A 266,089-nucleotide genomic window follows, 5' to 3' on the forward strand; every position below is an offset into this window, starting at 1 on the left:
CACCAGTCATATGGCATAGGATGACTGAGGATAGGGAGGATGTCAAGGTGTTCTGCTCTCTCTTACTATTTGAGAATCGAGTGGGACTTTGCATCATACTCGTCTCTGCATTGCGGTGTTCTAAATAAAACTTCACCATTTCCCCTTCCAGTTAGACCTCTGATGGGATATCTACCAGCTACCCTCACAAATGTCTTCAGGAATTTCCATTTGGCAACTGTTCCCACAGGGTCTGCAAATAGTGGCATTCTTCCGCCTTCCCCTTTGCCCCTTTCCTCACATTCTTTTGTCTCGCCACCTAGGAGGCGGCAGAGCCGTCCTGTGTTCTGTGTGCCTCACAGCTGTCTTAACGCTGGCTGTCCGGTTTGGTGAGTCAACAATCCAAAGGCTGTTTTGCAGGGTGCAGCTCCTTGCTGGGAACTGCAAGCAATTTTCACATCACACCGTGCGTGGCCCGGCCAAGGTCATCTCTCAGTTGATGCCTGCCTGAGGAAGGAGTCAGTGGAGAAGCAAGGAATAACCAGATGATTTCAGTGCATCTGTGGGCTGGATTAATCAGCTGTGTATTACTTGGCATTAAATACTAAACCAACTCCATTCCGTTTATCTTGGCCAGCTTACTACTGTTAGCATATTGAAATACACGATTACATAGAGCAGGGCTGTGATTCCCGGCGGGAGTTGTGAGTGAACACCCCTCCTGGGGCACAGCTCTCTGGATGTTGGGTGCTGGATCTAAGGCAACTATGAATAATAGGAAAGGCGGAGGTGTTGGTCACAGTCTGGTAGGATGTCTGACAGCCCTTCTCAAGAGACATTATTGCTCTTGGTCATGAGCAAGTGTTGATCCTCCCCAGCAAAGCCTGGTCCCCGTGGAAGCGGCTGGCGGTCTCTGCACTTGTGATCAACGGTGGAAAGTCTTAGAGGATGGTTGGCTGGGGGAGATGGCAGTGCCTTTCCAGCCCTGGGGGGAGAGAGAGGCTGCTTGTGTCCAGCCTCGCTTCTGCGCTTGGTCCCCTGAGAGGCTCTGTCTCCTTCCTTTTATTCAAGTGGGGACCCCAACAGAAAGGCTCCGAGCAGAGACGACACAGCTGTTGGGATAGAAGGTGAAATGGGACTTCAGAGCAAGGACCTCTCTGTGGGCCTGCACTTTTTCACCCTCTGAGCCCAAGGGCCTTGCTCTGTTCTTTCCTGCTGTTGAACGGAGAACCCGCGCATGCCGGGTCCAGAGGGCACGAGGGGCCCAGCAGCTGGGCATATGTTAGCTTTACTACAGGACTAACGCGAGAGTTGGGTCCTCTTAAATCCTACCCCCTCGCTCCAACCCCCCACCATTTGTAGGGAATCATCATGTGTATTAAAGACACTCATAACATTATAACCCACAGACTGTGAAATATCTCAGGCTATGCTTCAAGGAATACCAACTTTCTGTTTTTGGAAGAATCCGAAAAGAACTTGCCCCAGAATTTTGTATCCTTTTATTTTATTTTTTTTACCCGTAGCCTTCTGTCTGCTGACCCCGTTCCCTGGCTAATGTTTTCGGTTCTAGGTCCTGCATTTTCTCATGTTCTTGGCTCTGCTGTGCTGCCTGCTGTCTAAGGAGGGGTGGGCCAGCCAGGCTCTAACCTTCTCCCACCCCTCCCTCCCACCCCCACTGTGCTGCCTGGTGCCCCTCAGAGGCAAGCTGTCAGAGCCATCATCTTGAGATGCTGCCCTCTTCCCTTAATTTTCCTTATTGCTTTGTGTCTCAGCTGGGGCGCCGTAACAAAATATCACAGACCAGGTGGTTTAAACACCAGAAATTTCTTTTCTTGTGATTCTGGAGGGTGGAATGTCCAAGATCACGGTCCAGCAGTGTTCAGTTTCTGGAAAGGACTCTCTTCTGCCCTCGCACTATGTCCCCACGTGGCAGGGAGAGAGAGAGAGCTAGCTCGTGCTAATCCCATAATCCCACCATGAGGGCCCCACCCTCATGACCTAATTACCTTCCCAAATCCTCACTTCCAAATACCATCACATTGAGGTTGGGGCGTCAACATATGAATTTGAGGGGGCGGGGCAGGGAAGAAACATTATGTCCCACCTGCCAAATAACACTTTGCAGCCCATTATTTTAAAACTATCCATAACATTCCATAAACTATCATTTAAAAATTTGGGTGGGGTTGAAGCACCATTATCGTTTTATAATGTGGTTTTCCACCTCACCATCAAACAGGCAACTTTCAGGCAACTTCTAATGAAATACAGGAAACACACCTGAAATGGGGTGATTCTGGGTTAAGAGAAGTAACAGTGTGTCCTGAAAAGCTATGGAGACCCACTGCCCATGTTGAACTTCCCACCCTCCTTCCCCAGTTCATCAGCTTCAACTTCTACTCTGATTAGAGACAACCAGAAGCTCTAATATATTAAGAAAGACGAGCACTGAAAAGATGGCTGTCCCTCTCTTGTATTCCAGAAAAAATGAAAGAATTTTCTAAATGAGAATCTCCTGAAGTCCTTAGTCTTTAGAGAGAAATGAGGGCTAACTATCTCACACTCTTCTTTGGGAATTCATCTGTGCCTGTGATTTTCTTCTCTTCAGTAGAATGGTTGTGGGTTTCTGTATTCCCATTTCTAGAATACATTTTCATGAGTGGGGATAATGTCTTATTTTGAGCTTGATATTTTTCTTGTGTTAGGAAGAATGATGCGGTTTTACTCCAGTCCCTTAGTTTGTGATTTGTGGCTTGGAATCCCAGTTGGAAGGAAATGATTGACCAGGAAGCCCGTTTTTTTGTGAGGTTTAGAGACATGGTCAAGTATAACAGCCTCAGGCATGATTTAGAAGGCAGAGTCTGAACAGGCTGCTTTGTGAGGTAGGGAGCTCCCCATCCGTGGGACTCTTCAGTCCATCAGAAGCATCCATTCTGGTCACTTGCAATGGATATTGTGTACTTGTGGTTCTTGCATTAACTGGGAGTTTGGAATACAATGATCTCGGAGACTGTCCATTCCAAGATACCATGTGTCCATGACTCCGCACAGCAGAGCTACACAAACAGAAGAACATGAGCCCTAGAAGCTTTGCACAGAGGAAGATTGTCTTCCACAAAGGAAAAGAAAACGGAGTGATTAAGTTCTAATTACACCCTGTCTCAACTTTCAGATTCATTGGTTTCTTCCCCATGTGACCATCTCTTTACACCTATCTTCATCAACTCATGCAGAAAGTGGATTATTTTTCACTTAATATTTATATTCTAAAGGCAATAAAACAGCAAATAAAAGTAGCAAGGGGAACATTATAAAATATCCCATTACTTCATCATAACAATTATTATCTCGATGCCATCCTTTCCCTCTTGGTATGACTATTGGTAGTTAGTCCTAGTGCATATACGTGATGCCTCTTTATTTGAAACATTCAAGTGTTTTTTTCATGGTGCTGAGTAGTCTTTGGAATTACTAAAAATAATAATTGGCTGGACTCTCCTATCAGGTGAATATAACACAGTGCATTCAGCTGTTCACAGTTCAGCTTTGCTGAACACTTATGTGCTGTCCAGTTTTTCAAAATTACAGGATTATAAGTAATGGAGCAGATCTCCTTGCCCATTATTTTGAGTTATTTCTTGGGATGAGAGACATTTAAGTTTGAGTGTTAGGTAAAAAAAGAGCATTTTTATGGTTTTTGATAGATTGTGCCAAATTGCTTCCAGAGGGCCATAACCACACCCGTTTATACCGCCCCTCTGATTTCACCCCGCCTTACCAGCAAGGGGTATTTTCATTTTCAAATTGCTTGGTAACTTTTTCTGGCTTACAGAAACGAGATACAAACAAGATTGGAATTTTTTTTAATATGGTTCGTTGTTTGAAAAACATCTGTGGTGTCCTTTGCCCATTTAACTTATGAGATCTTAATGTTGTCCTTATCGAGTTACGTGAAATACATGTGTGAGCTGATTTTTCCAAATAAAATAAAGATATTAACCATTTTTCCTAAAACGTGTCTTCCCAGTTTGCCTTTTTAATTTATATCATGGCTTACATACAAAATTATCTAATTTTTATAGTAAAATATATCAATAGTTTTGTGAGTTTTGACTTTCTGGTTCTAGAATGTTAGCACTGCTCTAGAAAATATCCAGTTTCGTTCTCAGTTATTATTGTAATTTTATCTTTAGAAAAGATATTTGAGGGGCGCCTGGGTGGCCCAGTCAGTTAAGCATCTGACTTCAGCTCAGGTCATGATCTCATGGATCATGGGTTTGAGCCCCACCTCGGGCTCTGTGCTGACAGCTCAGAGCCTGGAGTCCCCTTTGGATTCTGTGTCTCCCTCTCTCTCTGCCCCTCCCCTGCTTGTACTCTCTCTCAAAATAAAACATTTAAAAGTAAAGATATTTGACTTTAATCCATCTGAAATTTATTCTGGTGGGAAGTATATCAAATTGATCACATTTTATTTATTTATTTTTTTAAGTTTGTTTATTTTGAGAGAAAGAGCTCTGGAGAGCATGAGTGGGGGAGGGGGCAGAGAGAAAGGGAGAGAGAATCCCAAGCAGGTTCCATGCTGTCAGCACAGAGCCCAATGCGGGGCTCTATTCCACAAACTCTGAGATCATGACCCGAGCCAAAATCAAGAGTTGGACGCTCAACCAGTTGAGCCACCGAGGCACCCCTCTTTTTAAAAAATGTTAAGGGGCACCTGGATGGCTCAGTCAGTTAGGTGTCCCACTTCGGCTCGGGTCATGATCTCACGTTCGTGGGTTTGAGGTCCGTGTCAGGCTCTGTGCTGACAGCTCAGAGCCTGGAGCCTGCTTTGGATTCTGTGTCTCCCTCGTTCTCTCTGCTCCTCCCCTGCCCACCCTCTGTCCCTCAAAAATAAATAAACTTTAAAAAAAAAATCTTTTTTTAAATGTTAATAATTCTGGGATGGCTGGGTGACTCAGTTGGTTAAGCGTTCGACTTTGGCTCAGGTCACGATCTCACCACTTGTGAGTTCGAACCCTGCATCGGGCCCTGTGCTGACAGGTCAGAGCCTGCTTCTGATTCTGTGTCTCCTCTCTCTGCCTCTCCCCTGTTTGCACTCTATCTCTCAAAAATAAATAAACATTTAAAAAAATGTTAATGATTTCAACTCCATTTATTGAGAGATCCTTTCCTTTTTCCATTTTCTTTGTATTTCTCCTTTATCATATTACATTTGTACACATCCGTGCACATATGATAGGATTCTATCTACTTGATTCCAGTTTATTGTGCCAGTACCACAGTTTTAAGTATTGTTACATAATTGTTTTAATCTAAGGGCTTGGTCCTCCTCTTGGCTATTGCAGTTCCCTCTCATTTTTTATCTTTTTTATGTTTATTCATTTTTGAGAGAGAGACAGAGCATGAGCAGGGGAGGGGCAGAGAGAGAGGGAGACACAGAATCTGATGCCGGCTCCAGGCTCTGAGCTGTCGGCACAGAGCCCAATGCGGGGCTAGAATTCACAAATGGTGAGATCGTGCCCGGAGCCGAAGTCGGATGTCTAACCGACTGAGCCAGCCAGGTGCCCCAATTCCCTCTCATTTTTAAAAAATATCATTACTAGTTTTACTCTTTGAAATTAATTTTAGATCCATTTTGTCAACTCCCAAAAAACTCTGGATTTTTATTTGACTGCATCCATTTGGCAGTTATAATTATTCGGTCCATACATTAATTTGTGCAATATTTAATTTCATGGTGGTCTTTTCTGTCCCCATGTCCGGAGACATGCTAGCAGCAAAGACGGAGGGAACGGGCCTGGCGTGGGCCAGGAGGCTGGTATTACTGGGGGTAGGGGTGTTGGAGAGACTCAGCTGGCTGTACCCGGGCTGGGCCACGCGTGCCCACGTGTCTGCCCGAGAGGGAGTCCAGATGACGGAGACTGGTGTATGCTGCAGAGGTCAGGAGACCCAGGTTCTAGCCCCACCTGGAGTGGTGTTAGTCCCTTCTGTGCCAGGGTGAAGCCACTTCATCTGCCATGGCCTTGTCCCCCAAGGATCTTTCCAGCTCTAAAACCTCTTCACCTCTGCTCCACGTGGCGGAGGACCCTGCAGTGCTGTCCCTGCTTCACCTCTGCTAGACCGCGAAGCGGGGCGGGGCGGGGGAGGCAGAGACCCTTCTGCTGGGTCCTCCAGGTCCCAGCACCCGGCCCGGTGCCGAGCCCTCACAGGTGTTCCATGCCCGCAGGAAGAGGGGCGGAGGGAGAAAGTGTGCAGCTCCGGTGTAGACAAGAGCTTTGTCCCGGCTCACGTGTTTCAGCGCGCCGGGTCTCAGGCTGCGACCTAAACAGAAATCAGCCTGGGCGAGTGCGATTGTGCAGCTCACTGAGGGGACGCCTGGGTGGTGCCCGTGCTGTTCGTGTGCAGACCACACCTTGAGTAGCAAAGTTGTAGAACACAGATGTATGTGGAATTCTTGGCTGAAAAAAAAAGGGTGGGGGTAGGGGTGGGGGTGGGGGCTCCTGGTTGGCTCAGTCGGTTTTGCGTCCGACTTCGGCTCAGGTCATGATCTTATGGTTTGTGAGTTCCGCCCGGCGTCAGGCTCTGCGCTGACCGCTGGGAGTCTGGAGCCTGCTTCAGATTTCGTGTCTCATTCTCTCTCTGCCCCTCCCCCACTTGTGCTTTGTCTTTCTCTGTCTCTCAAAAATAAACAAATGTAAAAAAATTTTTTTTTTTAAAAAGTGAGGAGGCAGGGGTGGCTAGGTGGTTAGACTTCTGTGACCATTATGACCATTATCCTTTTAAAAGTATATGTATAGAATAGACGAGAAACACGAAGTCATCTGATACCTTGTCGGGATAGTAAGTTCACAGCTCAGGTTACGATAGTAAGGTTATAGACTTTCTTCTACCTGTTTGTTGCTTTCACGTGTTGGCAAAGAATAAAAACTGTTAAGGAATCTCTTCGTGAACCGGAAAAACAAAAGCGGTTCATCCCGCAGCCACAAAGGGCCACATCACTCACTGTCCCTTCTCTGAGTGGCTCTGTACTCCCGAGGTAAGCCTTCTCTCCAGTTGGGACAGTTTTCAAGATGTTTCCTAACAGCCTGCTTGGGTTTGCTCTGTCTAGAAGCGCCCGAGGCTGTACCCACTGCCCAAAGGGTGAAGTGTGACCGGCTGACCCACCTCTGGTACAGATGCAGCCCTTAGAGATGTAAGAAAGTTCCTTGCTCCTCATCTAGGGTTAACCTGCAGCTGGACCAAACCACCAGGGACGCCCTCTGCTCTGCACCCACCCAGAGTATGAAGGAAAATCTCTGAGTTAAAAGTTTGCCTTTCTTACTGGAAGAATTTTTATTAGGCCAAAGCGTTGACAAGTTTGTCCTTCCCAGAATCTGCTAACACCCTCCCTCCGTTCCCTTCAATTTTTAGCACTTTTCCCCTCCTCGATTTTGGAGGGGAGGAAAAACTATCTTGAACAAGCAGAAAAGTTTTATCCAAGGTGTTTGGCAATGACTCCGTGTGCTGGGAAAGATTTATGTCTCCGTTCTCTGGCACCGCCTAGTGTGAGCTCACTTAAAACAACTGAATAAATGAGTTCACTTTATCCTGTCAAAATGGAACCGAGGGCGGCATGGTACCCAGCTGGGGTCCACGGGGACCCTGAGGCAACGTTCATGTCTCAGTCACTTGTGCTGAGCTCAGCCGTTTTTATGTCTGTCTGAGATCATTAAAACGAGGAGGGCAAGGAGCAGAAAGCCCCGTGGAATGAATGGTGTGATGGAAACACCACTTGAAGCCTACAGGGCTCAGCCCTAAGCCTGCATTTAGAGGTTCACTTAAAAGGCTGCCCCTCTACCAGTTAGCAGCCCTTCGGATAGTTGGTTTGACCTGAGCTCCTGGAAGGGGCTCCTGCAGAGAAGTTTCTTCATGCTGATGGTCACAAGACTATTTGTCTCCCTTTCTCGTTAAGCCCTATTTTGTCATTCCTATGGCCCTCCTACCATTAAGACTGGGCCCATTGAGACAAGGCCTTATTGCTCTAGGAAAGGATCATGGATTCTGTCCTGGATGGATTGTCTGGGCCTCCTCAGTTCCATCCCTATACATGGGTTGGGGCTCAGGATGCTTTTTAACTCAAGGTAGCTGCGCCGGAAGGGAAAGATAGCACTGCTTAGTCCCGAGCAGAAGGTAGCTGGCGAGCTGGAGGGCCCAGGCTCACCCATCTGGAAAGCGGCTGCACGACCCTTCCCTCTGCTAGGATTTGTTCCTCCTTCCGGAGTCCTCGGGCTTCAGCCAGAGGGAAGGGTGGCTTTTATCTTAGGGTGGGGGACTTGGGACTGTTTCTGACAATTTCTTAGCATTTAAAGGTGACAGAGTGTGTCCCCTAGACTGTAAGCAGCCTAAGGGTGGGGATTATGCCGTCTCCCAAAGGAAGAGAGGTAGAGAGATGGAGGGAGGGAGGGAGGGAGGGAGGAAGTAGACCCTCACAAGGCCTGGGAAACTCTCGTAAGAACTTAATGTCCTATTATAAATGTGGAAGCTGAGAGATTGTGTTTACATATGTAAATACATCCTTATATCAATTTATTTTTGTTTAAAATGTAACTAGTTTGGGGGCGCCTGGGCAGCACAGTTGGTTAAGCATCCGACTTCAGCTCAGGCCATGATCTTGTGGCTCATGAGTTCGAGCCCCGCATCAGGCTCTGTGCTGACAGCTCGGAGCCTGGAGCCTGCTTCGGATTTTCCCTCTCTTTCTGCACCACCCCCACTCACACTCTGTCTCTCTTGCTCTCAAGAATAAATAGACATACAATTTTTTTTTAAATGTAACTAGTTTGATGTGCACTGGTTATATTTTTTCAACATGCCTTAAAGCACAAATATAGATAAGATAAAAATTGTCATCTGTGTATCACCTTGGATGTTGCCCCAAGTGCTCCCATCCCACAAGGGCAGTGGCTGTCACAGTGTGGTCCCCAGGCTGGCAGCATCAGCATCACCTGAGAAGGCCTCAGAAATGCAAATTCTCAGGCTCTGCCATAGACCTCCTGAATCAGAAGCTCTGGGAATGGGGCTCAACAGGCTCTTTTCTCAAACCTTCCAGGTGATTCCCACACTTGCTGAAGTTTGGTAACCACTGCCCTGGAGAGTCGGACCACTGAGGAGTACCTCCTGGTTGTGTCTCCTCTGCCCCTCCTGGACTCAGTGTCCTCATGAACACAGCACATGAAAGCCCTGGTGAAGTACCATGTAAATGTTAATTCACACCCAGCCTTTCACAGCTTAGTTAAGAAAGACAAGAAATGTGATGTGAAAGAGCATTTGCACCGAGGAAGACACCTTGAAACTTACATGTAAGAGTGCAGAGAACCAATGCTGGCTCATTTCTCTCTGAATCCTTTAGTCAGAATTCAGGACTGATGAGGAGAACCTAGGAAAGCAGCTAGCTCCCCATTGTTTAGAGCAGCCCTGTCCAACAGAACTTTCTGCAATGATGGACATGTTCAATATCTACATTGTGCTGGGAGACAATCCTCCAGGGGTCTTTTGCATTTCTGCACATCTTTCAAGGAGAGACACGGACTACCTTTTTCTGGCCAATTTTCAAGGACATTTGTGTAGCCAATAGTCTTGGAAGGCAGAGATAATGTCTTCCTCCAGAGCCAAAAAACACAGCCTGCTTCCTGCCCATTATAAAAGATTCAGGTTCCCTAAATTGGGGTTTCCTCTCTTGTGTTGGAACCCACTGCATGTATAGGAATCATCTGGCCCTCCTCATGTTACTCTTTGAGAATTGGAGCTCAGGAAACTGGAGCAATAAAATGCTGATACTCTGGCTACTGATATTGCTATAAATAATAAAGTCCATTGTCTCAGACCCGGGAGTCTCATGTCTTCTGCTAGCATTCGTGAAACTAGCAGATTAATTTGTTAGCTTGCAACTAGAGGAAAATATGAGATTCTTCACGTTCCTCAAAGTATTGTCCAAAACACATGGCTATTGAGCACTCGAAATGTGGCTAGTATGACTAAGAAACTGCATTTTTAGTTTAAACGAATTTTCCCTAGTTTTAGTGAAGTATAATTGACAAATAAAATTGTATATATTTACAGTGCACAATGTAATGATCTGATACAAGTATACATTGTGAGATGATTACCACAATCCAATTTATTTACATATCCATCATCTCACATAGTTGGCTTTTTTCTTTTTTTGGTTAGAACTCTTAAGAATTACTCTCAGCAAATTTCAAGCACATAGTACAGTATTATTAACCATAGTCAGCATGTTGTACATGAGATCCTCAGAACATATTCATCTTGTAACTAAAAGTTTGAACACTTTGATCAACATCTCCCCATTTCCCTCACCTTCCAGCCCCTGGAAACTACCATTCTACTATGTTTCTGTGAGTTTGACTTTTTCCCCCCTTTTTTAGATTCCACATATAAGATTCCATATATCCCATATGGAATACGTCGTCCTCTGGCTTATTTCATTTAGCATAATGTCCTCTAGTTTCATCCATGTTGTCATAAATGGCTGGATTTACGTTTTTAGGGTTGAGACATATTCCATTGGATATATTTTGTAAACGTTTATTTATTTATTTTTGAGGGAGAGAGTGTGGGGGGGGGCACAGAGAGAGGGAGAGAGAGAATCCAAAGCAGGATCCGTGCTGTCAGTGCAGAGCCCAACGCGAGGCTCCATCTCATGAACTGAATAAATGAGTTCATGAACTGTGAGATCATGACCTGAGCCGAAATCAAGTCAGACACTTAATGGACCGAGCCACCCAAGAGCCCCTCCATTGTATATGGTAGACACTTAGGATGTTCCCATATCTCAGTGATTGTGAATAATGCTGCAATATACATGAGGTTGCAGATATATCGCCAAGATACTGATTTCACTTTCTTTGGATATGTATCCAGATGTGAGGTTTATTTTTAAATAGCCACATGTGGCTAGGGACTATCATATTGGACCACAGAACTCAGAATGTTCAAGCATCAACGAGCAGGACCAGGTAGAGGGATTTTTCTACACTGAGAGGGAGTTGACACTTAGATGATCTCTAAGGTATTTTCAATATTTGAGTGTTAATGATTCTGCAGCTCTGGGAGGAGTGGAATTGTGAAGAGGTGCCTTTTCTTTTTTATTATGTCTGGAGGGGTTTCCTGGCACAGCTCAGAGATCAAAGGCAAGAGGAATTGGGACTGAGTTTGGAGCTTGGGGATGGGGAGATATTCTTGCTATAGGAAATGTCTTTTGGAAGAGGCTTGGATGCAAGAGAGAGAGAGAGAGAGAGAGAGAGAGAGAGAAGATATGGCCAGAGAAGACAAGCAGACCGGTGACCCTTAAAGAATTTACCCAGCTCTGCCCTCCCCTTCTGCCGTCAGCCCGAGAATATCCCCCGTCCACCCCTGGTTGGTCGGAGACTCCTCTGGGCCCTTTTCAGCTCCCCAGGCACCTGCCCCCTTACCTCCTGGCTCAGAACAATCTCCTCTTTGATTGTTGGCTCAGGCCCTGCTGACAGGTCAGGTCATATGTACCTAATCAGGAGGAGCTGGGGCCTGAGGGATGATAAACAGGGCTTCTCATTTCAATAAAGTTTGTGCAGAATATTGGAAACAGCTGTGGGCCTTGGCTGGTGGTGCCAGAGCCCGTGGGGGCCTGGTGTTTGTGGGAGGAGGGTTGAAATCGGGAAACAGGGGCGCCTGGGTGGCGCAGTCGGTTAAGCGTCCGACTTCAGCCAGGTCACGATCTCGCGGTCCGTGAGTTCGAGCCCCGCATCAGGCTCTGGGCTGATGGCTCAGAGCCTGGAGCCTGTTTCCGATTCTGTGTCTCCCTCTCTCTCTGCCCCTCCCCCTTTCATGCTCTGTCTCTCTCTGTCCCAAAAATAAATAAATGTTGAAAAAAAAAATTAAAAAAAAAAAATCGGGAAACATAGGGGCGGGTGTTGAAAGGGTGCTTTGCCACCCAAAGGCGGAGAAAGCCAGTGAGCCTAGTTCAATTGCCAGCTCCTGCTGGAATCCCAGGCTTTGTGGAGCGTGGAGAGCACTCTGGAATCAGAGGACTGAGGTCCTAGCCAGGCAGGTCTGGATTACCCTGGAGGTCTTCACTTACATTTATGTAAATATGTCGTTTATTTTACAAATTCTACATAGATTTCTCCGCAAGCTGCTTTTCTCACCTAACATCGCAAAAATCCCTCTAAATGTATTCTTTTTCTTAAATTGTGGTAAAAATATAAAATGTACCACCTTAATCATTTTTAAGGGTACAGTTCACTGATGCTAAGGATATTCACACTGTCGTGCAGCCAGCCCCCACAAATTTTTCACCTTGCAAAATTGAAACTCTGTGCCCATGAAACACCAACTCCCCATTCCCCCCTCACCCGAGCTCCTGGTGACCACTTTTCTTTCCGTTTCTCCGAGTCTGACTACGTTAGAGGTATGGAAAGTAGAATCATACAGCATTTGTCTTTTTGTAATTTACTTTTTAATAGTTGCAGAACATTACGGTATATGGACCTATGTGTATCATTCAACGATTACCCGTACTGTACTTTTGTCGCTGCAAAAAAAAAAAAGCTTTGAAATTTTTTAACGCATATCCTTGAATGCTGGAGTTTGCTGCCTTTCTCTTTCTTGTTTCTTCCCTTCCTTCCTTCTTTCCTTCTTTCCTTCTTTCTTTCCTTCTTTCCTCCCTTCATTTCTTTCTTTCTTTCTTCCCTCGCTCCCTCCTTTCTTCCTTCCTTCCTTCCTTTTCTTTATTCATTTTCTGTAGGATAAATGACCAGAAATGACATGTCATGACATATGAACTAACCCATAACTGGGTCAAAGAGATGCCTATTTAAAATTTTTTTTTTAATGTTTGTTTATTTTTGAGAGAGAGAGATATGAGTGCGAACAGGGAGGGGCAGAGAGAGAGAGGGAGACACAGAATCCGAAGCAGGCTCCAGGCTCCGAGCTGTCAGCACAGAGCCCGACGTGGGGCTCAAACCCATAAACCGAGAGATCATGACCTGAGCTGAAGTTGGACGCTTAAACGACCGAACCACCCAGGCGCCCCAAGAGATGCATATTTTTAGCTTTCATACATGTTACTAGATCCCTTTCTCAGAAGTCCGGGTAACTCCCATCTCCACACCTGGGACTGCGAGTTGCTTCCCCCACATCTCCTCCAGCGCTGGCTCTCCTCACTCTAAGGTTTGCCATTCTGACAAAGGAAAAGTGAAGTCGTGCTTTTAAAATGTGTATTTCTTGGGGCACCTGGGTGGCTGGCTCAGTCGGTTGAGCGTCCGACTTTGGCTCAGGTCATGACCTCGCAGTTCCTGAGTTCTAGCCCCGCGTCGGGCTCTGTGCTGACCGCTTGGAGCCTGGAGCCTGCTTCCGATTCTGCGTCTCCCTCTCTCTCTGCCATTCGCCTGCTCACACTCTCTCTCTCTCTCAAGAATCATAAACATTAAAAACAATTTTTTTATGTAATAAAAATAAAATGTGCGTTTCTCTATTAGTGAGGTTAAGCATCTTTCCCTGAACGCACTGACCATCTCTGATACAAATACAAATGTATTCGTATGTTTTGTCCATTGTCCTGCTGGCCTATTTCTCTTCCTCATTTTGCCTCAGAGCTCTTTGCCACAGATGTCAAACCTCTATAGGTAGTAGATGTTGAAATTTTGTCTCCAGTCTGTAATGTCTTTTGTCTCTGTATATGTGATATTTTATCCTTTGAAAATTAAAAAAAAAAAATGTATGTCTACCTTTTCCCCTCTAGCTTCTGGATTTTCCATTTTGTTTGGAAAAAATCTCCTTATGGGCACTTGGGTGGCTCAGTCGATTGAGCGTCCGACTTCGGCCCAGGTCATGATGTCGCGGTCTGTGAGTTCGAGCCCCGCGGTCAGGCTCTGTGCTGACAGCTCGAGCCTGGAGCCTGCTTCAGATTCTGTGCCTCCCTCTCTCTCTGCCCCTACCCACTCGCATTCTGTCTCTGTCTCTCTCAAAAATTAATAAACATTAAAAATAAATAAAAAATCTCCTCAAACCATAGATTGTATGAACATTCTTCTAATGTTTTCCTTGTTAAATTGTTTTAAGCAGTGTTTAAAACTGTTTTAAATAGTTCCTCATGAAATTGTTTAAATGTGAAAAACAGCATGTAAGTGGTTTGAAATGTTTAAATTTAAATACATTTAAATCTTTCACCTATTTGAAATTTAGTTTTAATAACACGTGAGGTAGAGAGACAAACCTTATTCTGTTTTTCTCAAAGAGCCAGTGGGGCCTACGCAATCGATCAAATAAACTATCCTTCTCTCCACTGGTTTAAAATACCACTTTTATTGTGTATTATCCATACGTACTGGGGTATATTTCTGGACTTGGTTCTATTTCTGTCCCATGAATCTGTTTATCTTGTCCTTTCGCCTTACCATATGATTTGGTCAAAGTGATTTGTAGTCCATTTTCATAGGCCCCTCTTACCTAAATATTTCTTCATTACTGTTGTTTTCATCATTACGGTTATACAAATTCCTTGCAGCTGTAGAGCCTGGGAACGTCGGGAACTTTTCAAGACAAGCCAGAGTAAGTCCGGGAAGGCCTGCCCATGTGCACTCTCAGGAATCAACCACAGCAGAGGCCAGACGATATTAGATCTCCCGTGTGCTCGGCACTGCTCTTTTCAGTAAAGCCGGGGCTGGAAGACCAGAACTTCCCCACCTTGCGGTGACGAATACTTGAAATTTCTGGCTTCTCAGCCCCAGCCCCGTCCTCTGTACACTGCTTTGTGAAGGTGGCCTCGGGCCCTGTGAGTCCCGTCTCTGCTTGGCCAGCTGTTCCCTGTTGGATCCTTGTGACCAGAGCCACTAGAGGGGAGGCTGCAGGCTGGAGGAGGAAGGGTGACCGCCTGCCTTCCCGTTTGTGTCCGTGTGTTCCCTGCAAGAGGTACCCCAACCTTCCCCCCTCACCCCGCAGCAGGCCCATCCCGGAGCAGCAGCTCAATCCAGCTTGCCATGTCTCCAGTACTTCAAGCTTCACCATACGCTACGCACCCCACACGCCAGCTCCAGAGACCCGGCCCTCACAGGCAGGTGCCTCTTCCTCAGAGGTCTGGGCGCAAGCCCAGGGGTCCATCCTTCTTTCCTTCCTTCCGGCTGAGAGCCTCCTCCCCAGGGCTCTGGGTCCCTCCTCAAAATGTCTAAGGGTTAGCGATTGCAGCCTCTTCCTCTGGTTTCCCCAGCCCAGGCGGTGGCAGGCCCTCCGGCCACTGCCGAGACCTCCGTGACACCTGAGCAGTTCTCTTGTCGCCCTTTCGTTACCTCGTGAGCAGCGTTATGTCTAGTTATCAATTCTTTATCCTTTTTTCAACTCACTTGTGTGGTTTTGGTCTCCTGATGGGCCCCCGCCTGACGCAGGTAATGGGGGAGCGGAGTTTTCTGGGGGCTGAGGGCTGCTTCTCTTGGCCACCCTGCAGAGAGCTCTCCTCCCCCCTCCATTCCCAGAATTATTTGGCTGCTGGTTGTCAAGGAGACGACTGACAATTTCCAGTTGCCAAGACTCCCCCAGGAGTTCTACGGAGACATTCTGGAAACTCCCTACCCCTTCCTGCTCCCCAGCCAGGGAACTTGGAGAATCTAGCCAGGTTGGGGGGGTGGGTGGGGGTGGAGGGCAGGGCATGGGACGGGGTGTGGGGAGCAGACCAGGCCTGCAGATAGAAAGAGAGACAAGTGGTTTCCTTGGGCCCTGGCTTCGTCCACAGACCTCAGGTGCCTGGCCCGCTCCCCCAGCCTGGTCCCGACAGATACCCACTGGTCCACACAAGGCTGAGTTCTCTGGTCGGGCCCTCAGCCACAGACACCTGTTCTCACGCCGTCACTCCAGGCATGGTGGGAGCCCCATTGCCAGCTGCAGCAGGGAAGTGCCCAGAACCTTTCCCGGGGAAGAGCCTCAGCCATTCCTAAGTTCCTGTCACTGAAGTGGGGAGCAGCACACATTGGCACCCAGTGTCACTCCCTGGCTCCAGCCTGTTTCATAATAATAACAGAGGCAACATAATAATAATAATAGCAGTGAGGTGGGTGTGGACCTCACTGCATTAAAATCAAATAAAGTTGCCTCCATTACCGGGGCCCCTTCCCCCTTCCCCCCAGAGCCCCACCAAGATCTGCGAGGCTTACAAGGTACCGAAAATAGGGAGACGCTTATAACCCTGGGTCCATCATGGTTGCTACTGACCTTCCCATTGGCCAAGCCTTCACGGGACTTTCCATTTCTCTGCCCTTTATGGGTCAGGGGCCTGGCCTTTGGAGGTTCATCCTCTCTTGGGGACCCAGTGACCTCTGATCCATCCCCAAACTCAAGGAAGTCTCCTTAACTGCCACCAGAGGCACTCTCCTTTCTCCTCCTTACCACTTCCACAGAGAACACCTAACACAACTTTTCAGTGACTCCATGCTTCCAAAAGAAAATAAAAAATGCTGACTCTGATGTCAAGCAGGTTTTGCGTCTGCCCTATAAAAATCCTCATGGCAAAGTAGAACTAAAGACCTGCTTTATTTTTGCAGAAAAATAAACTGAAGACATCATTCCATCTCATCCCTGAATGTCTTAGCATTCATCTAAGAAAAGTAGGAACATTGCCTTCCATAATCACAAAACTAGTATCTCACAAAACCGAATTAACATTTTTCTTGTGGCGTATGCTGAAGAATCAGCCTCGTGTACGGAAAAGGACTGAGCTCTGGAGCGGGGAAGTAACATGCTTGGTGTCACTCTGCCAGAGGGCCACAGAGCCGGGATCTGAACACCCGCCTGGTTCCAAGCTCCGCTCTGTCCACACCCCCATGCGTTTGCACAGCGGTTCCTGCTTCTCGCCGTCCTCTCCAACGCACCCGCTCCTCCAGCTCTTACGACAACCCTGAGAAGCCGCTGGGCCGGCATGACAACCCCATTTTTAACTGATGAGGAAACAGAGGCCCAGAGAGACAGAGTATCCCACCCACAGTGGCGTGGGAGGGCTGGCTGTGAAAGTCTCCGGGAACGGTACAGCCGATGGAAGGAGGGCTGGCTACCAGGCAGAGCTGGCACGGGGAACAGGCCTGCCTCCCGTCCCCCAAAGGGGGCACTAGCCGCCATAGTCACACCTCAGCTTAGTCCTCCCCTGCCTTCCTCTCCTGATCCGTTGGTCTCCCTTTCCTCAGCCCTCTATCTAGGGCCTCGTTCATTTCCTCTCCGGTCTCCAAAGGGCAATTAACAAAGTGACTAAGCGGTGACCCCTGCAGGGCCCTCTGTCCCTCTTGCCCTCCCCCTCCTCCTCTCAGCCAGGAACGCAGCAGGAGCCACCACTACTGCGGAGCCTCTGGCCCATTTCCTCTCCAGCCCTCAGCTCATCTCCTGCTGGGGTCCCCGAGGGCCTATGGCTGGCCTCTGACAAGGCGCACATGGACACATGTGGAAAAGCCATTTTTTTTTCCAGGAGCATCTGCTTCCTCTGCTCCAGTCCAGCTGTCCCTATCCTTCCACATTCTGTTCAGGTTTCAGAATCAGGGTTCAAAATGGTCGCAACAGCCTGGAGAAGTCTGACGTGCCGCTGCCCACAGTGAGGCAGAAGTTTCCCAGAAAGTGAGGCAGCGGCCAGGAACTGCGAGCGCTCGTTGTAGCCGGACCACTGCTTTGGCCAAAGACCCCGGGGAGCCCCGTGGAGCCACCATTTCCTCTCAGAATACTGAGTTCCGTCCAGGCTTCCTCCTGGACCTAGGTGAGGACCCAAGAACACAGAAATAAATGTTAGCTGGATGGATCAGCAAAACTGAAACACAGTTTGTAACCGAGAGGGATTTTGAGTCTTCTTGTCAGAGAGAAAAGGAACCCAGCAGTTCCACGGGCTTCTGGCCAGCCCTGAGGGGACCGTCTCAGGTGAGGACAAACTGGAAAGTGCTCAAAGGTCATGGAGCTACAAGGAGAATGGGGGATCGATTCATCGGGGGGAAAAAGTAGAGGGAATCTGAGCCCATTGGTAAAATGTGGATAGCAGTACTATCTCATGGAGTGTTGAAAACACCCAGCCCATGCAGCACATTCCTGGCGATAAATGGTATTATTATTTAGGTAGAGAATAGAAGGACTGGACATGCTGTTTCCAAATTCTGAATGACTTCATTTGGAAGAGGGATAGGAGTAATTTTGCAAAGTTTCGGGGGAAGAGCTCAACCCTGACAATAGCAGCGTCAGGAAGGCAGATTCTAGTTCACCCGAAATAGAAAGAGGGCAAGAATGAACGTTTATTGAGTGTATACTATGTGCTAGGGGCTTACAAGGTGCTTGGTATGTGTGGTCGCATCTTATCTGTCCAATAACTTGAAAAAGTAGTCATTATCATGCTCATTTTAAAGATGAGGACAAGGAAGTTCAGGGTATGTTGCTTGCCCGGGGTCATGTAGCTACTGCAATGCCCACCCAAAGTTGGCCAATAGAAGGGGCTGAAGGGCCATCTCTCCAGAAGGCTACTGGAGGCCTCCTCTGCCATAAGGTGGGTCTCACTGACCCATTCAGAGCCCTCAGCGCTGGTTCTCCAAAATTTCAGCTCAAACAAGTCAAGAGCTGGATCCCCAAGTCCATCCTTGTTGTTACCTTCTGAGTTGAGCCAAGAGAACACTCCCGAGTTGGCCCCTCATCGCTCCTGTCTCTAGACCACCCCCTCCTCCTCCCTCCAGGATCTCGCAAAGCAATGACGCAGGTGCTGATGTGAGCCCTTGGGACCCAGGAAGGTTGTCGATGGAAGCCCCACAGTGAGGGGCCCTGCAAAGGACCTGGGCAGGAGGGGAGGATGCGAAGCAGGCACCGAAACACGGGGAGCCTACAGCCTCACCTGCCCCAGAGCCTGGGTACTGAGCATGCCCAGAGCAAAGCACAGTACCAGGTTACCCTGGCTTGGCTGATGCTCTTTGGGAAAGAGGGGAAGAGAGACAGGAAGGTGCCCTGCCATCGGTAGCACGATGCCTAGCACTTAGTAGGTGTTCAAGAAATGTTTGTTGAATTAATTGTTCACTTTCTTCAGTTCAAGGGGCATAAATAATTTTAATAGACAGGCGCTATATATGCATAAGACCATTTATTTTTCTCAAGGAAACAATTATATAAATGAAACAGGCTCAGAGGGGTTAGTTACATGCCAAGATCACACGATAATGAAGAGGCAAAGCTGTATTCTGACCACTGCACTTTGTTGGGCACAGGAGCCTCTCCTGGCCCCTGTGCTCCCATAGCATCCGAGACAGGAGCCCTAGACCTGCTCGCCCATTCTGGTCATGCCTCCTCTTCCCTTCCAGACAGGACTGTAGCTCTGCCCTGGGTGGGTGGGTGGGGGCTGGGGGTGGTCAATTTTTAGGTGTCAACTTCACAGAGCCACGGTGTGACAGATATTTGATCAAACATTATTCAGTGTGTGTCTGTGAGGGTGTTTTCTGGATGCGATTCACATTTGAATGAGTGGACTGAGTCAAGCAGATTGCCCCCCAACCCCACCATGTGGGTGGGCCTCATCCAATCAGTTGAAAGCCTGGGTGGAACACAAAGGTGGACCTTCCCCCCAAATAAGAGAGAACTCTTCCTGTCTGACTGCTTTGAGGTAGGACATCAATCTTCTTCTGCCCTTGGACTTGGCCTGAAGCATCAGCCTTTCTTGGGTCTCGAGCTTTCCAGTCTTCAAACTGGAACTCACACCATAGGCTCTCCTGGGCCTCCAGCTTGCTGACTACAGATCTGGGGAGTTGTCCACTCCCGTAATCATGTGAGCTAACTTCTTAAAAGAAATCTCTTTCTTGGGGCACCTGGGTGGCTCAGTTGGTTAAGCACCGGACTTCAGCTCAGTCATGATCTCACGGTTTGTGGGTTCGAACCCCACATTGGGCTCTGTGCTGACAGCTCAGAGCCTGGAGCCTGTTTCAGATTCTGTGTCTCCCTCTCTCTCTGCCCCTCTCCCCCACTTGCACTCTGTTTCTCTCTCAAAAATAAATAAACATTAAAAAAAAAAAAAAAGAAATCTCTTTCTCTGTAGACACACACATCCTATTGGTTCTGTTTCTCTGGAGAATCCTAATACACCTTCTTCCCTGACTCTCCCTTCCAGAATCTCCCTCACTAAGGAGGCAGAGTGGGTTGGGGAGCACTGCCCACCTCTTCTGTGATCTTTTTTTTTTAATTTTATTTTTTATTTTTTAAAATTTATATCCAAATTAGCATATAGTGCAACAATGATTTCAGGAGTAGATTCCTTAGTGCCCCTTACCCATTTAGCCCATCCCCCCCCCCACAACCCCTCCCGTAACCCTCAGTTTGTTCTCCATATTTATGAGTCTCTTCTGTTTTGTCCCCTTTCCTGTTTTTATATTATTTTTGTTTCCCTTCCCTTACGTTCAACTGTTTTGTCTCTTAAAGTCCTCATATGAGTGAAGTCATATGATTTTTGTCTTTCTCTGACTAATTTCACTTAGCATAATACCAGTTCCATCCAGTTCCATCCACATAGTTGCAAATGGCAAGATTTCATTCTTTTTGATTGTCGAGTAATACTCCATTGTATATATATACCACATCTTCATTATCCATTTATTCATTGATGGACATGTGGGCTCTTTTCATACTTTGGCCATTGTTGATAGTGCTGCTATAAACATGGGGGTGCATGTGTCCCTTCGAAACAGCACACCTGTATCCCTTGGATAAACGCCTAGTAGTGCAATTGCTGGGTCGTAGGGTAGTTCTATGTTTAGTTTTTTGAGGAACCTCCATACTGTTTTCCAGAGTGGCTGCACCAGCTTGCATTCCCAACATCTTCTGTGATCTTGATGGCTCTGGGTGAGAAAAGGCTGGCCGCAGGGGCCAATTCCACACGCAGAAGAGGAACTTCTGGCTAACTTCAAGGCCAGCACAAATTCTTGCTGCAAGATCAAATATCCTTTAAGGTTTCCTGACTCATTCTGCCTGGATGCTCATGTTTTCTCTAAAGACAGGGCCTGTGGCCATCTTGAGGCGGACAGCAATGCCAGATCCCAAAGAATTTCTTTTGCTCCCAAAGGAACATTAAGATATTCCCAGTTTGGGGTGGGGGGGTGGTCAAGAGGAGTGAGCCATACGGACTGGTCAGTAGTGTCAGGAAAACATGCTGTCCCTGCCTTGTGGGAGCCCGACTCCCAGGGACCCTCCGTCATTCTGTTCAAAGCCCAGTTAGGAGGGAATAGAGGCTCATGACCCAAAGGAGGGCATGGAAGGACCTTGGCCATGACTGAATGAAAGTGGGACAGGGGTCTGTCCACTAGCCTGGGGCAAGTGAGAAGCCAAGAGTGCCCCGGTGAGCACCTCGGAGCCCAGGAAGAGCCTGTGGGGCACTCAGCTCTGACGGCTTCTGTCCCAGCTGAGCCCTGATGAACCTGACACCAGATACGCCATCCCACTGGGGTCCAGGAATCTCACCCTATCCCTCACCCTGCACCAGAAGACCGAAAACTGACCTCATGTCAGGCTGTCTGGCAGAGACAGCTATGCAACAGGAAAGCCGGTCCACGCTTCATAGATCAGATCCAGCTGGGAGCGTGAAGGACAGCACCAACTACACGCTGGGCGCCTGACCCAAGTATTTGCGTGCCTGTGTACGTGGATAGTTTGATGAACTGTAACCCCCACCCAAGTCAAGAAATAGGAATTTACTAGCACCCGAGAAGCCCCCCCGTATGCGAATATAAGGTTTTTATCTGATATCCACAATAGCCTTAGAAAAAAGGTGTTATTATCCCACTTTATCTGCAAAGAAACTAAAGCTCAGAGAGGTTCAGAAATTTCCAGAAGTGTCATAGCTCAACAGTCAAACCCGAACTCTGGCGTTGTGTTGGACTCCTGAGCTCCTTCCAGCCCTCTACCAGCTTCTCCCAACAAAACAGGAGGAAAACACAAGGGGGGACGAAAGGCATTCGTGACGTGTTTTGATGTCCTTGTCCCTGAGGTCTGGAGGGCTGCATATGGGGGGCTTGTGCCGGGCAGGTGCTTGCACTTGATGTGGTTGGGCTGTTTTCAACTTTATGCTCAGCGACTCTCTAACGTTATGCTCTCATTGAAATGGAAATGCCAGGGGAGCTCAGGGCTGTCCCCGAGGTGTGTGCCCCAGCTAGGTCTTGCCCTCCCATCTCTGCATTATGGATGGAGTGAATCATCTGGTAAATAATTCACTTGTCATTGGGACAGTGAGGGTAACAGGAGAGCGGAATGGTGGTGTCGGAAGGCTGAGGTTGGCCACCCGAGCCAGACCCCCAATCCTTCCAGGGCTGGGCTTTGCTCTGGAGAGAGAGCTCCCGAGAGTCAGGCAGGAGCCCCACATGGACAGCCACCCAGGGAGATGAGACCATGGTGCGTCAGAGGGCTCTGCACAAACCGCTCAGTCTCCTGCTGCTGACACCCCTCTGCCTTCTGCATCGAGGGGTCTCGGGTGAGTGATACTCAGACCACCCCTCACGGGGGCCCATTCCCCCCTCACATCCTGTTACTTCTTCCTTTTCTTCTTTGGGATCCCCCTTGTACACTTTTGTGGCCATTCTGCCAAGTCCATCCACTTTGTTCATCTGCTAGGCCTTAACCAGCTCTCCCTGAGCGACCGCTATGTGCCAGGAGTCGGGGAGGCAGGGCCGGAACACCTTCAGAAGCCTGGGGTTATCCTGAGGGCCACTGTCGGGTTCTAAGCATGGAGCGACATGGTCAGATCTGGGCTTCCAAACGTTCCCCTCGCCCCCCGCTCTATTTTTTAATTTTTTTAATGTTTGTTTATTTTTGAGAGAGACAGATCATGAGCTGGGAGGAGCAGAGAGAGGGGAGTCACAGGATCCAAAGCAGGCTCCAGGCTCTGAGCTGTCAGCAGAGAGCCGGATGCGAGTCTCGGACTCACAGACCACGAGACCGTGACCTGAGCCAGTCAGACTCTTAACTAACTGAGCCACCCAGGCACCCCCCCCACCCCAAACATTCCCTTCAAGACAGATGGTTTCCTGGGAGCTGAGAGCATCTGGAGATAGGCTAGGTGAGAGATGCTGGTAGCTGGGGCCACAGCAGTGTCCACAGGGTTGGGAAGAACCAGTTTCTGGGTTGTTTTGCTTCTTGCTCAAGTGGAGAGCAGAATTTGGCCCTTGGTCCCTTTCCTCCAGCTCCGTGCCTGTCTTCTCTTCTGGCTGGAGAAGTTGGCAGCTGTGGAAAGAGTCTGAGATTGGGAGCCAGGCTCCAATCCCAGCTCTACCACCTGCCATGTGGTTTTAGACCGTGATTTCGTGCTTCAGAGTCTCAGGGGATGCTATTATCGTTACAGTCAAGGTCAGCAGATATTCTGTGCCTTGCTTGTCTTCTGAGGTGCTATCATCATCCACACGTGCCAAAGCCCAGGACAGTATCATTATTTGGCCACAGGAGACAGGAGAACGTGGTCTTCAGGCAGATGCTGGGGCTCCGTACTAGGTCCTGAGCATAAAAAAAACACCCGTTGACAGCCTTACTCTGTGATGGCTGTTTAATGTCAGACTCCCCAATAGACTGAAAGATCCATGAGAACCGGGTTGGGGCGGCTCATCTGTCCTTGTAACCCTGGTGCCTGGTACAGAGCAGGTACTCTGTAATTAGCAGTTGATGCATACGTGCTGGATGGGCTGATGGCAGGCTGGGGTCATCTTCCCTTTGCCGTAGTGGGTCTGGAATCCCCCTGGAATCTTTACACAGAGACCCCCACAGCCTCGATTACCAGTGGCCGTGTAGATCTCCCATCTCGGGCTGATCATCAGGCTGACTTCTAGATGTTTGTTAAAAATACAGATTCCTGGGCCCTGATGCCTGGGGATTCTGAGTCGGTGGTCTGAGATGAGGCCCAGGAATATGTATTTTTATCAGTCTTCCACAGTGGTCTGCCGGCACCTGGGGATGGGAACCTCAGCTCCAGTCTGTTCCCTGATCTCAGGCAAGGACTCCCCCAGGCTGCCTGCTCTGGCACGGCCAGACAGGAAACTCCAAAGCTCCCTCAGACACTGTCGCTTCCCCACTAACTCCAAGGAGGAGAAGGAGGAAGGGCCCAAGGAGGGGAGGGAGGAGAGCCCAGCACAGGCCAGATGTCCTGAATTGCCACTCTGTCCGTAGGGCAGCCCCACTTGACACGCAGAGCCCCTGACGAGGAGGCCACAGCCATTCAAGGAGTGCGGGGCGGCTCTGTGGAGCTGGCCTGTGGCTCTGGGCCCGCCCCCCTGGTGGTCTTCTGGAGCTTCACTCCCCTGGGCTCGCTGATTCCCCGACCTGTGGCTGTCACCAATGGAGCAGAGTCCAAGGTGGAGGCCGGGGCCTCCGCGCTGGGGGCCGTGAGTCTTTGGAACAGCAGCCTGGTGCTTCAGGAGCTGCGGGAGGGCGCCCGTGGCCACTTCCTGTGCCAGGCCCTGCACGCAGCCGGTGGCCAGCTCCACACCACCTACTCCTACCTCACTCTGGCTGTGCTGGGTGAGGAGCCTAGCTGGGACGGGTGACCTGGGTTGCTCTGCATGCCGTTTAGCCTCTATTTGCATGTGCTTCTCATTGCATTGGGCCGGGCCCAGGTTCCACCGGTGAGGGGGCCGGTGAGGGGGAAGAGGTGACCCTGAGCTGCCGGGCTGCATCCAACCCCCCTTGTCACTACGTGTGGCTCCGCGACCACACTCAGGTCCAAGCGGGGCCCGCCTACACCATCGCCAGCGCCAGCCGCGCCCACACAGGCCTGTACACCTCGGGGAGGGGGGGCGAGAAAACCTGGGGTCCTAGGAAAGGGATGGTCAGGGCCCCATGGACAGGCCAACCCCAAGCCAGCAAGGGCTGAGCCGTGTGACACAGCCGGGCATGGCCTGGGTCTGCGATAATAAACACAAGGCCTCTCCTTCCCCTGGCCAGTGCCCGTATCAAAGCCTCAGGTGAGACTGAGTGACCCATCCCCAGTGGAGGGGACCTCCGTGGTGGCCACATGTGCGGTACGGGAGGGCACAGAGCCTGTGACTTTTGCCTGGAGACATCAGGCACCTCGAGGCCCTGAGGAGGACCTGGTGGAGGTCACAGGGCAACTGCTTCAGCTGGACCCAGTCAACAGGACGCACCTGGGCTGGTACGCGTGCAGTGCCCGCAACGCCGTCAACCGGCTGAGCAGTGATGGAAACTTCCTTGATGTCGTCTGTGAGTCAGATCGGTGGGGGTGGGGGGGCACGTGGTCTGCACTCTGCACTCTGCCTCCTGCCACACCTCAGGGCCACCAGGAGGGCCACGGCCCTCTGAGAGGCTCCGGAAGGCAAGAACATCAGGGCACTGGGCCCGCTGGTACAAAATACAGGTCTAGGACAGGGGTTTTAACCTTTTCAAGCTCATGGGCCCCTCTTCCCAGGAAAATGGGCATACGTTCAGAGTCACAATTTTATGCATATTTACGGTAAAGGGGATGGCCCACAGAGCCTGCCTCTGGGCTGAACCTGAAGGTCTCTCGGGACCAACTGAACCCTGAGGAAACAGGGAGGAGGGACACAATAGGGAGAGAGGGCAGCAAGTTGGTCCAAGTTGGTCCAAGTTGGACCAAGTCAAAGGCCAACGGTCCCAGTCCCAAGAAGCCCCTCCATCCTGGGCAAACTGGGAAGGTTGGCACCCCCCTCCTGCCTAGCCAACTCTTGTCGTACCCCAAACTCGGTCCCTCAGGGAAGCCTCCCACAGCCTAGGGTGATTGCCTCCACGGACCCTGAACACCTACACTGGACGGTGCCTATGGCCCGCAGACTCTGAGCTCCTCGGGGGCCTAGTGCAGTGGTTGACATAGTAGGTCCATAGTACGAGCTTGTTGGATGGTGAGTTCGGTGACGATTACATGAGTGAGTCAGGGAATGAAGACTGGAGAGATGTGACGCGTCTTCCTTGCCCCCCAGATGGTCCAGACAATCCTGTGATCACGGTGGAGCCACTGGGCTTGACCGAGGAGGGTTTCTGGGCCGGCGAGGGGGAAGAGGTGACCCTGAGCTGCCGGGCTGCATCCAACCCCCCTTGTCACTACGTGTGGCTCCGCGACCACACTCAGGTCCAAGTGGGGCCCGCCTACACCATCGCCAGCGCCAGCCGCGCCCACACAGGCCTGTACACCTGCCTGGCCCACAACAGCCGCCTGGACACCCACAGCCAGACCACCGTCAGGCTCACCATCTACTGTGAGTGTGGGGGAAGGGGCCACTCAAAGCCAGGACCACCACAGCCCTGTGTTCTGGCAGACTCCAGGCGCCCTGTGGAAAGCGGTGTAGACGTTGTAGGGGAGGGAGGTGTGGGAGTCAGGAGGTGGAGAGCAGGGGGACAGGCTGAGAAAGCTGTGGGAAGGGACAGGGAGAGAGGAAGCCCCTGACCCTATGTCGACCTCATCCCCAAGTGATTCTTCCCACGGCCTTGGGGACTGAACTGAGGCACAGAGAAGGGTAGAGAAATGACCGTGAGGCAAAGCACCCAGTGGCAAAGAAGAGGCAATGGGGAAACTTCCCCTCTGGGGGCTTCCACGGGCCTCTGGGATTCCTCAGGGGCTCTGAACTCCCGCTCACCCCGTCAGCTCCTGCCCCTGACCTGAGAGCTCAGCTCTTTGCTCTCCAGCCCCTCAGAGAAATCGAGTCGTTTTCCTCCCACCCACTTCTCGCTCCTTCTCCTACCCTTGACCCTGTGGCCTCCGGGCCTCTAAACTGGGCCCGGGGGCCACGGTGCTCTGGCAGCGGAGTCTGTCCAGCCCCATCCTCACCCACTTCTCTGCCCAGATCCCCCTGAGGGGCAGCCCTCCTGTTCTGCGCTCCCCACCCTTGGGGCTGTGACCTTGGTCTGCGCCTGGCAGGGGGGGCTTCCAGCTGCCCGGCTGCGGTGGGAAGGGCCCCGGGGAACTGGCCCTGCTGCTCTCAGCAATGTCACCTGGAGTCGTGGCACCACCCAGCTCCCTAACGGCGGCGTTTTCACCTGTGTCGGCGAGCACCCAGCCCTGGCGCTGCCCGCCCTCTGCAGGATCACACTGTGTGAGTGGACATAGGACACAGCAGGGCTCGGATGTTCCAGGCAGAGGCGTGGGTGGGAGCCCGGGGAGAGCCTTAGAGGAGCCCTGGGACCTGGGATGCGGCTCCAGATCGCAAACTCCAAGACTTGCCATGTAGCAAGGAGGTGGGCAGCACTCAGCTCTGACTCTCCACTCCAGCTGGACGTCCAGCCACACTGCCCTGTCCTCCGCAGTTTGGGCTTGGAGCCCTGTGACGCCTTCCTGTCTCCCAGCCTCCAGGGTCAGCAGGCTGTCATTAACCTTACTTACACTATACTTCTACTGCCCTATTGCATGTTGGCCTTGAAATGTGCCTTTAGCTTTCTCTCCGCTTTGGAGATTTTTACCCACCCCCCAAGACCAAGTTCAGATGCCATCCTATCTTCAAAGTGCTTCTCCCTAAAGCCCCACAAAATTTGTCTTTCTACCTGTACTCTAGCATTCATCAAATTATATTGTCATTGTTTGCTTGGTGTCTGTTCTCACTATTTCTCTGGTACATGGCCAGCTCTCAATAATGATGAATGAATGAACGAGTTACTGAGTCAATGGAGGAATGGAGGAATGAGTGAGCAATAAATGAAGGAAGGAGGGGTGGGGTGGGGTAGGCCTACCAAGCCCTTCCTCCTCCTGTAGGGCCAGGCTGAGCCATTATTCCCTATCCAGGGGAACCCCTCCAGAGCCCCACCTGCTGGACCACAGCCACAGTTGGAGACCAGTTCATCATGCTGAGCTGTGAGTGGCCTGGAGGCGAGCCCCGTGCCATGCTGAGCTGGCTGGATGGACAGCAGCAACCCCTGGGCACCACTAGCCCCTCACTGGCCATCCACCTCCTGCATACCCAGGACGATCTGGCTGGCCGAGAGTTCACCTGCAGGGGCAGTCACCCACTCAGGGTCCCTGACCCCCACTGCCGGCTCCTGCTGGGTGAGTAGGGGCTGGTGGCTTGGTTCTGGGGCTGAGGTGGGAGAGCAGCCCTTTGGAATTGTGATGAGGGCCTCTGGGGGTGGGGGGGGGTGTCTGCGCTGGATGCAAAGTGAGTCAGGAGACTGAGTCACCTCACCTCCCAGAACTCAAGTTGTTTCGATCCATAAAGTCAGGGGGTTTGGTCTGGGTCTGTGTTGCCCAATAAAAATAGGTGAGCGAGCCGTATATATAATTTAAAATTTTACATTTAAAAAAAGTACAAAGAAATAAGAGAAAAATTTTATGGAACTCAATATATCCAACGTATTATTACTTCGATGTTTAATAATAAACAATTATGAATGAAGTATCTTATTCTACTATCCTCAAAATCCAGTGTATTTACTTACAACCCATCTCAGTGTGGTCTGGCCCCCTTTCAAGTGTGCAACAGTCCCGTGTGACCAGGGGCTACCGCTATTGGGCAGCACCCTGTCTAGCCGGTGAGGGAATTCTGTCTCCCTCATTTGCATCAATTTGCATGAGGGAGTCTGTCTCCTTCATTTGCCTGAGGGATTCTGCCTCCCTCATTTGCATCAATTTGCATGAGAGGTGCCTGATTATATTCCTGCCTTGAATTATTAGTGTTTCAGGTGTCAGAGGTCTCTCTCTTCCTCTCTCACTGCTTCTATTTGTTTTGGTCTGGTTTCCTTCTCTGTCCTCATCTGGCCCTGCCATTCCTTTTTATTGCCAACTCCGCGAAAAAGAGTTAAATACTGAAGTGAAAAATGTGAGAAAACACACAGTCACATATAACAGTTCGCACAAAATGATTTACATCTTGGTCTCCAGGGGCTTGGTGACAGCCTCCCTGGGCTCTCAGAAGGCCCTCATCTGGGAATATTTCCCTCCCTTATTACTCAGTCTTGGGGTTGGAAATTCTATCCTAGGAGATTCACTGACACCTGAAACTCTGCGTCTTTAGGACTCAGTCCATAAAAAGCATCTGCTCTGGGGCCAGCCCAATGCCCTGGGGGTGGGAGTTGGTGGGCTATTTAGGGAGGTATTAGGAGGCCCCATGCCAGGTACTAGGAGGGAGCTGGTTAACACAGGGGTGAATAAGGCAGGGGCCCCACCTATAGGAGCTGAGACTAGAGTTGGGGCCTGAAGGCACACTGCTATTGTCAAGAAATCTGGAAGCAGGTTGTGGTAGGACTGGCATAGAACGGGATCCTGGAAGAGGCAGCAGACTGGCCCAAGACAAGCTCCACTGCCAACTCCACTGGCCCCGTCTCTCCTCTGTTTCCCCTCCCTACCCCCTCCACTGCTGGGCTACCCCCAAGCCTTCCCACTAGCCCAGGCACGGGGGACACCTTCCAGCCTTACCCTCTCTGTCCCTGCAGAAGCCCCACAGGTGGCAGTGGCTAAGCCCCAGGTGTCCGTGCTGGAAGGGGGAGAGGCCTGGCTGGGGTGTGCCCTCCTGGGGGGCACGCCACCTGTCCAGCTCCTCTGGCTGGGACCCCAGCGACAGCAAGTGGAAGCTGGCCCTTCTGGATTCATGCTGCACCCTGAGGGGGCCCAGCTCCACCTTAGCATCCGGGACGCTGACCCAGCACGCCACAGGGGCGCCTACCAGTGCATGGCTCGCAACGCCTTAGGGAACAGCAGTCGGAGCGTCCTGTTGGAGGTCCTGAGTGAGTGAGCGGTAGTGGGTGTTTGCGTGGCGAGGGGCATGGGGAAACCTCTAGCCGTAACCCTGCAGGTGGAAAGATGCAGGAATCCTCTGCTCCAAAATTAAAAAAAAAAAAAATTTAATGTTCATTTTTGAGAGAGAGAGAGAGAGCAGGGGAGGGGCAGAAAGAGAGGGAGACAGAATCTGAAGGAGGCTCTAGGCTGTCAGCACAGAGCCTGACGTGGGGCTTGAACTCACGAATTGCGAGATCCTGAGCTGAGCCGATGTCGGACGCCCAACCGACTGAGCCACCCAGGTGCCCCCTCGGCTCCAAAATTTAGACCCGTTAACTCCTCAGGCACAGACAGGCCCTCAAAAGCGCAAACCCAGACGGGCTTATGTGAACGTGAACCTGATGAACCTGATGCACTCTTGAATAAAGGCCAGCAGCACTCCATGCTGTCAGAATAACGTCCTCAGTTTGTAGGTGACGACACTAGGGCACCATAGACTGAAACTACACAGGACTGATCAGGTCTACAGACCTCAGTGTGGTGCCGCACTCCTGGCTCTCTCTCAACAACATTGGAATCAATCTGGGGGCGCAAGCACACCGACATATGTGGTTATAGGTGTGCAGGTGCCGTATGTGTCCCCGCCCTCACCCCCAGGATACCCAGCTCCTCCCAACGTCACCATCAGCCGCCTGACATACGGGAGACACCGGAGGGAGGTGCAGCTGCAGTGGGCCGTCCGAGGCCCTGGGAACCTGACGGGCTTCCTGGTGCAGCGGAGGGCCAGTGTCCCGAGCCCAGGAGCTGGGGCTTGGGAGACAGCAGCCAGTGACATTGAGCCAGAGAGCAGGGGCCGTAGGCTGGGGGGCCTGGACCCAGGTGTCCGTTACGCCTTCCGCGTCCTGGCTCTGAATCACCACACGGCTGGACATCCCTCTGAGGTGAAGATACCAGGTGCCGGGGCTAGGGCCATGGAGGGACTCACCTTTTCTCCACCAAACCGAGCCCCGCTTCATTTTCCTCCTCGCGGGGCCTCCCCTGCTCCTTTCCTCCGCCTCCCTCCCACTTGAAGTCCTGTCTCCTGGTCTCTTTCCTCTTCTCCACCTTCCCCTGCGGTAGTCACAGCTGTCTTTCCCGTCCCTCCCTGGGAGGCTCCGGAGGCCCCGGGCCTAGGGGTAGGAGCCACAGTTCAGCTTGAATCCGGAGAAATAGGGAAGGGGGAGGCACAGGATGCCAGTGATTCGAGAAGGGTAGGGGCCCAACTCTGTGCCTCAGTCTCACCTCCCGGGACACAGGTGGGCTCTCAGCTTCCTGCTGCTCTGTCTCCCTCCCGGAAACTCCCTTTTTTCCTGGTGTCCTTCCCTTCGGCCCCAAGCTCCAAGATAACTGGCCTGTGGCCTTCAGTGCCACAAATGGGGGACTTGGCTGGGGACTTGAAAGCAGGCAGAGCACCTCTTTCCTTGGGAAAGGCCTGACTCACAGGTTCTCTGGGTCAAGTCTTGCTCTTGATTGCTCACTGCAGGGCATTGCCTGCATGCCGCCCCCTAAGCCACTGTCATGTTTCAGTAGTGGCACCAAAGCCACCTAACCAGCGCTCTCCCCTCCCAGCGGATCCACCCTTCAGCGCCTATCCTGCAGTGCTGGGTGCAGCGGGCACAGGAGTGGTGGTGGCAACGGTGGCCTCTCTACTGGTGTTCCAGTATGCTGCCCGGCACCCGGGGACCGTCCCCTGTGAGTGGAAGGCTGAAGGGCGGGGTTGCTTGAGTCCATAGGTGGCCAGGTCTAGACCTATCCAAGGAGAGACGCAGACTTCCCCTGGGCAAAGAGTCTAGGCTCTTCCTTAACTGTAACTTCTGCTCAATGCTAGCGGTTCATCCGGGCTCCAACCCCCAACCCCAGCCATCTGAGGCCATCCCCATCTATGCTCCCGAGTCTCTAATACAGGGCCTACGAAGGAAGGGAGGGCTACTCTCCAGGGACCTGTGGTGGATTGCTCAAGTTAACACCCTTTCTTCTTTTCTTTTCTTCCTACAGGCCTTGGTCGGTTGCTTGTTCCCATGTGAGTGTAGAACCCTCGTCCTTCTGGGGGGGGCGGGGGGGGGCGTTGTGTGTCGGGATTTTCCTCTAATTGGAAAGGAAGGCTGGGGAACCGAGGCGGTCACTGACTTCACTCTCGCACTTCACCCTCAGGGAGCAAAGTCATCAATATAGGGAGTCGAGGGAAGGCCTTGAGGAACAGGCAGGTAAGCATGCTTCCGTCCCAAGGACCACTCATGTGTAAGGACAGCAGTCCTGAGTTTCATGCATGAGGCTCAGTCTCTTGTCCTGCGAACAGGCGGGGATGCCCCCGAGGCATCGGTCTCCTCTGCTTGTGTCTGTCCTTGGTAGGCATTGAACCCCCACCCGCCACCCCAGGTGTGGAGCCTGTGCAAGAAGCCACGGATGCTCCAGTTAACGTCACCATCACTGTGACTGCAACCCCATGAGGCCCCAAGAGTTAGGTGCAAATACGCACAGGGACAGGTGGGAGTGGAAAGATCCCTCCGTGTAGTCGGCCCTAGAGCCAAGAAAGCGAAGACCCCAGCTGCCCCACCCCCTTGAACACCCAGCCTTCACAACCAGGACAAGGCTGCCGTGCCTCTGGAGGACCTGCTTCCAAGAGGAGTCCTGGCCCAGCTTGTGGAACCCGGAGGTGGAAGGATGAGGAAGACCCACAACTGGAGAAGAGACCAGGCGGGTGTCCGAGGGCTGGGGAGGAGGATGGTTCTGGGGATGGTGCCTGGCGCTCTGCCGAGCAAGCCAGCTGCTGGCGCACGAAGCCTGTGAACCGAGAAACTGCTAAATAAATCGTACGTGATGCTCTCACCGGTGGAGGCTTATTTCAGTTGCAACTCCCACAGGGAGAGGCCGGCCCCAGCTTCAGCCGGGTTCTCCTACTGGCGGGAAGCTAGGAGATGGGAAGCAAGACCTGTAGGCAGGCGTGTGCCGCCTTCATTCAACTGTAGCAAGGAAGGTGCCCTTCTGGGAGTTCCTTACTTTCCAGATCTCGAATTCCTCCCCCAGGAACGCAAATTTCGGTTATGGGACCAGCTTAATCAGAGGGGTAGTGGAGCCACATGCCAATGCCAGGGTCTTTGTCCGTCTCCGACCTTTGGTGCAGGAGTGTGGCGGAGTCTGCAGTGGTCACAGGGACACACAGTCGCTAGACTCCGGGAGTCTGTGCCGACACGACAGAGCAGAGGTATTCCAGATGCGGCTTCTTGCCACCAGGCCCGGGGGATGCTGGCTGACAGGGGACCTTCCAGAATCGTACCCTGTCAGCTGCCAGCATGACTCACTGGCTCCAGCGTGCGTGTGCGTGTGTCTGAAATCTGGGGGAAACACAAATGAATGCTTGTTCAACTGGGCTACAAGAGTCAGGAGTCAGAGCTGCCTCCGCAGGGGACTCGGATGAGAAGAAACAGCAAGAGAGCCAAGGGATGATCTTGCCAGGAATAAGGAAAGTGGCGCCTGGAAGGAGACAGGAGACGGACAGAAACTTAAGTTGCTTCTCAGGTTCTCACAGACTTAGACTTTATTAGAAAAGGGATTTCAAGTTCTCTCAAGGCTCTCAGGACTGGAGCTAAGGTTTAAAGAAGGCTTATTTCAACATGGGGAATAAACCAGAACAAGGCCCCACCCCATGCCAAAGACCCTCTGGCTCTCTGGTCACCACAGCCCAGACACTTTGACTTGTTAGGGCTGCGCCTTGAGGAGGCGAGCTGTCTACCCAGGAGTTCACACCGATGTAGCTCCAAGTTAATGGTAAACACAGACCACTCTCCTCCCCGCGTTCCTCTCCCTCCCTCCTGTCTTCCTTCCAAAGAGATACTGAGTTTCCCCCCCCAACCCCCGCAGGCGGTCTGCCTCCTTCCACACAGCTCTTTGGCTCAGGCATTTTCCCAGCCTCCCCATAAAACTCTTGTTGTCCTAGATCCTGTTCCTTCAGGGCCTGGATCTCTTCGGTCAGAACAGGAGGGATTAACTCGCTTGGCTCTGGGGCGCGCACAGGGATTTTCAGGGGAGGACAGGGATGGAGGTTCCAGAGAATTTCAGAGTAAGACATACACCCACCCACCCCCATCACAAGCTATAAGCAGCTTTATACAAACAGGGAGTATCTCAGGATCCCCATTTTCACGTGCTACTCTACAGGAAAGCAGCATTCCCTTTTTAATATGAAGTCGTATCAACCAGATAAAACCTGTCAAAGCTACATCACTTAAAATATGTACAGTTCCAAACAGAATATTACAACTTGAAGGAAAATAAAAACACACTTTTCAATATGATACAAAGACATGCATCTCAAAGTCATTGCTGTAAAAGGGCAACACAGGTGGAATTCAATTCTGAAATTAAGCTCTTTGCAGTACTGTATCTGGAATGATCGCTGCGACATGGTCGGCCTGATACAGACGTATTGGTGTTCACAGACTCACTCAACATAAACACAACCCAGAAATGCTTTCCTAAAAGACCACTTCAAAAGGCTGAAAACATTGCAATTTCGCTTACATCCTGTACGGCACCCATCACCAGACTATCGGTACGTGATGGAAAAAAAGGAGATAGTGAACCGATACGACAGGAGCGGGGGAAGTTTGATGCTAAAGCAAAGAACCACAGAGAATTCTAAGACGAGAAGGCACATGAAGAGGCCTGACCAGTGAGATGCTCACTAAGCCGAGGGAAGATCACATTCCCTGGCGGGTTGGGGGGGGGGGGGGTTGTAGGAAGAGGTGAGGGGTGTCCTGGGGAGAAACAGGGACTCTGGAAAGACCCAGAGCACGCAGCTCTGCCCCTGCAGGACCGAGCACAGCTTCTCAGGCTGTGGGGTCAGGGCATCGGAGGCACCATGCGGCAAGGGAGGAGAGCATACGGAACTGGACCGGTTCCATCGAAAGAGGGAACCACATGCTTTTGGAAAGCGGTATGGAAAAAAATGGAAGGAGCCCAGATTACGGCTCCAGATAAATTGGGCTAAAGTTCAGGCTCTGTGGTGGGTGACTGGCTATGTTGCAGATTTGCTGTGAGGGTTAACGAGATAGCAGAGGCCAGCACTGAGCACGGTGCCTGGTCCACCGCAGCTACTCCACAAATGCTAGGGCCATCTCCCACCCTGTGCTATGTCCTCGGACTTCCCCGGGGAAGCCGACAGCAGGCAGGACGGTTGCTGGTTGACTGTGCAGGTCATACAAGTTCAGAATAACTCAAGGTCAGGGAGAATGCAGAACTCCTGAACCATACGGCAACTGTATGTATATATATATATATATATATTTATATATTTATATTTATATTTATGTCTCAATATATAAAGGCATTTTTTTATAAATAAAATACAATAAAAGGGATAACACTTAAAACAGCGTTACTAATAATATAAATAAAGCAGTCCACAATGAGTTTGCCCTAAAGGTAGAAGTTGTCTCCTCTACCGGGTGGACAAATCCCATATTCAAACTCAATCTTTAAAAGCAGTTTATGACCTAAGGCTCATGCTAATATACCTCTGTTTCCTGAATCAAAATGACTGCCTACGAACATTTACTCCCAGTTTTCTCAAACTCCCTTTGTGACCGCATGGCTGTGAGTTGGCTGGCAAACGCAGGGCATGTTTTCATATTCTGTGCACTAGGACTCCGTCCTTTGCTAATCACAGAAGGGATGCAGATATCCCCCTCCAGAGCCAATTGTATCTACGCCACATGAAGCATAAATCCAGCATACTATAGGTATGGACATCTGGAATGCAGAATTTGATTCTACAGCACCCCTAATACCGGACCCTGAAATTATATTCATTACATTCCACTTGAAGACATTCTCGCATAGTGACCCAGCTCAAACAGCGTATTTCGCTAACAGCTCTATTTATAAAATATATAGACATATGTAAGGGAATATTGATGCATTTACATAAACAGTTGATTAACATAGTATTCTAGTCTATTTCACTGCAATTTTTGGGAAAGAAGCTTTTTTCATTTATGCTGAAACTGTTTGACTCTACATAAAGAGAATCATTTTGTTTTTTTTTCCCCCCAAGGGATGCACAATCCAAAAATAAGCAGTGATCCATTAAAGCTTGACTCAAAAGCTATTAAAATCGCTATTAAATAGTAGTAGTGTTTTTTTGTGAGCTTTTGTTTCTTTTTTTTTTTTAGATGTGGAGAAGAAAAGCCTTCCAAAGGCAGCTGCAAATGTCCTCGTCACTCAGAGGGAGCAGTAACTGTGATTTATGAGCTCTGCTAACCGAAGCTTCAGGTGCCTGTTTACAATGACGACATTCTGAAAAAAGTCAGGAAATTTCAGACCATACCCCTTTCCCTCCAAATTAAATCTTTTCTGACATTCACGTCTTCCAAGCATTGCCCATGTTGGAAGCTGGAAAATAATAATTTTCGGGTGTCATGACACCGGGAGCACAATGTGGGTCTTTCTTTTCAAGTCGCCACTTTAAACTTATGTTGTTCCTACTCTCAGAACAGTCAAAAAGAGCCCCACAGTGATGATTTTATAAACCGATCCAATTTTAAGGTAGTGGGACCTGAGGACATTCATTTTTCTCTCTGGCCCTGGTTCCCTCTCTGCAAAATGCAGTAACCCCACAGACCTTAACCTCAAACCATGTTCATGACACTTTGTGACTAGTGTCTAGAAAACGGAACATAATTTGTGCCCATGTGCAGACAGTCAACAGGTCCCCTATCACTTCTGTGGAAGGCACTCCTAAAATACAAAAGAGACCTGCTATTGTAAACACTAGGTGACAGCTGAGGGTGATTTCAAATGTTCTCAATAATAATAAACATAGTATCAAAAGCCAGCTTTCCATCTGAAAACTTCGAACAGCCAGATCAGTTCCCTCTCAAGCGGTATCGGCCAAGAGGCTGGATCCTTGCAGGAGGAGCTCTTCTGGTCACTGAGGTTCTCGGAAACATGGAATGATACCACTGCTCTCAGATGATTGAAAACTACGCAAAACTAGGTTTCCTACTGAGGGGGAGGGAGGAATAGGAATTGTTAAGGCATAAATAATAAAAAAGGGCACACAATTTAAGATACATTCATATGACATTACTACTACAAAAAATAAATAACGATTTTCTCTGATTTGAATGAATGTCCTTCACACAGTCCATCCCCAGGCCTGTTTTGTGCAGGTACTGGCTTGAAGTGGGAGCGTGACCAGTCGTACGCACATCCTCAGGTTTCTTGGGGTTGCTGAAGGACCCCTGAAGGGCTGTCTAGAGGAATGCCGGGAGGAGACCACGCTGTCTTTTCGGTACAGTCCTTTGACCCATGTGGCAAAATAAGAGGATTCCGACTTAAAATTTTGTTCTCTGTTTCTGAATGGACACAGCTGTCTCCTGAAAAACACAAAGGTTTGGGAGCATTCGGAAATCATAAAGCTGCCTTTCACAACACAGTCTAAAAATATTACTTTGATCAATAAAGAAAGAATCATGAGCAAGAGTAGAGCCAGTTGTGTTGAGTTTGACTTTGAGAGAGGAAGTAGGTTTCAAAGATCTAAAATAAAGCTGAGCTCTCATGGACAGCTGTACAATTCATCTGAGGGCTAAAAGCAAAACCCCCTTAAAACCCTGCAAATAACCACTTTAAAGAAAGGCTACAGGGGCGCCTGGGTGGCTCAGTAGGTTAAGCATCCGACTTTGGCTCAGGTGTGACCTGAGATCTCATGGTTCCTGAGTTCGAGCTCCACGTTGGGCTCTGTGCTGACAGCTCAGAGCCTAGAGCCTGCTTCAGATTCTGTGTCTCCCTCTCTCTCTGCCCCTCCCCTGCTTACATGGGGTCTCTCTCAAAAAATAAACAAACATTCAAAAAAAATGTTTTTAAACAAAGGCTACAAAAAAAAAATAATAAAGAAAGGCTACAGGGGTGCCTGGTGGCTCCATCAGTTAAGCGTCTGACTCTTGATTTCAGCTCAGATCATGATCTACAGTTTGTGGGTTTGAGCCCCACATAGGGCCCCACACTGATAGCGAGGAGCCTGCTTGAGATATTTTCTCTCTCTCTCTCTCTCTTAATCCCCTCCACCTCAAAACTAAATAAAATATATAAACATTTAGAAAGAAAGAAAGAAAGAAAGAAAGAAAGAAAGAAAGAGAAGGAAAGAAAGAAAGAAAGAAAGAAAGAGAGAAAGAAAGAAAGAAAAGAAAGGCTACAACTCCAGAATTAATGCAAATGTAAAAGAGGCCCATGATCACAAAATGCATTGCCCCACAAGTCTACTGTTCAGGTACAAACTGAATCAAAGCCTATTTGGATTTATTCTCCAAAATGTAATGGGATTAACAGCCTGAGCTGAAGGATGTGGATAACAGAATTTCACAGAATTCCCTGTATTGTCAACTTTTTTGAAGTACCCACTAACCCCACCTACTATTTAAGAAATATGTGAGTTGATCACAGAAAAAAGCAACTTCCTTCATATAGGTCTTAAGTAACTGAAGACTAGCTTGAAACTTAAGATTTCTTTTTTCTTTCTTTTTTCTTAAAGCACGTAGTTTAATGGAACTTGGGAAACATTTTTCACATGTTTATCATTTTTATGTTTGTATCACAGATGGTTTGAAATTATTAAAAGCATCTTTACACACAGTGATTCTGTCCCTAAACTATCAAATATGACTGGATCGATGGCATTACTAAGAACCTTTTATTTTTCTAGTAGGGATAGAATGGTTTCTGACTATACCCTGGGAAATGTATGGGGAAATGCATTAAATTAACATACACAATTCTGCTACCAGATAATATGTTGTCTAACTAGACAGAGAAATTGCTGTAACTATATTTTACACGTGTGAGAAAAGGAGTGAGCCCGTTATGTACTCTGAAATTATGATGGGATTTTCCCCCCAACACACACCAGTGGGATGGAGCACTCCAATTTTCACAAACATGGAAAGACGCAGAAACGATCCCTTTCCCCCCATTTCCATTCTTCTTGCAAATGACTTATGTGAACTCGTGTATTTTTGTAAACTATAGAAGACAGATCTGGGAACAGCTTATTCTGTGCATTCTAAAAACAACCGTATGAGGGGAAAATTGTTTTAGATTATGTGAGTAGTATTTGCACATGAAACTTGAGATTGCTAATGGCTCCCGGTACCTCTGCTGAACTCTGCTGTATCTTCTGTGCACTCAATGTCGATGTCATTTCTATTGTCCTGACAGCAAGTATGCTGAGGTCTTGGTGCCATGTCATCTTTGAAGCTCTCCTCCGGTGACTGGCTACAGTCGGGGGCTGTGGAAGCCAGACATACGGGCACCTTCATGTGACTGAGGGGCTTCATTTCCAAGCCATCGTGAGGATAAGGTGCTACCACTGGGACCACAGGAAGGGGGCTGCTGCTGAAAGTGCTGCTGGTTTTGGTGAAACACCTACAAAATACAACCAAAAGAAACAGAATTGTGCCTTCAGGGATCAATCGTTAAAATACACTTACTTTGAAATACCATTTGGTGTTTTGTAATCACAGACTCTCATTAAGAAAGATCAGTGCTTAAAAATAATGCAATGATTCACTCTGATTTGCAAGATCAAGAACTCAGAAATTGCAGTTAAAGTGGAATACAGCAGGAGACTGCACCACTTAAGAATAAAGCCATATAGGATGACCAATCTCACAGGCTTCCTTTGCCTTGGTCCTCTGTCAGAAGTTGTCTTCCATTTCATAATTAACTGGTTCCTGAATACAGCACACAGAAGAAAAAGGTCATTAGCCACTGGAAGGAATGGAAGAGAACAGAGAGGAAGAAGAGAACAGAAAGCTAAGAAACCTATGGCCACGTGAGAGGACGAATCTTATGAAAGCCAACAAAAACACACGGCTTTGAAGTCAGGTAATATGTTCCCTCTTCCCCCTTGCAGGGCGGGGGCACTACAAGGATCAGATGTTCGAAATCCAGGTTTTGTATATTTTTAAATTTTTTTCTTTGAAGAACTGATTGCTAGAATTTATTGGCACAGAGCATTCACTTCAATCCTGACTTACTTTTATTCCTGCCCTCACCTAAGATACGCGTTGTCTTTTTTTCTTTCAGTTCTTCAGATTAGATCATTTCTATTGATCTTCTAGTTCACGGATTCTGTCTTCTGTCGTTTCCAGTCCGCTGTTAACGCCATTCAGTAAATTTTCCATTTCTGTTAATTGTACTTTTCAGCTTTGGAATTTCCTTGTGGTCTTTTCCATAGTTTCTATTTCTCTGCTGCAATTCCTCAAGTGTGAATTCAATGTTTTTATCCTCCTTTAGGTGCTTGAACCTATTTATAACAGCTGCCTCAAAAGTCACTGTCTGCTCATTGTGACATCTGTGTCACCTCAGGGTCTGTTTCTGTTGACTTTTTTCCTTTAAGTATCACATTTTCCTTTTTTTTTTTTTTTTTTTTTTTGCAGGTTTTCTATTGGTCTTGAACTCTATCCTCTGACACCTCTGTTTGGGTCCCTGACCCAAGACTGGAGAATGCCCTCTGGCAAAAATTCACAAATAAATGTCAGCCACTGTCTTTCAAGTTTAGATTTATTCAGTTCCTGCCTGCTTCAGGCTATTCTCCAATAATTTCAAACTGTCCAGATTTCATCACTATTATTACCTATAGATGATCAAGCTATTCCATCATAAACAGAAACTGGAATAACAGAAATATATTTTTTATTTCAATAATCGTAAGAAAAGTCTTAGGAAGACATTTCATTTGGCTTTGATTTGGGCATGTTAGGTAGGAAACACACAGAACTGACCAGCAGTGTGATGGAGCTAGGCGATGTTGGGGAATAAAAATAAGAATCTTTTGGATTTCCACTTTTTTACCATGGGATGGGGCATATGCAAATGAGTAAAAGAAGTCCATGCAACTGTTACGAGCATCTCTGTAACATCTCTTTTGGTTCAGGTTATTGGAAATACTAAATGCTAAGCAGCATCTCTGTTGGTTCAGGTTATTGGAAATACTAAATGCTAAGCAGGAAGAAAGATCTGAACCTGCAAGACAGGAAGATATCTGTCAGTTAACCAGATCCTTCATTTAAGTAAGTCCAACATTAATTTCAAATAGAGAAGTATACTTACTATAAATTTAGTGGAGTCTGGATACTAGTCACCTGGAATGGAAAGCCAAGTATGTGAGGTATTCATTTGTACAGAACAGTCTGAGTACAGGATTATCTACTAGGACTCTATTTTACGTTTTAATAATATCTAGCAAGAAATACATACCTGATTCAAATAAAACCTAAGTGTTCCCATGCATGTCTTAAGCCAATAAGAAATGAAGGAAGCACTAGTAAGAAGGAAGTTTGCTGGAGGCAGAATCAGAGCACTGGACTAGACAGATCATGACTCCAGGAGAGTATGGCATTCCTTATTTGTCCCGTTCTACATTTTATTCAACTCTGAATTTTAAAAACTTTTCTGGGATGCTGGCAAAAGTGAGCACTAATCTCCTGACAGCCATTTAATAAGGTCCATGTCATCGCCCTCTTTCCTTCTTGGATTTTGTCAGGTCTCTTCCTCTGTCCCAATACCCAGGGAACCTGAGAATCCCTCTGAACATATTCAATTCGTCGAATCAAATACAGACTGTTAAGTAGGGTATTCACCCAAAATGTGGGGCATGGTCAGAGGCAAAACCAAAACACAGACAAAAATAGCCTTTCTGAATTCAAACGCTACTAATGAAAATTTAACGGGTATTCTCCATTTATATAAATAACCTTACCTAGAAGAACCCTTTATTCTAAAAGCATTTGCTGAACCCCTTCTAAATGTCAGACACTGTGGTAAGAGACTGAAAATATAAAGGTAAATAAGGCACATTTCCAGCTTCCAGTCAAGCAGAGATGGACAAGTAAACAAATGGTTCCAGCATGATGCAGTAAGTTACACAAGAAGATATAAAAGACACTGTCTGTGAGACGGTAATAGCTGTGTGCTTGATGAGAACAGGGCACTTCCCATGTGACCAGCCAGAGACTAGTGTCTATTCTTTCCTACTGGTTCAGACCCAATTGTTTTATAATCGAAGAAATTACATTAGGTCACAATTACAGAATTAGAGAGTAAGAAGGAGGGGCGCCTGGGTGCCTCAGTCGGTTGGGTGTCCGACTTCAGCTCAGGTCACGATCTCGCGGTTCGCAAGTTCAAGCCCCGCATCGGGCTCTGGGCTGATGGCTCAGAGCCTGGAGCCTGCTTCCGATTCTGTGTCTCCCTCTCTCTCTGCCCCTCCCCCGTTCATGCTGTGTTTCTCTCTGTCTCAAAAATAAATAAACGTTAAAAAAAAAAAATTAAAAAAAAAAAAAAAGTAAGAAGGATTCTGGTTTCCCCAAATTGGAAATAACTCTAGTTGGGGGAATCTACATGGTTTCCATGATTTGTTGGAAATAACTTTTAAAAAATTAAACTGCTGGTTTCTGGCTATGACTGATTAGTTTGTATCAGAACAATTCTCCTGCCAAGGACAACTACAAAGGATGCAGAAATTTTTATTTTAAAACTTTTTTAATGTTTATTTATTTTTGAGAGAAAGAGAGAGAGAGAGACAGAGAGAGAGGGAGAAATAAATAAGGTAGATCTGAATCTGAAGCAGGCTCCAGGCTCTGAGCTGTCAGCACAGAGCCCAATGTGGGGCTCAAACTCATGGACAGCGAGATCATGACCTGAGTGGAAGTCGGATGCTTAACTGACTGAGCCACCCAGGCGCCCCAAGAAATTTGTATTTTAAATCTGTTGAAGTCAGCAGAGGGCTACTACCCAAGCAAGCACCTGAGTGGCTGAGATTTCAGAGAGAAGGTAAATGTGAACCCGAGTTTCAGCATCCCCTTTTCCTCTTGAGGCATTTCCCCAATTCAGTGCAAAAAGAAAAGGCTGAGGCATGAAGCAGAAAGTGCTGGCTACAAAGCTAAGAAGCTAAGCAGGACTCCTGGCACTTTCATGGGGCTGAGAAAACAGAAATTGGAGTTCAGAGCCTCCCAAAGAGAAAAGACTTTTTAATTAGGACCCTTGAAGGCTTATGCTGTAAAAATAATGGTGAAGCAGAAACAGACAACACTTTTACAGACGTTGAAACTCAGCAGTAAATAATCAGCTCAGTCCCTGATCGGGTTAAAGCGATCTGCCCCTTGCCAAACTGCCTGCCAAAAGCAGTCCCTTCTGGAAGAAGAAAACTTCTTCCAGAGCCTCTGTGAGTTTTCATACGCAGTGCCCAGAATTCAATTAAAAATTATCAGGCATATCAAGAGAAAAATAAGTGATGCAGATACTGAATTAGGAGACAAAGACTTTAAAAGACTTGGATGCACGTATTTAAGAAAAAAGATGACAAGATGAAGAGTTTTAATAGACACGTAGAGTCTAGTAATAATTAGAAGCAGGCACTGCATACTATTCAGACTGAAGGGCAGAGACAAAAGGATGGGAAATAAAGAGAGAAGTTTTAAAGACATACGAAGCATCGTGAAAAGAGAACAAGACAGAGCCATATCTGGAGACAGAGGGCTAAGAATTTGCTAAAACTGACGAAAGCCCAGGCCGCAGATTCAAGAAGTCCTATGAACCCCAAGCAGAATACAGATTCACACTTTCGAATGTGAATAATTAACCACAGAGTTTAATGTGAATAATTAAACTGCCAAAGGCAAAATACAATGTGAAAATCATAAAAGCAGTCAAAAGAAACAGACATTATTACTTTGGAAGGGAACAATGACAGTTGCACGGACGATTCTTCACCGGAAGCGATAGAAGCCATAATGCAACATCGTGCAAGTACAAAAAGAAAGTAATTGCCAGCCTAGAGTTCAATAAACAGTAGAAAGGATCCGTCAGAAAGGAAGATGAACTGAAGACATTTTCAGACCAAAACGCTGGGACAATTTGTCACCCTCAGACCTGTATTGTAAGAAATCCCAAAGGGAGTTTTTCCAAGTTGAAGGAAATGACTACCAGCACAGAGAAGAAAGGAAAAACTGGAAAGAACGAACAGTAACAAAAAAATGTAGTGTCAGGAATTCTGAATAAATACTGACTTCAAAAAACAGTAGAGGTAATGTCTTAGAGAATTTTATGTATCTGTAGAATGAAAACGTGACAAAAATAACACAAAACCCTGAAGAAGGAAATGAGTGAAAATGGTCTAAAGTGTTTTATTGCCTAAGAAGTGGTCAAAGTACTGATGTATACGGGACTCCGATTAAAGTCATAATGTCTAGCACCAGGCACATAGTTTGTGGCACATTAGTAGGACCTCAAAAATGTTGAACTAATAAATAATAAACATTAAAACATCAGCCATTTTTTATATCCTTTTTCTTAAGTAAGTAAATTTATCGTCAGAGGGGGCGGGCAACGATTAAACTAACTGGAAAACATCTTATAACAGACCATGCTCAGCACTAAGATAAGACATGTCCACTTTAGTGAGAATGAATGGATATACTTACGCCTTAGGATTTTTGTAGGACAATAGTAGTTACGTCTGTCCTTGTTCCATACTGGCTCTGTTGTCTGGGTTTTCTCTCATCTGCTGGTTCCAAAGATATCTGACTTAAACTTCAATCTCCTTGAGGACAGGAGATAACTGTCCCAGTGTTAGAGTAACCTCTTAAAACAGTGAGACGCACAGCATAAGCAGACCCTTAAAAACAACCCCCGATGGTGATGTTGTAAAACAAACTAACTGATAAGCTTCTGGCTTGAGGCCCCATGTGTCTGCAAGAATCTGGAAGCAACACGGAGGTCCTAGAAACCTAAAAGACCACAAAGTATCATCAGGGCAGAAAGAAAAGTTTTCACTTAAAAAAAGCAAAGTTAAACTGTAGTAAAAAAAAAAAAAAAATACTTGCCAGAATTAGAAAAACCAGGGCACCTCCCTAAAAACAAAATAGTATAAATTAATAATTTGTTGAGGTAGCTCTAAGAGGAATTAATGTTAACATAAAATAATGTTAACACAAAATAATGAAGACTCACCAGATAGTCAGAGGCCTTAAATTCTTCTGTTGCTTTCCTTTTAGTTTCTTTTTTTCTACTCACTTCTTCAATTTAAAGCAAAGGATGACATATTTGTTTGTTTGTTGGTTGGTTTGTTTGGCTCCATGCCCAGTGAGGACCCCCACACAAGGCTTGATCTCATGACCCTGAGATCAAGACCTGAGCTGAGATCAAGAGTCAGCTGCTCAACCGACTGAGTGACCCAGGTGCCCCAAAGGATGAGCTTTTTCGATGAAGTGCAAGGGCGATTTGCTGGGAGGCAGTGGAGGTGAACTACATGGGTGGGGCAGGACTAAGGGGATGGCCAAGAGAGAGGGGCCATGGCCAACTGTGACGGATGATAACCTGCTTTTCTGTGCCGGAGAAAACACATAGATGAAATATTCAGCTGTTTTACAAGAAGTGACGCATATTTAGCAAGAAAAAAAAGAAGTACAATTTAACCGTTCCCTATTCTTTGGTATCTATTTTTCAGATAAGTGAAACAGAAGAGGACAGCAGTTTACTTTGTTCTGAATTGTGACTCTCAACAGAACAGTGTTGACGTTGATCATACTTTGGTTAGATTACCCACTTTTCAACATGCTGAACCACACTGATAAAATTTTCTAGTACACCAAATCCTAACCCCTAATCATCAGGAATTAACCTTTTTTTTAATGTTTATTTTTGACAGAGAGAGTGTGGGAGGGGCAGAGAGAGAAGGGGACAGAAGATCTAAAGCAGGCTCCAGGCTCCGTGCTGACAGAGGAGAGCCTGATGCGGGGCTCAAACTCACAAACCGTGAGATCATGACCCGAGCCTAAGTCGGACGCTTAACCGACTGAGCCACCCAAGTGCCCCAGGAATTTACTACATGGAAATCTACATTTGGATAACTACATGGAAATCATTTTTCTGTTCCAGGTATCTACATGTATCAACATAAAAATGGCTTTAACTTGGGGGTTATGTGCTAAGACACAAGCATAGATGACAAAGTATATGAAAAAAAGAATATCATAGGGGCAAATGGGTGGCTCAGTCATTAATCCATCTAACTTTGGCTCAGGTCATCATCTCACGGTTTGTGAGTTCAAGTCCCACGTCAGGTGAGCACCAGCCCCACTTCAGGTGAACCCTGCTTCTCTCATTCTATGTCTTCCTCCCTCTCTTCCTTTTTCCCTCTGTCCCTCCTGGGATTCCCTCTCTGCTCCTCGCTTACTTGCACCCTCTCTCTCTCTCAGAAAATAAAAATAAATTAAATAAATAAAAAATAAATGAATAAATGAAAAAGGACTATAATACCTGTTCTGAATAGAATTAAGAAGATAGCGGGGCGCCTGGGTGGCGCAGTCGGTTAAGCGTCCGACTTCAGCCAGGTCACGATCTCGCGGTCCGTGAGTTCGAGCCCCGCGTCAGGCTCTGGGCTGATGGCTCGGAGCCTGGAGCCCGTTTCCGATTCTGTGTCTCCCTCTCTCTCTGCCCCTCCCCCGTTCATGCTCTGTCTCTCTCTGTCCCAAAAATAAATAAACGTTGAAAAAAAAAATTAAAAAAAAAAAAGAAGATAGCATGTGGAAACACTTTTGCTGATTAACACTTGAATTAAAATCGCTAAAGCAAGCGGGTAATCACAAAAATAGTGATGTGTATACATGTAAACTTCAAAGACCCAAATCTATAGGCAGTGAATGAGAGAACATGTCAAATGAGTATGTCTACAACTATAGGACATTTATCAAGCTGCTCTTACAATGCACACTTTACAGTTTATACAGGCACAAAGAGTTTGTAGTTTCACTACCTTAGGCTTCTCAAATAATCCTTCAATTGCAGTTATTATTGGCTTAAGGTAGAGTGAAAGTTTTCACTGAGCTGTCTCTGACTCAATGAAACTACTTTGCTTCATTTCAAATGTAAAAACACTGGGTAAATAGAGCCCTGGGCACCTTGCCACGTACAAAAATGTGTGCTAAAATTAATTCAGGTGGTCTGGGGCCTGTTAGTTTACTGAGATCTCTTTCGGTTAACAGGAAAGACCTGACAAATTGGTAAGATAGAAAAAGGACAGTTACGGTGTCATAAAAGTAATGAAATAGTCTTTAACCAACAATCTGGATAGCACACACTAGGAAACAGAAGATTGGAACAGGGGCACAGGACTGTGCTTCGACGAGTGTGTTGTTTAGTATTTGACTAAATATATTTTGGACATTCCAGAAAAACTATATAGGACCTCTGAAATATTTTCTAGAGAAGTGGCCCATTTCTGTTTACACAGTTAAATATTTGTTAAGTGTGACTGATTATGTACAGAATGGCTCTGATCAGGTAAGTGTATAAATTTTGCATTGTTTCCTTTTTTTCTTTTAATTTTTTTTTTAATGTTTATTATTTTTTTTTTTTTTTTGAGAGAGAGAGACAGAGACAGAGACCAAACAGGGAAGGGGCAGAGAGACAGGCAGGCACAGAATTGGAAGCAGGCTCCAGGCTCCGAGCTGTTAGCACAGAGCCTGACGCGGGGCTCGAACCCACAGACTGCGAGATCATGACCTGAGCCGCAGTCGGCCACCCAACCGACTGAGCCACCCAGGCGCCCCTTAAGTTTCCTCTTTTGATGATCCCTGAAGGGCAAAGACTGACTATCCATGGATCTCTTGGATGTGTGATACTCATTTTCACGAGTATGTTCTTGAAACTTCTGAAACACTCACATGTTGGTGGTGGTTTGTTTTAATACTCAGCTTACTGGGTGCCTGGGTGGCTCCGTTGGTTAAGCATCTGACTCTTGACTCCGGCTTTAGGTCATGATCTCCAGTTCATGAGTCTGCACCTTGAGTCAGACTCCATGGTAGTGGCACAGAGGCCGCTTGGGATTCTCGCTTTCCCCCTCCGTCTGCCCCTCCCCTGCACACAGGCTCTCTCCCTCTCAAAATAAATACATAAACTTAAAGTAAATACTCAGCTTACTTCTGTTTCCTCTTGCCTCAGTGTCTCTGTCACATTGCTGACCCAGCCCTTATTTTTGGAGGCTCATCAGTTACTATGCAACAGAAGCCTGATGACATTCCTCCAGGGCCACGGCTGTCCTCCACTCTCATTGTACATTCTTTGTTGGATGCAACGACCCCAGTCTCAGAGTGGGAGTTGCCCTTTGGGAATTACTTTACTGTGACTGTCACAAAATAGATGACAATAAACGACTGAGTAAATTACTGAACATGGCAAGCTCACACCCACATTGTCTTACAAATAAAAGACCAAAAACACTATCCTAACCACCTGACTCCCGGACGACAGGCCACTGTTCTCTATATTATAAGTAGGAACTATAGAACTTCCTCAGAAGGATGGTACTAATCAATTTTAAAAATTGGACACAATGTGGGAATGCAAGCTGGTGCAGCCACTCTGGAAAACAGTATGGAGGTTCCTCAAAAAACTAAACATAGAACTACCCTACGACCCAGCAGTTGCACTACTAGGTATTTATCCACGGGATACGGGTGTGCTGCTTTGAAGAGACATATGCACCCCCATGTTTATAGCAGCACTATCAACAATAGCCAAAGTATGGAAAGAGCCCAAATGTCCATCGATGGACGGATGGATAAAGAAGATGTGGAATATATATACAATGGAGTATTACTCGGGAATCAGAAAGAATGAAATCTTGCCATTTGCAACTATGTGGATGGAACTGGAGGGTATGGTGCTAAGTGAAATGAGTCAGTCAGAGAAAGACAAAAATCATATGACTTCTCTCATATGAGGACTTTAAGAGACAAAACAGACGAGACTCATAAGGGAAGGGAAACAAAAATAATATAAAAAAACAGGGAGGGGGACAAAACAGATGAGACTCATAAATATGGAGAACAAACTGAGGGTTATGGGAGGGGTTGTGGGAGGGGGGATGGGCTAAATGGATAAGGGGCACTAAAGCATCCACTCCTGAAATCATTGTTGCACTATATGCTAACTACTTTGGATGTAAATTTTAAAAAATAAAATTAAGATAAATAAATAAGTAAATAAATAAATAAATAAATAAATAAATAAAATAGGTCAAGGGGATGAAAAGTACAACCTATAATAATACAATAATAATATATTAACATAATATATAATAACAGCCAGTGACAGTCAATAATATAATAATAATAATAATAATATAATAACATCCAGTGACAGATGGTGACACTGTTGTGAGCATTACATAATGTATTAATTATTGAATCACTATCTGGTACATGTAAAACTAATGTATCGTTGTATGTCAACTATACTTCAATAACAAAAAATTTTAAGTAATGAAAAAAAAAACTAGACACAATGTTTTGAATTTTTTTTCTTAGGGAATTGGGCAGATTACCACAGATGGAAGAGAAACCAAACCTTAGGTTTTATGTGTTTGCTGCCTTTGGTTTTTATGGCTATTTCTGAAGGAGCTACATGATCAGCAATAGATAGATGAAGTCATAACAAATTCACTTGCTGGAGCAAAGAATTTAGACGCACTCAACAAGCAGTCACTTTCATACTTCACAAACCAGCTGGGTAGCTCTAATCGTAGGCCAGAAAGAGCTAGTGCTATAATGCAATGTTTGCATATTCATCTTGACACATGGTTTTTATCTGCGTCTATCTGATTATCAGTGAAAGGTTCCAAATTGGTTAAAAAGTGTCCCCAAGCTCAGCAACACACAGACTTTCAAGGTTGTCCTCATGCAAGAGCTTGGGGATCATTCGTACGATCTGTGCTTCCTAAGGCACCAGTCCCAGTCAAGTGATTTCTCCTTTGACCATCAGCCACGTATAGCTTGCACTTTTTCTTCCCAGGTGGATTATATCCATTTCTCCAAGCTGGTTTTTACTTGGCTACTTCCTGCCCACTTCTAATCTCTCTAGGACGCTTAATTTCTTGTTTTTTCCTGATGGGACCTCTCAATTCATTCATCTGTGAATTCCATCAGTGTCCTCTCTACTCTTTTTCTACACATTATCAAGACTGATGATAAACAGGCAGGATTTAACCTCAATCCTTTCCCATTAAACTAGCCAAGCAACTGACAAACCCCATTTGATTACATATCCAGAACTGCTCCACTGCCTTTTAAATTGAGAAGAGAAGGGGAAAGACAGAAAGCTTTTGATTTATTTGATTAAAATCTGTTACATTCTTGAAATGCACAAGGATTTCTCAATTAAGTCTTCAGTGCAGGGGATTGGCTCCCCACAAAGGTGCATTAAATACGCTTCTTTCTAGCTGTCCATCGTGAGCTATTACATATCACTCTTAAAACCCGAAAAGGGTTCAAATTAGCTGAACATGATGAAGCAGGCAGTGATTTACAACATGCCACAAAAGCACTAGCACATCAAATAAAACTCGACAGACTGCTGGAGTGCACATTCCCCTCTTACCTGTTCTCAAATTTTCACATCAGTACTCCAATTTAGACAATAAAGGCGATGTTTTCGGGGCGCCTGGGTGGCGCAGTCGGTTAAGCGTCCGACTTCAGCCAGGTCACGATCTCACGGTCCGTGAGTTCGAGCCCTGCGTCGGGCTCTGGGCTGATGGCTCAGAGCCTGGAGCCTGCTTCCGATTCTGTGTCTCCCTCTCTCTCTGCCCCTCCCCCGTTCATGCTCTGTCTCTCTCTGTCCCAAAAAATAAAAAAAATAAATAAATAAATAAAAAAAAATAAAGGCAATGTTTTCTCTCCAGATAGTTATGACCAAAACAGACGGATGGTAAAAGGGGTCTAAGGCTGGCACTGATTTGTTTCTTAAGTGCCCACTCTACAAAACATGTTTAAGTTTAAACCCAAGAAAGCACGGCAGGACACCGCACAGGTAAGATTCCACCGGGGACAGGTCCCACACAAGACTTCATCCATTAGGCATCTGTGGAATACGAGAGCCACCCTGGGTAAAGGAGAGTTGGAAAAGGAGTCTAAAAGGATGACTCCCAAGGGTGTGCTAAGGGGTAAACCGTTTCTCCTCATCTCCTGCAGTGATTCCTACTTAGTAGGTTGCATCACTTACTTAGATACCCCCCTGCCTGCCTCTTCCCTCAACTGATCACTGGTGTCTTAAAAAAATTTTTTTTAGTGTTTATTTTTGAGAGAGAGAGAGAGAGAGAGAGAGAGAGCGAGCACACAAGCAGGGGAGGGGCAGAGAGAGAGGGAGACACAGAATCCGAAGCAGGCTCCAGGCTCTGAGCTGTCAGCACAAAGGCCGACGCGGGGCTGCAACACACGAACTGCGAGATCATGACCTGAGCCAAAGTTGGACGCTTAACCAACTGAGCCACCCAGGGGCCCCAGGTGTCTATTTTTTTTAATTGGCACCTCCTAAATCTCTCAAACTCATCTACTTCTCTCCATATCTACTGCAACCATCCAAGGGCACTGCTTCTCATCTGGGCTACTGCAATAGCCATCTAACTGGTCCCTTGTATCCTCTTTTGCCCCCTCCAATTTATTCTCCAAACTCCATCCAGAATGTTCTAGCATAAGGCTGTCCTACTTAAAATCTCTCACTGACTCGCCATGGCTCTGTATGACCTGCTTTCACTTACCTTTGACCTCTAACCCTTTTGCTTGCCAGGTTCCTGCCACGTTAATCTTCCTGAAGCTTGGTAAGGATCCTAGCATTCTGCTTTGTGGCCCTGCATAAATGGTACCTCTTGTTCGCCTGGAAAGTTTTAAACCTATCCCCTTCTCTTTTCCTTAGTTTTACAAATTCTTCAGAGCTTTAGAGCAAAATGTCACTTGCTTAGGGAGATCAGTCCTTTCAAAGCCATTCTTCACTTTACCTTTAAAGCATGCAGTTTTGAGTGCATGGCCATTTTTATGTTTCATTTATATCATTTTGGGAAAGGTATGTCTCCCCATCAAACTGTAAGCTCAGTGAAGGCAAGGACAATGCCTGGTGTGCTCACGACATATCCCCCAGGACCTAGCTTGGTGTTTGGCCCACTACAGACCTTCAACAAATGTTTGCTGAATGAATGAATAACTGCTTTTTCCTTTCACTCTCCTTATTTTATCACGTCCCTTTCATCAGCTCCTTGAAGACATTTCAAGGCTATAAGCAAAAATAATGAAAGAGAGAAGAAAGTCTTATAAAAAGGATGTCTAATCACTTTAAATGCCTAGGAAATAAGGCAACAACAGTACTTTAAATAATTAAAAATATAAAAATAATCAATTAGCCAAAGCTACCGTCTCCCTTGGTGATCCCATCCATACTTAAGTTTTATCACTTTTTAAAAAATTCTTTAATGTTTATTATGAGAGAGAGAGAGAGAGAGAGAGAGAGAGAGAGAGAGAGAGAATGAATGGGGAGGGGGGTGGGCAGAGAGAGAGAGGGAGACACAGAATCCGAAGCAGGCTCCAGGCTCTGAGCTGTCAGCACAGAACCCAATGCAGGGCTCAAACTCACGAACCATGAGATCATGACCTGAGCCAAAGTTGGAAGCTTAACCGAGCCATCCAGGCGCCCTAAGTTCTATCACTTTGATGCAAATGACTCTTAGATACGTAGCACAGCCCTGATCTACCCCCAAACCCAACGTCAGCATTTTCATTTGTCATCTTGGCTTAGATATCCAACTGGAACTTGGAACTCTAAATGCCCAAAACCAAATCCATCACCTTTTCTCAATGTCACTTTATTTAAGTTCCTTATTTCTATGACTATTACTGTGGCAATTACCATGCCATCCATGCTGGGAACTTTCTCTTCATTATGCATCTTCCTTTTTTTCTAGATCCGTATCAGTCAGTGGCCAAGTCCTAAAGATTCCCACTCTAGAACCTTCCTCATCTCTTCCTTTCTACCTTCACTCCTTACATGAAAGCCAAGTCTTCGTTATGGAAACAAACTGGTCTCCTCCCTGCAATCCCACCTGTGTACTGCAACCACTAATCATAGCCTAAACGCATCTCTTGAATACACTGCTCCCCTTCTCAAAAACCTTCCAGAGAATTATGATGCAACTGGCCCATTGATTTTCAACATTTAACCAATATCCCCCACTTCTTTGTGTTTTAATTAATTAATTTATTTCTTTTTGAGAGAGAGAGAGAGAGAGAGCGCGCGCTCAAGTGAGTGAGGGGCAGAGAGAAAGAGAGAGAGAGGGAGAAAGTGTGGAGCCCGAAGTGGGGCCCGAGCTTATCTGCTGTGGGGCTTGAACTCACAAACCATGAGATCATGACTTCAGCCAAAGTCGGATGCTTAACTGACTGAGCCACCCAGGCAGCCAATGTCCCCCACTTCTGATTAACATAAAAATCTCCTATCCCTCCTGCACTGTTATTACTGAAACAACAGGGACTTTTTCCATTCCTTAAATGTAGAACTACGAGATTCAACATGCTTCTTCAAACTCTGCTCACTATATTTCGAGCTCTGTTGTAAATCACTGTGATCAGACCGTGGGCTCTCCAGAGGTAGGACGTGGGCCAGTACCCAGTACATGGTAGGCACTCAATAAATGTTTCTTAAGTAAACTACTACACCGTGACATTCAGGGTCATTCAAGATATAAATTCAATCCACTTTTCCATTTTATATCCTGCTACCCTCTACTTGCATTTCACCAGCCAGATTCTCCAGTGGTTCTTAAAGCATGGTCCCAGGACCAGTAGCATCTGTCCCAGTAGGGATTCATGAGGAACGCAAATTCTCAGGCCCCACTCTATACCTACTGAATCACCAACTCTAAGGGTAGAGCCTCCTCATTTGTGTTTTCACAGTGCTCCAAGTGATTCTAACGTATGCTAAAGTGTGATAATCACTGAACTGCACTATTGGCATACCTTTGAGATAATGAGGTTTGGTTCCAGACGACGGCAATAAAGCAAATGTCACAATGGAGCAAGTCAAATGAATCTGTTGGTTTCCCAGTGCATATAAAAGTTCTGTTAACACTCTACTATAAAGTGTGCAATAGCATTACGCCTAAAGAAACATATACACAGCTTAATTAAAAAAATACTTTATTGCTAAAAACTTTAACCATCATCTGAGCTTTCAGTGAGTCATAATCACTGATCAGATCACTATAACAATGAAACTATAATAATGAAAGAGAACTATAATGATATTATAAGACTTATAATAAGAATTATAATAATGAAAAAGCATGAAATATTGTGAGAATTAACCAAAATGTGACCGAGTCGCGAAGTAAGCAAATGCCGTCGGAAAATGGGCACTGATGGACATGCCTGAGGTAGGGTTACCACAAACCTTTAACTTGGACAAAACACAGCATCTGAAGAGTGCAATGAAGTAAAGCACAACAAAATGAGGTATGCCTGTATCCACCCTCAGATAAATGTTCACATAACTGAACTGAAATTTTGCCTCGTTTTGCATACACACTAGTTCAACGGGTGTTAGGAAATGCAAATGTATTCTTAGCAATGTCAATATCCTAAAGGTGTAATTTAACTAAAATTGTGCGTATTTGGGGGAGTAAATCATATATCATCTACGTCTCAGCATCAGAAGCTTATTACAAACTTTGCCATCTTGGGGGATCTTGAGAAAAGATGTCTCTTTTCAGTTTCAAAGTGAAAGGAGAAGCTTTACATTTAATGATTCCAATTTTCCAGAGTTGAAGGTAGGTACTTACTGATATTTATCTGGCCAATCACTAAGTTTCAAAATCACATAATGGCTCCTGGGAGCCAGGTGAGACATTTGGCTAACCTTGAAGGCAATGCAGACAAGCCAAGATTTGCCCTGAACAGGCAGACTCTTATGTAGGAAGAAGTAAATTTAAGCTGGGGTGAGACAGAAGCTGGTTTTCTCAGGCTAAAAAGAATGTACCCATATTCCCAGGTAAAAGGAAAACCCCAAACATGAAATTCAAGAAGTTATCAACTTGAAAAGTTAATAGAACTATTAACTGTCCACTGTCTTAAAGGGGAAAAAAAACCAAACATGTATAACAAAACCCCCAATACTATACACATACTCTCACTCACACACACATAAAAATGGCTATGAGTGAGTGCATGACAGTAGATACTGGTCACATTCATATAAATGGGATGCATTTTGGTACCAGGATGATAACATCACCATAAAGACATGATTAGCAGCAAATTACCAAAATCTATAATCAGAGTATGTTGGGCTGATTTTACATTTCCTAGGACAATTTTTCATTTTTCAGATAAGGACATAGCTATAGAGAGATTATATAACTTTCCCAAGATCATAGATTTGGGCAGTGGGAAAGCCTCTGTCTACTTATTCTTAGACCAGAGGTTCTCTTACAACATTACTCTGATGCCTACAGTTGAACTGAGACCTGCTGAAGAGAAACACAAAGGACAATACATTACATATGCAGGCAATACCATTCGTTTTCATTAAATCTATTAGATTACTTACCAGGTGTATGAAGCATCTTTAGCATGTTCCTAACAAATTGTGATAAAGCCTACAGCCAGTTCAGGACAAAAAATAGGGCTTCAGTGTTATAAAACATCTTAAAATTTAGCTGGGTCATATAGATTTTATTTAAAAATGTAACAAGCAGGGGCTCCTGGGTGGCTCAGTCGATTAAGTGTCTGACTCTGGATTTCGGCTCAGGTCATGATCTCACAGTTCACGAGTTTGAGCCCTCTGCTGGGCTCTGCACTGTCTATGGATTCTCTTTCTCCCTCTCTCTGCCCCTCCCCCACTTGCACATGCGCTGTGTGAGCACACACGTGTGCTTGCTTACACTCTCTCTCCCTCTCTCTCAAAAATAAACATGAAAAAAATGTAACAAGAAATCTTAATACACAAAATAGGCAGCTGACTTGCTCACATACACACCCTAAGATGGGCTAAGTAAACGATAAAGAAAAGTCTCGAGGAAGTTTTCATTGCTTTTGGTCTGCAACTCAAAACACATGCCGAGAAATGGACTGTTAGTTGTATAGCTGACCGTTTCCTTCCAAGCTCTGGTTTTGGTAACTCCCAGACACAACTCTTAACCTTGTCGTTGATTTGAAAAATATAGGTCCCATCCCATTTCAATAATGAAATATCCAAAGTCCAGTCCATACTCCAGTTATCTTATGTAGTAACTATAACACAACTTTTACACTGTAGAATTTTAGACCCGGGATGGGCTTCTGAGACCACGTAATCCAACACCATCGTTACAGAAAAAAAAAAAGAACTGAGATTTTTGACAGACAGAACTTTAATACAACGAAACGTCTGACAATCCTTTGGAGTTACTATATACAGAGGTAGCCCGAAAGCTTCCTGAATCTTGTCAAAATTTAAATGAACATGTTACCCTACATATTTCTATCTTGTTTGAAATATTGTGAGTGTATATACCTCTTAAGAGGTTTCTGAAACGCAGAAAATTAAAAGAAAGTGAGATTTTGCTACTTACTTATCTTGAGGTTTTAAGAATAATTTTAAGAAGCGCTGAATAATCTGGTAAGAAAATTTCAGTAAAATTACTATGAAAACACATTACTGTATACACAGGGTTTTTCGTCTAACATTCAAACATGCTCTCATTCATGACACAGACGGAAAAAAACAGATGAGAAAAGACAAAGTCTATATGCAGAGAATGCCTCTACTTTAAAGATTTCAAAAACACCAAACCTTTTAATAACATCTCAGTGAGAAACAACGTCTTGAACATTGTCCATATAGCTAAATAACCAAAGGCCAGAAAAGTAAAAACTGTAAAGCAGGGCCAAAAAATTAGTAATGGCCTTAAAGTTAAGTCTCCATATTCTGAGATTTATATCTTACATAAAATTTCAAGAACTTCCTTTGCCAAAGGGGAGAAAAAGAAGAGTCCTTCGTATACCATAGTCACAACAACCTGTGCAAATACAGAGCCACTTACCTATTGTTGTTCCGGCAATTTCGACAGCTAACGCGCTCCAGCGGGTCCGACTGAGGTACTGCTGTGTACCTCCCACCACCCTGGTCAGGAAGGAAGTGCAGGGAAAAAGAAAAAGAGAAAAGCGAGAAGGTGTCACAGACCAATAATCAAACGGCCTTAAATGTAAAAGCCGGGCCAATAAGAAACAGTTATACGCTATATTTTAACCAACCTCTGAGCAAAACGTTATGCTGATGGTTAGTTACCAATACTCACCAATGAATTCTGTACAATATTAAGACTATACCCTACAAGCTAATCGCCATGTTTTTCCCAAGTCTTTTTGTACTGGAAGGAGCCAAAGAAATGGAGACATTTAGTCACTTCCCCTTCAGGGTTTCAAATCTACTGGGCCCAAAACACACTGTACATTACAACCTCCTATTCATTTTTACTTTTCTAGCAGTCATGGAAGAATTTTACGTGATGCCAGTTGGAGAAACAGGGTGGAAATCTGTTTGAATGATGTCACAAGATAAACCCATCTTCATTTTCCTGTAATTATTTCGATTAGGTCTGTTCACTTGACTACACTAAGTTTTCAAACTTGTTATATTTTTCCAGATGGAGTAGATTCTCAGCCAGCAATGACTTGGAGGGGAGGATTAACATTTTGATGTTGCTTTTGGCGGAAACTGCCTGGCAATTAAGAAAAATGCCCAGATTAACACATACCTCATTGTAAAACACTCGCTTGACATATACAATGGCAAGAGTTCTTCCAAACTGGGTGTTGGGAACTGAAGCAGGCTTACGGTCAGAGTAAAAATTCTGCTTTCAGACGAAAAACAGCAGAACCGAATTTGATAAGGGTGGGAGAGGCTGTCACACTGCACCCAAACCCAGGGCAGTTCTGCAAGGTTAAGGAAAGTTCAGGCCATTGTTTTTCCCAGAATACTTTCCATTTCCATTCATCTCATAACAACGGCCAGAATCTAAGCAAACCAAAAGTACTGAAAATGTCTCTCCACATTCCTGATCCAACTAGCAACAGGAATTTTTGGGAAAACATTGAGAGAAAGAATATCCTCTGCCACATTCAGATCATGAGCATAAGCTCCAAAGCTTCACAAGATCAAGTTCACCTACGGGGTAATGTGCTTATTTGAGTCACTAAACACATCAAAGTTAATTCAATGATTTTTATGATCACCAGCGTTTTTAAAAATTTCCCTATTTCCTCCCACCCAGAAAAGAGGTGTAAGAAAAGTAATACGTGAAAACCACAGATGTTAGCCTCTAAACGATTAGTACACCTAAAGGAGCAACTATTATTTAAACAGAATTTCGCCGTTCAGAAAAACCCAAACTCTTGCGTCCGAATCCTAAACCAAACATCAGACTTCTTCTTTTCTGCTTATGGAAACAGCATATGCTATTCAAACTTTAATGCTCTCTCCTTTAGTTTCCTGGACAATGTTACTAGCTTGGACTAGGAGTGGAGACCAAAAAAAGTTTAGAAAGTCTGAATATGAGCCATGTCTTTCCCCACAAAATAATGAAATCACCATTCTCTTTTGATAATGAGATGCACTCAGACAAACGAGGTATTTTTCTACAACACGTTAAAACTAGATCACACGAAAACCCAGCAGATGTCCAGCTTTAAGATACGAACATATATTACAGTTTTATTCTCCAAATGTAAAATTTTAATAAGTCTTTGTTGAGTTGAGGGTGAAAAAATACCTCTAAACTCCCTTCAAATTTTAGCACATTGTGGGTTATGGCAAGTTTATCTGTAATCAGAACAATGACAAAAATGTCAGTGAGTGCTTAATTTGATCAACTAAACATATTATCTATTTGAAAAATAATGCGGATCCACATACATCCTAACGACATCATAAATCAAACTTCCTAATGCAGAGAACCTCTTTAACCAGCATAAATGCAAAATAAGCTAGTTACTCTAGTCCCGTTTCAAAAATTGAACTAGATCGCTAAGTTATCCCTGAAATAAAGTATTTTTAAAGGCCCATCACTCCTTGTGGCTAAAGGATGGTAATACTATAAAAGGCAAAAATCTTACAGGTAACAGCCCTACCACACATCAGGCACAAGAGACAAAAGAAACTCATTATAGGTCAGAAGTCACAATCTGGTGGCCTGCAGACATGTTCCACGTGGCCTACGCACGGCTTTCAAAAATTGGAATTAGTTGCCAACGTGTAAAAAATCTCGCCATTTCACCTGGATTTACAAGATGTTTTGGAAAAATCAGAAAACCGGTAACCCCAGGCCCTCTGTCCGTGCCAACAACAGGAGTGAACTGCAGCTGGTGTTCTCCAGATTGCTCCCGCCTCCAACTGCTCTCTTTCCCAGCTTGCTTCACGCAGTTTCACGATCTGCCTGACTCCCCTGGGCCTGCGAGTTTTCAGATTTTGCTCTAAATGAAGCAAATTTAAAGTCTCAGGTCCAATCTATGCCCTGTGGTATTTCCAGCTCTCAAGAATAACTTCCGGCAAGTTCGTTACTGGTATTCCACTTTCACCATGGAAGAATTTTAAAATATAAACCAAACTGATGAACATAACTATCACCTGACAACAGAAAGTTTACACAGATTACTCTGGATTAAGGGGTTGCCACTGATACATACTATTTCCAGTCCAGTGAGCCTGTAAGGTTTCTATGGTCACAAAGGCCAAGTAGGCCAACCATGTTATTGCACCCTGGTACCGTGGGGCCCAGGGAGGATTTATTTATTTGTCTGTTTGTTTGTTTATTTATTTCAAAAATTTTAAATGTTTATTTTTGAGAGAGAGAGAGAGAGAGAGAGAGAGAGAGAGAGAGACTGAGCGAGCAGGGGAGGGGCAGAGAGAGAAAGGGAGAAACAGAATCTGAAGCAGGCTCTAGGCTCTGAGCTGTCAGCACAGAGTCTGACGTGGGGCTTGAAACACAAACTGTGAGATCATGACCTGAGCCAAACTCACATGCTTAACCGACTGAGCCATCCAGATGCCCAGGGAGGCTTTATTTATAATTAGGTCTCTTACATTTACTAGGTGACGAGGATGTTCAAAATCCACATGCGTCCTGGTTAGTGAGCTTGTGTGTCCTGCGTAAAGCCCTCCATTTAAGTTCCCATTCATGACTCCATTGACTCCATTAGAGATCTTATGGTGAACATGGGAGCAGCCATTGCTGAGACCTCCATTACTTATGAAGCTTCCATGAACATTCCCATTTATCCGATTTGTGCCAGGCAGAGTAGTGTATTCCACCATCTGCCCATTAATATCTGACCCTTGGTAGAGATATCCTGGAGGGTCATACTCTGTTAAAAGAGAAGAAGCAAAACAAAACAAAATGAAACAAACAAAAAAACCAAAAACACACAACAGTAAGACACTAAAAAAGACAATCTTCTTGGGTAGGCAGTTTGATTAATGAAACAAACCCCTAAGAAACTATAAATACAAGAAAATAAAATGCCCTAAATATGTTCACTGTGTTCACTTAACGCCTAATTATGAGATATGCTTTGAGAAAGTTATTGCTATTTCCTTGTAAGGAGATAGCTAGGAACTTTGAGTTAATTAAGACTCTGTTAATGGGAAAAGAAATTAACCAGAGAGAAATTACTCAAAAGAATTAATAAATTATGTAAGTTAAAACTATCAAAGTCCTGGCAACACTAAGAAAAAGTGTTTAAACTCCCTCGTGCTTCAAAGTGCCGAGAGAAACCGTATAAAAAAACAACAAAAGACAGGGCGCCTGGGTGGCTCAGTCGGTTAAGCGTCCAACTTCGGCTCAGGTCATGATCTCACGGTTCGTGAGTTCGAGCCCCACGTCAGGCTCTGTGCTGAGAGCCTAGAGTCTGCTTTGGATTCTGTGTCCCCCCCTCTCTCTGCCCCTCCCCTGCTTATTCTCTCTCTCTCTTTCTCTCTCAGGAATAAATAAAACACTAAAAAAGGGGTTTTTTTAAACAACAAAAGGCAACCTTTAGGTAGGATGTTTTATTATTGTTTTGAATTTGTTAAATGTTTATTTACTTTTGAGAGAGAGAGAGAAAGAAAGAGCATGAATGGGGGAGGGACACAGAGAGAGGGAGACACAGAATCTGAAGCAGGCTCCAGGCTCTGAGCTGTTAGCACAGAGCCCGACGCGGGACTCGAACTCACAAACCATGAGATCACAACCTGAGCTGAAGTTGGATGCCCAACGAACTGAGCCACCCAGGCGCCCCTAGGTAGGATATTTTAAATAGTAATAACACTTTTAAATGAAAGGATGGAGTTATGTATACATTCACTGACTATCCATACAGTTCCTTGGTTAATACAGTCCACATGGAAGTTGTGGTTTACTAAAGGCTAATTATTCCATTTCCTTATACTAAAAGCATTAAATAGTTGCCTCAATTCTGATTTCCAGGGGTACACTTACTAGACATATCTAGAAAAAGTGAAATAGTCCTCAGAGAATATGGTACCTAAACTCTACAGTACTTACTGGCAGAGTTCGGATAAATTCTTTGAAGGTATTAGAACATGCCAAGATTGGATTAGGTGTTCTTCCTATTACTGAACTTTTTGCACAGGTGAGTTATTATCAGTATATCTGATTATCTTTTCCACTACAACTGTAAGTTGACAGGGCAGGGGCCATGTTTACTTTTTTACCAGCGTTCATTGCTTAAAACAGTGCCAGGCGCCTCAAAGATAGTTAATGAGTATCTTCTGAATAAATGACTGAATGAACATCACTATCATAAGCTTCTATCTTTGAACATATTACCAAGTCATAAAGGGAAATGACCTTAACCAGATTAATCTCGCCCAGACAACCAAAGCAGTATTTTTCCTTTAATGATTCAGCTCACACAATTAAAGTCAATGATACTGAAACCATTTAGAAAAAGAGCCAATCAAATGATCTCCAACCCTTTCAGCCTGGTACCACCACCACTACCAATTCTCTCCCTACTGTCTCCTGGGGGGCACCAATTCGATAAAAACAAATCATCTTTTCTCCCCCTGAGCTATTAGCTTTAATTCTCTTATTCTGGGGCCAGTGAGAAAACCAAAAAACCTCCTCCCACCAAAGACTAAAGTCTCTGCTGGATCTGATTCCCCTGATTATAACGGATGGGAGAACAAGAAAGGGGCAAAGGAGAGGGGAAGGGAGAGAGGTCGGGAAAGAGAAAGGAAGAGGGGTCCTGGGCTAGCTGTTTTCATATAGCATCATCACTGACCGTGTAAACACTCTCATTACAAGATACACTTAGGGGGAAGAGATAGCGGTCTCGAGCTGTTTGGGTACACCAGGTACTGAAACAGGACCATGTTACCTTAATTTGTGTCATTCAGTAAAAGCAACTTAGAAAAGTATTCCTTTCCAGACTTTCCAGCCTCTTCTATTCCTGCTGACAGGTCTTGTACCAGTAAGAAGGCGTTCCTGCAGCAATCCCAGAGCTCACGCTTCAAAAACTCTTTGCTCTTTGGTGGTCCGACAAAGCCAGGGTTTCCCAGCACTAAGTCAGCTATTTACTTAGAGACCTGCCTGGTTTTGGCTTTGCTGTTTATTTCTACTGGGCAATTTAATGTGATGCTCCACTTATTCTGGCTGACAGCTAGAACAGTTTTAAAGTCCCCTCCCTGAATGAAGAGTATCTAACATGTTTTATGCCATGACACTCACGCACAAAAGTATTAGGGATCAGTATGTATTCTGACAATATTTTCCCACCCATCTTTATAAAAGGACAAGGAAATATTTCTGAATGGCTTACTCTGTATGGTGCTTTGCTGGCGGTTCTTCCACAGGCACATTGCGATGAAAGCCATGAGAATGAGGACCATGACACCCAGCACGCAGCCAACTATCAGATACAACATATCGCTGCTTCTGGTGGGGCTGGTGGCAGGCCCAACGTTTCGTCCACCTCCTGGGGAATTTGGAGGGGTACTCAAGTCTTTGACGGGATACTCAGAAGCTCCAGGAACACGTTTTACTAGTTGAAATATAAAGGAAAACATGATGTCAGAGCGAACAGACTCCATGAAATGGTTTACTCTCTGAAGGAGGTCTGGTTAGGAATGCAAACCAATGTGTTTATACTTGTTACTGAGATGATGTGACCACCAATGAGTCACAAAGAGGGCTCAAAAGTTGAAAACTCGGATGTGCCAAAGTCTTAGTCCACAAATTCTAGAGAAATCATAAAATCAGGGAAACAAATGTACCTACTTGAACCCAAGCTCCTATATGATTATCCGCCCAATTATCCTTGTAGAAGACTATCAAAGAGTTGAAATAAAAATATTCCAACTTACGGATGGAACAAATATTTCTCTGTGATATACTCTGAGCTGAAGAAGACTCTTCATATTTTATGTCTCTTTCATGTGATTACTATTACAAGATACTATTCGAACAATCATCTGCAATTCTGAAGACAAGCATTTCAAAACCAATACCCTATGGAGTCCACGTACATGCAGTCTTTTTACCTAATGCATTGATATTCTGAGTAAGAGTGACAACAGAAGCTAGTAACAGGTGGCCTCAAACCCCATTGTCTCTGTCCTCAAAAAACATGTTCTGAATGTTTTAAATGTCATAGAGTAGCAACAGAGCATAGTGGCTGACAGCCCGGCCTCTGGAACCACACAGCCCAGCTTTATATTCTCAGCTCTACCATTTATCCTTAGCTGTAGGACTTTAACCTCCACGGACCAGTGTCTGTAGGTGGAAACTGGAGATAACAACTGCTCTATCAGAAGGCTGTAATGAAGGGTAAATGAGTTAATCATGTAAAGCACTTAGAACAGAGACTGGCACATAGCAGTGTTCGATCACTTTTGTTATTATTAGTTATTATACTTCCTGTTACGGCTTGTACTGGGGCAGAGTGGTCTTTAAAAACAATCTCAGTCAATAAGTAGTACAGTGGGGTTGAACTTTCTAGCAACTTTACGCAGCACAGAGCTGGGAATCCATAAAAAAGAGGCCACCTTTCAAAGGAAAGAGGTCTCCAACAGTGAAAACTAGATGAATACTCGGCAGAGACTCTAAAAGAAACTCCTACTTCAGGTAGTATGTTGGCTTAGACAATTTGAAGGTCCCTGCCAATTCTAAAGGAAACAAATGAGTTTCTGAGGCAAAACAGACGTTACAGATCATACATTAAAGATCATGATTACCCATGGGGAAGTCCGTCAGATTTATCTACTCTTCATTTACTTTTTATTTATTCACCATTCTACCAAGCTTGATGATTTTGCCAACTGCTGCTAAAGTTAATAAATTCTGTGGTGGAGGTGACACAGACTCATCAACATCAGTAAGAAGAAATAGGAGGACGGGGAGGAGGAAGGGAGGAGGAAGGGAGGAGAAGAAGGAAGGGAAGAGAAGAAGGAAGGAAGAAAAAGAAGGGATGAGGAGGAGGAAGGGGGAGGAAGAGGAGGAAGGGGGGAGGAGGAGGCAGGGGAGGAGGCAGGGGGAAGCAGAAAAAGAAAAAAAGAGGAGTGCCTGGGTGGCTCAATTGGTTAAGCCTCGGCTCTGGCTCTTGATTTCGGCTCAGGTCATTATCTCATTGTTCATGGGTTCCAGCCCTGCCTCAGGCTCTGTGCTGGCAGTGTGGAGCCTGCTTGGGATTCTCTTTCTCTTTCTCTCTCTCTCTGCTGGCTCCTCCTCCCCCCCCAAATAAACAAATAAACTTTAAAACAAAAGAAAAGAAGAGGAAGAAGAAGGAGAATGAGGATGAGGAAGAAGAAGAGGCTAAGAGCATGGAACAAGAAAAGTGAGATGGAGGGGCGCCTGGGTGGCGCAGTCGGTTAAGCGTCCGACTTCAGCCAGGTCACGATCTCACGGTCTGTGAGTTCGAGCCCCGCGTCGGGCTCTGGGCTGACCGCTCAGAGCCTGGAGCCTGTTTCCGATTCTGTGTCTCCCTCTTTCTCTGCCCCTCCCCCGTTCATGCTCTGTCTCTCTCTGTCCCAAAAATAAATAAACGTTGGAAAATTTGTTAAAAAAAGAAAAGTGAGATGGAAAACATAAAGAGAAAACAAAGAACTAAGAAAAATTATGACAGTCTCTGATATTTAAGAGTAGGGGGAAATGGGCTGGTTTCAACACCATTCCTGAAAAACCTTACTAAATCACTAAAGACAAGACAATCACCGTTAACAACAAGAACCCTGAGGGGCGCCTGGTTAAGCATCCGACTTCGGCTCAGGTCATGATCTCACAGTTTGTGAGTTCAAGGCCCGCGTCGGGCTCTGTGCTGACAGCTCAGGGCCTGGAACCTGCTTCGGATTCTGTGTCTCCCTCTCCTCAGCTCCTCCCCTGCTCACACTCTGTCTCTCTCTCAAAATAAATAAAGATTGTTTTAAAAAAAAATTAAAAAAAAAAAAACAAGAACCTTGAGTCATTTATTTTTTTTATTTTAATGTTTTTATAATTTTTGACAGAGGGAGGAGTACGAGTGGGGGAGGGGTGGGAGGCGGGACAGAGGATCTGTAGAAGGATCCACCAAAGCAGGCTCTGTGCCGACAGCACAGAGCCCAGTGTGGGGCTTGGACTCACAAATCCTGAAATCATGACCTGAGTCAAAGTTGGACGTTTAACTGACTGAGCCATCCAGGCACCCCTTGAGTCATTTCTTTAAAAACTGAGATTGTGTATTATACATTCTATTTAAACAGGCTGGGAATTGTGTCATACATTTCAGAAAGTTATTCAATATGAACAGTTACTGTTTTAAAGAGCTGTTTTCATTTTTTAGTGACCTGGAAGTCTGTAGGTAGAACCTTTTATTCTCCAACAAAGTCAATTAATGAGGCATATACTATTATAGACACATCTATGCTTAAATAATACAGTTATTACACTGTTGTCTATCTTTTATGTTTTGCCTGGCTAGATTCTTAAATGTCCTGGGGACAGAGATGATAAATTCCATTTTTGTTTAATTTTGCCCTACGTATTACAACACTCTAGAGGCAAGTAAGAAATGTCCGTTAACGTATCACAGTGACTAATACAAAAAGCCCCTCAAATATATACTACCCAAATTAAATCCAAGGTAAATTTAAATGTCTGTATATTTATATACACATGTTTAATGTGGATTTAATATGCGGGTTTTGCAGCAGAAAGTCATATGACTAACTTAGCATTAAAAGATGGAACAATGTCTTGTCTTTATAATTCAGTTTATGTGGGGCATCTGGGTGGCTCAGTCGGCCAAGCATCCGACTTTGGCTCAGGTCATGATCTCACGGTTTGTGAGTTTGAGCCCCGTGTCGGGCTCTGTGCTGACAGCTCAGAGCCTGGAGCCTGCTTTGGATTCTGTGTCTCCCCCTCTCTCTGCCCCTCCCCTGCTCACACTCTGTCTCTCTCTGTCTCAAAAATAAATAAAACATTTTAAAAAATTTATAATTCAATTTATCTGAGCCTCAGTTTCTTCATTAAAAAAAATGTTTTTTATTTTATTTGAGACAGCAAGCAGGGGAGAGGGACAGGGGGAGAGAGAGACAATCTTAAGCAGGCTCCACACTCAGCGTGGACCCCAACATGGGTTCGATCCCAAGAGCCTGGGATCATGACCTGAGCCGAAATCAAGAGTTGGACGCTCAACTGACTGAGCCACCCAGGTGCCCCAGTTCCATTTTTGAATTGGTATCATAAAATCACCTGTAGCAGACACACTCAAGGCTGCCCAGCCCAGTCAGCAGCCTTTTCCTCCCATACTTGCAGAGCCCCAATTTTGTTGAGCTGTCCACTCAAACCCCAACAACTAAAGTAGGTCCTGATCAATCATTTCACTCCCGGGAATAGTTTGGGGAGCATGTGACTGAGTCCTGATCACTGAGACCAGTGGGGGTGGGGATGGGGGAGGAATATGGGAAATTTTCTCTTGTTCTTAAAAACAGACACAAGTTAAAAACAGTCTCTTTTTCTATCAGCTTAACTGAGACTGGACACGAGTTTGTAAATAGCCACATTAGCTGTTTCTATTATGTGTAGTATTATCACCTTTAAAAACAGATAATAGGAGGGGCGCCTGGGTGGCGCAGTCGGTTAAGCGTCCGACTTCAGCCAGGTCACGATCTCGCGGTCTGGGAGTTCGAGCCCCGCTTCGGGCTCTGGGCTGATGATGGCTCAGAGCCTGGAGCCTGTTTCCGATTCTGTGTCTCCCTCTCTCTCTGCCCCTCCCCCGTTCATGCTCTGTCTCTCTCTGTCCCAAAAATAAATAAACGTTGAAAAAACAAATTAAAATAAATAAATAAATAAATAAATAAAAACAGATAATAGGAGTACCTGGGTGGCTCAGTGGGTTAAGCGTTCAACTCTTGATTTTGGCTCAGGTCATGATCTCACAGTTCCTGAGTTCGAGCCCTGCATCAGGCTCTGCACTGACAGTGAGGTGCCTGTGTGGGATTCTCTCTCTCCCTCCCTCTGCCCCTCTCCAGCTCTCTCTCTGTCTCTGTCTCTCTCTCTCTCAAAATAAATAAATAAACATTAAAAAAAACAACTAGAAGATATTTTATAGTCAATCTACATACGGAGGCAGAGTTGGGAATTTCAACTTAGCATAGCGCACTGCTAATTCTGAATTTAACCACCACACTTAAGTAAATAGAGTTACACATAACTGTCATTCAAGAAACCACTTGAAGGGTATAAAGCACTTTTCCCTAAGATTATGCTTTTTTAAAAAAAGTATTCTAATTTTCACAGCAATCTCAGCAATTACTCGGCAAATATTTCTACTCTCTTTGTGGAGAAAAAGAAAAACAGAAGAGGAGTGAGTTGCTTGGAGCCACACAGAAATTAATGAATATGATCAATGTTTCCGTAAACTAGGTTTTAGACAAGTGCTCTAGTCAACGTATTATGTTTTCCGCTGGGACAGTCTTCACGCCAGGAAAAAAAAGCATGAGTTCTCATTCCTCTCTTACCTTTAGTTTCACAGATCATCACGTTACTAAACTCGCTTTCTCCCCCTTCGTTGAAGCACTGCATTTTAATATCGTAGGAGGTTTCTGGCTGCAGATGGCCAATCATGTGCCACTGCTTTGAACCTAGAAAGGAAAAGGAAAAGGCAAGCTTTACGCATCGCACGACCCAAAGGTAATTTCGAAACGCGGTTGGAACAGCATCCTATCGCCATAGCGTCTGTTTGCGTGATGAAAATGTCCTTCAGCGAAGCGCTTCAGTAATGCAGCAAGATAAACAGCATTTCTGTGACATGCCATGAAACAAATGACAAGAGGTACACGGAATTAAAGCTATACCCGTGCACTGGCAGTAATATTTTGTTTCGTTACCAAGAATTAGCAGTAGGCCTTTCGTAAAATCCATGTTAATTTTATGCATAAGTTAAGGGAGAAAAACCCCTCAAGTCCTCTGATGGTCTATTTTAACCTAGCAAGTCAATCCAGTCCGTCCACCCTCCAGAAAGCAGTACTATAAATGAGATCAGCAAATGGCGCCCGACCCAGAATAAGTGACCATTTATTTACAAGACAGGCCTCAGAGAAACTCTCAGTTCTGCTGGACTGGATGTGACGTGAACAGACGTCTAAGTGAATGTCTGAACAAATGGTTGAGAATAATCAAAAAGCAAAATCTACTAGCGGAAACTCTTGGTTCCTGCTCCACTGTTTCTTTTCTTTTGAGTCAGGGTCTCCAAACCACACAAGTATCTCTAATAGAATGACTTCTGTTATCCATGGCACCCAGCCAACGTTTCATTTAGAAACACTCCCCAAACTGAACCAACTCTCATGCGAACCACTCTCCATTTTTACTTCCACGGACATGTGATGAACTTTAATAAACAGGGACACTTCTGGCAGATTTAATGAACTCTTCCTGCACCTTGAATCCCTCTTAGAGCATACCTCCTCAAACTGTTTCCACAGTTCCTTAGAAGCTCAACTATACCACCTACTGATTTAAGAATTAATTGAAGGGGGAGGAAAAACAAAACCAAACCACACAAGCAAGTCAAATCTACTCGGCTGACAGGTCCAACAGCACTGGGTTCCTTTCTAATTCAACACAGACAAAAATATTTCAGACCGGAAACACAGCCCCTTTTCCAGGTCACCACTACAAAACCCCTCATTCATAAAGACCCATAGTTTACACAGAAGAGAATCTGCTTGTTTTAGGATCAAGGGACTCTGAAAGGCTCAAGAAGTAAGGAATTCTATGCCCCCTTTGTAAGTATAAAGAGGACCCTAAAATAAACTTGACTCACAATCTTGATTCAAAGACTGGAATAGATCTATTTCTAAGTTCCAAACACTTTCTCAAAGACTTCTATTTTTTCTCTGTCCTTGGGCCTTTCCTAGCTCAGCCCTACACTCACCTAACTATAAACGTTCTCCTGAATAATGACCACACTAGATTGGAAGTTTTCCTTTCAGAGTCCTAGTCAAAACGTAATTAAACTGCGCTTGCAATATGTTAACTAATAAGAGAAAAACAGGTAGAAGAACACATATCTTGTTAGAATAATACTCCACTGTTATGGTAATTATTCAAATGGCTAAAATGACAGGAAGCACTAGCAGAGTTTTCCTGATCACTGATGAGTAAGACAACAAAGTACATTATTAGGTTGAAAGTCAACCAACCAGCATACCCTTTTCTTAAACGGGTCATTTTTTTTTTCTTTTTTTCTCAAAGAATATTTTAGAAAAGGTGAAAAGCCAAAGCACAGGCTTAACGATTAGGATGCCTGATACTTTAATTTTTTTGGAAACTCAACTTTATAAGACAAAAATATTCACCACAAAAGCACTGGTATGCTGGAAACATTTACGGTTTACTCCAATGTGGAACTTAATTCAGAAGATAGGATAACTTGATGTAATTGCTCTTGGTGTATTCTTTAACACTGTAATTGAGTTTCAGGTTTTTTCCAAAAGCTTAAACAATTCTGAGTCCATATACATAAGTAATCTAAAACTTTGCCTTAAAGAAAACTTTACGGGCAAAGGGTAGATACTTTTGTTCCTTGGTTTGGGAGAACAGGCCAATAGTTTCCAACTGCCACAAAAAGAATTTCAAATGCATAAACTTGAAAATAAGGAATAAGCAAATTACACAGCACAGTGAAGCCCACTTAAACATCTAACTGCTCCGTCTACGAAGTTTATAAACAAGTTCTCTGTGAACCGTAAGGCAAAACTCACATCTGCAGACACGACTACTGGATACGAAAGTTAATTTCCCAGTTCCACACGCCATATTCACATCACAAAAGCTTGCAAAAATTTCAAAGATTGAACTAGAGAATATATTTTAAAAACTGTTCACTGGTGGATATTTCTAGAGAGTAGAACCAGGGGAGGTTGGAAAAAGAATGGCACAGAGCGAGACAAAGAGAGATGTTCACTTTGTTTACATTTACCTTGTTTAGAACTATTTCATAGCAAATGTTAATCTCTGTCAAAAGATTTTAGAAATAAAAGTGACAGCGCCACTCTCCTAACCCAGCTAAACTAAAATGACGACCTAGCTAGAACTCAAATATAGAACAGTTACTAATAACTCTTATCATTTCTTCTTTTTGCATAGCTTTTTCAGAAAGTGAAATGCGCACACGGAAAAGTACCCATAACGGAACAGCTCGCTGAATGTTCATGAATTGAACATACCCATGGCACCGATACCTAGGTCAAGAAAGAAAACATTACCGGCACCCCAAAAGTACCCCCCATGCTTCTTCCGGTCATATCTCCCTCAAGACAGCTACCGTCTTAACTTCACAGAATAGTCTGGCCGCTAACAAGTATCTTACCTCATTCCCCCAGTGCTTCATGTTTAAAGTGGATTTTAGAAACTAATTTGTTTCCTACTTTTCCACATTAAGAGAAATAATCACTCTTTCATTCAAAAAATATTTACTGAGCACCTGCTACGCACCAGGTATTAAAACTCAGATGATAATTTTTTACTATATTACAAAAGTAATCTGCTGGAAAAACATTATTTAAATTACACTATTTAAAGAAAACTTAATGTAGCGTATTTAAATGAATTTATTATAAGACTACTTACAACGAAATTTATATGCAGCCTTTGACATCAAGAAGTCGTATGAAAACAACCTTGGCCCAGGGCCATTTTTTGACATGATCCATCGTGATGTTAATAGCTCAAAGGATCAGAATCTTGGGAGGGGAAAATAGCCCTTGGAGGAAGCCTTCCTCCCAAAGCAAGAATCCCTTCTAAGAGATCACTGAGAAAGAAGCATCCAGCTTCTACTGAACACCTCCAAAATTAAGGAGTTTCTGAGTTTGTTAAAAAAGCCGTGTTGGAGGTTTCTTCTTCATGCTACTTCCTTTTAGCTGCCCCTCCCCACCGGCTGAGTTCTTCCTCCACATAATAGTCTTTCAGTATTTGAAGGCAGCTGTCACATTGCTTGTTAGTCGTCCTTTTTCCAGCCTGATCATCCTCAGATATTCCACTGTTCTTTTCGACTCCATTCATTCATTAAATACTGAACACCTCACCACTGGAGGGGCTGGGGATACGACACTAGAGAAAAGACTCCTTGCCCACAAAGAGGCTAACGTTTAGCGGTGGGGACAAACTAAGTAAATACTTTCATACACACACGCACACATGCACACATACTTCTTACATACCAACTGTGGTGAATTCTATGACATAACCATAAAGGGCACACTTAGAAATTACACCAAGGGTAACTCACATCAACCGGCAGAGGTTACCTGAGGAAGCACCGTTTCGGCCCACAACAGAAAAAACTAAATAAAACACCAGAAGAGGAACACAGTAGGGAGTAGGAACTGCCACGTGTCATAGTACTGAGGCAAGAGAGATCCTGGTGCACACAAGGAAACTCAAAGAGGGCCGGCGTGTCACGGAAGACACAGTGAGAGGGGAGACGTGTGTGAGACTGGAGGAAGGTGCAGGCAGGGGCCAGCCAGGTCATGTGGGGCCTTCAGACCACATGCAAAGTTCTAGATTGTATTTTAAATGCAAGGGAAAGGTAGTTTCAACACACTTCCCTATCTTGGCTGGTTTTTTGTCTCTATATATTCCAATTCCTGAGCATCTCTCAAAGCGGAGAACATGCTTAAGACTCAATCATTCCAGTAGAGACGTTAATGGAACTGAGACGGAGACATTTTTTTACATATAGCTAGAAGTTGCAAGTGATTTTTATACTCACGTTACTATTCACTTAAATAAAACAGAAAACAAGAATTTTTTTCAGATGAACTACTGACAAGTCAGATCTCCCCCAGGGTTTTTTAACTGTTTCTATAACCAAAATGGAAGATACTATATATATTACCTTGGAAAGATGGTCTCTCTTTGGGAAAAAAAAATCAAAGTAATAGTGTCTATGACATTTCATATTTTATCTATCTTAACCTGGGATGATGTTTTTCATAATATTTATAAACTTTCTCCGCCCAAAGCTCTTTACGCCAGCTTGCCAGTGGGACTTACCTTCTACAACATCCCTCTTGTAATCACTGTCATTGTCACTATCTGTTGGCCGGTAGTAGATATAAAATCCTTGAATGGGAGTATTATTGTTACTTGATGGAATGTACTAAAAAATAGAAGCAAAGACTTGTCAAAGACAAAAATGAGTGTAACTTTCAGCATCCATGATGTGAAATATCTGTGTGGCAATATTTTTCCAGCTTCATTTTGTAAACATCCTTGATGGCTATTTTAAATTTAATTCAAAGGTATTGCGAGCATTTAATTTACTGGAGGGCTGGGCAAAAATAATGTAATATATTTCACCAGGTTCTAAGGCATAAAAGTACGTTTGGTTCAAAATAAATAAATCTTGGGGGTGCCTGGGTGGCTCAGTTGGTCGAACGTCCAACTCTTGATTTCGGCTCAGGTCATGATCTCGTGGTTTGTGAGATCAAGCCCTATGTCGGGCTCTGCACTGACAGCATGGAGCCTGCTTGGGATTCTCCCTCTCTCTCCCTCTCCCCCTCCCTCCCCCTCAAAATAAATAAATAAACACGATAAAAAATCTATCACTCAATCTTGAAATGGCAATTAACACTTGGCTGAGAGCTGAGAAGACTGTCCCACTCATCACAGGTGCTTTTAGATAAATATTCTATGCCCTTCAACTTTCCCTCACTTAGAAGTTAAAAACATTTGCTATTCGTAATATCGTGTCATGAGGATATCAAATCAATCATTACTATGGCCAAACTAGACAACCGTCTCATTAGAAAAGCTGTCCCACTTACCGTCCACTTCAGCATGATCTGCGTATCACTGACAGCTTCAGTGTAAGCAATGTGGGGTCCAGTTATTGGACGGTTAGAGAAACGATTGGGGAACCCAGCCACCTGATAAGGACGAGATGCCGAACTCCGAAAACTCTCACCATAATGGTTGATGGCAATAACCCTAAATTTGTATGTTGAACCTTTTGAGGGAGGGAAAAAAAAAAAAAAAGGAAAAAACAGTTTTTAAAAATCTGCAAATAGACAACCAAAGGTCATATCATTATACGAGATATGACAACTGTGCCTAAGTATCTATCTACAGTCACGAAAACACACTCTGAAGTCTCCACGGTAAACAGATTTCAATCCACTTGCCAGCTTCTGTCAACTGGCAGCGGATGTTCAAGATGTCGTGTTCCCGGGTCCAAGAGCTTATTAGGAGCCACTGGGAGACAAGGCCATGAAAGATTAATGATGTCTGTCATGGCAGGGGCAGGTAGAGAACAGGAAAGAGCGCATTTACTTTTTTTTACCATCACGTTCTAAAATCATAACCATCAAATGCAGTATTGGTTGAAGTATCTGTGTTCAAAACGAGGTTCTTTCCCCTTTGAAAGAAACAACTGAAGCGAAGTTTAACACAGTGAATACACTTAGGAAGGGGCGCTGTGTGGGTGACAGCAGATGTCACTTGATTTCACCAATAATGGGATAAGAGCGGACAGATTTAAGCCACAACAGAAGGTATTTATTTGTATTACATATTAAGAACTTAAAAAAAAAAAAAAACTAAAACCTCTAAGGATTGTGAGTTTCTGACGATCTAGATCTAAAGAATAAATTAGACTCCCCCAGCACGTTTCCTGATGGCTCATAAATAACCACGGGGCTTCTGAAGACGGTGTTTTCTGTCTGTGAAATGCTACCCAGCTTCGCCCACATTTAAAACTGTCACCTTCTCCCAACTCTACCTGCAGGTTCTGAGGCTCATGTTACCTGTCTAGACAAACACCGACATCTGTCACTAAAGTACATTCAAAAAGGCCATAAACAAAAATGGTCATGGAACATAGATAAAAGCAACCAAAGTGTATTTGTGATTACTGCTTTCTCCTTGTGTGGTTTAACGTCTCAATACAGCCTCAATACAGACAGGGAAGTCGGGTGTTCTGCTGAGCAAAGCATGAGTGTTCTCCCATTTCCGTTGAGAGATTCATCATCAGAGCCAACAATTTTTGTCAAACAACCAGCAATTTTCCTCTTAAAATATGTAATTATAGCAAAACACCTTACACACACACACACAAAGATGTCACACAGCACTGTTTCTACTGATTAGCAGTTAGAAAGAATCCAAGACCCAGAAGAAAAGAACGTGTTAAGTAAATACAGCAGATATACAGTTCTTAAAAACTTGAGTTTTTGAAGAATTTCTAATGATATTGGAAAAGGCATGTGATAGAGGGAAAATGGGATCACAAAACAGTATTTATGGCACGATCCTGGTTTGTATGAAAAAAAAAAAAAAAGGCTACAAAAATACACCAAACTGTAAACAATGCTTATCTCTGGCTGGATGGGTTTCAGGTGACTTATTCTTTTCTTCATAGTTTCTCTTCCGTTTTCACACAACAGGCTTGTATTACTTTAACAATCAGAAGAGTACGAGACCACTATAAATATGCATCTCAAGTCAGCAGTGGATGGCAAAAAAGGAAATGTTTGAATATTACTACCTGGCTCTAAGCTACGAACTTCCACAGAAAGTTTGGAAGGAGGGATATCTTCAGCTGCCACCAGCCAATCACTAGTCCTCATCCGTTTGTACTCGACCTTGAAGGCAGTGATTGGAGAACCCCCATTGGCCCGAGGAATCCAAGTGACATAGACGGACGTCTCTGATGCCGTAGAGATGGTAGGCCGATCTGGTGCCTCTGGAACTAAACACGGAAACATTTATTCCAATAACCCCTGGTGTCGGAGACAAGAATAACACAAACTAAAAGGGTCATTTTATTAAAGATTCGTCACCAAACTAACTGCCAGAGTTAATAATATTAAGACAATCTTCCTATTATCTTTTAAAAGCTAAGGGGCAATGAAATGACCAGATACAGGAAATAAAGGAAAAACAAAGTCATCTATAAACTTGATAATTAGCTCTAGAAAATGGAAAGTTAATGGGCATCATAATAGTGACCATGCTACTTTAGATTCATGGCTAAATAGTGTATAAGTAATTATTACCTGGTGCCTATAATTTATAGTACATTTTCAAAATTAGGTGTTATTTAAATGTTTTTCTTTACCCATCCAAGCTACATAACACACATACAGATTATTAGCTATGACTACCATATCCTATCTTAACACACCTCAAGGCTATAGGAACGCTACTCCAAAAACACAGACTGCAGGCAGTAAAGAGATAAAATTTGATTAATAAATCAACAGTGATATTAATGGGCAAAGAGAATGCTACGTGGGATGGAAGCAGGAAGACAGGATATGTAGTTAAATAAAGAAAAGGGGGTGGGGCGCCTGGGTGGCTCAGTCGGTTGAGCATCCGACTTCGGCTCAGGTCATGATCTCGTGGTCCGTGAGTTCCAGCCCCGCGTCGGGCTCTGTGCTGACAGCTCAGAGCCTGGAGCTGGCTTCACTTTCTGTGTCTCCCTCGCTCTCTGCCCCTCCCCCACTCATGCTCTGTCTCTGCTCTCTCTCTCAAAAATGAATAAACATTAAAAATATTTTTAAAAAAATCAAGAAAACGGCCCTCAGTAACAAGATGAGCCACCTAGTCATCCACACAAACTTTAGAAAAAGGAGTCAGAGAACGAATGTCTAGCAGTTACAGGTGACACGGCCAAGGGGAGGGGAGGTCCTGGCCCACAACCTGGACAGTCTAGACTCCCGTGGCAGGTAGAAACGTCAGGATTAAGTCCACCAGCCATTTAAAGCACGTACCTAACTCTTCTTGCTGACCAAGAAGACCACACACTTGTGGTTGTAACTGTCTTCCCACTTGGTTCCTACCAGGGAAGAATGCCGACAGAGACAATCTGGTCTGTGGGACGGTTTCAGTGCAAATTAGTAAGTCTCCATTCTGGTTTACGCTGATCGCCTATGAATTCTGCAAAGGCGAGCTGGGTCTCAAGAGACTGACTGTCGTTTGGCATGCTAACAATCAGGTGTCCAGAGCTGAAGGAGGAGGTCCAGCTCCGGGCCATGGTGATGTTACCTGGGTGAAGTCACTAAGCGAACCCTGTCTGTGTGGCCCGTGCCACATTCCTTAAGCAACACCCCTCTGTCTCAACTCGACACCCCTTTAGCCCGAACAAACATATAAGAAAGAACATAATAATGTTGCAGATGGTACTTGTATGGAGAAATTGGTAGCATTTTAAAAGCAAAGCGCTTGATGGATTATAAAGAGGAAAATACTCAAAGCAGGCAACTTTTGAGTGATACTTACTGTATTCCTTTCAAGTTAGAAAGCAATGGAAACAGAATGAACAGTACTGTTAGTGAATCTCTCTTTTGGTACTAGATAACCAACCACTTCCTTACACTGATGCATAGGAGGTTAAAACTCATCAAAGAACACCAAAGATCAAACAGAAAGAGAAGGTTATTAGGGAAAAGAATCATTGCAGGAAAGAATCTTCAATATGTAAAAGAGAGAGCATGTGGTAGTTATGGGATAAAAGAAAGACTGTAGTTGGGAGTTCAAAAATCTGAATTTTGAATAGCAGTTCTGGAGAGCTCAGGCAAAGCTGCATGGCCTTCTTGAGTCTCAGTTAACGGATTTGTAAAATATGCTAATCCTTCCCCCAGGGTTATTGCGAAGATTCAAGAGATCACTTCCTACGGCTATCTCTGCCTGGGTGATTCCAAACTCATGACTTCCAGAACTGAACCCTTAAGCTACACGAAACTATCCTTATTACCTGTCTCGGTAAATGGGCCCTGGTTGCCCAAGCCCGAGGCCCCACACCTCTGCCTCTCTTTCAACGTGGACTCAATCTCCTTTGTCTGACAGCTGTGTCCCTCTCCATCCACACTCTCACTATTTTCGTTATTTCTCTAGCCTCATCTTTGGCCATTTCTCCTTTCCCCCTCTTTAAAGTCTTCTATAGTTCTTCACAGCTTTCCAGGAAAAATTATTATTTTTTTTTTTTAGGAAAGATTAAAATTTTAAGTACATCATACAAGGTGCCCACCTGCCTCCCCCCCTACTCTGGTGTCACTCCCAACAGTAACCAATCACACCAAATTAAAACCCTAACCTCTAAACCTCGACACGAAATCCAACATGTCAATTTTGCATCTCTTTGCACAGGAGCTGTCTTGCATTTCTTGTTCCTTACTCCATTCTTGTCTTTATAGCATTCTTGTCTTTGAAGCTCAGCAGAGGGAGCCTCTCTTACCACCACCTGCCTCTTCTGCATATTTCTCTCGCGATCCCAGAACGCCAAGGGTAGACTCTCAGCACAATGAATCCAAATCATTGTTATGGGTTAATGTGTATATATTACCCACTATATTGTTGCGGACTTATTGTCTAGATCATTCAAGATGCTGTAAACTCCTTGAAGGCAAGATTTATTTTGCCTCTGCTGCAACAGCATTTGGTCCAGTATCTACCACAGGATGTTAAATAAGTCATAAGGTTTTTGTTTTTCAGATGTCAACTTTATTCATATATAGTTGATACTCGGGGCCCCTGGGGGGCTCAGTCATCTGAGCGGCTGACTTCAGCTCAGGTCATGATCTCGCGGTTTGTGAATTCAAGCCCCCCGTTGGGCTCTGTGCTGATAGCTCAGAGCCTGGAGCCTGCTTCGGATTCTGTGTCTCCCTCTCTCTCTTCCCCTCCCCCACTCATGCTCTATCTGTCTCTCTCTCAAATATAAATAAACATTAAAAAAATTATATAAAGTTGATACTCGTGTAAGTACTCTATTAAGGGAGCTGAACTGCTCCTCAGAGGCTAAAGTACTCAAGCAGAAGAGGCTCATGATATTGAAGAAGCAGAGGGGTTCCAGAAGGGTGTTTAAATGTTATGACCTGCTTTTGTCTGAGGCCAATTCGTGAAAGACTATACAAATAGGGAAGAGAGGCTTGAACACTGTTAGAGCTCAGCAATGAAATTTTAAGCCCTCCCTAGACATCCTGCTAACACACATTAACACAGCCACAAAGAGCATGTTATGTTGTAATTGTAGAATTAGTACGTGTGAAATTTAAATACTAAAAAGAATCTTTTGAAAACTGTATGGCTATGACATCTAAAAACCATACAAGTGGCAAGATATAGCAATAAAATGGAATATGACATGTAATCATTCAAAACACTAAACCATACCGTAGGCACCACCACACGTTTTGATAAATCACCGAAAAAAAAAAAAGAAAAAGTCAGACTTTCAGAGTTTAAAACATAAATTTAGTTTCTTTGCCAGAGAGGAAAGAGAAAAATCCTTGTTATGAGCTATAAAATCTTAGTACCAGAACATTTTGGGTCTGAGTTTATTACCTCAAAAAGCAATCATGACACTGAGTTACCAAGATCGGAGCACAGGGCATTAAAAAAATGGTAATAGGGGGTGCCTGGGTGGCTCAGTCGGTTAAGCATCTGACTTCGGCTCAGGTCGTGATCTCATGGTTCGTGGGTTCGAGCCCCGCGTTGGGTTCTGTGCTGACAGCTCGAAGCCTGGAGCCTGCTTCGGATTCTGTGTCTCCCTCTCTCTCTCTGACTCTCCCCCACTCGTGCTCTCTCTCACTCTCAAAAATAAACATTAAAAAAAAATTTTTTTTTTAAACATGGTTGAAATAGGACCTGAAAGAGCTTTATGGTAGGCTATAATCTGAACAATAAACAAACACTCTCTCCCACTCCACCCCCTAAATAATTTGAAACATGCCAGTTACATGTGCAAACAAACAAAATCAATAAAAATGAAGGTTCTCTACTTTACCTCCACTATGCCTAGAGGAATCTGTAAGTACCACCCCAAAGTTGTCCGCAGCCTCTGAAACAACAGGACGCCTAGGGATGCCCATGGGTGGAGAGGACGCCTGGGTGTTTTTTGATGAGGTTGTTTTCTCTAGAAAAGTTAGAAAACACATAATCACGGACAGTAATATAAGCTTCTGTGTAGATGTAGAGTTAAGGAAAGATACTAAACTCAACTGGTGTATCAATATAAATACATGAACTTGTCTGTTACAGGGTCTGAGTTTAAGACCTACATTGTCAATACTTAGATAATCTGAGGAATTGACTTAAAAAAATTACTTTGTCAGGGCACCTGGGTGGCTCAGTCAGTTAAGCAGCTGACTCCTGATTTTGGCTCAGGTCATGATCTCAATTTGTGAGATCAAGCCCTGCGTCAGGCGTGGAGCCTGCTTGGGATTCTTCCTCCCTTTCCCTCTCTGCCCCTCCCTCCACTTCTCTCCCTCTCTTTCTCTATCAAAATAAATAAATATTGTTTTTAAAAATTACTTCGTCTTTTTCTAGTAGCTTTAAGGGAAAACTAAAATGTGTCTTTCTTCATCAGGCTAATTTAAATTTACACACAGACTAAACACCACAAGTAAAAAAGCCAAATGCCGAAAAGCTTTCAAACTATTCATCCCTTTTTCTTCTTACTGTACCTATTTCTTCATTCTAAAACATAAAACTCATTCTCAAAGAGCTTCTGTTTCTTCGTGGGAAAATTATCATGTTAAGCTTAAAACTCCAAGAGGCGGGGCGCCTGGGTGGCACAGTCGGTTAAGCGTCCGACTTCAGCTCAGGTCACGATCTCGCGGTCCGTGAGTTCGAGCCCCGCGTCGGGCTCTGGGCTGATGGCTCAGAGCCTGGAGCCTGTTTCCGATTCTGTGTCTCCCTCTCTCTCTCTCTGCCCCTCCCCCGTTCATGCTCTGTCTCTCTCTGTCCCAAAAATAAATAAACGTTGAAAAAAAAAATTAAAAAAAAAACAAAACAAAAAACTCCAAGAGGCAAAAAGTGAAAATGGGTGATTATCTTAAAACTGAAATATGTTCTTCTTATTCAGTATTTATAGGTCAGATTCTATAAACAACTGTGGACTGATGATGAACATTAACTCAAAGTGCAGTTCAAACAAGAAATACTCATTTTTCTAGCTACACTCTGTAGTTAGTATGAGCGGGTCTTTTCCAAAAGCCAATAAATAATTTCTTCTCAATCATACCTCCTTTTTATTTTTGTACTGTACTAAAATACTCTGCTACCCAGTTCCCCTCTCTCCTCACTGAAATCTTTTTTGTTCATTGATGGCCAAGCTATAATGGCATCTTCTCAATCAAGCCTACCCTCAACGAGCTACCCCACTTGAAAGAACATCCTTTCTTTGTACTGTCTCTCAGTCCTTCCCAGTACTTGTCGTACTTCGCTCACACCCTTGCCCTGCTGCGGTCTATCCTTACCCTACCCCCGTTGAAACACACAACAGATTATGTCACACAACTCAGCTCAAACCCTCCAACGTTTCCACTTTCTCAGAGTCAGTCAATGTCCTTGCAGGATGGACAAGGCACTGTGTGGGGTGGCCGCTCTGTCATCTTCCCGAGCGCCCTCCCCCACGGTCACAGTCCCTTGGCTACCGTCACAGTGGTGCCCTCAGTGTTCCTGGGGTACACCCCGCACACCCCACCCCAGAGTCTCTGCACTTGCTATCCTCTCAGCCGGGGTGTTCTTTTCCCGGACATCCACATGGCTTTCCACTTTAAACCTCGACGTGCTGCTCTGCTGTCGACTCCTCACTAAGGACTTCCCTGGCCACCTGCTTACATTGTGACAAGTGCTACCCCACGCACTTCCTACAGCCACCCCCTAATTTAGTTCTCTTATTAGCATTCACCACTTTCTAATGTACTTATAACTCAGGTGGAAACATCTCCCAACTAGACTGTAAGCTCCATGAGGGCAAGGAGTTTGTCCCTTTTGTTTATTGCCTGACACACAGAAGGCATTCAGTAAATATTAACTGAACTGAAATCCTGCCTTGCAGTTGGTATTTATGTGTCTTAGCCTACTTAGCAAAGTAGAGGTACCATTAGGATGAATCTTATCTTGATCATCTTTGTTTTCCCTGTATCACCTACCCCAACGCCTTACATATCACAAACTCTCAGAAATACTCGTAGAACATTGGATGGGATGGAATAATACAACCATCCAGGCATGGCCAACAAAGGTACTATACTAAAATTATTTAATGGATTTATATATAAGAATCTCTAGGGGCACCTAGAGTCAGTTAAGCGTCCAACTTTGGCTCAGGTCATGATCTCATGGTTTGTGGGTTCAAGCCCCTTGTCAAGCACTCTTACTGACAGCTCAGAGCCTGGAGCCTGCAGCCTGCTTTGGATTTGCTTGCATTCTGTCTCTCTCTCTCTCTCTCTCTCTCAAAAATAAAAAAAAAATAAAAAAGAATGTCTATGACCCCAAAGGACACTCAGTAATAAAGAGACATCAACACGGCCAGCTCGCTCCTCCTGAGGAAGATTATACTCACCTTTGCTGGTTCGGAAGGTAAGCATGGCGGGCTGCCCTTCACCTGCCGCGCTCCTTGCCACCATCAAAACTTCGTAGAGACTAGATGGCTCCAGTTCTGTCAGATGGAGCTCATTCTCACTTCCCGGGACTCGAACTGTGTGCCAGCTTCCCACCAGGCCAACGCCATCATCTAGCTGCTCAAGAGAAAATAAGTCATTAAAGAAAAGGACATAAAGGGCAGAAAAACCTTCCATTCCAATTTGAGAAAATATTCCATTCCAGATGTATGTTGGTAAGGAATATACTGTTGGAAGAAAGAGACATGATATTTCTTCACATTAAGAAATATAAGGAGACCCGTAACATGAACTTAGGAATTCTCCGGAATAAAAAGACTCCTTCCTGGCTCTCCTACTTACCGCTCATTTGTGGCCTCAAGCAAGTTACTTATCTCCCAGAGTTTGCTTCCTTTACTTGTAAAGGAAATAATACTCCTTTCTTACTGGGCTAATGGGAGCATAAAATAAGTACATAATAATCTGGACTAATGATAATATATAATATAAATAAATACATGTTAAGTTAGAATACATATGCATATATGAGTTACATAATTATGCATTTTATATTTCCAGCATTCTTCATGTCTCACCACTTCCACATGTACTGGAGGAAATATATGTTAAAAAGATCTGGGGCGCCTGGGTGGCTCAGTCAGTTAAGCGTCCAACTCTTGATCTCAGCTCAGGTCATGTTCTCACGGTTTGTGGGTTGGAGTCCCGTGTCAGGCTTCATACTCAGCTCAGAGTGTGCTTGGGATTCTCTCTCCCTCTCTCTCTGCCCCTCCCTTACTTGTGCGTATTCTCTCTTGCTCTCTCAAAAATAAATAAATAAACTAAAAAAAAAAAAAAAAAAAGATCCAATCTGTTGTGTCTTAGTTAATAGAACTAGGAAACGACATCACACAGAAGTTTTTGTGTGGGTAAGAATCCCAGTGAAAGTTTCATCTTGAATCATTCAAAGTTTCTACATCTTGAATCATCAGGTTAGAAACAGTGAATAAACGTTCAAATATCACCATGTTAATTGTTCCAGATATTAAAAATATATACTATTGGGGCGCCTGGGTGGCGCAGTCGTTTGAGCGTCCGTCTTCAGCCAGGTCACGATCTCGCGGTCCGTGAGTTCGAGCCCCGCGTCAGGCTCTGGGCTGATGGCTCGGAGCCTGGAGCCTGGTTCCGATTCTGTGTCTCCCTCTCTCTCTGTACCTCCCCCGTTCATACTCTGTCTCTCTCTGTCCCAAAAATAAATAAAAACGTTGAAAAAAAAAATTAAAAAAAAAAATATATATATATATACTATTAAACGATGGGCACCAAAATGTCTTGGACAAAGAAAGGTATTTTAAATATGAGGGTGTCTTTTGTTCATTTTTTAGTCTCATAAACAAAGAAACACTTTTTTTTCATTTTGCTTTAATACAAGCCTCTGGAAGAAACACTGGAAAATCAACTGAGAGGATCAAGGTTCACTCAAAGAAATCACCAAACAACATAAGATTCCGATACAATTAAGAAGACAACTTGAGGGGCGCCTGGGTGGCACAGTCGGTTAAGCGTCCGACTTCAGCCAGGTCACAATCTCACGGTCCGTGAGTTCGAGCCCCGCGTCAGGCTCTGGGCTGATGGCTCAGAGCCTGGAGCCTGTTTCCGATTCTGTGTCTCCCTCTCTCTCTGCCCCTCCCCCGTTCATGCTCTGTCTCTCTCTGTCCCAAAAAATAAAATAAACGTTGAAAAAAAAATTAAAAAAAAAAAAAAAAAAGAAGACAACTTGAAATAAAAATAATTGTCAGAGATTATACCAGAGGACTTTGATGTTTCTAATAAGAAACTGCTTTATTTGTTAAATAAACTGTGTTTTACTATCTCACAAAGGGTGACTTAAAAAAGTGGTTTCTAGAGGTTTACACTCAAGGGGTTAAAGTGTTTGATAAAAAATGTCAAAAAAAAATGTCAAGAAGTCACTGGGTTCTTGGAATTCCTATTCTGGGGGATACTGTGTATCTTTCATTCTTACTGCTTACTGGTAAAACCAGCATGGCTGTTGGGATAGCTCTCCCAAACTCATAATCCTAGAACACTCCTGTTTCCTGCTGCTCTATAAATGTCGAAGATAATAAGCATGTGTTATATACACACAACGTTAAGGTGAGAGAAGAGAAAGCTGATAAATGAGAAGACATTACCTTTCGATACTTCACAAAATAGGCATTGATGGGCAGCCCGCCATCCTTCCCCGCCCTCCAGACCAGGTTGTACGTATCAGATGTGTAGGTCTGCGGAGGGCTCAGAATGATGGGGGCATCAGGGACAGAGGCACCACTAGTGTTTTTCTCTGGCAATGATTCCACTGCGCTGGAGCGTTTCTTCCCTGGAAATGAGCTCAATAATCCAGCTTCTGAACCATCTCTTTTATCATTCTGAGTGGGATTGGAAGGTGTAACTGTTTCTGCTTTTGTATTTGTTTCAAAAGGAACTGCAGGGAATGGAAGAAAGAGAGAGAGAGAGAGAGAGAGAAGAGACAGCTTGAGGAAATTCATTATTTCAGTGCCTTCTTCACAGTGATCCAACTGTCCACAAGGATACAGACAATCTGAGCCCCAGAAGTGAAAGCAGGTTAACAGCTCAGTTTGTAATTCATGGAAACCTCCAACCTCCAACTGCAATCTCTTATTGAAAAAGCTGCAGCAGTGAAGTGATTTTGAGGATGTTATTTTTCCTTGCTCTATGCTAGTATTCCCTCTTTTACAACAACAATTTGCTGGTTTAACCTTGAAAGATTTTAAGTTGGAGAACACCGAGTGGTAATTCCAGTTGGTAAATGAAACACATGAAGCGATGCATTCCCTCAGCGGCAAAGTGAACTCAATAGTAAGGAAACAACCAAGAGCTAGGCTGTTACCTGCTGGGGAGCCAGTCTCCAATGATACCCCTCAGTATCCACACCCTTGGACGGTCCCCTCCCTGCTGAATCAGGCTGGCCCTATGACTGGCTTCAACCAAAGTGAGACTGTGCTCTTCCAGGCTTGAGTCTTCACAAGGCCTGGCACGTCTACTTTTGTGTCGCCCCATACAGACATCCAAGCTAGCCGTGTGGAGTGGCGGGGGGAGAGGGGGAGAGAAAGGGAAGGAAGGGGAGGTGGCCGGTTATTCCAGCCTTCACAAAAGTGTCACACATGTGGGGAAAGCCACTTTGGCTGTTCCAGCCCCAGGTACATCTGACTGCAATGGCGGAAGAGACCCCAAGCAAGGCCGGCAGAATTGCCCAGCTGCGTCCAGTTAACCCTAGGAACTGTAAGAGATAATAAAGGGGCTACCGTTTCAGTAATCTTTGGGGGTAGTTATGCAGCAACAGATAATGAAAATACCCTACACAAGCAAAACAATTTACACTCGACAAGAGGAAACAAGGTAAAAGAAGGGTTTACCTATTTCCAAGCAAGCCCTCTTTCTGGATAGAACTGAAGACTGGCTTAAGAAATCGCCAATCTAGGGGCACCTGGGTGTCTCAGCCGGCTGAGCGCCCGACTTCACCTCAGGTCATGATCCCACAGTTCATGAGTTCAAGCCCCACATCGGGCTTGCTGCTCTCAATGCAGAGCCCGCTTTGGATCCTTTGTCCCCCTCTCTGTGCCCCTCCCTTGCTCGCGCTCTCTCAAAAATAAAGAAACGTCAAAAAAATTGCCAATCTAAAGAAAAATGAAACAAGCAAATAGTCCTAATGCTACTAAAAGCATACAGAACACAAGAGAAGGGAAAAATATTTGCGCTGAAAAAAGAAATAGGTTGCACATCCCATCCCCCAAATTTACTGAGCACATATTATGGGCCACGCATTGTGTTAGACATTTAATAAATATAATCTCCTCAAGCTCTCAAAACAACATTCTTAGGTGGACAGTAATATTCCTACTTCACAGCTGAGGAAATTAGGGTTCTGGGAGATTAAGGGACAACAGGCAGCAGAAGAACTCTGGTGATGCTGCTGGAAAAAAATGAGAAAGCAGCTGACGAAAACAAATACACTCCGAGCACCATGAAACCCAAGTGCTGACAGTTTGGTTTCTCTCAAGTGCTATTCATGCTGGCAACAAAAAGGTCTCCTCTTTTTGTCCACTTTTGTGGAGGAAGGGAGCAGAGGAAACAATGTGAAAGAGTTTCTTTTGCACAGTGAAGTCGGATTCCTGGTAAAAGGTGGGTGTGTTCTGAGAAGCCCTGCAGTTCAGGAGGGAACCGACACAAACCACGGCTAACGGCGTAAGGTCGGTTTTCTGTTTAGAGGAGAAAAGGTGTCTCCGACGCGTCCTCCATTAAAGAAGCTAGTGAGAAAATAATCCAGGAGAAAACTAATTAACTTCACTGAGACAACTTCACAATATTGCTTCTGGAGCAGCCGTGTTTATCTAGTGAGTCAGGACGTGGGCTGGCTGGTAAGGGCGTGCGGCTGGTGCCCACTGGGGCGAGAGATGGGCTCTAGCAAGTGGAGGTAATTAGCTGTGGCTTAGGGTAGCGGAGAGTGACCTTTTCATCATTAGGAGTTCCACGGAGTCTTTGGGCTGCTTACCACTGGGAAGTGGTATCTGGCCGTACAAGAGTTTAAAGACCACAGGCCTCAATTTATGCAGAGGCAGGAGACAAACTTATGCCGCAGCCTGTGTCTAACGGTATCAGTGTCACAATTCTGCTCCTGCTATTCTGGACGCGATGAGACTTTTCTGCCACGTTTATTAAAAAGGGGATTCGAGAAGAGGGGAGGAGGAGGAAGATTCAATTCTTTTCTCTCTGCTATTTCCAGTAATATTTGAGTACTCACACGATATAATTTATAAGGCCTGAACACCACTTTCAAAAGTTTTTTCACATATATTATCTCAACTTGTCTTCAAAACAACTCTGTGAAATGGTCAGACGAGATCACTTCTTGGCCTTTTGGCTAAGATCAAGTGTGAAATGATCAGTTTAGACATCAAGTATTGGGGCGCCTGGGTGGCTCAGTCGGTTGAGCGTCCAACTTCGGCTCAGGTCATGATCTCACAGTCTGTGAGTTCGAGCCCCGCGTCGGGCTCTGTGCCGACAGCTCAGAGCCCGGAGCCTGTTTTGGATTCTGTGTCTTCCTCTCTCTCTGACCCTCCCCTGTTCATGCTCTGTCTCTCTCTGTCTCAAAAAAATAAATAAAAATTAAAAAAAAAATAGAAAAAAAAATAGACCAAGTATTTTTAAATGTAGAACGCTTTTTGAATTAGAAGAGGCTGATAAAATTCTGCTTTTCTAAGTACTATAACTATGGCAGTGAATTTAATGACTCAGAGCTGAAACTAAATAAGGAATATAACCAAACTTGTCAAAGCCGTTCCCACTGTGACCACTCACACCAGCATCCCCTACCCCAACTATCCCAAACCAACTCCCATTAGAGTTTTCAAGAGTTACAACCCACTCTACAAATATTTGTACATCTAAGACCTCAAAACCCAAGGTCTCTGGAAAGAAAAAGGAGGAGGGGGCAGTCATCTCTCTCTTTGCCCTTGCTTACCCCCCAAAAAAACAAGTAAATGGCTCTCAGTATGCTAGAATTTAATATGGCTCAGATTCCTGTAGAAAGAGGTGGGTTGTTATGTATTGTGAGCTTTAGTAAACCTGGCTGGATCTTAATAGTTATAGGGCGCGCGAAAGAGAAAATATAAGAACATTTCGGAAGGAGGTCGGTGATGGGGTTACTGTACATGAAAATGGTATTTATCAAGACATAAAATCCTGGAAGGGGTGGGGAAGACCTTAAAGACCTAAAAAATTCTAACCTAAACAAGTTAGCCTGTGTATGTTCTAAAGGCTTCAGATCTTTGATATTTAAAGTGAGGCAGTGAGACAAAAGATCCAGTTCCATCAACTGTGACTATCACATCTGTGCCTCTTGCTATCCTATATTTATATAAAACAATCACTTCAGCCAAAAGCTAACCAAGCATCACCTGTGTTACACCTGTCCTCCAGCTAACAATTTGAGCAGAGCCACTCTGATTTTCGCTTGGCAGAGCAGATATATAAACACACACATGTATACATATTCATATTTACACATGTATAAATTTATACAACACCCAACTACCCTCTTCATTGGAGGATTCTTAACATGTCTGAAGTGAGTAGCTATTTCTTCCTTCCCTAACTGCTACATGGAATAATCCTAATTTACCAATAATCAGACAGTAATAATTATAATCTAATACAAACGGATGTCCTTGGCCTTCCCCACTTCTCTTTCTACCTCCAGCTTCCTCTGGAGCTCCAGGGGCCTTGTGTGCCTGTGAATGGAAATACCTGTGTGCACACCCAATTTCTGTCTATTTTACCTTCCTTGCTCTGCAAAAGACCACCCCTTGGCCGCTCCTCTGGCTTAAGGGTGCCTGCACACTGGTGGTGTGGTCTACACTCTGGAGGATGGGTCAGGGAACGGGACCTGTGTGGAACAGACTGTGAACTAATTAAAGCAAGGACTCCCAGAGCCCCAGACCTGCTATACACAAGGAGGAACACGGGCTCCAGGCTCCAGGGACTATAACTTAACCCCTTAACCACATGGACTATTTGACCAGTGGGAGCTGAGGACCCAGGCAGAAGAAAGCTGCAAGGAGCCCTCTAACGCACTGGCCCAAGGCAGGGAACTCAGTTGCCAAGACTAAGGGCAGTACTGTGTTTGACACTCTGCTTCTTGCACGACAAATAAGGTGACAGTCCCACTCAACTGACTACCTGCTGGCGCACTGCTGCTCTAAATACTGATGTAAGGCTTGAATTTGAATTAAGTGAAATTTGAATTAACTTTAACAATATTGATACTCTATACCTATTTAATTTTAACAATATTGATACTGTATAAAGCTTTTAAGTCATCCTCACCAAAAATCAATAAAATATCAAGAATTAATGTTATACATCCCATTAGAAAAATAACTTTGAATAGTAGATACTGTTTGGTAGTACCATGATTCTACTTTCTCAATGAAAGCCAACCCTTTAGGGGCGCCTGGGTGGCTCAGTCGGTTAAGCGTCCGACTTCGGCTCAGGTCACGATCTCACGGTCCGTGAGTTCGAGCCCTGCGTCCGGCTCTGGGCTGATGGCTCAGAGGCTGGAGCCTGCTTCCGATTCTGTGTCTCCCTCTCTCTCTGCCCCTCCCCCGTTCATGCTCTGTCTCTCTCTGTCTCAAAAATAAATAAAAATGTTAAAAAAAAAAAAAAGAAAGCCAACCCTTTAGACTCTGGATACTGTACTTATCAAAGGCTCACCTAAAAAATGTCAGCAATGATCACTTTCAGTAGCTTAGACAACCAAAAGCATTAATCATGAAAACAGGTCACAACTCGGGCTTGCTCCCATATGAGAGCTTTCTATAGGACAACTACAACCTTAACCAAAACATCAGAAATGGAAACCAAGGTTCATCCGGTTCATGGTAAGGCCAAATACCCAAAACCACAGTTCTGTGTTTCACTACTGCCGGGGAAAAAAAAAAAAAAAAAAAAAAAAAAAAAAAAAAAAAAAAAATATATATATATATATATATATATATATATATATATATATATATTCAGAGATTGCTGGACTCATGAAAAAAACATACTTCAAAGCACTTTATCCCCTACAATCAGAGGAAGCTAATCACCCGAGAAAAAGTACTAATGGCAACTCACCAACTGTGAGGACTGCCTCCGACTGTGTGGCACCATGTTCATTTGCGGCTTCGCAGATGTATTTCCCAGCATGCTCCTGAGTGATGGCCTGAATATACAGAGAGCTTGAGCCAGCTCGGGACATGATGAAGTAGACAGGCTCCAGGTCATAGCCCCCAGGTCGTAAGTGTGATTTCCGGGATTTTGATCTGAGCACTTGAGACGGATGGCTGGTTATCAACCCGTGCCTGTCATACCAACGCATGACTGGGACTGGCACGCCAGTGGCATTGCAGGACAGAGTAACAAAGTCTCCATCTACCACCTTTGTACTTGCTGGTGCTGTAATTATAACTGGCTTGAGTCCACTGCCTATTAAAACAGTAATTCACACACAAATACACACACATAATTAAGAGTATAGTACCTACAATGCAAAATAAATTCATCTTCTTGCATAAATGTTATCCATGTCGTGCCCAAGTAACAGCCTTAAAAGCATCTTTCGTACATGTATTTCTTAACAGTGTTTTTTTTTTAATTGAAGTATAATCGACATACAACATTAGTTTCAGGTGCACAACATCATGATTTAACATATGGATACACACTGGCAAATGATCACCACAATAAATCTGGTTACCATCCCCTAAACAATGTTTTACATGCACAACAGTATGGAGAACACATTCATTCACTGAAATAAGTGTTTGCAAAGACATGGGCAAACAGGGATATATGACAGTAATAACTAAAACAAAGATAACCCCCCTCCTTGTTAATTCTCTTCTCAACTTTCACCACGTAAAACTGTCCCTAAAAAGTAGAATTCTTAATTGTGGGCTCCTGGACATTTCCTACACAGACTTCCTGTCCTTTAGGGAAAAAAAAAGGGTTTCCTATACACATTTGACTGCTGTTAAGTATAAAACAGGTGAAGCCATGAACAAGGTGTCAAGGAGCATAAAACAAAATAATATTCCTTCACAAAAATAGTTCATTCCAGGGGGAACCTCTGATTACGAAAAGCCTGGGAGAGAAATCTGTTCTGAGTGAAAGTTGACGAGTGTATTTCTTATCATGTTACACAAACAACATTTTTTGTCTCTAAACTAACTCTCTTTCCTTTTGGTCCCAGGTATTCTCTGGAGCCATTTTTAAGTGTGCCTACTATGGAATATCGATTACAAATGGAATTTTCTCCAGTGCATCCTTCTCTTTCTCCAGCCCTACTTCCTACCTTTGACAAAACCAATACTCGGTATGGTTAGATTCCCGAATCTCTGCCAATCTAGAAAGTGTAAGATGCTGTCTCACTGGTCATAAACTGGACTCTCCTGAGTACTAATGAGCTTGAACATCTTTTCACGTGTTTATGTGTCACTGGTATTTTTCCTCCTCTTTGAAATGCTTTTTGTCCATTTTTCTGTTGGGTCATCTATCTTTTTTGTAATGGTTTCAGAGTTCTTTGTATATTCCAGCTAGTGTTCTGTTATTCGTTATATATGCTGCTAATATCTTCTCACAGTTTATTGCTTTTTAAAAAAATTTTTTTTAACATTATTCATTTTTGAGAGTGAGAGAGACAGAGCATGAGTGGGGGAGGGGCAGAAAGAGTGGGAGACACAGAATCAGAAGCAGGCTCCAGGCTCTGAACTGTCAACACAGGGCTCGACGCGGGCCTCGAACTCACAGACCGCGAGAGCATGACCTGAGCTTAAGTCGGACGCTTAACCAACTGAGCCACCCAGGGGCCCCTGCTTTTCTTTTCATTTTTTTAAAAAATTTTTTTTTTTTAACGTTTATTTATTTTTGAGACAGAGAGAGAGCATGAACAGGGGAGGGGCAGAGAGAGAGGGAGACACAGAATCTGAAACAGGCTCCAGGCTCTGAGCAGTCAGCACCGAGCCCGACGTGGGGCTCGAACTCACAGACTGCGAGATCATGACCTGAGCCAAAGTCAGACACTTAACCGACCGAGCCACCCAGGCGCCTCTTTTCTTTTCATTTTTAATGGTATCCTTTATTAATAAGGATGTTCTAATTTCAATGTAGTCATATCAATCTTTAAAAAAAAAAAAATTAGCCTAAAATGTTAAGTTATATCCAATCAGATAGATGTCTCCTGCATTTTCTTCAAAAACTCTGCCATCTTGCCTTGCACAGATAGGTCTTTAATCCACTGGTAATTTGTCTTTATACACATTACAAGTTAGAGATTTCATTTCTTTTTCTCCATTTTGATGAGCAATTATCCCACATCCACACTTGAAATGGATGTCCTCCTCTTGGTAATCTGCAATGCCACCTAAGTCAAATCCTTAGGTGCAAATGTCTTCTTGGTGGGTCTTTGTCTTGTTTCAATAGCCTATCTGTTCCTGCACCAATACAATATATCTTAGTTACCACAGATTTTTATATATGTTCTAATACCTGTAAAAATAAGTCCCTGTGTTTTTCTTCTTATTTCAGCATGCCTTAACTATTCTTGGGCCTTTGGTCATGCATATAAATCCCAGAATCAGTTTGTCAACATCCTCAAAATATCCAAATAAGATTTTAATTGGAATTGCATGAAGTTACAGAAAGTTTCTGGAAAGACCTGACAACTGTGTAATACTGAATTTCGGTATGTACCAACTGGTATATCTTTCTAGGATATACCTTGGTCTTTTTAAGTGTTGCTAATATTAAAAGGTGACTTTTAAATTATATTTTCTGCCTGTTGTTGGCTATAGTGGTTAATTTTATGTATCAACTTGATTGGACGAAAGGATGTCCACATAACTGGGTGGGTCTGCAAGAGTGCTTCCAGAAGAGATTAGCATTTGAATTGGTGAACAGAGTATAGCAGATGGCGCTGCCCAACGCGGGTGAGCAACATCCAATCTGCTGAGCACTCTGTAGAGCAAAAATGCAGAGTAAAGGTGAATTCTTTCTCTCTGCTTAAGCTGATCCACCTTCTCCTGCCCTCGAACACTGGACATCAACGCTTCTGGTTCTCCAGCTTTTGGACTTTACTCAAGACTTAAACCAACAGGCTCTCCACCACCCCACAAATGAATTACACTATTGGTTTTCCTCCTTCTCCAGTGTATAGAGGTTAGACTATGGGACTTCCCAACCCCCATAATCATGTGAGCCGATTCCTATTATAAACCACCTCTTATTTATATCTTATATATCCTACTGGGTTTGTTTCTCTGGAGAAGCATGACTAATGCACTGGCATATAGAAAGACAGTGATTCTTCTTTGTTGGTCTTCATCCAGATACCTTGCTAAGTGCCTTTATTATTTCTAATAATTTGCCAGCAAATTGAGAATTCTCTGTATTGGCAATCACGGCAGTTATGGGTTTGATTTTTTTCTTTCCTATCTTTATATATTTTATTTTGTTTACATATTTTTTTGTCATTCTGTGCTGATCAGAGTCTCCAGTATGATGGCAAATAAAAGATTTTAATTTTTTTTTTTTTTTTACTGTTTATTTATTCTTGAGAGAGAGAGACAGAGTGTGAGCAGGAAGGGGCAGAGAGAGAGGGTGACACAGAATCCAAAGCAGGCTCCGGGCTCTAAGCTGTCAGCACAGAGCCTGAGGTGGGGCCTGAATCCACGAATGGTGAGATCATGACCTGAGCCAAAGTTGGACACTTAACCAACTGAGCCACCCAGGTGCCCCAATAAAAGAGATTTTAAAGAGATTTTAAATGCTTCCAACATTTCACCATAAAAGTGACGTTTCCTGTAAGTTTTTGTTAGATACTCTTTATCAGATTAAGAAAATTCCCTTTTATTTCTATTTTTCTAAGTGTGTCTAACATGGATACTGAATTGTGTCAAATGTTTTCCTGCCTCTATTCAATCATGATGAATGACACTTTAAATTTTCTGACTGATTCCTGGGCTGACTCCTTAGTTAAGATGTATTTCCTTTTTAAAATATTGATGGCTTGCTAATATTTTCATAAGATTTTTGTATCTATGTTCATAAATGAGATTGGCCTTTGGTTTTCCTTTCTTATGCCATTCCTTTGTGATTTTAGAATCAAAATCATAAGGACTGGAGAGTTCCCAGTTTTTACTTTTCTCTGGAAGAGTTTGTGTAATATTTGGAATGGTCTGTTACTTGCAAGTTTCGTAGACCTCTCCATAAAACCTATATGGCCTGGTGTTTTCTCTGTGGGAAGATTTTAAACCCCTAATCAGTTTCCTTCATGAGTACAGGACTACATAGGCTTTTTAATTTCTTTTAAGTCATCCTTACTAAGTCGTATTTTTCCTAAGAATTTGTCTATTCCCTAGGACATTGTAAACTGTTGACATAAAGTTTATCACAATGTATCTTTATCTTTTATTTTATCTTTACCTTTATTATTTTTAATCTCTACAAGACTTGTACTTTTTATTCCTAAAACTGTTTATTTGTATTTTGCCACAAAGGTAGGTCCATTTTATTAGATTTGCAAAGAACCAACTTTTTTCTTTACTGAACCTCTCCATTTTATCTTCATTTTCTATTCAATTGATTTCTGCCCTTTAGTATCTCTTTTCCTCTGCTTCCTTATTTTCAGTCTTACTAGTTTTCTTTTATAAGCATTTAAGGCTATACATTCCCATGTAAATTCCATTTTTACTACATCCCACACAATTCAATCTGTGGCATTTTCACATTGCACTGTAGTTTTTTCTCTGTTATTGAGAAGCATAATTTTACATTTCCAAATACATGCCAGTAAAAAATGACTTTTACTATTAACTTCTAAAATAATTGCACCAAGGTCAGAGAATTGGTCTGTATCACACTGTTTCTTTGACACTTGAAATATTTATAACTCATAGGCAAAAGATTAATATCCCTAATGTAGAATTCCTACCAATCCACAAGAAAAATGACCAACAATCTAATTTTTAAAATGGACAAAAGACAATGAACAGTCAATACATAGGAAAACAAATTCAAATGACTCATAAACATATGATAGGAAGCCCAACTTCACTCATAGTAATATAAATACAGACCAAAAGGTATTTTTTTTTTAAACTATCAGATGGGCAAAGATTTAACACCTTGCCCTGGTGAGGATATGAGGAGACAGGCAGATACACATTGCTGTGAATAAAAACCAGTAACAATTTTGCAGAGCAACTCAGTGATATCTACCAAAATTACCAAACAAAGATGCTTTCATTTAGCAAATTCATTTCCAGAAATCTATTCTATAGATATTTACACCTGTGCAAAATAATCTATGCAGAGGGACATTCATTATAGAACTCCTTAATAAGCAGTCATTTGAACAAGAATGAAAACACTGTTTAATGAACCATCTGGGAAGATATCAAAGATATGGTAAATAAAAAACTCAAACTGAGGAATACTACCTCCATTTACGGGGGGAAAAAAGACGTTATTAAGTGCACACAGACACATTGTGTGTGATTGTATATATACACACAAGGATATTAAAGACACTGATAAAACTGGTTAGTTCTAAAGGCAATATGGCTGGCCAGGGAATAGAAATGAGAGACTTTCACCATATGCCTTTTAAACTATAGTATCTTTTGAAAAAAATAATTAAAAAAAAAATTTTTTTAATGAAGTTAATCAAATAATATTGCCTCTTCATGGAAATGCCCATCTGCAACTAGAAAGGAACATGGAAAATAGGCATAGTTCCTTTATGGTAACGGAATTATGTTCTCTAGTGAAAATGATTTAATTTTTAACCAAAACAAAAGCCTATCTGTAAAGTAAAACTTCCTATGATTTCTGGACCCAAAAGCCTACCTTTTTCAATTTCAAGTCTCCCAGTAGACTGTATGAATCCAATCCCATTATCTGCTACACACTGATACAGCCCAGAATCTTCCATGGTAACACCACTGATTTTCAGTCTGTTTCCTACAGTTAGATGTCGTGGGGAAGGATGAACAGGTTGTGCGTTATGAAACCAGGTACGGTTTGGAGTTGGGTTCCCATGAATCTCACAAGTAAATTGTACTGTGGCACCCAGAGAGACTGTCTGGTCCTGCAGTCCTTTAGAAATTGAAGCATTTTCTAAAAATAAAACATATAAATTAAACTCTAGCCCTTAAGAGGTACTTTTTAAATTATCACACAAGACACATAAAATCTCTCTACCAATAACTAGTTGAAATCAAATTGCATTGTTTACTCACATTCTCCTACCTGCTATGGTCATCAAGACAAAATTAGAAATGTATTTGAACTTCCTTCTAATCAAATAAACCATATGTTACTAACATTTCATAGTCTCTTTTTCTAGATCTTCCCACCCACTTATCTCTCTCTCTCTCTCTCTCTCTCTCTCTCTGTCTCTCTCTCTCTCTCTCTCTCACACACACACACACACACACACACACACACACACACACATCTTGGGCTCCCTGAGCATTTGTTGCAGGTGATTTGTTTGAAATAAGTAGTTTCCCATGACTTCACACTAAACAAGAGCCAAAAGAAGAATGTTTATTCACAGGTTAAATTCTTTTTATGGTCAATTCTGCCATTAGGCTAGATGTTATACTGGGCAGAAAACTTCCTTTACTATCCATGAAGCCACTTTTCCCTAGACCGAGTAAATCATTTAGCAACATTGGTAACATATGCCCAAATTATATGATTATGCATATTAACTTAGACCTGATTATCACGTCACTTTAAATCTAATTTGCCGTACACTTATTTAATTCCAGGGTTACCTATGTTGCAAATAAACACATGCAGAAGGTTTACAGCAACAATATATACTATGAAACCACTTACAACCTATTTTTTTCTGGCTTTCATGAAAATCTGTTTTGATAAAGGAAAACATTTTCCGGTGCTAGACATGACAGTGAGACAGGGAACTGGAAAAAAAAGGAAGGAAAAGCTTTGAGATAAAGAGTGTATACACAGCAATGTGGGTGGAAATAATGCAAATAATACAGTGAAAGCATTCCTTAAGGGAAAATAAAATGAAATAGATTTCTTTTTGAGGTGACCTTTTCTAGTCAGTACTGTTAGGTACTCCTACTAGGTCCAACACACTGACACGGCCCAGAATCTTCCACATCATCAGGAAGGAAGAACAAGCTTTGTGTTGTATAACCAGGTTGGGGGGGAGGTTCCCATAAACATCCCAAGTGAACTGTTCTGTGCCACCAAGATATACTGCTGAAATCAGCAGTCCTTTAAAAAAAAAACAAAAAAACGAAGCTTCTTGTGACATCATATGTGAAGACGTTATTTACATGTCATTTATAGTTCCCAAATAGATCTTCCATTCAAACGTCAGTTAGACCAGAAAAATAGCCTGACCCGAAAAGCAATTTAAGAAGTAACGTCTTACCAAGCACATTAACCATGTAAGTCACATGTTTTACGTCTCCAGACTTGTTTCCCACTATACAAGAATAGTTTCCAGAGTCCACCGGGTCAATGCTGTCTGTGGCAAGATGGGAATGCAACCTTCGCCAGTTGCTTCCCGGCACAGCGTCCTGACCGTCCTTCAGCCAGTGCACTTGAGAAACTGGGACCCCACTCACCACACACTCCAGGGTGACGGGGCTATGAGAAAGCACAGCTAGTGCCTGTGAAAAGGTGGGGTGAAGAATGTGAAAATCGTCTGAAGAAGGGCCTGGAAAAAGAAGGGAACAAAAAAATGTCATTATTAAACATCCACTTCCAATCTCTTCCTTACCAAATCTGCAAGCTTTCTCATATTCCCATTTATTCTTCTTTATGCCACAAGGTCCTACATGGTAGCTTAATCCATTTGTAGTGGAGAATTAAAATGAAAACACTTTGTGGCCCCTTAGGGCTATCTCTGCATTAGCAGTTTAGATATGTAGAATTTTTGACCAGTCCAGAAACCACCACTTCGTTGTGCTTTGACCACTGGTTCTGAGTTCAGCTACCGTAATCTCAAAATCAGCTATGACTACTGTCAGCTGAAAGAGGACAGCTATTAATTTTTCATAATTCAGTTAGCCACCAATTTGATTACCACTGTCATAAAGTTATATTGTCTCTATTATTTCTTTTTAATTTGAGCAAAGGGTCAAGTTCTCCGTCTGGTTTCCACTCTGTCATCCTGACCAAAATTCTCTTCTAAAAATTCATTATCACGGCGGGGGTGGGGGGCAGGGGCCAGGGAGGCGCCTGGGTGGCTCAGTCGGTTCAGCATCCAACTTTGGCTCAGGTCATGATCTCACAGTTCATGAGTTCAAGCCCCACATTGGGCTCTCTGCTATTAGCACAGAGCTCACTTTGGATCCTCTGCCCCCTGCCCCGCGACTCTCCCCTGGTCACACTCTCTCCCTCTCTCTCAAAATAAATAAATACATAAATATTTTTAAAAATTAATCAATGAATTAAAAATTCATTATCTTTTAAACACATGTACAGTACTATACTATAATGCATTCGTGTATTTAATTTTTTTATAAGACTTTCTTATGATAAGCAAATAGGATCTGAAAGAAAAATTCACTCTGATTTTCCAGTGCTTTCTAAAGAATGCTTCTGAGGAAGCTTCTCCGGAGGAATGCTTCTGGTTACCGTTATTCTCCCAAATACTTACGACTGACAAGAAGCTTTCGGCCAATGGGTTCAACTTTTAATTCATGAGTGACAGGATTAAAAGCTGCACACTTATATGATCCCTTGTCCTCTGAAGATACATTCAGAATCTGCAGATTCCCTGATGGAAGGATTAAGTACTTCTCTGAGGAAAGAAGGGAATGCAGTTAGGCCTCTATATGAAAGACCCCAATGAAAACAAAGGCTAGCAGTCGTGCTTTCAATTTAGACATCAGAACAGCAGCAACAATCAGAGAAAATTTATTAAATGAAAGAAAGGGGAAGTCAAGGCGGTGGGGGGAAGAGTCAACAGTTCTAGAGTAACAAAATCGAACCCATCAGAAACATCTGACCTCAGACCATTTGTTGAGCACACTGAAAGCACAAGCATATGTAGAAAGAGATACAATGCCCACAGCCCCCACCTTGAGCAAACCTCTCCGGACAGCACTCACTGATCTGCCAGTGTCCACTCATGTCTACCCATTCATTTTTTTCTCAACAAATACACACTGGGTGCCTGTATTGATCCAGGCACAAGTGATACGATGAAGAAAGCAGACTGCAAGCCCTGCACTCAGGCAGCCAACATTCCAGTGCAGGAAATGGGGGCCGCAAAGAAAGGGATAAATAACAAACAAACAACCAGAAATCTGTCTATTACAGTGCTGTGGAAACTTTAAAAAGCAGCTAAGTAAAGGGGACACGGACCAATGGGGCATGGCATAGTATTTTACATAGAGCCATGATGAGGGAGGTCTTCTCAGAGGAAGAAATATCCGAGTGGAACCCTGAATGAATGGAGGGAATCTGGGATTGTAATCATTTCTACAGTGTAACCACTCATGCCGGTCTTCTTCTGACTTCTGAGAGTAGAGGCAATATATCTTATGCATTTTTGTAGCCACAGTCCTTAGGACACGGAGTTCAACAGTAGGTTGCTTCATGACATTTGTGCTGTGGGTACCACTGGCTTTTTGTTGAAGGTCTCACCTGTGGAATGTTTCAGCCACTTTCCCCGGATTTTATAGCGCACCTCAGCCTTGGGGTTACTATCTGGTACTTTGCAGCCAATGAAACCGGTACTTTTTTCTTCCGCTGTAATAACCTGCTTTGTTGGTGAACCAAAATCACCAAGAACTAAAATACATAAGTAAATAAGTAGAAAATTAATTGATTAATCAATGCAAATGTGAACGATCCCCAAGGAAATTTAAAAACTAGAAGCCACATCTTGCAATGCGGCCGTTTGCGGCAGCTAACCCCAGTTCACAGAGGAGCGTGATTTTTTTTATCTCAGGAAGGGGCTGGAGTAGAGGTGCCCGGTTGAGGCCTAGAGCTAAGTCATGGCACCCTTTTCCAGAAGCCAACGCTTCCAGGAGACCACAAGACAAACAAGCAAGCGGCCCTTAAAACATGGAGGAGAGCCATAAAGCATAGTCATTCCCATTCTGTCAAGAGACATCCTTTTCCAATCCAGTCCCTCATGAACACCCACTTTCCCTACGCATCTTTATGCTGTTTGTCGCTACTCACACTGCAATAAAATGGCTTTCAGGAACAAACCCAATTCCTCTCACTACTAAGAGTTCGCTACAGATGGAGCCTGCATGGAAGGGTTCTTTATGACCTGCAGTGCTGAAAGCATCCAGCCGCCTGCCACTAGGAGTTCAGCCTTCCCGTGTGAGTCCTGGAGCTGTCCATGGGTCAAAGCTCTACGAAAACATTTACTCTTCTCAGTTACGACAAACTCACTACTCCTGGGGGATCCAGATTTCTTCTGTAAATAGGGGTGCCCTGACAAAGACATCTTCCATTACTGGAAGCCATCACCATTTGAAAGGCAGATGGCTCAAACCTACTAAGAAAACCACCACATTCCAGATTTGCCATAAGTTCAATACCCGACATTCCTTTCTCTACAGTCAGTGATTTCATTCCTCCTTCTTTAGCCTGGTTTCAATTAAATAAACTAAAATCACTCAGTGATCAAGACAAATAAAACAATTAGATGTGAGCGAGATATGGGACTGCATGAAACAACTGAGTGTCAAAGTTGACAACAGCTTTTTAGTTGCTGCTGCTATTAAAGGACTTCTAAATATTCGCAAAGAAATTCAGAATTTGCATTAGAAAACCCTCTTAACCATGTAAGAGTTACTTCCATGCCCCTGTTACACAGGAAGACAGGAGGCCAAGCTCACGGAGGTTCAAGTGCACTTCCCCCAGCTCAACAGTGAGAGTCAAGGCTGAGATGAGAACGCTATGTGTTTACTCCAAAGCCCACGCTCTTCCCTCTATTCACACATGCAAGTACCAGCATTCTAGTTTCTAGGAAAAAGCATAAATCTGAGGGATAAAATTAAACTCACCAGCAGTAGATACTGTTGCAGGGCCGCTCACAATTGCCCCGATGCTATTGTTGGCAACGCACTGGTAGGAACCCGAAAGGGAGGGATTAAGGGACAGAATAGTCAAAGTCCCCTGATGCATCTTAATCTGTTCCATGTTTCTATCCAGTCTTTTTCCATTATGCAACCATGAGATATGAGCGGTCACAGGCTTAGCAGAACAATGGAGTACTACGGGTCCACCAAGTCTCTGGACAGCGGACAGTGGCTCAGAAATAAAAGACGGTGCCAAGTCTACCAGGAAACGTTCCCCACGTGCAAAGGGGTGGGGAGAATAGGAGAGAAAGGAGGTAAGGGGAGAGAGAAGAGTACATTGAATACATTTCATCTGAATCTATGGAACCAGAGGCAATTCCGTATTTTATCCATACCTGTTACAGTTCTTAATGCTTGTACAAGTTCTAGGAACATTCTGATATGACTATTTTTGGAAGTAAAAAAGGGCAATGCGTGAAGCTAGGACTTAAGGACCAGGGTAGAACAGATGAAAAACCTTATGATGTAAATCCGACAAAATACCAATTCTTTAAGTGAGAAAAAGCAAACTGCTCTGTGTATGAAGTAGCTTCTGAGAAATGGAAGTCAAGAATCTGAGGGGCTCCTGGGCGGCTCAGTCAGTTAAGTGTCCAACTCTGGCTCAGGTCATGATCTCGCGATTCACGAGTTCAAGCCCCGCATCGGGCTCTGTGCCGACAGCTCAGAGCCTGGAGCCCGCTTCGGATTCTGTGTCTCCCTCTTTCTCTGCCCCTCCCCTGCTCACACTCTCTCTCTCTCTCTCAAAAATAATTAAAAAATATATATATATGAAAAACTGAAGATAACTTGCAAAGTAAAAAGAATTCTCTCCTACATTACTAAGGACTTGATTTTAAAGAGTAAATTATTGTATAAATAGTGGCTACGGTCTTCTTTCCTAGAAAGAAAGAATAGAAAATAGAAAATAACATTCAACTTTAATAGAAAATAACATTCAACTTCTAGGAAAGCAGAAGTAGAACATTAGGAAGCCAGGGTGAAATACAGTCCACCCTTTTTTGGAGCATTGATCTTAATATTTTTATTTGGTGTTTAGAATAGTTTCATTTGTTAGACCTTTTCCTCAGCAACTTGGGGGAGAGGGTGAGTTCTTACACTAACATATCAGAACAAATCCCCCTCCACCCCCCAAAAGAATGAGGGGGACAAGAATACTGTTAATCTGGGGGAATAAAGTACTTCCAAAAAAAAAAAAAAGACCAATAAATTCCTGACTCTACTTTCGCAGGATATTTAATTAGATACGAAGATTAAGGGAAGTGCCTCTCTTGACTAAAATCTGAGGTGGTTGTTTAGCAAAACAAAAACAGAAATAAAACCAGCGAGCCAAGATTTTTGCTTACAAATCCAATATAGTTATACAGTATTCTTAACAGAGACAACAAATATTACTTAATGAATAAACATCACTCGCATTTCTATATACTTACAAAGAAATCTCTCCACAGACCTAAAATTACTAGAGATGCATGTGGGCTTGGGCTTATAAACACATTTAACATTAAACACTTTTAAGCTTTTCAGTGACCCAGAAGCAGAGAGAATCTCAGACAAGCTCAGGCGAGAAAGTGGCAGATCTGGGATTTGAACCAAGTTCTCTTGCTCCAAGATGAGCACTGATATGTGCTGATTCTAAAATTTCTTCGGTCGTATGTAGTCAGCATTTTATTCCTGTTATAATCTCCAAAATCAGACATTTGTAACATATCCTCTTACGGAAAAGAGCAGGCTAGGACAATATTTGTTTTTAAGGCAACAAGAGGAATGAATTTATAAGGACAATGATGGGAAGGCCTGCCAGTGCCCAGAAGCACTACTAAGAGATCCTTAAATTGCTGAATTAATCAGTTTTAAGTCATTTGGCTGGGTCAAACAAATCTTAGAAACGTCTTTGGAAATCATTATTATCAGCAAAGATTTGAAGCTGAAGTCTGTTTTGTATAGGATTAGGATTAAGATGAGGAAAAGCTTCAGTTAAGACATGACCGTTCTTGGGGTGCCTGGGTGGCTCAGTCATTGGATGTCTGACTTTTTTTTTTTACTGTTTATTTATTTTGGGGAGAGACAGACACAGAGCGCAAGCAGGGAAGGGGCAGAGAGAGAGGGAGACACAGAATCCAAAGCAGGCTTTAGGCTCTGAGCTGTCAGCACAGAGCCCGATGTGGGGCTCGAACTCACGGACTGTGAGATCGTGACCTGAGCCAAAGTCGGACATTCAACTGACTGAGCCACCCAGGCACCCTGGGTGTCCGACTCTTGATCTCAGCTCGGGGCATGATTTTGCAGTGCAGTGAGTTCAGGCCCCACACTGACAACACGAAGCCTGATTGGGGCTCTGTCTCTCCTCTCTGCCCTTCCCCCACTTGTTCGTTCTCTCTCTGTCCCTCTCAAATAAGTAAAAACTTAAACAACAACAACAACAACAAAAAGACATGACCATTCCTGGGGACTGATGACAAGCATTGAGCCATATAGAGAACTGCTGAATCGCTATATTATATACTGAAAACTAATAGAACACTGCATGGTAACTATACTGGGATTAAAATTTAAAACCTGAAAAAAACAAAAACACAACCATTCTTCAGCTCTTACCTGAATTCACGGAAGGACACAGAATCGCAAGAGTAACAACATACAGCAGTGTCTGTAAGGGCCGAGGATCTGGATGCATAGCGCCAGATTACAGAAGCAGGCAGGACAGACTTCCAGGCTTTGGCTCACTAAAAGACATCCAGGAAAAAAAAAAGAAGAAGAAGAAGAAAGAGAGAAAGAAAAGATCATCTAAACACCCCAAAACAGCTGAAATCTTGTATCTGAGTAGTCAGGGTTGTGAGCATGATGGCTGCCGTCAATTTTGAAAGCTCTGTATAGAGTGCGGCAAATACAAGGCACTTAATGGTCCGTATCTCCCCGATTCACAAACCAATCTCCAGACACTAAATAAACATGGAAGCTCTGCTCATCCTTCCAAGGTACTAGGATGCCTCTTATTGTACAGAATCAATCATCTCAAATGAACACGTTCAACTGCCTTTAGTGCATTTGTTTGCACATTTCACAAGGATCGAAAACCCAACCCCACCAAAATGCCCCACCACCCCCTTGACAGTCCTAAAATAGACACAGTAATAACAAAATAACAGCAAACGTTTACATGGTGCTTAGTATGTGCCAGAGAGCATTTCAATGTTTTGTGTATACTAATGAAATCTTCAGACAACAACCCCAGGAGATAGGTACTACTGGGTTTCTTCCCTTTTTTTCAAATGGGGGACTCAGACTCATGGATTGTTCAAACAGATTTAAGGGCAGACTTGTGTGGGGATCATGTCTGCAGATCATCCAAAGACCACTGTGGTGAGACTAGATGGGACTAAGCCAGGAAGGGAAGAGGGAAACCAAGTAGGAGGTAATGTAATCACTCAGGAGGGAGGTGAGCACACGGTGGGGCAGACCAGTGAGTCAACTGTGGAGGTGGTGAAGAGTAACGAGATTCAGAATATATTCTAAAGGTAAAACCACCAGAATTTGCTGAAGATCTGGATATAGAGTATGATCAAAAGATGTGTCAAGGCTAACTTACTATTTGGTGTAACAGAATCAGGAACAGTTCTGTTTACTGAAGAGGGGAAGGCAGGAAAGGGGGAGACAGACTGAAGAGGAGGTTAGTCAGCCGTTCCGTTTTGGGAAGGTAAGTCTGAGATATCCATGAGGCATCCAAGTACTACTGTCAAGTTCACAGCTGCAGACAGGAGTCTGGAGCTGTGTAGAGAAGTCAGAGCTGGAAATACAGATGCCAGAACTATTAGAGCCTTAGTGCTAGATGAGCTCTAAGGAAAGTATGACAGAGGAGAGGAGAGCCCAGGCAGAAGCCTTGGAATACTTCAACCTTTAGAAACCAAACAGACAAGGAAGCAGCAAGGGAGACTAAGAAAAGTAGCCAATGAAATAGGAAGAAATCCAGGAGAATGTTGTGTCCATGGAGAAAAATGGAAAGTATTTCTAGAAGAAGGGCATGTTGCAAACGCTGCTGAAAAGTGAGACACCATCTTGAAGACACGTTGGGGCACAGGTGATACAGACAAGAGTGGTTTCAATGGTGGGGAGACTACCATCTGATGGTGGGTTCAGGACAGAACGGGAAGGGAGGAAACGAAAAAAGCACAGAAAACTCCTTCAAGGACCTTGCTATAAAAGGCCAGCAGAGGGGTTCTGGGTGGCTCAGTTAAACATCTGACTTGATTTCCACTCAGGTCATGATCTCACAGTTCCTGAGATTGAGCCCCAAGTGTCGGGCTCTGTGCTGACAGTGCAGAGCCTGCTTGGGATTCTCTCTCTCTCCCTCTCTGCCCCTTCCCTGCTCATGCATGCATGCACTCTCTCTCTTAACATACATACATACATACATACATACATACATACCAAAAAAAAAAAAAAAACGGGCAGCAGAAAAATAAGGAGAATTGCTGTAAACACATGACAGTCAAGGGAAGGTTTGGTTTTGTGTTTTTGTAACATAAAGTATAGCATATTTAGCTAAAGCTAAAAAAAGCAAAAAACAAAAACAAAACAGCACAGGCAAGGATGAGGGTAAAAATCACTCCCATGCATTGTTGGTGGAAATATAATCAGTAAATTCTTTCTGGAGGGAATTTAGCGATATCTATCAAAAATCATTCATCTGTGCAACAAATACTTAAGGAATGCTTATTAATTACATGCCAGGCAGTATTCTAGAAGCTAGAGAGAGAACAATGTAAAAATACATGAGTAGGAACAAGTAACACAGACAAGAATGTACACCTCATCTTCTAGTGGGAATGATGGACAACAAACACGATAAATGAAATTACTAAAATTAACAATGTCTATGCCACCCTCCAGATGTGATCCATTCTCCCTCCTCCGTGCTGCCTCTACACCTTGGACATATGTCTACCATCGCACTCATCATTGTGTTCTATAATTTATCTGGTTACATAACTTTGTCGTCCTTGAAGGCAAGAATGGCCTCACGTTTAACTCTGTAAATTCTAAAACCTAGCAGAAAATAGGCACAGAACATTTTTTTTAATGTAAGTAATACCTTAATATAATGCAATTCCCAGAAATACCTTAAAGAGTATTTAGTGAGAACTTTCATGTCATGTGAATTCCGCATATTCTAGCTATATTTTTTTCCTTTATTTATTCACGCATATATATGATTTCTTAAATCAAAAATAAAGTGTCTACTATAGATAGGCCAGGTACTTTGTTAGATGAGGGATCCAAAGAGCGGTTACTCTTGTCTGCAAATTCTCCCCGACATTCCTACTCGGCCAGGGTTGGACACAGCTTCTGTGACTATGGAACACAACAATGTAGCCAAAGAGCTACAGTAATGACATTTTAGAACTGTGAATTTTGTGTGCATATTCACTCCTGCAAAGGTTAATTCTAACCATTGGTAACACTGGGTAGAAATACAAAGGCACCTTGAGTATGACTTTAAACAAATCAAAGTGTCACAAAAAATTGAAAATTAAAAAAAATAAAAAAGAAAGCAAATAATGTCTCCCGGGATCTGCTCACTTCTCTATGGCATGCAATCCCAAATCTACAGGTTGCAAACTTAAGTGTATCTACATCACAGACTATCAGTTCATGGATTGCCTTGTACGTTTTTTCTTGCTGACCTCTTTTAAAAAGTGGGAGAGGATATTTTGGTACCACTCATTGGCGGAAGGGGCCAGCTGTGTGAAAGCTTTTTTCGGTTTATTTGAATTCTCACTTGGTTCAAGGGCAAGGACTGACACACCACTGGTGAGCAGTCAAGGCAAAGTAAACATTCAAACAACTTGTTAACAGGAGACGCTGTCCTGAAAGAATGAGGACAAGGAGGGGTGTTCTTCCTTTTGCCAAATCTTTCCTCAACTATTTATTTATTAAAAAGCGGTGAAACAAATTCCAGAGTCAACTTTAACCCTAGCACACGATCTGCTGAGTTATTTTACAGCTGTCCTTTAAATCTTCACAGTTCATTACTACCTAAATAGTTATCCCACAGGACCATCCTTTTTTAATTCTATCTTTCTATTAGGTTACTCACAACACGCTGCCAGTTGACTTTGGAGGTTGGAAAGAACTTAGGACCATAACGTAAATATTTGTTGACTTGGTTTACATTTATCCAAGGAGAAAGCTTGCTCCGTCTGTTAGAGAACCATGGTAATGAGGACCCGGACCTGGATTCCATTGCTATAGGAGTCAGGTACCTTAAAATTACATTTAACAGCCACCAAGAGTAATGTAGGTCCAATCTCACCCACAAAGAGGGTGAGATGATGTATAAAACAGAATATATCCATTAGCACTACTGGAAAACTGCTCAATGCTATGTCACTTTCAAAAGTTCTATCTTTGTTTAAAAAAAAAGAAAACGTTTAATATTGGTCTTATACTTTTTGAACTAAGAAGGTACTGGAAAACAACTATGGCCTTTAACACATATGTCACTTTTCCTACCTACAGAAATTTACCTGGGCAAGAGACAACAGCTTTAATTTCCTCTGCACAGAAATACTTATCCTATCCTCCTCTTACCCTCTCTTCTGATCTGGAAACAGTGGGCAACAGAGAAAAGGTCCATGGTAGGATCACAACAGCCCAGTCCTCCACACATCATTTTTGCCACATCACTTGCCAAAGCCTGTCTGACCTCTTGTTCTAGCATGTATAACATTCAAATATTCTCATGCAAACATTAAAAACAGGGGCGCCTGGATGGCTCAGTCGGTTAAGCGCCCAACTCTTGGTTTCGGCTCAGGTCATGATCTCAAGGTTCATGAGTTTGAGCTCCATGTCAGGCTCTGTGATGACAGCACGGAGCCTGCTTGGGATTCTCTCTCTCCGACTCTCTCTGCCCTTCCCCCGCTCATGCTCTCTAAATAATAAATAAATAAATAAATAAATAAATAAATAAATAAATAAAACAAACTTTAAAAAATTAAAAACAGAATTCTGATTTAAATCATACTGTCATGTTTTCAGCTTCAGTGTTTTTCTCATTTAAAAATTTTTTAAAGTACCCAATGTGGTTAACATAATGCCAGACGATATTTTTAAACAAAATATTCAAGTTTTCTTCACATATTCTCCATTGAATATGCTACTTTCACAAAGTAGAAAATTGTTAACAGAAAGTTTCTACAAATGCTCATTGACCAAAACAAAAAACAAAAAAACCCCAAAAACCCTACACATTCATAACAGAAAATCTGGGAAATGCATAAATGATAAACCGAAACAAGTCAACACAATTCTACCACCTTAAGAGAACACATCAATATTTTGATGCATTTCCTTCTAATCCTTTTCGTATATGTGTTTATGTACATAATTGCGGTCATAACGTGTGCAATACAGTTTTAAACCTGCTTTATCCATTTTTTATCTACTGATCATTTTTACTTGTTAAATAATTCATAAACACAACTTATAACAGTGATTGATAACTTTACTGAATAGACATACTTTAGTCACTCTCTTCTGGATAATTAGGTACATTTTCTACTTTTTATTTATTTTTTTTAATGTTTGTTTATTTTTGAGAGAGAGAGACAGAGCATGAGTAGGGGAGAGGCAGAGAGAGAGGGATACACAGAATCCAAAGCAGGCTCCAGGCTCCAAGCTGTCAGCACAGACCCCAGCGCCAGGCTCGAACCCATGTAAGATCATGACCTGAGCCAAAGTCACATGCTTAACCGACTGAGCCACCCAGGTACCCCAGGTACATTTTTGATATGTGTGCGTACACATGTGTGTTTCCTTGCTATTACAGATAATGCTGTCATGAATCTTTGTCCGTAAATCATTAATCACTCTTCTACTTATGTCCTTAGGATAGATTTTTTAAAGTGGAATTACTGAGTCAAGGAGTATAAACATTTTTAATACTCCTAACTTATATACTGGCAAGTAGTTTTCCCCCAAAATGGCAATAATGCATAACTCTATCCCCCGTAAGCACCATCAACACAGTAGGGGGGTAGACTCCCAGTCACCAGAGTATGATTTACATCCCAACTCTGCGGTGAACAAAGCTTGGATGTAACATATGAATTTGAGCAATTCATTAAAATATCTGTGAAGGCATAGAGCAACATTTACTGCCTAATCTTATGAGAGACTTTTAAAAATAATATTCTAAATATACATAAAGCTACAAAAAAATAAAATAAAAGGAATGGATGCTGCAGGCCACATTCATCAACCTTGTTAATCTCTGAACTTTTAATTACAAAAAACACCACGGACACAAAAATCTCTGCTTTTTACCCAAAATTTATTGTAAAATAGGATACGGGTCACTGTTGTTATACTGGGTGATTTTAATTTGTAACATGCATTTCTCTAAAAATAAATTTGTGTGTGAAAACTGCTGACAGACTTTTTTGGCAATATTTGCTGACATTAAAAATAGTAGGGGCGCCTGGGTGGCGCAGTCGGTTAAGCGTCCGACTTCAGCCAGGTCACGATCTCGCGGTCCGTGAGTTCGAGCCCCGCGTCGGGCTCTGGGCTGATGGCTCAGAGCCTGGAGCCTGTTTCTGATTCTGTGTCTCCCTCTCTCTCTGCCCTTCCCCCGTTCATGCTTTGTCTCTCTCTGTCCCAAAAATAAATAAACGTTGAAAAAAAAAAATAGTAAATTACCATTCATTTCAAAGCTTTGTTCTCCCTTCCCTACTGCTTTTCTTGTCCAAAAAGCATTTAAACACCTCTACTTCCCTAAACTACTAGAGGCAGTAAAATAATTCAAGGCATTGGATTTTTTTTTTTAAGAGAGAGAGAGAGAATGCAAGCAGGGAAAAGGGACAGAAGGGGAGAGAGACAGAGAATCCCAAGCAAGGTCCATGCTAAGCACCGAGCCCAACACGGGGCTCAATCCCACGATCCTGGGATCATGACCTGAGCCCAGATCAGATGCTCAAAACACTTGAGGCACCCAGGTGCCCCAAGGCACTGGCTTTTAAACTGGATTTGTTCTTGCCTTACTATAGGGCTTTAACAAAGACATGATCAATTCCCTATGTGAAAATCTGAACTCTTGAGACTTATCCAACTCACTGGTCCCAGAAGAAATTAACATGACCATGAGGAAGTTCTTCTACCCTGATCATAACTTCAGTTACGGCCAACGTAATTCTATTATTTTCACGGCAGTTCTGAGTGGCTGATTAAGTGTCTGAGAAGATCCTCCCAAGAAAGCACCTGGTAGGACAATCTCTCCAAGGAAAAGACTATAAGCTACAAAAAAAAAAAAAAAAAAAAAAAGAACAGCTAGGCGGAGTGCCACCATCAAACCTACAAATCGGGACAACCCTTTCGTTCATGCTATAAAAATCGTTGGAGGACCCTCCACTTTTGCATGGGATGAGTGCTGTTCCTGGAGTCTTTGCTTGATGTTCCCAAAGAATGACTGGTATCTCCTAACTTATAAAGCTTTCTTTAAGCCTCTCCTTCACATCTACACAGAAGGCAATCTGTCTTGTATAGCAAACTACTTTAAGGCCAGGCCCAGGATTACCAGCATTTCTGTTGGCAAAAGCAAGCTAAAGGTATGCCTGGTCTTAGAATAAGAAAGGAAATACTTCCCTAACATTTACTTAACTTATTGTTCAGGTTGTGAACTTAATGCTTTTATAACCTCTTTTTAACATGCTGCCAGAATAATCCTTTGGGAAAAGTCTTTCCTGAATTTCTCGATTTGATTCTTTTGTTTTTGAAGCAATGCCTTTGCTTTCCTAAGGATGATCAAAGCTGTCTCCCTGAATCATCCCCCTCCCCAGAGTCCTATATCAAATTTTCTTATAGTTCTCTTTCAGGTTCAGGGAATAACTGTGATTAATCTGTGAACAAAACCTCCACTTGGGACCTGGATAGGTTTTCAAAACAGAAAAAGTCTTTAAGTTGGTTTCCTTTTTTAAAAACAATTTCCTTCTTGAAAAATAAAAGATTGGTCTTTATTTGCAAATAATCTCTTCCATAACATGCTATTTCTCAACTGTTGATTTTAAAAAGTGGATCTTCTGCAGTAACTAAGCAAAAAAAAAACAAAACAAAACAGGTTTACCGAAAAATTTTTGAATGCTATCAAGATTAATTCAGCACAATTTCAATTACAGAAGTCAAACATACACTTCTTCTTTTTCCCAGCCCACTGAGCTACCCTGACCTTAATCACATCAAATTGTAAATCTCCCATAAAAGTTTTCTTCACTCTGAATATTTGAATAATTTACCTAAGCAGCTAATAACCATTTTCTACACAGACTTCTCAAAGAACCCTACCTTTTCTAGGAGACATTCATCCAATCAAAGAATTTCATACACAGGGAATCTACTTTGGGCAAGAACCTACAAGGGGTACAAAGATAAGGAAGATGAGGCAGGCATCAGGCATCATTCTGAACTAAAGGATTCTGCAGCCTAATTGAGAAAAGAGGGCACAATCATAATTGGCTTTGGAACAAAGTATCATTAAGTGCAATGAGCGTGTAAAATATATTCAGAGTTCAAAGCAGAGGAACCCATCTTTTATTCAACAAATATTACATCAGGCTGTGCTGGGAACTCAGCCACAGACAGATAGGACTTCTGTCTCCCTGAGGTTCATGGTCGCGTGAGGGAAGGGACAACTAAGAAGCCACCCAAACACAGACTCACCTAACAGAACGACTAACATTTTTGCCACAAGCGCTCCTGTGGTTATTTCACTTTTTGGATGGCTTTTTATTCAGCGTCAGAACTTTTTCAATTAGAAGCAAAAAAGGAGTACTTCGATATTACAGCTTCGGGCAAAGACACACCCACCAGTTTACATGACCCCACAGTGTTTAGTCGGAAAGTATCGTACAGGAGAATTGGAATGGCCCGCTGTGTTTGGATGAACCCAAAACACTGTGCTCTGTGTACAGATGCCATGTGAGTGGGAGATCGGTGAGCATTTTCTGCTAATCTCTCTGCGCTGTGAGCACCATTTCTGCGAGTTGGGGAGCACTCCCATGTTTAGCCTTTATTTTGCCATGAAGTGTTTTTCTGTACTGTCAGCTTTTAAGTGCAATGTAAGTGAAGACCACTGTGAGCCTTAAAAAGACTCATTGTCTGAAAGTCAACTTCCTGTCTCTCCACTGTCTCGAGAGGAGGACTTCCTCATGGTCCTCCTCCTCCAGCCACCAGCCTCAAGTCTTCTCTTCCTTGGTTGAGCACAGTAAACTCACTGCACTGTATTTAAGAACATCCTGTACTTATTTACTTTCAAAATACTGTTTATCACCTGTACAATTTTTTTTAAAACAAATTTGTTTTTATCGCTCAGTTGACTTTTTTTTCCACCCATGAAAACCGTGGCTATCTTGGATTGGGATGGAATACGTCATGATTATTTTTTCCCACCAAAATCAAGGAAATGGTTTTTGCTAAGAGGTAAAGCTTTTGGGGAATACAAGTTTTCAAGAATTAAAGTAGTTAAGTGAGGGGGGGAGGTGGCTGAGCCACAGACCAAAGCAGAGATGCTGCAGGAAACACAGAAGGGTCACTTCACCTGGACTTAGAGAAGGTTTAAGAAGACACCTCAGGGGCACCTGGGTGGCACAGTCGGTTAAGCGTCTGACTTCAGCCAGGTCACGATCTCGCGGTCCGTGAGTTCGAGCCCCGCGTCAGGCTCTGGGAGTGACGAGCCTGGAGCTCCGAGCGATCCACCCAGAGCCTGGAGCCTGTTTCCGATTCTGTGTCTCCCTCTCTCTCTGCCCCTCCCCCGTTCACGCTCTGTCTCTCTCTGTCCCAAAACAAATAAATAAAAACGAAAAAAAAAAATTTAAGAAGACACCTCAGAAGAAACAATGATTAGGAGAATTGATAGAGAGGGCTCTGGGGGGCGGGAGAGAGGAAAAGCAAGGGGAGGTGGTACTCCGAAACATAAAGAGCGATGTGTGTGCAGAACTAGAAAGAGCAAGGAGATGGGGCGCCTGGGTGGCTCCATCGGTTAAGCATCCAACTCTTGATTTCAGCTCAGGTCATGATCTTGCGGTTCATGAGATAGAGCCCGGTGTCGGGCTCTGCACTCACAGTGTGGAGCCTGCTTGGGATTCTCTCTCTCTCTCTCTCTCTCTCTCTCTCTCTCTCTCTCTGTCACTCCCCCGTTCTCACACTCTCTCTCCCTCTCTCTCAAAATAAATTAATAAACATTTAACAAAAGAGTAAGGAGGGGCACCTGGGTGGCTCAATCGGTTGGGCGTTGGACTTCGGCTCGGGTCATGATCTCACAGCTTGTGAGTTTGAGCCCCACATCGGGATCTGTGCTGACAGCTCAGAGCCTGGAGCCTGCTCCGGATTCTGTGTCTCCCTCTCTCTCTGCCCCTCCCCCACTCACGCTCTGTCTCTTTCTCTCTCAAAAATAAATAATAATAAAAAAAGAGTAAGGAAGTATGGCTGCAGATAAGAGGAGGAAATATGGGGTAGCAGGTAAGGCAGCGTAGTTAAGCAGAAGCTGCAGCATACAGAAGAAAAGAAATCAGGTCAAGGTATCAGCTTTTATCATGAGAGGGGAGTACTAATGGCTCCTAAGCAGGCAAGGGACAAGATCTGACTTGTGCCTTTGAAAAATCATTTACACTGCAATGTGGAGCATGGCCGAGGGACGGAAGAGAAGTTAGAAGGCCCTGGCGAATGAGGGTGGAGATGTGTACTAGAGAAATACCAGGGGATAGATTTAAAAGATTTTTAAAAATTTTTTCAACATGGACATATTTACCAGATGTTATTAAGAGGTGGAATTGATAGAACTTAACAGTGAAGGATTTGGACTGGGAAAGAACCGGTTTCTTAGACATCTTTGGAATTCACTACCGTCCAGTCATCTGCTTCCCCTGCCCAGTGCTTTGACCTTAAGTAAAAGAACAAGGCTGCTGTCCAGATTTCTACTTGGACAAGTGAGTGAGTGCTTGACATGCGTTCACTTAAGCACAGGAAATACACGAGAAGCAGCAGGGTTTTCCACGGCTTGTTGTCGCTGTTTTGATGGCAGCGTGAATACAGAGTGCATCCCGTAAGGCGTAGAGAAAATGAGTTGGGTTGGGCATAAGTGGAACTCTAAGAAAGAGGCCAAGTAGGCACAGAAAGAAGCCTGAAGTGCTTCAGAGATTGGAGGGGGGCAATAACAGAGAGACGAGATTGTGCTCCCTTTTGAGGAGGTGCTCCCTTTTAATCCTTATTTTAAAAAAATCCACTACATTGGAAGGAGTAGCAATTCCTCATTCAAAATAATCCACCTTATCAATACCATGAATACAAACTTTTAAAACGAAAAAGAAAATGGGGATGAAATAGAGATGCACACTCGGGTTTCTTAAAAATGAGTTTCAAAATGTCACCGAATTTCACACACATATACCCTTCAAAGGTACTACGGTTTAGGGTGATCAGACACATTCCTCAACTGCTGACTCCTTCACGATCGCTCCAGCCTTTGATCCGCGACAGTCCTCACGCTGTACACGCGGGGCCTCAAAAAATGAGAGTAACAGCTGTCACCCATCTTTCAGTGATTTCACTGGAGGAGCCGGTGGGGGCAGGAGGAAGGTGAGGAAAAGCAGCAAAGTGCTCTCCTCAGTCCAGCTGCAGCAAATACGCCATCTAATAGCATGTTAATCTACGGGGGTTACTCTCCTTCTCTTAGAAATGAAAGCATCCCTTAGAGCAGTCATGTGCAATTGACGATGATGCATGCTCTGACCTGCCAAGTAGCTCGGAGGCAGTAGGAAGAACATATAAATCTTACAAACGTAGAGCTGCAGGACATCAAAACACCCAGGTCCACATCAGTAACTTGCGGCCATCTCTTCTTACCAGAACTCAGACCCCTCCGTACGAAAGGCAGCTCTTCACGGTGCCCATTTTATGCGCACGGTGATGATCGCGCCATCATTCAGATCAAACTTCTAGAAAACTGTTGACACCTACAGGCTTCACAACCCTTCCCCCCACGTCCCCGGGGCCTCCATCGAGTCAGCCAAGCGTACAAACTGATCCTGCTGTCTGCAAAAGCATTTCCTTTCACTGTGGACCATCAAGAGTAGAGGGATAAAATGGAAGTGACTTGGAGTTATGGCACCAAAAAGGCCAAATGAGCAAAGAAATAATCAACTCCACATGAGCCACTTCAGCTCCAACACAATGAAAAGGGCCTAGGACTAACCCCAGGAAAGGTCACGGAGATCAAAGGTCACCAGCAGAAAAAGGCAACAGTGAGCAGCTGCCAGCAATGGGAGTCAGCGTGGTCCTAATTACGCTCCAAAAGAGAAGGGGTCTGAGTGTGGATTTCAGGTCTCTTCACAGTATTTGTGTGTTTAAAAAAGTCAAGTGTTCCTGTTCCACTGTCTTTCAAAGAGCCTATTTCTTCCTGCCTCTAGAACACAGGAAACCAAAAATCACGGAAACAAGCTAATTCTGACACCCACCGTGAACTGGACAGGAGCATTATGAATATTCTAAAACACAGCTGCAAACAGCAAAATTCTCCAAGGAGACTTGGGAGAGATTATTAAAAAGACAAAATACAGCAAGTTTCAAAAGGATTGCTTTGCAGGCACCAAAGAGTCAACACTTGCCACAAATCAGTAGATTTTCAAGCTTGTCACTGGCATTGGCTTCACAGGGAAAAAAAAATAACCACAAAACAAAAGCTAGCTAAGAGCAAAAATGTTTAAGTTTGCGAAGAACTAGTTAAACTTGAACAGACTGATCTTACAAAGGTCCAGACAGACATTCGGCTAACTTGTTTCGATGAAGGATGAGGAGGAGGAATATGAATGCATTTGAAAGGGGGCTTTAGAGGAGTGTTGGGTAATAAATTTAATATAGTTGTTATTATGTCCAGGGCATTGCTCAGAGCTTACCAAATGAAACAAATTTTTCCCTGGCTGTTACAAAAGACTCCCCCTCAGGGGTTTGGTTTAGATTTCATTTTAATAACAAGGAAATAAAACCTCAAGGAGAAATTCATTTCCATGAAATATATTCTACTGTATACAATTAAACCTTTAGGACATAGCAAAATAAGGAAAAAATTAGAAATCTAAGAAAAATATCTGTGCTGTAAATAAACTTGAATCAACGCTGGCTGGGCACGGGATCTCCATCACAATGACTCTTATATTATGTTACCTGCTGAGCTGGAAGCTTCCTAGCGGGAACATAGTGACACTGGTTTCCAAGGACTTCATTCCATCTTTAAACATGGCTGCATAAAACAACCGAAGGGGTTTGGATTTCTTAGGCGCCCCTGCTTTGTTCAACTAGTGACAGGAATTAGATCAGACACAGCTTCATCAAAGCTGTCATAGCACCACGGAAGACTGACCGTGCATTGATAATAGGACTCTTCAAGCACATTCATAAATGGACATACAAGCCAATCATAGATTACTATGTAGTCAGTACCTAATTACCTCAAGTGGACTGTTAAGTCTATAGAAACGTGAAAATACGCATTGGCCTGTATGAAGAAAACTTGCAGCCCCAGAAAACTTTGATAGGCAGTTAAAGTCAAAGAAATGCTCAAGATACAATGCCCCGATGAACTAGAAAATAGAAAAATCAATTAACATCATGGTATCTTTGTAAACACAGCACAGTAATGGCATATCCTTTTAGTCCAAAGAAGCAGCCAAAGAAGTAGCTGTATGTAGCCTTAGGCACAGCCTGTCTACCAGAAATGAAGCAAAGCTGGCCACCAGCGTTATGTAGAAAATAACAGTGCCTACATTTCGACATGAAGTTAAGCAACAGTAAATAGGATGGTCAAAGGAAATGATCCAATGACACATTGAAACAGAAATATCTCTCTCTCTCTCTCTCTCTCTCTCTCTCTCTCTCTCACACACACACACACACACACACACACACACACACACACACACACAATAAAATACTGGGAAAACCATAGTAGCAGACTGACCCAACTTGGAAGACACATCAACTTATTCCAGTGACACTCCTCTGTGTAAAACTGTTCTGAAAATCCTTTGTTAAATATTTTCAGTGACAATGTGTAAACCAGGTGTAAAAACCATTCTCGGGGCGCCTGGGTGGCGCAGTCGGTTAAGCGTCCGACTTCAGCCAGGTCACGATCTCGCGGTCCGTGAGTTTGAGCCCCGCGTCAGGCTCTGGGCTGATGGCTCGGAGCCTGGAGCCTGTTTCCAATTCTGTGTCTCCCTCTCTCTCTGCCCCTCCCCCGTTTATGCTCTGTCTCTCTCTGTCCCAAAAAAATAAATAAAAAAATTTAAAAAAAAAATTAAAAAAAAACCATTCTCATTGTTATGATAACATCTGATGTTTAAAACTATAGTGTCCTAACTCCAACATTATCGACAAATTTATTCATTAGTGGCTATTTCCCAATAAATCAAGAACACCAAATTTTTTTTTACAGTGCTATAACCAGTAAAGATAATTCCAAAGGAACTCCAAATTTCGTGGCATAACAGCAATGTGAGACTGAACACACAGCTTACAGATTCTGACTTAGACATACAAGTTCTGGTATTATTTCTTAAAATTTTTTATATTACACTGTATTCAACGTTTCCTATATACACAACATAGCAACACCTTACATGTGTAGAATACAATTTATATGTTGATACATCTATAGACCCTATACTTTTAAGGACTTGTCATCATTGGCTTCTATGAACAACATGAGGGGGGTTTTGTCTCATTTTGTTTTGTTTTGTTTTGTTTTGTTTTGGTGAGATTTACAGGAGAGTTACAGCTTCACTGTTTATACAATGACATGATTAATGTGGGTCTTGGAATTATAAGAGTGTTGTGGGTTGGATCCTTAGCTTAATAGTCTAAAATCTCTTCACTTGACCCATTTTCTAAGCCAGACTGTGAGTACAGTTGGAATCTGCCGCCTAAAAACACAAAAAAAAAGCAGTTTCCCATTCATTTACACAACAAAAATGTACTGCATGCTTATATTCAAGGTAGCTGGGGAAAAAAAAGATGGGCGGGGGGCAAAAAGTAGAGTAACACAATAGGGACTACCATGATCTCATTTCCTAAGTTTCTGGCATCTTTAACTCTTGGATTACATATAAACAATAGCATTTAAAACTATTTTTGAGGTATAAAAAAGTTTCAAGAAGTGACAGGAGCCCTCATTTTTAAAATATTATGTTTAAAAACTGCTATAAGGCATTTAAATATATTTTAATAAATATATTTTAAATATATTTTTTAAAAATTAAGTTAGTGCTCCAAATGGATATATTTCTTTTTCCTAGAGAATGTCAGCCAGGTAGAACATTTGCTAATTTAGTGTGGCTTAGGTTCTGTCTGTAAAGGGGAAAAGAACCGCGTAAGTTTTTCCAGCTTTAGGATTCTATGACAAACCTTTTACAAGTGCCGTGTTTAAGTGAGGGGGAAAAAAAAAACACTTAAAAGCTCAGGTGCAACTCTTATACAAGTTTTGCCTCATCTCTGGCAAACTCCAAAAAAGACTGCACTTAATGAAAGAGGGAAAGGGGTGGGGGGTGGGGGGGAATCCAGCCAAGGTATCCAAAATCAACACATTTTCAGCTCTAAAAATTAAGTCAAAAGCATATATAGCTCACTTCAGTTTGCAAACAGAAAAAGAGTATTTGTGTTAACTCAAAAAAAAAAAAAGCTAAGTTGAAAAGAAAAATTTTTTACATGTTATTTTAGTCGGAGACTATTTTACGATTTCATTGTAAAAACCTATAGAGGTGGCCCCTTTATTTCATATCCAACTAAAAAAACTGGAGAAATTTCCCTGGCAAATGCTCTTGCATTATGAAAGTGTCCTTTACCGTTTTACAGTCAAATTATCTCTAAGGTACTCGCAGAACTCTGGAAACACTGTTAGAGAGACACGTAAAAGTTGTTAGGAACATGTAAAACAATGGAAAAGATCGGTCTTCTTGTGAACACTCAGTATTTATCTTCAACCACTGCTTATGAAGAAAATGGCCTTCCCAATTTTAACACTTGGGTTATCAAGCTTTCCAAGAATTTACATTTAAAACATTTCATAACTCTACATAATCATTCTCCTTTTTCTCTTCCTAGCTTCCCTGCCAACCTAAGTAAGTCTACCTTAAGAGGAAAGGCCCAGATGGCAGGTGTGGGTGTTCCAAAACATCAGATATTATTTTGTTTATTTGAATTACATTCTTTGCTTGAACAGCCTCGGGGCGCACATAAAACATACTACTAATTAAAATAACCAACAGCAGTACCAATAAAACATCTAAAAAGCAGCCTTTATATAGAGAGACTTTTAGGTGCTTGCCTCCTGACCTCAGTACAGGGAACAATGAAGGTGCACTGAAAACCAAGTGAGGCATTTCTATTTCTTTTAGAGAAAGATAAAAAGCCAACTTAAGGTTGTGGCAAGAAGGGAACCCTCCTTGATGCTGATGCATCGTCAACCCTTGGGCACATGTATCTCACAGACAAACATCTGGCACGAGAAATGGCAAAGAAGCCACATCCCAGGACAGACGACTGCATACTGACAACTTACTAGGTTTAATCTACAGCACTGGTTCCCAGAAATTCGGATTTCAATAACCAGTGATACTGAAAACTAAGGCAATACACCTGGATGATCCCATGCAAGCCGGCCAACCATTCGCCAAGAATACTTTTTTAGACAAATTAAAAACTGCCATCCACTATCATCTCAGTGGAACAGAACAAAAAGGCAGGCAAAACATAGTTTCAGAATAAATTTAGCTGTAGAAAGCAATCACTACATGTCTTTTGGTCCACCGCTCCTCATTTGACTCCAAATATAAAATCTTCATTATAAACGATGCTGCTTTGAAGACTGATGTTGAGAAACAACTAATCAATAGACCTAAGTTTTCATTGTCTTAACTCAGTATATTTAATATTATAACATATATTATCATCTGTCGTGTATTACAAGCATAGTATACACAATTGTTACATAGTGTATTATAATATACATATAGTATAATAGTCAATACCAACCTTTGGTTACAATATAGGCTAAATCACGCGCCCCCCAATGGAGCATTGAACACAGACATCCCCATAGCTTTTCATCCTGAATCTCAACCAACAAATGTCCCTAAAACACCATTTTTAATCTTCTTGGTATTGACAGGTTTCTACCACTCAAAGATACCCCTCTGATACCAGAGTGTCATCCCTTCTCTTCATTAGTAACATTCCCCTCCAAAATAGGTCAAACTTTTAGACCCTGCTAGGAAAACGGTGTTTCAGACGCAGGAAATTTACATGTATACATCCCCACATTCAACTAAAAAAAAAATCCATTACTCTCTCTCCACACACCGCTCTAAAACTTCATGCTTTAAAATTTCTTTCCTTCTTCAGTAATGGCTTTGATTTTCATTTTAACCTGATTTCCCCCGGGTCAAAATTATGGCCAAGGAGGATTCCTTGAAGAGAACGTGCACAATTTGACTTCATCTGACTCTTTATACTGTGAAAAAAAAGAACTAGGCTAGATACTTACAGGTCACATAAATGTGAAAAATTCCTACCTGACCTGGATTAACCACTAGTTTGTCAGTTCCATGAGGGGAAGGAGCCAGGTCTATTTTGCTCACCACTATGTACCATACCTGGGAAGTTTCTTGCACAAAATGAGTGCTTAACAAATGTCGATGAATGAATGAATGTACATTGAGAGAAACCCAGCAATGTTTCCTGTGAATTATGAAGTTATTTCACAGACTACTAATTTAATATGCTTAAAAACATTCTAGTAAGCCAAAAGAGAAGATACAAGAATAGTGTCCCACTCCTAAATAGCAGTTTAAGACAATCAACACTAATGCTTTATGACCTGTTCACTGAGTTTATTTGGTCTTTGATGGAAGTGAACACCCATATTTTCCTATTTTTTATTATGTCAATTTTTTTTAAATCAATAGCTAATAGTTATGTGCTGTATAATGTGATAGGTACTTAAGCCAAATGACTAACACAGTGCAGGACACAGCATTACAGAAAAGCCACGGGCAAAAGTGAGAAGACAGTAAATAAAAGATGTTATCAAAAGTTCTTTTCAACCTGAAGAGAAAAGGATACTATTGACAATATCAGAAGCACTATTATCACTGTGCTCACCCACAGAAATAACCCAGTAGAGTCTGCAGAAACATTCACCATGAACTTGAAAGTCATACAGGCATAGGGCCAACAATAGGTAAATGCAATTCTCTGCTTTTACTACAGTTGAAGGGTTTGTAGCTAAAACAAAAGACTTCATATACTTATGACAGAGATTGGCATTACAGACGAAAACATCAGGGCTTCTTGCTGTATATACTCATGTTTCCTGCAATGTGGCATGAATTTCTGTAAGGTCAAAACCACGTAAATAAAATCCTGCCATATAAAGTTGTTATTAAATTTAGGAAGATAACTCTCAAGGAGGTGTTTCAAACATACTTAGACAGTACTGGCCAAATTCATTGGGTGAAACCACAGAGAGTTATATAAATTCCCTTAAAACTATCGAGTCAATCTGTCCCACCTCTTGCCAACACTTTTTAAAGTACTGAATTTGGCAAAAAAAATACCTAAGGAAAACAAGCACATTTTTAAAATATTTTTTTTCAACGTTTATTTATTTTTGGGACAGAAAGAGACAGAGCATGAACGGGGGAGGAGCAGAGAGAGAGGGAGACACAGAATCGGAAACGGGCTCCAGGCTCTGAGCCATCAGCCCAGAGCCTGACGCAGGGCTCGAACTCCCGGACCGCGAGAACGTGACCTGGCTGAAGTCGGACGCTTAACCGACTGCGCCACCCAGGCGCCCCAACAAGCACATTTTTAAAGCAAAATGCCACAATGCTAATTTATACACACACATGAGGTGGATTAGTCACTCCCTGTCGACACCGGACAAAATCAACTCGCTGATTTACCTGCATAAACAAATGTTTGTCTTTATACATATTTATAAAATTAAGATTTTAAAAGGTCGTACAAGCACTTACTACGTCTGAGTTACCGGAGAAAGACTCAAATGCTTCAGTCAGTAGATCTGTCATCTTTCTGCCCCAGCACCAAAGAGCGATGATCCAGTCCCAGTGGTGATGGTAGGTCACTTGGAAATGAGTTAAGGAGGCGGGGCTCTACGCGCAGCATGAAAAACCTTGCCAAATAATTCTGATACTCTACCCCACCCTTGCCTCTTGCTTCCACTAGGCAGGGAGTTAACTGGCTTTACTGTGTGTGAAAGTAAATCTACTTGTACATCTTACCAAACAGCTGTCTTATGAAATTAGTTATTCCAAAGGATAACAACTACCAATTATTAAGTTTATTGGTGAAAGATTTTACATGCATTATTGTTCCTCAACGTTCCATCCACAACGTTCCTAAAGATGGGTATTGTTTCCATTTTACAAGAGGGGTAACAGTAAAGAAGAAAACTCTAGTAACCTCCCCAAGATTCTAGAGCTTGTAAAGGGCAGGGGTAACATCTGAACCCAGGGCAATCCCAGGCCTACGCTTACCTCTTACCCCTTTCTACCTACAGCTTCCTAATTAAAAGAAAGGCCTTGAGTAGAAATCCGGTTTTATGTTCATTGATGTCCGTGAGAATCCACGGTCACTTCCCATTCTGGAGTGATTCTCAAAACTATCAGGTTTTAGTTTTCTTTCTCCTTTTTTTTTTTTTTTTTAATTTTTTCAAGCTCCAGCAACTTTTATTCTTTCTCGATTTTAATCTGCGAAATGATTGTCAGAGGGATGAAAATTATTTTTTATAAATTTCACTGTGTTTCTGCGCTTCTGGAACTCAATTACTGTAAACTTACTGTGAATCATTAGCCAGACAATGAAGGCAGGACACAAGATTTCAGTGCCTAATTTGCATTCGTGTTCTTGGGTCATGTCTGTGACATGTGAAAGTCACATGAAGTTACAGAATACAGAGTACAAAGGAAGTTCTGAAACAGGTAAGAGGAAAAGCAGATGTGAATTATCTTCCAGCTCATGGCGGCATAAGTGTGACAAACTCGAAAAGCATGTCATGGCACACAGCCTTATACAACATCATGAACACACAAATTACAAAGATCCCCTATCACTCTGGCTCAACGGCAATAAGCAAATATTAATACATACAAACACTTCGTTGAATGGGTTGTTTAATTGCTCAGTACTATATATATAGCAGTGCACTTTTAAAGTGATTGCCCACAAAATATTGGACCAGTAGTTAAAAACAAGGTCATTATTAAAAAAAGAAAAACCGTACTAAATCACGCTTAAAATTTTAAAACAATCATATGAAATAAGCAAGTGAAATATAAAACAAGCAAAAGTTTCTTTCTACAATACTGACAATCTAAAAAATGTTTTAAAGATTTTACATTTTTGAATTATATTGGTTTTGTGGTAATATATTTATTTTGTAAATTTTAGTTTTACAAGAAGTTTGCATCTAGTTTCTTTTCTATATAATTAAGAGATTCGTGATAAAAATCATTTAATCAGTAATAGTTTATAAGAATTTTGCCCTTTGACAAAGTTTGAGTGCTGACCCCTTTTTAGCAAAATACATTATCATCTCAGTTAAGACACTATGTTCACTAATCAAACACACAGCTATTTCCTTGATCACACACATTCCTGCAAATCTGAGTTGAGAGTGGGGTTGGGGGATAGAACAAGAATTACAGTTTCAAATACAAGATTCACAGTCCCCCAAATCAAAACAGTTAAAAGAATCCTATAAATGCCACCTACCTCCAAAGCCACCAAGACCACCACCCTAAGAAAACTCTATAAATGCAATACAATCAAGCTTTATCCTCTATGTTATAGGACCCAGAAGGAATATCTTTTTTTATTTTTTTTAACGTTTATTTATTTTTGAAAGACAGAGCATGAGCGGGAGAGGGGCACAGAGAGAGGGAGACAAAGAATCTGAAGCAGGCTCCAGGCTCTGAGCTGTCAACACAGAGTCTGACACAGGGCTCGAACCCACAAACCATGAGATCATGACCTGAGTCAAAGTCAGATGCTTAACTGACTGAGCCACCCAGGCACCCCTGGGAATACCTTAAAGTCTGTGCATTTGCAGAGTTGTGGCACAACGTTTTCTCCTGCAAACGCATTCAGTATCACTACAAAAATTACTGTGTTTCCCTGAAAACCCAGATTCCAGTGATAGAAATACAATAATGAGGCCAACCAGTGGACTAGAAGAAAACAGATGGAGTTTTCAGTGCTTAACTGAAAGAATACAACAACAACAAAATGCGTAAGTGCCTCCTTCCTGAAGCATTATTACTGTCACTGTGGACAACAACCAAAAAAAAAAAAAACCCCTACAGATAAAGAGGGAATGGCCAGCCAAAAAGGGAAGACTGCCCACCACCTGTCATGTTCTGGTTCCACAATCCCCTCTTCAATTTTTTGGATGCACCTCCACCGCTAAACTTTGATCTTCAACAGTCACTTGAGGGCAACATACTTAAGCCGGCCAACTAGAAACAAAATAGGGGAGTGGCCGGGGTGGGGCTGACAGTGTGCATAACTGGCCTATCTCCATGTCAAATATTTGCATCTGATGATTCCACATCTATTCTATTTCTCTCTTGGAAACAACTTGGGGATGGCACTTTATTGGTGGTCTTTAATGCTACCAATCCCAGTTAAGTGTTTATCTGTTCTGACCATATGTAAGCCCAAAAGAAAAGTAACAAATTCTCTCTTGGAAACAACTTGGGGATGGCACTTTATTGGTGGTCTTTAATGCTACCAATCCCAGTTAAGTGTTTATCTGTTCTGACCATATGTAAGCCCAAAAGAAAAGTAACAAATTTAAAAGGACGTAAGAGTCAAGCTCATTATTTAAGTATACATATAAGAATTCCAGAAAACACCGGGATTTCCCATAGATAAGAAGATTTGCTGGGGATGGGGCACCTGGGTGGCTCAGTCGGCTAAGCGTCCAACTTCAGCTCAGGTCATGATCTCGCGGTCCGTGAGGGCTGTGAGTTCAAGCCCCGCGTCGGGCTCTGTGCTGACAGCTCAGAGCCTGGAGCCTGTTTCAGATTCTGTGTCTCCCTCTCTCTCTGCCCCTCCCCTGCTCACGCTCTCTCTCCCCTTCAAAAATAAATAAACATTAAAAAAATTAAAAAAGAAAAAACATTTGTTGGGGAAATTATCAACAGAAAATTAGCAAAGGGTACCAACAATAGTCCTTGCTTCTAAGAACATGTCAGTGAAGGTAGGTATGAAGTACATCTCTCACAAAATAAATTTTATTTTCTTGGTATTAAACTGAAGTATGTTTACACTGAGTTTGGGGAGGTAAGAAGGGAGAAGGGGAGATCACAAAGTTACAAAATTGAACATGTGGAACAAGAGAGTCAAACGGTGTTCACTTGTTTGGAAAGTCAAAGGAATGTTCCCCAAAGTTCCCCATTAGCTCTTACTAATTGAGCTAATTGAGTATTAGCTCAATACTCACCCAACTGTGCTCTTTGCTATGCACTGGGTTCTAACCAGTCCAAAAACATATAATCAATTCCAGCGTATTCCCCCATTTGTGGCTCCCCAGAGTTTAATCCCCACTCATTTGATTCTGATTCCACAGTTTCTAAGTCACCGTGTCACCATAATACCCCCTTTTGTGGATATGAGCCCATCTCACCGATAGCAATTATAACAATCAGAGCAGCAACACCGCCCTCGAGAACCATCTACCTGATCACACGAACACTAAAATGAGATGGCCAAGAGCCTGATGAGCTATCATTCATTCCCATTATACAGGTGAAGAAACCAAAGCACAGGGAGGTCATGTCACTAGACTGTAGTGCAAGCTGGCTTTGACCCCAGGTACTCACTCTCTAGAGCTTACCCTCATCCAAACCCCTATGATACGATGCCTAAAAATTCCCAGAATTTTACAGAAAACTAATTCATTCTCAATTCAACTGTTCCATTAATGGAAATTCCACATGCTAAGTTTACCTAAAACAAGTTGTGGGGTTGGGGGAGCTGTCCGCCAGTCCTTAGTAGCCCACCATCTACTAAGCAGCATATGAATGATAAAAAAAAAAACAATTCTCTTCATTAGTTGAGCTAAGCACCCTACATAGAATAATGATGTAAAGCGTTGCAAGAACATTCAGCACATTCCAGTCACACCTAGTATCAGTCTGTTGGGAAAGAAACAAATAATGCAGCAAAGAAATGAGTCACAACACCCCACAGCCCAAATATGCTCTAACAATTGTCCAAATCATTTTCATAACCTTAGAGAGCAAGGGGTTGAAAAATTAAAATTAAAGCTGAAGACTTTCCAAATAATTCAATTTCACAAGAGAACAAAGAAGAAAATTATAGGTTAAAACTTCCACTATACTAAACAATATCAAAGAAACATCAAAGAAAACCATTATTTGAAAGATGTTAAAAATATCGGGCAGGAACCCTAATATTTTAAGAATTTAATCATGTAAAAGCCAAATTAACCTGCTGACATAAAAGTATTATTTTAAAGCCATTTAACCATTACCTAAAACAACATACAAATTAATACATATTAATCACTATACACAAAACTACATTATAGACTTGGCTTATACTGGGCAATTAGAGATCTGAACAAGTATTCATTCTTGTTCAGTTTCTCTTCTTTCAAAAAAAAAAAAAAAAAAAGACTTACAGACAAGCCTCATCAATCATTAAGAGGGCCTGGTTCTGGTATTATATGAGCTCTGTCAACTTTAATCAAATTGCTTGCCAGATCGTAGATAAGTAATGACTTGCTTAGGTTAAGCAAGGCCAGAGTTTTCCTTCTGTAGTATATACATCTCCAGAGTGAAAATAAACAGCCTCACACCTCTTACTGGAAGCTGGTCTCTGTTGCTATCACAACTCACTCTTCACTCCAATGAAGGAGGAGCAAAATTTGCCTTTAAGAATGTCTATTTTTCTTTCTTCTTGATCTTGTCATCAAAACCATTTTTAAACTATTTCATTAAACAGTTAACGACTGGCTTGATTTTCACCAAAATAATACAAATTAGCTGTCATTAAATGCTTTAGCGTTAGCATTTGTTTTAGCCAACCTTATACAGTGACACAAAATGAAAGAGAAGTTAACAACTGGTCAAAGCAACATTAAAAGCATCATGTAAAACTGCAAAGTTTGAGGGGTGCCTCGGTGGTTCAGTTGGTTGAGTGTCCCGGCTTCAGCTCAGGTCATGATCTTGAAGTTTGTGAGTTCGAGCCCACGTCAGGCTCTGTGCTGACAGCTCAGAGCCTGGAGCCTGCTTCCGATTCTGGGTCTGCCCTTCCCCTGCTCATGCTCAGTCTCTCAATAATAAATAACGTTAAAAAAAAAATTAAAAAAATAAAATTAAAAAAAACTGCAAAGCTTGAATTCATTTTCTAACAAATCTAAGAAACGAAAAACCAAATTATGTCTTGATAATCATCCGTCATGTTTTGGATACAGGGCTATCATGGAACAACCATTAAGAGAAAAGAACATCTCAATGTAGATTTGATGTTCATTCCACAAAGACGCAAATGTAAAATGAGATTTACTTCTAAAAAGCTCCTTTGCGGGGCGCCTGGGTGGCTCAGTCGGTGGAGCATCCGACTTCGGCTCAGGTCATGATCTCGCAGTCCGTGAGTTCGAGCCCCACGTCGGGCTCTGTGCTGACAGCTCAGAGCCTGGAGCCTGTTTCAGATTCTGTGTCTCCCTCTCTCTGACCCTCCCCTGTTCATGCTCTGTCTCTCCCTGTCTCAAAAACAAATAAAATGTTAAAAAAAAAATTAAAAAAAAAAAAGCTCCTTTGCTATTTTCCTGATTTTACATAGAATTGGAAAGGGCTTCCAAACCTCATTTCAGCTGGGACACTCTGTTAGAGAAATTTCCAAGCGCCTGCTTTAAAGAAATGTGCTAGAAAGCAAGGATCCCTGTGGCTAGAAATAAAAATAACGTAACCTCTGTAGAGGAAAGAGTTCAAAACTATAAGACACCAGGGAATCAATTTTATCTTAGGCAAAATTCACTTCCATATCTTCTGTGAGGTCAACAGAATCCAGAATGCAGAGTCTGTGGTTTAGAAATGTCAAAGAAATGTCAAAGAGAAAACAAAACAAAACAAAACGTAGAAGTATTTTATTCTCTTCCTAAGCACAGACAAATGTGCAATTATAATCTAATTTAAGCTTTAGAAGAATGACTACAGTTTCAAAGAACCTCCTTTCCCAGCATTAGAGAGATGTTAAAGATCTAACTTTCAACTACATGAAAACTCTCATAAACACGATCCTAATGCTCAATCACGTATTGTCCTCATGGTTTCCACTCTCATGACAATTTTACTGTTTTGTACATTTAAGCAGAAAAACAAACACACACCACCATCAGAAAGAGGAGATCATTCTGCTTCTGGAATAAAAAGAAACACAAGGCAGGAGTCGTCATCGCTGGAACACTTCACAAGGCGCTAAGTGAGCAAGGCGGGTGATGTGGTTCTCCACTGCAACCCCACACAGGACAGCACTTCCCTTTCCCAGGCTGCAGCACACCAGACAGACAAGAGTCCTGGTCTGCAAAAGCAATACAGTCACTCCTTCATCACCACGTCACCTGTTGTTAAGCTGCCAGAGTTTACATCCGCTCCAGGTAAATCAGATACGGAAGAGGTTAGTATTTCTCAGTGAATTAGAAAGAACTTCCACAAAGCAAACGGGGACTTCCTTTGTGTACCAAATATCAAGCGAAAGGATTTTTTTTTTTTATCCAGAAAACTCGCATTTCACATGAAGGGGGCGGGAGGCGGGGGTGGTAGGAAGCCTGCATTGCAGAAAGGAAAAACTGAAAACTCAGTTTCTCTTTCTTGGTTGTTGAAGGGCCATGGGAGTTCGATAGGGGGTGCCTGCTGATTTGATTCCACGACCAGCTGACATCTGTGACCACAACTAATTAAGTATTCTGTATGTATGCGCAGCCAGCTAAGAAAACACTGAATCTGATCTTTGTCCTGCAGGGTTAATCATTTCCTCATCTTTCTTCCCTGATAATCTCCTATCTCAAAGAGAAATCCCAAAATAAGTAAAACACTGACAATGTCTCTTTAAAACGATTTGTTATTTTCCCGTGGAATGGGATACAGCCAGGACTTGGAAGGTTCACATTTAGAAACCCACTTTGGGAGCTGGCTATAAGACCCCTACTGACAACAGTAAGATGTATGTAGTCAAATCCCTGGGCTAAAATTTATTTGATGCCACAAAATGCTGATATCAATCTCTGCACGAGCTGCATTGTATGATTAAAAACCCCACTGTGGCTGCTGTCATAGTAACAAATGTGAAATTACTTTAAGACCTAACCACTACGACAATAGCTCTTTTAAAATGCATCCTCAAACACAAAAGAAATAACAAATAATGACAACTGTGTTTGCTAGCCTAATAGGAGACCACAGTTAACAACCCATCTTATAATGACTCAAATTGGTTTTTGTTAGCCATGGGATTTAAAAAACTTAGCTCCAAAATGTAAGAAGAAAATTATGTGAAAGACCTATATAGGTCTACAAAGCCCAATTCAAACACAAAATAATCTAAAACATGATCAATAGAGATTGAAATTAGAAATTCAAGGTAGAGTTCTGATGTGTTTTAATCTCAAAATGGATTTGACCATAAATAAAGAAAATATGCCTAATCATCAATAAATAGAAATCAAACAAACGGATAAAGAGATCAGAACCATCCTAATCAGATTATAATAGGACTTGAAAATACATCTTAAGCAGAAATATCTATTTAGAATACAGTTTGAAATATACTTTACCCCATCAGAACTATACAGTCCTTACTATAAAACTAAACTTGTAATTCCACTTTGGATGAACATCCAAGATTTGATGAAAGAAATGAAATGAGCTTGTTTAAAAAGGTGATCACAGTAAGACGAACCCACAAAGTAAATCATGGACAGAATGTAATAGTTAGACTTCAGTATGGTTCTGTTCAGGAGTTTAACAATCTATCAAGAACAATAAAAGTATCTTCTCAGTATTGAGTGGTCCCAGGATCTACTGACCTGCTATTCAGATGCCTGGACACAAAACTGAAATCCTGGTATATGAGGGGTCGCTAAGTCATGGCAACAATCTAAAAATCTAATTTCCCGACGAGCGTGAACAGGGGAAAACGGGCGGGAGGAAACACTATATTCAATCAAATTGAATTGACTGGCAACACGATGTTATTTTACCAGTGTTTATAAAAAGAATTAAATGGCACCTTTTCTGCAAAACTGTACTGTCGCATCTGTAATCACACCCAGACATTTACCCTCACGTGAGTATTTTTATAAGCCAACTGTCAGATTTTGTCAATACATCGTGAGCTATATAATATCAAGCCAAATAATGAAGTTTAACTCCACTCTATGGATGAGGGTTCCTCATACCCACCCCTCCTACTCTCCTAGTCACCAAACTGAGAGGAACAGTTTAAATTACTGAAACAGAGGTGAATGATAAACAGCATGGCCGTTTCAACTGAAACTATGTTCACTCCCTAATTCTTCTTGCCTGTTACTCACTGTGTTGTTATTTTGCTATACACACACCCTGAGGCCAAAACCATGAAAATAAGCCAAAATAAATGGACAAGAAAAATGTCTTCTCCCTAGCTTACGATGCTATTTTTGTTTTTATTGGAATAAAAGAGGCTGCCAAGTTCTGATGTCACTACAGTAATTTCATGGCCTGATAAAAGTAGTATTTTATCCATTAAACATCTGTCCCCCTTGCCAAATTTACCTCCAAGCAGGCCGTGTGTACAATTACTCATTAAGCCAATAACTGCCAGGCATTTCCCTGGCAAGAGACAGAAGCCAGAATTGCACTTTTTAGTACCTATATATCCGAGAGAACACCTGCGATAGTGAGTATTTTAAAACCAGACAAAACTTGGTATCACCTCTCCAGACACCAAATGTTGCACAGAAGAAAAATACACATTTTAAATATATATAATCATTTTAAAAATTCATCCATTTAAATTTTTTAACACTAAAAAGTTCAAAAACTGAAAAAAAACTGTTAAAATATCATGCAAACATTCCAATAATGAGACATTTAACTTTTTTTTTTCCTTTGTCTAAAGCGTTCTTTAATCTTCATTATTTGAAGCTGTGGTCTACCTGAATTTGACATGAAGAATCAGACTTTAACTGGATTTTTTAAAACTTTTTTAATGTTTATTTATTCTTGAGAAAGAGAGAGAGAAAGGCAGAAGAGACAGAGTGCAAGTGGGGGAGAGGGGCAGAGAGAGAGAGGGAGACACAGAATCCGAAGCAGGCTCCAGGCTCTGAGCTGGCAGCAAAGAGTTCGACGCGGGGCTCGAACCCATGAACCGTGAGATCGTGACTTGAGCTGAACCGACTGAGCCGCCCAGGCACCACTTTCACTGGATTTTTAAGAGCAGACTGTATGTTGAAATCACGCATGGGTCTAGAGAGGACAGTTTAGCATCTTGCTACTCAGTAGGGTCCAGGCAACATCATCAACACCATTTGGAAACTCGCTACAAAGGGAGAATCAATCTTGGGATTCACCCCGGACTCATTAAATCATTTTAAACAGCCCCCAAGAGGGCCACCTGGGTGGCTGTCAGTTAAGCAACTGAGTTTGGCTCAGGTCATCATCTCGGGGTCCGTGAGTTCAAGCCCCAAGTTGGGCTCTGTGCTGACAGCTCAGAGCCTGGAGCCTGCTTCAGATTCTGCGTCTCCCTCGCTCTCTGCCCCTCCCCAATTCATACTCTGTCTCTCCCTCAAAAATAATAAATAAGCATTTTAAAAAAATTAAAAGAAAAAAAAAAAACAGCCCCCAAGAAATCCAAAAGCACAGTGACACTTCAGAAGCACTGTGATTACCACTCGGATACATTCAGCCATTTGGGTATTTAGTACTCGTTAGGCATAGTGCGAGTAAGGGGGTGAGAGGGATGATCACACAAAGAGGGGACAGCACTTCATCTGTCCTTAAGGAGAAAGACGAGGATGAGCAGACATGTAAACAATGATGATACAGTATCAGGCAAAGGAGAGACAGAGTTCCCAGCCTGCAAGACAGAAAGCAAGGTACATTCAAGTGATTCAAAGTAGCTAAAGATGGCAGTAGCATCCAGTAGGTAGAGCACCTGTACACCCCACTGAAGACCTGGGCCTTAATAAGTGAGCGATTCAGGGTCTCTGGAGAAATCGATTTTAAGGAGAGCAGTCACATGATCGGATTTATGTTTTAGGAAGATTGCTACTCTGCTAACACGGAGAAAAATGGATGATTTGGAGTGGGGGCAAAACCCCCACTGGAGATAGGGAGGCGACACAGAAGCAGTTTCAGCAGAAGACCAAAAGTTGGGTTTTTTGGTCACACATTCGAAATCTCCTCTCACCCCTCTCCCATTTTGGAAAGGTGGCTGGAGGGGTAAAAGGTAATGGTAACATAGCAGACCTGCTTATACGTTACAGGGAGGCAACGGAGGGTTTATTTATATGCGTACATGAACACAAAACAGTAAAAGCTCAGTAAACTCAGTATACTATACTTTTCTGCTTACAAAATAAAGATTATTTCAGTGATTCAGGATTCTACATTACCTTCAGCCATTGTTAAGTATCAATTATTAACACGAGTTAACATATATTTACAGATACAAGATATGTACATGGTTAGATTAAGTAACTATGGGACTCAGAAAATATCCCAGATATAGTTTTTTTCCTTGGATAAGTCACTTTCCCCCCCCAGGATGAGTGATTTCTCTCTCTCGAAATGCAAGTACAGAAAAGTAGGGTGGAGGAGAGAAGGCAGAGAGAGAAGATGTATATTTATTCATTTTTACAGTACACCTGTTGTAAGAGTGAAGAAATACACCTGGGCCAGCAGATGGCCTCAAGAAACTTCTCAGATGTGTACCTACATCAAGAGGGAGCAAATACTATACTTGGAAAGTATTATCACTGCTGATGCTGGCACACGTAGAATACTGGGAAGTTTCTATTTTCTCTTTATGTAAGAAAGAAAAGAGTAGCTGACATTTAGTTGTCAGTGATATAAACGAAGAATTACATTTAAAGTGAACAAAGCCAGCAAGCTGAGGCAGTCCTCAACTTTAAACTCGGGTTGGTTTGAGAAAATGTATGGACTCAGTGGCTGTTTGGACATTTTTGACACATTTTTCTCCCTCCAAAATCATGCATGTATTGGTTATGTAGAATCACTACGTAGTAAAAGCCCATTTCATGGAGTCTCACTACTGCAAGGCTCTCAGAGGTCGTGTAGGTCAATCTCTCACCCAAGGAAGAGATCCCTTCCCCAGTGTCTTTAGCAAATGTCCAGTAATCAGGGGCTCGTGTCCCCTCAAAAGAGCATTCTCTATCATGAGGCAGCTCTATTTGACAGACAGTTCTCCCTTCTTTTGAAACAAAATCTGCATCTTTTGAGTAACCCATACAGGGCAGAAGATGAATCATTTATCACTATTTCAACCCCCATCCCCTCGAAATCTGGGCCACCGGGGGGTCTGATTTAAGAAGGAAAGGGGGTCAGCTTGCCCCTCTGGGATGCAGGGGAAGCCATCCATGCACGTGGCTGTATGCCAAGAACGACCTTGCATCACGGAGTATGAAGAAATAAGACTTAATGAAATTACAAAAGCTGAAGAATACAATGTCTCCTAAGGAGAAAAGTGGCTTGTGTTCCAGCAGGACACCCAGAAAATCCTTCATCAACATTTCCAAGGACAGAAATATAATAAACTATTTACCTCAACCACAACCCCCTCAAAATGAACAAACAAACAAACAAAGAACCTTCTCATTCATCAACATCATCTTGCATTCTTGTTTCACTGTTTGGTGAAATAAATTTTATTTAGCACATCAGGTTAGTAGCCAAAAGTCGTCTTCTTGAAGCAAGCAGCCCTGTTCTTCAAAATTTTTCTGTAGCATCACATCCTACTCCACTTTCTTCCATTTTTGGTGTATTTTTGTTTTCAAAAGAATATTACGTTATTTTGTTTTCTTCTAAGACTCTCATGCTAGTGCTAGCTGGTGCTTTCTTCTGTACGATTCTAAGTATTGATTATGGCATTAAATCCTAAGCACGAAAAGATCTAAGCTACCTTAGATGATCCTTCTTCTCTGTCTTGGGGCTCTCTTCCTTCCCTTCTAAACACACACACACACACAGAAGGACAGTTAACAACAGGTTTGGTTTATGTAATTATAACTGAGAGCAACTATTCAACCCCATTTTAGTATTTATGTACAAAAATAAGGTCACGGTAAATTTTCAAGCTAGCCACTAGGATCCGATTTTCAAATAATGTGAGAAGAAGTGTCCTTTTCTTTTTTCCCAGTGACCACATATCCAATGTGCCGATAAAATGAACTACTACCAATTTCAAAACACACAAAAACTTTAAGTAACAATTTAAAAAGCACAAATTACTACCATACACAATAGCATGGATGAATCTCACAGACCTTATGAGCAGTGTGCAAGAAACCACATATAAAAGAGTACATACATGCCATAGGAATCCACTTTTATGAGTATAGCTGGAGAACAGGCAAAACTAATCTATGGTCAGATGAGGCGCAACAGTGGCTGCCTGATGGGGGTGGCAGGGTTGTCTGGGAAGGAGCACCAGGAGAACTTCGAGGTGAAAGAAATATTCTAGATCTTGATCTGGCTAATAGTTGCCACCCATATGTGCATATGTAAAACTTCATCCAGCTGTGCACTTAGTGTACATTAACTGCACGCTCATGTACATTTTTATATCACACAATCAACTAGGAAAAAATGCAACATTGTTTCCAAGCACCTTTCAGTTCAACTGCAAAATTAAGAGCACATTACATCTATAGCTCTTGCATGTACCCATACGATTACTAACTTCTGAGAATTCCTTACTATGTTAGTCCTTAAACCAACTCTGGATCAGAGTAATATGTACAGAAGGAGCTAAGTAAAAGTAATAGGAGCTAACACTCACGTGTTACAGTTTTAGCATATCCCAAGCAATTTACTTTCATTATCCCATGTAATCCCCACAACCGTGGTAAGAGATACTATTGTTATCCCCATTTTACAGATGAGGAAACCAAGACTTCGGTCAAGCTCGCTTCCCCAAATAAAAAAAGGTGAGCGAGTATCTAACAAGAAGAGGTAGCTGAGAAGCAAGCTTTGTAGATCAACTTTTGAATGCTGTTTGTAGTAGGGTAATATAAAAATAAAATCAACCACACAGTTCCAAGCAACAAAATGGTAAGCAGAATATTTCTACACTCAGTCATATGACCTGTATATTTCTTTACCCTCTGACGTAAGATACAAGGAACTTCACTGTCCCTTAATCCTATGATTGAAAGGCACATCATTCTAGCTCTCAAGAACTGAAGTCCCTATTCACATTCCGACCAATATTCAGCAGAACAAAATGTGCTTTAGGGGTAGTTTTTTATGATCTCTGGCCATCAAAATATATCACACAGCAAAAGCCACTAAAAACCTGTGAACCAAGACTGGCACAATGCTAACTTGCAGTGTTGACCCCAATGCATGCAAAGGTCCTTTCAATTTGGTCGTGCTAGGATTAAGGTGAGAAAAAAATTAAACACAGTCTCTAAAAGGCTTCTTTATTTTCCCAACACTCAGTATTGTGAGAATTTGGGAGAGGACTACATGGTAATAGGATGGAGAGAACTGTGACACACAACAGGATTATAATCAGGAACAAAATATACCAAATTGCCCAGCAAATACGCTACTGAGTTCTCCATCAGTGGAAAACTAGCACCAGAATTCAAATTCATTTTTAACTCTTCTTGGAATATGGAAATTGATTGATGATACTATCCAAGATTCAGAACTGCCCTTCCTGGAAAAGTACACAAGAAACAAACTGGGCAAATATCCTGAAAAATGTTTGTATCCAAAAATTATTTGGGGCAGCTGCGGGGGCGGGTGGCTGGGGAGGAGGACACACTCATGTTTCTCAAAAATTTTGCTCCAAAGACTTTATAGAATGTTTTTGGTAGATATATTTTCATTTACTTGTGGCTGCAAGCAAAGTCTGCAAAGCAATGCCTTAAAAAATACTAAAGATCAGACCTCTCAATAAGACACCAGGAAAGAGACATATACCCTAAATGAATTTAAATCCTTCAATAATGCAACAAGAATGCAATGAAATCGTATAAAAACAAAAGAGAAAAGTGAAATATGCCTATTCAAACAAGCATTTCATCTCTGCAAAGCAATGTGCTTCACATAAAAGTCTGATTTTGCCCTCAGTTTAAAAAGTTATTAGAACAATACATCAGCCCTTACCGGCAAGACCAAACTGTAACACAATTTTATATATTTATCAAAAGATCATTCAGAGAAAACTTACCAAGTCTTCAACGTGTAGATGCTTGTGCTTCAGAGGGAGAGCAGAGAAGTGACTTTTTGTACTTAACAGTGGCGTTCAGTTCAGTGCTAAAAACACATCACCAAAGTCCTGCTCGTAAGAGAGTCCTGACTAGCAATCTGCCTTCGGGTTGGGCTGTTTTCTCTTATAAGATAAGCTGTTAAGTCATGCCTTGATTTTAGATCTGCTAACATATGGAGTCTTCTAATGTAGCCTCTCTCCGCCCCCTCCCTCCACCGCCCCATCACCACTCAGCTCCAATCCCTCTACACACACACACACACACACACACACACACACACACACACACACAAAAGGCACTGCAGGGCAGAAATTCCTCAGGTGCTCGCTAATGTTATTCCCAGGGTCTTGGAGCCGCTTCGGGGATCAAGAGATCTCATAGCCCCTGCTGGGGTAAGGAGCAGCGAGTCTGTTCCATTTAATCAAATACAGAATGAATTTTCAGCTCTATTCACTAGCTTGTCTCCAGGGCTCTCAAAAGGCACCAGGCAGCTAGAATCACACACATGTGGCTCTTTTAGGCAAGTATAATTAGTTTGATTTTAAAAAGCCACATTAATAATATCACCTCAGGACCATTATTCAGGGGACAGATGACAATGATACTGTATGTTTTAAGCCTGACAATGGGGGAAAGAGCACAAACAATGACGGAAAACTTGAAGGATTAAAAAAAAAAAAACCAACAAACCAGTTTTTCACTTAATTGTAATCCAATATTTTTAAAGTGACATTAAGTATATTCCATATACCATCTTTGAAGTTTAATTGAGAAGAATCAAAGCCCTCCTTGTCAGCCTCTTAAAAGTGAATTAATACCATATACATGACAAAAATGTATAAGTGAAATGTTTATAAATAAATAGGATATTTACATACAATATAAAATCCTGAATAAAAACAATAAAACATTATCTAATCCAATTAACAAAACTTCTTGGGGAAAAAAAAAAAGCACTAACTGAAAATCACCATAAAATCAAGTCCTTCAAAGCAATCTATTTAGCAACCAGACTCCAAATTCTTTCTAATCTAATTAGTTCCTATTAAGTAGTAAGACCATATATCTTAAAGAAAGACTACCTTGGAGACAACTCCTCTGCTCTTGTGATGTGCTGTCTTATTTTTCCTTCTGCAAAGTACAAATGCTAATTACAAGGCCATAGCTAATGTAATTACATGTTATAAACAACCAATTTTTCAATTAGTTATTTTTAAGTTCCTATCCCAGTCTAATTTCCCTAAGATAATGTTTAATTCCTGAAATCATTTTCCCAGGATATACCTGGACACAATCACCAGTTTTTAGTCTAAGTTTTTGCAAAAGAAACCTTCCTAGAGAAGAAAACTTTTACTTCAACTTATATTTTGACAAACCCATAAATGAAATCGTCTAGAAAGTTATGAGAGCATAAGGGCAAAGCGGAAAAGAGAAAAGCAGAAGACCTGGTCAACAAATTTTACCTGCCCGCTTTAGAGCACAGCCCTATGACAAAAGTTTCCACACAAAGCCTCCATCTATATATACCTTGCTGACAGGGGGCGGGGGAATCCTATCTTGAAGTGAACTTAATTCCTCACTTGCAAAGAAGGCAAAGGATAAGACTGATTTTAGAAGCCAACCTACACAAGCTAGATCAGTATGTTCCAAGTCCTAAGGGTTCTTTGTACTTCCCGGCTTGAGAGTCAGAGCTGTTTAAGTACTTTCCACAGAAGAGGAGGTTGATGAGAACCATAGCAATCAATCAAAGCATCCCAAGTGAGTTACTACACAAACAATAGCACAGTACTTCTAGTAACTGATTTTCCTGGTTAACTAAACTATTCAAACAAAGACAGATTTCCAAATACTGTATCTGAGTTTTTGCATGAAAGTTAAACAATATACACTTGTGTGTTTTTTATAGAAATATAAATGTTTCTGCTCTACCCACTGCCAAGCACACACCCAGGGCACGTCTTTACAAAATGAAACAGGTTTTCTCCATCCTTCTCATATAACTTAAAGTATGAGGCAGTTTATTTCAACATGTGTATAACAGAAACTATACTATAAGTATTTGGTGCCTCTCTGGGTTCCTAAGAATGCTTTCTAGTTAAGCACTAATTTAAAATTTCCAGAATTTTTTTCTTTCATCTTGTCCTAAAAGTTGAACTACATTCCCCCTCCCATTTTCAGCTAAAATAGACTCCTTTTCAAAAAATGAGCTATAAAATGTAATAAAATGCTTAGAATTACACTGAGAATAAACCCATTTATTTCCCAGGTCCCCTCCCACCTTGTCCCTCTGTGACACTGCCCTTTAGGGACACCAGGTGTTAGCTGGGAGTCTGAGGGCAATGGTACCAGTGAGGCATGGAAACAGAATTGGCCTCTTTCATTTTTGCTGGCCACTGGCCTGAGAATAATCTCATGTTAGCTTTTAGTTCAACTTTCTGTTTCTCAAGGTGTTTGATTTAGGACACAGAGGCTGACTTTCTCTTATGATGTTCTCTAAATTCTAGATCTAAAGTGGAAAGCAGCCGGCCCTTAAGGCACCTGCCACCCTCTGTAGTCCTCACCAGGAAAGGCAGGCATTCTGGAGAAGAACTCCTTTTGGAGAGCCTTCCACCTGATTTGGTGGGGTTAGGGAGAACAATGAAGGCAAGGGAGTCTATCTATCCCCCTCAGTGATTTATTACTGAAATCCCTAGATGTGCAGAGAAAGCAACAAAGGTCTGGAAGCTGCAGACCGAGATAAATAGCGAGCTGTAATGTATTTAGCAAATGATAATGCAATCCACAGAAAGCTTTACAGAGAAGAAGGAAAAATACACTCCCTGGGGCTGGGAAGTCACTGAGCCTGGGAAGGCAAGAGAAAGATACATTGTGCAGGAAATTTCTCTTGCTTCTCCCTACACATAAATCACTGTCTCTCGCGGAGGCTCTGCGGGATGGAGGTTGAGAGAGGCGAGGGACCCCGCTCCGCTCCCTTGGGAAAACGTGCTGGCGCCCCAGACTCCCGGCTACGCTGGAGCTCACCTGCCCCAGCGGATCATTGTCAAAGAGATTTAATCGTGTTACTGACACCTCACCCCGCCTCCTCCCACGAGGTGGCTCAGCGTCCCCGAGGACGCGGAACGTCGCAGCTCCCCGGTGGGCATCCGTCAGCTGCCCTCCCCAGAACCCGCACGCAGTCCGGGATCCCCACGCCTTGCGGGGCGCACCGACCTGCCCTCCCGCGGACCTCCCGCTCCCAAGCCGCGTGGCCCCCAAACCCGGGGTCCCCGGACCACCCCTCCCTCCGATCCTGCGGCGGGCCCACCCCCGCACCTCTCAGCGGGGCAGACTCAGTCCCCGGACCTCCTGCGCGGCAGCCGGCTCCGAAAACCACCCCCAGGTCATCCCCCGCGCGCTGGCGGCGGCTACGGCGGCGGCGGCTGCGATCCGAACGGGCCCCTCCATGCACAGAGCAGGGCAGCAGGAGGGCGCGGCGCCTCGCACGCCGGGGCGGGGACGCAGGGGCGGGCGGGCTGGCTAGCGCGGGGTCCCCGCTCTCCTCGCACCGAGCCGCGCGAGCCGGGCACCCGGGACTCAGGGGAGGGGAGCTGGGGGGGGGGGGGGGGCGGAGCCACCGGGGCGCGTCCCCGCGGCCGCGCTCCTCTCCGCTCAGGCGCGCGGGCGCGTAACCGGCGGGCTCGGGGCCAGCGAGCAGCACGCGAGGAGCGGGAGGAGGGAACCGGGCCGCAGAGGCCGCAGCGCCCCACCGGCCCGCGCCCTGCCGGAGGGTGCGCGCGCAGCCTGCCAGATCAGCGGCGGGGGGATGGGCCGTACCAATCTGCGGTGGGGGGGGGGCGCTCCGTCCAGGAGCTTCTCCTCGTCCCCTTCCTGCTTGCTCCACGGGAAAGCGTCCCCAGGAAAGTTGAGTACGGTCTCTGCTTTGGTTTAGGACAGTGAGGCTGAGCGGCCTCAGCAACTCACGGAGACTCCAAGATGCCTGCACTCACTTTCCCCTCACCTTGCTTCCCCGGGAGAGGCGGCATTTCTGGCCCGTCCACAAATGGTCTCCACGCTCCCCTGTTTGCCCGCCCAGGTCCCGCCCCTCGCTCCTTTACCTAAGTTGTGTGTGGAGGCAATGAGTCCAACCCTTCTTTTGGCTCCTACCTGGGCTCTGCCTTCGGATTCCAGCTTCCCGCCGCTTAAGGCTCCTGAGCCTTTTCAGCACTTTCTGTGCGTCCTTTCTTTAGCAGCTGCATCCCGCCGTGCATTCATATACACGCAAGCAGGTAGCAAAACTCAAGAGACTAGGAGAGGCTCAGTGTCACCTGGTGAAACTAACCTGGTCTTTGGTCCCAGAGTCTTCCCACCTCGTCCTTTGGACCTGCCTCGAGTTATTTGATCTCACTGAACTTAAGTTGTTAAACGTGAAAAAGGGAAAAATAAATTCTATTTAAAGGTTGTTGTGAAGCCTAAGTATGATACTTGGTGAAAAGCACCTGACATTCACTGGGCATTTGAGAGCTGTGACTTCTATTACTAGCAGTTCTTTTTTTTTTTTTTTTTTTTTTTTTTTTTTTTTTTAACCACTGTCATTACTTGTTAATAGTTTAACTACAAAGGAGTCTAGTGAAAGTTCAAAAACATTCAGTACTGGGATGACTGGCTGGCTCAGTTGGTAGAGTGAGTGGCTCTTGATCTCCAGGTTGTGGGTTTGAGCGCATGTTGCGTGGGTGTAGAGATTACTTAAAATCTTTAGGGGTGCCTAGGTGGCTCAGTCTGTCAAGCCTCCAGCTTCGGCTCAGGTCAGGATGTCATGATGGTGGTTAATGGGTTCAAGCCCTGCGCCTGGCTCTGTGCTGACAGCCCAGAGCCTGGAGCCTGCTTCTGATTCTGTGTCTCCTTCTCTCTCTGCCCCTCCCCTACTCACACTCTGTCACTCATGCTCTCTCTCAAAAATAAACATAAAAATAAATAAAACAAAACCTCTGAACACACACACACACACACACCCAACATTCAATAGTGAACTTCAGGAGAAATATGCCAGTCTCCCTTACCTTCTTACTTGAATTTCACAAAGAAATGCTTTGAAAGTGGTAGGGTTCAAACAGTTTAACTTTCTGCTTTTGCTATGTCCAAGATCTTTGTGAAAGCATTAGATCCTATGAAAGTCAGGATAGGAGGCAAAAAAGAAGCTGTGACTCTAGCTGTGTTCCATTGTCCCATGTTTTACTTCAAATCACAAATCGGTATGTTATTAACTTAAGGTATAGTAAATGATTTTTCATTCAGCATATAAATTTTATAAACACTGAGAGAGTTCTGTCTGAATAGAATGGAAGTCTTGCAGATTTCGTGTGACACTCGTTAAGAATCGTAGCCATCCCCCACCACTGCAGTTACACTAGAGACACTTACAGGTTCCTCTCTTGGAGCCCATATGACTCTGGGAACCCCCAATCTCACAGTGCCATTTGAATATCACTGTACCTATTATTCCTCATAATCAGGCTGAGAAATAATCATGATGATGTTTATTGATAATGATTACTTTTTCTGCCTTGTTCATAAAGTGGAGAAATCATTTCAGATATAAAATAGTATTTCATAGGGGCATCTGGATGGCTCAGTTGGTTGACCTTCCAACTCTTGATTTCAACTCAGATCATGATCCCAGGGTCATGGGATTGAGCCCCACATCAGCTCTGTACTGAGCATGGACCCTGCTTGGGATTCTCTCTCTCTCTCTCTCTCTCTCTCTCTCTCTCTCTCTTTCTCTCTCAAAAAAAAAGAAAGAAAGAAAGAAAGAGAAATGAAAAAAGGATTTCACCAATGAATCATTTATTTGTTCAGCATTTGCTTTAAAAATGCTAAAAAAAAACAAAAAACAAAAAAACCAGGGGCACCTGGGTGTCTCAGTCAGTTAAGCATCCAGCTTGTGCTCAGGTCATGATCTTGCAGCTCATGGGTATGAGCCCTGGGTTGGGCTCTGCACTGACAGTTCAGAGCCTGCTGAGGATTCCCTGTCTCCCACTTTCAGTCTCTCTCTCAATCTCTCTCTCTCTCTCACTCAAAATAAATTTTTAAAAAACTTAAAAATGCTAAAAACAAAACAAAACAAATCAAGGGGCACCAGCATAGCTCAGTTGGTTGACCATCCAACTCTTTTTTTAAACATTTTATTTATTTATTTATTTATTTATTTATTTATTGTGAGAAAGAGCAAGGGGGAGGGACAGAGAGAGTGGGGGAGGGGCAGAGGAGGCAGGGAGAGAGAATCCCAAGCAGACTCTGAGTGTCAGGCGGAGCCCGATGCTGGGCTCTAACCCACACTTGAACCACACGTGTAACCAGCTGAGCCACCCAAGCACCCAGAGCATCTGACTCTTGATTTCATTTCAAGTCATGATCTGATCAAGGGATGGAGCCCTACATCGGGTTAAAGATTTCTCCCTCTCCCTCCCTCTGCCCCTCTCCCATACTCTCTGTCTCTGTCTCTCTCTCAAATTAAAAAAAAAAAAAAAGAAGGAAAGACAAAGAAAAAATAAAAAAATATACTTAGTAAGCACCTACTCTATGCTGCTGCTAGGCAAAGAGGTACATGGAGAATTATGACATAGTCCCCAAAGAGCTCACAATCTAATTGTGATCCAGGTGCATAAATGGGTAAGTACACAGACATGTCTTCAGTATAATGAACAAGGAGCTGTGGAAGCACAGGGCAGTGGTGCTAACAGTGCCTGGAGTTTGGGGGAAGGGGAGGGTGGCTTGTCAAGAAAGGCTTCCTAAAAGAAGTGACTCATGAACTAAGTCTTAAAGGATAGTAGGAGTTGGCCAGGTAAAGGTCAAGGAGTGGAAGGGCAGTTTGGCAGAAGGGACATTATGATTAAAGGCATAGAGGTGAGAAACAAGGCAGCCCACTGGATCTTCAAGCTCTTCTCCTTTTTTTTTTTCTTTTTTGAGAGTGTGTGAGCGGCAGAGGAGCAGAGAGAGAGGGGGACAGAGGATCCAAAGTGGACTCTGCTGACATCAGAGAGCCTGATGCAGGGCTCAAACTCATGAACCAGGAGATCACGACCTGAGCCAAAGTTGGACACCTAACCAATTGAGCCACCCAGGCGCCCCATAAGCTCTTCTTTGTGGTTGAAGTGTAAGGGGCTAGGTGAGGATTGGTAAATGAAGGCACTGCAGAATGAACCCAAAGTCAAATCACAAATCATACCAAGAAGCTGGTACTTTATCCTATAGGCAATGGAGAATCAATGCAGGGTTTTACATGGGAGTGTAATATGGTCAGATTTGTCTTTAGAAACATCACCTAGCATCAGTGATGAGGATGGACTGAGGGAGCCAAGTCTGAGATCAAAAAATTTAGAAGCTTCAGAAGCTGTCTAGACAGTCCAGTTGGAGCAAGAGACTGAACTGCTCCAGTTGAATCAAGGACAGTAGTAAAGCAAGAGCAGAGAAGAGAGGAGAGAGTCCAGAAACAAGAGGAAAATTTGGCAGGACTTGGAAACTGACTTCATGTGGAAAATGAAGAAGACAGGGGACTCAAGGATGACAACAGCCTTCTAGCTTTAGTGGATGATAGTCATGCTCCCTACCCCCATGGTACCTGGGAGAAAATAATGCCCAGCAGGAGATACAGGTTTTAGGGAAACAATGATGTGTTCAGTTTGAGCCTTTTGAATTTGAGGTCCCTGTGGAACCTCCAAGTACAGGTGTCCACAGATTGATAAGTCCAAGCTGGACATATAGATTTGAAAGTCATCAGTATAGAGTATATTTATGTCACAAAAATATTCCCTCAGAAAGAATATGGAACCCTATAAAGTTGTAGCCAAGGGTCAATTTCTAAAACTCTGATAACTAAAGCCCTTGATTATCTTGATGAATTTGGACGGAAGGTTGTTGACTGACTTCAAGGTGTGACACATGAAAAAGATGCTTGAGTAAGGTGGTAAGGGTTTGGAATAACCATTAGGAAAAATGAGAGTTGAAAACTAAAAGTTGAAAATCAATCCCCGGAGTAATGAGTGATGCTGAGAGCCTGGCTAAGGTTGGGGATCATGAATTTGTAGGGGAGGCATCTGCATGATTGTTTGATTTCCTCTATCAAAATTTAACCATTCAGATGTAAGGGGAGAAGCATAACACTGATCCAAGTTTGCAGCTTCACTGGGGGATGTGCAAGAAGGAGAAAAATACATGGTAGTCGCAAGAAAGTAATTTAAATCATCAATCACAGGATCCAAAGTGTCAGCTGGAAAAGAATGATAGATTGGAATAAAAGGTCAGACAAAAGAAAAGGAGATTTCCGTGAGGTTGTTACAAGATTGAGGAGTAAAAAAGACAAGAGGTCTTTGGTTATGATTACTCACCGTTTCCGAAGCGCAACAGTTACGGTAACGATTATAGATCTAGCACGCTACTGGATGCTGGTGGAGGAAATGGTGCAGAGACCTCAGGTCATTATAATTTATGGGATCAGAGCTGGAGACATGGGCAGACATTGAAGAGCCCGAGAGAAATGTTCAAAGAAATACCATGAGCCCAGTGCCCGAGTCCACAATGACTGGGTGGGAAGGTTGATAGATGCTGAAGTGACATGGAGGTACATTCAATGAATTTTAGGCCTGAATTGGGTGCTTTTATAATACAAAATAGATACTAAAGCTGGTTCTCCAAGAATAACATGATAGACTAAGTAGAGCCAAGCAGACCTATATCAAATTCTGACTCTACCTCATTTGACTTGGTCAAGTTATTTAAACTCTTGGGAGTCTTGTTTTTGCTGGTCATTTGTGAAATAGGGATGATACTAACACCCGACTGAGAGTTGATAATATGACTTCTTTTCATAGGAAGATTAATTGAGCTAATACCTGTGAAATACTAGTTGGCAAAAGCAAACACTGAATAAAATTTAGCTATTATAATAATAATAGTTAATGCTTATCTAGCACTTGTTATGCCAAGTATTATTTTAAGCATTAGTCCTGTATTACAAATGAGAGAACTTGAGGCCGAGCAACGTGATGTGTCCTGACCAGGATCACACACCTAGTTAGTGTAGACCTTGTGTTTAGACCCAAGTAGTCCGGTTCTAGATAGAGGCTGGACTCTTAATTACCGCACATTAATGTATCCCCACAATAAGAAGATTTATTGTTATTGCTATCACTTCAAATGATTGTGTCAATCAAAAAACTTCTATTGAGCACCTTTTAGGCGTAAGGCACTAGATTAAAGAGGTATAAAAAAGGGGCGCCTGGGTGGCTCAGTTAAGCATCCGACTTTGGCTCGGGTCACGATCTCACAGTTCCTGAGTTAGGTTCCTGAGTTCAAGCTCCCGGCGGGCTCTCCGTTGCCAGAGCAGAGCCCCCTTCCAGAGCCTCTGTGGCCCTCTCTCTCTGCCCCTCCCCGACTCGAGCTCAGGTGTGCACGCTCTCTCTTTCTCTCTCTCTCTTTCTCAAAAACAAATAAACATTTTTTAAAAGAGGTATAAGAGGGGTGCTTGGGTGGCTTAATCCGTTTAGTTAGGTGTCCGATTTCAGCTGAGGCTATGATCTCACGGTTCGTGGGTTCGAGCCCCACATCAGGCTCTGTGCTGACAGCTCAGAGCCTGGAGCCTGCTTCAGATTCTGTCTCCCTCTCTCTCTCTCTCTCTCTGCCCCTCCCATGCTCACGCTCTGTCTCTCTCTCTTTCTCAAAAATAACATTTAAAAATTAAAAAAAAAAAGGTGTAAGAAAATGCCTAGATTTAAACACATCTATGGACCTCCTCAGGATCCCTCGGCTTCGCCTGTCTCTAGGACACTCGGCTACCATGGCAACGTATTTGGTGCTCCTCCCACTGTTCCTGGGCCCTGCACAGCTTAGGACCTCACCGCCCAGCATCTGCTGAGACGGCCAGGTGACCCAACCCAAGAATGCAGGACGTGTTTCCCCCATGAATGTGAGAAGGACATGGAAGAAGAGCTCAACAGATTTCCTTCTCCTTCCCTCCACCCGGTGGCATGAGTTTTCGGTAAATCTTATCTGGAGACGTCCCTGGTGCCGGAACAGGAGCACCTGTTGTGTGACCTCGGGACCAAGCAGGAGCACCTGTTGTGTGACCAGCTGTGACCTTGCATTTGTTTCCCAACTTTTCCTACCACATTTCCATTTTCCCTCACTCTCACCTGGAATTGACTTAATTGCCCCAATTTCTGTTTACCAGAGAGACTCTAAACATAAGGACTTATGTTCATAAAACTTTAGAAGGATCAGACCTACCTCTACATAAAATGTAAGTAACAATGCAGATAAGTATGTGATAAATACTGAGTAGGATGCAGCAGGGCACAAGTTTGAGTCCTCACCTGAATCTGAGCTACGTGGTCTTGTATTTTCTATGCCTCAGTTTCCTCATATGTAAAATGGGGAGAGGGGCGCCTGGGTGGCGCAGTCGGTTAAGCGTCCGACTTCAGCCAGGTCACGATCTCGCGGTCCGTGGGTTCATGCCCCGCGTCGGGCTCTGGGCTGATGGCTCAGAGCCTGGAGCCTGTTTCCGATTCTGTGTCTCCCTCTCTCTCTGCCCCTCCCCCGTTCATGCTCTGTCTCTCTCTGTCCCAAAAATAAATAAAAAAAAAAAAAACGTTGAAAATAAAATGGGGAGAATTATCACTGTCCCCAGTGTATGCACTTTCATACACTGATGGTGAGAGTAAAAAATGGTACAACCTCCAGGGAAGAACATTTGATGACATTTATCAAAATTTATTGTGATTTTGCCCTTGGATCCAGTGGTTCCAGTCTTAAAACTTATCCTACAGATGCTCTTGCACTCACGTAAAATGCTGCATGTAAGGCCCATTCGTCGCAACATTATCTATGACACATTGAAAATAACCGGAGTGTCCATCACGAGGAACTATATCCACACAATGGAATAGTATGCCGCTGAGAAAAGAAAAAAAAGACACTCTAGATAGCTGCTACGGAAGATACTCCAGATTCTACCGTTTGTGACAACACGGATGGACCTTCATGCTTGGTGAAATCAACCAGACCCAGAAAAACAAATGCTATATGATCTCACTTGTATGTGGAATCTAGGGAACAGAACTCATAGAAGCAGAGAACAGGTTGGGGGTTACTGGAGATGGGGTTGGGGGTAGGGGGAATTGGGTGAAGGTGGTCAAAAGCACAACCCTGTAGTTATTAGATAGAGAGGTCCTGGGGACGTAACACACAGAGTGGCCACTATGGTGAACAATCGTGGCTTGTGTATTTGAAAATTTCCAAGATAGTAGATGTTAAGGGTTCTCATCATAAGAAGAAAAATTATAGTTATGTGAGGTGATAGATTTTAACTTATTGTGGGGGTCTTTTCACAATATACCCATTTATCAAATTGTTATGTTTTGCACCTTCTACTTGTACAATGTTATATGGCAATTCTATCATAGTAAAACTGGGGAGGAGAAAAGTACTCTAGGACACATCATGAAATGGAAGAGAGGGAGGGCGATGTAAATGCAGAATGGTGTATATAGTGGGGGCTCAATTGGTTAAGCTTCCAACTTCAGCTCAGGTCATGATCTAACAGTCTGTGAGTTCGAGCCCCACATGGGGCTCTGTGCTGACAGCTCAGAGCCTGGAGCCTGCTTCAGATTCTGTGTCCCCCTCTCTCTCTGCACCTCCCCAATTCATACTCTGTCTCTCTCTGTCTCTCAAGAATGAATAAATGTTAAAAAAAAATTTTTAATTAGAAAAAAAGAATGGTGTATATACTGTTATGTGCTATTATGTAGAGTTAGGAAGGAAAAACTAGGAATATATATTTGTATTTACTGATCTTTTGCATAAAGAACCACGGGAGGGATGCAAAGAATAACTTAAAAATGATTAGCTCTGGTGGAAGGTGGGTAAACAGTATTGACAGAAACAGAGATAAAATTGAGGCTTTTAAGAAAAGGTTTTTTAATTTATTTTTGAGAGAAAGAGAGCAGAGGAGGGACAGAGAGAAAGAGAATCCCAAGCAGATTCTGCGCTGTCAGTGACGAGCCCGACAAGGGGCTCGAACTCAAGAAACTTGAGCGTGGCCTGAGCTGAAATCAAGAGTTGGATGCTTAACCTACTGAGTCACCCAGGTGCCCCAAAGCTTTTTATAATATTTTGATTTTTGAACACGTAAATAGGTTACTTATACAAAACAAAAATTTAATGTGAAAATAGTATCTGTCTTTCAAGGCTTAAACGAGATAATGTGTTGAATTCCTAGCGTAGTAACTGAAGGACAGTAGGAGCTCAGTAAACGGTCACTACAAAAAAACCCCCACCAAAACCAAAAAAAACAAAAAACAAAAAACCAACATTCAGCTGAAATGGAGAAATAAAGGCTTCAAGAAGGAAAGAGAACTTAACCTCAGCTCAGAGGCTGGGGAATACTCAGAAAGAGGTAGAGAAATGGGGTCCATGCCCAATGAGGACGTGCAGGGGACAATGGAACAAAGCTATCAAATCAAGGTTGCAGATAGAAGACTCTAGATAGGGGATGACCCGGGGGATTCCAGCAGAGGAGCAGTGAAGTTAGTGAAGAAGTTAGTGAGACAAATTGGGGCCACATAGGGGAGGATTTGAATTGTAGATAAGACCTTTATTCTTGGGTAATAATAACTAACTGTATTGTATCTTACGTTAGGAACTCAAATCTTAGTGTCTGGATCCAATACCAGCTCACATTAATGTTACAAGCCTCTAAAATATCCTTGGGCTGGGGGTGCCTGGGTAGCTCAGTCAGTTAAGTGTCTGACTCTTGATTTCAGCTCAGGGCATGATCTCACAGTTCATGAGTTTGAGCCTCACATCGGGCTCCCCAGTGGACAGTTCAGAGCCTGCTTGGGATTCTCCATCTCCCTCTCTTTCTGCCCCTCCCCTGCTCACTCTCTATTTCTCTCTATCAAAATAAAGAAATAAACACTTAAAAATAGAAAAAATATCCCTGAACTAGAAACAATCTAAAAGACATTGCAAATGTGAAAAAGTGTCCCTTTTGGCAACAGCAAGATTGGTCAAAGTGGATCATCATCAAGCTGGCTCAGTCTGTTGAAGGTTTGCCAAGTAAAGAGTGATTTCACATGTTTTGCTTTGGGTCATGGCTTTGGATTTTATGTGATCTTATTTGCATAAGAAAAACATTAATCCATTCAAAATTGACAAAGAGAAGGGAAAATGACCATCTAAAAGTCAATTGGTTTAAGGCCTTTCTCTTTGCTCTCTGCTAAGGGTTCCAAAGTTCAAAACAGCAACTAAATCCCCACAATAAGCTGGACCCAGAGGGTTAAATAATAACAGAAGTCGCTTGTTCTATTTGGATAATTTCCAAATTTATACAACAAAGTTCCCATTAAATATGCAGGAAGTTCTAATTATTTATGATGTAATTTAATATTGACATGCTATTAAATGACCTGACCCTCCCCCAGACTTTCAGAGTTTTACATCTGAGGACTACAAGGTAAACTCTCTTACCATGACCAGAGGTTGGTAATCAACAGTTTGGCCCTGCGAGGTATTGTTTTCTTCAAAAAGAAATTCCTACAGCTTGACTGTATTCTCACTGTCTTATACATTTCCTGAATTGTGTGCAAGAGGATTTCACGGAGAGGGAGAGTTCTATGGCCTTTTTTATGCTGAACAGGCTAAGCCCCGGAGACTCACCGCCTAAACCCATTACACACAGATCACCTAACTCTGTGACTGGGTTTGTGATGCTAGATTAACTTACCCACACACCAGGACAGAAGAAAATGACTTTACGCTATCTTCTTTGCGCTAGCAAAGAATGTGGAGATCATTTTACGGAAAATGGAAAGACAGGGAGGCGCTGAACAGATATGGATGCCACCTTCCATGCCATTGAGTTACATGCGGCAAAGGAGCGCCTGTCTGAGATGTGAAAGAGAATGACCAGCCGGGGATATTTGCAGAAGGTAGCAGCTAACGAATGAGTTATTTGAGGCTGGATGGCCTCATAGAAAAAGTTATTGAACTAAGGAGGGAAACTTGTTCAGTACAATTTATTCCCAGATCCCTCATCCTCCTGTCCACTGTGTGAACGTGGGGCAAACATTTCATCTCTACGGTAGAATTTCCTTCCTTTCTCTCAAAGAGGAGAAAGGAGCTACATACAGTGCATCAAGGTCTCTGAGAGCCTGGCATTGTCAGAGCAAATTCTGGCAACTTCAAAGCTCTAGCATGAGTTGGAACAAAAAGATTTTGACATAATGTCTTAGCTGCTGCTGGAAGGATTTGGTTTTGAGTCTCTTCCGGACATCAAACACCTAGGGCAGTCTAACTGGGCTAGTCTCCGGGGGTGCTGGAGGCCTTCTTATCAGTTGTGAATATTCCTTATGGCAGCAGCAGAAAATGTTAGGAAAATTAACTTGCACTTTGGACAAATTACTTAACATGCTTTGTGCATCCGTCTTCCCATCCAAATAGGTACTATTCACAATGAGAAACGGGAAAGGTACCATTTGCTAAGACTGTTGTGAGGGTTTAGTGACATAATGCATACAAAGAACTTGGCCCAGAAACAAGGACATAATCAAGAGTAAAGATGAACTGTTATTATTTTGTAGGGGTTTTTTATTTGTTTTTTATTTTAGAAAGCGAATGAGCAGGAGAGGTGCAGAGGGAGAGAGAGAATCTTATTTTTAATGTTTATTTTTGAAAGAGAGAGAGACAGAGCATGAGTGCGGGAGGGACACAGAGAGAGAGGGAGACACAGAATGAAGCAGGCTCCAGGCTCTGAGTGGTCATCACAGAGCCTGACGTGGGGCTCGAACCCACAAACTGTGAGATCATGACCTGAGCCTAAGTCAGATGCTTAACCAGCTGAGTCACCCAGGCACCCCAAAGAGGAGAGAGAATCTTAAGCAGGCTCCACAGCCATGGGACTCAATTCAGAACCCTGGGATCACGCCCCGAGATGAAATCAAGAGTCAAATGCTCAACCGACTGAGCCAGCCAGGCGCCCCGGCCTGTTACTATTTTTATCATCATCATCGTGGTAAAAATCATTCCCTCCTACAGACCAAAGTTGTCTCTAATTGCTTTAGCTGTGAGCACCTATCATGTTAGGCAGACAATAAAAGAGCAAAGCACACATGACCTACTGGTTTGTGTGACGGCCTTTCACAGATTAGTAATAAGGGTGATGCTTGCTGTGTACACCGTATAGGTATTTATCCACAAGGGGCATCAATTTGGAAGACTGGTAAGGATCAGAGAAGCTTGGCGCTCCGTAAATATTACATTGTGCTTGTTAACAAAATGAATGCAAACGTATATTTTAAAAGGGAATCTCATTAATCATTACTTTTACTCTTGCTTTTGCCTTATGTAACAAGGTGTTTTCTTTTGGTTAATTAAAAGTACTTATAAGGGGTATCAGTGCTGATACCCTTTAAGACCAGGGTTCTGAACAGAGTCCTCTTCACTTCCGCATTGCCATCCAGCCAGATGGATTCCCTGGGGGCTAGAGACACACACACACACACACACACACACACACACACACACACACACCACCCCCCACCAGGGCCCCGCAGGGAGAGGATCCCATTAGAGGGGATCTGGACTCTGGCATGTTGGAGCAGAGTTAACAGACTAAAGAAGCTAGTGGCTCATGTCTTGGGTGACTCTCCTCCCAGCAGTTTTGGGTACAGCCTGTACGTTCACATTTATGCCAGCAAAGTGGGGTAGAGGGGGGAAGCAAAGAGGGAGAGAGCACCTGGGAGCTGATACTGAGTGAGGGAGGCTTAGGAAGAGGCAGCAGGGATGGAGAAAAATTGAAATCAGGGGTCATTTCCCTTTCTCCTTCCAATCCACTCCTCCCTCTCTCTTTGCTGAGCCATTTTGCTGTTACGAAATTACATGATGCTGTTACTCACTGCCCCTGGCTTCCTTGCGTGGGAACTGTTAATGAAGGGAAAGCAATCGAGGAGACAGGTTTTCTGCAGGTTTCTCCAGGTTGGAGATGCACACTGGCTATGGGCTTCCCAGTGTGTTTTTGGGCTGCAAGACTTGAGTGAACTAATTCAATCCAAGGTGTCAGTGACTGATAGCTTTATAAGTAGTTCTCCCAGTATGTAAGGAAATGGCTCTCCAGGAGTAGATTTTTGGATATTGTAAGTAGATTCCTAGGGAGATGTTTTGGATTTGGGGGACCATCTATCTCCTCCACCTCTCAGGTAGCCGCTCTTTCAGGTGACAAGCAATGCTTTAAGGGCAGAGATTAGCAACCATCCCAACCTGGTCCCAGGCTGGGAGGGGGCACGAGAAAAGCTGGAGAAGAGCCCATTCACGTGGCCGCTCCCATTCTAACTCACACCCCCACCTGCATTCAGGAATACCTCTTTCCCCTTTCCTCTGTGGTATTCATTTCAGGCTTTTTTTTTTTATTTTTTTTTTTTAATGTTTATTTATTTTTGAGACAGAGAGAGACAGAGTGCAAGTGGGGGAGGGGCAGAGAGAGAGGGAGACACAGAATCTGAAACAGGCTCCAGGCTCTGAGCTGTCAGCACAGAGCCCGACGCGGGGCTCGAACCCACGAACCGTGAGATCATGACCTGAGCCGAAGTCGGACGCTTAACCGACTGAGCCACCCAGGCGCCCCTCATTTCAGGCTTTGTCAAAAGCTCAACACTGAGACAATTAGCCTCTGCCCACAGCCAGCAGCCAGCTCTTGGGCCCCTTCACCCTAATGGTGGCACTGTGCCTGAGGAGACGCTATGTGTAGCATTCTTCACAGATGCCTGAGGGGGAGGGCGATAGGCCTTTCTGTAGAAGAAAGGAATCGAAGTGGGGAAGTTGAGACTTAAAACTCAAAATCAACACAAAATGTCAGGACTCCACCTTTTTTCCAGAGTGAGATAATTTTCTTTATTACCTACCATGAGCCATGACTTTGGGGATTATATGTGCCCTCTTAAACTCAGCAGGCCCTGGCCCCTGCTCCCACGCACAAGGATGGCTCAGAGATGGCTTGCTCCTCTCAGCAAAAGCCTTAATTTACCCCCTCGCAAGTCAGTGCCTCACACTCCTGACCAGGAGGCATGTAATCTCAGGGGTCCTTTGCAGACCGAGAAGGCTGGCTGCATAGTCCTCTAACATGGGAAATGTTTCAGGACCTCTTTGAGATGCTCAGGCCATCTGGATTCCTGTCTGTGAGCCATGTGATCTGTCTGCAGGGGAAAGTCACCAGTGAGACGGTCATTCCCAGGCTTCTCCTCTATCAACATTTGCAGCCACAGTGTGGAAAGTTAGCCCTTTGTTTTTCTCCAGTGCCTGGATCTGTGCGTATTTCCACCCTTAAGGTGACCTTAGAGATGGCTCAGAGGGTGCCGAACTTAATAAGCGCTTGGCAAAGTGAGCCAAAGGCACGAAGGAGGTGGAATAGATCACTGTCCCTCTTCTCTCTCTTCCTGTAGTTCTCTCTCTACCTTTATTGTTGTTTTGAATTTTTTAAATGTTTATTTAATTTTGAGAGAGAGAGAGAGAGAGAGAGAGAGAGAGAGAGAGAGCACCAGTGGGGGAGGGGCAGAAAGAGAGGGAGTCACAGAACCTGAAGCAGGCTTCAGGCTCTGAGCCGTCAGCAGAGATCCCAATGCGGGGCTCGAACCCACAAACTGTGAGGTCATGACCTGAGCCGAAGTCGGTTGCTTCACTGACTGAGCCACCCAGGCGCTCCTCTCTCTCTCTCCCTTTAAAATGCTGACATTGCCATAGCTCTCAGGGTTAAAGTTCACTGATTTTTAAATAGAATAAATGTATTCGATGACATTTACTAAGCTATTACTAAGCTATATTGTCAAGCAAAACATAATGTTTCTACGCTTGGTTGTGTCTGCCTCCTATTTTTGCTTTCCTGGGAGAGATCACCATATATTTTCCTACCTTTTTTTTTTTTTTTTTTTTTTTTTTTGAGCCACCAAAGACCCAGGCAAATCAACAAATGCTTATCAGGCTTTTTTCCGTTTGTTCATCACTTGCCTGTAGAAGAACACAACAGCATTTCAGCTGTGGAGATAAAATACGATAAAATACGCACTTATGTAGTCTCTATTAAGCGCCAGGCACAGAGTGCTAAGCATTTTTTATAAGCACTCATTTAATATTCCTGTGAGATAGGCATTATTTTTTTTAAGTTTATTTATTTACTTTGAGAGAGAGAAAGAGCAAGAGAGAGTGGGGGAGGGGCAGAGAGCGAGGAAGAGAGAGAGAATCCCAAGCAGGCTCCTCGCTGTCAGTGCAGAGCCTGACGCGGGGCTCGAACTCACGAACCATGAGATCATGACCTGAACCAAAACCAAGAGTCGGAGACGCTTAACCGACTGAGCCACCCCAGGCACCCCGAGATGGGCCTCAGGGTTCCTAACTTTACAGGTGAGGAAACCAAAGTTCAGAGAGATTGAGTAACTTGCTCAAGGTGACACGACTAGGGAGGATAGAGCTGGATTCGAATCCCAGTAGCTGAACTTCAGAATCCACACGCATAACTCAGGCTATGCAGCCTTTCCAACGGGTCTCCGTGACGGTGAGGAAGCCACGCAAAGCAGCGTATAAACGAACGCTCGTTTGCTATGGTGTAGACTGAGGTTATGGGTTTAAAAAGCAGGAAAGCAATGGTTCTTGGGAAAGAACCACAGAAAGAGCTGGGTTGGCTGATGGAATACATTGTTCTCAGGCAGCGTGAGGCAGACAACCCGGGGATCCAAAGAGAAGCTAAGAAAGACAGAGGGTGGGAACCTTGCCTGACTTCAGAGTCAGGAAAATAGCAAAGTTCTTTTCCACAAAGTGATGGTAAGAATAGTACCTCCCTCCTGGTTTCGTGAGGATTAGAACAATGCCGTGCACGTAGCAGGCTCAGTGTCAAGTGTTGGCTGTACTATTACTATTATTGTTCTTGGATGAACTTTCACTTCGAGCCTGGCTACAGTTGGGGAGAGGGGAGCCTGGCTTATATTATGGTGTCTTAGGTTAGTGACTGGAATACACTGAAAACCTTTGTTCCTTGGCAAAGTAACGCCATGCTCTCATTTCAAACCCACTTATAAATTCTGCAATGGAAAAAACGAGGCTGGCCCTTCGGGAACTCACTGTAAGGGCCTGAGGCTCGCGCCATAGTCTCACTAAATCCACTGGCAGAAGACCTTTGGGCCACCCAGCCCCACCTGGAGGAGGAAGGCGATTAAACGGGTGATCTCACCACGTCCCCTTTGACCAAGGAGAGGGCCGGAGTCTGTGATCCCGTAAACAGACTCCTAGGCCTTGCAAACCATGGGCGTTTTTGTGGATTGTTCTTTGTTCAGAAAAAGCCAGAGCAGTCTCGAGAAGCCTGCAGAATGTTAGAGCTGTCGCTTCTAGAGTAACGTAACTCTGTCTGTTACCCAGCCGATCAGCAAAGCAAAGCAAAGCAAGGTATATGTCTCCATGAGTCTCCATGAGTCATTTAATATTTAATATTCACAGTGCTGGCAGTTTTTTGACTGATGCAAATGTTTTGCAAACAGAACCCGGGCCTGTTTTTCTCCACGCTCCCCCCACCCCTGTCGAGTGAGAGGTTGGCAGAGGCAGTGCTAAACTAGTAGGGCCGATGAGATACTATCTCTGTCTCCTTGTAACACAAAACATTTATTTTGCAGCGAGTGAACACAAAATTGAAAGGGCTCCAAGATTTCTGGGAGCAAGAGGCTTGATCTCCCCTTAGCTGGACCGCCTGGTTTGTTGACTTTCTGCCTTTTGTCTCCCCTGAGTGATAAGCTCCACCTGAGACCTATGCAATTAGGAAGGCAGTTCTAGAAGCACCAGATCGTCCCCCACCTGAGGCCCCAGAAGTTAGGAAAACTGTCTAGGCGGCTGAGAGGACGAGAAACGTACAGCAGAAGAGATGAGCTCTGATGGGCAAAACCAGGTTTGGTGATGGCCTCCCACTTCTCCCGCTTCTTCCCAAAGCCCCAGATGCAAGTGTGGCTCAGGGCCCACACAGCAGCCTCAGCAGTCACACGGGGCACTTTGTGGAGGGCCTCACTTCCACGCAGCCGGACCACGGCGCCTCCAGATCTGTGACCACCGAGGCAACGTCACGGCGGACTTAGTTCCCTGGCTGTACCAGCCTCAGACGCTGCCTCAGTTGAAATCCCGGATCTTACTAGGCATGTGCCCCTGGGCAAGTTATTTAATTTCTGTGTCTGCAAAATGAGGATAATAATTGTACCTACCCCCGTGGGCTGTTGTGACAATTAGAACGTAGGCTCAATATAAGTGTCGGCTACGCTATTACTATTATGATCGGTGGGGAAGGGGGAGTAAAGTCCTGCTTCGCAGTCCGAGTCATGAGCACCTGCTCTCAGCGGCGTCATTGTGCCCACAGGCTGGGCCCTGGTGCTTCTCCCAGGGCTCTCATCTCATGAAGGAGCACCTTCTTCTTACCTCCCAGCTGGCTTTGTGTTGTCTCTGAGGCTCCTGGCTTTCAGAACCAATTTCTTCGCTCCTGCTTCTTACATGGGGCTTCCAGCACCAGCCTGTATCGCTCAGTCTGTTCAGTGTTTAAAAACACAATCTTTGTCCAAGATGCCTTAACCAAGTGGGTTAAGCATCTGACTCTTGATTTCGACTCAGGTTATAACCCCTGGGTCATGGGATCAAGCCCCACTTCGGGCTCCACGCTGAGCATAGAGCCTGCTTATATGAGTCTCTCTCTCTCCCTCTGCTCTTCCCTGCTCTCACTCTCTCTCTTTAAAATAAAATAAAAATATTTTGGGGCCACCTCAGTGGATTAAGTGTCCAACTTCAGCTCAGGTCAAGGTCTCGCGGTTCATGGGTTCGAGCCCCGCATCAGGCTCTGTGCTGACAGCTGAGAGGCTGGATCCTGCTTTGGATGTGTCTCCCTCTCTCTCTGCCCCTCCCCCGCTCATGCTCTGTCTCTCAAAAGATGAATAAACATTAAAAAAAATTAAAAATAAAATAAAATATTTAAAAAAAACAAACAAAAACACAATGCCCCCCCCCCCAAAAAAAAACCCTCCCACAATCTTTGTCTAAACTCTGCTTTCCATGGGCAGGGGGAGATGGGTGGCTCAGTTGGTTGAGTGCCTGTCTCTTGATTCTGGCTAGGGTCGTGATCTCAGCTAGGGTCATGATCTCGCAGTTCATGAGTTCAAGCCCTGCATCGGGCTCCGCCCTCTCTCCCTCCCCCCTGCACCCCCACCTCATGCTCTCTCTCTCTCTCTCTCTCTCTCTCTCTCTCTCTTTCTCAAAATAAACTTGGGGCGCCTGGGTGGCGCAGTCGGTTAAGCGTCCGACTTCAGCCAGGTCACGATCTCGCGGTCCGTGAGTTCGAGCCCCGCATCAGGCTCTGGGCTGATGGCTCAGAGCCTGGAGCCTGTTTCCGATTCTGTGTCTCCCTCTCTCTCTGCCCCTCCCCCGTTCATGCTCTGTCTCTCTCTGTCCCAAAAATAAATAAACGTTGAAAAAAAAAATTAAAAAATAAATAAATAAATAAATAAACTTAAAAAAATTATTTTTTAAACTCTGCCTTTCAAGAAAGGAGAAGTATCTAAAGGGTTTGTCCCCGGAGGTGATTTATAACCACACTGCCCTAGTCTTGCTCCAGAAAATGCACCATCTCCCCGTTCAGTTTTTCATTTAACTCAGATTTATTGAGTGCTGTTAAGATCAGAGTTTCTCAGCCTGAGCACGCTGTGATATTCTGGACTAGATAATTCTTTGTTGAGGGGGCTAGCCCGTAAGACATTTAGCAGCATGGCCCCGGTCGTGACAATGCAAAATATCTGTAGATTTTGCCCATGTCCCCAGACATAAGGTTATCAGAGTTAGCAAATGAATATATAAAGATTTTCTTTTTAATCTGGCAGCTTTACTCTGGGGCAGATTGCCATCGGTCGAGAACTACTGGGCTAGACAGACCCCGTGCCTGGTGCGTTCATAGCCTCGCACCCACATGAACCCTGGGTAAGGCAGTTATTAGCGACCCATTCTGAAGATGTCGAATCTGGGTCTTGGAGAGGGACGTTTCGCCAGGGTCCAGATGCATGAGTAATTTCAGTGTGCTTTCCATTGTATTCCAGCAGCTGAATGGGGCTTGACCTTTTATAGCTTCGTCCATGTTTATGAGCCTTGAGGGGCCCCATTCCCACCTCACTCCACCCCTTCTGTGCTGATGCTCTGATAATTGGGACATTGACTGTACAAAGGGCTGAACTAGACACTGTCCTACAAACCTCTCCACCCCACACAGCTCTGAAAGCCTCTCTTGGAGAGAAGGCAGAGGAAGGAGAGGAGGGTCCCTGCCTCCCACAGCTCTGCAGCCAAAGCCTGGAGAGACAAAAGGCAGCGCGGGGCTGTGCGGCCACCGTGATTATTTCCCTTGCTCTATCACCCAGCTCAATGGGGCATTCTGGATCCCTGCCCTCCAATACTCAGGGGCCTTATTAACAGAGCTCAGCTGTTGTCCAAAGCCCTTACCTCACCCAAGAGGGCTGTATTTGCATGATAATGCCCTCTTTGGGGGAATTATTGCTTAATTAAAGAACAGCAATCACTTTAATTAGCATGTCTCCTTGCTCCCTGGTACTTTCAGGGATTCAAATGAGCTCCTCATTAGGTATTGGCACTTGGACAAATCTGGGGCTTCTGGCTGCGCAGGGAGGCTCCCAGGGCAGGCAGCCCCAGCCAGGACCTCAGACACGGGGAGGCCCAGCCCTGGGGGAGAGCACAGCCGGGGCTTTGTGAGAAGGACAGACCGAGCCTGGCCAGCACCCTTGGGGCCGCAACCCAGCGCGCAGAGAAGGGCCAGGCCCTGATGGTGCTATCTGCAGGCTTTCTCTCTACCTCAGTTTCTCCGCCTGAGCTATGGTCCTCTTTTCAGCTCATTTGCCCAACACATTTAGCTGCTTTACCCATTCTTCTCCCCTGGTGAATGCTTTGAGGTTCTTTCTATCACCTTAACCCATCTCTGTCTCTGTCTCTGTCGCTGTCTTTCACACACACACACACACACACACACACACACTCACACCCCACACCCGAACCTGTTGTAATCTCAATGCATTTCAGATTCTTCGCTCTCAGCTTGGGAGTGCGAGTTTCTCTCTTAACTGGTAGTGTACAGGGTTAGCACATGAAACCAGACACAAACAGGCAAGAAAAACCACCTGTCTTGATCCAGAAATGGCCTCTTTCCCTGGGCAAGATCACTACCTTTCTTTAGCTTCTCTTCTCTGAGATCTGGAAAGCTCTCCAGGGACTACTCCGTGCCCCTGAGTAGGATTTCCAGAAATATGGACCGATGTGGGTTCTTCCTGCCACAGCTCACCCTTTCCTGACTATTAACAAAACAAGTTTTTTTGTAGGTCCTACGGACAACCACTTTCTATATGCTACAAGTAATGTCAGCCTAAGTATGCTTTGTTATTTCTCTTCATCTTTTCTGGGAAATCTTTTCCAGAATAAGGACAATTATATCCCTTCCAGAAAAAATAATCTCTTTTGCCTGGATGTCAGTGTGCCAAAAATCAAATGACCTTTATCCTCCTTCCTACATCACACTCATTCTCTCTGTCTCCCCACTCCAAGACCTATATCTATAATATTCTGTTGATTGCAAATAAAGGCAAAAGTACACGTTTCAAAAATGTAGGTAGAGGTAGATAGAACCCTAGATTTGCACTCAATAGATCTGTCTTCCTGGCTAAGCTTAGCTGCATAGCAGAAACCTCTCTTTCACCTGTTTTCTGGGACTCTCGAGAACTGAGTAAGAACTCTTCCAGGGGCCAGCCTCCCATCAGTTCGGGAACATCTTCCACCACCGCCTGGCATTCGCACACCCAGTCTCTCTGCCCCCCTCCATCACACTTGCCTCTGTGCCCCCAGCGTGAGCAGCCCGGGGCTCCCCTACCTGCGGAGTCCCCAATTTTGCCTGTGTGGGAGGAGAGTACAGGGCAAGGAAAAGGTGGCTTGGAGCTCTTTTGGGGACTCAGGCTGGAGAGAGATGGGGGAGGGGTGGGGTGTCTGAGGAGAAAGGGACTCACTCGCCGGCCCTCTCCCTGGGCGTCATCCTGCGGGGAGAGTAACAACAAATCAGAGGTAAATCCACTTCCTGGCAGGAAGCTGAGCCTGAAACTCGATGAAGCCACAGCAGTTCAAAGGAAGAGTGACACCCAAACAAGAGAGCAGCTCTTAATCCCCCACAGAAAGATGGGAATGGAGAGCTCAGGCCCAGGGGGGGATACCGCAGCTTTGTTTAACCAGGATTGAAAACACAGCCCTATTGAGAGGCTGGGACTTTGAGACACAGACCCCGAGGAGCACTTGCCAAGTTGAAGGCAGCCCAAGGCTGCCAGCTTTCACCTTTTTAGTTCTGGGCTTGGCAGTAATGAGGCGAAGAGCCAGGACTTTTAACTGGCGAGGTCAAAAAGGTTTCCTTATTAGACAAACAGGGGTTGAGAGTGGCGGGGGGGGGGGGGGGGGGGGGAGCGGTGCGCCTCTCAGTCTCAGCTTGGAACCATGATCGGCCAGAGAAGAGCCCGAGCTGGAGGTGTGATGGGCAGTCTCCATCCACACCCAGCCCCCACCTCCCACCCCGAGCCCCTGGGACCTTCGTCTCTGCCCAACCCCACTCCTGCCATCTCACCACACCCTTGAAGAGGTGTCAAGTGGGCCAGAAGAGGCCCCAGTCAGACAGGAAGTGACAAACAGGTGGCCGTGGCAGAGGCCTGCCCTGAGGCTCGTTCTTGACCTGTGGGTCAGCGCCTGGGATAAGGTAAACTGGAGAGGGTGGCCCTGTATGAGAGGGAGGGGTCCCTCCCTCGTGGGTGGTATCAGAATAGCTTCTTATGCAGCTGCTGTGGCCCAGCCCTGGCCCCGGGGGGTTCTGAGGCCCTTCACCCTGCTGGCTGCTCACTAAGGCTATTTGTCAACCTGTGCTCTGCAGAGACCTCAGGTTTAGGAGGTGGTGCCCTAAGGGCCAGTGGGAGATGGGGAAGGGGAAGGTCCAAGTTGAGCAAAGGGTGTCCCCCCCCCCCCGCCCCCCGCTGCCACCCTCTTATCCACACATCTCAACCAGACAGTAGCTTTTTCATTTACTTAACATATATTTCACATGACATTTCATTTTGAAGAAGCAATCATAGAGCCCGGAGAATTTGAATAGCCCTGCCCTAAGGAATAAGAAGACATTGTAGAGGGGAGATTCATACGTTCCTATTTTCATAACAATATTTCTGCATCGTTGGCATCCAAATGTGATTCATTAAATGAATGCTTGCAAGGCACCTTATTTCTAGGACCACTAGCTCCACAGAAGATTTGAGGTTGCTTACAAAGAGATGTGTATAATAAAATAGAGCTAAATATCAATGGGAATAAATTACCAAGACCGGCAAAAACACACAAGAAGTGAAATCAAGACTAGGGGAGAGAAACACATATATGCAGGTGATAAGGTTCTATGTATTTACTGTTATTGGGCTCCAAAGTGGCTGCTGACCTTCCTGGAAGGCAGGGGAGGGGAGGGAGAGAGAGAGGGAGAGAATCTCGTATCTAATTCTCTTTACCAGAATAGAAGAACTACACCAGTTTCTGAGGCTAAGCAAAATTCTTTTAGAAAAATTTTCAGAAAAAATTTCTCACAACGAACCTCCTATAGGAAGCTGTGTCACAGAACTGAGTCTCTAGCTGGCTCCCTATGGAAATAGACTTCTGTGGCTGACTCTGGGGTTGGCCAATGAAAACCAAAGGCATAAACATTACAACGCAAAGGTAAAAACAGGTTGGTGAAGACACAAGATAAAGCAGTCCCAAAGAGTGGCCTGGTGCTGCTTTAGTTTGCTCCTAGCATAACCCATCTGTTTGAATTTGGGTTCCCCCACAAATAGACCTTAAGTAAAGGATTCAAATGCAAGTCATTTGAGATACCAGCCCGGTAAATAAACACTGGTAGGGGAGTAGGGGAGTGAGACAGAGAAGGAAAAAGAAAAGATGTGTTATGTTATCAGATGTGTTATGTTATCTCTTACTACTAAGAGATATGAGAGCTTACCCCATGGGGGGATGCTAGGATATTAAACAAGCCTGAGTTATCCTACATGAGGGGTGGGAGCTGGGGCATTTATACTTCCACCAGTCAGTGGCTGAAGGCTGCTGCTAGGGAGCATTAATTCCGCGACACTTCAGTCGGCCATGCTCACCCGCAGAATGGGCCCCAGCAGGCAGAGAAAGCCCTCAGGAAAGAGATGAGGGTGCTGGCATGGGACCACAGACTAGTGTGCCCGCTGGCCAAGGAGGTGTGGGCAAAGTACTGACAGCATCTACTACACTCTCCTGCTTTGGTCCCATCGGCCTGGGGGATACACGGTGATGCCCTAACACCAGTCCACATTCTCCTGGCTCTTGCTCAGACGTGCTCATGCAGGACTTCCGGTTCTCTACAAAGTCTTCCCATAATTATTCTTAGGAGAATTTGGGGAGTGTCTCTCGGGTGCTCATAAAGCAACCCAGTCCTCTGGGCACCCACTGGGCACTGCTACCTCTGCTGGGAAGGGCTTATACTAAGTCCCAGGTCAGCTGCCTTTCCTGCTGGGGCCTGGCAACATCACAGGTAGCACTGGGCTTGTTAGGCGTCATGGCCTATGCTGGACATTGACACCCTTTCCCTTCAGAGTGAGACAAGGATCTCAGAAGCTCTCAGAACGCCACACTGTGCTCTCAACTGGAAAACAGATAATGCCCTTCTCCCCACTTAGGTTATTTTCCATCAGAGGTCCACTAAAGCAATACAGTCTTATGTCCTGATATCGACAAAGATTGCAATTAAAACAACTCTTGATTGTTGTATGAAGCTGCTCCTTTTTCTTCTTTAGGCCCAGAAACGGCAAGGAACAAACCCCAAAAGTATTGTGCACAAGATTATCCCTCCCCACCAGCAAGTTATATTCAGAAATACTCTCTCTTCCCCTTCAACACTAAGATTTGTTGCTGGGTCAAACCTGTCACCCTCTCTTTTCCCTTGGGATTATTTCCTGGAAGGCTCTTGGTCACTCATGCAAATATACTTGTCAAGGACTTAGTCCACCAGTTTGCCAAATTTGCTTAGACATATCCCAACTTGCAATGGTAGATATAGCTTAGAACACAACTTTTTGCTTGAAAAAGATAGAAATTTTAGGGGTGCCTAGGTGGCTCAGTCGGTTAAGTGTGTGGTTCTTGGCTTCAGCTCAGGTCATGATCTTGCTGCTCGTGAGTTTGAGTCTTTCGTGGGGCTCTGCACTGGCAGTGCGGAGCCTGCTTGGGATTTCTCTCTCTCCTCCTCACTCTCTGCCCCTCCCCCACTCATGCTCGCTCTCTCTGCAAATAAATAAACTTACAGAATTTTTAAATTTGGAGAAATGGATAAATTCTGTGTTCTTCAGAGAAATTGTCACGAATGTGATCTTTGATGACAGCTAAATAGCAGATTGTTCACTATTATATTCCATAAAGAGATATTCTTTGTTGATGACTGAGAATAGGTCCGTATGCACGGAAACCAGTTGAGTGGCGTATAATTTTGATATCGTTTCGAAGGTGTGTAACCAAGACTCTGACCCGTGTGGAGGGTCTTTCCAGCTCCTCCAGAGGAAGGCTGGAAGGATGCTTGCAAGTAAAGACAGACTTTTTCTCAGAAACCGATCTCATTTTGTGGTAGTCCACGAACAAGTAGTCCGTTAATTTCCCAAAGTTCTACACGATGAAGTGCTTTTCCACCTGTCCCGCCAAGACATCTTTCATTTCAAAAGCATGCATACTGGAGTCTCTTTTATTTAAGTGTTTCTGAGCCCCTATAGTTTCTAAGGCTATGTAGGGAAGAAAAATGTCATTGAGGTATGAAAATATTCTCTAGCACATGGACCACTTATACAATTAGCCTCCTGGTTCCACCTAGCATTCAACTCTATACCCTATCCCCCAACCCTGCCTAGCATCCTCGTCTGGCAGGCTCTCCCTGGTGGTCTGAGTGGTAGATGGGGTGAACACTTGACAAAACGATGCAAAGACAATGGCAAAACGTGCACGCAATGCGGGATTTCATGAAGTCAATGAAGCAGTGTTCGGTAAACTACTGAAGCACCCACAAAGCCCTTTTAGAATGACAGATCACGGTTGATTGCAGAGAAAATTGACAAAATTGTTGCCTGGATAGGTGCTCTGAAAGAGAATTTTTGAATAATGAGGATTTAGCTCCCTTGAGAACATGGATGGACCTTTGGAACATTTTTGTAAACATTATCATTTTTATGATCAAGCTGGGAAAGTCAAAAGGGAAAGAATGATGCGGTACCGTGCTGCAGATTTGTGTATCGTGTCCTGCCAAAAATCTTCCCAAAACGTAAATCATTCTTTGTTTTTTGGTTTTTTTTTTACTAAAAAAACTTTTTTAATGTGTCTTTATTTTTGTTTTTTTTTAATTTTTTTTTTAATTTTTTTAACGTTTATTTATTTTTGAGACAGAGAGAGACAGAGCATGAACGGGGGAGGGTCAGAGAGAGGGAGAGGCAGAATCTGAAACAGGCTCCAGGCTCTGAGCTGTCAGCACAGAGCCCGACGCGGGGCTCAAACTCACGGACCGCGAGATCATGACCTGAGCCGAAGTCGGCCGCTTAACCGACTGAGCCACCCAAGCGCCCCTTAATGTGTCTTTATTTTTGAAGGAGGGGGAGACAGAGTGTGAGCAGGGGAGGGGCAGAAGAGAGGGAGATACAGAATCCAAAGCCGGCTCCAGGCTCTGAGGCATCAGCATAGAGCCCAATGCAAGGCTTGAACTCACAAGCTGTAAGATCATGACCTGAGCCAAAGTCGAACACTTACTGACTGAGCCACCCAGGCTCCATAAATCACCCTTGTGTTGTAAAGAAATATGACGTTCCTAACTTAAATTTTGTTAAACTTGGGGTAAAAATGAACTTAGTTGTTGTATTTTTTGTTTATTTTCAATATAAAATTCTAATCTTTACCTTTTCTCCCTACTATTTATTATGAAATGCTTGGTCCCCATTTTAAGAGGATTCCCTTTCAATGACTATTTTCCAGGATCCTATGGCTTCCAATAACGAGACTCTGCCTGAGGACTGAGACAGGTACCTGAAGCAGCTTGTCATTAGCATGAAATTCCTTTAAAGTTTCACATTTTACCTTAACATTTCATGAAAATATGTTTATACTCTGTAACATACTCCTGAAAAATTACTTAGCTGTTAAATTACACTTTTCACTAAAAGTCTTCAGTAAAAAGGATGTTCTTAGAAGAAAGAACCATATTTATCCTGTGGCTTTATCTACCCCTATGGCATGTTGCATATCTTCCTCAGGATGAATGAACTCCATTTGAAAAACCTGGCCATAAAGAATGAGCGAAATCACTTGGGCCTTGACAATGCCCAGAGGGAAATGTTGCCAGTCAACTACTATCCCCAGCCACAGAAAAATCTCAAAAATGCCCCCTTAGAGTATCTAGCTTAGAGCAATGGTTTGATCACTCTATAAGGAAAATTAATTGCAAACGTAGTCTTAAACTGCTGGATTGATTAACCTGATCCATGGGATTATGTTATGTGAGCCAATTCAACTTTAGAGGATGTGGTCTGACAGAAATAATAATTCTGTCACTCTTTCTGAGCATGGTGAGATACCAGAACCCTTGAACCCCTGAGCGTAGATCATGTCAAACAGAAGGCATATTGTATCTCCATTTAGAGGACTCCTCATCCTCCTTTTTCTGAAGCAGGAATATCCATCTATAGATAATCCTAATCCAACATGCATTTTTTATTTTTATTTTATTTTTTAATGTTGATTTATTTTTCAGAGAGACAGAGACAGAACGCGAGTGGGTTAGGGCAGAGAAAGAGGGAGACACAGAATCCGAAGCAGGCTCCAGGCTCCGAGCTGAGCTGTCGGCACAGAGCCCAACGCGGGGCTCGAACTCACGAGCTGTGAGATCATGACCTGAGCCGGAGTCAGACGTTCAACCTACGAAGCCACCCAGGAGCCCCAGGGTATACATTTTTTAAATTTAAAAGGTGGCGTGGGACAAAGGAGAATAAAAGAAAAAGGAAAGGCATCGGGATGGTGTTTCAGTTTAGAATGTTCTAGATTGTTATTTGCTCTGCCAAGAAATAATTCCTGTGGACTTTGATTCTCATGGTGGTATCAGAATGCCGGTTTTATATGAACACCAAGAACTAGGGATCTGTATTGTTCTTACGTGGTCTGTTTCCTGTCCACTGAGTCAAGACAATGAAAGTCTAGTAAAAACATCACACAATCTGATAATGGCTTTGCCAGATTCCTTCACAACCATAGAGAGAAAAATCAGTGATCAACACGGAGTGGCTGTGCCTGAGAACTCCAATTCCCCCCCACCCCCCACATAAAATATTGGCCTGGGAAACACAAAACTACAATTTGCTAAGAAGACAATGTGCACAATTTTTGTAAACAATTTATTTTATCGTATTTCTATAACAGAAAGGATATTCTGTATTTCAAATGCTGCCGGAAAAAAAAAAAAAAGTTAAGTAAGATGAAAGCAAAGACGAACCCACAGGCTTCAATTACAGGAGAGAATCTGAGGGGCATCTGGTGGCTCAGGCGGGTTGAGCGTCCAACTTCGGCTCAGGTCACGATCTCGCGGTTTGTGAGTTCCAGCCCCACGTCGGGCTCTGTGCTGACAGCTCAGAGCCTGGACCCTGCTTCGGATTCTGTGTCTCCTTCTCTCTCTTACCCTCCCCTGCTCTCTCTCTCTCCCTCAAAAATAAATAAACATTTATAAAATTAAGAAGAAGAAAAAGAAGAGAACACCTGAGCCATGCACACTCATGTGGGAGCTGAGCCTTGAACTGCCATCCACTCCCTCTGCACAGCCTGCCTGAGACCATGGATATTCAAAGAAGATGGGCTAAGAGGCATGCTTGTCACTCATACTCTAAACCTAATCCAGTTTAATGTGATCTGTTTTCACAGAGAGGGAATGAGCCTTATGTGGATTCCACAACCTTCTGACTGTGCGACCTTGGCAAAGTCATCTACCCTTTTTGTCTTCACACTTGTAAAAAGACAATAGTAACACCTATCTTGCACGGGCCGTCAGGAGGACTAGAGATGATGCATGGTCCTATTTCTGATAAAATCGAGGTAAAAGAAACCATAGTTTTCATCACTAGCAGATGTTTCTAGACTTCATTTTCAAGACTCTCTAGTTCCCAGAGAAATGCCTTCATTACACAGTGTTTTAAGGTTTTGATGTCAATCTTTTTCGAGGATTATCATAAGAAGGTATCATAAGAATTCTGCCTCATTTGCAAAATGCTAGTTAAAGGTATCGTTCATTATGTCGTCCGTTTAGAATCCTTGTGACACTTTGCTTGGATACTGCAAATTTCTCTGAAGTTAGTACCACAAAGAGGTTTTCTACTTTTCTTTTGCTTTTTATCGAAAGAATCAGTGCTTTCATTTTTGTTTAGTGGCCAGGAAGTCTATCTAGAGCTAAACTTAACTTTTCTTCTTCCTTCCTATATGGTTTTTCATTTTTCATTTTGAGTTTAAGCTTTATTTCATACTATTAATACTTTTATTACTATCCCATCCCACTATCCCATCTCCATTTAGAGGACTCCTCACCCTCTTTCTGAAGGAGGTACTTTTTCTAAAGTACCCGTAATACATAGCATTTGGATAGTGACAATGTCGAATTCTACCTGAGCCCTGTGATCCTGGAAAAGACTGAAGGTTGAGAAATCTCCCCCAACTTTCATGTTCCAGAAGATGGTTTACTGCAAAAAACCACCCTTCCCTGTACACTCAGCAAAGCCTGGACATAGATCCTCAAAATTCTCTTTCTTTGCCTGATAAACAATTATGTGAAACGCTTATCCCCGCTGATCAATCAGAACACAATGCTTCTTCATCAAACTCTGGTTACATTTCTGCCCCTTCCTCCAGGCCCCTGAACTTTGGCCCACCCTCCACCAGCCTACAATTGTCCTGAGAATAGGCTGGCCTGGGGGGGGGGGGGGGGGGGGGGAGGGGCGGGGAGGGGAACTTTCTCTGATCTACTGTCCCTTATGCCAGCCTTCATCCGTCCCAGTCTCCTGCACCTCCCTCTTTCTGGCCTTGTTTACTTCTCTGTATAAAAGAGAACAGTTTTTGCTGAACTCTTGAGATGCTCACAGATCTACAGTCAACAGTGTTTTCCCTAGTGCAAAGTTCTTTCTCCGAGACAACAGAGAGCCCAATACGGGGCTTGAACCCATGAACCTTGAGATCATGACCTGAGCCAAAGTCGGATACTTAACCAACTGAGCCACTCAGGTGCCCCAAGGACAATATTCTTTTATTATCAGCTTCGATTTGATTTACTAGTGAGGAAACAGAATCTCAAGAAATGACTTGTCAATAAGTGAAGTGAGGATCTGAAACCAGACTTTCTGTGCTTAAGTCCAGGGTTACTCTTGCTACAGATTTACTAATCTTTTTGGAAGTGGACGAGGTATAAATAGATGCCCTGCACAGAATCGTGAAGAGTGTTTCCTCTGGGCTTTCTGGTCTTTTACACTTGCCCAGATGTGATTACTCACATGCATTATGATGGCTGTGGTTTGTTTGTTTGTTTGTTTGTTTCAAAACATACAGCTGTTCTGGTCGTTAAGAACATTCTGCCTATTAAGCTGAGAGGCATTGCCACGCAAAACGTCTCACACAGAGAACTGCACCGAGGAAACTATACACGTCTGGGCACTATGTTGGATGTGTTATTGAAATCATATTTTGCCTAGTTCCAAATGAATTTGAGGCTTTACTTTGTTACTTCATTTAATTTCTCAACCGTTTAATGAGGCGGGTAATTATCTTCATTATCCAGATGAGAAAACTAGTTTTAATCCTTTGGTGGTTCCAATAATGATAGTTACTAGATATCAGAGACAAAAAAGAACTCTGCGAATGAAGAACTATTATCCTCATTTTTTGAGGAGGAAATCAGAGAAATAAGATAATGGAAATAATTTGCCCAACACACTGCAGAGCCTACTCTTTACCAGACTCTTCCGAGGTCTCTCTTCTTTTCTTCCACCTTCTGTGTCTCCTTCTGTCTTTTATCATGTCTTTTGTCTAATCAAAATTTTTATAGCACATAGTTTAAAGATACCGAGAGTTCTGCGAAGCTTGGTAAGAAATAGGACCCTGCCACTGCCAACCCCTGCTTCTCAGAACTAAGAACCTCTTTAGCTCTTAAAGACTGATTCTTGGGGCACCTGGGTGGCTCAGTGGGTTAAGCGTCCAACTTCGGTTCAGGTTATGATCTCATGGTCTGTGAGTTCGAGCCCCGCGTCAGGCTTTTACTGACAGCCTGGTGCCTGTTTCAGATTCTGTGTCTCCCTCTCTTTCTGCCCCTCCCCTGCTCATGCTCTGTCTCTCGCTCTCTCAAAAATAAATAAACATTAAAAAAAATTAAAAAAAAAAAGACTGACTCTTTACCTTCAGAATGCTAAATAGCAAGCATGCAGTGCTCCTACATTTTTCAACGTTGGGTGTTTCTTAAATTTCCTTAATTTAGACAGTTTGAGTCCGCATTATGGAAGAGAAGGATTTCTCTCTCTTTCACCCAATCTCGCTGCTCCCACCCACATCCCCACCACACACACATGGTTCCTGCCCCACTCGGCCTGTCATTCCCCCAGTGTACTAAGATCATAATTTTGGTTAGATCAACATTCAACATTTACCTTATCATGAACATATAAGTACTATTCACAGCCAAGTCTTAAGCATGTGATGATTATTTTCCTGGTTCTGCAGAATTTTCCTCCTGGAGTTAAAGATCATTTTGATTTTTTTTTCTTTTTGGTTCACTTGTTCCATTTTCTATGTGTATGTCACTAAGTCTCAAACTCTCCCCAAATCAAGCCATCGCCTCTCAATCATCTCAAATGCTGAAACTCGTCAGGTATTTTATCTCTCTCATTTTCTTGGAGCGACCATTCCTGGAGCTCCTGGCTGGGCCAGGCTGGACTGACTGGGTGCTTCCCAGGCCTGATTGCAAAGCTGTTGCATTGGGACCTCCCTTTACTAGCTAACTGGGGCTCACCTTCCCTCTTGTACAGGGTCCCCTTTTTCCTGGGTGCTGAGTATTCTTTCTTGGGTTAACTCCTCAGTTTTTGGTGGAGCATATACTTAACAGTAGCGTCCTGAGACAGAGTGCATGGCAGATAAAATTGGAGACTTCTCTGAAAATGTCTTCATTCTATGCTCACACCTGATTGAGAGTTTGGTGAACAGAACATTCTAGGTTGGAAGTAGTTGACTTCTCCACTGTCCTCCAGCTTCCAGCGTTGCTGTCAGGAAGTCTACTGCTAGCTGATTCCTTCGTGCCAAACTTCCTTGTCCTCTCTGGCTCATGCAAGATGCTCTCTTTGTCCCTATTATGCTGAAATGTCACGATGACGTACCTTTCTGTGTTTTGTGTGTTTGTTTTCTTCATCGGTTGTTCTGGACATTTCAGTGGGCTCTTTAAGTCTGGAAACGCATATCTTTAGGAATGGAGACTTTTTTTTAATGAATTCTACTTTTTATTATTTTTAACCTCCATCTTCTGTACTCTCTGCTTTTAGAATTCCTAGAGTTCAGATGTTAGTTATTTTGAATGCATCTTCCAATTTTCTTTCTTTCTTCTCTCCTAACTTTTCCCTCTACTAATTTTTCAATCATCTATTGATTTTTTAAATTTTCTCCTATTATCTTTAATTTCTAAGCACACATTTTTTGTTCCCTGAGAATTTTTTTTTAAATATAGCATCCCATTCTTATTTTTTTAAGGTTTATTAATTTATTTTTTTTATAAATTTTTTTAATGTTTATTTATTTTTGACAGAAAGAGAAAGATAGAGCATGAGTGGGGGAGGGGCAGATAGAGAGGGACACACAGAATCCAAAGCAGGCTCCGGGCTATGAGCTGTCAGCACAGGGCCCGACGTGGGGCTCGAACTCACAGACCGAGAGATCATGACCTGAGCCGAAGTCAGATGCTCAACCTTCTGAGCCACTCAGGAGCCCCAAGGTTTATTAATTTATTTTTGAAAGAGAGACAGCACAAGCAGGGGAGGGGCAGAGAGAAGGGCGAGGGGAGACACAGAATCCAAAGCAGGCTCCAGGCTCTGAGCTGTTAGCACAGAGCCCAACACTGGGCTCGAACTCATGAACCATGAGATCAAGACCTGAGGAAGGCAGACAGTTAACAAACTGAGCCACTCAGGTGCCCCTATAGCATCCCATTCTTATCCTTTAGAGGCAATATCACTTTTTTCTAAGTATGTGAATTCTCCTTTTCCCTGCATATTCTCTGTTTTCTCTAAGATATTTTTGTCTTTTATGTGTTTGGGCCTTTGCTTTTCACGTTAGAAGCTTTCTTCAAATAACTAGTGCTTTGTGGCTTGCTGCTGATGACAGAACACCAAAAAGCTGTATAATGGTGCTTATCTGTGCGTGGACAGGGCTCGGCATTGCAGATTTCACTGTATGTTTTTTTTTCTTTTTTAGTTTCTTTCAGTTTTCACTTTAATGGAGTTCCAGGAGAAGCTGGCTGGGCCATTCCCTTGGGAAACTCTCGAGGTCACTTGACAAAGTTTCCCAGAGAAGCTTTATCTGGTCTCCTGCCTGGAGAGAAGTCTGGCTTTCACCATTCAGGGGAAGGAGGCCGGGGGTCTCAACATTCAGTGTGTAAACTTGCACTTAATTCCCCTGTTTTCAGGTACCTCTGTGCATGATATCCCCCAGCTGAGAAGCCATATGTTTTATCTCCCCTAGAGAAGGAGACCTTTCCCTAAGAGAGGTCTAGTCTTTGCTAGAGATGGGAGCAAGGAGTAGGGGGAAGGATCTGGGGCTTACCTGCTTTCAAGCAAAGCAAACTCTCAACCAGTCTTTTTTTTTTTTTTTTAGATTTTTTTTTTTTTAAGTAATCTCTACACCCAGCACGTGTCTCGAACTTACAACCCTTGAGATCAAGAGTCATATGTTCTACCGATTGAGACAGCCAGGCGCCCCTCTCCCAATTTTCTTGTCACTTCTTACTTTGTCCTTTTCCCTTCCAAAGATTTTAGATCACTAATTCCTGAGTCTCTGGGGGTTCAGAGGTATAAGGTGGGGTGTTTGTGTTTGAGTTGGGATTTAGCTTTCCCAGACCTGCTTAGACTGTGACCACTTGCTAGTATCCTATGTATTAAATATGTTTTCTAGCCTCCAGAACTGTGTTGCTGTTGTGTCCTTTTCCATGTTTTTGTGAGGTTATGCTTTTTTTCCTTTTTTAGTTTCCCTTTAGTTTTCATGTTAATGGAACTCCGGGAGGAGTGACGTTAAAGAGTATGTTTAATCTGTTATTTTTAACTGCAAGTTCAAGCCAGTGCTTGAATGTGAACTCCACTGTTCACCTGCCAAGAAACAGGCCCCCCCTTGAACCAATTAATGATAACAATTGTTAAGCTTTTATGATGTGTCAGATACTATTTTAAGCATGTGGACATTAACCATACGCTAGCTGGGGTCACTGTGAAAGCGTGGCAGCCCCCTAATTTTGGCTTCACCTCCAGTAGCTGTTGAACTAACTTCTCTCTGCCTCGATGCCCACATCTGTACAATGTAGCTGCTAAATAGTACTTACCTGCCCTTCGGGGTTATTGTGCAGATTATACAACACACGTACAGCTCTCAGTGCTCTGTCCAGCAAGTAGCAAACATCCAGAAAGACAAAAACACACTAGGATGGAGGGAACAGAAGAACCTTCCCCATATGAAATCACGTGTGTGTATGCATGTGTGAGAGGTGTGACTTTGGCGACCCTGTCCCGGAGACAGACGTGGGCTGGGAGAGGAAGCTGATGTTCTGAGCCCCCAGGAATTACCCTGAGATGCCCACGTCTGCACATGTGTCCCCCTGCCCCTGTGATCTAACATTCCTCTGTGTGTGTCTCTGTCTCCCTTCATAATTGTACCTCCCTCTATGTCCCAATCCCTGGGCCAATATCTTTCTGTCTCTAGACACATTTGCTAATTTAACTAGCATGGATGCCTTATAAAGAAAGCTAGCTCACAGGGCACCTGGGTGGCTCAGTCGGTTAAGCATCTGACTCTTGCTTTCGGCTCAGGTCAGGATCTCACGGTTCGTGAGTTTGAGCCCCACATCAGGCTCGTCACCAACGATGCCTACTTGGGATTCCCTCTCGCCTTCTTTCTCTGCCCCTCCCCACTTGCACTGTCTATCTCTCTCAAAATAAATATAAACTTGAAAAAAAAAAGCGAGCTTCCTTTGCAAACCGGGAAACTGAGGCACAAAGAGGCGCCATGCCCCAAATCGCAGGACTCAGAGCAGTGAACCTGACCCGGGGTCCCTCTTCATGCAGCCTGGCCGCACCCTCCGGTGTCTCACTTGTCTGTTTTTTTGGCTCATTCTCTCCTCCACCACCAGACCTACTGTTTCGTTTTCATTGACAGTAGATTTTTTTTCTCCTCCATGAGCCCTTCTCAGGCACAAACCTCCTGCCTCATCACTTTGCCTTTTCTCTTGATCCCAATGGGGTTTTCAAACGAGTTGGGCTCAGAGGAGCCTAATGTGTGGATGTGGACAGGGCTGGAGGAAGAATCTTTCTCGGGGTACAGTTCGAAGACTGCTGTCCTGGAACCAGTGCCTCATTCAGCCCCTCAGAGGAGACAATCAATAAGTTACTTGTCCCAGGTTATGTGTGGGTACATGGCGGAGCCCTGCTCTCTTACCATTTCCCCATCCTGTTTCCACCATGACCCGGGATCTCAAAATCCTCACATTTGTCCTAAGGTAGACTACCTGCAGAGCTCGTGACTTGGCCATGTCAGCCATAATCAGGTTCAACGTATGCCTGTCTTCCTCTTATCTTGGGTAACTTGCACCTGTTTTAAGACCAACACATGGGGCGCCTGGGTGGCTCAGTCGGTTAAGCGCCCAACTCTTGATTGTGGCTCAGGACGTGATCTCATGGTTTGCGAGACTGAGCCCCTCATCGGGCTCTACACTGACAGCACAGAGCCTGCTTAGGATTCTCTCTCTCTCTCTCTCTCTCTCTCTCTTTCTCTCTCTCTCACTCTCTGCCCCTCCCCCACTCATGAGCTCTTTCAAAAATAAATAATTAAAAACTTAACAACAACAAAAAAAGACCAACGCATGTTCTTATGATCTTGTATCCACTGCTTGGCAACTAAGAAAATTGCTCACATCTATGGGGAGAGCTCCTGTGCTGACCATTCACCTGCCTCCTCTCTCGGGATAACTGGTCTACGGGATCATGGTAAACCAGAATTCCTGCTTTTTCTATCAGTAAATGTCTTCTCATTTAAGTTCCTAGTGGTCTCCTCTCCCCAGCTACTTCCCTGTCCGTTAGCAGATTCCATGATTTCTTTGTTGACTGTAGGAATGAGGTGCAGAGGACCAGGTTAGGGGGTGTAATGCTCATCTCGACTACACACTGAGCTTTATATACATGACTTTATTTCTTCCTCGATCCAATCTCCATTTTATATTGTGAGAAACCAAAGCCCTCAAAGGTTTATTAAGAAACTTGTCATAATGCTGCCAGGTCACCCAGCTGGAAAATGCTGGAACCAGAATTACCCTCACATCTGATTTCAGAGCAAGGGAGACTGGATAAAGAGATAGGATTCTGGCAGTGATTTGGAGGGAAGCTTATGATGAGGAGGCTCAGAAGAACCTAGAAAAAGTGAAATAGTGGAGAGGTAATGGGAACAAAACCACATTAGTCTGGATGGATGGATGCTGTAACCTGAGCACCTTGAATTGTAAAAACATGGCAGCGGGTGGGGGGTGGGGGTGGGGGGGAGGGGGAAGCGGGAATCTCAGGCATTTGGGATTAGTGCCAGGGGTTTCTACTCCAGCAATTACCCAAGCATCTGATGCCCATCAGAGCCTCCAAATCTCTGGCCAACTCCAGGATGCCAGGCAGAGGCTCCGGGGCTAGCAGGAGTTAGCACGGGCACAATCTGGGTACTGGGGGGTTAGTGTCAGCAGAACCCAGGAGCAAGGAAGGGGACGGGTTGAACTGCCAGTGCTCCCCACATGGGGCAGAGCCCTCCTGGAGCAAACAGCTGTGGCTCCACAAGGAAGCTGCTCCAAAGGCTGAATTGTTCTCTTTCCCATCCTCTGGGACTCCAGGACCAGGACGAGGGGAAGGGGGCATTCGGTCAGGAACCTGGTTTACATTTCAGAAGGAGACTCTAATTGAGTCAGACCAGGGCCTCTTCATTTCTCATTACCACCCAGAGCCACTGAGTGCCTTTAATTTTCCAGGGGAGCCAGCTCTTTCTCTCCAGCAAGGCTCTGGGTTAACCCATTCCGGCCCCTCAGATGTATGTGTCAGTGCATGATGCGGAGTAGGTGGTGGGAGGGGGCAGTTCACAGCATCAGCCAGATGCAGAGAGAGTGACCACCCCTCCATTCCTCTGCTTCAGGCTTGTACTTCTTCCTCGCGGACGCCATCTGGCCTGGATGCCCCTTGTGTCCCCACCACATTCCTGTCCCTGCAGCTAGACTGACAGATACTTAAAGCCCATCTACTGGACAAGTTGAAGATCAGGATTCTAAACACCACTTATTTTCCTGCGTGTGATCTGGTACCGGTCATGAAGTTTCTTTGTACGGTGTATTCCTGGACCTTTTCCTTCCCACGTATATTCATTTGTTTGAACACAAAAGCAGTATATGCCTTTGGTAAAAAATGTTTTTTCAATATGTCGGTACATAGAGGCCAACCTGTCAAATTGTTAATACGGTTTGGTGTATTAACACCAACTTTTCAACTTTCTTAGAGTGAATTTTAAATATATAAATACATAGAACGTTCTTTTGGTTTGTTTACATAAATGAGATACTACTGTACAGACTGTTCTGGAACGTGCCTTTTTTTTTTTAACTTAATATGTTATGAATATTTTCCATCTAGAGATATCTTCTAGAGAACTATTTATCGTTCTACTTCGATCTTTTAACAGCTGCATAGGATTTCATAAGAGGCACTGTAATTTATTCACCTGTTTCCCTATTGATAAATGCATAGGTTGTTTCTAAAATTTCATTACTACAAGCAATGTTCTAATGAACTTCCTTTGCAGTAGACTCAGCTTGGGGGATTGCCCAGCTCATGATTCACACAGTGGCAATGACTGTGATATTCCTTTGTCTTGGGGAACTGTTCCCTTCTCCTGCCACCTTTTACCTAGAGGCAGAATGTGCTGGGTCTTTCTGTTTCCAAGGCCACCATGATCTGTCCTAGGGTGGTGAGCTCCCCTCAAGCTGAAGCAATGCAGAATCCCTTCCCAGAATCTCTCCTATAGTATGCAGGGCAGAGTACCCCTATTTTCTTTCTGCTTAGGAAACTGGGCTGGCAGAAACCCGGGAGCTGCCAGAGAGCCTGGGTCACCCACAGAACAGCAGCGATAAGAGAGACTTTCTTTTTTTTCTGACCAAATATCTATGTCATTTCTAAGGTCCTTCGGCTCCTACTGTTCTATGACAGTGGTTACGGGACAGTGATTACGGAGGGCATGCCAAGTCTCCTCAAGGCTGATTTCCGTTTCATCAAATCTCCTTCCTGTGAAGCCTCACTGGGGGCTTTTGAACCCTTGGAAGATGAGAGATTTCTCTGGGAAAGTCGTCTCCCCTGTCCTGTTAGTGACTTTTCTCACCGTAGAGATTCCCTAGTATCTCCTCACTGAGAATGCATCTGTAACATGAGCACTGCCTTCTCTGAGAAGCACCATTCTTAAGCTATTATGGTGATTTATATCTCCGTGTGGCTTTCTAGGTCTTTCCACGAGAGCAAACATAAGGCAGGGGAGATAACTCAGGAGAACACTGGACGTAGGCAATTTGTTAACATTTATTGAACACCTGTCATGCTCCAGACATAGGGATAGGAAGTTCCTACGTTCCTGGTCCCCACATCATGGGGACCCAGCTCCCTGACATCTCTACCCCTGCCACTGGCCACAGTGACTGTCATATCCACGTGAGCATTCCATCCAACATCCTTAAACTTCTTGCCTCCAAATGCCTCCCCCTCCTCCCTTCTTTCTTCCATTTCTGCATAAAATAGGGTAAGAGTACCTACTTCACAGGGCTCTTCTAAGGATCAAATGATTTAGCGTGTATAAATGTCCTCCCTAAATGGCAAAGCACCGCTCCTATTAACACGTAGGACGAGAGAAAGTGCAGGAAGCGTAGAGGAGGCAGGAGGGGAGGGGACTGTGGATAATTGGGATACAGAGGAGGGCAGGCCCGGAGGACCCCACACTGATAGAACTGGCCAGTGGGAATAGATGAAGGGCTGGGGAGGGGAGGAGAAGAACTTTGGAATGCAGAAGGCATCCAGCCTTCAACCCAGGAGTCAGACCCCCCTCCCCAAGCCCAACATTATTCATCTCCCTGGAGGGGGTGGCCTCAAGAGGTTTCCATGACCTGTTCCGAGCAGCGTCTGCCTGAGGCCTGGCATTCTCTCCCATGGGACATCTGTCTGTCTATGCATCCGTGTCTCCCGGCCCTAAGGAGCAGGCAGGAGGTTCGGCGGGGGCTGCCTTCTCTCCCCTGCCTATCTCTCAGACTTCTGAGATGGACAGAGATGCCCGAGGAGATGCTGGGAACACTGCTGGGGTTGGTGGGGGGGGGGGGGTGGATTTGGACCCTCCACTCCCCACCCCACCTCCACCTCAGGGGCCACAGCTGGGCAGTCAGGGCCAGGGAGCTTGGGGGATTCAAGGCTCCCCCAAGGCGGGGCTGGGATATCAAAGCTGGAAGCGCAGGGGCATGTCAGCCTGGCTTTGTGAGCCGGGCTCCATCAATGCATGAAAGCCTCGCTGTACAAACTGCATTTGCTGCGCTCCCAACCTGCATTCCCGATTGGTCACGGCCTGGCCCCAGCTGCATTCCTGGGCTAGAGGAGGCAGAGGGGCCTGGCCCCTTTGTTCTTCCCAAATCAGAGCTCAGAACCATGACAGGCTGATCACATTACCCAGCTGAGTTCAGCCTGGCAGGAATGACCCTCTCCTGGACCGCCCCCACCTCACCATGCACCGCACCCCACCTTGCTCCTTACCTGTACCCTTTAAACACGCCGCCGTGGGTCTTGGTTGAGGAAGGAAAAACTCCCAAACCACAGCTTTGTTGCTCCTTCTAAGGACCACTCCAGATGCTTGGAGCAGTGCCCAGACCCTCACTCCAGGGCCTGTCCGATTTTGGGCCATCTCTGAGGGCTTGCAGCTGTTCTGGGGTGAGCCCAACTGCCCTATTTATTGTTGGACCCCTCAGAACCCACACAGCATGAAACCAGGTGGCATGTGAGACTCAGCCTCCGTATCCGAGCAAGCCCAGTGTTCGTAGGTAAGATGCTTTTCTGTCATAAGCCCCGTTTCAACCAAAGCTCACTTCACCTGGCATTGACATCTCGCCACCCCCCTCCTTTCCTAGGCCTCACGCGACCTTGGATGTCTCACCCAGCTGGCTTGCATCCTGACTGTGCCACTTATCTGTTGTGCGACTTTGGATGGCCCACTTAACTTCTCTGGGCCTCAGTTTCCTCATTTATAAAACTAGGGTAACTGTGAAGTTTTAAAAAGATATTGTCTGATACGTTTCCGTATCAAAAGCCAAACGTTGCTTTTCCTGCTCTATTCTCTTCCCCCTGGAATGAGTGGCCTTAAGCTGAGTTTTCACGAGACAGCGAATACCCTTTTCTCCTTACCTGGAGTCCCTAGAGCCCCAAAAGCGAGGGTCGAGCTCTCTGGAAACAGCTGTACACAAATTACCTGTGTGGTTCTGAATAGTTTTATATGCCAGTCTTTGTCTAGCCGAAGAGCTTGTTGGAGTAACGGGAAAGCCTTCTCACTCTGTTATTCGTTCAACAAACATATATTGAAGGGAGCTGGGCAGGCCACTGGGGAGCTGGCAGTGGAGAAGGCAGTCAAGGCTCCCGCTGTCCCAAAGCCCCCCCATGGGACGGACAGGCCCTAATCCATCCTGCATGGAGTCCCAGTGACTTTTCTTCACAGATGTGATGGAAAAATCTAGGCCAGCGGGAGAATGTATCCGGTGGGGGGGGGAGGGCGGTCACTGAGAAGCCTCCTCTGAGTAAATGACCTTTAAGCTGAGATCCGAAATATGACAGGGGACGAGTGGGAGGAAGAAAACAGTCCCAGCCCAGATCGGAAGTATGGCTGCGAGAGGGGTGGGTATAAGGCCCTGGATCATATTCCGAGGGAAATAAGGAGCCAGTGTGAGGTTGAGAGCAGGGGGACAGCATACCCTAGTGTGAGTGGGCAGAGAAAAGAAAGAAGAAGGTGGGGTGGCCAGGAATGGAAGTTGTAAGATCTGTCAGCTGGAACAGCAATCTGGGCTGGAGGTATGATACTTTTTTTTTTTTTTTTCCATTTTCATGGTTATCCTAGTTTTACAAATGGGGAAACTGAGGCCCAGAGAAGTTAAGTAAGTCATCCAAAGTTGCCCAGCTGGTAAACAGCAGCGCCAGGGTTCAAAGCAGGCAGAGGAAATACCTAAGCCTGTGTTCCTGTAAGGAGGCCTAAGACACGAAGGGGGCGGTAAGACATCACTCCTACTCCTAGTGGGCTGTGGTTTAAGAGGTATAGACTAGTAGCTTGGGCGTCACAGGGGCAGCGGAGACAGAGAGAGGAAGACAGGCCCATAGGGAGAGTCCCACAAACACCATGTGTCATAGGGACCTGGCTGGCGGGGAGGACCACATATTGGCCTGGTCTGAGTTATACAACAAACATGAAGACCCTTAGAGGGGTCCACCCGTCATAACCCATGGGGTATTTTCAGAGCTTCTCAGCACCAGGACTCCTTTTATTCTCTCATCCCATGGATTGTTCTTAAGGATTTTTGTCTACAAAAGAAATCGAATTCATTAAATTGCTAATTAACTTGTTGCCTCGTGTTTTCCTAATCAAGGCCTAACTGGGGATCCGGGCTTCTGATTACAGGAGATCATGGCTGTTGTCACACTGAGATGATTTAATTCCAGCCAAAGCAAGGAAATGTGATGTTTTCATCAGTCCGAACCACCTTGTTATTTGTCTTCCCAACGAACTTTGTGGAACACATGTGAATAAACTGCGTCTTGTAGCAGGTACAGACAAGGAAACAGCCAACCCAATAGGGTGTGATAACAACATCCTGTGGGTAAGCACAGGTGGGATGAGAGGTCCAGGAGATATGGAATGCAGCCTTGGGAGGTATAATGGACTGAGTGTGGCCCCCATGTGTGTATGTTGAAGCCCTAACCCCCAGTGTGATAGCATTGGAGGTGGGCCTTTGGGAGGTGATTAGGGTTAGATGAAGTCATAAGGGTGGGCCCTTCGTGATGGGATTAGTGCCCTTAAAAATGATTTTTAATGCTTATTTATTTTTGAGAGACAGACAGAGAGGCAGAATGTGAGCAGGGAAGGGGCAGAGAGAGGGAGACACAGAATCTGAAATATGTTCCAGGCTCTGAGCTGTCAGCACAGAGCCCGATGCAGGGCTTGAATTCACAGACCGGGAGATCATGACCTGAGCCAAAGTTAGATACTTAACTGACTGAGCCACTCAGGTGCCCCTGGATTAGTGCCCTTAGTAGAAGAGACACTAGACCCACTGGCCCTCTCTCCATGCACATGCACTGAGCAAAGGCCATGTGAGGACACAGTGAGAAGGTGGCAGTCCACAAGCCAGGAGGCAAGTCCTCACCAGGAACTGAATTGGCTGGCTCCTTGATCTTGGACTTCCAGCCTCTGTGAGAAATAAATTTCTATTGACCGAGCCACCCAGTCTATGGTATTTTATTAAAGAAGCCTGAACAGACTAATGCAGGAGGTGTGGTAGATATCCTCCCTCTGCCCTTCTAGATCTGCTCTGCACCTGGATCACCCTGCTCTGTGCCCCAAGGTCTAACTCAAAGGACTGCATCAGTGGGGCTGCCCTTGTCTTGAACTTCCAGATGGGCTTCCCACTGGGCTCACCAATGGGAGACCCTGGCCCTAGGAGGGTGAGGTCAGCTTCTTCCTGGATCGACCACCATACATGGGCTGAGGCTGCCATCCTCTCCTGAAGGCCACAGTGCCTCTCAGGCAGCCCTTTTTATGGCTACAGGCCTTACAGGGTTCCAGTAACTGCCTAGGGAGAATGACCCTTGGGATGCTATCTCCAGCTGTATCGCCACCCCTAGTTAGTGTCCCTTAATCCCGCCAAAGGCTTTGTCGAATAGCCTTCTTAAATTCTCCTCAATTCCTGGGTTTGAATGAACCATTTTTCCTGCCGAGTGCCTGACTCATACAAAAAGTCAAGGAGAGCTTCCTAAGGCGTGATATCTAGGTTGACATCTGAAGGATGGGTAGGAGTTAGCCTTATTGCAGAAAATTCTATGAGGCTTTTGATAAACCTCCATTAATAACTCCAGGGACACTTGGGTACTTGGTGTGTCCAGGCTGGGAGTCACCAGCCCCAAGCTCTTTAAAGACTCGCAGATTCAGGGGCACCTGGGTGGCTCAGTCAGTTAACCGTCCAACTATTGGTTTCGGCTCAGGTCATGATCTCATGGTTTGTGAGTTCAAACCCCACATTAGGCTCTGTGCCTAACAGTGCAGGGCCTGCTTGGGATTCTCTCTCTCCCTCTCCCTCTGCCCCTCCCCACTCGCTCTCTCTGTCTCTCTCTCAAGAATAAATAAATAAACTTAAAAAAAACTTTTTAAAAAAGGCACACAGATCCAAATGCAGGGTCTAGGCATTCTCCTGTCAGTCACACCTTAAGGCTGGAAGAGAGAAAGTTGGGGGCTGCACCCACCATAGGTGGTACCCTCCCACTTTCCCTTGAGGACTCCCTGGGATATGAGTGGGGCCCCTGCCATTCCCACCCCCGTCTCTAAGTCAGCTCCCATCCTTTCAGAGGATTGGCCCTGGTGGGAGGCTGGTGGAAATGATATCTTGGGAAGGAACAGCCCATCCGTCCCCTGTCCCCTCCCATGGTCCCTCAGGCTGAGGGGACAGCTGCCTGAAAGATCAGGTTTCAGGAAAAACTGGCCCAGCTCCTCCTACATGGCAATCCTGGGCATTGGGACACCTGCCAAGGACCCACCCCAATCCCAACCCCCTCTGGTCCCGTGACGGGGAAGAGCTGTGTCTGTCCAGCTCTTCCCTCCCACCCGCCCGAGGCTAGTCTCTCTCCCACTCCTAGTCACCACCAATTAGATAATTCACGTTCAGGCTTCTCTGAATCCGGCCTTCCCACCAGCCTGCTTCGGCACCTGCCCATGCCCTCCCTGCTTCCCCAGCCGCTCCGGGCTTCACTCAGTACGCCTTGGTGGAGACCGCCCTCTGCTTATTCCTGCCTGTGGACTTTTGCTGGGTCCCACCACCCTTCCTCCTCCTGATTCTTGCCACCTTTGGAGGCTAGCCGATGTCCCCTGCCTCATGGAGTTCGCGGCCTCCGATACCATCGGCCGCCATTATCCGTGCTCCTAGATGAGTAGCTGAATGCTACTGAGCACCATTCATTTGATAATCACATCAGCTACTCTCTTTTTCTGTGTCAGGCACTTAGTGATGAGCCAGTCTTCACAATAACCCCAATCAGGCAGGTCTGGTCATTATCATGTTACTGCCGAGGTCACTGAGACCTCAGGAACTTTCTGGGCTGGGAAGTGGCAGAGAGCAGACTCAAACCCAGGTTCTTGTGTCTTAAAGCCCTTTCCTACCACTGCTTCCTGTTACATCTCCCCAGGAGAATGTACATTCTCTGTGGGTAGAGACCTTATAACGTCGCGCTCCTGTATTCCACACACTGTGAGGCAGCACAAGGCACAAAGTGTCCCCCCTCAGACCAGCGGTGGTTGCCACTGAATACTTCAGTCAGATCATGTCGGTGCTCTGCTCAGAACCTATCGTCTTCCCCGCTCCCTCAGGATACAAGCCAGCATCTCTGATGGCCTACAAGGCCCTATGTCATCTGACACACACACACACACACACACACTCCACCAATTACCTACTCTGCTCAGATCACACTGGCTCCTTGCTGCCCCTCAATGTTCCAGATGTGGCCCAGAGTCCCTCCATGACTAACTGGCAAAGCCAGCCCCCAGGACTCCGGGCTGGCAGGTCAACGTTCTGTCCACCGTGTGAGGCCACCTCCCAATGGCCCTGTCAGAGCCCTGCTTGCCACCAGAGACAAGGCAGCAGCATCGTTTCCATTGCAGCTCTGTTCCCAGCTGCGCACTCCAGGGCTTGAAGACCCCTGCCCACAGCTGCTAATGGAGATTTCGAAGCTTCCAATCTGACTCCTGCCTCCCTCGTACACTGTGCTCCTCTCCTCCGGTCCCGCAACCCCCAGGTGCCCTGTCCTCCATCTGCGCCTCCCACTTCATCGCGCACCAGGATCCTTCCCCACCTGGCTTGGCTTGTGCTGTCCCCTCTGCCCAAAACGCCCTCCTGATTTTTGCCTAGCCAAGTCTCAAAGTCCTGTTGAAAATGCACCTCATTTGGAGCTTAGCCAATCTCCCCCCTCCCTCTCCATTCTAAGAGCAAAGGCCCTCTCCCTCTGCTGTTCGCCAAGGTATGCTGGTTATCTGTCTCCCCCACCAACGCCATGTGGTACTTTTCTCAACCAGACTTTAACCTACCAGCCATGACTCACGTGTATGTCTGTCTCCACCTTTACTCTTGAGATCTGGCCAAGGCAGAGCGAGGCTCTTGTCCACGCTGTGCCGCGTGGTGGCTGGCGCCCAATTCATACATGTGGATTTGAAAGAATTCCGTTCTCGGAGAGGAAACTGAGGTCGAGAAGAGAGACGAGCTGACCCTGGTCATGAGGCAAAGTCCACAGCAGGTGCGACCCCACTAGGCTGCCAGCAGCTCAAAGGACCCCCGGGCAGGTGTGAATCTCAGAGAGACAACAAATACATTTTTAGCATAGGTGTGGTAGGCAGAATTTAAGATGCCTCCACGACTTGCATCTCTCGGTGTCACTCCTTGGACTGTGATGTCGTGTGGCACAAGAGCTATGGTCGCGATGAGCATCATCTAATCACAGTGAGCCCCTCAAAAGTAAAGTGTTTTCTCCAAGTGGTGGCAGAAGGGAAGTCAGAGACTTGAAGCGGGAGAAGGGTTTCACAATCGTGCGCTGGCTTGAAAGTGTCAGGGGACACATGACAAGGAATGTAGGCGTTCTCTAGGAGCTGAGGGCATCCTCTGGCTGACAGCCAGCAAGGCAACAGGGACTTCATAGGCACGGGGAACTGAATTCAGTCGACAACCCACCTGAGCTCATCCCACAGCTTTAAGAGCACCTTGATTTCAGCCTGGGAGACTTTGGGCAGAGGACCCGAATAAGCCACGCTGTGCCAGCTTCTGATCCACAGAACTGTGAGCTAATGGGTTCCTGTTGGATAGCTACCTTTGTGGTAATTTGTTACATAACAATGGGAAAATAATATAAGTATGTCCCAAATATTGAATGGGACATACTTATACTAAAAACAAAAAAAACAAAACTTCATTTTTTTTCTGTAAATCGAATTTAAGTGGGCCTTTTGTATTTTTATTTGCTAAATCCAACAACCCTAAATCCCAGTTAGGTCACCAGGACAGACCAGTTCAGAGCTGGGCCATGGAGCCAGTAGAGATTTCCCCGGTAGGCACAGAGTTCCACGGGCTGGAAATCGTCTGCACGCTCTCTACCACCAAAGCAAAAAGAGAAGTTTTCTAGGGGGCCTGCCCAACACCCTGCACACAGGGTAACAACATGCCTCTAAAACAAGGTTTCCTTTTTTTTTTTTTAATGTTTATTTATTTATTTGAGACAGAGAGAGTGAGAGCATGTGAGTGCAAGCAGGGGAGGGGCAGAGAGAGAGGGGGGGAGAGAGAGAGAATCCCAAGCAGGCTCCACACTGTTGATGCAGAGCCCAATGCAGGGCTCGATTCCACGAACTGTCAGATCATGACCTGAGCTGAAATCAAGAGTCAGTCACTTAACTGACTGAGTCACCCAGGCAGCCCTAAAGGAAAGGTTCTTAATCTGGAGTCTAGACCCCTGGGGCATCCATAGATAGAATTCCAGGAGTTTGGGAACAATGATGGGGGAAAAAAATCACACCCTTATTTTCACTGTCCTCTGAAACTTATTATTTCCTTTAATTAAGAATATAGGTATTATCAGAGCTTCCGGTTTTATTACGGATAGAAATCATGTTGAACTTTTTGGTAATATCACAAAATAGTTTTTGTATTCATCACTATTTTGAAATGATAATAGTTATTCAATATTGCTATTTAATGGGTTAATACAGAAGCACATAGACTGCCATATCACCCATTTTTAATGTTTTGACAACTATGTTTTGATATAATCGGTTGCCTTTGTAAATCTAATGTATTTTTTTAAAGAAAAACATAATTCTGGGAAGGCACCCATAGGCTTTCCCAGACTGTGTCCTTAGACGAAAAGTCTAGAGCCTGGTAGAAGCAAGCAATGGGGCACAATGGACAAGGTATCAGGATATCAGTTAACTTGGGTTCAAATGCCAGCTTTCATGCATCGTTGTTGTGAAAACCTTACTTAACCTTTCCGAGCCTCCATTTCCTCCTCTTTAGAACAGAGGTTCTGAGAAAGTGAGAGAAGTAATAGACGTGAACCACCTAGCACAGGCTGGTCCTCAGTAAATGAATGCTAGTTGCTGCTATTAATGACGATTATGACCAATAACTATAATCGCATCTGTGATTATAATATAGCATAATACATTACAATGACTACAATCACGTATCATTGGTTCCTCCCTTCCCCCTGCGCCCCCTCCCTCCCCGTATCTTTGCTTAGTTGTTCTTGGACTCCTGCATGAACAGTGGTTTCCTGTGGCCTCCAAATAGCTTTGCCCCTTATAGCCTCAGCCCCGCCCCCCCCCGGGTCCCACAGACCCCGTGCCTGGCTCAGCCCACACATCCCTACTGCTATCTACCCATTGCTCTAGCAAATAGGACAAAAATGCACATCCCCTCGGTGGTGGTGGTGGTGGTGGTGACGTCCTACACTTTGCTAATGAGAAACAAGTGGCCTGCTGTGCTCAGTGCAAAGCCAGGAGGACAGATCCCCACCACAGTCCAAACTCACATTCCTGAGGCGGCACAGGGTGACATGGCCGGAAAGGTGCAAAGGCATTCTTTGCCTAGGCCTTTCTTTGCACACCAGGGCCCTTGACCGGGGGGCTGCTGGAGCAGTCCCCCCACCCCCGCCAAGCACCCTCACCACAGCCCTCCCTGTTATGGGGCACTGGACCCAGCCTTGGGTGTGGGCAGGAGGGCAGCCAAAGCCTGAGTCACTGGGAGGGGACAGTTGAGTCTTGAGATGTGGTCTCTGTGGGGACGACTGAGGACAGAGAGGGGTGGAAAGCCCCTCCCTCAGGCCAGCATCCCTTCCAGCAGCACGGCGGGGTGAGCAGGAGCCCTGCGGGGCCTCAGCCCTCACTGCCCTTCTTCTGTCCTCTGCGCTCTGTCTCCCAGGCCCACCACCTGCTCTGGAAGCACCAGACTGCCCTTCTTCACAACTCACTTCTCACTTACCCAGAGTCATTGGTCCAACAGGAAAACAGGCCCACAGAGGGCTGCTGACTCCAGGTAGCAGGGCAGCATGAGGAGTTAAGTCTATTGCCTTGGGCTTTAGGCGGAGCTGGGGCTTCTGATTCTTTGGGACTCTCTAACTCAGTGGCCCCAGATTGTCTCTTGGTGGGGTAGTATCTTCTAAAGCTCTGGGAACTCCCTTTCTCATGTCATCCACAGAGCCCTCCATACGGAGGCTTGCACAAACTCCATACAGAAAGGGGTGGATTTGACCCTATGACTTGGTTTCCAGCACACTGGCAGGGATCCCACTGAACTACTCTCACAGCCGCCCTCTTGTGTTCCCAGGAGGGACCAGCCATCCCACCCCTTATCCCTGCTTTCAACTCACAATCCTAATATCTTCTCTTAGCCAATAGCACTAGCCTTTCCCGCTGTAGAGCCAGACAGGGTTAGGACCAGTCCTGACAAAAACAAGAAGCCTATTAGTCTTAGGAGGAGGGTATGGAATTATCCTCTTTCCAGGGGAAGGAGAACACTATCAAGTACCTTCCATGAGATCTTAGACACTGTTCAGGGAACTTTCCAGAGAACATCTTAGTTACTCCTTACAAGAACCCGCAAAATCAGTATTTTCTCCATTTTATAGGTGAGAACACTGAGGTTCAGAGAGTTCTCTGTTCTCTAACATTCCCAAGGCCGAGGAGTGGAGCTGGACATTAAGCCATGTCTGTGTGGTTCCATAATTAATGGTCTCCCCCAACAGTAGCTGTTCTTACGTCTGCCAAACCCACTGTCTCCCCTGAGTCTCTGCCCACTTGGTCCTCCCTCAGTTTCCCATTTGGTTTTCCAATTTCCCACTGGGACTGGAGGTCATCTGGAATCCCTTCCTGCATGATTGGAGCCCCAACACGCCACCGAATTCTCGGCAGTCTCTTCTACTGGGACTTCTTTGGGGCCCCAAAGCTCACAGGACCCATGCACCCAATTGGCTGACCTCTCAAGCCATGCTGCTGCCATTCTTTTGGACTGTTTTCCTGCTGCTCTGACCTATGCATAGGATTGAACCTCCTTGGAATGACACTGGCCCAAAAGAAGGTTGAGGTGCCGCACCCTTATGGATACCGCCCTGGGGCAATAGAGTACTGCTCTCAGGGCCCAGCCCCACAGCTGCCTAGCCCAGCCTCTCCCTACTCTATTCCTCCCCTCTCCTCCCTCCAAGCAGTCCCACGGGGGTGCTAGCTCTGCCCCGAGATCTGGGTCCATTACAACCTCCGGGCCCACCTTGCTCAGTGAGTAGGGTTCCAGCACGATGAGAAACAGAAGGACCAATGCGCAGGTTGGGAAGGTGGTCTGGAAAAGTTGCTCCAAAAGGGTGTAGATGCAGGAAACCTGGTAGAGAGAAACTGACAAGAGGTGTCCAGGTCTGGCTTCCTGGGCATGACGGGAATGAGACCTGGGGTGGAGAGGGGGCCAGGAGACGCCTTCAACTCCCGTGGAGCTCCCTGTTTACATTCTGTCTGCTCACATGGCCTTTTCCAGACTGCTGGCCCAGCTGCCTCACACACTGTTGTTGTCAACACCCTCCCCGTTCCCTGATGCCCCCACGGAGGGACACGGCTGTCTGCCATGGCTCTGCCACACCCCACAGGCCTGGGAGAAATGACCAGGAATGGCAAGGGCCTCAAGGAGCCCAGAATTCCTAGACACTTCCCAGCCCTTTAGCTCTAAGCCTCTCCCTTCTTGGGCGCCCCTTACCTTTTTCTTGTTTCTCTCAGGTGACTTTTAGCTCCCTTTCCCGTCTCCTGCCATTCTATACCTATCTCTTCCCCAAAACTCTAGGGAACTAAGACTTTGAAAGGTGAGGACACCACAGGCTCCCACACAGGGAAAGTCCGATCAGAAGCCCCCAGATCCTTGTAACAAAGGTTTCCTAGACCGAAGCCCTCCCTTCCTGCAGGGCCTTCTGCAGGTAGCCTGTGTAAGCCTACTTCAAACCAATAGCCCAGGCTGGCTGAGCCCTTTCTCCACCCAAGGCCGACCTCCTGCCTTTCCTGTGTGATGTGGTTTTCCCATCCATTCTGGAACACCAAGGATTGCCAGGAAGGGCTGAGGGAGGGTCTAGGGTGGGCAGAGCAAGGATGCAGGAGCAGTATTTCTGGGAAGGAGAAAACGGAGAGGCCCAGAGACAGGCTGAGGACAGACGAAGATGAAAAGACAGACAGGAGCTGGGGGAGACGGACAGAGAGACAGAACAGCACCAAGAGGTCCAAATTGACACCACATGGCCGTTATGCTGGACCCCAGGGCCCAGCAAACAAGGTTTCGTGCTGAGTCAGTTACCATGGTGACAAACATGCAGGAAATATCCAAGATAACTAGAATAGTGGCAATAACATGTGTTTTGTATAAAACTTCCTCCCTCCCCGCCCCCCCCCCCGCCGGCCCCCAATGTATTCGTTGCATTACTTGGGATAAACTTGGCTTTTGCACAATCACCTTCCCTGAGAGGCCTGGCGTAGGGGTTTCTAAGGTCATGGGGTGAGAGGAAGAATGTCCCTAGGGGATGGATGGGCCTGGGGGAGGTTTCTGCTCAGGAGAGTAGGGTACGTTTCATACCTTTCACCTCACTTCCGCCTCTCTGAGTCCAGATTTAGGTTCCCATAGCCTTGTGCTCCAGAACGCAAAGGCCCAGAAGAGTCTGAATTTCTGTTCGAGGTCTCATAGTAAATCTGAGGGTTGGGGAGGGGGTGTGTGGAGGGGAGGGGACCTTCTTGGCAAGCCCCAAAAAGCATCCCAGCAGAGATGGGCATCCCAGCCAAAGCTTAAGGGAGGGCACGTGAGACCGCATAGGAGCCAAGTGCCCTGAGCATGTTGGCACTTCCATGGGGTGAGCCCTGCCCTCACTTCCAAAGCAAGGGCAAGGGTATCTGGGGGAAGAAGTAGAGAAGCAACAGAGGAACAGGGGCTCTTGGGGGCAGGGGATTCTGGGGAAGAAGAGAAGGATCAGCTTTGGTTTGGCCGACACACAGGAGGACAATCTGGGGATGGAAGAAGGTGGGAGGCATCCCGGAAGACAGAGGTGCCTCTTGGAAAGCCCCCCACTAGCTCCCTCTGCTCCCGAGGCCACCGTGAAAGGCCCAGCTAGAAGCCAACCACGGCGATCCCTTGTCGCCAGCTCCCCGCGGTGAGAACCCAGGGTTTCCAGGCAGGTCCTGCCACGCCATTGCACAATCTCAGGCCGCCCGCACGACTTCCCTGCGCCCGAGTTCTCGCTTCTGTTGGGTGGAGCTAACAAGAACTTATCTCGAAGGGCCTTAGGAGGCACAAATGTCACGGTGCACATGGGAGCACTTGGCACCTCGTAAAGCTCTGTGCTCACGTGGCTGGTGGCTGCCGTGACTCAGGCAGAGGGGAGTGGACAGGCCAAGGCAGCAAGGAGAGGTTGCAGGCAAGGTTCATGTGAGGAGACTTTCTGGTTTCTCTAATGACATTACACCCAGATTTTCCGATCTAAACAACCCACTTCGGGTGTGATTTCCCATCTCGGAAACTTTCTGGGAAATGATCTGCGATAGAAATGGTTTGGGAAGGGTCCACCTGGACACAGTGGACCTTGCGTGGTTTGCAGCATCCCCCTTGGGAATGCCAGCACCAAACTGTGGCCTGGGGGGACCCAGCGGGCTGTTATCTGCCGACCCTTCCTCCGATCCTCTGCAATGACCATAGCACCAGCCCTTCCTTCATTGGCAGCGCTGAGCCAGGCCTGGAAGCCGCCCTTAAATGACCTCCTCGGGTCAAACGAGGCGGACGGTTACCAGCTCCCTTCGGAACGTAGCGATCTCTCAAACCGAGACCAGAATTGCTTCCTCTTTGCTGTTGGGAAGAGTGCAATCCGCCCCACTCACATCGCAAATTCAAAGCCTTACTTTGGTACCACGCTGTGAGGGATGTGGATGGAGAGACGGGAAGGGGAAAGCAGGAAGAACCAGGCCCCTGATGTCTAGCTCACCCAGTGACAGCCAAGCATGGCTTAAGGAGCAGGAATCCTATTTCCTGGATCCAGGACCAGGGCGGGACTACTGAAGGAGACGGAGCCTGGTGGCTCCTCACAGGGGACATGCCAGCTGAGGGAGCAGAGAGAAAAGCAGACCAAGGCTGGGCCTCGGCGTGGGCCCCCCACCCAGCCCCTGGTTCCCCAGGAGGACAGCGGGAGGTCTGCTGGGCAGAATACCACCTCCCCAGCTGGCCGCCTTTTCTGTATCTGGTTTCACTCTCTCCCAGCTTTTTCCATATTGATTCTCTTTGGCCCTGGGGCGATTTTTCCAGCTCTTCATCTGTTTCTATGTGGCACCAGTGAAACAGGCAGCCCCAGGGACAGAAGGCTGATTCTGTGTGTGTGTGCGCGCGCTGGGGGCAGAGGTGGGCGGTGGAGTGATGGCATAAGAAATTGGTGGCCCTGAGCCTGGCAGTTCTGGTTGAGTCTCGGAACGTTGCTGGACAAGTCCAAGGGCTAACGGGAGCCAGAGAAGGCTGGGGCTTGGAGGGGAACAAAGTGCCCACTTACCCTCTTTCTTCCTAATTCCTCAGGGTTTTCAAGAGGAACAGGGATAAGGTGTAGGTTACAAAAGAGCCTTACCCTGGGAAGGATGAGCCCAGGCTTCCTTTCCTCCCTCACAGGCCCAGCTGGGATCCCAGCCCAAGCATGCTGGGGGTGTGGGCAGAGCACTGAGGCACCAGGCCTGCCTGAAAGACTCTGGGGTATGGTGTTCCGTGGCCCTGGGGCAGGAGGCAGCCACTCCTCTCTGTTAGCCAAGGAGCCTTCTCCAGGGGATTAACAAGGCCTTCCTGCCACCCCTCCTGGCTGGTGCAGGAGCCATAACACCACACCTGGCTGCCAGCCAGCCTGTGTCTGGGGAGCCAGTGCTCTCTCAGAGACTTGCAGACACACTGCTGGGGCCCAAGGGCGGGAGGAGGGAGGTGGAGGCTTCTGGGGAGTCCCTGGGGCCACCCAGCTGGGAAGTACTGACCCCGAAGGGCAGCCAGCTCTAGCTTCTGGAAAAACAGGCCTTCCTGGCCCATGGCTGAGGGGTGGACGGGGAGTCCGGAGGGTCTCTTGTTGGTCTGCCCCTGGCCTCTCTCCTGACGACAGGGAACACGGAATCAATACATAACCTGGGAGACCAAGAGCAGGGGTCTAGAAGGCTGTGAACTTCTCTCTTGCCCTGATGTATCGCCTGTTGGGAAGCTAAGCGTAAGCCAAGGGGTGGCCATGCTCTTGGGCAGGGATGAGAGTGGGCTGACGTTAGGGGGCAGGGCACGTGCCTCTGGGCCCAGTGGGATGAGAAGAAACAAATCTGTATCTGCAAGGCTTCTTGAAAGAAATCATTGGGTAGGGGCAAGGAGACTCTGAAGTCACTCTGTAGATGAGGAACGGGAGGCCCAGGGAGGTTAAGTGACCCGCCACAGGCCATCAGTGACTGGTCAGCGGGGCCCAGGTTCGAATCCAGTGGTTCTGTCATTACATCACACCCCTTCTTTTTATCCTCCACCTTCTCTCGGGGCCTGCAACCAGGAGACACCCACCCCCTCCCCCCCCACCACCCCGCCACGCCGCCCCCCGGCATGAAGGGAAGACGGACCAGCTGCCCTGGTGGGGAAGCAGGCCTCTTTGGCCAACAGTTGCCCTACCCCATGTGGGAGTAGGGTCAGGAGCAGAACAGCTGCTGAGGAAGGCAAGCCAGAGCCTGTGTCCCTGGGCCGGGCGGCTCTGGTTCTAGAACCAGCCGTGCCCGTAGAGTGGGACCATTCAAAGTGGTCCCCACACCAGCTCTAATTCTACGGAGGCTGCACTTGTCTCTGCCCTTGTCCTTCCCTGCACTCTGCTAAGTAAACAAACACAGCTCTCAGGCAGCTCTCTGCTGGCAAACACCCCGACTTAGCAACCGCCCCTAGAATAAATAAACACTCCCTCACTGCACGCTTACACACACTCATTCACATACGCTCGCCCGTGCTCCCCGCCGGCCATGGAGCTCCCACTGGGCCCCAACCTCACACACACAGGCGTGTGACTGAGACTGCCAGCCGCCACCGGGGTGCTGGGGACGATCGGGGACCTCAGCTGCAACGAGACCCTGACTCCAGGCCCGAGGCTTGCTCTGGCAGTCCACAAGCCTGCGGGGGAGGGTCGGGGCTAAAAGCCACCCAGGGTAGGGAAATGAGAAGACCTTTAGAATGACAAAGTAACTAGTTCAACAAACGGAAGCCCTGGGAGGGAAGGAGTCTTGCCGGAGATCTTAGCAACGGGCCTTACAGAGGCAGCGGCAGCACTGTTGACCAGGACCCTTTCTGGTTCCCCACCAAACGCCCCTTCCCCTGCCAATCCTTTGTGGTCAGTTTAAAGGGGACAAGCACCGTCCAGATGGCAGAATGAAGAGATGAGCTTGGATGGTGAAGTCCCTGCCTCGTTCTGGACCGACGTGCTCAACAAGGCCTGGGCCACATGGGGGAGGAGCCCTCTCACCTCGTTGTCACCACGGCCTTTGCCTTGACCTTGGAGCTTCCCGGGAGCTGCCCGTCTTCTCCTGGGGAAGAGTGACTTCCTCTGGCATCCGGCTCACAACTACGCCCCGGGTACCTCTTCCTCAGTCAGGGGGGAACGTCAGTGTCTGTCCCAACCAGGGGAATGATAAAGGCAAAATCATCCTAGGCCAAAGGCACTGGAGGCTAGCAGCAGGAAGCTGTGTTTGATATCTAAGAAAAGCAGGACAGCCGAGGCGTGAGTAGGTGGTGGTGTTTAACGCTGCGTTGAAGCCCAGATCACAGCGGGAGACAAGTGGTGACAGCCACAGACACCAGGCCTCGCGCGGGGTAGGGCGGCCCAGCAGAAGCACGTAAGCGTCAGCATTAGGCATGTCTTGTTTCAGGTCCCAGCTTTTCCATTATTATCTGAGGGACCGTAGGCAATTTACCTAACTTCTTCTGTCTCTTCAATGCCCGAAGGCTACATACAATGTCTCTAGCACGGGCAGTGTTGCCTTCAACAATGGTGGATGCATGTGGCATGATTTTGTTTTGTTTTATTTTATTTTATTGTATTGTATTTTATTTTATTTTATTTTATTTTTTATAAAAGTTTTTAAGTTTATTTATTTATTCTGAGAGAGAGAGAGAGAGAGAGACAGTGCTAGTGGGGGAGGGGCAGAGAGAAAGGGAGAGAAAGAATCCCAAGCAAGGTCTGCACTGTCAGTGCAGAGCCCAACGTGGGGCTCGATCCCATGAACCATGAGATCGAGACCTGAGCGGACACCAAGAGTTGGAGGCTTAACCGACTGGGCCACCCGGGCACCCCATGTGGCACAATTTTAAATCCCAGTTCTGCTCTCTTCATTGTATGAAAAATACGTACATATTAACCAGGTTGGGAAACAAGATAATATGTGTAAAAGTGCATTCTATGAAAAATGACGTACAGGTGGGGCGCCTGGGTGGCTCGGTCGGTTAAGCGTCCAACTTTGGCTCAGGTCGTGATCTTGCGGTCTGTGGGTTCGAGCCCCACGTCAGGCTCTGTGCTGACAGCTCAGAGCCTGGAGCCCACTTCAGATTCTGTGTCTCTCTGTCTGTCCTTCCCCTGCTCACTCTCTCTCTCTCAAAAATAAATAAAGGTTTATAAAAATTAAAAATAAAATAAGATAAAAGTGACATACAGGTGCACCTGGGTGGTTCGGTCGTTTAAGCATCTGGCTCTTGATTTTGGATCAGGTCATGATCTCATGGTTTGTGAGTTTGAGCCCTGCATCAGGCTCTGTGCTGACAGTGGGAGGCCTGCTTGCGATTTTCTCTCTCCTTCTCTCTCTGCCCCTACCCTACTTGTTCTCTCTCTTAAAATAAGTAAGTAAACTTTAAAAAAATTTATTTTAGGGGCTCCTGGGTAGCTCAGTCAGTTAAGTGTCCGACTTTGGCTCAGGTCATGATCTCATGGCTTGTGAGTTCGAGCCCCGCGTCAGACTCTGTGCTGACAGCTCAGAGCCTGGAGCCTCTTTAGATTCTGCGTCTTTTTCTCTCTCTTGCCCCTCCCCCACTCACACTCTGTCTCAATCTCTCAAAAATAAGTAAACGTTAAAAAAAAAGTTAAAAAAAATTTTTTAATGACGTACAAAATTGAGCCATTATCATTTAAAATAGTTTCAGATCAATCTGACCCCAGTATATTTCTAAAGTCCAAGTCTTATTCCTCAATGACTGCCTACATTAATTAGAATTAGAATTAGTTACAGTCAGGCACAAATGATCATTAATGTAGCAATAAAAACCGAGTACAAAACATTAGTCCTGTTCGTCAGGGGCATGTTACTTGTGCATTCACTGCAGCTTTGCCATAATGAGAAACAAACAGGGATTGAGAGCAAAGCTCGGAAGTGGGCCTGTGGCTCCGGAATTCAAGTGTGAGCTCTCCAACCCTGGATGTGGGGAGTGAGGACCCCCAGGGTAGCTCCACCTGTCCGTTAGCCTCAGTATAACCCTCATCGGCACTCCTGGGCCTTCCTTTCTTTCTGCCCATCTTTCTTCTAATTTTTTTATTTTAGAGAGAGAGAAAGAACACAAGAGCAAGGGAGAGGGGAAGAGGGAAAGAGAGAGAGAGAGAGAGAGAGAGAGAGAGAGAGAGAATCCGAAGCAGGCTCCATGCTTAGTGCAGAGCCCGACTCAGGGCTCCATCCCACGACCCTGGGATCATGACCTGAACTGAAATCAGGAGTTGGATGCTCAACCCATTAAGCCACCCAGGTGCCCCACTCCTGGGCCTTTCTAAACATTCCCTCACTTCTCAGCCTCCTCTGACTCTGGTTCCTGAGCTGCTGGCAACGTGAGCAGATAACGAGGTCTCAACTCAGGGCAAGGAGACTCAGTGCAAGGCAAGGAGGGTGCCCCAGTTAGGGCCCGATGTGCAAGAGGGCTGGGGGTATGCGGGAAGCATTCAGATCAGAGATAGGGGTGTAGACTGGGGTGCTCACCGGGGCTGCCCAAGACAGACCTAGCAAGCTAGCCAAGTCTGAGAAACCAAGCACTGTTGAGCGTTGCTGGCTCAAAGTTTGCAGGGGTCAGGAAGCAGAACTCTTAGCCAGGAGACCAGGAAACCGGGCATCAGATCTGGAAGAGTCTGGGCAGGGCTGTGGGACTCTTAGTAGTAGGAGAGGATTTGGACACAGGAGAAGAGACTACTGACCCAGGAACACCAGAACCTTACTGGCCAAGTGAAGTCCTCAGGGCCTGAATTAATATGCAGAGGCACATGCGAGCATTGGCTGGATGAGGGTCTGTTGGACACTGTGTGGGGCAGAGTCCCTCCACTAAATGTTTATCAGTGCCAATGACTGCAAACAGTCGCCTGCATTAAGGGCATGGCTTGCCCCTGTTCTGTGCCACTTCCTAGCTTGGGACAGTTACCTAACCCTGTAACTCTCAGTATTGGCCTCCTTAAAATAGGGATAACGACTCCTACCTCGTAAGGTGATTGTAATTGTATAAACTAAACAGCATAATGGACGCTGAAGTGTGGAACACTTTGCCTGGCCTTATTGAAATTGCTGCATAAAAGCTAGGCATTATTGGGATGCCCGGGTGGCTCAGTCTGTTAAGTATCTGACTGTTGATTTCAGCTCAGCTTGTGATCTCACAGTTTCTGAGATCGAGCCCCACATGGGTCTCTATATGCTGAGTGTGGAGTCTGATTGGGATTCTTTCTCCCTCTCTCTGTGTCCTTCCCCTGTTTGTGCGTGCTCTTTCTCTCAAAATAAATAAACTTTTTTTTTTTTTTTAAAGCTAGGTATTATTGGGGCACCTGGCTGGCCCAGTTGGATAAGCATCCAACATAAGCCCAGGTCATGATCTCATGGTTTGTGAGTTCGAGCCTCTCATCAGGCTCTGTGCTGACAGCTCAGAGCCTGGAGCCTGCTTCAGATTCTGTGTCTCCCTCTCTCTCTCTCTCTCTCTCTGCCCCTCTCCCGCTTGTACTCTGTCTCTCTCTCTCTCAAAAAATAAATAAACATTAAAAAAAAATTTTTTAAGCTAAGCATTCATGCTCATTAAACATTTATCAAGCACCCATTACGTGCCAAGCCCTGTACTTTGTATTGGAGGCACAAAGATGGAAAGATATGGGCACTGCTCTTAAGACATGTAGACGTAAAGAGGTGAGCAGGGGCTCCTACTTCAAATTAGCAACTGTGGTATAGTAAGATGGCTATCCCACTGGGGGCAGATGCCAAGTGCAGTGGGGGGGGGGGGGCGGGGGAGAGGGAAAAGGCATTCAAGTTCGCCTTGAGAAATCTGGGAGAGCTCCCAGGAGGAGACGGCATGAGCTGCACCTGGAAGGAAGAACAGGTGTCTTCCTGGCAGATGAGACAAGAAACGGGAATGGGGGCAGAGGAGGGAGTGAGTGCAGAGACACAGAGCCATGGGAAAGCCTGCTGTGCTCTGGGAGAGAACAATGGATTTCAGTGCTGCTGTAGCATGAAGACGAATGGGAACGAGAAATGAGTTCTGGCTGGACCAGCAGACCCAAAACAGATCATACAGGCTCTTTTTTTACACCATGCTTTAGAATTCAGATTTTATCCTGAGGGTGATGAGAAGCCACCGAAGAACTTTAAGTAAAGGACTGATGGACAAGATCTGTTTCATAAAAATATTGCTCTTGCTGCTATGTGTGGTGTGACTGAGCATGGTGAAGAGTGGCTGAAGGGGCGCCTGGCTGGCTCAGTCAGTTGGGCGTCTTCAGCTCAGGTCATGATCTCGTGGTTCGTGGGTTCGAGTCCTGCATCAGGCTCTGCACTGACAAGTTGGAGATTGGAGACTGCTTCAGATTCTGTGTGTCTCTCTCTGTGCCTCCCCTTCTTGTCTGCTTTCTCTCTCTCTCTCTCTCAAAAATAAATAAAAAAGAGTGGCTGGTTATAATCAGGAGATTATAACCACAGCCATCAAGAAATGAGGCAGTAGAAATGGGGCTAGAACAGAGGGCACGGGTACTTCAGGGGTTAAACTGGCAGGATTCGGTGACTGATTGGACGTTGGGAATAAGGCAGAGCCCCTGGGGAAATGTTGACACCCATCTCCTAGATGGGGGCCCTCAGAAAAGTGAGAAGTAGCCAGGGCAGAGACAGTCCTGCTAATGAGCCCTGCTTTATCCCTGAGAATTTAAGGTGGAGTCCAGAAGAGAGACAGTGGCTGACAGTGCAGATGGGGGGGGGCACGGGGACAAGGGTGCAGCTTAGCCGGAAGAGGGAGAAGGCGTAGATAGTCATGGAGCCATGGGCAATCCCAACCAACATTTACGGATCCGGTGGGGGCGCGGGTCACAAAAGAGATTACACAGAATCTTCCAAAGTAGCAGAAAGAGATTCAGAAAAGAGCGGTATCACACAAACCAGAGGAGCAAAGTCTATCAACATTGAGAGAAGGGTCGATGGTGTCAAACGCCACTAAGGAGCCAAGTCAGAAAAAGGCTGCAAAGTGCCTGTGGTGGTGATTTGGAAGAGTGGCCTTCCAGTGTAGACTGGATGCCTGGCCGCAGCGGGTCGAGGAATGAATCTAAGATGGAGGGAGTCATTATGGGTCACTCTTTTGAGACGCTTGACCGAAAGGGAAGACCTATGGGATGGTAGCTAGACATGGACTTCAGGTGGAAGGATGGTTTAATTTTGTGTTGTTGTTGTTCTGTTTTTTACTATGGGAAAGAATTAAATAAGTACCTATGCTAAGGCGAGATGGCATTTGAAGATTCAGGAAAAAAGAGGGGATAAGGGAACAAGGTCCCAGAGACCATGGTGTCTCTACCTGAAACACTCTTGTCTCAGGTCAGGTTCTCCAGGAGACAGACTCTGAGATTTTCATGCAGGAGAATTACTGGGGAACAACACCTGGTTAGTGAGGGGGCACAGGAGGCAGAACTGGCAGAGAGAAAAGTTGGAGATGCAGCTGGAACAGCAGAGAGCCCTGAAGCTGGGCTGGCCCTTCAGAAATGGCCGTGATTGAGGAGGAGCAGTGCGGAGGCAGATAGGCTTGTCAAGAGTGACAGACAAGGGAGGAAATTCCTTCTTGATGGACTCCCTTTTCTCTGGAAAACAGAAAACCATTGAGAAAGAGGGTTTGGGGCCTCTAGAAGAGTAGTGAAAGTCTGGAATGGCCTTGGGGACTCATCTGTTGGGACCTCGGTGTATTCTTGGGGGTGCAACAGAGATCAGAGGCCATAAATCTGTGGTGACGCCATCTTTCAGGCCCGGTGACTGTCCTTAGTAGGACTCAGCATATCAGAAGTATAAGCAGAAGGGGAGCTGGGGGTTAGATGAATTAAAGTATGTTTCTGAGTTTTTGGTATGTTGCCTTCCCTGCCGTGCCTCCCTTCCCAAGGTGGGCCTAGGGGAGGAGTCTAGGGTCATGGCCTCTATTTGAAACTTCCTTCCTTCTCTTGGGGTGGCTGTTTACTTTGTCTCGGCCAACTTGCCAATCCAAACGTTGAAAAAAGGCAGAGTACATATCAAGCCATTCCCAGAATCAAACTCTAGTATAATTTAGAGACCAATGAGTCAGATACATGTGGATTACATTTTCCTCTAACTACATACTTGGTTAGAAAATCCTAGACTGGGGTTTGGGAGTGAAGGATCCTGTTTGGGACACCCAAGTCATTATCAACGGGGAAATGTGTGTTCCTACCCAAGTTCCTGATCATCAGACATGGTCTGAACACCTCTGCTCAAGGTGGCATAAATTCCCATGACCGCAGACCACTGGAACGGACTTCTGGGAGGCAAGACTTGGCACCTTGGAACAGCCCAATGCAAACTTGATGCGGCCAGCCTGGGGTAAAACTGGCCCTGGATGGCTGGCTTCAGTTACCTTCACCCACCCTTTCTGTTTAAGTGGGGGCAGGCTTGAGACCACAAGGCAAATGCCAACATGCCTCAAGGGCCTTAAACTCAAGATAAGTTCAGATCACGTTAGTGTTGAGAGGCCCAAAAAAAGAGGATCCCCAGGTTAAGTAAGGGGCTTTTCTGGAATGAATGGGTTGAAGGTGATGTGGGGAAGAGGAGGCCAACATTTTTTCAGGGACAAAATAGTCAAGAGACCCTAGTCCTCACTCTCATTCTGTGATCTTGTGGAGGTCACTAAAGTCACTATCCCCTGGGGGTTTTGGTATCCCCGGAAGAAACAAAGCTTTGGATTAGATGATGACTAGGGCCTTTCGGATCTCACGTATCTAGTTCTGTGTCCTCTATGCCTCAGTTCAAACTCATTCTTGTCTGCCTCGTCCATCTTCACTTTTCTTCTTCCCAAGGGGTGTCAGGGTGTCTGGTGAACTAAACAGTCTTGGCCTTTGTCTTTCTGTTTCTTGCTTAAAATTCTGTCAGTCTTCTGTCATCCATCCATCTATCCATCCATCCGTACGTACATACATACATTCCACAAAAATGCACTGACATCAATTTCCCCCCACCACTCCAGCTAGAGCTGGGCCACATTAGACCCATGGCCACCTCCTGGAGAAGAAACCAGGAAATCCCCTGGGAGCCTCAGGTTAGAGTTAGGTTAGGTTAGGGGCTGGCCCACTTGGACCCCAAACTTCCTCCTACCCTGCCATGTGAGGGAGAAGACTCTTTTTCCAGCCTTCATTTCCCTGCTCTTACCTTAGGCAAAAGGAAGGAGTGACCCACTTCTTGACCCCACAGTGAGGATGGAGAAGGGAAAGAGATGGGCCAGGGTGATGAGGCTTTGTGTCAGGTGGCTGTAGCTGGCAGCTCTCCATTCCTTGATCTCAAGGCCACATCCTCTCAAAGGAATGATGGTGGGAGGGAAGCCAGTAAGAGAGCCTTGAAATGGAATGCTAGAGCTTTCGGGATGGACGGGGTGCCACAACAGCTGTCTTGCAGATGGGGAAGAGCATTTGAACCTTGAGTTTATATTTCTAGAAAAACTTCCCCCTCCCCCTCTTCTTCTCCACTCAACTCCCTTGCTGTATTATGGGGCTTTTGTGAGGTTTAGAAAAATAAACAGAATCTAACCATAACTGTCTGAAAGTGCTAAATTACCAAGAAAGACATAACAGATTAGCAGTGCAAATTAATCCTGGGTGGGAGATGGCCAGCACACCGGGGAGCTGAGAATTACCCACAAGAGTGGTGGTTTCCCTGCTCTTGATCCGCCCCCCGCCCCCTGGGATGAGCCACTTTGCAAACTGCATCTTCTCGGGTGACTCTGAAGGCTGAGTCAAATTGTCTATGGAGATGAGGTTTAGAAATGGGAGGCTGTATCCATTTTGAAACCAGCCAGCCTGAGACTTGAAAAGCCCCTGCTAATGGCCATCTATCCCTTCTTGCCTTCGGGTAAGACAGCCCCTAACCCATCCTGGCTGGGGGCCAAACTCTCTTGCTAATGATTCAAAATTTATAGTATGTTAAGAGTTGAAAGAGATATAAGAATACTCATCCAGTCCTTCACTTTACAAATGAATACAGTGAGCCTCATGGACAGGAAGTGACCTGCTCAAGGTCCCTCAGCTGGTAAGGGACAGCTGGGACTAGAAGCCATGTCTCCTTGATCCCAGTGAAGATGCACTTTCTTCCTTTCTTTCTTCTTTCTTTCTTTCTTTCTTTCTTTCTTTCTTTCTTAATGTTTATTTATTTTTGAGAAACAGAGAGAGACAGAGTACAAGCGAGGGAGGGGTAGAGAGAGAGGGAGACACAGAATCGGAAGTAGGCTCCAGGCTCTGAGCCATCAGCACAGAGCCCGACACGGGGCTCGAACTCACGGACTGCGAGATCATGGCCTGAGCTGAAGTTGGACACTTAACCGACCGAGCCCCCCAGGTGCCCCGAAGATGCACTTTCTATAAGAGCATCTCCACGTCCCCAGCTGACTGCCCATTTCCTCCCTCCTCAACGTGCCTGTCCCTTCATTAGCTTCCCTGAGTTCTGCTTAATGAATCTGTATACTTTCAGCCAGTCTGCAAATACAGCTTCTATGGTTTTGAACCCCAAAACTTACAGTTTCCTCAGTTCAAGTCAGTAGCCTACATTTGTTGAGCTCCTACTATTTGACAGGTGCAGCATGATTAGCACCAGCAACACACAGATGAACAAGGCCCAGTCCAGGCCCTTAAAAATCTGCATACCGTCAGCAAGGAGCATAGAGAGTTCTTTCTGCAAATAAGCTGAATTGCCTCCTGCTAACTCCCGCTATCTTCCCCCTGAAATCTTCAGGATGGATGCAGACTGGGTTAGGAAGTGGAGGTTACTGAATTAGGCTGCCATCTGTAGGGTGCAATTCTGGGTCTGCAGGAGAGACCTCCCAGGATATAGGTAAAAGAGAGGTTTCTAGTTTACTGACAGAGGTAGGGTCAGATAACCTGGATTTGAATCACAGTTCTACAACTTCTCCGCTGTAAGACCATAAGCAAATTATCTCATCTTTCTGAGCCTGTGGAACCCACTTCAAAAGACTGTTATGCAAATCAAGTCAAGTACATAAATGCCTTAGCTCTAGGCCTGGCACACAGGCCTCAATAAATGCTACTGGCCTTCCTTTCTCTCTCATTAAAAAAAATTTTTTTTTAATGTGTATTAATTTTTTGAGACAGCAGAGCAGGGGAGGGGCAGAGAGAGCGGGAGACACCGAATCCGAAGCAGGCTCCAGGCTCCGAGCTGTCAGCACAGAGCCGGATGCGGGGCTCACACCTACAGGCCATGAGATCATGGCCTGAGCCAAATGGGGACACTTAACTGAGTCACCCAGCCGTCCCTGGCCTTCTTTTCTCTTGAGTCTTGGTCTTATATGACTGTGTGTCACCCTACTGATGCCTCCTGAAGGGTCCCAGTGCTTGTTTGTTGAGAACCTACTTCACCCTTGATTCCCTTCCAGGCGCAAGAAGGGGCTGACTTCCCACCTTCTCCTTCTAAAGGTGGCTTCTCACCTCAAATGTACCTAACTCAGGTCCTCAGGCCTTGACTCAACACCGTGTCCCTTCCTGCTGGCCATGCTCCTTCCCTCGGCTTCCCTTGGGCAGCCAAAGTGTGGGCTGCCTTGATCTAAACCTGTAAGTCTGTTTTGCAGAAGTACAACTGAAGGGAGGGTGTGGGGAGACACATTCCCCCAAAAGATAAAACTCTCTCCTCCTTGATGTTTCAGGAAAGACGCAAAGGGTTTCACCAGAAGATACGTGTCGGACACTCAACCCTTCATTTATGGTCTGTGTGACCTCAGCCTTGTGGAACCTCAGTTTCCTTACCGGTAAAGAGAAAATACAAAAGCTGTTTCGTTTAGTCATTGTGAAGATTAAATTTGAAAAGATATGGGAACGATCGTCACAAAGAAGAAAGTACGACGTGGCTGTTGCCACTATTGGTTCTCCTCCCACTCACCTAATACCTCTCAAGCGAGGACAGGCCTGGGCCAAATCTGGGGCGCGGCAGTTTTATCCTTGTTCAGCTGCAGAGTCCCCCCCCTCAAAGCATCCTCCTCTCTCCACCTGAGCTGGGGGAGGCCGGAGGTGAAGGGCGGATCTAAGAGCGAGCCCAGAGCCTTCTTGTCAATCTGTCTTTGGTGGGGAGGGGACGGGGGGGGGGGGGGGGGGGGCGGGGCACGGTGCTCTTGGCAAGGAGCAGTGCTCCAAATGCCGAAGGTGAAATCCATCACCGGGGGCCCAGTGCTAAGATAAGATAGAGGACCGTAAATCAAGTCTCCCTGAGATAAGAAGGCAGCCTGGGGCCTAAAAAATGCAACTCTCCTGCCAGCTGCCCACTCTGCAAAGTTACAAATCCGAGGGATGTGCTAGGTGGGGTAGGAGCCCAGACCCCAGGCCTTTTCCTAGAAAAGGAGGAGGAACATCAACCTCAAGCTTCTGTCTTTCTCTTACCAAAAGTCCCAGCCTGAGAGGAGAAATGGGAGTTTTTAACAGAGTCCCTCTCCACCAACAAAACAAAACAAAACAAACAAACAAAAACACAAACGCAGGACAAACAAACAAACAAAAAACCTGTGAGGTCAACCACTGGCATCAGAGATTAAAGGCCAGAGTCCTGGGATCATGCAGCCTGGGTTCAAATCCTGACTCTTACACCTTCTGTGTAATCTTTTGTGTAATTTTAATGTTTATTTTTGAGAGAGGGAGAGAGAGAGAGTGCAAGCAGGCAAGGGGCCGAGAGAGGGAGACACGGAATCCGAAGCAGGCTCCAGGCTCCGAGCTATCAGCACAGGGCCCGATTCGGGGCTCGAGCTCACAAACGGTGAGATCATGACCCGAGCCAAAGTAGGCCACTCAACCGACTGAGCCACCCAGGTGCCCCTCTCCTGTGTAACCTTGAACAAGCTACTTCATCTCTGTGAGCTTCATTTTCCAGTAGAGATCATCTTAATTTATCCCTGTTTCGAAGACTAAACACGATCATTTTCGCAGAGCGTTTGGTAAAGAGTCTGGCACATAGAAAATGTTCAATCGGTAGTAGCTATAGTTACATATGAGACTGGTAGAGATTAGGGGAAAATCAACCCCTCTCTGACTTCCTGTTTTTCTCATTTGCATAGTCATCGCCTTAGAATTCACCAAATGATCGCCCCAAAATAGAATGCGGTCGCGTCAGTCCCATTAATGAGCGTTGTTGAGGACTGGACCCTGTCCTCACCATCCCTTGCCTGGTCTTTGACATGAGTATTGCCACATGTGGAGAATTCCTCCACGTCCCCCCAAATGTGTGTGTTTAAGCATGCACGTCTAGCTGAGGAATTTTGACCATGCTTAGGTCACGAAGAAAAGACAAAAATCATTAACAAACCCTAGAAGCTAAAGATGGGGAAGGAAGTGGCCCAGAGACACGCAGGGAGGTGAGTGAATAATGACAGAGGCAGGAGACCCCTCAGCCAGAGGGATGGTTTCTGCATCTGAGATGGGCACTCGTGCCCGTAGACCTCCCCCCAGCCTCTCCGTCTTCCCCTCTTTCATTATTAGTCAGGGCATAACTGTTTACTTTGTACCCGGGTCCAGGTGTGGGGTTTGGGGGCAGAAGGTCGTATCTCGGTGGCGGATCTAAAAGTGCCTACAATCCGTCGGGGCTAGGGGCGGGGGCGGGGAACCGGGCCTTACTGCCACAGAAGCCCACAGCAGAGTTGACATGGGTTGATGGAGGGGAAGAAGGGCAGGTCCTGAAGGACCCTGAGAAGTAGGGAAAGGCATGTGGACAATTGACACAGTGGGCGAAAGGGAGCCTCTGTGGCCTCTTGAGCAAGGATGTGATGTGATGAACATGGTGTGGGGGTGCGGCAGACGGACAGGAACAACACAGTGGGAGTTCTGTCTTGGCTCAGCCGCTTCCTAGCTGTGCAGGTGACGCAGGGTGAGTCACCTAACCTCTCTCCTGGGTTTCTTATTTGGAATGGTAAAGCCTAACTTTCAGATTTGTCATGAAGCAGGAGGTGACATCTGTGAGGCCACTTCATGCCCACGCTCGGATTCGGTGGCTGGAAGGGGTGGGGGGAGGTGGGCACTGCTGGAAGGGGGATTGGCCCGGGACACCTGCGGCTCTTCGAGCAAGGCAGGCGGGCTGTGATGAGGACAGAGATTGCGGACCCTTGTTGGGATCATCTTCCTCTTTTTTGCTTTCCTCCCCCTGCCCACCTGCGCCGGGGGGTCGCGGACAAAGAGTCCCTTAGATGTAAACCCTCTCTTGGCCTAAAACCGACAGTAAGAGGCAGACAGCTAAGGAGATCAGGGAGTGACAGAACATGAGTGGATATACAAATAGACAAGATTAACTATTCCCCTTGTATACACAAGAGGCTTTGCTAACACTCAGCCAATTAGAAAACTAATCTAAACAGCCACGGGCTTCCATATCTCTTCAGAGCTCTTTCAAACAGCTGTTCGGTTTGCACTTGCTGCTGTTCCAAGCAAGTGCCCGGAGACTTCGCCTTGGGTCTGGTTCCCCACTTGAGCCTCAGGCCTCCTTAAGCGCATGAACCCAGGTCAAGTCTATTACGGGCTTCTGCAGTAGTGAGGTCAGGTTCCCTGACTCCCTGAATCACACTGCAGGCACCTTTAGATCAGCGACCAAGATAGGAACTTCTGCCCCCATTCTCTGAACCTGGGTACAAAGTAAATATTTATGCCCTGCTTGATGATGAAAGAGAGAAGGATGGCGACAAGGTTGGGAGGAGGTCTAAGGCTAGGAAGGACCTCTTTCAGATGCAGGGCCCCTTCTAGGGTCCAGCTGCTGTGATGTTCACAGCTCCTTCTATGTCGCCACTTGCGAAAGCCTGCCCCAGGCCCCCAAACAGGGACCGTTAAAGCGGTTTCCATGTTATATTGCCACTCACCTGGGAAGTCTAGAATGAAGGGGGTAAGAACAAAGCCTTTGAAGTCTGACAAGTTGAAGTTCCAAAACGTCTGTATCTCTTGCTACTATGAGACTCGGTTCTCTCACCTCAAAAGAAGGTAAGCATTGTATCTACTTAACGGAGATCAGGCACAGTTCCTGGCACACCGTGAGCCCTCAGTACATCGCATTTGCCATTATCGTTAGAACGACTGTTATTGTTTAGTCTGAGTTACCTGCGCTCGTGAGACAATCTGACTTTTGCAGACTCTCGGGCGGTTCCTGATGGGTCCTGTATCCTGGTTTTCATTACCTTGTGATATCTCTTCCCCTTGAGTGTGGGTGGGACCTGCCTTGCTTCTAACAAACAGAATATGGCCAAGTGATGATAAGATGTCACTTCTGTTATTAGGTTCCATAAAATCGTGACCTCCGACCTGCCAGCAGGCTCTGTTTCCTCTCAGCCTGCACACTTTGAGGAAGCAGGCTGCCACGTAGGGGGGGCCCAGGCAAGGAACTGAGAACAGTCTCTGGCTAGCAGCAAGGTAGGGACCGAGGCCCTCCGTGTGACAACCTTCGAGGGACTGAATTCTGCCAACTACCATGTGAGCTTGAAAGTAGAGCCTTCCCCAAGTAAGTCTTCAGACAAGCCCCCAGCCTAGGTCCAAACCTCGGTTTCAGCTTTGTGAGCCGCCCCGAAGCAGAGGACTCAGCTAGGCTGTGCCCAGCCCCCTGGCCCACAGACCCTGTGAGAGATGACAAACGTGTGTTGTTTTAAACCACAAACTTTATGGGAATTTGTTCCACAGAAAGAGATAACTGATACAACTTCTTTGCATTCCTAGCACAGCACTTGGCATAGAGCAGGAGTCAAGTGTGGTTTGAGTGGATGGATGCATGATTGATGGTAACAGGTAAACTCATCAGGATCTGAGAAAGACCTGGCAGGGCTGGACCCCAAACAGGACTCTTTCCAAGCCCCCGCTGCCTAAACCTTTTGTCTCTTTCTCTCCCTCACTTAAGGTCCCAGGTCCCTCCTCCCTTCTCCGGCCCCCAGGACCTTGCTCTGCTCTGGTTTCTGCTTTTGGTCATTTTCTCCAAATTTTTATTTTCTTTCTTAAAATAAAATAAAATAAAACAACTCAGCTCTCTCTGAAATATCTGACCCTGGTGAATTGGACTAAGTTTTGATGGAAAGCAGTCTTGTCCAGAAAGCGTGTTACCCACCCTGCTTAGGAATGTGGTTGCTGCAGATATTAAAACAGACCTGCAGGCGTCTGCAGTGAGTGGGGAGCTCGTGCCAGGAATGACCTCAGCCTGCACAGCAGGGCTTTTACCTATGAAAAGCTGCTGCTCTGGGCTGGATCCCTCCCTTCCAACAGGACCCTCCCTTCTCCAAACCCTTCCCCTTCTAGGACCCCATGCTGCACCCTTAGTTTAATGCCTGAGCCATAACTTCCCACCCGAGGCGGGTACCAAAAGGCAGGAGGGCGACACCATCAGGCCTGCTCTAAGGATGCTGGAGGTGACTTTGTCCAAGTGGCTCCAAGTAGCTTTGGCTGAAGCGTGTGGGCCTCGTGGCTGGCAGTCCCCTTCTCCACTCCTCTCCTTCCAACTTCACCCCTCCCTCCAGAGCGCCGAGAGGGATCCCGTTCAGGTCGAGAGGCCTCAGGCGTCATTCCTTCTGCAAAAGACTCGTCTCCGGGAAGGCTTGGGCACTTGGGGCAGAAACCAGAGCTGCCACCATCACCCGGAAGGTTCCTCACCGTGTAGTTGAACCTCCACCCAGGCCTTGGATTTTGCCCTACCTAATTCAGCTCCTCTCGCTGAACCTGAGCATGTCTGAGAGGAAGGAGAAACTCTGGTCAGTTATTGGATTTCCCTCTTCTACTGAGAAGCTCAGAGAACTAGGAGAACCCCAACTCTAACTATTCCAGCCTCCAAACTCAACAGCTAAGCCCCTGATAATCCAACCACCAGAATAACAGTGAATCTTTGCCTGACCATTCCTGTATGCAAAGTACTTTTACATATGTTATTTTTCACAAGAATCCTACAGTTTTAGTTCCCACTTAACAGATGAACAAACTGTGGCTCAGAGAGACTAGGTAATGTTTTCCCAGTTACATGGTGGATGAGTTGTAGCATAAGGACCTAAACCAAGGCCAGTCCAGATTAGTGACGGACTGACCGCTGGCCTTCGAGTCAGGAGATCCCAGTTTTAAGTTCTGGCTCTGACACTAATGAGGGTGTCACTTTGAGTGGGTTCCCTCACTTTTCTAGGCACTGGGATGTGAAACTGATACATTAAATGATCTTTGAGGTCACTTCTAGCTCAAAACTCTGTGGCTCTTGGATTCAGTTCCTGCTTAGGCTCCCTCTGGGGGAGGGACAATCTCCCAAGCGGTTTTGAAGATTGGCCTGTCGCACTGTTAATGCCACCTGGAGCTTGGGCTGGGAGTGGGGGGCACTTGGCTAGTTGGCTGCTGCAAAGATGATAGGGGGACCCTGTCCCCCAACTCCACCCAACAGCTCCCTTCATTCCTGGCTCCTTTTCCCAGTCTTCTACAACATGTCACTGCGACTCTTTTAGGTGAAACTATGAACTCCTACAGGCCTCTGTCCTTGATTCTCATTGGCCAATGGTTACTGTCCAACCCCAGTAACCGTACCAGACAGACTGGCACTTCATTGATCCCACAGGATGTCTGCAGGCCTGGGCTGAGGGTTACTCACAATCCCCGTGCTCAGGGAGACCCAGGGGCCCCACAGCTGCTGCCAGCTGTCCGGCCGAACAATGCAGATTCTGTCAGGTCTCCGGGCTGAGCTTTCTTTGAGGGGGTGTTCCAGTTGCGGTATTAATTGGAGGCATCTCAGCTGCTTCCTGTTCCTTGGCTCCCAGCATGGATTCCTGAGCAAAGACAATCAGTCCTGCTTTCTGCATCCGACCGCAACCCCCAGCAGTTGGGGGTGGGGCCTGAGACATTTCATCTATGCATCTCAGAGCAAGCAGTCAAGCTTCCTGGGCTGGAAGGAACCCCACGGACCAAGTATACCTGGGTCTCTGCTTCCGGGCACCGAGGAGGGAGTACACGCAGTTTTCAGAAAACTTTGGGTGACGTGGTGGCCTCCTAGGTGGCATCTTTCAGTGTTAACCACTTTAACAGGGATCTTCTAACAACCGTCCTTCCTGCAGCCAAACCATTTGCACAAACTACTTGTACTACTTGTACCAGATTGAACTCTCCAGGAAGACACCCCCTGCTGTCTGTCTCCCAAACTTAGCTGTCCCCCTCTATTACCTTGCATGGTGAATGCTGTCACCTCAGCTCAAATACCATCCCCTCCCCCATTTCCACAGCGACCCCAAGCCTTCTCTTGGCTTTAGATCTCTGCCGCAAGACTTATCATCTCCCCAAAACTGCTGTGAGTGATCCCATGAGCTAGTCTATTCATTCCCGTCTCTTTCCTTCCATCTTCCTAAATACTGAGTACCGGTTCGATCATTTCTGCCCTCACACTTACCTGTGCAGATATTTTCTCCCAGTTTTGTTTTCACGGTCATGCAGTGTCTCTCCCGCCTGCTCCATAAACTAGGGGCTCCTCCAGTAGTTAGACCAGGTCTCCTCCTCCTCCTCTCCTGAACTATTGTTGGTGCTCGCATTGCTGACTGACGTCAGGAAGTTCCACCTGAGAGCTAACCTTCTCACTACAGTTGGAGCCCCCCTCCTGTTTGCTGGGGGCATGGAAATGTGATAAGGCTTTGGCTAGCTGCCAACGGACTGGCTGGTCCCCAAGGCCAATTTGGGGAGATGAAGGGGCAAGCGACTCCTGTTATATAAAAAGTGATTCAGAATGCACCCGATTCACTCTAACCCTCTTCCTTACACCAAGCATCCTAGGTCTGCCAAGGCTGCGGTACTAATAAGACATCCCCAGGAGGAACTTTATTACTTGAGGGCAGTCAGACCCAGAGACGTGTAGAAGGGAACTGGCTGGGCAGGAGACACACAGGAGATCAGCAAAGGCGAGACATGAGCCAGGCGTCCAGCTCCACCTCTGCCACCCCACAAAGAGACTGGTTTCTTTAAGGCTTTTCTTGAGTTCTAATGAGAAACAAGTTGGATCCATGATGGGTGGGGGTGGGGGGCGTTTGCAGAGCAGAGTTTATAGGCCCTTGCATTTTCTTAACGGCTCCCTCCTCACACATTCCTCTGCATTTTTCCCTTTTATTAACGTGGCATCTTTCCCAGGCCACTTTATGGAACCGTGTGTGTTTTTACTTATGCCCTGATTGGGTCTGATCGTGCTCCTCCCTATGAAGAACCTTCAGATCTTGTTCAGGCCTCCCCTTACCGCCCCCACCCCCACCCCCTGCAAGGATGCTGGCATTTCTGTCTCTGTGGGACTCCTGGGCTCATCTCTCAACAGAACCCCACTCACTGTTTTCAGTACTTTTCTGTATTGGAGTCACAGCTCATTTGGACCCCAAATAATACGAGTAACGATACAGCCCAGTTTGGTTACTCTCACCCAAATCTGAAATGTCTGACTTCTGGCTCTTGCCCCAGAATCGAACCTGCCCCAGAAGATGTAGAGAAAGATTTCCCACAACTGGGGATTTTCAAAGGAATGTGCGGCAAGCCCTGAAGGCCGTTGTTAAAAAGGAGCTGGAAAACTGTTTTGAGCAACAGCAGCTCTGCTAGAACACAGCTTTCCAAGAGGCCTGTTGGTAAAGGCATGTCATGCGTGTTTGGATAGTCAAGCTTTGGCGTGTTAATTAAAAAAAACAAAAAAAAAAAAACCACAACCCAACACCCACTCATGCTACTTTCAGGAACTGTGCTCTTAGCCTTTCTTGTCTCTTTAGACTATCGGTTCCAAGAAAGCCAAGACCAAGGTTTGGAGTTGACTTCTCTTTGTGCTCAAGTTTGATCGCATCCCTGCATTGGTCTTCCGGTATCTGGAAGATGGCTCTGTTGCACTCACACATGAAGCAGCAGGCATGGTGGCAATCCTGCGATCTTTGAAAGCCTACTCACCTCAAAGCGGGAGTTTCTTCCTCCCTAAAATGAGGCAAGTAACACATGTTCTGCAGGGTTTGAGAATTCAGTGGAGTAATGTCTGTAAGGGGCCCGGCATGCTGGAGTTACTCTGTAAATGGTAGGGACTGATGTTCCAAAAGAGGTAAGGCCCTCTTTTTTGGGAGAACCTGCTTTTGTTTCCCCGTCTCTCACCGCATTGGTCCTGGCCCTCTCCCGCTGTGGCAATGTCTCTGGACAACATCAAGCTCCCTGTTCTCAAGGGCAAGAATCTCCCCCGAGTCTCTTGGGAGACGTAGTTCTGGGGTCACTTTCCTGTTGTCAGCAGGCTCTGGAAGAGGCATTAGCCCCACAAGGCTTCATGTGGGAAGTTTTTACAGGTACCGCTCATCTGGCTGACAGATGTAGCTTTGCAGCAAGACACAGCTCTGTCTTCCAGATGGGAGGGTGCTTGGGAATCCTGAGGTGGGACTGGTTTCTCTCTGCTTGGAGCCAGTGTGGGACATGCTTCTGGGTCTGTCACCTCCTTCCCAAACCCTGGAGTCCTCGAGCCAACTTTCGTGGAGCTGTGTCTTTATCCCCTCAAACCCACATTCTGGCAACTGGTTGGCCATCTTTCCATTGTCTTCATCACCCCCAGTCTCCTCTAACACACACACACACACACACACACACACACAGTGGTATTTCTAGAGGAGAGGAGGAAAACACTGGCTGCTAGCAGTGTGGATATACTGGATGTACAAGTTACAACACTCTCAAGGAGGTGAAATAGCAGACGGAGGGATTGTCAGCCTAAGGCACCCAACTGCATATGAGCATTTTCCCTAAACGAAGATGGAGGGAGGGAAGGACAGTGACTGGATTCTCCTTCCCTCATAGCATCACCTCGGGTAGGAGCAGCCTCTAATTCACCACCCTGGAATCCCCATCACTCTGCCTTGACAGAGAGGGAATGTGCCTTGCCCATTAGCAGCTGTTTTCGGACCTCTTTTGAGGTGGGCTTGTTTGGGGACTTTTACGCTAAAGTGCTCCTCTGGTCAAAGTGCTTTTGCTCACGAGGGGCAGACACCCATTCACATAGAGAAAGTAAATACAGAGAGACAGAGCTGTATAGGAACAAAGAGATTTCGAATAAATCAAGGAGCAGACCCCGTGGTTCTCTCTCTTCTTGGGCCACTGTCTCAGCTTTTCTCTGTGCATAATTCTGCTTTGCCTATGGTTTTATTTGATGGCCCTATCCCATGTCCTCATCAAACCTGAAGGTGTAGTTTAGCTCCCTCTGACTACGTGGCCGTTTTATGTCAAACTCTTAAGAGAGAAAAACGGAATGGCTCTTGTCCAGCCAATGCCTCGGGCAGCTCTTCCTGGTTGAATTAACTGTGGCCGAGCAGTGGGACTCATGGCACAAGAAGCGTGTAAGGTAGCAGAGGCTGAAAGAGGGGAAACAATTCTCTGAGCAGCAGACATATCCCTCCCGGGCTAGGTCTAATCCTCCCCTGTGGTTCTGGGGTTCATCTGAGAGGCAGGTAACAGGCTCCCTCCGTGAAACCATCCATCTCAGCACAGGCTGGGGGTGTGCTCAAAGCGGGGGGCGGGGGGTGGGGGCGGCAGGAGCTCTACTGAAGCAACTACAACCCTCGTGGCATTCTGGGGACGTGGGGAAATGTCTCAAAAGAGTGCCTAAAGGGGTGCCGGGGTGGTTCAGTCGATTGAGCTTCTGACTTCGGCTCGGGTCATGGTCTCACAGTTGGTGAGTTCGAGCCCCGCATTGGGCTCTGTGCTAACAAACAGCTCAGAGCCTGGAGCTTGCTTCGGATTCTGTATCTCTTTCTCTCTCTCCCCCTCCCCTGCTCATGCTCTGCCTCTCTCTGTCTCTCAAAAATAAATAAATGTTAAAAAAAAAAAAAAAAAAAAAAAGAGTGCCGAAAGAGATAACGTCCTGCGAAAATGGCACCAGACTGGGAATCAAGAATCCTGGCTTCTGATTCCGGCCTCGCTGCTAACCCACAGAATGGCCTAGGAAAATCACTTTCACCCTCTGGGTCTTAGATTCTCCTATAAGTTTATAAATAAATAAACAAACAAACAAACAAACAAATAAATGGTGTTGAATTAAATAATCTAAAGATCCTTTCCAACCCCTAAGAATTTCCTGAGTCTATCTCCTTGCCCCTTGCCCCCAAATTTCCAGAAGTGCACAGAATGGAATTCTTTGACCCATGACTCTGGTGGGGTCTCTACCAGCTGCCTCTCTCCCATGACAAGTCAACCATCCCCGGTGATTAGTTCCTGCCAGAGGTTTTCCAGCCTGGCCCTACAGCCATCCAAGAAAGTCAAGACAGGGACTTCCTAGGAATTCTGATCTCGAGCAGCATATTTATTTCTGAGCTTCCTAGAGGCCAAGGACAGGGCCTGCGTACTCATTCTCTGGCTATACCAGAGAGGGAAGGCTGGGCTTCGAGGACTTATTTCCAGCTGTTCGGTCAGGGACTCTGAGGACAGGGGAAGCTATAGGAGGGGGATCAGCGACAGCCCTAGGAAGGGCAAGGACAATAAGTCACATGTTGTTGCAGAGGAAGAACAGAAAATGTGGGCTCCAGGGGGAAGATGGCAGGGGAAATCGCTTGTGTCTTTTGACAGGAAATGAACAACATTCAAAGAACATGCAAAATGCCACACTAATCAGCACCTGTTCACTTTGGAGCCGGTGGCTTGGGCCTGTGGCATCCGAGACTGAGCCCGGCTTTGGGTCTCCCCAGGGGAGGAAATACAGTACATTGGGATCCACTCGAGGGTTGAAAGAGGCACTGGTTCGAAGTGGGGTAGAGAGAAAGACGGTGCCCTCGGCTTCCATTGCTCCCTCCTGGCCCCAAATGGTCTGTTACACACCCCAGCTCAGCCCCAGGCAGATGGCTGCAAATTCTGTGGGGGCCTCCGCGCATTCCCTTGGCTAATAGCCACATTCCAGAGCAGCATATGTTTCATCTCAAGCCCAGAAGGTTTGCACTTCCAAGTGGAGCCAAAGAGAAAACCTTGGCTCAGGCTGCAAATTTCTTAGGAGAGGTGGGGGCGGGGCTGGGGTGGGGGGAGGCCGTCAGGGAGGCTGGGGCTGTCATGTTGAGGAACATCTGAGTTCATGCAAAGCTGGGTCCCAAATCTGTGACACCCTCATTACTAACTCAGAACGCCTCAGGGCACCTCCCGGGGAAACCGGGGACCAGGGCCCCCGCCTGTAGCTCTCATCTGAAAGCCTCTCCTGCCGCCTGCCTGTTCCTCCAGTCCCCCGATGCCAGCTCCACACCTTTGCCGATCTGCCACCCCTCCTGAATCTGTGGTTCATAACCCAGAGGGAAGAGGGAAGAAAAGAGGGTGGCTCCTGATCTCTCTCTGCTCTTTCAAACAAAGGTGCCCAGACCTCATCTCCCCTTGCCCCCGTCTCTGCCCGAGAGGAGGGAGCTCCTCTGACCTCGGGCCGCTGGAGGACACCGAGTCCAGGGGAAGATTCAGGAAGGACCAGAGTTGGATGGAAAGGGGAGGAGGAGAGGGGGGCAGACAATAAGAAGGAGCGAGAGATAGAGGTTAGGGTGGGGGCCGCAGGAGGATCTGGGGCTGGAAGGGGAGGGAGGCGGGTCTCCTCTGGTGGGCGGGGAATGAGGAGGGCCATGGTGGGGGTCCTGGCCCTCTGGGGGTTCTGCTCTATGGTAAGCTAAGGGATTTCTGACAGCAAAGTAAACTGTGGGGTGCTGAGTTTACCCGGTTCCAGTAAGCACTGTTTGCAGTGTTTAATGTTTCCCTCGCACTGAACTGCAGCCAGCCCCTGCTGTCTTTGGGGAGGTAAGGGATGCGGAGGTGAGGAGAGGGCTGTCAGCACAGCCTGGTCCCTGACCCCGGCCCAGGACGTGGAGACTCAGATGGGGACTGGCAAGTCCCGCTATCATAGGCCCGAAGTTCCCCATCAAGAGAAACTACCAGCCATCCCTCTCTGTCCCACCTCCTCCCACGTGGGTCCCAGCCCAGCCCACGAGCACACAGCCGTCCTGTTTACTTTTCTCATTGTAGTCTATTAAATGCCCGCCTGCGGGGCCGCACTCTCCGGCCGACCTGCCTATGTGGACAGACGCAGAGGACACACAGACCACAAAATAAATCAGGAAGATACCGGCACTCAGCACCCAAGAACAAAATAAACTAACCCTGGCATGATGCCCAGCACAGCGTGCCGGTGGGCTTCGGGCTAAGTAAGGATGAATGAATTGAAATATCAGGGAGAAATAGCTTTACTTCCCTTCAATCCAGGGAGGCTCCTGGGAAGAGAACGGCTTCTGAAAGTCTCTTAATATGAAATGGATGAGAAAAGTTTGGAAAGAATTGCATTTCAGGGAGAGCACAGAGCAGGGGGCAGGAGAACCAGGCAGGTGTGCATCCTGACAGTGAGCAAGCATCCAGGCAGGGAACGGCTTAGGAGACAGGGGAGGCGAGGAAGGACAGAGTGGGCTTTGGTCACAGAGCTTGTCCCAGAATATTAGCAGAGGGGCTCCAGTCCTGGGCTGCTATTGCCCCCTTCCCTACTCCCCAGGCAGAGAATCAGAGGTAACTCTGGACCTTCAGAACGAGGGGAGGTGGACATGTGATAGAAAAGAGGAAGGGGCCAAGGATACCAAGAAGGACACACAGACCACAAGAAGCAGTCCAGACTGAGGACCAAGACTTGGGACCCCCAGCAAGCTGTATGTGTGGAGAGGAAGGGGGAGTGTGGCCATATTATCAGGGTGTGCACTGCAAGGTGTCAGAACAGCCAGGGTGAGAGAGGTGGAAAAGAAAAAAAAAAAAGGAGGCCCTTCACTGCTTGGGGGCCAGGCGACTGTAGGGTTTGAGGATGCAGGTCAGAGTAATGGTGGTTATGCAGATGTGTAAACATGTCATCGAGCAATTAACCCAGACTCCTGGATTTCGATTCCTTTACCTCTCCACAAGTATTTTAAAATATCCTTCTAAAAGCAGAGAGGAGTGTGGGGCGCCTCGGTGGCTCAGTCAGTTGAGTATCCAACTCTTGCTTTTGGCTCAGGTCATGATCTCACAGTGGTTCATGGGTTCGAGCCCTGAGTCGGGCTCTGCGCTGACAGCAGGGAGCCTGCTTGGGATTCTCTGTCTCTCTCCCTCTCTCTGTCTCCCTCTTTCTGTGTCCCTCCCCTGTTCACCGACTCTCTCTCTCTCTCTCTCTCAAAAATAAATAAGTAAGCATTTTTTTAAAAAGGCAGAGAGGAATATATTAGGAGCTTCACATGGGTTCCAGGGAGCCTAAGTTGTTCCTGGGAAGCAAGTACAGGGCAGGGAGGTGGGCGTGACCTGGTCAGCAGGTGGGCGGAAGGAAGCTCCCAGCAGGCAGGGCTCTTAGCCCACTCCCTGTTTCAACCAGAGCAACCCAGTGTCATCTGCCGTATTTGTCTTCACTTCCGTGGAAGAGCTTCTTGAAGGCAAGACTTAACCGTTACAAACCTATAAAAGGGGAGTTCGCAAACCACGAAGGTATAATTTCTCGTGGAAGCCCTCCCCCACCAACCGCCACCGGCTTTCAGAACTACAGTTCTGTGAAGGGACGTGCAGTGAACACATGGAACAACATCTGGGCACAGATCCCAAATTCAAGTATTCTGGCCTCTTGTCAGATCGTTTGTTCTCATTTTTTGGTTCGGAAAATATATGATCAGCAGGAATATTTGCAACTCGCTGCTCTTTTCATTTGCTTCAGGGAGAAATAGCACAGACCCCACCGTTTCCCCAGCTGTGCCTGGGGCCAGCATCACAAGTCAATAACAACACTCTTGGAATAACAATTAATAATAATAATACAAGAACATAGTCTCGGGATCTGTCTAACAGAGTGCCCCAGGCAGCTACCCCCACGTTGGGATGAGGTCGTACAAGAGCTAAACCTCGGTGCCAGTTGTCTGATTCCAGAAACGCCAAGCTAAAAGGACCACCGGCATTACAACCCACCCCAACCTCCTGTCTGGCTTCCTGGATCTGGAGGACAAGGTGCCGGCCCATATTTCCAAGAGGAGACCGGGGCCGGCCTTGACTTTCGAGGAAAGTCCTTCAAGCTCGACTGTTAGCTGCCTGGGCCCTGGAGAGGGAGGCACGCAAATGTGGGGAATATGGCCACTCCTGTTACTGAAGAAAAGACCCTCAGGAAAAAATTTTAAAGGACTTTGAACCTTGTTTCAAGGGAAAGTATAGGGGCCCCGGGTGGCTCAGCCCGTCGAGCACCTGACTTTGGCTCAGGTCATGATCTTGCAGTACATGGGTTCAAGCCCCACCTCAGGCTCTCTGCTGTCAGTCTGTCAGCACAGAGCCCACTTTGGATCCCCTGTCCCTTTCTCTCTGCCCCTCCCCTGCTTGTACTCTCAAAAATAAATAAAAACATTAAAAAAAAAATTTTTTTTAAAGGGAAAGTATAAAGGGGGGCAGAGACGGAACCAGAGTCCAAATCCAGAGCTGGCTTGGGAACAATCAGTCTCCCTCCACGGGAGGCATCCAGCACGGGGGCAGGAAGCAAGTGTCCTTGGAATGACCTGGGAAGGGGGCATAGTAAATGCAGCAAGGCAAAAAAGATTAAAATGGGAGAAAGGGGTTTCAATGGGTGGTTTTCAACTTTTTAAATAAGCAGAGCTGTCTTTTCAAAAGAAATCAAACTCAGATTCCCCAGGATGGATATAAAGCAGTAAAGGGAGCTGCTCTGCTTGCATGTGGAGGACAGATTCCCCCACCCCCACCCCATCATGGTTCACTCCGTCCCTCCCCGGACCGAGAGGGGTGCTGTTACTGCCTGGGGTCAGCAGGCTGGTGAGCGGCCCCGCCAGGTTTAGAAATCACGCGTGTTTCTTGGAGACCTGATGCTCCTATAGTTCCCTGCCCCGTCACCAGCAAAACAGACCACCGCTTTGCTCCCCATTTAGGTCCAGCGTCTAGAATCGTGTCTGGCACGTGCCAGGCCCTTGGTAAGTATTTGTGGAATGAGTGAATCTACCATGGCTATTCTTTACACGGACTCAGAGCCGCACGGTTTACAAAGCACTTTCATGGGGGGGGTTCGGTGCTGATGTCTACCTTTAGCGGAAGGCTTTTGTGAGCTGCATCAGCCCAGACCAGTCCTTGGGGAGGTGGGGGCGGTGGGGGGCAAACTGAGTCTCGGCAGGTGTGATCTCTTACCTCTCCGTGGCTGAGGGGCTCCAGATCCCGGAAACTTGAGCCTGCCTCTGAGAAGCTTCATTCCTTCCCTTACTTGGTCACTGAGCTGTGATCCAGCCTAGAGACCCTCCAATTCCTTGCCTCCGCCCGCTTTCCTCTGTGTGGACCTTTAGTACAAACACTGGAGAGATCGGGGAGAGAAGAGTCCCAGCCGGAGGCAGAGGGTGGCCTGGGGGGGCTCAGGGAGAGAAGGCCTGTGTCATTTGTGGGGGTGAAGGGCCTCCGGTCCCCCCACCCCCATATTCTCCCATGTTTTCTGGGAAAAGAGGAGTGTATTCACTGCAGTTCCTCCAGGACCCTCTGTCCCTTGCACCCCACCTCCTGTCCCCTTGTCCCCCCCACAGGCCTGCCAAGTTTGGGACATGAGAACCGGCCAGGTTCCCCTTGGGGAGCCCGGGGGGCGGAGCCAGGCCTGGCTGGGCCTCCAGGTCGACTTGCCCTGGCCCCAGGGTTTAATAAACTCCGAGAGAGGTTTTCAAAGGCCACTTGATCTTCCCCATCAGGCAGCCCCTGTCTCCCTTTCAGAGCCGCGGGACTGGAAAGAAAAAAACCCTCAATGAACAAGGCGGCCAGAGAAAGCCGAGCCGCGGGGCACCTTCTATGAATTTCTGATGAGCACACGGCACTGACTCCTGGGTCCCAGCCCAGTGCCGTCAAGGATGTTAGTTTAAGTCATTTCGCACGGTTCACTGGCTCTCTGAGAGCGGCTTGTCTCCAGCCTGGCCTTCTCTAACAAGCTCTTTTTACTCGGGGCTTCTCTGAGCAGAGACCTCAAACAATAGCAGCTTTCAAGGGGCTTGGCCCTCCTCTGGCGGCTTCCCTGTCCCACCCCCAGCCCTGCTCTCGAGCCTTCTCTCTGGCCTCCCTCTGCCTGCCCACCTGAACGTCCCAGCCCAGAGCCTGATGCGGAAGTTGGCGTTCAGGGAAAACTTGCCCCTTCTTTCCTCCTTTCCTTCCTTCCTTCCTTCCTTCCTTCCTTCCTTCCTTCTTTCCTTCCTCCTTCTCCACTGTCCTTGCGGGGTCTCCCTGTGAGCAGGCAGAGTGAGTAAGGAGCCATGCCCTCAAGGGCAGGGCACCATGAACGCTTTGTGACTGGCAGTCCCCGGAATTGTGCACTAGAAGGGCGCTGGTCAAGAGCATCTCGCCCTGGTTCTCTTAGGCCTATTAGGCTCCCCTTGACACTTTGAGAAATGTCTTCCTCCCTTGAACCTGAGGAGGGTGCCGGCTTCCTCCACATTCGGGCGCTGTCAGCCTGCCACACAGGCTCAGGCCTGGCAGGGTTGGTGGACAATCTCAGGGAGGACACCACGTGTGGTGCACCTCACCGACAAGCCAGAGAGGGGGGCGAATAAGGAGCAGGGTCCCTCTGCTGGGGTGGCTCCTGTCCAGACACAAGGCGGGGGGCATGTTTCCCGTGAGTCAAGGACACTCTCTGTCATCCCCATTCCTGTTGTCCCCTCTGTCATTCAGGGCCATGAGGAGCCCACTTCCAACCCACCCCTACCTCTGGTCTCCTCCCTAGGGTGACAGGTCTCCACGAAGAGACTCCTGATTCATTAATCAGAGGTGAGAGCCACTTACACATTTAGAACAAATCTCCAGCCAGAACAAATCAACAAACAAAGTTCATATCAAGAGAAGTCGGTATTTTGGCTTAATGAGAAAGGTCACGCTGACTCACAGTTGGCACTTGGATCTTTTGATGGTGACCTTTGACCTGGGGAGCTCGAGAAGGCTTTGAGCCACCATTCCATTGACATTCCATTCTGGGAGAGGCTCTGCCTCAATCCTAATGCACCTGCCAGCAATTAAATGTCCCCTCCCCAGTGAACTGGGCACTGCCTTTGGACCCAGGGTCCTTCACCTTTCAAGAGCCCCAAGCAGACTGACTGTACGTGTCCCTCACAAAGCTACCTCCCTTACCTTCCTTGCATCTCACACCTGTCACACCCCTACCCCCATGTTTCATAACCCACCTTCTTCAGGAAGTGAGTCTGGCCAGAAATAGCGTGGCCGGCTGAAAGAACAGTGAACTGGCAACCCAGGACTCGGATTCCAGCTCGACCTCAGTCACTGATGTGCTGTATGGCTGTGGCAAGGATGTCCCTTCTCCGCCATCACTTCCTTGTGAGAGTATTGGACTGCACCAGTATTTCTTACGGGACGAGATGCTCTTGACCAGGGCCTTTTTTCCACTGTGCAACTCCAGGGGGTGCTAGCCACAAAGCGTTCGTGGCACCCTGCTCTTGAGGGCATGGCTCCTTTCACTCTGCCTGCTCACCGGCAGACCCGGCAATCCCCAGATGTCCATGATGAAAATCCCCTGGAGGATTTGCTAAAATGCAGACCCAGCGCCTCCAGCAGAATTTCTGGGCATTAGGCACAGCCTGCATTCTAACACATGCCCCAGGTGTGCCTTAGGCCCACTAAGGGTTGAGACCCACTGTCCTGGTCTGTTCCAAACCATGACTTTCACCGAGACTCCACCTCTGCACTCAGTGTGAACTTGCTCAGTCTCTGTTTGGGGATTGATTTTCCAGGAAGTGAGAGATCTTTACACAGGCTCCTGGTAAGGCCTTGGGAGGAGTCCTGGTAACTTTGTGATCATACTTGTGAATTCTTTTACTTAACAAGAACCCCACCACTACCGCATAATAAAAGATCAGGCCCCCCAAAATGTGGCCTGGCCCTTGTTGAGCTAGTTGACGGGTGACTTGTTATAGGGTGAAGCCTTGATCACCCCTCTCCCTCTGGTGACAGGCCCGTCCTGTCCTTGGCTTCTCTTGTCTTCCCCAATATGCTCAGCACAGTGAGAGCTAGGACTTCATCTTTGGCAATCACTACGGTAATCCCAGAAGCCAAATCCCAATGACACTTTGTGGCCAGAGGTAGAAATCATTCCAGAAACAGAGGTGTGTCTCAGGCCGACTGATGCCTCCTAAGTCAAACGAGTTTCATGCTCATGTGTTGGAACAAGGTCAGAGGGAGCCAGGTGGAGAAGGCAGGCCCAGTTTTTAAGCTAATCAGCTATTTTGCATCAGACCAGAGTTGGGCTCAAATCTTTAGTTGGCCTTTATCAGCTAAGTGCTGCTGGAGACTCTTCTGTCCCAGGACTGTGGAGAGGGTGGCTAAGACTGTGGATATAAAGGCCTTTCATAGCCCATAAGTACTAACCATTTGCAAGATATTGCTAATCAGGGAGGACTTGATACAACCCACAATCAAAGAGTTTGGGACATTTAATGTTGTGGATTGTGCCCCAAACCCTCCAGTGCAGCTGTACTGCAGAGGAGACCAGAGCCCCGTGTTGGCTAAGCTCCCAGGGGTAAGATTCCTGTCCAGCCTCGCCCACGACCCCTCACTGTTGGCACTAAACAGATGTCCTGTCATGTACTGCTCTCCCACTCTTCCTTGGCATGGGCCAAAGAGCTGGGCAGGGAAGTGGCAGGGGGAGAGCAGGATGTGGGTGAGGAGCCTCTCTTCCCCTCCCCCCCCCTACCCCCTGCAGACCTTGGAAAATCAGGGGAAGGAGGAGGAAGAGAAGGAGGAAACCACATCTGGTTTGAGTGAGGTTCCCAGCAGGGAGAGCAGGACCCTGGGATGCCAGAGGAGATGGCCCGCTGGAGCTGGGGAGGAAGGGAAGCAGGGAGGGCTGGCATGAGCCCCAGCCAATCTGGGAGAAAGGAGGGGAAAGTCATTGGGGCCAGGGGAAAGCAAATAAACAGAGTGGTTGGGACAATAATAATAAAGAAAGGAGTCATTAAAGAATGGAGATTGTGTCACACCCAAAACAAACAGAAAATAAACGGCCAGTAGATCCACTCTGCAGATGTTTGGCACTGAAGGGTGACAGATTCAAGATGCATGGAAGACACAGCAGCAGACCAGAGCTCCACCAGCAGCTGGAGAGCAGGTGGACAGGAGCCCCAGCCAGAGGGGTCTTCAAGGCTGGAGGGGAGCCAACCCCAGAGACCATTTCACCCTCCTCCAGCCTCGGGCAAGTCTGCCCCTCCCCTGCTCCTGGCACAGCACCCACAGGCACAGGGTGCAAGATAGAGGGGAAAGATGTCCTCCCTGGGGCCAGGCTGGGTCTCTCTGCCAGGGCGGCCTCTTTCTTCCCAGCCACAGATCCCCCCTTCCCGAGAGAGGCATCTGGAGTCTCTGCGTTTTTAGTTGGAATAAGATCTTCAAGTGGCTCCAAGGAGATAGGCCTTTTTACTGGTTGGTCAACAGCTTGCCGCCATGTTCATTTTAATGACTCTTTGGGGACTTGGACTTTTCCTTCCTGACATCTCTGGCTTCTGAGCTGACCTTTGACCTGTACTCGTGTGAGGGGTGGGGGAGTTCCGTGGGTAGGGTATTCACTCCCTCATTTACTCAGTAGTCTATTTTGTGCCTGACACTGCAGTGGACACCTCAGGGGTTAAAAAGATGAGTAAGACACCATTCTTCCCCTAAAGGCATTTACAGGCCAAAGATAAAGGAATGAACATTTTTTGAGGGTCCATTCCATAATAAGCACTCTGCTAGGTGCCTTCCAATGGCCTGTCTTATTTATTTTTCACAGTAACCCTGTTTGGTAGATATCATTACAGAGAAGGAGGCGGAGGACCACCGTGATTCAGTGCTTTTTTGACGGTCGCAAAGCCCAGAAAGGGATCATCTGGTATTCAGACCCAGGTTCATCGGGTCCCAGAGCCCCCTGCTCTTTCGCTGACACCATAAACAACCATTGGCGGAGCAGAATTTGACAACCGCCAAATAAAACCGCGTGCTCTCAAAAGATAGAGGAAAGGGGTCTCCTGCCTCCTCTCCACCCTGCTCCCTGCCCCCTTAATTGGAACCAAATTTCATCTTTCTGTTCTGTGCTCCAGCAGGGAGGAGTCAGCACATCCCATCCCCAGCCAGGGCCAAGTGCCTGCAGGTGTCTGAGGAATGCTAATGGCCATGAATTGGGGGAGGATCCGCACCAGGCTCTTCTATGGCATTTGCTTCCCATTAAGCCCTCTCCCCTTCCTCTGCAGACCCTCCCTCCCCCTCCAGCAACGTGCAGCTTTCATGAGCCAATTACCATGGCCAGGTTTTTCTGTTCCTCTGAAGCCACTGGCACTGCTAACAAGTCACAGATGCAGGGGCAGGCCCCTGCTGTCCACTTCAGAGCAGGGGCCTTTTTTGCCCTGAAGGACCCCAAGTAGACAGAAGGAAGGTTGCAGACTCCAATTGCAGTCCAGCCCCCAAAGGAGGGGGAGGCCTCAGTGGGCAATCTGGTTATGAGTGGCCTCAGGAAGATGAGAGGGGGTGGCATGTACCATGTGGAGTCATGGGGACCTCAGAGACAGAGCAGGGGACCCAGACAGGATGAACAAAGACTAGGTTTGAGTGAAGGCACAGAGCAGGGAGGGACCCCCACACCCTTTAGTTAACAAGTATCCAGAGTCTAGGTAATTTTGTTCAAAACAAAAGGGGTTAAAACCTGCTCAGAAACTAGGCAGGCGGGGCAGAACCCCATATTTTCCTACTGCTTTCCAGCTCTCCTTGCCATATTCTCTGCCTCTTCCTCAGCCACGGGTCCTCAGTGATCCATAAACTTTCCCTGACATTCCTGCACAAAATTGAGCCCTCCTTTCCCTCAGTCCCTCGACACATTGGTTGTGCTTCTTTGAGTCCAGTTTCACTGAGATAGCATAGCTGAGTGTGAATTTATTCTTATGCGTCTTCCCCAGAACTCCTAAAATTTCTACAATCTAAGGATGAATGTCTTCCATCAATTCTGGGAAATTGAATATTGCCATTCCCCCATTCTCTCAAATCTCCTGCAAACCCCTGTAGGGGTCGTTTGGAGCCTCTTAGCTTCCTTTTAGCTTCCTTCATATTTTCTATCTTTCTGTGCAGCCTTTAGGGTAATTTCCTCCAATCTCCCTTTCAGTTCACTGATTCTCTGTTTGGCTTTGTCTAATCTGCTATTTGACATATCTCATGAGCTTTTGTTTCAATGATTATCTTTTTCCCTTCTAGAAAGCATTATTTATTTGCTTGTTTTACAAATTTGCCTGTTCTCTTTCAAAATATCCTATCCTGTATGGTTTGTATTTCTTTCTCATCTTTTTAATCATCTTAAACATAGATGTTTTAAAGTTTCTTCCAGATTGCTCTATTATTTTACGTTATGAGAATGCTAAACTATTTTAATATGGTGTCTGACTTTCCCTAATGACATATCATTTCCTCATGTGGTTTGCAATTTGTTTTCTTGTCAGTACAACTTCAAAGGTGACTCTATGTTGCTGTGAGAATGCTGTTGTTCTGGAACACATTCTTCTGGAGTGGTCTCGCACTTCCTTCTCTTGATGCTCCATGAGTTTTATTGGTCTGCAACCTATTTTCACTTTAATTTCTCAGCTTAGGAATTCCAATAGTGAAAATTATAACACTCTAGTTACATATGGTTTGGGCCTGGAGCTTCCATTTCTCACTGGAGATGTGTTTCTAATCAGAGCCCTTCAGTGTCCTACCTTAAACCTGTGAGTGATATTTTTCTAATCCTGATTTCTTTGAGGATTTATTTCTTCCAGGATCCCAGGTCTGGCAGAGGTCTTTTAGCTGCCTGCTAAAATGAACTAGAAGATGACAAACTAAAGATCATGTCACCTGCCCCCATTTCAGCATCAGAACCCTAAGTCCCTAGTACCCAGGACCGTATCCAACCTGATATCCCCCATGGCACCATCATCATGGCTTTAGCTCATGGAACGTACCAATCAGACTTAAGTTCTGTGTTTCCCTACTGGCAACTTTTTCATTGTGTTTTGTGTTCTAGTTCATGAGTTTTTGCAAACAGATCGAGCCTGTCTAATTCATCTTTGTTTCTCCTGTAGCACTTAGCACAGTGCTCTGTCAGAGGCTTCTGGCTTATGCACTGAAACATACAAAACCCTTTCCTCTATGCAGGATCCCATGAGCCAGGTTGGGGCAGGAGATTGGAGGAGGAGGAAGGCAGCAGTGAGTGCTGGCCCTGGAGTAGGACACTTCCCTGCTCTCGTTCAAATTCCTGTTTCTGGGGCACCTGGGTGGCTCGGTCGGTTAAGCGGCTGACTTGGGCTCAGGTCATGATCTCATGGTCCGTGAGTTCGAGCCCCGCGTCGGGCTCTGTGCTGCCAGCTCAGAGTCTGGAGCCTGCTTCCGATTCTGTGTCTCCCTCTCTCTCTGACCCTCCCCCGTTCATGCTCTGTCTCTCTCTGTCTCAAAAATAAACGTTAAAAAAAAATTCAAATTCCTGTTTCTTTCCTCATAGGTAGTGTAGGTCATAAATGGAGATTTCAACCAAGAGTAGAGCTGGTTCTAGTCTCATCTCAGGCACTTATGCGCCGGGTGAACTTGGGAAAGTCACTTCAGCTTTCTGGAGCATCAGATTCTGCATCTGTAAACTGGAGGCAGGGGGTGGCCTGGGTGACCTCCAAGAACCCATCCAGGTCCAACAGCCCATGAAGTTGCAAGGTAAGAACACACACTGGGTGAAATGGTCAGGTTCTCACTCAGGTGTCTCACAGTTTTTCCCCACCCCCCAATCACCCCCAAAGGACCCTTGCTCCTTTCTACCCAGCCTCCTGTCACCCAGCCCCTGCTGCCATGCCAGGGTACTCCCAGCGGAGGCCTGTGTCTGTGTCTTAGGAAAGGGGGGTGGGGGCTGTCGTGGTGATGAGTATTGCCCCCCTGTCCCGCGGTGGGGTAATGATCCTTGGGGGGATCCGAGGGGAAAACAGAAGACAGAGTGACCTAGTACCTGGGTGTGCACAAGCCCCATCTACCCCCTGCTTTAGGGGTTTCCTGGGCCTTGGACTGGGGACCCTGCATCTTAATGAGCCTCTTGAGTTGGTTCAGAAACAATGAATCAAATCCAGCTGGAAGCTGCCCTCCGACCCAGCTAATGACTTGTTTATTGTCAGAGCAGCAGTGCGTCATATAAGGGAATTTCAAAGTGTCACTAATTGGCAGAGGGCCAGTAAATAGCACCATATAAATCTCAAGGCACGTCCACTACGGCTGAGGGTTGCAGACCAGATACAGAAGAGGCAAAAGGAAGAAGGGTACCCCCCGGGCAGGTTGTGGGTACCATACGCTGCTGCTGTGCAACCCTGGGGAGACTGGGGGGCTTGTTCAGTGATTGAGGAAAGGAAAGAAAAAGCCCCGTGATGCATCGAGTCCTATCTTTGGTGACACAGTACTGCACACCTCCAACCTCAAGACGCTGCGCTAAGAGAAGATGCCCTCTTTCTGAGGAAAGGACCGAGGATCTCACTTCACGGAGGATCAATGGGTTCTGTAGACATAAAATTCAGCCACGACACAGGAATGTTCTACTGACAGAAGAATCTCAGCCAGACCCTTACTCCAGTGGGCCTCTTAGTGACAGAGCTAGGAGGACCAGGGCGGAATGACGGAGGGTATCAAAAGGAGCCTCTCCTCACTCAGCACAACCCCTGAGCTCCTACCCGGAGCAAGGCCAGAAGTCAGGTCAGAGATGGGTGGTCAGTGAGAGAAATGGATGTTCCTTCCATGCTCACCACCTCCCCTCACGTACACATTCCTGCTGCCTGTCCCTCATCCATCGACAGATTCAAGCCCGTGGACGATTTGGAGAAGAGGAAAATAAGAGTGAAGGAGAAAGGAGAGAGAGCATCAAGCGGGCTGTGAAAGGCAGGTTGGAAGGGAGGCATGAGGTCAGCCTTTCAGAGCGGCCTTACCCTGTTCACGGGGGTGCGGGGGGAAGGGGCCCAGACGGGCACACCTGTAAACACTTTGCCCCGACGCCCCTCAGCAGACAGGGCAGAATCAGGCCGCTTTGCCTCGAGGCCCTGCTGGAGAGCGGTGGGAGAGAGGGACCGAGGGCTGATGTCTTGGGGTAACTTCTGTCTGCGGTAATGGGCACTGAAGTTAGGCCCAGCCTAATGCCGGCTACATTTATGACCTATGGCATCAAGAAGCCACGTGGGGAATGGTAGAAAGGCAAAACCTGTACACCGTTGAGCTGACAGGAAGTCCGAGGACACCTGAGGTGTCAAAATGAGAAGTAGCACAGCCCAAATTTATCGGGCATCCATCAGGGCCAGTGGGGTCCCTGAGAATTCCTGGTACAACCTAGCTGACCTCTCACAGGTGGGTTCCATGATTATAATCCCCATTTTACAGATGGAAAACTGAGGCTCAAAGAATCAGGACATACCAGGGCCCATCTGGGAGGTCCTGAGGCCTAAAAGCTACTCCCCACCTCCCTCCCTCATACAAGTATCTCATGTTCTGGGCACTGGACTAGGAAATGTAGAACTCACGTGAGCCTTGCTCCCCGTCCTCAAGCGGCTGCAAAGCTAGTAGTGAGGACTGGCACCCAAAAGCCCAAGGATAACATAAAACAGGATGGGGGAAAGAATTAGAAAAGAGGAGCTAGCAATAGCTGTTTGAGAGGAGTTGGAGTGGATTCTGACTTGGCAGGAACAAGGAGGGCTTCACCGAGGTGGGATCTTGGCTAAGCCTGGAGAAAACACAGACTGTTAGCCAGTGAGGAGAGCCAGCAGGGAGGGCTCACTGAGGCGGCCTCCAGAGGCACTGGCTGCATCTTCCTGCACACCCTGGCCCAGTGCAGCACTCATAGCCCGCCGACGCTGAGGGCCGGTGTCCAGCTCCCGGAAGAGCCCCTGGGACAAGGCACTTGGGCAAAAGATAACCCTCTGAGGAAGTTACTCCACACAGGTCCACGGGACCTCCCCATGGCCCTGACCTTGTATCCCAGGTCCCCCAACTTTCCTCTTCTGGAAGAACCCTTCACGATTAGGCCTTTGTCTAACTTAACCAAGCTCCTTGAGTTGGGGAATTTAAGAAAGCTTGGGAGGGGCGCCTGGGTGGCTGAGTTCGGTTAAGTGTCTGACTCTTGATCTCAGCTCAGGTCCTGATCTCACAGTCGTGAGGTCGAGCTCCGTGTCGGGCTCCGCAATGGGTGTGGAACCTGCTTCACATTCTCTCTCCCTCTGCGTGCATGCACACTCGCTCTCTCTCTCTCAAATAAACATTTCAAAAAAAAAAAGAAAGAAAGAAAGCTTGGGGAATTTCTCTCCCACTGTGTCTCCTTTTAAATATTTTTAACATTTAAATTTTAAATTTTATTAATTCTTTACCATAGGTTTTATACGAGGTAGACATAGAACAAAAGAGTAAAAAGGACATACGATGAAAAGTATCCCTCCTACCCTGCATCTCACCCTGAGTTCCCCTTCCTGTTCCTGGTGTTACCAATATTCCTAGAGCCTTGTGGATCTTTTCAGAGCCTGTCTACTTGCACATCTTCTTAAAAAAATTTTTTTAACATTTATGTATTTTTGAGAGACAGAGAGAGACAGAGCATGAGCAGGGGAGGGGCAGAGAGAGGGGGAGACACAGAATCCGAAGCAGGCTCCAGGCTCTGAACTGTCAGCACAGAGTCCAACACGGGTCTCGAACTCACAAACCAGGAGATCACGACCTGAGCCAAAGTCGGATGCTTAACCGACTGAGCCACCCAGGTGCACCCCCCCCCCGCCTTTTTTTTAAATTATTATTATTTTTTTAACATCCTGCACATCCTCTTTAGAAGACAAATAACCTTTTTCTGCTGAAACAAACTTTCTGGGCTCTTTTGCGACTCCCCTGCAGGGGGGTAAGAGGGAAGAGTACGTAATTCCCAGCCCATGTAGAACAGCAGCAAAATCCTCCCTGGGACTCTATACACACAAATGCACACGGCTTGTCCTTGGGATGATAAAAGCTAACTTGTGTGTGTTCCCTGCGTTCTCTCTTGTAACGTTCACAGGAACCTTATGGTATTACCTTCATCACCTCCATTTTTCCGACGTAGAAACTGAGGCTCCGAGGGGTTCAGAAATGTCCCCCTGTTACCCAGGTAGTGAGTGGCAGCATTAGGATTTGAACCCAGCCCTCTCTGACAGCACATCTTTGATGCTTGACCACTATACATCTACTTCTGGAAAAAAGGAAGTAGAAAAGGAAGTGGATTTTGGAGACTGAAGTCTTTGGACGGTGCAGGGTGTGAGGAAGCTACACAGAGAGATGTTCCAGGAGAAATTCACTGTTAAAGAACACAAGTTTAGGGGCGCCTGGGTGGCTCAGTCGGTTAAGCTTCTGACTTCAGCTCAGGTTATGATCTCACGGTTTGTGGGTTCAAGTGTTGGGCTCTATGCTGACAGCTCAGAGCCTGGAGCCTGCTTCAGATTCTGTGTCTCCCTCTCTCTCTAACCCCTCCCACGCTCGCTCTCTCGCTCTCTCGCTCTCTCTCAAAAATAAATATTTTTAAAAATTTTTTAAAAAGAACAAAAGTTTAACTGAGTAAATTTGAAGATCTGACAGGCTTTATTAAGTGATACACAAGTGGGACAGCATCCCATCTAGCAAGTAGAAGGGAGCTTTTGGAGGAGTTGTACCAAATAGAAGGTTTTGGGGGCACCTGCATGGCTAGGTCGATTAAGCGTCCAACTCTGGATTTCAGCTCAGGTCATGATCTCACAGTTTATGAATTCAAACTCTGCACTGACAGTGCGGAGCCTGCTTGGGATTCTCTCTCTCCTCCTCTCTCTGCCCCTCCTTGGCTTGTGCTCTCTCTCTCTCTCTCTCTCTCTCTCTCCCTCTCATAAAATAAACATTTAAAAACATTAAAAACAAAAAACAAAACATAAGGCTTTTATAGAAAGGAGGCTGGGGCAAGAAAATTATTAGCAAAACAAAAGTAAGGTTTGTTCCAGGCAAGGGTCACCTTCCCTTCGGGGGAAGGGCAGGGAGGTCTTAGTAGGTAAATTACCTCATCTTCCTCTGAGGGATGGAGAGGGCCCTTGTGACAGATTACCTCACTGGTGCCGATCAGAAAATTCCTAACTGGCCAGTTAAGACATACATTTCTAGGGAATGTTGTCCTTGGGAAAAGTATGAAGCCCCAAATTGCCCTAAGCAACGCCATTTTGGGCCTGCCATTTTCTTTTTAAGGCCACCTGCAAAGAACATTCCAAGTCTCTTCCTGAGATTTTTTTCCGCCCAGCTCAGGTTTTGCACTGAATTTTTGGGAGGGAAAGAGCTGCGACAAGGAAAGGAACCCGCGCACACAGAGAAATATACCTTCTGGACAAACCGAGTTTACAGGTCTCCCATGGGCAAACGCCAGGAGGAAAGGGATCCTTTTGCAAAGGCCAGCAACAGCTTTTTGGGAGGAGGTACCGAGAGACCCACCGACCTCGGATCTGACCCAACAGTAGCTGCATCCTGCATCCGTGGACCCTGAGAAGACCTAGCTAATCCTCGCCACCCCCACAGCAGGGGAGAAATGCCCTGCTCACTATGAGGACACAAGGCAGTGTTTTCCAGTGGCCTCACAGGGGCCTCTGTGTAGACAGGCCTCCAGGAGAAGCTCAGGCCATCACGCAGGACAGAAATGATTGCACTAATAAGGAGGAAGGTGGTCTGCAAGGACCCTGCCTTGGCCCCAAGCCTCCAGTTAATGAGACTTCACAGGGAGAAAGAGACTCTAGGGTGAGCGGGGGTGGGGTCCAAGGGGCTGCAGAACAGCTGGAAGCCAGCAGTGGCTGAGGCTGTTTATTAGGGGACAAAGAGAGGCCTTTGCTCCTCACACCGAGGTCAAACCCAAGGTATCCTGGGGAAGTGGCAAGGGAATTTATGAAGTGAGGAGGCGGCTGGTTTGACAGCTGTCTGCTGGCCCCTGCCCCAACACTGTTGCCTCAACCCCCGAACTATCCAGGAGAGCCTTCACCTTGAGGAAGCAAGATTCTCACCAGCAAGTGGGGCAGATCCCCAGGATTCCAGTCCACGCGAGGGGCCTCTGGGAGATGGTGCTCACACGACGGCACAGGTTGTAGAACGGGCTGGAAAGGGAGAAGACAGTGACCACTGCTCCCTTTTGTGTTCCCAAAAAAGTCCGGAACCACCACGCACTCCCTAACCCCGTCCAGCTCAGACTCGAAGATCGCCCCCAGCTCTGGACACCCTGAGAGATGGGACCGCCTCTGGTAGGGCTGGTGGCAGTCTCTTACTCCTGTAGACAGGCAACTGGGTCCCAGGTTTGTGGCCACGAGGTAGGAATGGGCAGACTGCTCCCCATCCCCACCCCGCAACTGTCAGACATAAAAGGGGGTTGGTGAGCTTGCATCAAAGGAGAGGGTGGACTTTCTGGGACCGAGCAGGAGAGAACTCGAGCACTGCATTCTGGAACACTGGAAATACAGGTGGGAGGAGAGACATTATTTGACATTCAAGAATGTAAATTCAGACACTTCAGTTATGTGGCCAGGTTTCCATGGAAAGCAGATTCCTTTTTCTAATGAAAGGAAGGTGTGTGTGTGTGTGTGTGTGTGTGTGTGTGTGTGTGTGTGTGTGTTTGGGGTAGAACAGAAGATCCCGACAAGAGAAGTAGTTATCTGCTTTGTCTACAAACTACATCTAGACCCCATCCTCCTCCAGCAGACACCCTGATATCTACACAAAACACATGCACATGGGTCCTTTAGGAAGACTGAAAACACAACTCAACATGGTCCTCTCTGACCAAGTTCCCCCACCCCCAGAGTGTACCTTAATCACCTCCCTGCAAGGGACCTATTCTTCCTTGCCCCCCCACCCACCCGACTCGCTTCTCAGCTGGGAAATATCCTGACACCCACCTCCCATCACCAGTCCTTCCTAGCCGCCCCCACTTTGGGCATTTTGGCTACCAGGCGCTCCCTTCGCCCTCAGCCTGACCTTGCTGTGCAGAGGCTGGGGCCCCCGACCCGCCGCAGGGTGGCTGGAGCTGCTGCCGCCAGGGCCCATTCATCAGGCTTGCATGACCCGCCCTCCCCGCCAGCCCCCTGCACACCCAGCCTGTAAATGTCAGCCCTGCCGTCAGAGGGCCCACCGGGGGGGACTCCCAGGGTCTATCTGCCGCCAGTCCCCACTGGCAGCTCCTTCGGTGTGACAGCTCCTGGGCAGAGGAAAGGGATGATTCCTCCCCTCCCCTCCTCCTTTCTCTGAGGCGCACAGCCCCCTCCCACCTGGTGACCCGCTGGGACCTACGGAGACCAAAGCTTCCAGTCAAAGATAAAAAATGCCTGGCTATTGACTAAAACACAATAAAGGGCCAATTTGCATGTTATTTACGTAGCCAGTCAGTGCCCGAATGGCCGAACGAAGGCCCCCATCCCCACTGCAGCCTTCACTGTGGCCCTCATCCCCAGCCTCTTCTCCCCTTCTCTTCGCCCCCAGCTTCTTCAGCTACTCTGAACAGTGGGCTCGACCCGTATCTAAATTCCTCACTGCCCTGTTTCCTCCTGCCCCACCCCGTCCTCAGGGTAGGGGTCTGCTCCGAGTATCCCTGTGGATGGCCGGGCTCTGGAAGGTGCCTCTCCTCTGGCGTGTTTTCACAGCACCGTGAGAACAGTCGGATCGCCCCTCTGGGCCCCTACAGACCTGCTATGTTTGTGCAGGAGTTGGAGGACGCCGAGACAGGCCGATGCTCCTGCAGCTGGGCTGTGTTTGGGCTCTGACAGGGGTGAGGGGAGGGCAGCAGGGCACGTCCGAAGGGTGGAGGAGGGCAAGGGGGCAGCAGAACGGTTGGGGCCCCACAGTCACCACTCACACATGGTTTTTTCTCCCCACAACGTTCTCTGCTCCAAGCCTGTGGGCCCCGCGTCGGAAGCTTACAGGACGGCCAGAAGCTTTAGTTTATACACAAACAGCTGCATTTTCCCACTACTGTTGACTGCAAAGGGAGCCAGCCCCACTACCCTCCTGGCTCACTTGGCCTCATGAGTGGGTTTAAGCTCGCTCCGCTGCATAGCCCATGCACGGGTCCATTACTCAGTCTCCTCCTTGTTTTCCCATCCCCCTGCCCCCCAGTTTTCTCCAACAACCCTCATCCCACTCAGAAACACACACAGAGAGGTAAAGAATGGAGACCGGTCGCTTCAAATTCAGTTCGACCATTTGTCAGGGGAAGGAACCACGGATGATGTACTGGGGGGTCCGTGCATTGTCACCTCCGTTCTAGGGCTGGTAACCCACAAGCGCTGCACACCCTCCACGCTCCCCTATCACCAAAGCGCCCTACGCCTGGGGACAGCTACAAGATGCTACAGACTGAGCTCCATTGGGATGTGTCAAGGAAGCTCACTGCCCTGGGATCCTGGCCAGCAAGTCAACCCTGCGGCTCGCAGGCCCGGAGGGCCACCTGAGGACGATGTGCGGCTCTCTCTCCCAGGCAGGTCTAACCTTGTCTCTTCTGATCTCCAGCCTGCCAGGAGCTAAAGGGAGTGATACTACCCCCTGGGGACCAGAGAATGGTGACCCTACCCTTCTCTCTCCCTCTGACCACCGCATAGACCCCTTGGAGAGGCAGTGAGGTAGCAATGGAGCTAGCTGGAAGCATTCCCCTCAGGCTTCTCAGTGGTTGCTGCCAGGTCCCTGGACCTCTGGCTCCCTAAGTAAACATGTTTCTTCTTCCCTCTTAAAATCGGGTGAAGTTGGGGCGCCTGGGTGGCTCAGTCGGTTAAGCGGCCGACTTCGGCTCAGGTCATGATCTCGCAGTCAGTGAGTTCAAGCCCCGCGTCGGGCTCTGTGCTGCCAGCTCAGAGCCTGGAGCCTGTTTCAGATTCTGTGTCTCCCTCTCTCTGACCCTCCCCCGTTCATGCTCTGTCTCTCTCTGTCTCAAAAATAAATAAACATTAAAAAAAATGTTTAAAAAAAAATCGGGTGAAGAACCCCCTTCCCATGGCTGTGACAGGACTAAACACGTTACCCACATAAAGTACGTACCGTGGGCCTGGCACATAGTAGGTGCTCAGTGATGATGGCTGTGGATATCTCAAAGCAGGCCGGGGCTCAGAGGGCGGACAGGGAGGAGGGGGGTGGGAGGTTTGAAGTGGACATTGCTGCTTCCATCACTGCTGGTGACTGAGAGTCACCTCTAGGAATTCCACACCTCCCTTCACAATCTTTCTTCAGAAAAAGAAGAGCCAAACTTTCTGGTCTCTGGCCCAGCCCCGAAGCCTCCACCCCTCACCCCTTGGTTTGACTTCTCGGTACGGCATAAGGGGAATGTAGACTTTGGAACATAGGTGGAAATCCCAGTTCTGCCTGGAGCAGGCTGTATGGCCTTAAGAAAGTGACTTATGTGACCTAATTGTTCTCGGCTATAACATCATGGCCGGTAGTATCTGTCTCACCGGTCAAGACCCTGTACGTGAGTGCACCTGAGGGCCAGCAGACCCTTGCTCTCTGTGACCCAGGGGCAAGTCGCCCCGCCTCTCAGAGACATAGGTCTCTCTGGAATCTGCTCCGAGAACAAGCAGTAGTGTTCATAAAGGCCTCAGGGTAAAGGGCGGGACCAGAGGACTCCAGGATCTGGATTCATTGTAGCTCTTGCTCTGAAAAAAAGTTGTAGCCCCATCAATTCCCTGCTCCAACTCCTCCAAGGGTGAGCCAGATCAAGAAATGGCAGGTCCAGCCGTGAGGACCATGGAGATGAAGAACGGCTCAGGGACAACATTTCTCAGACCTCAGTAAAATCACACAGTCACATGGCCAGCTTAGCCACCTGGCAGGCAGGCTCTGCAGTCACTAATGAGGCATCTCTCTCCTGTGTGTGAGGCACACACACTTGGCCAAGGGCCTTGAACCATGCCTTGCCTGACGTGACCTGCACACACACACACACACACACACACACACACACACACACCTGTGCACTCTGCCCTACCTCTAGGCGGAGCTACGGGTCACCCTCAGCTCCCGAGACCCAGGCTGGGCCCCAGAGCCTAGAATGCCCAGTGGATGGCCCTAAGGCTAAGCCCTGCTCTGTAGGGAGAGTGGAAGAGGGAGGGGTGGCTTGAGGAGAAAACAAACTTCAGACCCATTATCCCCCAGCCCCACTCTCTGCTCTCAGCACAATTAAAGGTCTCTAATCCGGAATGAAAAGCCAACACAACTCTCCTCTTGTCTCCAGCTTCCTCTAATCAGGGCCATGGGCCCTGGCTCCTGTTTTCAATACAAATATTCAATTAAACTTTCCTGGAGGTTCCAGTAATTGGGTCCCAAAGGGGGAGGTTCTCTCACAGAGTGAGACCTGGAGACAGTGAGGCCCAGGAGGTACAGACAGAGAGCCACAGCAGAGGAAGAAAGGGTGCCCCCCCCAGAGGGGGTTCAGGTTTGCCCTAATGGTCAAGAAACAGTTTTCTAGAACTCTGTGCCCACAAATTCTAGTTTCCTTTGAACCAGCCTGAGAAAGGAGATGAATCTTTGGGAAGGAACAGAGCTGGGATCTGACTGGACCTGCTGTGGACGCCATGACTTTCCACACGTCCGTGTCATAGCAACATTCTGTCAGCCACTCTTGTCCCCCAGGGCCCATGTCCTCTCCTTGTTAAAATCACCGAACCACAGACCAGCTCCACCTCCAAATCCTTGTAAGTCTCCTCCGTCTCTGACACAAATTGCTGCTAGTAATAATCTCTTCCTTTCCCGCAGTTGCTTTTCTGGAGTACCTTCCAAAGCAGAGGTAATTCTCTCACACCTGTGACAAAGAGGGTCCAAGGTCACCCTGCAAGTTAGAGCCTGAGCCTGACCAGTCTCCCGGGCTCCTGGTGCCCTCCAGGTTATTTCCACCCCGTTGGCTCCAATCAAGGCTGCACCATGGATGCTTGGGCTCCAGCCCCAGCCCCACCGCTGACCTGCCGTAACACAAAGGAAAGAAACCTCCCTCCTCTGACAGCTTCCGGGAATCCATTTCCTCCAGCAGAAACTTTTCCCTGCAAGTCCTGAGGACACTTAAGGACCCAAGACCCCAGGATTCAAGAAGAAAGACCCAGGACAAGGCGATTTTTAGAACATAGGGGAGAGGTGAGGGTTAGTAGTTTTTATTTCTTTTTTTCTTTTTTCTTTTTGGTTCCATCTCCAGCCAGGCTGGGGGTGGGGGAAAGGGGGAGACTAGAGAAGGAGCCCAGCTGGCCCTCCTAATTACAAAACTTAAAGTCCTCTTGACAGATCTGCCTGGCAGTGTGGGATTGATTCCTCTTCTCCCAGCACTGGCTGCACCTGGAGGCCTCTGCTCATGACCTCTAGACGAAGGACAAGGTTGACTGGAAAAGGAAGAGGGGAGGGGAGGGGCTAGGAGTCCCCTCATCAGAGTGGAAAAGACAGACTCCTGGGCAGCTGACTGGAGCTGGTGCGGGATCAGCACCCTGGGATGGCACCACATGAGGAATGGAGGGCCCTGGGGGCTGAGGCCTCCGTGTAAGGTAACCGTGGGTAGATTTCACCTAAACTTTTCTTGGTTTGTTGACTGTCTGGGACTTCTTCATAGCCTAAGCTATAAGACTGTCCCCAGGATGCTGGGTCAGCATCTCTGGATCCAGCAACCCCAAACTTTGGAAGGATTTGAGGGTTATGGTTCATCCCAAAGACACTCAACCATCGTGACCAGAGCAGGGCCAAGGCCTCCAGCCAGACGGGTAGAGGCTGCCCCACCAGAGCCAGAAGTCAATGTGTGAAGTCTGTTGGGGGAGAGGGAGAGTGGATTGGGAGATGCTCCCCGTGGCAGGGAGCCCGGGAGGCCGGGGCTGAGCCAGGAGCTTCTAAGGGAGTCTGGCTTGGGGATTTACGAGTCTCTTGTTTCCATTAAAAAAGACTGTAGGCCTCAAGTGCTCTGGAGAGGATCGTGATCCAGAGCCAAGGCACAAGGCGAGAAGAAAGCCGGCTTTCTTGAGAGGCACCATCCTGTCCCTTCTGAGGCCAGATTCAGGCCTCAGATGCCTGACACTTTGTCCCAGGCTGGGGCTTGGAGTTTCTCTATAACTCGGGACAAAGGACGTACAGAGGAGAAGGAAAGTACCTTGAGCCCAAGAAGGAGACTCAGGTTCTTGAAAAGTGGCAGTGAGGGTCAGATGTGCTGAGATCCTCAGGCCATCTGACTCGGGATGGGAAAAGTCACCGTTTGTAACCTTGCTGTCTCTCCAGGATCACTTTTCTCAGTTTGTTCCAGAAGTTTCTCCTCTGTGACCCAAACTGTGCTCCCGTTTCCCCTCTCTCTACAACTTCCTTTTTCACTTCCCATGCTAGGATTTGGGTCTCACGCCAATCCCTTGGTTCAGATTCCACACACATCCCCATTTCGGCATCGGATTGTCAGGCAGGAAGACACTGAACTCTATGGTGGCCAGCGTGACCTGTGTGCAGGTGACACTGACTGTGCCTGCTCCTGCTGATGTATCTTGTATTTGTGGAAGTCTTTTTGTTCTTGATTCTGCTTAGGGACAGTCCCAGAATGACTGGGACTCTAAAAAAAGAGATGAGAAGGGCCCCAGTGATCAGTTACATCAGGAAATGAGCTACAGGGGCGCCTGGGTGGCTCATTCGGTTAAGCGTCCGACTTCAGCTCAGGTCACGATCTCGCGGTCCGTGAGTTCGAGCCCCGCCTCAGGCTCTGGGCTGATGGCTCAGAGCCTGGAGCCTGCTTCCAATTCTGTGTCTCCCTCTCTCTCTGCCCCTCCCCCATTCATGCTCTGTCTCTCCCTGTCTCAAAAATAAAAATAAAACATTAAAAAAATAAAAAAAAATAAAAAAAGGAAATGAGCTACAATGTTAGTGGAAAGAAAAGAGCCCTCCTGAAAGTCTCTAGACTAAAAGTGAGAAGAACATTTCTGGGATCTTATGGGGGCAGGGAGAGGAGCCAGAAAGAAGCAAGCGATGACACTGGTGTGTGTAGATTAAGAGGCTCACAGCCATGGTCCCATTAGATAAGGTGCAAATCCAGCAGGAGACCAGAACTATTGATTGAGGTTATCTTCAGTGGAATAAAAATGCACTGGAGATGGCTGAAATCCAGCCCGTAATCAACAGGCATACCAACTGTAAGATATTTACAGCAATCACCTTCTCTGTGACAGAGAAAAAGAATTGCAGGGAGAAGTATAGAGACCCCCCAGACTCCATTTGTGCATGGTGCCTCCACACCTTTGCACAGGTATTCCACCCACCTGCAAGCCCTCCCTTCCTTTACGTGCCTGCTCTTTGCTTCCCACTCTCCACTAAGTTAGCTGGTCCTTCTCTCTGCTCACAGGGTTAGCGCGAGAATTAAGTGAATTGATTTATGTAAAATCCTTGGACAGAACCTGGAACCCAACACTCAAAGGTTATTGTTTTTATTGTTATTCTAGCACAGTACCCTTCACCTACCTCTACACGGATTGGTGGGTTGGTAGTCATATGCTTGTCTATTGCACCCGCTTGACGGTGAGTTCTTGGGCAGCAGGAACCATTCATTAAGTGTTCTCATATCCTAAGAACCTGGGATAGGGGAGAGTTCAGAGCCTGGTATATAGTAAGTGATCAATAAATGTTGAATGAATATATAAATGAAAAAATGAACACCTATGCACTTTTGAGATGTGTGATGAGCAAAACACGTGCCTGCTACCAGAGGTGGTCACATTCCCTTGGGCGTGTGTTCCTTCACCCCTCACCCACTGGTTCAGGCTCTCCGCCAACAGCCCGTGGTCCACGCTCTTAGGGGAGAGTTCATTTTGCTTTTCTCCAAGGCAGCCAACATCAACAGCAATGTGGAGACGAAAAACAGACCAGGACCAATGAAAGCTGCTCCTTCTCCAGCTGAGGTTCTAACTGTTTTAATTCTGCTAATGAGACCCAGCTAGGAATAATCAGGAAACATCTAAAATTAGCTGTTTTAATTTGAGCAAGAGGGAAAGGGACAATTCCGAAGGGGGCACAGTCTCTAGTGGAGAGAGTGGGATCCCAAGAAACTCCAGAAAAGCCAGAGCAACATCTGGTGCTTCCACGCCCAAGAGAGTGCCCCGGATGGACTCGGGATCTCCATGACTCAGCACTTACCCACAGATTAGAACAATTCACTCGTCAATTTTCCCAGAATCCATTGTGTTTCCAGTTAGCGGCCATGGCTACAACCTGGAAAAAATTAGCCCGAGTTTGGTTATGGGAGACCTTCCTCCAACTCAACTTACCACTTTCTACTGCATCATTTTGATTCTCATTTGTCACCAGTAAAAGTTAGGCACATGGTAGGTGCTTCACTGCCTTTGTCAATTTTGGTTTTTTTTTTATATCTTCTGAATCCCTATGAGAAACTTACTGTCTACCATTTATTTACTAATCCATCAAGCATTTATTGAGCACATGTTATAAGCTAGATACTGAGGGAGGGACAAGGGCTTCACACAAAGAGGAAAGAGACACAGTTCTGCCTTAAGAAGCTCAGTCCGCTGGGGAGACAAAATGGAAACAAACAACCGCGCCATCATGGGATAATCGCTACGTGGAAGTAAGGTATAGACCGGGAATAATGGGAGCACAGGCAGAGATCAATCCCAGTCTGCCTAATAAGGAGTTGGAGGAAGATTTTGCTTGGCACTTAGCACACATTGCCTTGTGTTACTAGTTTCCTTTTTTCTTTCCTAACTCCCCAGATACGAGCAACTTGCAGCCAAAGAACGTCTTCTAATTATTGATCTTCCCATCTTCACAGAACCTTTCACACAGTGAGTGTCCAATAAATGTTTTTCCTTGGAGATTGCTTAAGAATGTGGGCAAGTTGCATTATAGCAAATGGTGACTGTTTCCGTTCCTTTGAGAATCTAGAAAAGTAGTTGCAACTGCAGGGGAAAAGAATTAGGGCTCCTGGACCAACTAATGGATGACCCAGTGGGTTACAGGAGCTCCCTTCTTTGAGATGCTGCGGACACAGGAAAATTGTTTGTGTGTCCACGGCAGTTGAGATCCGGTACCCCCTAAGGACATGACAATGGATTAGATGAACTTCCAAGGGCTTATTGGCCCCGAGGATTCTCTTGTGTTGGATTCTCTTGTGTTCCGAAGCCCCCAACAAAAGGCAAAAGACAAGTCCTATGAGGAGGAGAATTTACATGTTAGGGGAATACAATCCAAGTCCTTTGTTTCCACAGCGCTTCTCAGCCGGTCCCAACCCATCCCTCCAGTCTCTTCCTGATTATTCTCCCTGACGTGCCCAAGTTAGGGGCCATGGTGTCGCTGTCACTCTGAACTGCCCACTGTTTTCCAGGCATAACGGTTTCTTCACAACCCCGTGCCCTCTTACGTGCCTGGGACATCATCTTTCTTCTTCACCTGACAACACTTACTGATCAACTTACACGTCACCTCCTGAGGAAAGAGTTCCCTGACTTGCCCCTGCAGAGCCAGCCGGTTGGCTCTCTTAGCTCCTCCAGCATCTTATATCTCTGTTGTGACACTTACTGGGTTATCCTGGGAGCATATTAATTAGACTGGATTACAAGGACAAGAGTGATCTTGGCTTCAAAGCCTGGACAACCTCTGGGAGCTCACATACTCAGGAGCTCTGGTGTTAACAGTGTCAGCACTGAGTTATTTCCTAAAAATCCAAGTCCCTGGACCCTCTGCTGGGAACTCCCCAACAATATCACTTGCTGTTCCTTCTTCATTCTCAATAAAATCTCCCCCTTCCCTCGCTACCATGCAATACTCCAAATCCTATAAATTGAAGCCCAAAGTAGTGGTCAACTCTGTCCACCTTGCCTTGCCTCAGCTGCCACAGCCTTAGTTCCAGGAGTTCGTGCCCTGAATGCACGGGTGCATCACCTAGAGAGCTTTCACCACCTTCCAGCGGTTTCCCTCTGCTCTTAGCTTAGAGACCACATCCTCGCCTCGACGCCAAGACCCTCGCCAGCCACTCCAGCCTCTCGTGGGCCCCTCCCCTACGCTCACCACGCTGCCCTTTCTGCCCCTTACATGGGCCGTGCCCTTTCCTCCTTGGGGTCTTCTCAGAGGTTGTATCCTCCAGCTGGAGAATTCTTTCCCTTTCTCCCCACCTGAGGAACGCCTTCCCCTCTTCTCCAAGAGGCACTAGAGGTTAAGAGGTCTGGATTCAAATCCTCGCCCCAGGACTACATCCAGAGCGTCGGTGGCCTCGAGCATGTCACATACTGTCAAAGCCACGCTTTCTTCATCATCGTGTTCAATGCACACTTTTTTGGTTTATTTTAGGTGAATCCAAATGCCTCTGTCTGGGTTCCTAAACAGACCCCCGCCTGAAGCCTCCTCCCCTCTTCCAGTGTTTGGGGCACTGGATCACCTCCAGCCTTCCCCAAACTGGGCGATTTACAGCTAGAGAATCGTGACTTCCTCTCTCTCTGCAACCCGCCCCCCCCCCCACATAAAAAAAACAGAAAGCAAGTTGGACATCAAAAGCCTCTTTAAAACCAACATTTTGATGACTTAAGAGTAAATGAATGAGAACCATACGGCTTAAATTTCCTTTATGATACACAAGGGCTCTTTCTGGACTCACTTTCCATCGCTGCCAAGCTAATGATGAGAGTGCAAGCGGCCCAAGCCCCACATCATCGACAGATGGCTCCCCATATTTGGAAAATCTTCCCATGGCCGAGGGAGGAAACTGCCAGCCCCCTCCAAATCAGCTATGCGCCCAGTGGTGCTCTTGCCTCTGCTTCTACGCTCCATCCTCGTCAGAAAGAAATTCCACGCCCAGTGGCCCCAAGGCCCCGGGGCAGGCGGGGATGCCTTCCTGGAGCCGGCAGCAGAAAGAGCACAGGACCTCAAAAAGATTGAGAGGCCTGGATGCCAGGCCGCATTTACAACTGGCAAGCCCGTATTACCTCCCAGAGCTTTTGTTTTCTCACTCGAAGACGGAGATAATGATCCTGCGCTCTGATAACGTAAGGATAAAAAAGACGACATACGACACATTGTCACCCAGCAAATAGCCAACACTAATGGATTCTAAACACAATAAGGGCACCAGAAGTCTTGATGTTCTATGGGTATGTAAGTCAGTAGCTGGCTTCTTCTGTTCCCTGCCAGCCGGGGGTGGGGGGGGGGTGGGAGTTGAGAGGAGATCCCAGCTTCCGAGGATGGCGGAGGAGCCCAGGAGACTTGGCCCTTGTTTTGACGCTGTGATCACAGAAGAACCATCGTGGAGACGCAGAGTTGCAGCGGTCAGTGCCCTTATCCTCAGAGCAGTGACGTCCTTCCTTCCCAAGGTCCAAGCTCACTTTCAGAGTCACAGGTGCATGGCTGTGACCTGACTGTCATCTTTAAAACCCTTCCAACCCTGACTGGCTCTGGCAGATAAAAACATATCTGAGTCACAGCTGGACAAAGCTGGCCGAGCTGGAGGCACGAAGCTCCAGACATCCCACAGCAGAAGAAAGGCCCAGCTGCATTTCCGTGAGCAGAGCCAGGCCCAGGTGGGTGCTGGCCTGAGCTCTGTGGGTCCTCCCTTCCCACTAACATCGGTCGGTGGTGAAAACCAGTTCAACATCAAGCAAAGCCAAGCAAGGGCGTAGGGGTGAAGGCTGGAGAGAGGTGGCATAAAATGGTGAGTAGCTGCAGGCAGGGTGGCTTAGGAAAGGCTTGAGAGCCGCCTCCTTCCTTCTGCCTCTGCCTACTGTTTGCAAAATCCACTCACTGATTTTCTAACCGTCTGTTCTGGGCCCCGCTAGGAGCCTGGAGACTAGGAGCAGGGTCAGAGTGGAGAACACGACAGTTGAGGCCCCTGTGGTCCTGGAACTTCAAGTCTAGCAGAAGTCTGACAAGAAAGTGAGTCACTTGGGGTTCTTGGGTGGCTCAGTCGGTTAAGCCTCCATCTCTTGATTTCAGCTCAGGTCACGACCTCACACTTCATGAGATCGAGCCCCACGTTGGGATTCTCTCTCCCTCTCTCTGCCCCTCCCCGACATGCACGCATGCCTTCTCTCTCTCTCTCTCTCAAAATAAATAAACTTTAAAAAAAAAGAAGAAGAAAAATGAGTCGCTTCGAGGATACTAAGATCAAGGAGATGGGCAGGGTGCTTCAGGAACACACGCCTACTAGGTCTAATGGGAATGGGTCTGGGTAATCAGGGGAGGCTTCCTAGAGGCGGTGATAGTGAAGCTGAGACTGAAGGATCAAGAGCAGTTTGCTAGGCAAAGGGGTATGGGAGGGGGAGGGTGAGAGGAGGAGCTGAGAGTGTTAAGAGCTGTCTAGGTACAGGGAACCACATGTGCAAAGGCCCTAGTCAACACACTGACTTCGAGAGATTTCTTTTTTTGGCTCCCTTTTCCCTCCCTGCATTCTCAGGTTTGCAGATGGATACAGACTTGAGTGTCAATGTCTGAGTTATTCTCCACGGGGTTCCTGGTCACCTTGCAAACTGGTCCATGTGACAAGGTACAGTTGGGATAGACGAGGTCACCTCACCTCACATGTTAGAATTTTCACTCTGACACAGGGAGATCCCTACTTCCATATGCTTCTTCGTGTTTATTGCTTCAATCATATTATCCCCATGTCTTTCCTTCATAATTTTAAGGATTGATTGGGATGAAGACATAGGGATTATATACCGTCATGGTTAAAAGCATGTGCTGGAGTCAGATAGATAAGTTCAAATCCCTTTTGCACAATGTATTCATTCTTGTAACCTTGGCAAAAGGAATTAATCTCTCTAATGCTCAGTTGCTCTGTCTGTAAAATGGAATTAATAAGAGTGCCTACCTCCTAAACTGTGAGGATTAAAGAGGAAAATTTCCATGTCAAGTGATCAGATTCGTGCTGGCACATGCTGAGTACACAGCATGTGTTGGCTCTTTTGGAGAAGGTCAGAGACTCTTCGATGGGGCTGAGAACAACTGAAACTCCTTGGTCAAAAAGAATCTGTGGGTGCCTGAGGGGCTCAGTCGGTTAAGTGTCTGACTTTGGCTTAGGGCATGATCTCAGGGTTCACAAGGTCGAGCCCCACGTCGGGATCAGTGCTGACAGCTCAGAGCCTGGAGCCTGTGTCTCCCTCTCTCTCTGTCCTTCCCCTGCTCGTACACACTCTCTCTCTCTCTCTCTCTCAAAAATAGATAAAACATTAAAAAATTTTTGTAATAAAAAAAAGAAAAAGAAAATCCAGATCTTAGTAGGTTGGACCTAGAGGGCAAGTAAGGCAAGACAAAATTTAATAAGAGGAAATGCAAGGTCCTGCCCTCAGATCTCTCTCAATCTTATGCACATACACATACACATCCCCCCCACACACTATACCACACACACACACCCCCCACAGACACACCCCACAGCCCCCCGCCACACCTACCCCATATACACACCCCACCCCCATACATACCACTACCATGGACACACTACCCCTCCACCCCCCCACACACATCACAGAACTTTATAAGGGTGAGAGAGGGAAGCCAGCAGAACACATGTGGGAAGAAGAACTTCCGGATTTTAGTAGGTTGTGGGAACAATGGAAGGCTGCTGCTAAAAATCTCAGGTTGCATTCTGTGGAGAAAAGCAGCATCTAGCCCAAGGAGTGTGCTAATGCAGCTCTGCTCCGTGGGTCAAGCCACCCTGAAGTCTTGCTGTAAGCTCTGGGGGTCACATTAAAAGAGATCTACTCCAAGTAGACACCGGGATGGTCAAGCTGCCCTGAAGTCTTGCTGTAAGCTCCGGGGGTCACATTAAAAGAGATCTACTCCAAGTAGACACCGGGATAGTCAAGCTGCCCTGAAGTCTTGCTGTAAGCTCTGATGGTCACATTAAAAGAGATCTACTCCAAGTAGACACCGGGATGGTGCAAGCAGTGCAAATCATGGTTCGGGAAGAATGTTTCAAGGCTCTGGCATTGGTAGCCCAGAGAAGAAAAGGTCAAAATGCTGTCTTTCATTTACACATTCAAGTATATATGGAAAGGCCCTTAAGTGCCAGGTAATATCTATGTTACCATAAACATTACTATGGCAGTCAAAAAGCTTCCGTCTTCAAGGTAATACTCTGGTGCTCAGCCCAGGTCCCCTGTTCAAGGCTGACAAACCCACCACCCCCAGCTGCTGGGAATGTGGGGCACTGGTGGCCTCTCTGGGAAATGCCCCAGTCAAGGTCGTGCTTCCTCCCTGGGGCTGGCCTAATGTGGAGAACGAAGGGCCCGGCCATCTTGCCGCAGCAGAGACGGCTTCGAGGAGCCATCCTGGCTCCAGAGAGGTGATGATGGGATGGCCTTCTCCCTGCTCAATCCCACCGTGCTCATTTTCTTGCAGGGGTGTCTCGCCATTAGAATCTGGCCGGTGGGTGAGTGCTGACAAGGAAGCAGGCCGCGGTAATAGTTGACGGATATGGGAATAGGGTGCGGCACGGAGTGCTACGGAAGTACCTAGGCAGTGCACCTAATCCAGACTTGGGGGGTCAAGAAGGCTTCCCAGAAGAGATATTCTGTGAAACGAGATCCAACATGGAGCACGGCCAGGGTGGAGAGAAAATGATTTTGAACCTCCAGCAAGTCCCGATGCAAGAGCAAAGACCTAGGCTCCTCATTGTGAGCCCGAGGCTGGGAGGAAGGTCTCAGGGGAGTGGCCCCGCTCAGCCTGTGCTCCTCCGGGGTCTCTGCCCAGAGCCGGGGCCCCTTGCTTGCAACTGCCAGCCTCACCAGCTCATCTGAGTGCCCTGGGACAGGGAGGGGGCTCACTTTTTGAGGATCCAGTTTTCCCGTCCCCAACCCCCACCCCATCCTAAGTGAGGCTGAGCTCAGAGATTAAAAACTCATTCCCTTACAGGAAATGAAGAGCTGTTGCCAGGACCGCCCAGCCGAGAAAATATGAACAAGATGCTTCATGCCGCCGATGAACTCCCAACTCTTACAGCTCCAGGGAAGGCAGGGAGATGGGCCACTGTCCCAGGCACTCCCATATTTGTTCTCAGCTGGGCTTCACCCCGAGTGTGGGAAGTCCCTGGCTGTGGTTGCTATAACGTCCTGGCTCCCATGGCTCTAAATTGCCCCGTTCAAGAGGCAGAGCGGCATGGGAGTGATTTGGAGAGGGCGCTGGGTTCCAGACCAGCCTTGCAACCAACGGGTTGTATGACCTTGGGTGAGTCAGTTCACCTCTCCAGGCCCAGGTAATAAGATTGTTGGATTCCTGGATTTCTAAGATTTCTTCCATACAATTCTGATTTTTGAGGAAGGAAATGGAAAAGTTTACCGATATGACCGGAATCTCACAGCCCACCAGCTGAGATGTCCAACCCCCCAGTCCAATTTCTACTTCTCTTCTTCCAAGGAGAGGGGAGGACCCTGGGGAAATGAGTGAAATGTCTCTTCAAAACCACTCTGGTGTTTCCCCCGGCCCACAGGTCAAGGTGAAGACTCATGAAAGCTTTAGACAGACAAGGCAGATTTTTCCTTACAGGTTGGTACGCTTACTTGGGTAGCTTCCTGCCCGGATTCTCTTGCCCAGACTCCTGTCTACATTCTCAGTACCACGAGCCCTCTTCAAAGGTCCCACATTGCTCCCGCCCTATGTGCCAGATGAACCGTCCTAAGATTTAGGTAATAGATGTCCTTGATGGTGTCTGGCATTTCTTCATCAGGAATTGGATCAAATAAGTTGGCAAACACTCATTAACTACTAACTGTAAATCTACATGCTAGAGACTATGGGGCTAGCCAAGAATAGTCTAGTCCCTACTGTGAGCGGGGCATAGACAATTGGGAAACGTGTGTTCTCTTGTTCTTTATTGTCTCCCCACTTCCAGTTGTCAATTACTAGGTGTTATCCCTTAAATTAGGGGTGTCCAGATGGCCACATTTTCCAGGATGGGTGAGAAGCTCAGCTAGGACAAGGCTCCCTCAAACAGGTGTTCCCAGGCTAAGATGTAGACTTCTGTAGATGATAACAGACAGCTATTATAGCCCTCTCATGAGTGACTCCAATGGCGTGATGCTGTGGTTGAAACTCACAGGTTCAGGAGCTCACAAATACCTTAGGAAGTGTTAAAGTTGGCTTTCCTCTGTCCTCTAAGTAGGACAACTACTAATGTGCAGGTTGTGCACTGCACAAGGGCACCAGTTAAGGGGTGAATGTGGCTTAGGCTGCACTGGACTAGAAGAGTGTTGAAATTCACCCTCTGGAAATTCACAGGCAGACACCATATGGGCTATATGCAGCCCTGCCCCCAAGTTCCATTATGACCTAGAGGCCACCATAGAGGCCAAGTTCAGCTAAGACTACAACCAATCACTTGCCCTTCATCTTTAGAAGGGTCTTAAAGTGACATCATACCTGCTTCTGAAGGATTGCAGAGACAATGCCAACTAGGAGATAAGAGTCAGCTCTTTTTTTTTTTTTTTCAACGTTTATTTATTTTTGGGACAGAGAGAGACAGAGCATGAACGGGGGAGGGGCAGAGAGAGAGGGAGACAACAGAATCGGAAACAGGCTCCAGGCTCCGAGCCATCAGCCCAGAGCCGGACGCAGGGCTCGAACTCACGGACCGCGAGATCGTGACCTGGCTGAAGTCGGACGCTTAACCGACTGCGCCACCCAGGCGCCCCCAAGAGTCAGCTCTTTACTTCGAGAAAAGATCCCTTCCCAAGAGTGAGCTCTTCCCTTCCTTCCCCACTTCCTGCAAGTTCTCAGTCCAGCCCTCACCCTGGCATCCATACTCCTAGCCTCAGTGTGGAGCTGCCTACTAGATCAGTCAGACAAGTAATATCATTGTGTTAGAGATAGATAGATGGTCACAAGAAAGCCCCCAAAGAATAATCCAGATAGAAAAAGGACAGAAAGCCAGAAAAGAATAATATTACCCACCATTGACGGAAACATTTACTTTATTCAAGTTATGATCCAAGTGTTTTATAGAACTGTTTCATTAATCCTCACCACTACTGTGAGGAAGTTGATCACATTATCCTCATTTCACAGATCAGGAAACTGGGGCTCAGGGAGATGAAGTGGCCTGGCCAAGGCCCATAGCTAATAGAAAGGTGGTAACACCAGTACTTGGCCCAATGTCCATTTTCAACCTTGCATCTTTGTAGAGACCTCCTCAAACGGAAACAGGGAAGTTCCAGCTCACCCTCTTAGAAACAAGCAAGGAAACTGGGAGTCACCCTTGTATCTCCCCTTCCCGATCCACCACAAGTCCAGAGGTCCAGAGAATTTCAGCTGCCCCACTAGGCCGTAAGCTGTACTTGAACAATTCATAGCAAGTGATGGAAATAACCTGACTAATTAATTGGCCGGTGGAGTGGGTGAAGGGCAAGAAGAATAAGAGAAGGTAGAGAAGGAGGAATCTTGGCCCAACGAATCCCCAAGACTCACCTCCAGACTTCATAAAGCGGATGTCTCTGCCTGAACTGTTTACTTCTCCGTGCCTTTCTGAATAAAGTGCAACCCTCTTATTTATAAAAGAGATGCTTCAGCCCACTGAAGTCCCCCTGAGCCTAGAACAATCCCAACCCATTGGAGATTATTAAAAAAAAAAAATCAAAAGACGGCCTCACCTCATGCCTGACTGACTCAAGACAGAGCATAAAAGGATGTTCTATTGCTGAGGGAGGGTACAAAAGGGTTAAAAGTGGAAGGGGCCAAGGATGTGCATATAAAACAAATAAAATAAAAGGAGCGGATATGACAGGGAAAGCAGAGATCTTTCTATTCGTCAAACACAACGGTTCTACACCTGACAATAAGTGCTCATGAACTTTGTTCCACAGCTTTGTCCATCATCTGGATTACTCCTCACAGCATGTTCTTTGAGACACTAGTTGTGGAGATACTCATCTCACACATTGTTAGAAAGGAGAAAGCTAAGATCCTGAGACATGAGGGACCTGGCCAGGGTCACGTGACAAATCAATGACCCCCCACATTCCTTGCTCAGGAGTGGGGACGTGGGCAGAAAGAGAGGAAAAGGAAGACAGAGAGAGGAAGGGAGCTTTTCAACAAACAGCACTGGGAGAGCTGGATGTCTGCATGCAAAACGAAGCTGGACCTCTACCTCACATCATATACAAAAATCAACTCAAAATGGATCAAAGACCTAAATATAAGACTTAAAAAGAGAAAACTCTTAGAAGAAAACATGAGCATAAATCTTTGTGATCTCGGGTTAGACAATGGTTTTTTAGGTATGACACCAAAAGCACATGTAACAAAAAAGGCAAAGAGATAAATTGGACATCACCAAAATCAAAAACTTTTGTGCCTCAAGGGATGCCATCAAGAAAGGGAAAATACAACCCACAGAAGGAAGTAAAATTTTTGCAAATCATATATCTGATAAAAAAGAACTTACAACTCAGTAATAAAAAGACAATCCACTTTAAAAATGTGCAAGCGATTTGAATAGACATTTTTCCAAAGAGGATATACAGTGGTTGATAAGCACATGATAAGATTCTCAGCATCATCAGCAATCATAAAAATTCAAGTCAAAACCACAATGGGATACTACTGCACATCCACTAGGCTATCTTGAATCAAAAAAGACCAATAATTACAAGTGTTGCCAAAGACGTGGAAAAACTGAAACCCCCCTACACTTCTGGCAGCATTATAAAATGGTGCAACCTCTTTGGGAAACAACCTAGCATTCTGCATAAAAGCCAAAAGTGGAAACAATCCAAATGTCCATCAACTGATGAATGAATAAACAAAATTTGGTGTATCCATACAATAGGATATTATTCAGCAAGAAAGGGAAATCAAGTACTGTTACATGCTACAGCAGGTTGAGCCTTGAAAACATTACAGTGAGGGGCACCTGGGTTGCTCTGTCTGTTGAGCGTTGGACTCTCGATTTCAGCTCAGGTCATGATCTGGAGGTTGTAGGATCAAGCTCCATGTCAGGCTCTGCTCTGATGGCACGGAGCCTGCCTGTGGTTCTGTCTCCCTCTCTCTCCCTGCTCATTCTCCTTCTTTCTCTCTCTCTGTCTTTCAAAGATAAATCAACGAACAGTTTTTAAAAATTACACTAAGTGAAAGAAGCCAGTTAAAAAGGACCGCATACTACATGATTCCATTTATATGAATGGAATTCATTGGTCCACAATGGACCAATCTTTAGAGACAGACCATAGATTAGATTAGCGGTGGGCTGGGCAGAAAGGGGGCTTTGGAGGTGATGAGTTAGGGTTGAGCGAGTTCTTGTCGGAGTGTTGAAAATGTTCTAAAATTAATTGTTATGGTTGCCCAATTCTGTGACTGTACAAAAAAAAAAAACCATTGAATTGTACGCTTTAATTAGGTGAATTTTACGGCATTGTGAATTCTCAATAAAGTTCTGTGAGTGTGTGTATAAGAAGGGGAGAGGAAAATGAATCCCCTGGCATTGCAAAATATGATGTGGGAGAGCATTTGTGCATTTTCTAAGAATGCCTTTGGCTTTCAGCGGATTCTGCAAAGGGTTCAAGCGCCAAAAGACGGCCTGTTCTCAGGCTGACCTGGAGTGGGGACTCACATCTCCCCAGCTGCCCCGCACCTCCCCTGTGGGGCCCATCCGTTTTGTTCAGTCTACTTAAGCCCCGCGCAGCAGTGTAGAGTCGGGTTAGCCGCAGCTCCCAGAGCAGCCACGCGGCCACGGCCTGGAGCCCAAGCTTTGAGCCCTTCCAGCCCCTTCACCTCGAGGACCCCTTTTCCCCCCCACACCCCACCCTGTCGCCCTTCCCTCCAGGGCCAAAGCTCCACATCCTGCCGCTGCTGCTCACTCCAGCCATCAACTGGAAGTGGGAACTCACGGCTTCCAGCGCCCCCAACTCTGAAGGCGGAGTGACCCCAAAGTAGGGTGACTACAGTCCCGGTTGCTTACGGACAGTCCTGGTTTAAGCCTGTTGTCCTGGTGCAATTATTGAGCACCCTCTTGCACTCTCAACAGCATCCCGGTTTGGAAGAGACGTTTAATTGTCCCTCTGAGGGGGGGATGGGCATGGCTTCCTGGGGATGAGGGCCACTTCAGGGGCCCCCAGGCCATCCCCTGCCTGCAGGGTTCCCTAAGGGCCTCGGCAGGAGAGGACAGGTCAGGGCCTCACCTCCCATGCCAGCTGTCTTCAGGGGAGGGGGCATCTCCCCACAAATCTCTTCAAGGGCAGAGATGCCGTTCCTCTGTTACCCGGGGCGGGGCGGGGGGGGGGGGGGGGCCGCAGCCTTCTCCCTCAGTCCAGACTGAAAAATCCCAACTCCTTCACATTTATGTCTCCTACCTGTCATCAGTGCCCAGTCTTCTCTGTTCCTTACGATCCCAAACCCTGTCCCTTCCACTGTATATTGCTAGTGCCTGGCTAATGTAAGTGCTCCATAAATGGTTACTTTCAGTAAATCATTGTCAAGAGAATGAAATACTGGAAAAAGTACGGGCCTAGACCCGGGAGCGGGCAGCTCTTGATAACACCCTTTCTGGAAGGGCGCAGGGGGTGGGGGTGGGGGGCAGATCCCACTTAACCCCTCCGGATGCAGGCAGGAGGTTGGCGGGGCAGAGGGAAAGGAGCCCTTCTCTTTCATAGCTGTCCCTCTCTCTCGAACTGCACGCCTCTCTTACCCTTTTTAGCTACCCCCACTTACCTGCTCCAAAGAGAAAGGAAGAAACTCTTCTGTTGTCTGAACGGGCACCCAGTGAGGAAGGGGATGCTGTGTACTTTCTACTGAGAATCCTTTTCTTTTTTTAAATAATATTTACCAACCATTTGATAAAAATTAATCAAGCATTTTTTACAAGCCAGACCTATGCTAGGCCCCGGGGGATACAGTCATGAATAAGACAGACAGACAGGTGTCTCTGCCCGGAGGGGTCTTTAACCATGAAGTCCAAAGCTGGCCCCAGGACTGTATTTAGAATGCAATGAGACAGTGATTTCTGGGTTCCTGGATACCAGACCCCTCAATGTTATGGCGACCTTTACGTAGGTCCATAAAGGCAATGGCCTGGCATCTGCTTAAAAACAGAACTTTTCGAGTCAGAACTGTTTTCAGATCTCAGCTCTGTGCCCTTCTGGGCAACCTTTTCCATCTTCGAGCCGTTATTCACACTTTGTCGTGTGGAATGTAGGTAATGCCATCTACCTTGGAGGGCCCAAGGGGCCAATGGCTGTAAAGCACTTAGCAGCGGAGAACCTGAGAACCGGAGTTTCCTACCACCGGTGAGCTGAAGATTCCGTAGCTCAGTGACATTCCCGTGTGTTCCGAAATGGCATTTGCTGAACTTGGCTGAGCAAAAGAACCACTGTGGGAGATTTTTTTTTTTTTTTTTTTTAATACAGGTTTCCAAACTCCAACCCACACGTACCGAAGAAATGACCACAGAACCTCCGGGGATGGGGCCTGGGAATTTGCAGTTCTAGAAGTTTCCAGGTTTGCCATGGACGCCTCTCAGATCTAGCCTCCTGCTTCTGTTTTCCGAAGCTCCTGTTTAGGGAGAGCAGAGGTGCAGGGCTGCGATGAACCTAGCCTTCACCCCTGACTCCAGTTCTCCTTCTCTCCACCCTGGGGCTAAGCATCCCCAGTCCGGCCTTCCCCAGGCTGCATGCGGTGGGTCCCTTCTGAGTCAGGCGCCTGCTCGTAAAGCTCCCGTTGAAAGGCAGGACAGACAAGAGAGGTCAAAGTTCACACAAGCTGCTCCGCCTTCTGTTTCATTTACAAGTGGCAGTCACCTCATTAAACCCAGTCCCCCTCCACCCCCGTCCCCCCCACCTCACCCCACAGCCCACCCCACACATGCCCACGTCTGCCCCTCCTCCATTCAGCCCTGCCCGGGCGTCAACACAGACCTTGGTTGGAGAACAAGTGGTCAGACGCAGACAGGTGACTTCCTGGAGATGCCCGCTCACACCCATCTTGGCAAGTTCAGGCCCCCAAACTAGCCCAGTGGCCGGTGTAGAGATCGTACTTGACTGACGAGTGTTTGTGAAACTCGAGAATTTGTAAGTGCATGCAACGGGCATCTTAGCAGCCACGGCTCAACCCGCACTTGGCAGTCAGTGCCGATGCCTCAGGCAGAGTCCTGAGGAGGAGGTGGATGTGGAGAAAGAGGGTCGCACATCTGGTGTCAAATCCCAGCTTTGCTGCTGTGTGCCCTGGGCTGACTTTCTGCCTCTCTGATCCTCAGTTCCTTCCTCTATAAAGGCATGATTCCTAAGATGATTCAATGAGGTAGGCCATCTGAAAATCCTGGCTTAGCAGCTGGCATGCTGTAGATTTCCAGCAAACATGGTCTCCCCGAGCCCGTGAAGGCCACAGAGTTAGCTTCAGTCATGTCAACCGCATGATGGCGTAGCGGAGGTGGCCAGACCATGGAGAAGGACCAGCAGTCGTGTAGAGGGTTGGCCGGTATTCCCTGAGACAGGGATGGTCAAGACGAGGTCTGAAGGAGAGACTGCAGCCAGGCCAAGGGGCCTTGGGGGCGCAGAGGAGCCAGACGGAGGAGAGGCAGACACGTGCGAGGCCAGATCCGAGTCAGGGAGGAGCCTGGCCCATCTGAGGACCAGGGGGAAAGAGATGAGGTGGCCGTGAGTGAAAGCAACAAGGTGAGGGCCCAGAGAGGTGAGCAGGATGCAGGCAGGTCTCCTCCAGGACACAGGGAAAATTCCAGACTATCCGAGGAAGACTGGAAGCTTCTGAGGAAGTGGGTGATGACGTGGCGTGGTGTGCCCCATCCTTCTTTCTAGTCTTCAAGCTGCTGTGTGAGCCATGGAGCGAACCCAGCTTGGAAGTCAGACCCCGGGATTGTCCTCAAGATCCCAGTGGACGGAAGCCCCTGCTGCCCGCCCCTCCCCCATTTCTCCACGGCAGAGGGCTGTCTCCCCACTGCCAGCAGGACGCTCTGGGTGTGGGGCCTCAGGTTGAAGACAGCCTTTGGGTGATGGAGGTGTCAGTCCATCCTGTGCTGGAGGGGCTCAGGGGAGGCAGCCCTCCTAGAAGGGGATGTGAGGGGCTGGTCTGGAACCATTTATAGAGCAGCACCTTTTGTCCTTAGGTTGTTTATCTGGGTGGAGAGGGGGTGGGGACTATCAGGGGCTAAAGCCTCCCCCCACCCAGCTCCCCAGCTTCGGGGGGCCAGGGAGAAGAGCGCCATGCATGCTGTGGTCTCTGCGAAGGGAAGGGTGTCCCAGGGCTAGGATGGACAGGGTGAGGCTTCAGGGGAAAGGGGAGGCTGGAGAGAGCAGGCAGCCGCCACCCAGAGGAGGGAAGGGCACTCACACAAAGGAAAGACAGACCTCAAGAGGCAGAGAGCCGGCAACAGAGGGGAAAGATCCAAGTCGAAACAGAAAGGAGAAGGTACTAAATAGAGGAAACAGCAGAGGGATGGACACATACAGAGGCTGAGAGAGAGAGACCGAAAGAGGAAGAGAGAAGGATCAAGAGAGACCCCAGCAGAAGGTACAACAGAGCAGAGAAACAGGTGATGGGCAGCCTGTCGTATCTCAGAGCCTGAACCTGTTAGGACAGTTCTTGACCTGGATCCTGGGGGTCAGGACAGAGGCATGTGCCCTCCAATAGACACCTTCCTCTCCCTTTCTCCCACTGGAACCCTAGGGGCAGTTTCAAGCCTCCCCATAGTCTCTGTGAGATCTGTTGTGCGGACAAAGACTCCTCCGGGGCAGTCCGGCTGGGGCGCTGGGTCTGTGAGCAGTCCACCCGAAGCCGGCCCTGGGCAGCAGGGGAGGCTGTTTGTGGGGTGTCAGGAACCCCCAGAAGGATCCTAAGTGCTGCCGATCAAAGAGACTCCTCAAGGCCCCTTCCAGGCCCACCTGGGACACAGGGGGCCTGAATGGAGACCTCGGACCCACGAAGAACCATGTCCTTCAGTCACCAGCTGACAGCATCCAGGGGCCTCAGCCTTCCAGTCCCCCACAGCACTGCCCCACGGCAGCCCCTGCCCTACCCACCACACTAGGCTTCCCTGGCCTCTGACCCCTTGACTCCCCCATCTGCAGGTTAGAGTCCGGGCTCCTGAACCCAGCCCACCAGGCTGGAGCTTCCTCCCCAGCCCTGCCCCTTCCTGCCCCAGGCCCTGCCCTCCAGTTAGACCACACTACCTGCAGACCCAGCCGTAAACCTGCCCTCTTTCCTTCGGATGCCCTTCCCCACCCTCCACTGGGCGACCCCACTGCCCGGGCTGCACCTGCATTTGCTGGTGATCTCCTAACACCCCGGAAGCATCGCCCACAGTGTCTGGAATAGAGACTCAGGACAAGGCTGAGCATCGTGTGTGTGTGTTCACTCCTGCCCAGCAGAGCCCAGGCCCTGTAGGTGTTGGGTGGATGGATGTGGGGGAATGATTATAAGCCACAGCTCACCAGTCACCCCGGGAGTTGGTTCCCACTTCATGTTTGGCTTTCCAGCTAGACTGCAACTCCCTTGGGTGCAGGGGCTGCGTCTCACTCTGCTTCTGCCCCTGTCCGACTTTAGACACTCGTGGACCAGAAGAGGAGTGGAAGCCACGCTGTGGCCCCGGGGGCCAGGCTGAATTCAAGGCATCACTCAGAGCTCACAGGCACCAGGAAGGTTCTAAGTTCACCTGGGGTTTCACCCCTTTCCAGGAACTGCAAGGTCAGAGATGCTCCCTCTCCTTCCCAATACTCTGAACCCTGGCCCGGAGCCCCCCTCCAGGTTGACCTGGGGACAGTCCAGAGGAGAGGATGGAATTGGAGGCTGGTGATGAGGGCACTTGTCTATGGAAAATACTGAGGCAGTTAGAGGAGGCAGAGAGCCACTCAGATGCACATTTCCTGCTGAGGTAGTGCCCACGTTCCCCCAACACGCCAGCATGTCGAGAGAGAGACCGTCCTGGGCTGCTCGTCCAGCTGCTGCCCAGGGAGGTGGCCCGTCTTGCCCTGCCCGTGGGCATAGTCACTTGGCCTGATGCCTTTGGAATGAGCTGGGTTGAGGCCCAGGGCTTACAACCTCGGTCCCCAAAACTTCCCCCACAGAAACCCAAGCCTGTTAAGGGCTCTGCTTGATGAGGGTGTCAGGCTGTAAGGCCCAGGAGAACTTGGGGACCGGCGAGGCCTGACCTGAGGTACTTCTGCTCCTCTCTGCTTAGGGCTCAGCTCCCACAGAGGCTCAGACTCCTCCCAGGACAGGCCCATGCGGGGCGGCTTTGGGGGTCACCCGGGTGCCCACCCACGAGGACACCTCCCACCAGCTCACACACTTCCCAACTGGCCTCCAGCGTTTGACAGGCTGGTTGGCATCTGCACAGTAGAAAACAGAGAGGAGAGGACAGGGAGGGCAGACACCGGACCGATGCCAAGATGGTCGCTGTCACCAGCTTCACCTTGAAGCTCGTCCCTGTCCTCATCAGGACGAGCTCTCCGGTGGCGTTCAGTACCTGGCCCTGAGCAGGTGCCAGGCGGGGGTGGGGGAGAGACACAGTGTGCTGAGTCCAGGTGTGGGGACACAGGACAGGGACAGAGCCCCCTGACAGGAAGCAGCCCGTGACCAGAGCTGGTCAGGTGCATACAAAGGTTGCTGTGTCCCCACCTGCCCTCCTCCCCCTGGCGGGCCCCGGGCCCTGCTCTTCCAGTCCTGTCTTTCCCAGGTGTCCTGAGCTGCCTGGCCTTGTCAGCAATTGCTGAGACAGGATACCAGCACTGACAGCTCTTGTCACAGGCCCCCCAGGCCTTATCCATGCCGCAGAGGCGAGGACAGCTTAATTCCCTGACCCAGACACAGGGCGCTTGCCAATAAGTAGGGGGCCACTGCTGACCCCCACCCCTCCCTCCCTAAAAGTGGGCGCAGGGACAATGCTTCTGGTGTCCCTCATGCCCCAGGGCCTCCCCCCACCCCCGCTCTCCCTCTCCCCTGCCTCCTTTTACCCTCCCTCTGCACCAAATAGGCACTGGTGTCAGCTAAATGGCCCAGGGATGATTGATGCTGGGCGCTGGGCTCTGTTCGACGGGGAGGAAAGAAAGCTTGAGGACATAGCAACCTCAACCCTCCCCTCACCCTGATTTTGGGACAGGGAAAGGATGTGGGGGTTCCCGTAGCCCTGGTGTGCGGGGCTTCTGACCCTCGAGTCGGGAACCAAAGAACCCTGGCTTCACGTGAGCACTTCGAACCACCCTACACTCCTCAAGGAGCCCAGACTCTTCAGAGGCTGCGGGTGCTGTGTTCTCCTGCATGCCTGCACCCTTCCAGCCTGGGGACTGCCGGGCTACCTGCCGCATCCTTCCCTCCCTGCGTTCTGGTCTCCAGCTCCGTCTTTGGTGGACAACCCCATCTGGGGGACACCATCAGTGCACCCTGTTTCAGGGTGATCTCCTGAGATGCTCCAGAGGCTCCTCACATTGGCTCCTGGGGTTCTGACCGCTCAGTTCCCAAATCAAGGCCTCCACACGTCCAGCTTGGACGTCCAATCTCTGTCTGCAGTGGGGAGGACACGTCTCCCTTTCTCTTCCTACTTCTCCCCAAAACGTAGTAAGAATAGCATAGTGGGGGCTGTTTTCACCTCCTGGGGACTCTAGAAAAACATACTAGTGGTCCAAAGAGTCTAACATGACACCTGCCTCCTTTCTAGAAACATCGTTGAGAATCTAAGGCTGCATCTGAAGTCGGGCAGCAATGATGGGTAAGAAGGTGGGTTCAAATCCCAGCCCCTCGCTTCCAGGCCTCAGGCAAGCTGCTTCACTTGATTTCCTGGTCTGTCAATTACCTACTTTGGGGAACTCTTCTGAGGCTTTAATAAGATCTCACAGATAAAGTAGACGGCAGGGTGGCCGCTGCACTCTAAGTGCTCAGCGAAAGGGAGTGGCCGTTGCTCTAACTATAATGGCTGGTATGATCACTCACCACCCAGGACGGTGGCAGTTGCCACTGGGGCTCCGGGAGGCTCTTTTTCCAATGACAGACAAAACTCCTCAACGGCGTCCAAATATTGCGTTACTACTCTGCCCTCTCTGAGACACAGAACATTCTCAGGCAGGGACTGTGTGGGGCAAGGGGACGAGGGTGATACTTCTCCCAAATCCATAATCTCGGCATAATCAGACTCAGGGTCCTGCAACCAGAGGGGTGTCAGAGATTGTCTTAGTTAGAGACGGAGATCGTAGGCTTTGTCTCATCCTGCCCATTTTACAGGTGAGGACACTGAGGCCCAGAGGGAATGGGACACACCCAGCTCACGTTGCAAGCCTTGCTCTCTCCTCAGAGCTGTGTCCATCCCATTGGGGACCTGGGAAGGGACTGCTCTGGTGATGTCTAGGACACCTGGTCATGGGGGGAGATGCAGACTGAACGCAAGGGCTCCGAAGTTAGGCTTGGGTCAAAACCCAGCTCTGCTGTGGAAGCAGATGTGACCTCAGGGAGTCCACTGACCGCTCTGGGCTTCATGGTCCTCGTCTATAAAAGAGAAATGAAAATTCAGGAGAATAGAATATATTCCTCACAAGGTTATCATTGGGGGCTTTAAATAACCTCAGGTAAGTAAGAGGTTCTGGGTGGGCAACGAACATCGAATATTGCAATTACTGTTACAGTCAGGTTTCTGGAACTCCCTGTAGGAGAAAGGAAAGAAGGATAAACCTTGGGTTTGATCGTGGGCCCTCTGTCTTGCTTTCTGTCCCTCTTTGGCTTTTCTTTCCTAGGCTGGAGAAGTAAGGGGATAGGGGAAATCTGGTTTATAACTCCAGGAAAAAAAAAAGAAAAACAAAAACAAAACAAAACACGGGGAAACTTCTGGAAAATTCTGTAACTTTAGACAGGAAAAAGGCCAGACTCCAGGGCTGGGCCAGGATGAGCTGGCAGCTTTTCAGGCCTGCCTGGAGGAGGCCCTGGGGTGTGTGTGTGTGTGTGTGTGTTACTCAGAGAACTTTGGGGAGCTCAGAGGGGGCAGTGGACCTCTCCTCCCTGTCCATCCTTCTGTCTTCCTCCTCCTCCCTCCCTCCCGCTCTTGACCTCACTCTCCCCCACCAGAGAGGTGGGAACCCTCAGGAGTTGGTGAGTTATCTGCAGTGCCAGCATGGGGGACCAGGATAGGCAGCACCTGTTGGGAATATACTTACGGTGGAGCCAGTGACCTCTGAGGCCCCTCCCAGCACTGGACTCATGGCACTCAAGGGAAATACTCTTCCCTGACTTTCCTGCCTGAAGTAATTACCATACCACAGGCTCCGTAGAGTCAACTACAGACTGAGTAGGTGGGTTTAGCCCCCATCCTAGGCACCCCCACAGTCCCTCCTCGCACCCCCCCCCCCCAAAGCGGGCATGTGAGCAGGCCCAGGACACCATGAAAGGCGGGACAAGGAGCTACATGCAGAACGCGGGTTTGGGACAAGGAGCCCAGAGCAGCCCAGAGGCTTGGGCAGAGACCTGGCCCCAGACAAGGGAGAGATGAAAGGGGCGACAAGACAAGCTGGCGTCTTCCCGGGGGAAGGCTGAGATGGGAGAGGAGATTGTCTCCGGCAGGCCCTCCCCGGGGCCCTCACCTCCTGCTCCCTGCCTGACCTCGTGGCTCACATCAAAGAGGGGACCTCTTCCCCTTGCTCTGCTCCCTGAATGGGTCCAGACCATGCTGCCTGGGTCCTTGGAGCTGCTGACAGACAGGCGGTAATCGCTCCCAGAGTGCTGAAGGAAGGCTTGGTGCGCATGGGCCTCTGCAGTCAGAACTGGCCTTCATTGGCTCTCTGTAAGGGGAGGCTGCCATCTCCGCTGTCCCGCTGCCCACCGCCCCCACCCCCCCCCCCCGCCACCCTCGAAGCTCTCCCAGGACAGTCTGTGCTGGGAAAAGGGGTGCACAGTCAGCCTTGACACCCAAAGATGCAGGCGGAAGGCACAGGAGGGGCAAGGGGTCTGGGGCTCCTACATCAGTGTCAGGAAGGCAGTGGAGGAAGAAGGGGTGAGGCCTGGCTCTGAAGGAGCTTATCACTCAGGAGGAATGGGGGAGGGGAGACCAGCAGTAGAAGTCACTCACACTTCTGATGTGCCCAAAGTCCATTATTGTCCCAGAGGCTGCCAGACTTGTTACCCTGATTTTTCCTCCATTATTTGTTTATCGTCTTTAAGTTTATTTATTTTGAGAGAACAAGTGCAAGCAGGGGAGGGGCAGACAGAGAGTCCCAAGCAGGCTCCACGCCATCAGCATGGAGCCCCGTATGGGGCTCGAACCCACGAACCGTGAGATCGTGACCTGAGCCGAAATCCAGAGTCGGACACTTAACTGAGTCACCCCGGCACCCCTTCCCTCCATATTTATTAAATAGTATGACATCAGCCTGTTTTTATTAGTCAGAATCATACATAACCATCAATCAATGCTTCTGATCAACAAAGAGATTGTAGCGTTTTCCTACAATTGAGCCAAAATAAAATCAACAAAGACCTAAGAACTCTTGACGTTTTAGCTAAGGGGTGCGACCACGTGGTGGGTAACTGTATTTCCAGTAGACGTTTTGGTAGTTGAGAACAACTTGACTATGCATTCTACATTTCTGTAATGAACCCGTCATGCTTTTCTGAGTGTTTATGAATCAAATTCTATTTCAAATTCACCAAGGGAGTCCAAACCACATCCTCCCCCCACTGTCTCTCTCCACCAGAGAGCAGAAAACTCCAGATTTTCTACTTAAAAAAAAAAAAAAATTAAAAAAAAATTAGGGGACTGAGATTTACAAGCCTGGGGTAACCAAAGTCAGGGTTATCATAAGGTTAAAGAAAGACAGCAAAAGACTTCTGGAGGATACTTGATCCTTGATGAAAACCTGTTCCCCCTTTTTAGAGGAGCTCAGCCGGAGAGGAATAAAATCTTGGCGACTGCTGCCATCTGGTGGCCTAATCAGAAACTGCAATTATTTTTCCCTTTGCATTTAGTACTGTACTAAAACTAAATTGTAACCTGTGAGATTATCTAGATTCCACCAAGTACGACTTTCAGAAATGGAAATTTACCACAACAGTTCTATGGGGGAAAGAATAATTTTTTTTTTTAAATTTGAGAGAGAGCGTGTGCATGTGGGAGAGGGGCAGAGGGGGAGAGAATCTCAAGCAGGCTCCACACTCAGCATGGAGTCCGATGCAGGGCTCGATCCCATGACCCTGGGATCATGACCTGAGCTGAAATCAAGAGTCGGATGCTCAACCGACTGAGCCACCCAGGTGCCCCAAGAATAATCTTTTCAACAAATGGTGCTGGGGGCAACTGGCTGCCCCCACGCAAAGCTGGACACCTTCCTTAGATCATATACAAAAATTAACTTAAAATGGATCAGACCTAAATGCAAGAGTTAAACTAGAGAACTACTAAAAGAAAATATAGGAGGAAATTTCCCTGATTTTGGGCTAGACAATGTTTTCTTATATATAAAACGCCAGCAGCACACCCAACAAAAGGAAAAATGAATTGTACTATATCAGAAAGACTTCTGTGATCTAGGTGATGTAATCAAGAAAGTGAAAGGACAACAGGAGGCAAGAAGACACTTGCAAATCATATGTCTGATCAGGGACTGGTACCAGAATAAAGAACTCTTGCAACTTCGTAAGAAAGGACAAATAACCTAATTTATTTTTATAAGGAGGTTCCATGCACAGCACAGAGCCCAATGTGGGACTTGACCTCACAACCCTGAGATCAAGACCTGAGCTGAGATCAAGAGTTGGATGCTTAACCAACTGAGCCACTCAGGTGCCCCAAATAACCCAATTTTAAAATGGGCAAGATGTTTGAAGATATTTCTCCCAACAAAATGTATAAATGGCTAGTAAACACACAAAAAGATGCTCAATATCATTAACCATCAGTGAAATGCAAATCAAAACCACAATGATAACGCCAACATATGGAAACAACCTAAGTGTCTATCAATGGATGAACGGATACAGAAAATGTAGTATATATACACAGTGAAATAATGCCCTGACATTAAAAAAGGGGAAAATCTTGCCATCTGCAACAATATGGAAGGACCTTCAGGGTATTATACTAAGTAAATGAGTCACACAAAGACAAACACTGTATGACCCCGCTTACATGTGGAATCTAAAACAAAACAAAGAGCTCATAGATAGAATAGATTGGTGGTTGCCAGGGGCCAGGGCTGGGGGGGGGGGGTGGTGAGTGAAATAGGTGAACAGGGTCAGAAGGTACAAACCTGCAGTAATGAAATAAATCCTGGGGATGTCATGGACAGCATGGTGACCATTGTTAATAATAACTGTATTGCATAGTTGAAAGTTATGAAGAGGGGCGTCTGGGTGGCTCACTCAGTTAAGTGTCCAACTTCAGCTCAGGTCGTGATCTCACGGTCTGTGAGTTCGAGCCCCGCATCGGGCTCTGCACTGACAGCTCAGATCCTGGAGCCTGCTTTAGATTCTGTGTCTCCCTGTCTCTCTCTCTCCCCCAAATAAATAAGTAAACATTTTTAAAAAAGAAGAAAGTTTCGAAGAGCGTAGATCTTAAAAGTTCTCACCATGAGAAAAACATGTATTATTATGTATGGTGATACATTTTGCCATACACAGAAAAATCGGATCGTTATGTCATACACTTGAAACTCGTATGTTATACGTCAGTTGTACCTCAATTAAAACACAACACAGGAAATCACTTCACATCTACTGGGATGGTGATAATCAGAAAGACAGGTAATCACAAACGTTGGTGAGAAGCTGGAACCCTCATACATTTGTTGCTGGGAGTGTAAAATAGTGTCAACCCCTTTGGAGTACTGTCTTGGCAATTTTGCAAGTATTAAGCAGTGTTACCACATGACCCAACAATTCCACTCCTAGATCCCTAGGAGTACCCAAGAGAAATGAGAACATACATCTACGTAAAAACTTATAAATGAATGTTCCGTAAGAGCCCAAAAGTGGAAAAATCATTAACTGATAAACGGACAAGCAAGAATTGGCAAACTTATATCACAGAACGCTATTCAGTGATAAAAAGAAATGAAATGCTGATATATGTTACAACATGGATGAGCCTTGGGAACATTGAAGTGGGAAGCCTTGGGAACGTTGAGTGGAAGAAGCTAGGCACAAAACGCCATACATGGCATGATTTTATTTATAGGAAGTATGCAAACTAGGCAAATGTCTAGAGACAGAAAATAGATGAATCGGTGGTGTCGCTGGGTGTGCGTGGGAATTAAGAGTGCCAAATGGGTGTAAGGTTTCTTTTTTAAGAGTGAAAATATTCTAAAATTAGGTTAGATGGTGATCCAATTCTGGGAACATAAAACTATTGAGTTAAATGGGTGAATTTTATTGTATTGTGAAGTTTATCTCAAAAAAGAGGTTTTCCACATGGCAAATTTAATCCGTTTCAACCTAACCTATTACATTAATTGGGCTCTTATAATATGTCAGGAACTATTCTGGAAACGTACTATAAATTCATTTAATCCTTAAGACATCTAATAAAGGTACTATTATTTGACCCATTTTGCAGGTGAGTGAACTGAGGCTCAGAGAAGTTAAATAAATTACCTACTGTCACAGCAAATAAATAGCAGAGCCAGCATTTTAACCCAAAGCCCATCTGGCTTCAGAGCCTGAGGACTAACTTCCCCCACCTTCCAGTGCTACAGCTGCCTTTGTTCACTAGTCGCTTTTGGAGGGTTTACAAGTATAGGGCTTGGAGGCCACAGACACAAATTTGAAGGACTTGGTGACTGCCCACAAGACGGTCGCATCTGGGAGGAGGCAGACAGAATTACAGGCAATGATTAAGATGCTCTGTAGTAAGTGCTCAATGACATGCTCATGGTGCTTTGGGGACACAGGGTAATGACCATCTTCCGGATCTCCTTCTGCACATGTGTGAAAGACATGGACTTGGGAGGGCTACCCCCAAACCTGTTCCCTCCCTATTTATTGCTAAGTCACCTCATCTCCTTGGTTGCTCAAACAGACTCCCTGGGAGTCTAGACTCAACCTCTACCCCATATTCGATCATTTCTACTCATTGGTCTTCTGGGCTGCATTTTAAACCTGTCTAGTCCACCCCAGGGCCTCGCCCTGGTGCAGGCAACTGTCACATCTCACCTGGACTGTTGCATGAGCCCTTTACCAGTCTCCCTACTCCTCTGCTTATCTCCCCCCAAAATATTCTGGACACACCAATTGACGAGTCCCATAGGGTGATCAACAGGCAAATAGCCCTGCAGGTGTGAGAGTGGGAATCAGTCTGGGGTCGGGGGTGGAGTGGATCTTAAAGAGAGCTGGTATGAATAGTGTGGGGCTTCTGATGTGTCGACACCTCTAGGGTGGAGTGTTTGTGTGTACGGACGTACCGATGGGAGCTAGAAGGCATGGGTTACTTGTGCATTTGGGACATGTTTGGGTACAAGTCGCTGTGACTGCATCTACACAGCAAGTGAAAAAGCCCATGAAAGAAGGGCTTTGCCCTGTGTGATCAGCCCCCATTAAAATCCATTTTCACCTCTGGACTGTAGCAGATGGCAGTGTGCTAAGTGGGATGCAAGGAAGTGAACAGAAATATCTCAAGGTCACTTGCCTAAAGGACCCTACGGGTGCAGCAGATGGAGGCATCGACATAGACAGGCCACCAAGACTGTCACTCACTAGGGGACAGAAAGGTGAAGGGATCTGGAGGGAGCTGGGGTGGAGGGGGAAACTGAATGTTGGAAGGAATCTGCCTTGCCTTTGTCCTTGGCTCCTTCCTGGGAGGGAGCCTCTAAATCCACACAGAGTTCCCCAAGTGATAGGAGTGGCTTTGTTATTTGGGATGGGCCCGGATAGTATGTGCTAATAAGTGACCCCATGGAGCTTCCAGAATGGGGCTGGCCTTGTGAAAAGGTTAACCTTGGGACTGGAGGGTTGGGGCTTTGAGACGGAGAAAAGAGCTAGATTGAGTTCAGCTAGATTGGCCACTGCTCTAATCAGTCCTGCTGAAGAGCTGAGCCCCAATGAACACTCAACATGGTACCTTAAGTGACCTTCCTGGCTGAGAACACACATCCATGTGCCAAGAGGGTGCCGTGTCCTGATTCCTCAGGGAGGGGACATGGTAGCTTTAAGTTCAGAACCTTCCCAGACCTCGCCCTTTCCTCCTTTTGGCTGTCCCGACTTGTATCCTTTTATTGCTACTAATAAAGCAGTAAGTATAGTACTTTCCTGAGTTCTGGGAGTTGTTCCAGTGAATTATTGAGCCTGAGAAGGGAACGGGAACCTCTGAATTTATGGCTGCTAGGCAACGGGGTTCAGGACATACTACCCCAAAACAGGTCCCTTGGCACACTGAATATTTTAAGCTGAAGAAGCTTGAGAAAATGGCAGAACCAGGAGGGTCGCTTTGACCTCTCACCCCTCATTCACATGAGGTCATGCCCTCATTTGGGAGGTGCCCTCTCTATACCCAAGGAAAGGAGAATCTCCTTTGTCCAAAGACAGAGAGACGCCAAGAATTCTAACACGCTTTGCTAAGTTTTCCCTCGGTTTACGATGACCTCACATTTCTTCACCTACCATATTCCATGACCATCCATCCACTCCTCATCACGTGCAGCATAAAAATACACAAGTCTGGGGACACCTGGGTGACTCAGCTGGTTAAGCATCTGACTCTTGATTTCAGCTCAGGTCATGATCTCACAGTTGGTGAGTTCGAGCCCTGCATCTGGCTCTGTTCTGGTGGTGCACAGCCTGCTTGGATTCTTTCTCCTCTCTCTGCCCCTTCCCTGATCACTCACTCTCTCTCTCTCTCCCTCTAAATAAACAAACATACATTAAAAAAACACCACCACAATTCTCATTTTTTGGATCTTCATTTCCTTATGAAGACCCCCATGCTGTGTAAAACTCATGATCACATAAACTTGTTTTTCTCCAGTTGTATCTGTCGGTTTAATTTTTTAGATCCAGCCAAGGACCTAAGAGGGTTTGAAAGAGGACTTCAGCTGCCTCCATTTTGATCTCAGTCTGTACTTCCTAACTGCTTAAGTTCCAGCTTCTCTCTTAACTCAGGCCAAAGACCCCAAGGGCAATGCATCCCGTGATGGGAACTGAAACTACCCCCTGAAGCAGTAACAGCTGTCCTGACACCAGCAAGACCCCACGTGATCGACTCCAAGACAATGATGGACCTGACCTCTACTGCCCACCTGCATGTACCCACCAACCTTTGCCCCACATTTTCCTTCTATCAACCTGGAGGTATTTTGGGCACCTTGGAGATGGTCTTTGAGACGCTGGTCTGCGGTCTTCC

The 266,089-nt window shown here is 46.3% G+C and overlaps 2 protein-coding genes and 2 long non-coding RNA genes across 5 annotated transcripts; 2 read left to right on the forward strand and 2 right to left on the reverse strand.

The window, feature by feature from the left end:
* The first annotated feature begins 22,377 nt into the window (after positions 1-22,377).
* Positions 22,378-32,130, forward strand: VSIG10L2 (V-set and immunoglobulin domain containing 10 like 2). Its single transcript, XM_047876791.1, has 12 exons — positions 22,378-22,459; positions 24,142-24,492; positions 24,916-25,191; positions 25,926-26,201; positions 26,787-27,035; positions 27,719-27,979; positions 29,362-29,652; positions 30,302-30,598; positions 31,253-31,375; positions 31,679-31,703; positions 31,835-31,887; positions 32,033-32,130. The coding sequence occupies exons 1-12, from the start codon at positions 22,378-22,380 to the stop codon at positions 32,128-32,130; spliced, it is 2,382 nt and encodes a 793-aa protein (XP_047732747.1).
* Positions 32,131-33,200: 1,070 nt separating this feature from the next.
* On the reverse strand, positions 33,201-139,296 carry CDON (cell adhesion associated, oncogene regulated). Of its 2 annotated transcripts, XM_047879301.1 has the most exons (20): positions 139,001-139,296; positions 102,703-102,830; positions 100,033-100,305; positions 98,654-98,800; positions 97,662-97,805; positions 96,429-96,716; positions 94,862-95,131; positions 89,090-89,440; positions 83,587-83,876; positions 81,361-81,535; positions 78,796-78,924; positions 74,557-74,760; positions 72,839-73,020; positions 72,066-72,171; positions 67,526-67,648; positions 62,353-62,574; positions 59,615-59,895; positions 56,577-56,656; positions 38,829-39,100; positions 33,201-37,059 (listed from the first exon to the last, which is right to left on the reverse strand). In XM_047879301.1, exons 2-20 carry the CDS (start codon positions 102,779-102,781, stop codon positions 36,896-36,898), a joined length of 3,780 nt encoding a protein of 1,259 aa, XP_047735257.1. In that variant the 5' UTR covers positions 102,782-102,830; positions 139,001-139,296; the 3' UTR covers positions 33,201-36,895. The 2 variants fall into 2 exon arrangements, with proteins under 2 accessions (XP_047735257.1, XP_047735258.1); XM_047879302.1 differs by lacking the exons at positions 102,703-102,830; positions 139,001-139,296 and adding an exon at positions 121,176-121,328.
* Positions 40,028-44,450, reverse strand: LOC125177190 (uncharacterized). The gene is made up of 3 exons (XR_007156526.1): positions 44,158-44,450; positions 40,790-40,821; positions 40,028-40,702 (listed from the first exon to the last, which is right to left on the reverse strand). It is a non-coding gene; the product is annotated as an uncharacterized LOC125177190 (long non-coding RNA).
* Positions 139,297-191,590: 52,294 nt separating the features above from the next.
* Positions 191,591-202,682, forward strand: LOC125147032 (uncharacterized). The gene is made up of 4 exons (XR_007144968.1): positions 191,591-191,658; positions 192,804-193,040; positions 202,320-202,494; positions 202,587-202,682. It is a non-coding gene; the product is annotated as an uncharacterized LOC125147032 (long non-coding RNA).
* The last annotated feature ends 63,407 nt before the right edge of the window (positions 202,683-266,089 follow it).

The sequence above is a fragment of the Prionailurus viverrinus genome, chromosome D1 (genome assembly GCF_022837055.1).
Source record: "Prionailurus viverrinus isolate Anna chromosome D1, UM_Priviv_1.0, whole genome shotgun sequence".
In the NCBI taxonomy this organism is placed as follows: Eukaryota; Metazoa; Chordata; class Mammalia; order Carnivora; family Felidae; genus Prionailurus; species Prionailurus viverrinus.

Coding starts and splice junctions, on each gene's coding strand:
- VSIG10L2 (XM_047876791.1), top strand. CDS start 22,378: ATGGTGCGTCAGAGGGCTCTGCACAAACCGCTCAGTCTCCTGCTGCTG. Junction 29,653..30,301: donor CGTCCTGTTGGAGGTCCTGA/GTGAGTGAGCGG, acceptor CCTCACCCCCAG/GATACCCAGCTCCTCCCAAC. Junction 31,704..31,834: donor GGTCGGTTGCTTGTTCCCAT/GTGAGTGTAGAA, acceptor CTTCACCCTCAG/GGAGCAAAGTCATCAATATA.
- CDON (XM_047879301.1), bottom strand. CDS start 102,781: ATGCATCCAGATCCTCGGCCCTTACAGACACTGCTGTATGTTGTTACT. Junction 67,649..72,065: donor CAAGAGGGATGTTGTAGAAG/GTAAGTCCCACT, acceptor TTTCCTTTCTAG/GTTCAAAGCAGTGGCACATG. Junction 59,896..62,352: donor CCAGCAAAGCACCATACAGA/GTAAGCCATTCA, acceptor CTCTTTTAACAG/AGTATGACCCTCCAGGATAT.